At 44.2% G+C, this 285000-nt stretch overlaps 3 protein-coding genes across 13 annotated transcripts in view; all 3 read right to left on the bottom strand.

The window, feature by feature from the left end:
- Nucleotides 1-81565: 81565 nt before the first annotated feature.
- On the bottom strand, nucleotides 81566-134669 carry slc52a3 (solute carrier family 52 member 3). 9 transcript variants are annotated; one of them, XM_059980932.1, is made up of 5 exons: nucleotides 134276-134666; nucleotides 131806-133997; nucleotides 114210-115360; nucleotides 96624-96747; nucleotides 81566-86587 (listed from the first exon to the last, which is right to left on the bottom strand). In XM_059980932.1, exons 3-5 carry the CDS (start codon nucleotides 115277-115279, stop codon nucleotides 86375-86377), a joined length of 1407 nt encoding a protein of 468 aa, XP_059836915.1. In that variant the 5' UTR covers nucleotides 115280-115360; nucleotides 131806-133997; nucleotides 134276-134666; the 3' UTR covers nucleotides 81566-86374. The 9 variants fall into 9 exon arrangements, 8 of the variants coding, with proteins under 8 accessions (XP_059836915.1, XP_059836910.1, XP_059836911.1 ...); XM_059980927.1 differs by lacking the exon at nucleotides 131806-133997 and adding an exon at nucleotides 122734-122913 and having other exon boundaries at nucleotides 134276-134665; XM_059980928.1 differs by lacking the exons at nucleotides 131806-133997; nucleotides 134276-134666 and adding exons at nucleotides 122734-122929; nucleotides 130467-130605.
- Nucleotides 134670-148095: 13426 nt separating this feature from the next.
- LOC132399952 (deoxynucleoside triphosphate triphosphohydrolase SAMHD1-like) lies at nucleotides 148096-212513 on the bottom strand. 2 transcript variants are annotated; one of them, XM_059980925.1, is made up of 17 exons: nucleotides 211270-212513; nucleotides 206357-206432; nucleotides 195602-195668; nucleotides 192157-192226; nucleotides 190996-191156; nucleotides 188182-188297; nucleotides 186078-186148; nucleotides 183056-183229; nucleotides 180544-180644; nucleotides 176093-176201; nucleotides 174655-174746; nucleotides 171915-172030; nucleotides 161768-161907; nucleotides 158722-158814; nucleotides 155586-155690; nucleotides 154137-154274; nucleotides 148096-150539 (listed from the first exon to the last, which is right to left on the bottom strand). In XM_059980925.1, the coding sequence occupies exons 2-17, from the start codon at nucleotides 206403-206405 to the stop codon at nucleotides 150390-150392; spliced, it is 1752 nt and encodes a 583-aa protein (XP_059836908.1). In that variant the 5' UTR covers nucleotides 206406-206432; nucleotides 211270-212513; the 3' UTR covers nucleotides 148096-150389. The 2 variants fall into 2 exon arrangements, with proteins under 2 accessions (XP_059836908.1, XP_059836907.1); XM_059980924.1 differs by lacking the exons at nucleotides 206357-206432; nucleotides 211270-212513 and adding an exon at nucleotides 201603-202097 and having other exon boundaries at nucleotides 148097-150539.
- Nucleotides 212514-248903: 36390 nt separating this feature from the next.
- The window catches only part of LOC132399951 (deoxynucleoside triphosphate triphosphohydrolase SAMHD1-like), a 37773-nt gene continuing 1676 nt past the window's right edge, over nucleotides 248904-285000 (bottom strand). The window contains exons 4-13 of one of the 2 annotated variants that reach the window (XM_059980921.1): nucleotides 283475-283615; nucleotides 277915-278024; nucleotides 275824-275932; nucleotides 274148-274239; nucleotides 273420-273535; nucleotides 267065-267204; nucleotides 255716-255808; nucleotides 254876-254980; nucleotides 252857-252994; nucleotides 248904-251951 (exon numbers count right to left, since the gene is read on the bottom strand). In XM_059980921.1, the coding sequence (XP_059836904.1) occupies nucleotides 251913-251951; nucleotides 252857-252994; nucleotides 254876-254980; nucleotides 255716-255808; nucleotides 267065-267204; nucleotides 273420-273535; nucleotides 274148-274239; nucleotides 275824-275932; nucleotides 277915-278024; nucleotides 283475-283615 (1083 nt within the window). In that variant the 3' untranslated portion in view covers nucleotides 248904-251912. The remainder of the gene's footprint in view (nucleotides 251952-252856; nucleotides 252995-254875; nucleotides 254981-255715; nucleotides 255809-267064; nucleotides 267205-273419; nucleotides 273536-274147; nucleotides 274240-275823; nucleotides 275933-277914; nucleotides 278025-283474; nucleotides 283616-285000) is intronic. The other variant, XM_059980922.1, reaches the window with a different exon arrangement.

Here is a 285000-nt window from a genome sequence, read left to right as displayed (position 1 = left end):
TCTGTTAGTGTCTCGACCCCTCAACTTGGAGCCAATGGCCAGTCGGGTCCAAAGCAGCACAGGCTCGTGAGGGTTTCTCCAGCGTTTTGTGTGTTGCTCTGGATGTTCATCATCTGCAGAATCTCTTGTGTTTAAATATTCATGCTGCTCTTTAACTAATCTAATATTCTGTCCTGTTTTGTTTTTTGTTTGGCTCAGCTTAAAGATCATGTTTGGAAGCTGTTTTCTGCTGGGCCCCATCTGACATTCACAGTTTGCCTGTTACTCTCTCAGACCTCAGGGCAACGTTGCAAGTTCACTCTGCTAAGAGGAGCTCTGCACTCAGTTTTCCTCATGGTTAAATTAATTTTTTTTGTATTATTAATGACACTTGTATGCACCAACAGAATCCACTGTACAGCTGATCCATGTCACAGCGAACAGCGGCAACGACTGAACCCAGATGTAGAGGAATGGCAGACTCCCACGTGGAAATGGAAACAAGAGAACATCGGAGGTACAACCGAGCAACACTGTGGGACAAATCATTCTGAGCACAAAGGACCCCGTGATGAGCGCTAAATGGGGATTCCGCTGTGAATAATCGTAGAATGCGGAAAACCCATGGCCATCACAATTAGCTTGACAAGATTAAACAGGCACAAGGAATTAATGACTACACAAGGAATAAGCCAACAACGTAGGTGTAAATACAGGTGCTCGAGGAACCTAGAAGCTCAACATTCTTATGGATCATTGCAGAGGCCCTCAGGGTGCATGACAACCCATGGTTTTTATAAACACCAGTGGTAGAGTCATAGAAAGCTACAGCACATATACAGGACTTTCAGCCCATTTAGACTGTGCCAAACCATTTAAGCTGTCTAGGACCATAGCCCTCCATACGCGTACCATCTATGTACCTATCCAAACTTCTCTCAAACAGTGAAATCCACCACATTCACCGCATGTGCAGGCAGCTCATTTCACACTCTCTCCACCCTCTGAGTGAAGAAGGTTCCCTCGTGTTCCCCTTAAACATTTCACCTTTCTCCCTTAACCCATGATCTCTAGTTGTAGTCCCACCCAACTTCAGTGGAAAAGCATGCTTGCATTTACCCTATCTATACCCCTCAGAATTTTGTACACCTCTATCAAATCTCCTTTCAATCTACTACATTCTAGGGAATGAAGTTCTAATCTATTCAATCTTTCCTCTAGTCCTGGCAACATCCTTGTAAATTTTCCCTGTAGTCCTTCAATCTTATTTACATTTTTCTTGTAGGTAGGTGACCAAGACAAAAGAAACAATCTAAGTTCAGCCATCTCTCCAACGAGGGCCTGCTTTATCTTTCACTAGTTCTACGAAAACAATCTGCTGCCATATTTGAGGGGCTGCAACCCTTCCTCACTAACTAGGTTATGCTCCAGCTTCAGCCCGGAGTGGTAGAGTTTCTCAGGAACTGACCAATCTTTCTGCACGTTGGTGAGCTAAGACAGCTCCTGTAAACATGGGCAAAGCCAGCCCAGTACGTCCAGCACAGCTTGCGGCAAAGCTCCTGCAGAATGGTATTTCAAAGTTCAAAGTACATTTATTGTCAAAGTCTCTATGCAGTATCGAAGCCTGAGATTCATCTTCTGCACAGACAGCCATGAAACAAAGAAAGAAAACCACGGAACCTGTTCAAATAAAAACATCAGATACCCAGAGCACAAAAAAGAGAACAAATTGTGCAAACAGCAAAGAAAAATGAACGAGAAACACAGAAAATATAACACCAAACCACAAAACCGTCGAACCAGTCCAGGCATATTCAGTTCAACTCAGCTGAGTTAGATCTAGCTCTGCTCCAGAGCCAATCTGCCCTAATCAAAATCACCCAAAATAGCAACAAAAAAGGAGTGACCAGAAACCAGAAACACATCATAACGTGAACTACAGAGTCCAGTCCACAAACCGCAGGGATTCAACCCTGCCCAAGGCACAGGACTCAGGCACCATTGAGTGAGAGGGAAAGAGAGAGAGTGACCGTTTGAACGCAAGGACCTTCCTCCGAGAACAGCGAATGAGAGGAAGAGAGAGACCTTCGTAAGCAGACACCCCAATCTGGGAGCAGCAAGGGAGAGAGAGACCAATCAAACACAGGGACCCTTCTCTGGGAGGTTGCAGATGAAAGGAAGAGAGAGAGAGAGAGAGACTGGTCATCCATGGATAGATGGTGTTGAACACCTGCTTGCCTTCCGCTCACATCCTTGATGATTTCAAGGGCTTAATTAGGAAAGGGAAAAAAGATTCTGAGAGAAAGCTGGCAGGGAACATACAAACTGACTGTAAAAGCTTTTATGGATACGTGAAAAGAAAAAGATTGGTCAAGACAAATGTAGGTCCTTTACAGTCAGAAACAGATGAATTGATCATAGGGAACAAAGATATGGCAGACCAATTGAATAACTACTTCGGTTCTGTCTTCACTAAGGAATACATAAATAATCTTCAGGAAATAGTAAGGGACCGAGGGTCTAGTGAGATGGAGGAACTGAGGGAAATACATGTTAGTAGGGAAGTGGTGTTAAGTAAATTGAAGGGATTAAAGGCAGATAAATCCCTAGGGCCAGATGGTCTGCATCCCAGAGTGCTTAAGGAAGTAGCCCAAGAAATAGTGGATGCATTAGTGATAATTTTTCAAAACTCCTTAGATTCTGGATTAGTTCCTGAGGATTGGAGGGTGGCTAATGTAACCCCACTTTTTAAAAAAGGAAGGAGAGAGAAACCGGGGGATTATAGACCAGTTAGTCTGACATCGGTGGTGGGGAAAATGCTAGAGTCGGTTATCAAAGATGTGATAATAGCACATTTGGAAAGAGGTGAAATCATTGGACAAAGTCAGCAAGGATTTGTGAAAGGAAAATCATGTCTGACGAATCTTATAGAATTTTTTTGAAGATGTAACTAGTAGAGTGGATAGGGGAGAGCCAGTGGATGTGGTATATTTAGATTTTCAAAAGGCTTTTAACAAGGTCCCACACAGGAGATTAGTGTGAAAACTTAAAGCACACGGAATTGGGGGTATGGTATTGATGTGGATAGAGAATTGGTTGGCAGACAGGAAGCAAAGAGTGGGAGTAAATGGGACCTTTTCAGAACGGCAAACAGTGACTAGTGGGGTACCGCCAGGCTCAGTGCTGGGACCCCAGTTGTTTACAATATATATTAATGATTTAGATGAGGGAATTAAATGCAGCATCTCCAAGTTTGCGGATGACACAAAGCTGGGCGGCGGTGTTAGCTGTGAGGAGGATGCTAAGAGGATGCAGGGTAACTTGGATAGGTTAGGTGAGTGGGCAAATTCATGGCAGATGCAATTTAATGTGGATAAATGTGAGGTTATCCACTTTGGTTGCAAGAACAGGAAAACAGATTATCATCTGAATGGTGGCCGATTAGGAAAAGGGGAGTTGCAATGAGACCTGAGTGTCATCGTACACCAGTCATTGAAGGTGGGCATGCAGGTACAGCAGGCGGTGAAAAAGACCAATGGTATGTTGGCATTCATAGCAAAAGGATTCGAGTACAGGAGCAGGGAGGCTCTACTGCAGTTGTACAAGGCCTTGGTGAGACCACACCTAGAGTATTGTGTGCAGTTTTGGTCCCCTAATCTGAGGAAAGACATTCTTGCCATAGAAGGAGTACAGAGAAGGTTCACCAGATTGATTCCTGGGATGGCAGGACTTTCATATGAAGAAAGACTGGATTGACTAGGCTTATACTCACTGGAATTTAGAAGATTGAAGGGGGGATCTTATTGAAACGTATAAAATTCTAAAGGGATTGCACAGGCTAGATGCAGGAAGATTGTTTCTGATGTTGGGGAAGTCCAGAACGAGGGGTCACAGTTTAAGGATAAAGGGGAAGCCATTTAGGACCGAGATGAGGAAAAACTTCTTCACACAGAGAGTGGTGAATCTGTGGAACTCTCTGCCACAGGAAACAGTTGAGGCTGGTTCATTGGCTATATTTAAGAGGAAGTTAGATATGGCCCTTGTGGCTAAAGGGATCAGGGGGGATGGAGAGAAAGCAGGTACAGGGTTTTGAGTTGGATGATCATACTGAATGGCGGTGCAGGCTCAAAGGGCCGAATGGCCTACTCCTGCACCTATTTTCTATGTTTCTATGTTTCAATCTTCCTCAACACTTTAATCAGTGAGATAAATGAGAAATGAAGTTAATCATGGTCTTGTGCCCCATCTCCAGGCTTCTTGGCCTCCAGAAAATGGAGTTCATCATGGGCTCGTGCCCTGTCTCCAGGCCGCGTACTCTGCTCGAAACCTCACCAAACTCCCACGGAGACAGCAAAGCACCAGGTTGCTCAATCAGCCCAAAAGCACACCACCAAACTGAAGATCACAGGCTCCAACAGCCTGTGAACCACACTTGAAAGACAAAGAAGTTAAAGAAGTAGCTATGTGAACCCTCTGAAGGATGTCGCCCTTGGTCGCGTTGTTTTCTGGCACCACCTTCCCCAACCATGTCTAATTGAAGCAGAGCCAGTACTCACCACAATGAATCTTCAACTTGCTGAAAAACTCGAACAGTCACTCATTGACCTTGCAGCCAAGTCCTTCTCTTTCCAGTGGCACAGCATGAACTGACATGTTTTGATTATTTAGAGATGCAGTGCAACAAACTGCACCGCTCGGCAACCCACCTATTAACTCGAGCCAAATCACAGGACAATTTACAATGTCCAATGAACCTACCAACCGGTCCAGGTCTGTGGGAGGAAACCAGAGCATCCAGAGGAAACCCTCGCTCTTACAGGGAGAGCGTACAAATTCCTTACAGACGGCACCGGAATTGAACTCTGAACTCCAACGCCTCGAGCTGTAATAGCAGTGCATTAACCGTGACTCTGCCTGCAGTTAAAGAGGAAGCTTAAACGAACCTCCGCTGCTTCGGACGTGACGGGCCATTGGCTCCAAGTTGAGGGGCCGAGACAATGACAGATCAGGCTGAAGCTAACGTCAACGCATTGATCAGCAATGCTGCATTCTCATTATCTTGGTCATTGCTCATCGTCCTCTGCTTCACTATCCTCCGTCTCTTCTTGTCACATTTTCTAGCCCTTCTGCCTCTCGTGTTAATCTTTGCTTCCTGTTAATTTTTTTGACAATCTGTTCTATGAAATCATTTTTGGGTATTGCACAGTTTTGACACTTTATTATGCCTTTCTCTAGATGTTGTGTCACAGTCGGTGACATGATCTTCATACAGCACCTTCCCCTGTCACTTCGCTGACGCTATATTCCTGTCAGGGAAAAAAAATCTTATAAACGCTGGACTATCTGAAATAAAAGCTGAATAAAATATACTGCAGATACTCAACAAATCAGGCAGCATCTGTGGAGATGGGGAACATAGACAATCTTTGGTTATCCATTCTTTCCAACCTCAGTGCCAATGAACCAGTCAGAGAAAACTACAGGATGTATAAAAATATATACTTTTTTATATATTTTCTTATGGACCTTGAAGGAAAGAAGTGGTATGAACATCAATTTCTCCAATTTCTGGTAATTTCTAACCCCCTTCCCCTTTACCATTCCCTCTTCTGGCTCCCTCTTACCTCTTCCCTTTGCCTCAGCTTCCCATCACTTCCCTCTGGTTCCCCTCATTCTCCCATAGTCCACTCTCCTTTCCTATCAGCTTCCTCCATTTTCAGTCCTTTCCCTCTTCCACCTATCACCTGCCAGCTTGTCATTTCATCCTCCTCCCTCACCAACCTACCTTCCCCCTCACCTGGTTTCAGCTATCACTTGCCAGTATGTACTCCTTCCCCCAGCTTCTTCTCCCCTCCTTTCCCATCCTGATGAAGGGTCTCGGCCAGAAACGTCGGTTGTTCTTTCTTCTCCGTAGATGCTGCCTGACCTGCTGAATTCCTCCAGCATTTTGTGTTTGATCCTCTGTACTTCCGACAGCAGCTCTTCCACGGAAAGCTGCTCAAATGCCCTGCAGGTCACCCTGTCAACTTATCCCTTCTGACCTTAGCGGGAACATCGTCTCCTCTCCTTGCCCTGAAGATGCACCTGCAGAGATGTGAACTTGTTCAAGGTGTCTGCTTCACAACTTCTATTGAGCCAATTGTCTGAATATGTCTGGAAGAACACAGCAAGGCAGGCAGCATCTACAGAGGGGAATAAACAGTCGACATTTTGGGTCTCCATGGATGCTGCCTGACTTGGAACAGCACAGAACATGATGTTGTGCTAACATTTTAACCCACTGTAAGATCATTCTAACCCTCCCTCCTACACGGCCCTCCATTTTTCGATCACCCACGTGTCAGTCTAAGAGTTTCTTGCTGAATTCCTCCAGCATTTTGTATGCTGCTGCTCTCGATTTCCAGCATGTTTCTGTCTGAATGTATCTGCCTTGGAGGGGTTGGATTATTATTGACACTCGTACCAAGTGAAATGCTTTTGTTTCTGATGAAGGGTCTCAGCCCGAAACACCAACTCTTATTCCACTCCACGCATGCTGCCTGATTTGCTGAGTTTCTCCAGCGTTCTGTGAGTGTTACTCTGGAGTTCCAGTATCTGCAGAATCTCTTGGGTTGAACTTTTGTTTGCAAGCTATACAGGCAGATCGTTCCATACATAATTACCTTGAAGTAGTAAAAAGAGCGAGAAACAGAATGGAGAATAGACTGTTACAGTTAAAGAAAAAGTGCAGAGCAGGCAGACAAATCAATTGCAAGGATCATGATGAGGTAGATTAAGAGATCGAGCTTGTGTTTTAGCATATGAGAGGTCCATTCAAGAACAATGGAATAGTTCAAAATTCAAAGTGAAATTTATTAGCAGAGTATTACATGTCACCACATACAACCCTGAGATTCTTTTTCCTGCAGGCATACGCAGCAAATCTATAGAATAGAAATGATAAACAGGATCAGTGAAGTATCAGGTAGAGCATAGAAGACAACAAACTGTGCAAATGCAAATTTAAGTAAATAGCAATAAATAACGAGAGCATGAAATAACACGAGTTTAAAGTGAGACCATTTGTTTTAGATGAGTGTAGTTATCCTATTTTGTTCAAGAGCCTGATGGTTGAGGGGTAGTAACTGTTCTGGAACCTGGTGGTGCAAGTCCTGAGGCTCTTGTACCTTCACCCTGATAGCAGCAGTGAGAAAAGTGCATGGCCTGGTTGGCGAGGATCTTTGATGATGGATGCTGCTTTCCTATACCAGCATTTCATGTACAGGTGCTCAATTGCTCAGAGGGTTTTACCCATGATATACTTACTGGGCTGAGTCCACTACCTTTTGTAGGATTTTCCATTCAAAGACATTGGCATTCCCATACCAGGCTGGAATGCAGCCAGTCAAAACACTTTCCACCACACATCTATAAAAGTTTGCCAAGGTTTTTGATGTCATGCTGAACCTCTGCAGACTCCTCAGGAAGTAGAGATGCTGACTTGCTTACTTTGCAATTACATATACAGTATATGACGGGTCTAATAGAGTTCCTCTGAGATAGTGACACCCAAGAATTCTCCACCTCTGATCCTCCATTGGGGACTGGCTCATGGACCTCTGGGTTCCCTCTCCTGAAGTCTACAATTAGCTCCTTGGTCTTGCTGACATTGAGTGAGAGGCTGTAGCTATGAAACCACTCAGCCAAATTTTCAATCTCTCCTGGGAGATTCTTCACTACCACAATGGAAACATCGGCAGTCTTGAGCATGGTGTAGGAGCTCCCACTGATATTGTTTGTACGTGCGCTCCAGTTTTTTCATCATTTACCTGATGGGAGAGAGAGAGAGGTGATTCAAGAAGGCGTCACCCATCACTAAGAACCCTCACCATCCCGGATATGCCCTTTCTCCTTGTTACCATCAGCGAGGAAGTACAGGAGACTGAAGACCCACATTCAACGATCAGGAAGAACTTCTTATCTATTTAATTTATTTATTGAGATACAGTGCAGAATACAGCATACTCAAAGTAGATTGTAGTGGTACAGGGGGCTATGGTCCTGGTGCAGGTCGATGGGAGTAGGCAGCTTAAGTGGTTCGGCATCGACTAGATGGGCTGAAGGGCCCGTTTCTGTGCTGTACTTTTCTATGACTCTATGATTCTAATCAGTCCTTACAACCTTTGGAGTCCTGCCGCCCAGCAATACCCTGATTTAATCCTATCCTAATCACATTGACCATTAACCTACTAACTGGTACATCTTTGGACTGTGGGAGGAAACCCACACAGTCAAGGGGAGAACGTACAAACTCCTTACAGACAGCGGTGGGAATTGCTGACACTGTAAAACTGTCTGCTACGCACCATGCCTCCCCACCCTCTGCCAACAGATTTCTGAACGGGCTATAAATCCACGAGGCTCAGATTTCATTTTAACACTATTTCTTTATCTTTGTAGTTTACAGCATCTTTTATGTCCTTGCACCGTTGAGCTGCCACCAAAACAAATTTCACATTGTGTAAGTCAGTGATGATAAACCTAATTTTGTTTCGGAAGGGAGAAGAGATAATGGCCAAGTTGGGAGGGATCTTTGATTATACTGGCTGCCTTCCCGAGCAGCGGGAGGTGTAGACAGAGTCAGTGGCTGATGTGCCTGACAGACTCGGCTGCATTCACAACCCTCTGCAATTCCTTGTCGTCTTGGCAGATCAGTTGCCATTCCAAACTGTGATGCATTCAGATAGGATGCTTCCTATTGGTGCATCTATAAATGTTATTTGTCAATGAGTGCACTAGGTGGGTTTGTAAACTCTGTTGTTCTCTTTCTTTGTTGTGCCATAGAGTGTGTGTATGTATGTGCATACATGTGTGTGAGTGTGTGTGTGTGTGTGTGTGTGTGTGTGTGTGTGTTTGTATGTGTCTATCTATGCATCTGTATCTGTGTGCATGTACCTTGTGTGTGTTGTGAATGTACCTGTCTGTCTGTCTCTGTCTGTGTGTGTGTTTCTTTCTCTGTGTCTGTGTGTGCCATGTGTGTATCTGACTCTGTGTGGTGTGTGTCCGCCTGTTTGCGTCTGTCTATGATTACTCGCATGTGTCCTCTGTGTATGTGTGTTTGCATCTATGTGTGTCTGGCTGTCTATATCTGTGTGTGTGTGTGTGTGTGTGTGTGTGTGTGTGTGTGTGTGTGTGTGCTCGCGCGCACACATCTACATGTGTCTGTCTATACAGTATCTGTGTGCAAGTGTGTGTGTGTGTGTACGAGAGTGTCTATGTGCATCTACGTGTGTCTGTCTGTCTATATGTGTGTGTGTGTGTGTGTGTGTGTGTGTCTGTCTATGTTTACGTGTGTGGGTGTGTCTATATTTGTGTTTGTGGGGGTCTATATTTGTGTTTGTGTATATGTGTGTGTCTGTCTGTCTGTCTATAATTATGTGTGTGTGTGTCTATATTTGTGTTTGTGTGTATATGTGTGTCTGTGTCAGTGCTCCCTCAGATCACATCAGCCGGAGAGTGAAAGAATCTGACAACATTGAACTTCTCCCTATGGTTGACCGCTCCTGTTGCCAGCAGAACAAAGGGCTTTATCTCATTAATCTGATTTGGGTCAGTTTTTAAATACTTTAATTCAATTATTCCATTCAAGGCCAACATGGAGAGGGCACTGGAATTGGGGGGGGGGGGGGTGCGGGCGTTGTTACGGGAATGTCAGACCAATCCTATTCTCAACTGCACTGACTGCATATCACACAGAGTTACTCTTTGATAAACCAATTTTAATTATTAACCACGAATCAGGGAAAGCTGGCAAACTCCAATTAACCCGGGATATTTACTCACACGCTGGCATATAAACACAATGATATCGGGAGCACCAGATTAAACAAAGGTCCAAGCAACACTTCCACAGAAGTGGGATTTGTATTGGGTGTGGCTCATCAGTCAGCACACTTCAGAATTAGGCTTATTGTCACCAATATATGTCATGAAATTTGCTGTATTGCGGCAGCAGTACAGCGCATTACATAAAAATTACTGTAAGTTACAACAAGAAATATATAAAATATATATACACAAGTACAAAAAGAATTCAAAGTAGTCCTGATGAAGGGTCTCAGCCCGAAACGTCAACAGCTCTTCTCCCTATCGATGCTGCCTGGCCTGCTGTGTTCCGCCAGCATTTTGTGTGTGTTGTTCTTTGAATTTCCAGCATCTGCAGATTTCCTCGTGTTTGCTCTTTAAATTCACTACTGCGAAGCCTCTGCCAGTGATGCCTACACTGAAGAAGTTTAAATCTCCTCTTCGACGGGAGTTCAGTGAAACCCTCTCTCGCTGCTCTCCATCTATAATTCCTTCGGCCCTTCAACTTTTCGATCATACTTTGACCCAGACCCACTATTACAGCCATATATCCTAGTCCTGACGAAGGGTCTCGGCCCGAAACGTCGACGGTGCTTCTCCCTATAGATGCTGCCTGGCCTGCTGTGTTCCACCAGCATTTTGTGTGCGTTGTTGTTCAAAGTAGTCAGGTAGTGTCTATGGGTTCATGGACCATGGTGGAGGGGGAAGAAGTTGTTTCTATGAGTATGTGAAGTCAGAATCCTGTACCTCCTCCCTGAGTGTAGAAATAAGAAAAAGGATATTAAGGGTTCCCAGTTACGGATGTCACATTCTTGAGGCACCAGTTATGGAAGATTTCCTCAGTGGCAGGAAAGGTCGTGCCCATGCTGGAGCTGGGTGACCCTACAGCCTCCGGCAGCCGCTTGCAATCCTATGCACTGGCGTCTCCGTACCAGACAGTGATGCAGCCAGTCAGAATGCTCTCTGCAGAAATTTGATAGAGTCTTCAGTGACATATCAAATCTCCTCCAGCTCCAACCCTCAGGGTGGCTGCGGCTCGAGAGGGGAGATCCATGGAGCCGTCTGGACACAAGCTGGGGTCTGATCAGCCCCGGCCGGGTCACCTGGAGGAGGGTGGATGATGTCGAAAGACCCGAAACACCCGATGATTCCAGGAACATCACTGATGATGTGTCCAGACATCAGTAGATGTATGCACACACAAGTACACTCATAATCATAATTTCAAGTTCCGATCCGTGCTCTAAGTTCATGTGTCTAACCAGTGAGACTCCTTGTATTAAACCGAATGCAGTTGTGCCTTCCGGCTCTCCCGTGTTTCCTAACCTTCCTCGGTCTGCTTTGCCCCGCGGACTCGTTAGATTTCTTAGTTTTCTCCCCACCTGCTGCACTGCTTACTATGCCACCCGAATCCCCGCCAAACGAGTTTAACATCCCTCCCAACTAATCTTCAGCAAGGGTCCAACTTTCCCTCTTGATCAGCAGGTCAGTTGACATGATTCAGATTATTTAGTCACTCACTGGTACCCAGTGTTGATAACTCACTGCTGGAACTGTCCACTGCCATTAGTTTAACATCAGCCTGACACCAGAACAATTTACAGAGTAGGTGCAGGAGTGGGTCATACAGCCTCTCGAGACTGTTCCGCCTTATAATAAGATTATGTCTAATCCTCGACCTCAACTTGATTTTTCCGCACGACTCTAAGCCTCTTCTTGTTTGACACTGAGTAGCCTGCTGGCTGTCAGCTGTGCCTCAGTTGTTAGCTCAGGATGGTCCCAGTCAAAAGATCTAAGCGTAGAATAAACTATTGTGCATAACTGAGTGATGAGTAACTCTCAGAGGTATTATTGTTTGACAGAAATGTTAAACTGAGAAATTATCTGGTTTCTAAGGTACACTCAGCAGCCACCTTATAGGTACACTTGTACACCAGCTTGTTAATGGCAATATCTCATCAGCCAGTCATGTGGCAGCAACTCAATGCATAAAAGTATGTGGACATGGTCAAGAGGTTCATTTGTTGCTTGGACCAAACATCAAAATGGGAACAAAATGTGATCTACATTACTTTGACTGTTGAATGATTGTTGGTGCCAGATGGGGTGATTTTAGTGATTTGGTGCCAGACAAGGTGAGTTGGTGCCTGGCGGGGTGAGTTGGTGCCAGACGGGGTGAGTTGGTGCCAGACAGGGTGGTTTGAGAATCACAGAAACTGCTGATCAGGGATTTTCATGCTCAACAGACTCTAGAGCAGGGGTTCCCAAACTGTGCTCCATGGAAGCCTTGGCTAATGGACCCCACGGCATAAAAAAGGTTGGGAATCTTGCTCTAGAGTTTGCGGAGAATGGTGTGAAAAACAAATACACATCCAGTGAGCAGCAGTTCTGTGGGTAATGAGAGAGGTCAGAGGAGAGTGGCCAGAATGGTTTAAGCTGACAGGACGGCGACAGTAACTCAAATAACCACATGTTACAACAGTGGTGTGCAGAAGAGCATCTCTGAATGCACATCATATTGAACCTTGAAGTGGATGGACGACAGCAGCAGGTGACCATGGACAAACACTCAGTGGCTCAGTATAGGAGCTACCTAATAAAGTAGTCACTGAGTGTAGATGTGAAAGATTTACGCTGTTTTGAAGAACAGAAAAGTTATCCTCGGGCTCCAAAACATCACACTTCACTTAATCGGCATATTAAAAAATCCTTTGAAACCACAAGGGACTGCAGATGTTGGAATTTAGAGCCAAAAAAAAGTTGCTGGAGGAACTCAGCTGGTCAGGCAGCATTCGGTCCCACACCGCAAGGTTCAGGAACAGTTATGACCCTACAACCATCACACTCCTGAACCAGCACGGATAATTTCACTCAAAACAACACTGAACTGATTCCACAACCTATGGACTCACTTTCTAGGACTCTAAAACTCAAGCTCTCAGTTATTTATTTATTTGTTTGTTTGTTTGTTTGTTGTATTTTTACTTTTTTCTCAGTCAAGCTGGTAAAACCTGAGGTATGGGCATAACCATGCACTCTCACTTCTCAATTGCTAGTAACTTTCAAACTGTTCTAGTGGTGTCTAGTATTGTGGTTTTCTGAAGATTTACATAAATATAATTTAATGCTATTGTATAGTGACTTTGGGATGACAACTGTTGTAGATATTACCATCAGGACCATGTATACCCTGTTCATGTTCCATAGTCCTTCAATTTTCTCTTATTATTCAGCGTATTTCTGATGTTTTATAAATTATTGATTTCTGTATGTTATGTGTGTTTGGAATGGCTATATCTATTAAGTAAGCTGTTCTTGCTTGTTTATCCTGTATTATTATATCCAAACTGTTATTATGGGCTGTCCTATCTGTAATAACATTTCAGTCGTAATATGATTTGTTGGACTCTGACAAATAAGGCATTATTGTTATTATTTTTTTCTTGTATTTGCACAGTTTGTCTTCTTTTGCACGTTGGTTGTTTGTCAGTTTTTATTTCTATTTAGTTTTTCATTGATTCTGTTTTGCTTCTTGTTCTACTGTGAATGCCTGCAAGAAAACGAATCTCAGGGTAGGGTTCAGTGACATATTCGTACTTTGATAATAAATTTGCTTTGAACTTTGATTTGTGGAGGGAAATGGACAATCTATGTTTCAGGTTGAGACCCTTCATCTGGACTGAAAGATAGAGGGTAGATATAAAGAGGTGAGTGAAGGGGTGGAGTGATAGGTGGATCCAGGTGAGGAGGGGTGTTAGGCAGATGGAGGAAGGGAGAGGGGAAATAGTGACAGAGGTTAGGAGGTGATGGGTGAAGATGAGAAAGGGCTGAGGATGAGGGAATCCGATGAGAATGGAATCAGGGGCATTGGTAAGCATAGGGACTTGTGGGAGGATTGTGTGGTTGAGATGCAGATGAGTTGGCTGGAGAAGGGGAAGAGAAGAGAGTGATAGGGGCTGGGGTGAGTGTAAGAGGAGCTGGATGAATCACTAGGAGACCGAAGTTCTCTATGTAAGTCTATGTATGTTTCCTACACTGCAAAAGGGACCAGGTTTCAAATGACCTAATAGCTGCAAAGCATTTTGGGATATTTCCATCGTGACTCATAACCTCAGCAGCTTTTATCAGCGTCAGAATTTCTTACCCTGTGTTCTTCTCCTTCCCCAGCCAACCCATCTGCTCCTCAACCACACCCTCTTCCCACAAATCCCCATTCTCACCAACTGTCCTTGACTCCACTCCCATCAGATTCCCTCATCTTCAGCCATTTCATACCAGATGCATGAGCAAGCACATTGCTGGTGGAAGCAGATCACAACAAAATATAAAGGTCTTCAGGAGAATAAATAAAGATGTTTGTTTAAGTTGTGAAAGGCCCAAATCTATAGCTTTAGCACCAGAGTGCCAGAGTTATACTGCATCAAAGCAGGCCTTTCAGCCCAGTTTATCCATGCTGACCAACATTCCCCCATCTAAGTTAGTCCCATTTTCCAGCATTTGGCCTACATCCCTCTGGACCTTTCCTATCCATGGAGTTGTTCAAATGCATTTTAAACTATGTAATTATATCCACCTGTTCCACTTTCTTTGGCAATTCGTTCCACCTACACAACACCTGCAAATAATTTGCCCCACTTATCTCCTTTACATCTTTTTCCCAGGGTAGGGAGCCCCCTAGGTGTCCGATAGTGTTAAACTTCCTAACCCTGGAGATAAAGAATTTGAATCTTAGCTACACCTCTTGTGATTGTATAACCCTTTGTAAATTCACCCCTCAACAATGGGAAATTCAATGAACAGTCTTTGACCTGACATATTAACTTTTGTTTCTCTTTCTACAAATGCTGACTGACGTGATGTGTGTTCCAACATTTTCAGCTTCATTGCACACACTAAAGCCCCACAAAGTCAGATGAAATGACAGATGTAATGGCTTGTTTTGGAATGTCACTGCTTTTTTTTCATTATAAGTATACAGTTTGGACAAGGAGCTGTGATTTGGCAGCGAGACCAGCACAGATCTGGATGGACACCTATAATGATGCAAGTACTTACTGATAAGGGATGACACAGGAAGATGCACCAAGCTGTTTCACATTTTATTGCTATGTGAAAAAAACTGCAATTTTTGGAAAAGAGTGAGATGTCTATCAGGCTTTAATAGTTCACAAAGGCACAGAATAGGCTGAATCACAATTGATGTGGATGCTGGGAGAGAGAAGTGTTTTGCATGCTAGAGTACGATTGTGTTGTAATGCAGAGGGAGGAGTGTGTTGTAATGCGGAGGGAGGAGTGTGTTGTAATGCAGAGGGTGGAGTGTGTTGTAATGTAGAGGGAGCAATGTGTTGTAATGTAGAGGGAGGAGAGTATTGTAGAGGGAGGAGTGTGTTGTAATGCAGAGGGAGGAGTGTGTTGTAATGTAGAGGGAGCAATGTGTTGTAATGTAGTGGGAGGAGAGTGTTGTAGAGGGAGGAGAGTGTTGTAGTGCAGAGGGAGGAGTGTGTTGTAATGCAGAGGGAGGAGTGTGTTGTAATGTAGAGGGAGCAATGTGTTGTAATGTAGTGGGAGGAGAGTGTTGTAGAGGGAGGAGAGTGTTGTAGTGCAGAGGGAGGAGTGTGTTGTAATGTAGAGGGAGCAATGTGTTGTAATGTAGTGGGAGGAGAGTGTTGTAGAGGGAGGAGTGTGTTGTAATGCAGAGGGAGGAGGGTGCTGTAATATAGAAGAAGGGAGCCAGATAAATTGAGAGATCAAGAGTCATCTTTTAGTATATAAGGGATCTATTCAAGAGTCTGATAACAGTGAGATAGAAGCTGTCCGTGACTCTTGTGGTATGTGCTTTCAGGCTTTTGTATCTTCTTTGCAATCTTGAAAGAGCAAATGGGTGCAGCATTCTGCGAAATACTGATGTTGGGTTGAGGGCTCAGATTGAGATTCAGATACAAACTGATTTATCGCAGGTACTTCGAAACATACAGTGAGATGTGTCATTTGCGTTCACAACTGATGCTCCCAAGGCTGAGCTGGGGGGTAGCTCACAGGTTGAACCACCCCATCTGGCGCCAATATAACAAGCTCTCAATGCTCGGCAGAATGACACAGAACACATTAGTAACAAACAACAACAGCAAAACAATCCCCATTCCTCCCTCTCTCCCATCCACCTACCCAAGCACATACAAAAAATCTCTAACCACACAACAGGTCATCTTCATTGGCCTTCAGCCTCCAGCAGACTTATGGATTCACAGACACTGGGCCCTGACTTGCCCAGGCTTTGTTTGCTTTCTCAGGTGAAGGTGAAAAGTTTTGGTATGAAGAAGAATGTTGACATAATGTACACCCAGTGGCAACTTTATTAGATACACCTCTACACCTGCTCATTAATGCAAATATCTAATCAGCCAATCATGTGGCAGCAACCCAATGCATGAAAGCATGCAGACATGGTCAAGAGGTTCAGCTGTTTTTCAGACAAAACATCAGAATGGGGAAGAAATGTGATCTAAGTGACTTTGAGCTTGGAATGATTGTTGGTGCCAGACGTTGCTAGACGTTGGTTTGAGTATCTCAGAAGCTGCTGATCTCCTGGGATTTTCACACACAACGGTCTCTGGAGTTTACAGAGAATGGTGGGAAAATCCAGTGAGCAGCAGTTCTGTGGGTGAAATCACCTTTTTAATGAGAGAGGTCAGCGGAGAACGGCTAGACTGGTTCAAGCTGACAGGAAGGTGACGGTAACTCAAATAACCAACAATGGTGTGCAGAAGAGCATCTCAGACACAGGGCATGTTGAACCTTGAAGTGGATGGGCCACAGCATTAGTAAGCCACAAAGATGCACTCAGTGGCCACTTCATTAGGTACTTCCTGGGTGCTTGTGTCTTGGCTGTTACTTTGAATCATTAACTCATATTATCCGGACATTGTCATTTTACGGATTGTGGAGGCTTGCTGTGCATCAGTTAGCAGTTGTGTTCTCTACATACAACATTGTTTACCCCTCGGATGCATTTCATTAGCTTTGAAATGTTATTAATGTGATCTTATAAATCAGATTCAGCTTTAATGTCACTAGCATACGTCATGAAATTTATTGTTTTGCAGCAGCAGTACAGTCAACATCTTCGTCATTATGTGCCACGTCGTATGACGTGGGCAATCATGGTCTTCTATCTGTCTTTAATACCTCCTTCATTCACACTGTTGCTTTTGTTCTTTTCTCTATCCATGACCATGATTGTTCTTGGCAAATGTTTCTATGGAGGTGGCTTGGCACTGTCTTCTTCTAGCAGTACAGCACAATGTATAATATTAAAAAACAAACACTTTAAAAACTAGCATGTTACTTGTATGAATAAAGTACACTCTTTATTTTTGATGTCCCTGCCTTAATAAACATTTTAAAGTATTTTTTCTTTAACATGGAGATGAGTCGTGGAGAGCGGACATGAAGGAGATGGAGTCTGGGACCAGAGGGCACAACCTCAGAATGCAAGAACAGAGATGAGGAGGAATTTTTTTTAGCCAAAGGGTGATGAATCTGTGGAATTCATTGTTACAAACGGCTGTGGAGCTGGATGAACTCAGCAGGTCGGGCAGCATCCAATGAAAGAAGGCCAAGGTATTGGGCACAACCATTGAGCACATCTACATGGAGCATTGTCATAGGAAAGCAGCATCCATCATCAGAGATTCTCACCCCCCAGATCATGCTCTCTTCTGCATCAGGTAGAAGGTACAAGAGCTTCAGGACTCGCACGACCAAGCCCAAGAACAGTTACTTTTTATATTTAAAGCAGAAGTTGATAGGCTCTGAATAAGTCAAGGCATTAAAGGATATGGGGAGAAAGCAGGAGAATGTGATTGAGAGGGACAATAAATCAGCCATGATAGACTGGCAGAGCAGACTCAATGGGCTGAATGGCCTTATTCTCCTCCTATGTTTTCTGGTCTAAATGCTGCCAGTAATATCTTGGTAAGAGAGGAATAGCCTCTTCTGTGACTGGTCTGCCTTTCCGTCAATCATGTGTATTCCCACAATTGCCTCAGGTATCAAATATTTCTGATAAAAGCCCCAAATTATTATTGCTTGCTATTGTTGCATCCAGTAGCAACAAACACGGCATTATCAAATGTTATATTTGAGCATTGTTACCTCACACATCAAAACCTAGATTAGGTTCCAACCAATAAATACTTTACAACTAATCATGCCATTAGACATAAAACATTTTTGTTTTTGTGTGAAGAGCATTTTAACTGGCTGCATCACAGTCTGGTAGGGGGGTGGCTACTGCACAGACGATGAGTTGCAAGGAGTTGTAAACTTAGGGCCATCTTGGGTACTTACTATACTTGGTAGTATCCAGGATATCTTCAAACCTGAAAAAGGTGGTGTCAAGGGCCCCCGTCACCCAGGTAGCGCCTTGTTCTCATTGCTACCATCAGGAAGGAGGTACGGGAGCCTGAAGACGCACACTCAATGATTCAGGACAGCTTCTTCCCCTCTGCCATCCGATTCCCGAATGGACATTGAATCCACGAACACTATCTCACCACCTTTTTATTTCTATTTTTACACTACTCACTTCATTTAACTATTTGATATATATATATAAATATATTTACCGTTATTCACGTTTTTTTCTATTATTATGTAGTGCACTGTACTGTTGCCACAAAGACGGCGAATTTCACGACGTATGCCGGTCACAATAAACCTTATTCTGAGTAGAGAAACCAGGTTCAATTACTTCACCCCTTCGCTTATTTACAGGTTTCCCTGAAGTAATCAGAATGCGTGGGGGTCATTAGGCCTCTTTGATTCTTGTTTTAAATAGTTGATTGTATAGCTGTGACTCTGCCGCATGTTGTTATGTTTTTAATTTGAGGTGCGGGTCTGTGAATATTATTGGGGTCAGAGTATCAGATCGGCAGGAGGGGACCAGGTGCCGCCTGTTCCTCTCGGGGGCAAGCCTCTTAGGCCCGCGTGTCTCTCACAATGATACAGTCACCAGTGACACAGACGCCAATAGTCGAACCACCACCTGAGCTCGTCGCTGGGCCTCCAGTGAAGTGCGTTTACGAATAATTAATCCAGGTTGTTGCAAATGATTCGAGGCCTTTAGTGTGCAAACAGCTTGATCTCAAAACAACAACAGTAGACTAATACACCATGTGTGTCACCTCAAGGTACAACTCCCTTGTTGTTCTAATTAGTCTACACTTTGAAGAGGCGTATCACTTTCACAGCAGACTCCACCGGAGGTGTTTTTTTGTTTTAAAGCCAATGTCAACTGCACGGTTCTCTCAGCACAGATTTCAGCGAGAGGCTGCAGCAGCCAGATCTAGCCCTCTTTCTCACATCACGCAGCTCCGTGCTTTCATGGTTTACACAAGCTGCCGCCAGGGTTCATTGGCGGCGCGCCTGTCTCGCACTTGCCGGGCGCCAGTGAGAGGAAGTGCGGAAACGCGGAGGCAAAGCGCGGCTGCCGAACCCCCCAATACTGTACGAGCAACCTGCATTTATTTAGCGTCTTTCAAAGCACCCCACCCAACCTCCCCGAGGCTCCGCAGCCCGTGAAGTGCTCTCCCCGCTGTTGTAATCTGGGAACACAACAGCAAATTTACAAACAGCAAGCTCCCACAAACAGCGATGTGCTAATGAGATGACTAACTGGTGTTTTTTTTAAAAATATCTTCGTGGTGTTGCTTAACTCTGAAGAGAAGTCTCCTTGGTCGTTTTTTCTGTTTAGCAAAGAGCCGGGCAAAGCTAAATGATGCTGTAAATGATTGAATCTGAAACAAAAGCAGAGAATGGGAAAAAGGACGTTATTTTCCCAGGGTGGGAATGGTTAATACCAGGGGGCATAATTTTAAGATGATTGGAGGAAAGAATAGGGACGGGTGTTAGGTAGAGAGTGGTGGGTGCATAGAGCACCCTGCCAGGGATGGTGATAGAGGTAGATACATTAGGGACATTTAAAAAGTATTAAATAGCCACATGGTTGATTGAAAACTGGAGGGTTATGTAGGAGGTAAGTCAAGTCACTTTTTTTTATTGTCATTTTGACCATAACTGCACAGTTTTGAACTGGAGGGGTGAAGTGGAGAGTTTACGGTTTTCGTAACCCCTTCACTCTTCCCCCAGTTCCAAGGAAGGATTGCTGACTGGAACTATTGGCTGGTTTCTCCCTCGACGGATGCTGCTTGACTGGCCGAGCTTTTGCTAGCATTTCTACTTACAAGTCAGACAATTCTCCTCTGTAAGTCAGCACCTCTGAATTTCCTTAGGCTACTGAGGAAGTAGGGGCTTCCTTGTTTGTACCATCCACGTGATAAATCTGGGCAAATTTATGAGGCACGTGGTTGGTCAGGGGTCAACCACAGGTTTTGCGTCCCAGCTACCTATGTGATACCCAGGCCAGGACAGTTCAATATGAAGAGCAACCTGTTACCCATGCAGAGGACCCCCCTCCTCTCCATGCAGCTGATGAATCCAAAGGAAAGGCAGAGACCGATACAGTTGGGCCCCAGCAGCATTGCAGGGGTTGCCAGTCAGCATTGAACTCAACGTCGGACTGCCTTAGGGATTTGCAGCTCCAGGTTTTTCTTTAGGGTTTACACCCGAAGCTTTGGGAGTAAATCCCAAGGAAAAATACAGAGGATTTTTAGCCGCAAGGCAGAAGAAGTTTGAGATCAGAGTTTTCCTTCTCCTAGTTGAGCTGCCAACCACAGCTGATGAGCCCCACCTGCCCGAAGCGACTGATTTTAAGGAGCCAGTAACTCACCTTTGGTCCTTCTCCTGTCAGTAGAAACGGTTCTGCCAATCTTAGTAGCTAAACCACAAGTGAAGGCCAGGAGCTGGACTTAGTTGTCAGAGGCTATTTGAGACATATGCCATTGGGAGCATTTAGTAGCTAGTGGGAGCTTATCCCTACTACCTTCACTAGCTATACCAATCTTATACCTCTTATACCACTCTAGATACCAATTTTCTGACCCCCCTTTTTCTCACTCCTCCCAACCCCCACTTCTTTTAAGGATCCATATCTGTCACCAAAAAAGTTGTAAAAATCCTCTTGGTCTCAATTTGAGTTTGATACTTCGCCTGTGAAGCACCTTGGGACATTTTAAAAGCATTATGCAAATGTGAGTTGCTTTTGTGATAAAAAGCCTTTCAAGCCCTTTCACCACTTCTGTAGTGAGCAATTGCATCAATAATCAAGTCTGCCTCTAAATATTTGACTCCTCATTTAAAGAGCATTCAAAATAAATGAATTATGCATTCCAATACTTTCTAGTAATTGCAAGATTAGGCTCAACGCTGTTGGAAGGGTCTGCTGCGGGATGAATGTGTGGTTGAGGTCGCTGCTGCACGTCTCATTCGAAACAAAGTCAGTGAAATTGTGACATGAATCAGTACAAAAGTAGAAATTCAGTTTTTTTGATGTATTCTATTTCTGACTGGTCTTTTTTTGTTACTATTATAGGGCGATTTTGAACTGGGCAGCCTGCAGGTAATAAACACTGTACTGAAATATGCCTTTTGTGTTTTTGATCTTATTTTTGTTGCCGTTTGTGTGATGAAGGGTCTCGGCCCAATATGTCGACTGTTTATTATTCCCATCCATGGATGCTGCCTCATCTGCTGAGCTCCTCCGGCACATTGTATGTATTGATTGATTTTTGTCTGCTCGTGGGAGGAGGGGGGTTTGATTTTTGATGTTTTCCTTCGGGTTGGCTCCTTGGTTTTCTTTGTTTCGTGACTGTCTGTGAGAAGACGAATTTCAGGGTTGAATACTGCATACTTACCTTGATCGTAAATGTACTTTGAACTTTGAAAAGGGAATGATTTAGTGACCCTTACAGAAACGTGATTGTAGGGGGGAGATGACTGAAAATTAAGTAATCAGGGTATCAGATAATATGGAAGGATGGACAGGAGGGTAAGGGAGGTGGGGTATCGTTTGTAATCAAGGATGAGATCAGGTCAATAGTGAGAGACGATACAAGCTCTAATAGTAAAGGGAAAATATCACTAGTGGGAGTTGTCCATAAGCCACTGTATTATAATATTACCATGAAAATAAACTTTGTATGACATCTTGTACATCTCTATCAACTCAACTCCAAAGAGAAAAGCCCTAGATTGCTAAATCTATCATCATAAGATGTGCTTTCTAATCCGGGCAGCATCTTTGACCATCTCTCTAAAGCTTTCACATCCCTCCTATAATGAGAGGACTAGAACTCAAAATGATATTCCAAATGTGATGTAACCAGGGTTTTATGGAACTGCAACATTACCTCATTGCCGTTGAACTCACTCCTGCAAATAATGAAAGCCAACACACCATATGCCTTCTTAGCCACCTTATCAACTTTCAGGGATCCATGTATGTGAACCCCAAGATCCCTCTGTTCCTCCACACTGGTAAGAATCCTAACATTGACCCTGTACTCTGTCTTCAAACTTGATCTTCCAAAATGAATCACTTCACAGTTTTCCAGGTTGAACTCCATCTGCCACTTCTCAGGCCAGCTGTGCATCCTGTCAATGTCCTGTTGTAACCTTTGACAACCCTCCACACTATCTACAGCTCCACCGACCTTTGTAACATCTGGAAACCTACTAACCCACCCTTCCACTTCTTCATCAAATGGTTTATAAAAAAATCACAAGGAGTAAGGGTCCCAGAACAGATCCCTGCAGATTATGAAAGTAAACTAGCACAAAGTAGAAAATCAGAGAGTAAAATGCTTTCTAACTTTATAAAGTGGAAAAAGGGTGGCAAAAGTGAATGGAGGTCTCTGGAATGATGAGAGGGGGGAAGTAACATGAATCATGTGGTCTTGGCCAAAGCCCTAAACAACTGTTTTGTGTCAGTCTTCTAGTATCTAACATGCCTAAGTTATGGATGTGATTGGAGGTGAGGACCTTGAGCACCATGTAACAATCACTGTCACTAAAGACTCAGCGATGAGCAAATCTAGTGATCTTAAAGGAAAGCATCTCCCCAGGTCCTGATGGAATGTATAAGAGGGTGCTAAAAAAATGGCAGAACTTGTAGTAGATGCATTCATAATAATTTAGCAAAATTCTCTGAACTCTCGAAAGGTCCCAGAGTGGTGGCCATTACAGAGACTTGGATGGCTCAGGGACAGGAATGGTTACTTCAAGTGCAGGGCTTTAGATGTTTTAGAAAGGACAGGGAGGGAAGCAAAAGGGGTGGGGGCGTGGCACTGTTGATCAGAGGTAGTGTCACGGCTGCAGAAAAGGTGGACGTCATGGAGGGGTTGTCTACGGAGTCTCTGTGGGTGGAGGTTAGGACCATGAAGGGGTCAATAACTTTAATGGGTGTTTTTTATGGGCCGCCCAATAGTAACAGGGATATCGAGGAGCAGATAGGGAAACAGATCCTGGAAAGGTGTAATAATAACAGAGTTGTCGTGATGGGAGATTTTAATTTCCCAAATATCAATTGGCATCTCCCTGGAGCAAGGGGTTTAGATGGGGTGGAGTTTGTTAAGTGTGTTCAGGAAGGTTTCTTGACACAATATATAGATAAGCCTACAAGAGGAGAGACTGTACTTGATTTGGTATTGGGAAATGAACCTGGTCAGGTGTCAGATCTCTCAGTGTATTTTGCATTTCTCTCAGCATTTTGCAGATAGTGATCATAATTCTATCTCCTTTACAATAGCATTGGAGAGAGATAGGAACAGACAAGTTAGAAAAGCTTCTAATTGGAGTAAGGGGAATTATGAGGCTATCAAGCAGGAAACTGGAAGCTTAAATTGGGAACAGATGTTCTCAGGGAAAAATATGGAAGAAGTGTGGCAAATGTTCTGGGGATATTTGCATGGAGTTCTGCATAGGTACCTTCCAATGAGACAGGGAAGGGGTGGTAGGGTACAGGAACCGTGGTGTACAAAGGATGTAATAAATCCAGTCAAAAAAGAAAAGAAAAGCTTACAAAAGGCTCAGAGGGTTAAGTAATGTTAGGGATCTAGAAGATTATAAGGCTAACAGGAAGGAGCTTAAAAAGGAAATTAGGAGAGCCAGAAGGGGCCATGAGAAGGCCTTGGCAGGCAGGATTAAGGAAAACCCCAAGGCATTCTACAAGTATGTTAAGAGCAAGAGGATTAAGATGTGAAAGAATAGGATCTATCAAGTATGACAGTGGGAAAGTGTGCATGGAACCGGAGGAAATAGCAGGTACTTAATGAATACTTTACTTCAGTATTCACTATGGAAAAGGATCTTGGTGATTGTAGTGCTGACTTGCGGCAGACTGAAAAGCTTGAGCATGTAGATATTAAGAAAGAGGGCATGCTGGAGCTTTTGGAAAGCATCAAGTTGGATAAGTCACCGAGACCGGATGAGATGTACCCCAGGCTACTGTGCGAGGTGAGGGAGGAGATTGCTGAGCCTCTGACAATGATCTTTGAATCATCAATGGGGATGGAAGAGGTTCCGGAGGATTGGAGGGTTGCAGATGTTGTTCCTTTATTCAAGAAAGGGAGTAGAGATAGCCCAGGAAATTATACACCAGTGAGTCTTACTTCAGTGATTGGTAAGTTGATGGAAAAGATCCTGAGAGGCAGGATTTATGAACATTTGGAGAGACATAATATGATCAGGAATAGTCAGAATGGCTTTGTCAAGGGCAGGTCATGACTTATGAGCCTGATTGAATTTTTTAATGATGTGACTAAACACATTGATGAAGGTAGAGCAGTAGATGTAGTGTATATGGATTTCAGTAAGGCATTTGGTAAGGTACCCCATGCAAGGCTTATTGAGAAAATAAGGAGGCATGGGATCCAAGGGGACATTGCTTTGTGGATCCAGAACTGGCTTGCCCACAGAAGGCAAAGAATGGTTGTAGACAGGTCATATTCTGCATGGAGGTCGGTGACCAGTGGTGTGCCTCAGGGATCTGTTTTGGGACCCTCACTCTTCGTGGTTTTTATAAATGACCTGGATGAGGAAGTGGAGGGATGGGTTAGTAAGTTTGCCAATGACACAAAGGTTGGAGGTGTTGTGGATAGTGTGGAGGGCTGTCAGAGGTTACAGCGGGACATTGATAGGATGCAAAACTGGGCTGAGAAGTGGCAGATGGAGTTCAACCCAAATAAGTGTGAAGTGGTTCATTTTGGTAGGTCAAATAAGATGGCAGAATATAGTATTAGTAGTAAGACCTTTGGCAGTGTGGAGGATCAGAGGGAACATGGGGTTTGAGTCATAGGACGCTCAAAGCAGCTGTGCAGGTTGACTCTGTGGTTAAGGAGGCATACGATGCATTGGCCTTCATCAATCGTGGAATTGAATTTAGGAGCCGAGAGGTAATGTTGCAGCTATATAGGACCCTGGTCAGACCCCACTTGGAGTTCTGGGATCAGTTCTGGTCACCTCACTACAGGAAGGATGTGGAAGCCATAGAAAGGGTGCAGAGGAGATATACAAGGATATTGCCTGCATTGGGGAGCATGCCTTATGAAAACAGGTTGAGTGAACTCGGCCTTTTCTCCTTGGAGCGACGGAGGATGAGAGGTGACCTGAGAGAGGTGTATAACATGATGAGAGGCATTGATCGTGTGGATAGTCAGAGGCTTTTTCCCAAGGCTGAAAAGGTTGCCACAAGAGGACAGAGGATTAAGGTGCTGGGGAGTAGGTACAGAGGAGATGTCAGGGGTAAGTTTTTTACTCAAGAGAGGTGAGTGCATGTAATGGGCTGCCAGCAACGGTGGTGGAGGCAGATATGGGTAAGCCTAGTAATTTCTAATGTAGGGACATGTTCGGCACAACTTTGTGGGCCGAAGGGCCTGTATTGTGCTGTAGGTTTTCTATGTTTCTGTGTCCCAGAGGAGTGGAAGACAGTGGATGTCACACTACTGTAGGCAAAAGGCAGGTAATCAGAGGCCAGTTAGCTCAACAGCTGTCATTGGGAAAATAATTGAAGCTATCACTAAGGAATAGCGAGACTTTTGAATAGGCATATCAGGGATACATGAAGGACAGGTCCTGTTCGACACACTTTCTGTAATTATTTTAGGGTATAATAAGCACAGTGGGTTGAGGGGTCCAGGTGGATGTAGTATACTTGGATTTCCAGAAGGCATTCAATAAGGTGCTGCTTAAAAGAGTTATCCATAAGATAAGGATGGATGGAGTTGGGGGTAATGTACTAGCACGAGCAGAGGTTTGGTTAATCAATAGAAGGCACAGAGTACAACGCTATTACAGCTCAGGGTGTCGAAGTTCAGAGTTAAATCCTGCCATCCTCTGTCAAACCGTAAGGCCATGAGACAGGAGCAGCATGAGGCCATTCAGTCCATCAAGTCTGTTCTACCATTCATCCATCATGGCTGATTTATTATCCCTCTCAACTCCATTTTCCTGCCTTCCCTCCACAGCCTTTGATGACCTTATTAATCAAGAACCTATCAACCTCTGCTTTAAATACACCCAATGACTTGGCTTCCACAATCATCTGTGGCAAAGAATTCCACAGATTCATCAACGTCTGGCTAAAGAAATTCCTATTCATCTCTGTTCTAAATGGATGTCCCTTGATACTGAAGCTGTGCCCTCTGGTCTTAGACTCACCCACTGCAGGAAACATCCTCTCCACATCCACAGTATCTAGGCCTTTCAATATTCAATAGGTTTCAAGGAGACTCCTCCCCCACCTCATTCTTCTAAACTCTAGCAAGTTCAGACCAGGACCATCAAATGCTCCTCATATATTAACCATTTAATTCCCAGAATTATTCTCATGAACTTCCTCTGTATCCTCTCCGGCATGCTTGAAACAATGCTTTCTGTTCTGTATAAGTCCATGACTAACCCTACAAATCATGAAGTATATTAAACTATGGAACACAACTTACAAATGAAATGACCTCCTTCTCATCCTATGCTTTGCTATTACTGCATTAGGTTGCTTCAGCTCTCTAGAACTTTTCCCTCACACCCACGACCACTGCTGCTGCTCTAAAAATACTAAACCACACAGTCATTTGGGCTGGTCTACACTCACCTTTGACACTCAGAATGATCTGAGAAAGCCATCATAAGAAAAGGATACAGAGTTTCTGCACATCCTCCCTGTGCGTGGAATACATGGGTTTGTCTTGGGTCAGCCGGTTTCTTCCCAGGGTCCAAAGACGTACTGGTTAGGTGAGTTGTTCATTGTAAATTGTCCTGTGATCAGATTAGGTTTAAATCAGGGTTGTTAGGAGTTGCTGAGCAGTAAAGCTCGAAGGGGCAGAAGGCCCTAGTCTGCGCTATATTTCTAAATGATTAAATAAACAGGTGCCTCTCCGGTTGGCAGTCAGTGATGAACAGAGTGCGGCAGGGGTTGGTACTGGATCTGCAACTGTTCGTAATATACACTAACAATATGGAAGAGAGGATGAAGAGTAACATAACGACAGTAAACTGAGTGGAAAAACAAATCGTGCAGAGAGTCTGCAGAGAGATATAGATAGGTAAAGTGAGTGGGCAAAGGGTCTGGGAGATTGAGTACAATATTGCTAAATGCAGGATCATCCACCTTGGAAAGAAATTTAAAGGTCTGATTATTATTTAAATGGTGAAAGATTGCAACGTGTTGTTGTGCAGAGGGACTTGGGAGTGCTTGTGTATGAATCACAAAAGGTTGATTTGCAGGCGTAACAGGTTATCAACAAGGAATATGCATTGGTAGAGCAGGGAAATTGAGCGCAGGGTACTGGTGAGGCCACACCTGGAGTACCTGGTGTCCTTACTCGAGGAAAGATAAATTGGCTTTGGAGGCGCAGTGCAGGAGGTCCACCAAGTTGATTCCGGAGGTGAGTGGGTTGGTCTCTGAGGAGGGACTGAGTTGCCTGGGATTTAGCCTCAAGATTAAAGGGAATAGATTTAGGGTGGAAATGAGGAGGAACTGCTTTTCCAAAAGAGTAGTAAAACAAATTCTCAACCCAGGGAACCAGAAGAAGCTACCTTATTAAATGTAGTTAAGTCGCAGTTAGATAGATTTTTTGCATAGCAGGGGAATTAAGGATTATATGTAAAATGCAGGAGGTGGAGCTGAGTCCACAGCCAGGTCAGTCATGACCTTACCAAATGTCCAGGCAGGTCTGATGGGCCAGATGGCCGACTCTTGCTCCTCTTTCTTTTGACATATGTTCTGAGGTCAATGGGATTGATTTTCTATTTACTTTAACTGGTCCTCTTCAAAGTTTTCTGTGGGGCTCATTTAGTTAATGAAAATGATAAAATGTTTGCATTCAAGGGTTAAACTATTGAGCGAAAACTTTAATTTTCTTGGATATATGTTTCTTCCTGTCTCTGAACTGTGGTTGATGTGTTGACCCGAATCTCAACTCTGCTTTTAAAACTATTAATTCTGCGACTTCCCAGAGGAAGGTTTACCAGGAAGATAAAGAAAGGTATTTGATTTAATCAAGAGATTGTGGTTAGAAATCCATCTTGAACAGCATTCAGAGACCAGGACAGCATCAGGTGTCACATGAATTTATGAGAGACATAGATAGAGCTGTTAGTATGAAATCATTCCTCATATCTAAAATTAGAGGGAATAGATTTAAGGCAAGGAGTAAAAGGATTATACAGGATCTAAGGAGGAGATATTTCACACAAATGATGACTGGAATCTAGAATGCAGTGCATCATTGGGTACTGGAGTGAGATACTCTCACATGTGTACAGTAAAAAGTAAAAAAATTGGTATAAGTTGGCATCAATATCATATAAATACTGTATACACACTTAGTGACCATTGACCATTTTATTAGTTGCACCTGTACGCCTGCTTGTTAATGCAAATATCTAATCAGCCAATCATGTGGCAGCAACTTAATGCCTAAAAGCATGCAGACATGGTCAAGAGGTTCAGTTGTTGTTCAGACCCAACAGCAGAATGGGGAAGAAATGTGATCCAAGTGACTCTGACTGTGGAATGATTATTGGTGCCAAACAGAGTGGTTTGGGTGTCTCAGAAGCTGCCGATTTCCTGGGATTTTCATGCACAACAGCATCTAGAGTTTGCAGAGAATGGTGTGAAAAGCAATTCTATATATATATATATATATATACACACACATAATTGTTTTATATGTATACGATAGAGGGAAAAGAGCAAAAATATTGAGATGGTGTTCAAGGATTCATGGTATATTCAGAAACCTGATGGCAGAGGGGATGAAGCTGTTCCTGAAACGTTGAGTGTGCATGTCTTCCAGCTCCCGTACCTACTCTCTGATGGTAGCAATGAGAAGAGAGCATGTTCTAGGTGGAGAGGATCCTTAATAATGGATACCACCTTTTTGACACATTGCCTTTTGCAGATGTCCTCAATCCTGGGGAGGCTAGTGCCCATGTTGGAGCTGGCTGAGCTTTTAACCCTCTGTAGATTTTTCTGATCCTGTGCAGTGGCCTCTCCACACCAGAAGGCAATGCAACCAGTTAGAATTCTCTCCACAGTACCTCTGTAGTCTTATATGGGACTACTTCACTGAAGATCGGGGGATTCTTGCCCAATATCTATCCCCGAATCAAAAGCAAAACCAAATATTTGCTGACTTCTTTGTATTTCCTACAACAGAGTCGGTATCTCAATAGTAATTCATTGTGCTCAGGACGTCTAAGGAATGTAAGCATTTTTTCTCTGTGTGAGTGTTTATGTAAAAATCCAGTATGTTATACACAGGCAATTTCAAATCAATTTATTTCAAATAGGTTGCCAACTGTTTAACGATGCACCAGGGAACCATGGGCAGATACCGTTCAAGGAAATGATATGAAACCGTGAGACTGAAGCCCACTGAGATATTCTGCCCCACAGTTCCAGTCTGTGTTTCTATTAGACTGAAATTACCAAACTACATTATAAAATTATGCTTAGCACTGTACAGCAGAGCTCCGCTTCCAGATGAGTTCAACGCCTTCTCTGCTCGCTTTGACCACCAGAACAGGGAGGAACCATCACGCACCCCCATGTCTCCCGATGGTCCTTTGGTCTCAGTATCTGAAGATGATGTGCGGGATGCCTTCAAGAGAGTGACTCCAAGGAAAGCATCCACTCCAGATGGAGTATCTGGCCGAGTACTGAAGATCTGAGCTGACCAACCAGCTGGTGTATTCACAGATATCTTCAGCCTCTCACTCCAGAATGTGTGTGGTACCTACCAGCTTCAAACAGGTTTCATTCCTACTGGTGCCCAAAAAGAATGTGGTGACCTGTCTAAATGACGATCATCCAGTGGCACTGACATCCACAGTGATGAAGTGTTTGAGAGGGTGATGTTGAAGCATATCAGCTCCTGTCCAAGTGGCGATATAGATCTACAGCATATGCCTTCTCATTAGCTCTTCACACAACCCTGGATCAGCTGCACAGCAAAGATTCATACATCAGGATGCTCTTTATCGATTACAGCTCAGCATTTAATACCATCACCTCATCAAAACCTGATCAGTCAACTCTAAGACCGTAAGACCATAAGATAGAGGATTAGGCCATTTGGCCCATTGGGTCTACTGCACCATTTAATCATGGCTGATCCAAATTTCTTCTCAGCCCCTGTCTCCTGTCTTCTCTCTGTATCCCTTCATGCCCTGCCCAATCAAGAATATATCAACCTCTGCCTTAAATATACATAAAGACTTGGCCTCCACAGCTGCCTGTGGCAAAGAATTTCACAAATTCACCACTCCCTGGCTAAAGAAATTCCTCCGTTCTAGAAGGACATCCCTCTATTTTAAGGCTGTATCCTCTGGTAATAGACTCTCTAACCACAGGAAACAACCTCTCAACATCCACCCTAACAAGGCCTTTCACTGTTCAAAAGATTTCAATGAGGTCACCCCTTATTCTTCTAAGTTCCAGTGAATACAGGCCCAGAGCTGTCTAGACACTCTTCATATGACAAGCCATTCAATCCTGGAACTCATTTTCGTGAACCTCATTTGAACTTTCTCAAGTTTTAGCACATCCTTTCTAAGAAAAGTGACCAAAACCTGCTCACTATACTCCAAGTGAGGCCTTAAAAAGTCTCAAGATTACTTCCTTGCATTTATATTCTAGTCCTCTTGAAATGTATACTGACATCACATTTCCTTCCTCACCACAGACTCAACCTGCAAATTACCTTTAGGGAATCCTGCACAAGGACTCCTCAAATCCCTTTGCACCTCAATTTTTTTGTATTTTCTCTCCATTTAGAAAATAGTCAGCCTTTCATTTCTTCTACCAAAGTGCTGGACCATACACTTCCTGACACTATATTCCATCTGTCATTCGTTTGTCCATTCTCCTAATCTGCCTAAGTCGTTCTGTAGCCTCTCTACTTCTTTAAAACTACCTGCCCCTTCAACTATCTTCATATTGTCTGCAAGCTTTGTAACAAAACCATCAATTTCATCATCCAAATCATTGACATATAACATAAAAACAATCGGTCTCATCACAGCTTCCTGTGAAACACCACTAGTCACCGACAGACAACCAGAAAAGGCTCCCTTCATTCACTGCTTTATCCACGCTAGAATATTTCCTGTAATTCCATGGGCTCGTACCTTGTTAAGCAGCCTCATGTGTGGCACCTTGTCAAGGGTTTTCTGAAAATCCAAGTATACAACATCAACCAATTCTCCTTTGTCTATCCTGCTTGTTATTTCTTCAAAGAATTACAACAGATTTACCAGGCAAGATTTTCCCTTGAGGAAACCATGCAGACTATGTCGTATTGTATCATGTGTCTCCAAGTACCCTGAGATCTCACCCATAATAATCAATTCCAACGTCTTCCCAACCACTGAGGTCAGACTAACTGACCTAGTTTCCTTTCTTCTCTCTCTTTCCCTTCTTAAAGAGTGGAGTGACATTTGTAATTTTCCAGTCTTCCAGAACCATTCCGGAATCTAGCGATTCTTGAAAGATCATTACCAATGCCCCCACAATCTCTTCAGCCACCTCTTTCAGAGCTCTGGGCTATACATCATCTGGTCCACATGACTTACCTATCTTTCAATTTCCCAAGAACCTCTCTATGGTTATAGTAACTTCACACACTTCATGACCCCTGACACCTGGAACTTCCACCATTCTGCTGGTGTCTTCCACATTGCAGACTGATGCAAAATACTTCCTCAGTTCATCTCCTATTTTGTTGTTCACCCGTACTACCTCTCTAGCATCATTTTCCAGTGGTCCAATATTCATACTCGCCTCTCTTTTACACTTTATGTAACTGAAGAAACTTTTGATGTCTTCTTTAATATTATTGGCTAGCATACTTTCGTATTCCATCCTTACCTTCTTAACGACTTTCTTAGTTGCCTTTTGTTGGTTTTTAAAAGCTTCCCAATCCTCTAACTTCCCACTAATTTTTGCTCTATTATATGCCCTCTCTTTGGCTTTCATGTTGGCTTTGACTTCTCTTGTAGCCAGGGCTGTGTTATCTTTCCCTTAGAATACTTATTCGCCTTTAGGATGTATATATCCTGTGCCATCTGAATTGCTTATAGATATTTCAACAATTCCTGCTCTGCCTTCATCCCTACCTTCTGGCCAACTCCTCTCTCATGCCTCTATAATTCTTTTTAACCCACTGTAATACTGACACATCTGACTTTAGCTTCTCCTTCTCAAATTTCAGGGTGAATTCAATCATATTATGATCACTTGCCCCTAAGGGCTTTTTTACCCTAAGCTCGCTAATCAATTCCGGTTCATTGCACAACATCCAGACCAGAATAGCTGATCTTCTAGTGGGCTCAACCACAAGCTGCTCTAAAAAGTCATCTCATAGGCATTCTAGTAACTCCCCCTCCTGGAATCCAGCATCAACCTGATTTTCCCAATCTACCTGCATATTGAAGTCCCCCATGACTATTGTAAAATTGTCCTTTTGGGATTCATTTTCTATCTCTCATTGCAATTTGTAAGCCACATCCTTACTACTGTTTGGGGGTCTGCATACAACTCCCATCAGGGTCTTTTAACCCTTGCAGTTCCTTAGCTCTATCTACAATGATTCAGTACCTTCCGACCCTATATAACCTCTTTCTAATGATTTAATTTCATTTTTTACCAACAGCGCAATGCCGCCCCCTCTGTCTTCTTACCAATCCTTTTGATACAATGTGTATCCTTGGACATTAAGCTCTCAGCTATAAACTTTCAGCTATAATTCTGTGATGCCAACAACATCAAATCTGCCAATCTGTAACTGTGCTGCAAGTTCACCTACCTTATTCCGTATCCTGCACGCATTCAGATACAACACCTTCAGTCCTGTGTTCACCCTTTTCGATTTTGTCACAGCAAGCTCAGCCTTTTGATTCCTAACTGTGTCTGATGTATTACCAATATCTGCCTCCACTAACTGTTCTGGCACTCTGGTTCCCAATCCCCTGCAACTCAAGTTTAAACCCCACCATGCAGCAATAACAAAGCTTCCCGCTGGGATATTAGTCCCCCTGCAGTCCAGGTGCAAACCGTCTCTTCTCTACAGGTCCCACCTTCCCTGGAAGAGAGCCCAATGATCCAAAAATCTTATGTCCTCCCTCCTACATAAACTCCTTATCCACGTATTAAACTGTATAATCTTCCTAGTCCTGGCCTGATGCGCCATCAATAACTCTCGGAGATGTGAGGCAAGATATCGGCTTTTATTGGCTGGAAGAAAGCACAAGCAGCAAGTGACCACCACACAACATCCTGGAGACTGAGACCAGGGCTCAGGCCTTGATCGCCTTTATACTGGGGTCCGTGGGAGGAGCCACAGGAGCAGTCAGCAGGGGGCGTGTCCAGACAGGTATATGTAGTTCACCACACCTCCAGTTAAGCCCAGAACCAGCACAACCACCGTCTCCGGTGCAATCACCACCAACACCTGTGCAATCACAGCCGGTGCTACATAGTTCGCAGCGACAGATTCGACCACCTGATAGACTTAACCTGTAAATATACTTGTAAGAAACTTCGCCCCATGGGGACTCTCTTTTAAAACAAATGGGGGGGGTGAATGTGGTGAACTACATATACCTGTCTGGACACGCCCGTCCCCCCCCCCCCCCAGCTGACTGCTCCTGTTGCTCCTCCCACGGACCCCTGGAAGAAAGCACAAGCAGCAATTGACCACCACACTACATCCTGGAGACTGAGGCCGGGTCTGTGTCTCCAATCGCCTTTATACCGGGGTCCATGGGAGGAGCCACAGGAGCAGTCAGCGGGGGTGGGGGGGTGTTCAGACAGATATATGTAGTTCACCACATGGCCTCACCAGCATGTAGCATGGGTAGCAATCCTGAGATCACAACTCTGGAGGTCCTGCCCCTTAACTTAGCACCTAACTTCCTGAAGTCCCTGTGCAGAACCTCGTCATTCATCCAATCCATGTCATTGTACCCACATGGACCACAACTTCTGGCTGTTTGCTCTCCCACTTAGGAATACTCAGGAAGTGATCCAAGATATCCTGGACCCTGGCACCTGGGAGGCAAAGTGCCATCCGTGAATTTTGTTCTTGTTCACAGAACCTCCTGTCCATTTCCTTAACCAATGAATCCCTTATCACCACAGCATGCCTCCTCTCCTCCCTTCCCTTCTGCGCCACAGAGGCAGACTCAGTGCCAGAGACCCGACCACCATGACTTTCCTCTGTTAGGTCATTCACTCCCTCCCTGACCCCCCGACAGTATCCAAAGTGTTGTTGAGGGGGATGGTCACAGGGGAACTCTGCACTGGCTCCTTAACCCCATTCTTCTTCCTGACTGTCACCCAGTTTCCTGTGTCCTGTACCTTGGGTGTAACTACCTCTCTATATGTCCCCCATCACCCCTTCAGCCCCTGAGGACCTGGACCTCAATACACTCCTGTGCAATTCTATCCTGGATCTCCTCACTTGTAGACCCCAGTCAGTTCAGATGGCCAAAAACATCTTCTCCACAATCTCCGTCAGCACAGGAGCACCACAGAGATTTGTATTTAGCCCCCTGCTCTACTCACTTTACACCGATAACTGTGTGGCTAAGTACAGCTCGAACACCACACACAACTTTGCTGATGATACCAGTGATGTAGGCTGTATCAAAGGTGGTGATGAATCAGCATACGGGAGGGAGATTGCAAATTTGCCTGAGCGGTGTCATAAAAACAACCTCTCACTCAATGTCAGCAAGACCAAGGAACTGATTGTGGACTTCAGGAGAGGGGAACCAGAGCTCCATGTGCCAGTAGTCATCAGAGGATCAGAGGTGGAGAGGGTCAGCAACTTTAAATTCTTGGCGGTCACTATCCCAGAGGACCTGTCCTGGACCCATCATGTAAACATAATGGTGAGGAAAACAGGATATTGCCTCTACTTCCTTAGGAGTCTGTGGAGGTTTGGTATGACATCAAAAATCTTGGCAAACTTCTATAGGTGTATGTGGAAAGTGTGCTGACTGGTTGCGTTACAGGCTGGTATGGGAACACCAATGCCATTCAGTGGAAAATCCTGGAAAAAGTAGAGGATTCAGCCTGGTCCATCACGGGTAAAATCCACTCAACCATTGAGCACATCTACATGAAGCGTTGCCGTAGGGAAGCAGCATCCATCCTCAAGGAACCTCACTACCCAGGCCATACTCTTTTCTCGCTGCTGCCACCAGGTAGAAGATACAGATGCCCCAGGACATGCACTACCAGGATCACGAACAGTTACCACCCCTCAACCATCAGTCTCTTGAACAAAAGTGGATAACTACACTCATTCTACTTTTGGTGTTCCCGCAACCAATGGTCTCACTTCAGGGACTCTTTATCTTGTATTTCATGCGTGTTATTTAGAGCTATTTATTTATACTTGCATTTGCACAGTTTGTTGTCCATTGATCCTGTTTACAGTTAGTGTTCTATAGATTTGCTAAGTATGCCCACAGAAAAGGATCTCATGGTTGTATGTACTCTAATAATAGATTTCACTTTGAACTTTGAACACAAGTGTAGTTATTTCAATCGACTGTCTCTGTTAAACTTATGTGTTAAATATTACTAGCTAAACCACTTGGTTGTTTAATACGACTGAAATTAATCATAAAACATAGAAAGTCATGACCCATTAAGCCATTGCCAGCTTAGAATGAGCTTTCAAATCAATCCCATTCCCAACTCTTGATCCTCAGCCTTGCAAGACAATGGACGTCATTTTGCTGTTCTAATTGTGTTCCTTCTTGTATATGTTTTGTATCACTGATCTAAGTTTACGTTTTTCTTGTGAAATGTTGTGAATGGGGAGAAGGCAGGAGATTGGGGCTAAGAGTGAAAATGGATCGGCCATGATGAAATGGCAGAGCAGACTTGATGGGCCAAATGGCCTAATTCTGCTCCTATATCTTATGGTCTTATATTATGTATATGATGGCGTGACGATGCTGAAAGTAAGTTTTTTATTACACCTGTGCGTACAGGTACTTGTGCAGATGACAATAAAATCAACTTTGCAACTTGCAAGAACCAGATTCACAGAGCTCAGGAAGCCAGAAATGGAAGAGTGTAAATATTTATTTATTTGTTTGTTTGTTTGCTTGCTTGCTTATTTACTTACTTATTGCCATGCTGCACAGAATAGACCCTTCAAGCCACGCCACCCAGCAACACCCAGTTTAACCCCGGCCTACTCACAGACAATTTACCATGACCAATTAACCTACCAACCAGTACATCTTTGGACTATGGAACGAAACTGGAAAACCTGGAGGAAATCCTCACAAACAAATTACAGGCAATAGTGGGAATTGAACCTGTATCGCTGGTTCTATAAAGCCATTACGCTGCTGTGCTGCCCTGAGAAGTTACAGCATGTGAAGGAGTACAGACAGCCCCTGGTTTAGGAAAGAATCCTGTTCCTGAGAACTATCCATACCATATAGAAACATCTGCTTTCAATAGAAACCCATATCATATTACTACATACACTTCCCTTAATCCTTTTATTTCATTGAATAATCACCCTAACACTACCCATAACTAATCTACTGTTCTATCCCTGAATTCCTTAGCTTCCATGACCTGCTCCACAGTAAGTGCAGATGAGAAGTTTATATTTAAGACATCACCCATCTCCTGTGGCTTCACACTGATCCTTAAGGGACCTACATTTTCCTGAGTTACCTTTTGACTTGTAATATAGAAGCCCCTTTTTGTGCTCCTGATTTCCTTCTTCAGTGCACTCCCACATCCCTGTACTTCTCAAGAAACTTGCTTAACACCACCTTCCAGAACATAAGGTCTCTGCAGCTGAAGAGTTAGGTGCTCAGGAATCCCAAGCCGGAACAGCGTAAATATCTTGGGGATTTATAGGATGTGAGGAGGTAGTCAAGCAGGAAAAGAGAGGCTGCAGAGTAATCTGAAAATGAACATGCCAATTTCAAACATCAGTATTATTAATAATGAATAACTTGAGACTTAACACCTACCTTTGCAACTGGATCTTTGACTTGACCAACGCACCATAATCAGTAAAAATAGACAGCCATTCTGGCTCCTTCCCCAACCCTTTCCAGTCCTGCTGAAGGGTTTTGATCCAAAGCATCAACACTTCATCCCTCTCCATAGATGCTGCCTGACTTGCTGATTTACCCTGCATTTTGTGTGCGTTGCTCTGGATTTCCAGCATCTGCAGAATCTCTAGTGTTTAGGATAGGCAGCAACACTTTCACCCCAATTATCCTCGATACTGGTGCCCCACAAGTCTGCATCCTTGACCTCCAACTTTACTTCCTGTACACTCAAAACTGTATGGCCAAATTCTGCTCTAACCCCACCTACAAGTTTGCAGAAGACATCACCGTATTTGGCCAAATCTCAAATAACAATGAATCGGAACATAGGAAGGAGATAGCAAGCCTGGTGACAAGGTGTCATGACGACAATCTTTTCCTCAATGTCAGCAAAACAAAAGAGCTGGCCACTGACTACAAGAAGCATGGCGGAGCACAGGCTCCTGTCTACATCAAGCGTGCTGAGGTCAGGAATTTTGAGAACATTGAGATCTTCAAGTTCCTCACAGAGGGATCAGAAATGGAGAGAAGGAGCAATTTCAAGTTCCTGCATGTCAATATCTCTGAGCTCTAACCTTGACACAAATTATTGATGCAGCTATAAAGAAGGCTAAACAGCAGCCATATTTCATTAGTAGTTTGTGGAGTTATGGTTTGTCAATTAAAACACTCAAAACCTTCTACAAATGTACCATGAAGAGCATTCTGACTGGCTGCACCACTGTCTGGTATGGGGCGGGGGGGGGGGTGGGATGCTGTTACATAAGATCAAAGTAAGTTGCAGAAATTGTAAAATTAGTCAGCTCCATCATGGGTGCTAGCTGATGCACCATCAATAACTCTCGGAGACGTGAGGTGAGATATAGGCTTTTATTCGCTGGAAGAGAGCAGTCATCAGCAAGAGACCATCACACAACATCCTGGAGACTGAGGGAGGAGCAATGCCTCCAATCGCCTTTATACAGGTGTCTGTGGGAGGAGCCACAGGAGCAGTCAGCGGGGGGGGGGGGGGTGTCAGACAGGCATACATAGTTTACCACACTAGCCTCTGTAGGATCCAAGATATCCTCAAGGAGCAGTGGCCATCATTAAGGATCCCCACCATTCAGGACGTGCCCTATTCTCACTGTTACCATCAGGAAGGAGGTACAGAAGCCTGAAGGCACACACTCAGCAATTCAGGAACAGCTTCTTCTCCTCTGCCATTCAATTTCTAAATGGACATTGAACCCACGAACACTACATCACTACTTTCTGATTTCTTTTTTTTCACTACTTATTTTAACTATTTAATAGATATAAATACATAATGCAATTCAGTTTTTTCTTCTGTATTTATTTATCATGTATTTCATTATACTGCTGCTGCAAAGTTAGCAGATTTCACAACATATGCCAGCGATATTAAACCTGATTCTGCTTCTGATTCTGGGAGTGAACATCACTAATTGCCTATTCTGGTCCAAACATGTTGACATCACAGCTGAGAAAGTGCACCACGTTTGGAATATTGTGAGCAGTTTTGGGCCCCTTATCTAAGAAAAGACGTACTGACACTGGAGAGGGTTCAAGGGAGGTTCACAAGCATGATTGTGGGGTTGAAAGGCTTGTCATATGAGGAGCGTTTGATGGCTCTGGGCCTGTACCCTCTGGAATTCAGAAGAATGAGGGAGGATCTCAAGCGTTGAAAGGTTTCGGCAGGTGGACGTGGGGAAGACATTTCCTATGTTGGGGGTGTCTAAGACCAGAGGACAGAGCCTCAGAGTAGAGGGAAGGCCATTTAGAATGGAGATGAGGAGGAATTTCTTTAGCTGGGGAGTGCTGAATCCATGGAATTCATTGCCATTGGCAGCTATGGAGGCCAAGACATTGGATATATTTAAGGCAGAGGCTGATAGATTCTTAATTAGGTCGTCGCATGAAGGATTACAGGGAGAAGGCAGGAGATGGGGGCTGAGAGGAAAATGGATCAGGCATGATGGCATCAGCCACAACGAGGCAAATGATCTAATTCTTCTCCAGTATCTTATGGTGTTTTGCTCTCTTCGTCTGCAAAAAGGTAAGAAGATTTGGCAAGTCCAATTTGACTTCAGCAATTTTTACATCCCATCCGGAAGCATCACAGCGTGGTATGGCAGTTGGTCTGCCTAAGACTGCTGGGAATTGTGGATTCAGCTCAGCACATCACAGAAGCTAGTCTCCACTTCATTCACTCTGTCTTTACTTCTCCTGACTTGGTAAAAATAGCCAACGTAATCTAAAACCGCACCCATCTAGACATTATTTCTCCTCATCCCACTAGGCTGAAAGCACAAACCACTGAAAGGACTCACCACGAGGTTCAAAAGCAGTGTCTATCCCCTCTGTTCGAGGGCTACTGAATGATCCCTTAGTATGATAGGATTGACTCTTGCCTGCACAAGTTAGCATTTTGCATTCTTGCACCTTATTATCTGCCTGAACTGCACTTTGCAGCAATAACACTTTATTCTGCACACAGTTATTATTTTCCCTTGAGCTACCTTGATGCACTGATCTGATGAAATGATCTTTATGGATGGCATGTAAAACAAATTTCATCACTGTGCCTTAGTACATGAAATAATTATAAGCTAATTTACCAATGAACTTTATCAAACTTTAAGAAAAAGATTTTGGCTCTTGAAGAACACACAGAATGCCGGAGGAACACATCAAGTCAAGAAGCATCTATGGAAGGGGAATAACCAGTCAACATTTCACGTCGAGCCCTTCCTCAGGGTTCATTAGATCCTGATGAAGAGTCTCAGCTCGAAACATTGTCTGTTTACTCCCCTCCATGGATGCTGTTGAGTTCCACCAGCATTATTGTATGTTGCTGAAGATTTCTAGCATCTGCAGCATCTCTTGTGCTTATCTCTTGAAGAGCACCTCATGTACTTTGCTCTTGAAGGGGCGGTACCAGTAGCATAGCGGTTAGCACGACACCTTAAAGTACCAGTGACCCGGGTTCAGTTATCACCGCTGCCTGTAAGTACGTTCTCCCCTTGACCACGTGGGTTTTCTCCGGGTGCTCTGATTTCCTCCTGCAGTCCAAAGCTGGTGGATTAAATTGGTCACTGTAAATTGTCCTGTGACCAGGCCAGGATTAAATTGGGAGTTGCTGGGCAATGTGGCCGGGAGGACCTGTACTGCACTGTATCTCAATAAATAAAAGCATTGATTCTGGCTTTATCAGACTCAGTATCAGTAGTTTACTGACAAGATGGTTCTTTATAGTGTATTCTTGATGATTCACCATAAACCTCCAATTACTGGATAATGAAAACACCCTGGAGGTGAAATTGATATCTCAGTGGTGATTAAATTATTCAAATATTTTGCACTTTATCCAATCCGGTTTCACTTTTATTAAACGAACCATAAATAACTTGCTGCTAACTTGCTTTTGCCTAATTTGTAGCTTCACCCAAAACCGACTTTCCTCTGGAGACCCCAGCGAACAGCAGTTCACCTCCTACCTCTCAAACACAGTGCCCACTCTGTACCAGTAGTAATCTGGGATTCTCAACGTAGAGCAAGCTTAGTAACAGTTTCAGCTTGCAGTGCCAACCATCTTTCAAAACAGAATCAGCATTCTTAAACATGACCAGCACCAATATTTGTGAAAATTAGCACTTAACTTCCCTAATGAACCAGGGAGAAGGCAGATAATTGGAGAATAAATAACTTAGGTGACTGGATCATATATAAAGTGTGTGGGTTATGGGTAGACTCTCATGTCGTGCATTCTAACAATATTCAAATTTGTCTTCCAAAAGTCAACAAATTGCACATATTTTTGAAAATCCAACTTTGAAAAACATTAATTTGCTGATGGAGTCAAAGAAACTAACCAATTAGTAACATATTTTTGTGTTTTTTAATTGAAGATCTTTATTATAGCACACATAGAAAGGGCTTGCTTTTTCTGTTCAGTTTGGAGATGTGTCTTTGAATTTTATTTGTGTTCAGCACATTAAGAACTTTGACATTCATATAAACTTCAGTTAAAAAGTGCATCACCTCACAATGTCTCTCAATGCAACAAACTGGAATTTTGGGAATACTAGTAAAATTAATACATTCAAAGTCCTATTGACATTAAAACTTTGCTGTAATCTATGAGGTAACCTATCAAGTGCAAACAAATGAGCTTTGGTGTTTTGGCACAGACTGGCTCTGCTGCCTGCAGTCAACAACCGATATAGCGCCAAACTGAACTGAACATTCCTAGACTGTTTCGAAAACTCTGCGGTTTGATGTCTAATAATCTGTCCATTATTTGCTTGCTATTTCCCACTTGTGTGGTTCTTTCTTTTATCACGCGTTGGGTGTTTGATGTTTATTTGAACGGGTTCCGAGCTGTATTTTTGCGGAAGGACGAATCTCAGGGTGGTATGTACACCTTGATGATTAATATACTTTGAATGAGATTGATCTGCCTGTGGATAAGTGTTTCTTCAAGGAGAATAAATAAAAATGCTAACCCTGCATGACTGCTGTTGATTGGGCTGAGTTTCATTAATTGATTTGAGGGATGAGATTATCCCATGTGTTTCAGATTAATCCTCGTCCCTAAATTTCCTTGAGAAGATGGTGGTGAGCTGATTCTTGAAGTGTGGACATTCTCCCTTCTCTGCTTTTGTAGCGTGGGGGTATGTGGCTTATTTACCAGTCGAAACTGTGTCTGCCATTGATTAAAAACTGCTGCTGCTCTTTCCCATTGGTCGGATTGCATAACATGGCACCAATTTCTGGGTGCCCTGAGGGTACAGAAGTACGGGATGTTCACTCTCTTTTTTTCCATTTCTTTGTCCCCAGGGCATGTTTGCTAAGTCCCTGTTTGTTGAATATTGTGTAACTTAAATGTTTAGTTGAATCTTTTACTGTTTGTAAATAAAATGATTAATATGCTTATTCACAGTCAGTGTTTTCTGTCCCACGTTACACCTTTCCCATTGGGCAGAAGATATAAAGGCCTTAAAGTGGACACCTACCACCATATGCCTATCTAAGAGTCTCTGAAATGCCTCCACGTAGCCACCTCCACTACCACCCCTGGCATCACGCACCCACCACTCTCTGTGTTAAATAAACTACTGCTGCTGGGGTGGTGGTGGAGGCTGGTATTTTATGGACATTTAAGAGACTCTTAGAAAGGCACGTAGATGAAAGAAAAATGGAGGCCTATGTGGGAGGGAAAGGTTGGATTGATCTTGGAGTCAGTTAAAAGGTCGGCACAACATTGTGGACCGAAGGGCCTTTACCATGCTGTAAAGTTCTGTTTGGGTGGCGGGGTGAAGATATGTCTCTACCAAAGGAAGTCCCTCCGCTGGCCTACAGATCACCATGGGGCAAGGTGTAGCACTGGGTGTGTGTGCGTGTGTGTGTGTGTGTGTGTGTGTGTGTGTGTGTGTGTGTGTGTGTGTGTGTGTGTGTGTGTGTGTGTGTGTGTGTGTGTGTGTGTGTGTGTGTGTGTGTGTGTGTGAGACGCACAGGAACATAAACTGCACACTAAGGGTCGTCACCCCTACCTCGTTCGCATGGTAAGTATATTTCACCATCACATTTCCTTTTCCAGTTTCTGATGCAAACGGTGTTGACAATGTGGAATTTGCAATGATTTGTCTGCAGATTTTAGAACTGGCTTACTTTTAGAACTGCTATTATTAAGGAAATTATTCAGTGCGCACACATTGTTGTCACTGGGCAAGAAATTGCACAGCACGAGATTTTTGCACACACTGGTCATTGCAAGTTAGGGGGAGCACTGGTGGATAATTGTATGAGCAGCTGGTGCATATCATAAGTCCAGGTTATGTGACCACTGACACCAGGCAGACAGTCTCTGATGAGTATTGACAATGGCTGGGGTCACCCGTCTTGCAAAGACACTGCCCAGAAGAAGGCAATGGCAAACCACTTCTGTAGAAAAATTTGCCAAGAACAATCATAGCTGAGACCATGATTATCCATGTTATATGACACATCACATAATGAATGAATGCTCGATGTTGTATGTTCTGTGTGTGACCCTCAGGCTCAGCCAGCACGTGTTCGTCTAGGGGAAAACAACTCTGGCCCCGCCAAACTGAGAAATCTCGTTTGTGTGGATGCTGTCTGATGTGTTGCCCGGTTACAAATCCACACCGCAAAATATCAGACAGTACACAGTATGCAATTAAATGATTGGGCCCAATTTAAGGAAAAAGTCTATTGCATATCGTTGGAGCTCACTGTTCATTCATTTATCCCCATCAACCTCCAAGTGTAGCCAGCCCTTGGACCCTCGCTCCTCAGTCCGCTCCGTCCGGTGGTCTTCTGACTCTCTCCATTCACGTCCTCTCTCTCTCCATTGCTCCCTGATGAAAGACCACAATAATCTCTCTTCCAGGCTCACAAGGAAGAACAACATTTCTCTCATTGGATAACATACATTCCAAAGCCCCGTCATCTCCAGTCATAACCCAACATTGCTGCTACAGAGGGACCATTTCATTAGCAGTGAAACATTACATAGAAGCCATTACATTGGCCTTAGCAGTGAAACCTCACAGAGCGTAACTGATGTTTACTGCCTCCTATGGAAGGCATCCCTTCCCAGAGGGTCACACTTAAAACTGCACTGGAATGAGAACCTACATTTCTGAACTGAACTCTGTGGAGTTGGTTTGAACTTTTCAGGAAGAAATTCCACCAATTGATTCACATTCACACAGCAAAAAAAAAACACTCAACTTTCCTAATGGACGAGGAGAAGGCAGATAATTGGAGACTAAATAACTGAGTTATCCTGTATCAGAATTCCATTAGTCCATACCACGCACTGAACTCTTCCAATCTAGCGACAGTACCTTGCCTGGAGTGGTTCAGGCATGCTTGACGGTGCACTCGCACATTCTCAGTTTAATTGCGGCTCTACTCAGCAAAGAAGAAGCAGGCTAGCTTTCTAATCTAACTGCCGAGGGATTTCAATTTTTTTTTCTTTGTCCGGCCTCTGCAATGAATCTGTGCCATTGCATTTTGCCTCAGTGAGCTGCTGAAGGGACTTCAGATATCATCAGTGCACATTGTGTGACACTTTGCTGCTGAGTCAGCTGGTCTTCATGCAAATGCACGGGCGAACAGAAGGGAATTGGGAATGCCTGGCTGGTGAGCCTTGGCACGGATCAGAAAATGAACTTCTTTGCCATCACATCCAAGTTAATCAGAATCAGAGTTAGATTTATTATCACTGACTCAGATGACGTTAAGGTTGCTGCTTTGCAACAGCAGTACAGTGCAAAGAAATGAGATTGCTGTGAATCACAAAAATAACACAGTACACTAGCGTAGTGTTTAGTTCAACGCTTTACAATACAGACGGCCCGAGTTCAATTCCTGCTACTGCCTGTAAGGAGTTTGTACGTTCACCCCCTGACTGCGTGTGGTCTCTCTGGGTGCTCCAGTTTCCTTCCACAGACCAAAGACGTATTGGTTAGTAGATGAATTGGTCATTGTAAATTGCCCTGTGATTAGGCTAGCATTAAGTTGATGGGTTGCTGTGTGGTGTGGCACGAAGGACCAGAAGGGCCTATTCTGCACTGTATCTCCTTAAAAAAAATAGATAGATAAAAATAATTTGTGCAAAAGAAAGGAATAACAGGGCAGTCTTCATGGATCTGTACTTATTTAAGCCCATCATCCCAATCCCAACCAGGGCATAGGCCACCAACAGTAGCTCGCTAGAGTCCTCTGCCCTGGGCCTGTCTTTCAAATTGTCCCGAGGTATAGCCCACCTTGTGTTTTCTAGGTGAAGAACCTTGCTGTGCCAGGGATGAGGTCTTCGGTGTTTCTGTAGCTCTGGGTTTTTACAGGATTGTTTGCTAGCCCCATGCCCAGCCCTCCTCCTTTCTCAGCTGGGCTTGGGACCGTCCATGGTGGAGTTCATGTGTCCAGGGACCATCAGAAATCTGATGGAAGAAGGGAAGAAGCCATTCCTAAATCACTGAATGTGAGTCTTCTCCGGTGTTGGTAACATGAAGAGGGCACGTCCTGGATGGTGAGGGTCATTTATGATAGATGCCGCCTTCTTGAGGCACTGTCTCTTGAAGAGGACCTTGATGGCAGAGAGGGTTGAGGCTGAGATGGAGCTAGCTGGGTCTACCACTCTCTGCAGCCTCTCGCAATCCTGTGCATTGGAACCTCCATAACAAGCAGTGATGTAACCGGTTAGAATGTTCTCCAATGTACATCTGTAGAAATTTGTAAGAGTCCTTGGTGACATACGAATCCTCCCAAACTCCTAACAAAGTAGACCATAAGACATACATAGGAACAGAATTAGGCCATTTGGCCCATCATGTGTGCACCACTATTCAATCATGGCTCATTAACTATCCCTCTCAATCCCATTCTCTTGCCTTCTCCCCATAACTTTTGACACCCCTGGTAATCAAGAACTTATCAACATCCACTTTAAATATATCCAATGAATTGGCCTCCACTGCCATCTGTGGCAATGAGTTCCACAAATTCACCACCTGGCTAAAGAAATTCCTCCTCATCTCTGTCCTAAGGTGACATTCCTCTGTTCTGAAGCTGTGCCCTCCCACTATAGGAAACATCCTCTCCACATCTATTCTGTCCAGGCCTTTCAGCATCCAATAAATTTCAATGAGAAGGCTGCAATGCCTTTGTCATGATTGCATTAATGTATTAGGACCAACCAGGATAGATTCTCTGAAACTTGATGATCAGGAGCTAAAAGCTGCTCACCCTTTCCAACACTATCACCTCCCAGAGGTTAATACAACAAGCTCAGGTTGTTATAGCTGGGGGAGGTAATGAGGATAAGCTCCCACTACCTACTAAATGCTCCCAATAGTGTGTGCCTCAAATAGCCTCTGACGACCAAGTCCAGCTCCTGGCCTTCAAATGTGGCTTAGCTACTAAGCCCAACAGAACCGTTTCTACTGACAAGAGAAGGGGCAAAGGTGGGTTACTGGTGCCTTAAAACCAGTCATTTCAGGTAGATAAGAGCTCATCAGCTATGGTTGGCAGCTCATCTAGGAGAAGGAAAACTCTGATCTCAAACCTCAACAGCCTCACAGCTACCATAAACGCTGCCTGGGCAAGACGAAAAGCATTATCAAGGATGCATCTCATCCTAACCATGGACTTTTTACTCTCCTCCCATCCGGTAGGTGCTACAGGAGCCTCCGCTCCTGCACCAGCAGGCACAGGAAGAGCTTCTTCTGTGAGGCTGTGACCCTGCTGAACCTCACATCACAGCGCTAAGCAGTATTGCACCCATATTGTACTGTCTCAGTACTTTTATATTTGTAAGCTGTAGTGCTTACTTTTTATTTGCAGTTATTTTGTAAACAACACTATTCTTTGCATTTCTGGTTAGATGCTAAGTGCATTTCATTGGCTTTGTGTCTGTACTCGGCACAATGACAATGAAGTTGAATCTGATCTAATCTGATCTAGTCTAATGATGGAACCATAACCCTTCTCTTCCCCCCCTAGCTCCATCTGCCAATCAAGTCCTCCTCACATGGATCCACCTATCTCTTGGCCCGGCCCTCTCCCCTCTTTACACTGGCTAACTCCCCTCAACTCCTTCAGTCCAGAAGTAGTATCTCAACCTGAATCATCAACTGTCCAGTTCTATCCGCAGATGCTTTGGTTAAAACAATTGACCCATTGATTTCCTCCAACTTGTTCTTTTTCTCTAGGAATGATAGACTTTGGTTATGCATGTAGAGTAAAGGAGGTGGACATGTTGAATTTGGTGATGAGCTCTTTCAATGAAATACTTCATGCAATGAAATGGGGGGAGCAACATGATCTCTTCTGGGATTTTATTCTTCTTTGGCAAGATGAAAATCTGGTAACAACCCCTCCCTGCCTACAATCCCCTATCTGTGATACTGAAATCAAATCATTAGAAAATGTGGACATGGGGTCCAAAGGTGTTGAATCATTGTGGATAGAACTAAGGAATTGCAAGGGTAAAAAGACCCTGATGGGAATTGTATACAGAGCCCCAAACAGTAGTGAGCATGTGCTCTACAAATTACAATGGAAGATAGAAAATGTATGACAAAAGGACAATGTTGCAGTAGTCATAGGGACTTCAATATTCAGATAGATTGGGGAAACCAGGTTGGTGCTGAATTCTGGGGTGGGAAGAGGGGAGTTTCTAGAGTGCCCACAAAATGACTTTGAGCCCACTAGAGGATCATCTATTCTGGATTGGATGTTGTGCAATAAACCAGAAATGATTATGAGAGCAAACATGAGGAAATCTGCAGAATCTGGAAATTCAAATAACAACACACACAAAATGCTGGTAGAACGCAGCAGGCCAGGCAGCATCTATAGGAGAAGTACTGTTGACGTTTCGGGCCGAGACCCTTCGTCAGGTCTTGGCCTGAAACGTCAACAGTACTTCTCCTATAGATGCTGCCTGGCCTGCTGTGTTCCACCAGCATTTTGGATGATTATGAGAGCTCAAGGTCAAAGAACCTCCATGGGAAAGTGATCATAATATGATTGTATTCACCTTGAAATTTGAGAAGGAGAAGCTAAGGTCAGATGTATCAGAATTACAGTGGGATAAAGGAAATCACAGGGACATGAGAGAGGAGTTGACCAGAATTGATTGGAAAAGAACACTGGCAGGGATGCTGGCAGAGCAGCTATGGCTGAAATTTCTGTAAGCAATTCAGAAGGCAGAGAATATGTACATCCCAAAGAGGAAGAAATATTCTGAAAGAAAGATGACACAACTGTGGCTAACAAGAGAAGTCAAAGCCAACGTAAAAGCCAAAGAGAGGGCATATAATAGGGCAAAAATTAGTGGGGTTAGAGGATTGAGAATCTTGTAAAAACCAACAGAAGGCAACTAAAAAGTTATTAAGAAGGTAAAGATAAGATAAGAAAGTATGCTAGCCAGTAATATTAAAAAGGATATCAAAAGTTTCTTCAGGTACATAAAGTGTAAAAGAGAGGTGAAAGTGGATATTGGACCACTGGAAAACGATGCTGGAAAGGTAGTAATGGCGGACAACCAAATGGCAGATGAACTCAATAAGTATTTTGCATCTGTCTTCACTGTGGAAGACGCTATCAGTATGGTGGGAGATCCAGGTGTCAGGGAGCATGAAGTGTGTGCAGTTACCATGATTATACAGTAGGTTTTTGGAAAACTGAGAAGTCTGAAGGTAAGATAAGCCACCTGGGCCAGATGGTGTACAGCCCAGAGTTCTGACAGAGGTGGCTGAAGAGACTGTGGAGGCTTTAGTGATGATCTTCCAAGAATCATAAGATTCTAGAACAGTTCAAGAAAACTGGAAAATTGCGAAGTCACCTCACTCCTCAAAAAGGCAGAGAAGCAGAAGAAAGGAAACTACAGGCCAGTCGGTCTGACCTCAATGGTTGCCAAGTTGTTGGAGTTGATTGTTAACAGTGAGGTCTCAAGGTTCTTGGAGGCACTTGATAAAATACGACGTAGTCTGCATGGTTAAAATCTTACCTGACAAAATCTGTTGGAAATCTTTGAAGAAATAACAAGCAGGATAGACAAAGGAGAATTGGCTGATGTTGCAGACAATATGAAGATAGGTGGAGGAGCAGGTAGTTCTGAGGAAGCAGAGAGGTTAGAGAAGGGGAGACAGATTAGGAGAATGGAAAAAGAAGTGACAGATGGAATACAGTGTTGTGAAGTGTATGGCCATGCACTTTGGTATAAAAAAATAAAAGGGTTGGCTATTTTCTAATTGGAGAGAGAATCAAAAATCTGAGGCATGAAGAGACTTGGTAGTACTTGTGCAGGATTCCCTAAGGATTAATTTGCAGGTTGAGGCTGTGGTGAGGAGGACAAATGTGATGTTAGCATTCATTTCAAGAGGACTAAAATATAAAAGCAAGGATGTAATGTTGAAATTTTATAAGGCACTGGTAGAGGCCTCACTGGGATTATTGAAAGCAGTATTAGGTCCCTTATCTTAGAAAGGATGTGCTGAAACTGGAGATGGTTCAAAGGAGATTCCCAAAACTGATTCCAGGACTGAATGGCTTGTTGTATGAAGAGCGTTTGATGGCTCTGGGCCTGTAATCACTGGAATTCAGAAGAATGAGGGATGACCTCACTGAAACATATCAAATGGTGGAAGACCTTGATAGAGTGGATGTAGAGAGGATGTCTCCTATGGTGGGAGGGTCTAAGACCAGAAGACGAAACCTCAGAATAGAGGAGTATACTTTTAGAACGGAGATGTGGAGAATTTTTTTTTTTAGCCAGAGAGTGGTAAATCTGTAGAATTCTTTGTCACAGCAGCTGTGGAGGCTAGGTCTTTATCTATAGTTAAGACAGAGGTTGACAGATTCTTGATTGGTCAGGGCATGAAGGGATGCAGGGAGAAAGCAGGAGATTGGGGCTGAAAGGAAAATTGGATCAGCCATAATGGGCCAAATGGCCTAATTCTGCTCCTGTATTTTACGGTTTTATCATCTTACATTCCTGCAAGTTCCCAATACACTCTCCACTTTCAAAGTTCAACAAGTTCAAAGTTCAACAAGTTCAAAGTTCGATGTAAATTTCTTATCAAAGTACATACTGTATACGTCACCATAGACTGCCTAGAGGTTCATTTTCTTGCAGACATTCACAGTAGAACAAAGAAATATAATAGATCAAATTAAAATCTACACACAAAGACTGATAAACAACCAATGTGCAAAAGAAGAAAAAACTTTGCAAACACAAAATAAATAAATAGATGAATAATAAATAGAGAAATGATAAATTAAATAAATAGATGGATGAATTAATAGATGGATAGATAGATAGATAGATAGATAGATAAGCAGATAGAGAGATAGATAAATAAATAGGCAGGTGGATAGATCAATAGAATGATACTGAGAACATTAATTGTAGAGTCTTTGAAAGTGAGCCCATCACTTGTGGAATCAGTTCAGTGTTAAGGTTATTCACACATTCAGGAGGCTGAAAGTTGGGTAATAACTGTTCCTGAACCTGGAGGTCCTCTGCCTATACCCATGGAAGCAAATTAATTCATCTTGGACTGACGCAGTAGGTTAAAAAAGAATCCTTCACTGGATTGTGCTAGCTCTGATAGCCCAGAAGTGTGCTGCTAATGGAGGAGTTTGTGCTTGATCATAAATTCAGAGAAGTGTTCGGCTCAGGGATTGATGTGATTCAAAGCAAGTGAAAACTCAATAATTCTTCCAGAGGCTCCAAAGCCCAAATGCATATTTTTCATGTTTTTGTTATTTTTATTTCTTGTGGTTTTGCAGCTAGTTTACATTCCACTGACGGACAAGGCAGTGTGAATCCATCAGAAATGTCATAGCTAAAACTGTCAAGGATTAAGAACTCCCTTCTTGTCTGTACTAATGTACCTTCTACTGGTCCTAACAGCCAGATCCATGAGCACCAGCTGAATATTTGATAAGTGAATGATTAAAGCTAGACTGAGCCCAGCACTTTGTTTAAAACAAGAGATGCTCAAAATGTTGGTTGAGAACTGAGTAACTTTGTGCTGAAGTTAATGAATCGAGTTTACACCATGTTATATTCGTGAAGCCAGCTAACACCTTCAGTAACATAGTACTCAAAATCAATTTGATAGGAATGCATTAACGCATTTATCATTAATATTGCACTATCATATTTTTCAGCACAGGTCGATGGGAGTAGGCAGTTTAAATATTTCAGCATAGTCTAGATGGACCAAAGGGCCTGTTTCTGTACTGTACTTTATGACTCTGTGCTGAACCCATTATTGGAAAGTTGTGCCCAGAATCAGAATCAGATTTATTATCACAGATATGTTGTGAAATTTGTTGTTTTCTGGCAGCAGGACAGTGCAAGACACAAAAACAATTAATGTAAGTTGCAATATAAATCCAAATCTACCACTTCTTCTGGCAGTCTGCTCCACACTTGCAGGCAGAGACAGCGTGTGTGAAATTTGTGCTGGGCAGGCTGTAGGATGCAGCACAAGCTGATGTTTGACTCCATTTTGCCGATTAAAGCTTCCTTTTGTGCATCGATTAAAGTGATGAGGGACATCAAAGCATTGAGGCGAGTGCGGAAGGTGAGCACCTGCTGCCTGCCTTTTGATCATTGAGGATCACTCTGCTACGTTACCGGAAAGGGAACGGTCTGCCACTGTGCCCGGAGAATGATGCCCAGGTTTTCTGCATTTTGGATGTGGACTTGGACTATAGATTTTCCCCAGTCTTATAGTTTTTTTGTATTCTGTGCTTTTCACCCCACCTTTCTCATTTTGTTGTGCAGGGGGGGTGCAATTTAGGGGTCCATGTGCCTGTCCTGTTCAGTTTTTGTGCAGGGTGGGGGGATTTGGGGGTTGATGATCACAGTGCCTTTCTTTTCTTTCTTGGTTTCATGGCTACCCAGAGGAGAAGAATTTTAGGGTTGCATTCTTTGATAATAAATCAACCTTTGAATTTGCACCACCCCCTGAGTGAAAACACTTCCCCTCAGAATTACCTTAAATATTTCACTTTTCTTTGAGATAAAGTGTTGGAGTGGTCTTGTTTTGGCTCACCGGGCTTCAGCAAGAACAGGCAGAGGCTCTGAGAAAGTTTTTTCTCTTTCTTTGTCTACAGTACATAACTAGTACAATGGGAATGGATCCAGGGTTAGTGGTGTGTTCTTAATGTGGGATGTGGGAACTCTGGGATACCTCTAGTCTCCCACATAACTACATCTGCTCCAATTGTAACAAGCTGCAGCTCCTGAGAGATTATTTTAAGGAGCTGGAGTTGCAGCTCAATGATGTTCAGCTCATATGTGAAAATGAGGAGGTAATAGATAGGAGCTACAGGGAGGTAGTCAACCCTAAATTGCAGGAGGAATCTGCCTTGGCGAGTGTCAAGAGAGGGAAAGGGAATAGGCAGCCAGTGCAGAATACCCATATAACCACATAACAACTACAGCATGGAAACAGGCCATCACGGCCCTTCTAGTCCGTGCCAAACGCTTACTCTCACCTATTCCCACCGACCTGCTCTCAGCCCATAACCCTCCACTCTACCCATAACCCTCCAGTCCTTTCCTGTCCATATACCTATCCAATTTTACTTTAAATTACAATTTCAATTCCAATTTCTATTTCTACCCCTGTAGTGTTCCCATCAATAACAAGTATACCACTTCAGATCCTGTGGGAGGTGTGGGGGAGTCTTGATGGGACCGTGTAGAGGAATAATCACTCTGTGTCTGACCCCTGGCGTGTGTGATGGGACCATGTAGAGGAATAATCACTCTGTGTCTGACCACGGGAGTGTGTGATGGGACTGTGTAGAGGAATACTCTCACTGTGTCACAGGAGAAGCCACAGCAACCAGATCTCTGGCACTGAGTGTTCTGTGGCTCAGAGGGGAAGGGGGGAGAAGAGTTTAGTGAAGATAGGGGATTCCACAATTTGAAGAGCGGATGGCAGATTCTGTGGACGTGATAGGGAAACCCAGATGGTATGTTGCCTCCCAGTTGCCTGGGTCAGGGATGTCTCAGATTGGCTCCATAGTGTTCTAAAGAGAGAGGTGAAAAGCTGGAAGTTATGGTACACATTGGTACCAATGACTTAGGTAGGAATTGGAGGAGGTCCTGAAGAGAGAAAATAGGGAGTTAGATAGACAGCTGAAAAACAGGATCTCAAGGGTAATAATCTTTGGACTGCTGTCTGTATCTCGCACCATTGAAGGTAAGAATAGGATGATTTGGTAGATGAATGCGTAGTTGACAAATTGGTGCAGGGGGGCAGATTTTCACATTCTGGATCACTGGTATCTCTTCTGAGGGAGGTATGACTTGTAGTAAAAGGATGGGTTACACCTGAACCTGAGGGGGACCAATATCCTTGCAGGAAGGTTTGCTAGAGCTGCTGGGGAGGGCTTAAACTAATTTGACAGGGCAAAGGGAACTGCAGTAATAGGGCTGAGGCAGGGGCAGTTGGTACACAAGTAGATGCATTGTATAGAATAATCATGAGGACCAACATGCAGATGGTGGGCAAAAGTTGCAGTCAGTAGGATGAGTTAAAGTGTAATGGGAGGGCAAAATCAAAAAAGGTGATGAAAACAGGAACTGAGATGTATTTGAATACACACAGCTTATGGAATAAGGAAGATGATCTTGAAGCACAGTTAGAGATTGGTAGGTATGATGTTGTGGGTATCACTGAGTTGTGGCTGAAAGAAGATCATAGTTGAGAGTTTAACATCCAAGGATACACATGCAGTTAGACAGAGGGGCAGGGTGGCTCTGTCAGTAAAAAATGAAATCAAATCCTTACAAAGAAGTGACATAGGATCGGAAGATGTAGAGTTAAGAAACTGCAAGATAGAGAAGGGACGTAAAAAAGCAAAGTCACAATTGTCATGAGAAATTTCAACATGCAGGCAGATTGGGAAAATCAGCTTGGTGCTAGATTCCAAGAGAGGAAAATTGTAGAACTTCTGTAATACCATTGGCTCTTGCCTTGTTAAGATGTGTTGGCTTTGGAGAGGGTCCAGAGGTAGTTCACAAAGATGCTTCTAGTAATGAAAGGGTTAATGTATGAGCAGAGTTTGATGGCTCTGGGCCTGTGCACACTGGAATTCAGAAGAATGATAGGCCATCTCATTGAAACCCATTGAATATTGAAAGGACTAGATAGAGTGGTAGTGGAAAGGATGTTTCCTATATTTATTTATTCTGCTTTTATTTAGAGACACAGTGTGAGACAGGCCCCTCCACTCCCTGAGCCATGTTTCCCAGCAGACTCTAGAATAATCACAGAACAATTAACAATAACCAATAATCTACAAACTGGTATGTTTTTTGAATGCGGGACAAAACTGGAGCACCCAGAGGAAATGCAAGTGGTCATGGGAAGGATGTACAAATTTTCTTACAGCTTACACCAGAATTGAACAAAATTGAAGAGACGGTGCAGAGGATATTTACCAGGTTGCTGTCAGGATAAGAGAGAATGTCTTATCAGAATCAGAATCAGACTTTAATCGCCAAGTACCTGTGCACATACAAGGAATTTACTTCCGGCAGATGTTGTCTCTCTGCTCATAACAATAATAATGATAAATATAAATGAAAATATAGATTATACATACAGGTAGTGCAATCCAAGTAATAGTTAGCCGACAGTTAACTGTTCAGCAAAGTGACCGCAGTAGGGAAAAAACTTCTCCAGTGCCTATTAGTCTTAGTCTGGAGGGATCTGAAGCGCCTACCAGACGGAAGCAGTTCAAACAGTCCGTGCGCAGGATGGAAGGAGTCCTTTATGATGTTCCCCGCCCTCTTCTTCAACCTGGAAGAGTACAGGTCCACAATAGAGGGCAGGGAGGCTCCAATGATGCGCTCGGCAGTCCTCACTGTGCGCTGTAGTTTGGCTCTATCCTGCTTGGTGGCGACTCCAAACCACACAGTGATGGAAGTGCACAGGACAGACTCAATGACTGCAGATCATGAGGCTAGATTAAGCTATCTAGGTCTTTTCTGTTTGGAACTAAGAAGGATAAGTGGTGACGATAGAGGTGTATACAAGTATAATAAGCATTGATACAATGGAAAGCCAGCACATTTTTACCCAGGGTAGAAATGCCTAATATGAGAGGGGATTATATTAAGGTGATTGGAGTAAATTATAGAGGGGACATCAGAGGTAGGTTTGCCTTTTACACAAACACATTGGTGGTGGCAGAGGCAGATACATTAGGGACATTTAATAAACTCTTAGATACACACATGGTTGATGGAAAAATGGAGGCTATGTGGGATGGAAGGGTTAGATTGATGTTGAAGTATGTTAAATGGTCAGCACAATTGAAAGTCAAATTGTGAGCCAAAGGACCTGTACTGCAAATAGGCATAGCTCAAATGCCATCTATAAATTTGCTGATGATACAACCATTGTTGGTAGAATCTCAGATGGAGACGAGAGGGCGTACAGGAGTGAGATATGCCAACAAGTGGGGTGGTGTCACAGCAACAATTTTGCACTCAGCATTAGTAAGATGAAAGATTTGATTGTGGACTTCAGGAAGGGTAAGACAAAGGAACACAAACCAATCCTCATAGAGGGATCAGAAGTGGAGAGAGTGAGCAGTTTCAAGTTCCTGGTGTCAATATCTCTGAGAACCTCAACTGGTCCCAACATATCGATGCAGCTATAGAGAAGGCAGGACAGCAACTATACTTCATTAGGAGTTTGAAGAGATTTGGTATGTCAACACAAACACTCAGAAGTTTCTATAGTTGTACCGTGGAGAGCATTCTGACAGGCTACTTCACTCTCGGGTATGGGGTGAGGGGCCACTGCACAGGACCAAAAGAAGCTGCAGAGGGTTGTAAATTTAGTGGGCTCCATCTTGGTTACTATAGAATACCCATGACATCTTCAAGGAATGGTGTCTCAGAAAGGCTGCGTCCATTATTAAGGATCCCCAGCACCCAGGGCATGCCCTTTTCTCACTGTTACCATCATGGAGGAGGTACAGAAGCCTGAAGGCACACACTCAGTGATTCCCCTCTGCCATCTGATTTCTGAATGGGCATTGAACCCTTGGACACTACCTCACCTTTTAATATATATTATTTCTACTTTTGCATGATGTTAATCTATTCAATATATTTATACTGTAATTGAATTACTTACTTGTTTACAGTTTATTCTTCTATATTGTGCATTGCATTGAACTGCTGCAGCTAAATTAACAAATTTCATGACACATGCCGGTGATAATAAACCTGATTCTGATTCTGACTTTGTGCTGTAATGTTCTACATTCTGTGTGTATTTGAGGTTCTTGATATGACATTACTGCAACTATTACCCCCCCCCCCCATTATAATGAAACCATTTTTCATGTGCACATATCCCTATCTTTGCATCTTCCATTGAGATGTCGGCAGTCCCTGGGAATGAGTTTGCACAAGAACCGGCATCTCTCTGATACAATGATCAATTCTCAACGTGGAGGCCCTGGCTATCTTTGAGCTCTGCACGATTACTAAACTTGCCAGACAAGATTTCTACTGAACTCAGATGTTAATCTGTAGAAACAAGGATTAATTTCCATCATTGAGGAGGCAGCATAATGGTTAGCATAACTGTTTACAGTACCAGTGACCAGGGTTCAATTCCTGCTGCTGTCTGTAAGGATTTTGTAAGTTCTCCCTGTGACCCCAGGATAATGACACAGTCGAAAGATGTACTGATTGGTAGGTTCACTGGTCATTGCAAATTGTCCTGGTTTGGGCTAGGGTTAAACTGGGGGATTGCTGGGCAGTGTGGCTTGAAGGGCCAGAACAACCTATTCCACACTGTATCTCAATAAATAAATATGTTTAAAATATGCCAAAAAAACCCACTGAGTTGGCTCCTTCCCGGGGTAACACACGCAAAATGCAGGAGGAACTTGGCATCTACGGAGGGGATTAAACAGCTGACATTTCCACCCTCCCCCACCCAATCACCTTCCCACTCTCCTGGCCTGACCTATCACCTACCAGCTTGTACTCCTCCTGCTCCCCTCACCTTCTCATTCTGACGCCTGCCCCCTTTCCAGTCCTGATGAAGGGTATTGGCCTGAAACGCTGTCTGTTTATTCCCCTCCATAGATTCTGAGCTCCTCCAGCATTTTGTGTGCGTCACTCATTCCAATAGAGCTACAACAAACCCATCAAAACCGTCTTGTTTTCGTACTTACAGTGACAGGTAGCCTTGCTTTATCTTGCAGCATGCATTCCATTTACCCAGCCTGTGTAAAATCTCACCAGAGTATGTCTTCAATTTGACAATGCTTTCTGTTGATATCATCTGGGTGAATTTGGTAGAGGAAATGCTGGAGTTCGTACTGTACACTCTGCAGCAATATCAATTCACATGTAAAGTCTTCCAACAAACATTTCAAAGTTCTTGTCACCAAACAGTAATGTTTTCAGAATACAATGGGACACAAAACACATCCAAAAAGATAATCCTTATTTGCAAGACAGCACACTAACTGCTTACATTTTAAACCTCTAAACTCCTGCTGTAAACTGAATGTCTGCAAAACTGTGAGATTCAGGCACATGATGCCCTTCTGCTGTCTCACGGAATAATGATACAAGCACACACGAGGAGACAGGGAAATGACACCAGGATAATGACACAAGCACACACGAGGAGACAGGGAAATGACACCAGGATAATGACACAAGCACACACGAGGAGACAGGGAAATGACACCAGGATAATGACACAAGCACACACGAGGAGACAGGGGAATGACACCAGGATAATGACACAAGCACACACGAGGAGACAGGGAAATGACACCAGGATAATGACACAAGCACACACGAGGAGACAGGGGAATGACACCAGGATAATGACACAAGCACACACGAGGAAACAGAAATGACACAAGCATACACGAGGAAACATGGAAATTACACAAGCACACACAAGGAGACAGGGAAATGACACCAGGATAATGACACAAGTCCACATGAGAAGACAGGGAAACTACACCAGGATACTGACACAAGCATACACGAGGAGACAGAGAAATGACACCAGGATACTGACACGAGCATACACGAGGAGACAGAGAAATGACACCAGGGAAATGACACCAGGATACTGACACGAGCATACACGAGGAGACAGAGAAATGACACCAGGGAAATGACACCAGGATAATGACACAAGCACACATGAGGAGACGGGGAAACTACACCAGGATACTGACACAAGCACACACGAGGAGACAGGGGAATGACACCAGGATAATGACACAAGCACACACGAGGAGACAGGGAAATGACACCAGGATACTGACACGAGCATACACGAGGAGACAGAGAAATGACACCAGGGAAATGACACCAGGATAATGACACAAGCACACATGAGGAGACGGGGAAACTACACCAGGATACTGACACAAGCACACACGAGGAGACAGGGGAATGACACCAGGATAATGACACAAGCACACACGAGGAGACAGAGAAATGACACCAGGGAAATGACACCAGGATAATGCACACACGAGGAGAAAGGGAAATGACACCAGGATAATGACACAAGCACACACGAGGAGACAGGGGAATGACACCAGGATAATGACACAAGCACACACGAGGAGACAGGGGAATGACACCAGGATAATGACACAAGCACACACGAGGAGACAGAGAAATGACACCAGGGAAATGACACCAGGATAATGCACACACGAGGAGAAAGGGAAATGACACCAGGATAATGACACAAGCACACACGAGGAGACAGGGGAATGACACCAGGATAATGACACAAGCACACACGAGGAGACAGAGAAATGACACCAGGGAAATGACACCAGGATAATGCACACACGAGGAGAAAGGGAAATGACACCAGGATAATGACACAAGCACACACGAGGAGACAGGGAAATGACACCAGAATAATGACACAAGCACACACGAGGAGACAGGGGAATGACACCAGGATAATGACACAAGCACACACGAGGAGACAGGGAAATGACACCAGAATAATGACACAAGCACACACGAGGAGACAGGGGAATGACACCAGGATAATGACACAAGCACACACGAGGAGACAGAGAAATGACACCGGTATAATGACACAAGCATGCATGAGGGAAACATGGAAATTACAGCAGGATACTGACACAATGACACAAGGAGGCATTGTTTTAATTTTTATGTCTGCCCTTAATGAGAAAATATCAAAATCCCAGTTTGGTAACTAGGGAAATTTAAATTCAGAGGTAACTACAATGAAATGTAGTCACTAAGATCTAGTCACTGGATTTTATTTCAAAGCACCTTCATTGTGTTAATGTATTTCCAGGTTCTCGAGAGCTGCTGCTTGCACGTGGTTCGGTTGTTCAGAGTCTGCTGACATCCATGATTCTTGTTGGTTTTGTAATGGTTTGAGAATTATTCAGTCCGGGGTCAAAGAATCTGAATAAAATGCTGGGCTTGTCAGAGTCACCCACATCCCAAGACTGAATAAAAACAAAAATGAAACTGCGCCACTCTTCCTTCATTACTCTTTTATTGCTTTATTTTATTCTTCATTTCATTCTTGCTTTCTTCTTTTTTCCTCTTTCTTTCTTTCTTTCTTTTTTTCTTTCGTTCTTTCTTTCTTTTGTCTCTTATCTTTTTCCTTTTCTTCCTTCTTATTTCTTTTCTTTCCTTGCTCCTTTATTTCTTCCTTACTTTTTTCTTTCTTCCTTCCTTTTCTCTCCCCTTCTTACCCTCGTTCCTCCTTCCCTTTCTTTATTTTTTTCTCTCTCCTTTTGCTTTCACTCTCTTTTCTTCCTTACTGTCTCCCTATCTCCCTTTTTCTCTTTCACTTTGTCCTTTCAGGAGGAACTCGCATGCTGAACTGGGAGACACTTAAAGGGAATTGGCTCCATTTCCCTTCACTGCCTGAGATCTATTCCCTCATCCTCCCTGCCGTCTGTACCGTCACCCTGCTCCCTTATCTTGGCAGACCCACCCCCCGCACACAGCTGTTGAGGACGGCAATCCATTGTCCCCGCTGCAGTGAAGTGTAAAATTGGGGTATTGAGTGAATTCACTCCAGAGACCCGTCATCCTTTACTGAGAACAGATAGGTCTTGACAGTCACAGTGTTAACATTAACTGTTGAGATAGGACATGACTATTATGCTGCTCATCAAAAAATCGCAATGAACATCATGCCATGCGTGTCAGGAAACTACCGCTTGCCATTTATTATGAGTTGGCAGAATGGGCTTATAGACCGAGAACTGCCTCAGACACAAAGAGATAAAGCTTCACTCTGCTTTCGGTGGGATTGTCAGCTCTGTATACAGCTGTTGCCTTTCCATTTCATTACGAGAGAGAGAGAAATCAACCGAAGCTTGTATTACGAAGGGACCTACCTCTTCCATGCTGAGTAAAATGTTTCGTATTTCCGATGCGGCATTCCAGCTCACACTGAAACTCTGTATAGAAGAGAATAACACCATTCAGAATGAGGCCATTCAGCCCACTGATCCTGTACTGGCACTTTAGAACAGACGATCATCACCTAAGTCTTTCCCTCTCCATAGACTCACACCTCTAGGTACAACAAGAGCTTCTTCCCCACTGCCATCTGATCCTTGAGCTGAGCTGAAAAATTTTAACGCTGTATTTATTTCCGTTTCTTTCTCAGCTTGCCCTGCTGTCATTACGTTGAGTTTGTCATGTCAGTATCAAAGGGTCAGCTTTATTCTCCATATACATTTACATGGATTAGGAATTTGCTCTGGTGTGTTGGCGCGACATGCACAAAAAGAATTTAACAATTATTAATACATGGTTCATTCATTATGTGCCATTCTGTATGGCGTGGGTGATCATAGTCTTTCCATGACCACGATTGTTCCTCGCTCTAAGACCCGGGCCTTGACACATCGATAGGCTGTCATTGAGTCAAAGGGCAATACAGGATAGATACAAGGCCTTGGGCACAACCAGTCCATGTCAGCCATGGTGCCCACCCAACTCAACCCAATCTCACAGGCCCATCTCCCTCTAAGCTTTGCTCCTCCATGTACCTATCCAAATGCCTGTTGTACCTGCCTCAGACAGCTCGTTCCACCTACCACCCTCTGCCTGAAAAAGTTGCCCCTCAGGTCCCTTTTAAATCTGTCCTCTCTCAGCCTATCAATGCCCCCTCGTTTTGGACTCCCCTATCCTGAAACAAAGATTGTTATCAGCCACCTTATAAGACATAAGACCATAGGACATAGAAGCAAAATTGAGCCATTCGGCCCATTGAGTCTGCTCTGCCATTCCATCATGGCTGATTTATTATTCCTCTCAACCCCATTCTCCTGCCTTCTCCTGTAGCCTTTGATGCCCTGAATAATCAAGAGCCTATCAACCTCCCCGTCTTAAATATACAGTGCCGTGGAAAAGTATTCCGCCTCCACAACTATTTTCACAATTTACAGTCTAATTTTCTGAACTTAAAATATATTGAAGTAGGAGTCATGAGCTCATTGTGCATCATGCCAAATCAAAATAAAGATTACAAAACCTGTCAACAATTTACTAAAATTAAAATCAAAATTATGAGACTGAAAAAGTGTTCATCGACTTTGCAGCTACCATGCTAACTGCCCTCAGGTGCAGTAAATTACGCTACCAACCTACCCAATTTGCTGCTGTAGAAAATTGGAGGATCACCTGTTTCCAATGAATTCATAAGAATAAATACCCCTCTCTCTGCAAGGTCTAACAGTGTGGTTATCCATGTCTCTCATAATTTTAAACACTTCTATAAGGTCACCCTTCATTTTCCTATACTCCAAGAGGATAAAGATCTGGACTGGTCAACCTCTCCCTCTAACTTGGGCCAACAAGTCCTGGTAACATCTTCGAAATCTTCTCTTGGCACTCTTCCCAGTTTAACCACATCTTTCCTATACTCAGGTGACCAAAACTGTACACATGATGTACAAAGTACAAGGTGACTCCTTTAGGAGAGGAGAGAGACAGGTTCTGCCTCCATCTCATTTACAAGGACATTGACGGGACTGGAGGACCTGAGTTATAAGAAAAAAATTGAATAGGTTATGACTTTATTCTTTGGAATGAAGAAGGTTGAGGGAAAATTTGATGGAGATATACAAGATTATAAGGTGTATAGAAAGGGTAAATACAAGCAGACATTTTCCGCTGAGGTTGGGTGGGGGCTCCAACTCGAGGTCATGGGTTAAGGGTGAAAGGTGATAAGGGTTTAACTTCTTCACTCAGAGAGTTGTGTGAGTGTGGAATGAGCTGCCAGCACAAATGGTGCATGCGAGCTAGATTTCAATGTTTAAGAGAAGTTTGGATAGGTACATGGATGGTAGAGGTATGGAGGGATATGATACTGGTGCAGTTTGATGGAACTAGGCAGCTTAAATGGCTTAGTGTGAACTAGATGGGCCAAAGGGTCTGTTTCCGTGCTATAATTTTCTATAACTCTATGACATCCATGCGGAGTTGTCACAGTGCATGGAAATAAGCCCTTCTGTTCACCAAGTGTATGCTGAACACCAAGCGTTCATTTAAATTAACTTTATATTAATCTCTTTTAATTTCACCTGCATTCCTTTCAACACCACCGCACCCCCTCAGAATCTACCATTCACCTACACAGTAGGGGCAATTTCCATTGGTCAATTGGCCTACAACTAGCATGTCCATGTGATGTGGGAGAAAACTGAAGCAGCCAGAGGGAATCACAGGGGGAATATTTAAACTCCACACCGATAACACCTGAAGTTCAAAGTTCAAAGTAAACTTATTATGAAAGTACCCATATGTCACTGGTACACATGAAGCAGTCTCTTTATTTGACAGTCATACAAGACCTTGGTTAGACCCCATTTGGAGTACTGTGCTCAGTTCTGATCACCTCGCTACAGGAAGGATGTGGAAACTATAGAGAAGAGTGCAGAGGAGATTTACAAGGATGTTGCCTGGATTGGGGAGCATGCCTTATGAGAATAGGTTGAGTGAACTCGGCCTTTTCTCCCTGGAGCGACAGAGGGTGTGATGGGATCTGATAGAGGTGGATAAGATGATGAGAGGCATTGATCATGTGGTTAGCCAGAAGCTTTTTCCCAGGGCTGAAATGGCTAACATGAGGGGGCATAGTTTAAAGGTGCTTGGAAGTAGGTACAGAGGAGATATCAGAGGTAAGTTTTTCACACATAGAGTGGTGGGTACGTGGAATACAGGTGGTAGAGCTGGATACAATGGGGTCTTTTTTAAGAGACTCTTAGATGGTACATAGAGCTTAGAAAAATGGAGGGCTATGCGATAGGGAAATTCTCGGCAGCTTCTAGAGTAGGTTACATGGTCAGCACAACATTGTGGGCCGAAGGGCTTGTAATGGGCTATAGATTCTCTATGTTCTATTCTACCTTGAGATTTGTCTTATTACAGACATTCACAGTAAATGCAACGAAACACGGTGGAAGCAATGAAAAACAGCCACACAAGGTGATGGACAAACACCCAATGAGCATAAGACAATAAAATGTGCAAATACGAAATAAAACATAATAAATAAATAAACAAACAAACAAGCAAGCAAGCAATAAATATTGAGAACATGAGATGTAGAACCCTTGAAGTCCTGATGAAGGGTTTTGGTCCGAAACATCGACTGCTGGCCTGTTCCTCCAGCATTTTGTGTGCGCAGCTCTGGATTTCCAGCATCTGCAGATTTTCTCGTGTTTGTGTAGAGTCCTTGAAAGTGAGCTCATAGGTTGTTGGAACAGTTCAGAGTTGGGGTGAGTGAAGTTATCTCCTCTCGTTTAGGAGCTGATGGTTGAGGGGTACTAATTGTTCTTAACTGGAGGTGTGAGTCCTGAGGCTCCTGTACCACCTTCCCAATGTCAGCAGCAAGAGGAGAGGTTAGGATCAAACCCAGATCCCTGGAGTTGTAAGATAATGACTCTACCAGCTGTGCCACTCTGCTGATTATGTAAGAAGATGAGAAGCCAGGGAACTTGAACCTTGTTTTGAGGAAATTACTTGAATCAATAAATGAGGACAATATTGATCAAAAGTCATTGACTTGAAACAGTAACTCTGCTTCACTAAGCACAGATGCTGCCTGAACTGCTGAGTCATCTACGAGCCCAGAGTTGAAGGCCTGGAGTTTGGGGCCCTGTCACAGGCAAGTCCAACGATTGAAGCCCGAAGGTCATCTGGAAGTCCAGAAGTTGAGGCCCGATGGCCATATTCCTGGGTCTACGAGTCTGCGAGTCCACTGGGAACATTGAAGTCCTGTTGTCTGCCAACCTGTGAGTCAAATGGAAGCTGCAGGCCCAGATGGAGCCTGTCCTGGGGTTGGGCCACTGTGTGTGTGAGATGGGTGGGTGGGTGTAAGGGAAGGAAGGGGCTTGCTTTGCTGTTACTGTTGTTGCCTGTGTGGTTCTGCCGAACACTGGGGCAGGCTGTGCTGATGCCAGAATGTGTGGTGACATTCGCGGGCTGCCCCCAGCACGTCCTTCTCAGTACCGGTTCTCAGCACAAACAACACTGCACGTTTCAATGTACATGTGATAAATAAGTTAACCTGACTCTGAATATTTCCAACATATTTGGTTTATTATTTATTTATCTCTGTACGATTGTAACAAAGAGAAAACCATCTACTTGCTGTTTCTGTCCTGGTCCTACCACACTTTGTAAGGATTCTTTTAATATTGCTTTTAAATGTGTTAGGAGAATTATCAGAAAGCCAAATGTTGATAGTGAGGGACCAGCTAACTATAGGCCGATATCAAATCTTCCCATCCTTGGCAAGATTCTTGAGAAAGTCATTTTAAATTCAACAACTTTGTGAATGAGAATAATATTCTAGAAAAGTTTCAGGCAACACACACAAAATGCTGGAGGAACTCAGCAAGCCAGCCAGCAACTATGGAAAAAAAGTCTGAAACTTTTTTTCCCAGACACTGCCTGGCCTGCTGGGTTCCTCCAGCATTTTGTGCATAATGCCTGGACTTCCAGCACCGGCAGATTTTCTTTCGTTCTAGAAAAGTTTCAGTCAGATTTTAGAGCAAACCACAGCATGCCAACAGAATCTCAGTTCTAAATCTTCTAGACCTTAGTGTTGCCTTCGACATAATTGACATAACATTCTCCTAGATTGCCTTGAAATCTGGATTGGCCTCTCTGGTAATGCTTTTAATTGGTTTCATTCAGAGACCACTTAACTAAGAAATACAATGTACTTTTTGGTGTTGCTCAGGGAACCTGTCTTGGTTTACTACTTTTCTCTTTATACATGCTCCCCTTAGGATATATAATTAGAGCATAAACTTGATTTCCACAGTTCTGCAATGACTCACAACTGTACATCTCAGTTAAACCTGATAATGACAACACACTGTCTTCTCTGACTTCTGGTCTGGCTGCAATAAGCAAGTGGATGAGCAATAACATCCTAAAACTAAATGAAGATAAAACTGAAATACTTCCGATTGATCCCAAAGTCAAAAGAGATTAACTTCATTCTCAACTTGGGAACTTGGCCTCCCTTGTAAAATCAGCAGTAACTACCTGGGAGTTACTCTTGGTTCCCATCTGAATTTTAAATCCCACATGAAGAAAGTGACCAAAGCATCATTTCTACACTAAGAAATATTGCAAAGGTATGTTCATTTCTGCCATGTAATGATACTGAAAAACTAATTCACACCTTTGTATGGAATAGACTAGATTACTGAAATGCAGTTTTTACTGGCTTTCCAAACCAATCTATTGACAAACTTCAACTCATTCACAAATACATGTTTGACCTTTAACCAAAACCAGGATAACAGAAGATATCATCCCATACTAGCTACGCTGTGTTAGCTTCCTGTATCTTTTAGAATTGATTTTAAGGTTCTCTGCTTGTTTTTACAGCTCTTAATGGTCTGGGATCAGGGTATATCACAGAATTGTTTTGGTTTTGTAATCCTGCTCGAGCTCTCAATTCATCTTCCACCGGTCTCTTAAATTTAAACAATGTCCTTCAAAAGATAATCGGCAGGTTAGCTGTTTTGAACTATACTCAATACCAACTTAATACTTAATGGAACTTAATACCAAAAACTATATAGGATGCAGACTCAGTTGACACTTTTAAATGCCAGCTCAAAACCTATTTATTTAATCTTACTTTTAACTAACACTTTTTTGTCTTTTACTTTCGTGTTTGCTCTTTATCCCATTGTGAAGCACTTTGAATCATATCATCTGTGTGAAAAGTGCTCTGTAATTAAAGTTATTATTACTATTTATTTTTATTTAGAGGGACAGCACAGTAACAGGCCCTTCCGGCTCAGTGATCCTGCACCACGCAATCGTACGTACATGGCCAATTGACGTGTGTGTTTGGAACGTGGGATGAAACTGGAGCGCCCGGAAGAAAGCCACGCAGTCATGGAGAGAATGTACGAGCTCCTTTCAGATGGCAGTGGGAAGCTTTTCTTTCACTTCCATGTCATAATGACAGACAAATTTACCCACTCAGCCAATGCAGCAAGTATTTTCTGCTTGGAAGAGTTTGAAACCCATGAAAGATTTGAATTCATAACCTTGAAAGTAAATTACCCTGAAGTCTTATTTTGTTGTAAGCTTTCTACTGCAAGGCAGACTCGGAATTCAAAACAAGGTCAGGGGCTCGTATCATTCCCTTCCCTCTCATCACCAAAGGGTGACAGGAGGCTTGAATAATATGTTCCAGGTTTATTAAGATTCAAGTCAAATTTAATTCTAATGAAGATCTCCACACTTACCATCTGTAGCACAAGGGAAAGATAATTCATAAAGGATGCATTTGCCTCTGATTTTAATGGATAAACTCTTACCCTGTGACCCTGTATTGTGTGGTGGCACGGTAGCATACCGCCATTATAGTACCAGTGACCCAAGTTCAATTCCTGCCGTAGTTTGCAAGAGTTCGTACGTTCTCCCGGTGACTACATGGGCTTCCTCCAGTTCCTCTGGTTTCCTCCTACATTCCAAAGACGTACAGGCTAGTAGGATAATTGTTGTGGAAATATATGTGCAACCCGGAAGTCTTTATGAATTTGCAACACTTGTAAAATATTATGTGACAAAATGGAGCCTGTGAGATCCCAGGGTGCTTTGCTGGTTTGCTGATTTGGATGGGAGGCTTACAAGTCTGTGTGCTTTTTTATCAAGATGTGCATTTTATGACAGGAAGATGGGTGTGTTTATAGTGGTGGGGGGGATGTTTTAACAACCGAAAAAAATAGGACACAGCTTCTAAAGAAGAATTGCAGAACAAATGTCAGGAACCAGAGGTGATAGAAACATAGAAAACCTACAGCACAATACAGGCCCGTTGGCCTACAAAGTTCTGTCGAACATGTCCCTACCTTAGAAGTTACTAGGCTTACCCATAGCCCTCTATTTTTCTAAGCTCCATGTACCAATCCAAAAGTCTCTTAAAAGACCCTATCATATCTGCCTCCACCACCATTGCCGGCAGCCCATTCCACACACTCACCACTCTCTGTATAAAAAACTTACCCCTGACATCTCCTCTGTACCTCCTCCCCAGCAGCTTAAACCTGTGTCCTCTTGTGGCAACCATTTCAGCCCTGGGAGAAAGGCTCTGACTATCCACACAATCAATGCCTCTTATCATCTTATGCACCTCTATCAGGTTACCTCTCATCCTCCATTGTTCCAAGGAGAAAATCAACCTGTTTACATAAGACATGCTCCCCAATCCCGGGAACGCTCTTGTAAATCTCCTCTGCACATTTTCACCCCTGTGCAGCTGCTTTGAGCATCCTATGGACTTGGACACAAGATCCCTCTGATCCTCCACATTGCCAAGAGTCTTACCATTAACACTATATTCCGCAATCACACTTAACCTACCAAAATGAACCACCTCACACTTATCTGAGTTGAACTCCATCTGCCACTTCTCGGCCCAGTTTTGCATCCTATCAAGGTCCCGCTGTAACCTCTGACAGCCCTCCACACTATCCACAACACCTCCAACCTTTGGTCATCAGCAAATTTACTAACCCATCCCTCCACTTCCTCATCCAGGTCATTTATAAAGAACACGAAGAGTAAGGGTCCCAGAACAGATCCCTGAGGCACTCCACTGGTCACCAACCTCCATGCAGAATATGACCCATCTACAACCACTCTTTGCCTTCTGTGGGCAAGCCAGTTCTGGATCCACAAGGCAATGTCCCCTTGGATCCCATGCCTCCTTACTTTCTCAATAAGCCTTGCATGGGGTACCTTATCAAGTGCCTTGCTGAAATCCATATACACTACATCTACTGCTCTTCCTTCATCAATGTATTTAGTCACATCCTGTATTTAGTCAAATTCAATCAGGCTCATAAGGCACGAACTGCCCTTGACAAAGCCATGCTGACTATTCCTAATCATATTATACCTCTCTAAATGTTCATAAATCCTGCCTCTCAGGATCTTCTCCATCAACTTACCAACCACTGAGGTAAGACTCACTGGTCTATAATTTCCTGGGCTATCTCTACTCCCTTTCTTGAATAAAGGAACAACACTTGTAACCCTCCAATCCTCTGGAACCTTTTCCATCCCCATGGATGATTCAAAGATCATCACCAGAGGCTCAGCAATCTCCTCCCTCACCTACCACAGTAGCCTGGGGTACATCTCATCCAGTCCTGCTGACTTATCCAACTTGATGCTTTCCAAAAGCTCCAGCACATCCTCTTGCAAGCTTTTCAGTCCACTATCACCAAGATCCTTTTCCATAGTGAATACTGAAGTAAAGAATTCATTAAGTACCTCTGCTATTTCCTCCAGTTCCATACACACTTTCCTGCTGTCACACTTGATAGGTCCTATTCTTTCATGTCTTATCCTCTTGCTCTTCACATACTTGTAGAATGCCTTGGGGTTTTCCTTAATCCTGCCTGCCAAATCCTTCTCATTGCCCCTTCTGACTCTCCTAATTTCCTTTTTAAGCTCCTTCCTGTTAGTCTTATAACCTTCTAGATCTCTGAACCTTTTGTAAGCTTTTCTTTTCTTCTTGACTAGATTTATTACAGCCTTTATACACCATGGTTCCTGTACCCTACCATAACTTCCCTGTTTCATTGGAATGTACCTATACAGAACTCCACGCAAATATTCCCTGATCACTTGCCATATTTCTTCTGTACTTTTCCCTGAGAACATCTGTTCCCAACTTAAGCTTCCAATTTCCTGTCTGATACCCTCACAATTGCTTTTACTCCAATTAAACGCTTTTCTAACTTGTCTGTTCCTATCTCTCTCCAATGTTATGGTAAAGGAGATAGAATTGTGATCACTATCTCCAAAATGCTCTTCCACTGAGAGATCTGACACCTGACCAGGTTTATTTCCCAACACTAGACCAAGTCTTGTAGGCTTATCTACATATTGTGTCAAAAAACCTTCCTGAACACACCTAACAAACTCCACCCCATCTAAACCTCTTGCTCTAGGGAGATGCCGATTGATACTTGGGAAATTAAAATCTCCCATCACGACAACTCTGTTATTATTACACCTTTCCAGGATCTGTTTCCCTACCTGTTCCTCGATATCCCTTTTACTATTGGGCGGCCTATAAAATACACCCAGTAATGTTATTGACCCCTTCCTGTTCCTAACCTCCACCCGCAGAGACTCCGTAGACAATCCCTCCATGACGCCCACCTTTTCTGCAGCCGTGACACTCTCTCTGATCAACAGTACCACGCCCCCACCCCTTTTGCCTCACTCCCTGTCCTTTCTGAAACATCTAAAACCCTGCACTTGAAGTAACCGTTCCTGTCCCCGAGCCATCCAAGTCTCTGTAATGGCCACCACATCACATCTCCAAGTACTGATCCACGCTCTCAGCTCATCTGCTTTGTTCATAACACTCCTTGCGTTCAAATAGACGTATCTCTAACCGTCCGTCTGAGCGTGCCCCTTCTCTGCCACCTGTCTATCCCCCCTCACACACTGACTACTAGCTTTCCCTATTTGTGAGCCAACCGTCTCTTCCCCAGTCTCTTCAGTTTGGTTCCCAACCCCCAAAAATTCTAGTTTAAACTCTCCCCAGTAGTCTTAGCAAACCTCCCCACCAGGATATTGGTCCCCCTGGGATTCAAGTTCAACCTATCCTTTTTGTTCAGGTCACTCCTGCCCCAAAAGAGGCCCCAAAGATCCAGAAATCTGAATCCCTGTCCCCTGCTCCAATCCCTCAGCCACACATTTATCCTCCACTTCATTCTATTCCTCTACTCACTGTCACGTGGCACAGGCAGTAATCCCGAGATTTCTACCTTTGCGGTCCTGCTTCTCAACTTCCTTCCAAACTCCCTGTAGTCTTTTTTCAGGACCTCTTCCCTTTTCCTACCAATGTCATTGGTACCAATATGTACCACAACCTCTGGCTGTTCTCCCTCCCACTGCAGGACATCGTGGACATGATCTGAAACATCCCGGACCCAGGCACCTGAGAGGCAAACTACCACCCGAGTTTCTTTGCTGCCTCCACAGAATCACCTGTCTGACCCCCTGACTATAGATCCCCTATCACTGATGCCATCTTCTTCCTTTCCCTACCTTTCTGAGCCACAGGGCCAGAATCTGTGCCAGAGGCACGGCCACTGCCTCTTCCCCTAGGTAGGCTGTCCCCCGCCCAACAGTACTCAAACAGGAGTACTTATTGTCAAGGAGTACAGCCACAGGGTTACTCTCTAGAACCTGACTCTTCCCCTTCCCCCTCCTGACTGTGACCCACTTGTCTGTCTCCTGTGGCCCTGGTGTGACCACCTGCTTGTAATCCCTCTCTATCACCTCCTCGCTCTCCCTGACCAAACGAAGGTCATTGAGCTGCATTTCCAGTTCCCTAACTTGGTCCCTCAGGAGCTGCAGCTCAATACACCGGGTGCAATTATGGCCGTCTGGGAGGCTGGGAGGCTGGGAGACTCCAGGACCTCCCACATCTGACACTGAGCACCAAACAATTGCCTCACACACATACTACTTCCCTTCCGCCATTAGTACAGGTAAACCAACCTCGCCTCGTTACCGCCTCAGCCCGTTGAGCCAAAGCCCTATCACTCTGCCACCTCTCACTCCGCTGCCCGCTGGATATGGCCGTCTTCTTTTTAAACCTTTCCCACTCTACTGGCTGATGTTGTGCGCCTGCGCAGTCTTGTCTCTGTTATGATGCAGATAACAGAGGAATGTTATGGGCTGGAACAACCTAAGTACTATTCTAACCATATAACCATATAACAATTACAGCATGGAAACAGGCCATCTCAGCCCTTCTAGTCCGTGCCAAGTGCTTACTCTCTATTCTCTCCAAAAGGTATAAAAAAGCTTTGTTTGAATTGTAAGACTGAACATATTCTCCAACGATAATGTGTAGAGTAGCTTTCCTTGCAAGTGAATAAAATTTGCCTATAATTTGATGCACTCTGAATTTGTCGTAGTTTGTTGTTGTCTATTCAGAAGACATAGCTCAATGGTACATGACAATGGTCACATGGGTGTAATTGGGTGATGCAGGCTTATTGGGTCAGAAGAACCTGGTACCATGCTGTATCTCTTTAATTAAATAAACTGTTTATTTTCTTATTTTTAAAAGAACCGACTGAAACTTATTCACCTTCAAGCTGTGGGAATGAAGGAGCTGATTGGTAGTGGGTATTTGATTTATTATTGTATCACGTAGAGAGGTACAGTGAAAAACTTTTGTTTGGCATGCTGTCTGAATGGATCATTTTAGGTAGCAGACAAGAGCAAAACAACAGCTAAGCGTAGAGCAAAGGAGTGTTTCAGTAACAGAGAACGTGCAGTGCAGGCAGACAACAGGGTGCCATGGTAGCGTGATGGTATGACAGCTTGGGGAGTCAGAGTTCAGAGTTCAATCCCAGCATCCTCTGTAAGGAGTCTGTACATCCACCCTGTGGGATGTTGGGTCTCTCCCAGTGGCTCCAGTTTCCTCCCACAGTCTAAAGATAACTGGTCATTGTGAATTGTCCCGTGATTAGATTAGGGTTAACTCGGGGTTGTCGGGGGGTGCTGGGGTGGTGCTGCTCGAGGGGCTGGAAGGACCTACTCTGCGCTGTACCGCTAAATAAAATAAAATTGATTGTGAGGTCAAGATTCCATCTTATTGTACCAGGAGACCATTCAACAGCGGGATTAAAACTCACCTTGAGCCTGGCGGTAGGCAATTTCATAGAGTGCAGTTCTGGTCTCCTTACTTGAGGAAATATACTTTGGAGGCAATGCAGAGGAGGTTCTCTAAGTTGATTCTGGAGACGAAGGGGGGTTAGCCTATAAGGAGAGATTGAGTCATTTGGGACTACGCTCGTTGGAATTCAGAAGAATGAGAGGGAATTTTGTAGAAACATATAAAGTTACAGAAGGAATTGATACAATCGAGGGAGCAAAATTCTTTCCACTGGAAGGTGAAACCAGAACTAGGGGACATAGCCTCAGGTTTCAGGGGAATAGATTTTTACTGTAGGGTGGAGATGAGGAGAAACTGCTTTTCTGGAGAATAGTGAATCTGTGGAGTTCTCTGCCCAGGGAAGCAGTAGAGGCTCCCTTATTAAATATATTCCAGCCAAAGTTAGGTGGCCGGGGAATTAGGGGTTATGAGTGAAAGATAGGTACAGAGTGCACAGCCAAATCAGCAAACTGGCACTTTGCTGTCTCTGAGGGAGTTCGATGAGGTTTCAGCGAAGCATGCGGCCTGAAGACCAAGAAACGTGAAGATGGGGCATGAGCCCAGGATCGACTGAATTTCTTGCGTCAAGGAAGATTGAAATTATCAAGCCGAGAGCAGTAGGCGGGTGGCGTTCAGCACCATCTACCAGCTTCTGGCTGTCTGCAGCCAGAGGAAGGTGTCTGCGTGTGACGGTCTCTCTCTCTCTCTCTCGCTTTCAAATAGAGTCTCCCTCCCTCCCACAGTTCATGGACTGGACTCTGTAGTTCACGTTATGATGTCTTTCTGATTTCTGGTCGCTCTTTTTCTTTTGTTGCTACCCTGGGCGATTTTGAAAGGGATAATGAACAACACAGGGCTAGATTGAACTGGACCGAAGATGGCTGTACTCCTTCAATGTTGTGTTTCATAGTCTGTGTTTTTTTGTTCTTTGTGTTGGGGGCTGTTGGTTTGATGTTAGTTTGTTGAACGGGTTCTGTGGTGTTCCTTTGCTGTGTGCCTGTCTGTGAGAAAATGACTGTCAGGACCGCGTGCTGTATACGGAATTCGGTAATAAATGTACTCTGAAGTTTCGAACTTACAGAGCCAGCTCGATGGGCCGAATGGCTGACGCCTGCTCCTATTTCATTTGTTCTTATGTTCACTTTCTTGTACTTCCTGCCCGATGGGAGGGTGGGGGAGAAGGGAGAGTGTCCAGATCAGGTGGGGTCTTTGATTATACTGGTTGCTTTACTGAGGCAGCGAGTCCATAGAGAGGAGGTTGGTTCCTTCGGCTTGCCGATCTTTGACCTCTACTCTCTGCAGTTTATTTATTTAGAAATACAGTGCGGAACGGCCCCTCCCAGCCCAATGAGCCACACCACCCAGCACCCACCTATTTAACCCTAGGCTAAACACAGGACGATTCAGTAACCTCCTAACCCATGTATGTTTGGACTGTGGGTGGAAACCCACACATTCACATGGAAGGCACACAGACTCCTTACAGGGGACAGCTGGATTGAACTCTGACTCCCCGAGCTGTAATCGTGTCGCACTAGCCACTAAGCTACCCACTTGCAGTCTGGAGCAGAGCTAGGATAGAATGATGGGCTGAGCAGCCTTCTCCTGCGCTCTATCTTTGGAGCAAGGCATCTTCTTACAGGATCGCCTTGCCAGTTTCTCACAGTGTCTGGAAGAGGAGCACGATAGAGTCTGCAGCCCGATGGTGGGGAGGCAGACAGGCGAGGGTTAAAGCTTCGAGCAGATGGAGGAGCAGTCTCTCTCACACAGCATTCCTCGTGGCACTGATCGAAACTTGTGGAAGAAGAGGGGAATGCCAGGTGGCAACTGCACCACCCAACCAGCTGCGTGGCTCTGACCATCTGATGGAGCTGTGCTGCCTACCCGCCTGCAGTAATACAAAGAGACCCAGGCTGAACCGAAATCTTCCATCTCACTGTCACCCGAACACCCCACCATCAGCCGAGACAGCAACTCGTAAAGGGACTCCATGGCAGCTGAGAGATCGAGAGAGAATGGGGCGCGAGGCGGGCATCTCATGGAATCCTACTGAAAGCTAAAAGGCCTTGATTGACTGGACATAGAGGAGGCATTTGCCTTAGGAAGAGAGTCCAGAATCTAAGAACAAGACTTCAGAATAAAGGGACATTCCTCTAAAACTGCGATGAGTATCTTGCACTTTATTGTTTACCTGCATTGCACTTTTCCGTAGCTTTTGCACTTTATTCTGCACTGTTATTGTTTTACCTTGTTCTACCTCAATGTAATGAACTGATCGGCACGAACAAGCTTTTCAGTAATAAACCAATCCCACTTACTGCCCGTTACACTGCTGGTGCAGCAATGAAAGTCCTCCATCTCTGGCATTGTTCAGGGTCTTCATAGCTTCCTCGCGGTTTTCACTCCTCTCAGTCAGGCAGGTCCCGGCTGGAGACTCAGGAATACCGCCACACTCAGAGGGAGAAGGATTCTTCATTGCTGTTTCCATAACAATTTTGTTTAGTATTACCAGTCAAGGCGTTTAGCCCTGAGCTGGAGGACTCTTAGACTGGCATCTACCCTTTGACCTGTTCGACATGGGCGACCCCAACAAGAGTCAAAGCATAAAGCTCTGATTCCAGCCAGCATAGCTCTCCGGGTCACAGAGGCACGCAAGCCTCCAAACTCTACAAGTTTGTGGTCCTCTTGGAGGAATAAACCAATACCATTATCAATTTCTTCGGCCACATGGTGGTGAGTGTGTGCAATTCAATGCATCAGAGCACAGTGGAGGCCACGGCATTGGGTATATCTAAGGCAGAGGTCGATGGGTTCTCGATCGGTGAGGGGCTAAGCATTCAGGTTCAGATTTATATATCATTGAAGCATACCGTGTGACAGGGAGAAGACAGGCCAATGGGGATGAGAAACGAACTCAGCCGAGATTGAATGGTGGAACAGACTCCATGGGCTGAACACCCGAATCCTGCTCCGGTATCTCATGGTCCTATGTAGGTAGAGGAGGGAGACGTCTCACACCCACAGTCTTTTGCCTCCATTACAGAGAGAATCGGTGAACCTTCTGTGGCTTTCACACTCTATCTCATCAAGGCCTTGTACCTCAGTGATTACCTGCACACAACACCGTGTTCGGTTTGGGGAACATCTAGGGTCAGAGATCACAACTTCAGAACAGAAGAACATCCCTTTAGAACAGAGATGAGGCGGAATTTCTTTGGCCAGCAGGTGGTGAACTGTGGAATCCATTGGCACAGACGGCTGTGGGGGCCAAGTTATTAAAATATCAAAAGCGGAGAGTGATAGGTTCTTGATTAGTAAGGTCATCAAAGTTTATAAGCAGAAGGCAGGAGAATGGGGTTGACTATAAGACATAGGTGAAGGATAATAAATCAGCCATGATTGAATGGCAGACTTGATGGTCCAAATGGCCTAAATCTGCTCATGTCTTATGACATTATGGTCTTAGCTAAATCGTTTGTGATACATAGGGTGTGGAATATCTTTGGGAACCTTTTAAAATGTGCTCATTATGTGTGGTGTGCTTTGTTCCCAGACCTGTCCAGTTAAAATTATACTTGGTTTATGTACGTTGTACTCAACCCATGGATTTTAAAAGACAGTGACTACTGACTACTTGTGAAATCTGGGTCAAGGTGCTGATACTGTGATTCAGTGTCAGTTCAATAGGTGTTCATGCCTTGTTCCCGTAGGAAGTCATTTCCATTTGCTTAACCCCTGGCTTGGTTTGTGATCCTTTCAAATGGACACACAGGTGCTCTGGAACAAATCTCCAGTGACGTGAGGAGGTGATTCTGAGTGCTGTTCACCGTCTCCCTTGCTTTTCAGGAGGTGTGTGAGCTGGAGTGAGAGGGAAGTTTTCAATCTGATCCCGTTGTTCGGTTTCTCTCGGGCTAGGGATGCTCCAACAGGAATCAGTGCCCTTTGAGTGATGTGGGGTAAGGTTGTTTTGTGACCAGCTCCTCCTCCACCCTGACGTCGCCGGTCCTTGCTCCTGACCGTTACCCATTCCGATATGCAGGGATAATAGAATGAGCAGGTTTAGCTCCACGACCAGCTATGAAGTAGATTTAAAGTACAAATCGTAAACAAGAGAAAATCTGCTGATGCTGGAAATCCAAAGCAACACACATAAAATGCTGGAGGAACTCAGCAGGCCAGGCAGCATCTGTGGCAAAGAATAGAGAGTCGACTTTTCGGGCCGTGACGCTTCTTCAAGAAGGAGATTCCAGAATAAAAATGTGGGGAGAGGGGAAGGTGATAGGTGAAGCCAGCTTGGCAGGAAAGGTCAAGAGCTGGAAAGGAAGGAACCTGATAGGAGAGAAGAGTACACCCTAGGAGAAGGGGACCCAGGGGGACCAAGTGAGCAGCAGTAAAAGATCAGAGTGGGAAATGGTGGGGGGTGGGGGAGTGGGAATTTGTTTTCTGGAAGAAGAAATCAATATTCAAATGATAGGTTGCAAAGCAATGGGGACAAAGCATAGAGTGGAAATTACAGACAAAAAAAATTCAAGATGAGACCATGCAGCAAACTCTTCACCAAAGACTGTGATGATTTTTATCATTGGGCCAAGCCGAGACTACTTCCCTCATCTGTAGGGTATGGGTGCCCCCTGTTGGTATATCCCTGCCACTGCAGTGTGAAAAACAGCATAACAGCAATGGCTTACACACAACGCTGGAGGAGCTCGGCCATGCAGGCAGCATCTATGGAGGGAAATAAACAGTGGACATTTCGGATCGAGTCAGCTCAAAATGTTGACTGTTTACTTCCCTCCAAAGGTGTTGCTTGACCTGCTGAATTCCTCCAGCATCTTGCATATGTTGCTCAAGATTTCTAGCAACTGCAGAATTTCTTGTGTGTCTCAATTACAGTGGATGTAGATTTGACCAAAGCATTCCATATTGAATGTGGGTGAACGTTTTTGATGTTATACCCTTCGGGGATGTACAGCTGCAGCGTCTACTATATAAGTTGCATTAAAGCAACCCAACTAAACATCTACCATGATCTCTGCTACCCAGGACAAGTGCAGGGAGGTCATAGAGTCATAGAGCACTACAACACAAAACCAGACCCTTCAGCCCCTCTAGTCTGTGCCAAACTGTTATTCTTCCTAGCTTATCTACCCACACCTGGACCATAGCCCTTCATACCCCTTCCATCCATGTACCTATACAGGCTCCCCTTAAATGTTGCATTTGAATCCATGCCCACCCCTTCTGCTGCCAGCTTGCTCCGCACTTGCACCACTCTCTGAGTGAAGATGTTCCTCCTCCAGTTCCCTTTCAATATTTCATCTTTCACTCTAGATCCATGACCTCTAGTTCTAGTCTCAACCAACCTCAGTGGAAAAAGTCTGCCCGCACTTACCCTGTCTACACCTCTCAAAAGTTTGTATACCTCTATTAAATCTCCCCTTACTCTGCCATGTTCGAGGGACCTTTCTCAGGTCCTCAAGATCCAGCAACATCCTTGCAAATTTTATCTGCACACTTTCAATCTTATTGACAATTTTCCTATGGGTGAATGACCAGAATGTGCACAATACTCCAAATTTGACCTCACCAGCATCTTGCACAACATGGTGGAAGGGGTGCCCCATGAAGTTGGCATCCATCACTAAGGATCCTCACCACCCGGGACATGCTATCTTCAACAGGAACCTGACCACCCATGCTCAATGATTTCAAAATGGCTTCTTCCCATCCGCCATCAGATTTCTGAACAGTCCAGGAACCCGTGGACACCACCACTCCATTCCTTTTTTATGCCTGTGATATTAAACCAGTGATACTTGGGCACAAAGATAGAATAGCGGGTTAGTGTGGTGCTATTACTGCTCGGGCATTCTGGAGTCTCTGTATGTCTTCCCCGCAGAATGCATGGGTTTTCCCGGGTGTTCCGGTTTCCTCCCACAGTCTGAAGGCACACTGAGTAGGTTAACTGGTCATTCTAAATTGTCCTGTGATTAGGTTAGGGTTAATTGGGGTTGTGGGGTTGCAGGGGAAGTGGGGTTCAAAGGGCCAGGACATATTGTATCACTAAACAAATAAACACGATTTTGATTTATTATTCTAATTTATTATAGTCTTAATTCTTTGTATTGTACTGCTGCCACAAAACAACAAATTTCATGTCATCTAAGTCAGTGATAATAAACCTACTTCTAATTTAAAATCCTTGAAATTTATAGCACAGAAGGAACTCATTCAGTCCGCTCTCTGCATGCCAGCTGAATCCCTCATTCACCTCCAAGGTCTTGGAGCTTAGACAGCTGAGGTCAAGAGGAAATCCTTCATTTCCACAAAGGAATATGGGTTTGCAGTTGTAAAGTGACAACTTCTGCCGGTGAGATGTCAGTCCTGTGACCTGCGCTGGATGGATGAGCTAAGTTAAACAGTTGGACAAGTTTCCCAATGGTAGCTCTCATGTGAAGCATTCAACACACAGTCACAGACCATCTGCTGTTACCCAGGGCCAACAGAACAAGCTGGTTGTACAGGAGCCTCAGGTCCCACACCACCAGGTTCAAGAACAGTTATTACCCGTCAACCACCAGGCTCCCGAACCAGGGTGGATCACTTCACTCACCTCAGCACTGAATTGATTCACTACCTATGGACTCACTTTCAAGGTCTCTACAACTCAGTTCTCGGTATTATTTATCTAATTTCTGTGTGCTTGCACAGTTTGTCGTCTCTTGTACGTTGTCTGTCCGTTTTTGCTCAGGAGTAGTTTTTCATTGACTCTATTGTATTTCTTTGTCTCACACTCGGAGCACTGGATACAAACTCAGAGGTGAAGTGTCGCCTCACCTGGGAGGACTGATTGGGGCCCTAAATGGTAGTGAGGGAGGAGGTGTAGGGGCAGGTGCAGCTCTTGTGGCACCTGCCAGGGTAAGTACCAGGAGGGAGATTAGTGGGGAGGGAGGAGTGGACAAGGGAATTGTTGGGTGAGACTAGAACTAGAAGTCATGTGTTCAGATAGAAAGGCGGAGGGGAGAACTTCTTCACTCAGAGGGTGGTGAGAATAAGGAACGAGCTGCTAACGGAAGCAGTGCGTGTGGTTCGATTTCAGATTTAAAGAGAGGTTTGGATAGGTTCATGATTGGGAGGGGTATGGAGGGCTATGGTCCAGGTGCAGATCGAGGGACTAGGCAGAATATTTTGGCACAGACCAGATGGGCTGAAGGGCCTGTTTCTGTGTGGGGGGGAAGGGAAAGATGTGCTTGGCGGTGGGATCTCGTTGGAGATGGCGGAAGTTACGAGAATCATGTCCTGGATGTAGGGGCTGGTGGGGTGGTAGGTGAGGACAAGAGGAACCCTATCCCTGTTGAGGCACTGGGAGCATGGAGTGAAGGCATACATGCGTAAAATGACAGAAATGCGGTTGAGGGCAGCGTTGATAGTGGAGGAAGGAAAGCTGCTTTCTTTGAAGGAGGATATCCTATTTGTCCCGGAGTGAAAAGCCTCATCCTGAGAGCAGATGCAGTGGAGATGGTGGAGCTGAGAGAGGGAGAAGGCATTTTTACAAGTGACGGGGTGGGGAGAGGTATAGCCCAGGTAGCTGTGAGAATCAGTGGTTTATAAAAGATAGCAGTCAATAAACTGTCTCCAGAGAGATCGAGAAAAGGGAGAGAGGTGTTGGAAATGGACCAGGTAAATTTGAGGGCAGGGTGGAAGTTGGAGGCAAAGTTGTTGAAATCGATGAGATCAGCATGAGTGCATGAAGCAGCACCAATGCAGTCATCCATGTAGCATAGGAAGAGTTGGAAAGCGATAGGCTCGGAACATGGACTGTTCTACGTAACTGACAAAAAGGGCAGGCATAGCTGGGATCCATGGCTACAGCTTTCGGTTGAAGGAAATTGGAGGAGTCAAAGGAGAAATTATTGAGAGTGAGGACCAGTTCCACTAGACAGAGGGAGTGCTGATGGGGGGGGGGGGATCTGGTTTGGTGTGTTGTCCAGAAAGAAATGGAGAGCTTCAAGGCCCTCCTGATGGGAGATGGAGGTGTATAGGGACTGCACATCTCTGGAGAGTAATGCCAATGGCTGGGGTAATGATAATGACTGTCTGGTAAAGTCACTGCCCAGAAGAAGGCAATGGCAAACCACTTCTGTAGAAAAACTGCGCCAAGAACAATCATGGTCATGGACAGACCGTGACCGCCCACATCAGTCGAAATGATACATAACAAACCAAACTATCAAGCAAGTTTGCTCCACTGAGATTGGGTGAGACTAGAACTAGAAGTCATGTGTTCAGATAGAAAGGCGGAGGGGAGAACTTCTTCACTCAGAGGGTGGTGAGAATAAGGAATGAGCTGCTAACAGATTTCAAATTTAAAGAGAGGTTTGGATAGGTTCATGAATGGGAGGGGTATGGAGGGCTATGGTTCAGGTGCAGATTGATGGGACTAGGCAGAATAATATTTTGGCACAGACTAGATGGGCTGAAGGGCCTGATTCTGTGCTGTAGTGCTCTCTGACTCTAAAGCATTTCATCAATCCCTCCTCAAGGAGAGTTCATGATGATTAGCAATTCCCACACCCTACAGTGAATAAACCGACCAGTCTGTGCTTCTCCCGCACGCAGAAATTGTCAATGGCTGTTGGAAACTCTGCGAATCCAAGGCTCAGGCAAAATTTTCAATTAGAACCCAATGATCCAGACACAGGTTAGTCTCACAGCCATCTCTAACACAGAAGAGAAAACACACAATTTTATGGGTAATTTATTTTTAATGCGTTTTGTTATAAATGTGATTTTTAGCGGCGTACAAGGATGCAACCAAGCAGTAATCCTAATCCCGTATTAGTTGCCTCCCACCATCTCTTTTCAGCAGAACGCTCTCCAACCAATTCTTACAATTGCCATGATTTTTCATTCAATAAAAAAATCCTGTTGTTAGAGCATCTTTAAAGTTGTAAAACTTGCAAGGGTTCAAAGAAGGATTATCAAAGTCCAGTGCATTGACTCCAATAGTATTTCACAATTGCACAACGCCTTGTAATCTGCTGCTGATCCCTATCCTAAATCATATGTCTCTGTTCCTTTGTAGTGGTTACTCAACCACTGGAAACAGCCTGCTTATCTGCAGACTCCTCAGAGAGCAGTGGGGTGCCCATAAGCATCACGCTTAAGGAAGGGGCAATTTCAAAATGCAAATCCATAGTTCAGAGGCTGCAGATTAAAATCCACTTTCACTTCCCAGTGAATAAAATTAATAAATGCAAAACAAGGTACTGGAACTATAGAGTAAAAACAGAAATTGCTGGAACTCCTCAGGGCTGACAGTATTTGCGGAGAGTGATGCAGTTAACATTCAGGGCCTTTAATCAAAATTGGAAGCAGTTAAAAAAAAATTAAACCATTTTTAAAATGAGTGAAAGCAATAGGAGGAAGGGGGATCAAGAAGATGGGTTAGAAACGTATTGATGGTGAAAGGCCTCAAAAGAGTGGATGTGGAGAGGAAGTTTCCTATGGTGGGGAGTCTAAGACCAGAGGACACAGCCTCAGAATCGAGGGGTGACCTTTTAGAACAGAGATGAGGAGGAATTTCTTTAGCCAGAGTGTGATGAATCTGTGGAATTCGTTGCCACAGGCAGCTGAGGAGGCCAAGTCATTGGGTATGTTCAAGACAGAGGTTGATTCTTGATTACTCAGGGCATGAAGGGATGTGGGGAGAAGGCAGGAGATTGGGGCTAAGAGGGAAAATAGATCAGCCATGATGAAACAGTGGAGAAGATGATGAGCCAAATAGCTTAATTCTGCTCCTATATCTTATAGAACATAGATCGGTACAGCACAGGAACAAGCCCCTCAGTCCACAATGTTGCACTGAACCAAATAAATTAGTAATCAAATGATTAACTAAATTAATCCCTTCTGCCTGTAGAATATTCATACCCTTCCATTTTCCTCACATTCATGCGTTTATTTAAATGTTTCTTAAAAGTTCCTATTTTTTCTGCCTCCACCACTACCACAGGCAGTGCATTCCAAGCACCCAACAATCCCTATGTAAAAAACTTGCCCCTCATTATCTCCTTTGAATCGATCTCCTCTCACCTGCAATACACGCCCTCTGATATTAGACATTTCATCCCTGGGAAGAAGATACTGTCGGTCTACTCTACCTTTGCCTGCGGTTAGCACGAGGATATGGAGGAAATGACGGAAGGATAACTGTTTAAGATGAGCCGGTTCAGCTTGCTGCCCCATGGAGTTTACTCATTTCTCAGCTGGACTGCACCTTCTTGCGAAGCTCTGGCATAGACAGAGTAGACAGACAGTAATTCTTGTCCCAGGGTTGAAATGTCTAATGCCAGAGGTCATGTGTTGAAACCAGAGCACCCAGAGGGAACCCATGTGATCACAGTGGGAACACGGCAGGAACTGAACCCCGATCAGTGATTGCTGGTGCTGTAATAACATTATGCTAACGGCAATGCTACAGTGCCATGAGCGTTTTGGAATGCCCTGTATGGGAGTGTGCAAAGCAAGATTTTTCGATGTATCACAATACATATGTGGTGAACTACATATACCTGTCTGGACACGCCCCCTGCTGACTGCTCCTGTGGCTCCTCCCACAGACCCCGGTATAAAGGCGATTGAGGCCTGAGCCCGGCCTCTCAGTCTCCAGGATGTAGTATGGTGGTCACTCACTGCTTGTTCCTTCTTCCAGTCAATAAAAGCCGATATCTCGCCTTTACGTCTCAGAGTGAGTTATTGATGGTGCATCAACATGTAACAATAATAATTGACCAATAACATGTATGGTCAACTTCCCAGTCATCTCTCTCACCCTAAATATGCAGACTATGTTCTAAACATAGAGAAAATCCAAAAGTCTGAGATGCAAAGGGACTTGGGAGTCCTTGCGCAGAAAACCCTAAAGGTTAACTTGCAGGTTGAGTCAGTGGTGAGGAATGCAAATGCCATGACAGCATTCATTTCAAGAGGTCTAGAATACAAGAACAAGGATGTGATGCTGAGGTTTTATAAGGCACTGGTGAAGTGTCGCCTTGAGTATTGAGAACAGTTTTGGGCTCCTCATCTAAATAAATGTGCTGGCATTGGAGAGGGTCCAGAGGAGGTTCACAGGGATGATTCCAGGAACGAAAGGGTTATCATATGAAGAAAGCTTGATGGCTCTGGGACTGTACTCACTGGAATTCAGAAGGATGAGGGGGCATCTCACTGAAATCTTTTGAATTTTAAAAGGCCTAGACAAAGTGGATGTGGAAAGGATGTTTCCCATGGACAAGAGGGCACAGCCTCAGGATAGAGGGGCGTCCATTTAAAACAGAGATATGGAGAAATTTCTTTAGCCAGAGGAGGTGAATTTGAGGAATTTGTTACCACGGGCAGCTGTGGAGGCCGGGCTGTGGAGGCCAGGCTGTGAAGGCCAGGCTGTGGAGGCCGGGCTGTGGAGGCCGGGCTGTGGAGGCCGGGTCTGTGGAGGCCGGGCTGTGGAGGCCAGGCTGTGGAGGCCAGGTCGCTGGGTGTATTTAAGATGGAGATTGACAGGCTTGTGACTGGCCATGGCCTCAGAGGTTATGGGAAGAAGGCTGAAGACAGGGACTGGGGAATCAGCCATGATTGAGTGGTGGAGCAGACTCAATGGGCCAAATGGCCTAATTCTGCTCCTATGTTTTAGAGTCTTATGGTACCTCTCCTCCCACACAGAAAAAGCACAGGGTTTTCCCTGACCTTGTCTTCCACTCCACCGGTCTACAAAGGATCCTCTTGCACAATCCCCAACAAGTCCTAAGTGACATCCTCCCTTCCCCTCTCCTTTCAGAAGAACTAAGAACTCTGGGTTATTCTGACATCTCCATCAAAATCAATAGGTTTTACATTTTGGAATCGGGCAGACGGGGCCTGTCAGCCGTGGTTGGTATCCCATCTAGGAGAAGGAAAACTCTGATCTCAAACCTCCGCCGCCTTACCCACTCATGGGGAAGGCTTTGGCAGTAAAATACAGAGCTGGAATTCCTAAGGCAGGCTTGCACTGAGTCCAACACTGACTGGCGACTCTTGCAATGCCGAAAGGGGTCAAGCTGTAGCGGTTTCTGCTGTTCCTCTGGATTCATCGGCTGTGTGGAGAGAGGGAGCCTGCTGTGCGGGCAACGGCTTGCTCTCCGTCACGTACCGCCATGGCTTGTGCACCATGTAGGCACCCAGAACGCAATATCCACGGTCAACCCCGAACAACAGGGGGCCTTGGACTTTCACCTTGGAAGGCTGAATCCAGGTGAGCCTCTCACAGTAGATGACAGGGTCCCAGGGAATGTTGTAGAACAGGATGACCTTGGAGTAGAAGAACAGGTTTGCTGAAGAGATAGAGTTTCTGATAGACAGGGTGCTGGCCTTCTGCCTATATAACGTACATACCTCTCCATTCTCTGTACGCTCACGTGTCTGTCTAACAGCTTCTTAGACACCTGGTTCATATTTTCTACCAGTACCTCCCCATGCACTGCATTCCAGGCGTTCACTGTAGAACAATCTTGCCTGCACATCTCCTTTGAACTTTCCCCTTTATCTTAAATGCATTTCCTCTCTTATTAGATATTTTGACCCTGGAAAAAGAGACTCTGTCTATGTCTCTCATAGTTCTGTAAACATCTTTCAACTCTCCCCTCAGCCTCTGACACTCCAGGGAAAACAACAAGTTCGTCTAATTTCTCCTGATAGCTCATGTCTTCTAGTCCAAGCAACATCTTGGTAAGCCTCTTCTGCACCCACTCCAGAGCCTCCACACCCTTCCCGTAATATGTGGCCACGTCTATGTTGCCAGGCACAGCTCAAGCACCATCTATTAATTTGCCAACAACACATCTATAGCTGGCAGAATTTCAGATGGTGGCAAGGGGGCATACAGGAGCGAGATAGATCAGCTAGTTGAGTGGTGTTGCAGTAACAACCTTGCACACACTATCAGTAAGTCCACGGATGTGACTGCGGATTTCAGAATGACAAAGTCATGGGAACACACCCTAGTCCTCAGCGAGAGATCAGAAGTGGAAAGGGTGAGCAGTTTCAAGTCCCTGGGTGTCAACGTTTCTGAAGATCTATCCTGGCGCCCAACATATTGATGCAATTACAAAGGAAGCACAACAGCAGCTAAAAGTTGAGGAGAACTGGTACGTCACCAAAGACTCTCACAAATGTCTACAGATGTACCGTGGAGAACATTCTAACCGGTTGCTTCATGTCTGGTGTGGAGAGGCCACTCCACAGGATCAGAAAAAGCTGCAGAAAGTTGTAAATTCAGCTAGCTCCGTCATGGGCACTAGTCTCCCCAGTATCCAGGGCATCTACAAAAGGCGAAGTCTCAGGAAGACGGCATCAATCGATAAAGACCCCCATCAATCCTAACCCTAATGCCCTAATGCCCTCTTCACATTGCTACCATCAAGGAGGAGGTACAGGAGCCTGAAGACAACACACTCAACAGTTCAGCTTTGTCTCTTCCCCCAATAGATTTCTGAATGGACAACAAACCCATGAACACCTCCTCTGTATTTTTCCTCTCTTTTTTCACTACTTATTTATTTTTTGTATACATTTTTCACAACATATTCCGATGACATTAAACCTGATTCTGATTCTAATGGGATGAGCTGATATTCCTGGTGTGATTGAAGCAGAGTTTTATAAAGCTGCAGCATAACTTCTTGACTCTTCAATGCAATGCCTCGACAAAAGAAGGCAAAGCAGGTCATCTGCTTTCTGTAGTAGTACAAGACTAGCCATCACTTCCCTCTGTCAGCCAGCACCCTCTTGATGTCCAACCAAGCACAGATCTTCCACTGTGTGCTCCATTTGCTCTTACATTCCTAACCTCTTCTCGGTTCTAACAATAGGTCACCAATCTGAAATCTTAACTATGTTTCTCCCCGCACAGATACTGCCTAGCCTTCTGAGTGTTTCCAGCATTTTATTCTAAAGTGAAATTAGCCTTTAAGTAGGGAATCTGACAGGTGAAAGGACAATAGGTAGCTCTCAAGGAGGTACATGTGAGACTGAACTGTAAATTATTTAATGACTTGGAAACAGTAAGTTCATTGGCAGCAAAGCTCTTTCCCCTCTCTTTCTTCACCACTGGAGTCTCCTTCGTTGCTTTTTGGTTAGAGGGAGCAGTTTGTACTGCAGCTGTCCCCGGTTTTGAAAATCTCAAACACATTCACAAGCGGAAACATAGTCAGTGCTCCAATCATGGAACCGAGCTGCACTGCTGCTCCACACCACACCAGGGCGCTGTGGCTCTCATCACGGAAAATGATTCCGATCATCACCTTGACATAGGACAAGGTCCCAGTAAATAAAATCCACGACAGGACCTGTATGAACAGGAATCACACCTTGTTATACAAAAACACTCAAAATAATCAAGAAAAACAGACACAATATATGATAGTTTTGTACTGAAAACAAACACGAGAAAATCTGCAGTTGTTGGAAATCCAAAGCAAGACACACAAAATACTGGAGGAACTGAACAGGCCAGGCAGCATCTATGGAAAAGATGGTTCAGGCCGAGACCCAAAATGCTGACTGTTTACTCTTTTCCATAGATGCTGCCTGGCCTGCTGAGTTCCTCCAGCATTTTGTGAGTCTCGTATTGGACCCAGCCTCCCTCCCCCACCCCCCAATGGACTCTGGCTGCACTTCTCACAGCTTCAGTGAGACCCCCATCCACATAGGATGTTCTCTCCTCTTCCCTCACTCATCAGGCAGAAGATACAAAAGCCTGAAAGCACGTGCAGGGACAGCTTCTACCCTGCTGTTATAAGACCATTGAATGGTTCCCTAGTATGATAAACTAGACTCTTGACCTGACAATCTACCTAATCGAGTCCTTGCACTTTTTTTCCTGCACTCTCTCTGTAGATGTTACACTTTATTCTGCATTCTCTTATTGCTTTACCTTGCACAACCACAGTGCACTTTTGGAATGTATTGATCTGTGTGCACTATGTGAAGTATTAATCCATTTTTTAGTGTACCTCAGCCTTGCCTGGCCTCACTCATTACAGCCGAAATATTACTTAACAAAGGGCACCAAAAGCAGGCACAATAGTGGTGCCACAAAAAACGAGGAATTCAAATGTAAGTTGTTGCTGCAAGAAAAATTAGCACTTTGGGATTTTAAAAAAAGGAACAATATTATTAAGGCAATCTCCATATTATGGTAAGTGTGATTATATAATTACAGTGTTATTTTACGATGAGAGGTAATATCTCTGTAAACCACAAAAATGCTGATATACTGTATAAATGCATTAAGCGGAAACTAATTATAATGATGTTTTTATATTGTACAAACTTAGCCTCAAGGGAGCAGGCAAGTGCTCAACCACAGCCACAGCACTGATTTAAAAGTCTCTCTGGATCCAGTTTAACTGGTTATTAATCTATTGAGATACTCAGAAGGAATAGAGAAAGAGAACACATTCTCACTGTGTCCGCCTTGTGGAACGAGAAAGCAGAGAAGAGGGGCAGGTACCTTGTCCATTCTACCAACACCAGCTCTTGCTTGACTCCCCCATCCCCTCCATTTTAGACCATAAAACCATATGATACAGAAGCAGAATTAGGTCACTTGGCCCATTGAATCTGCTCCACCATTTCATCATGACTGATCCATTCCCTCTCAGCCCTCTCTTTGTATTCCTTCATGCCTTGACTAATCAAAAATCTACCAGCACCTGCCTTACATATACCCAATAACCTGGCCTCCACAGCTGCCTGTGGCAATGAATTCCACAGATTCACCACTCCTTACCTAAAGAAATTCCTTCTCATCCCCATTCTAACTCGATGTCCCTCTCCACATCCACTCGATCAGTATTCAATAGGTTTCAATGAGCTCCCCCCTTCATTCTTCTAAATTCGAGTGAGTACAGGCTCAGAGCCATCAAACGCTGCTCATATGATAACACTTTCAATCCAGGAATAATTTCACGAACCTCATTTTCCTACGCACATGGAAATACCAGTGCCCAAGAATGGAAAAGCCCATAGAAAGTGGTTGGTAAGTTGATGGAGAAGATCCTGAGAAGCAGAATTTATGAACATTTGGAGAGGCATAATATGATTAGGAATAGTCAGCATGGCTTAAGGTCGTGCCTTAATTTTTTAAGGATGTGACTAAACACCTTGATGAAGGTTAAGTAGTAGATATAATATATATAGATTTCAGCAAGCCATTTGATAAGGTACCCCATGCAAGGCTTATTGAGAAAGTAAGGAGGCATGGGATCCAAGGAGACATTGCTTTGTGGATCCAGAACTGGCTTGCCCACAGAAGGCAAAGAGTGATTGTAGACGGGTCACATTCTGCATGGAGGTCAGTCAACAGTGGTGTGCCTCAGGGATCTGTTCCAGGATCCTTACTGTTTGTGATTTTTATAAATGACCTGGATGAGGAAGTGGAGGGATGGGTTAGTAAATTTTCTGATGACACAAAGGTTGGGGGTGTTGTGGATAGTGTGGAGGGCTGTCAGAGGTTACAGTGGGACATTGATAGGATGCAAAACTGGGCTGAGATGTGGCAGATGGAGTTCAACCTAGATAAGTGTGAGGTGGTTCATTTTGGTAGGTCAAATATGATGGCAGAATATAGTACTAATGGTAAGACTCTTGGCAATGTGGAGGATCAGAAGGATCTTGGAGTCCGAGTCCATAGGACGCTCAAAGCAGCTGCACAGGTTGACTCTGTGGTTAAGAAGGCATACGGTGCATTGGCCTTCATCAACCATTGGTTGAGTGCAAGAACCGAGAGGTAATGTTGCAGCTATGTAGGACCCTGGTCAGACCCCACTTGGAGTACTGTGCTCAGTTCTGGTCACCTCAATATAGGAAGGATGTGGAAATTATAGACAGGGTGCAGAGGAGATTAACAAAGATATTGCCTGGATTGGGGAGCATGCCTTATGAGAAAAGATAGAGTGAACTCGGTCTTTTTTCCTTGGAGCGACAGTGGATGACAGGTGACCTGATATAGGTGTATAAGGCAATGAAAGGCATTGATCATGTGGATAGTCAACAGTTTTTCCCAGGGCTGAAACGGCTAACGCAAGAGGGCACAGTTTTAAGATGCTTGGAAGTAGGTACAGATGAGATGTTGGAATTACGCAGAGAGTAGAGAGCATGTGGAATGGGCTTCCAGCGACTGTGGTAGAGGCAGATATAATAGGGTCTTCTAAGAGACTCCTGGATAGGTACATGGAGCTTAGAAAAATAGAGGGCTATGGGTAACCCTAGGTAATTTCTAAGTAAATACATGTTCAGCACAGCATTGTGGGCTGAAGGGCCTGTATTGTGCTGTAGGTTTTCTATGTTTCTATGTTTTCTAAAGTGGTGGGTGTAATCCAGCTCATCACATGCCTGGGGAAATGCCCTCCCCACCACTGAGCATGTCGACAAAGCTCGCTGCCACAAGAAAGCAGCGGACATCATGAAGAACCCCCATCTTCCAGGGCTTTCTCTCTTCTCACTACTACCATCATGCAGGAGGTACAGGAGCCCCCGGACCCACACTATCAGGTTCAGGAACAGTGATTACCCCTCAACCATCAGCCTCACGAACCAGTGGAGATAACTTCACTCATCTTCACTGAACTGATCACAGAACACAACCTATGACTCACTTTTAATGTTTCCACTGTTCATGTTCTCAGTATTATTTATTTATGTATATGTGTGTGTGTGTGTATGTATGTATTTAGAAACCTAGAAACGTAGAAAGCCTACAGTTAACCACAGCCCTCTATTTTTTTCAGCTCCGCGTACCTATGCAGGAATCTCTTAAAAGACCCTATCGTATCCGCCTCCACCACCGTTGCTGGCAGCCCATTCCATGCACTCACCACACTCTGCATAAAAAACATACCCCTGACATCTCTTCTGTACATACTTCCAAGCACCTTAAAACTAGCCATTTACACAGTTTGTCTTCTTTTGCACATTGGTTGTTAGTCAGTCTTTGTGTGTATTTTCATTGATTCTATTGTATTTCTTCATTCTATTGTGAATGCCAGCAGTAGAATGAATCTCAGGGTACCACATGGTGACATATAGGTACTTTGATGGTAAATTTATTTTGAACTTTGAAATACTTACATTGTAAGAATCTACCGAATTCTCTTTTGCGAACTACCAGTGAACCTACGTCCAATGCCCTTCTACTGACAGCTCACAGCAGAACTAATATTTTTATTTTGTTTGGATTTCATTTGACAATTTCCTTGAATTTCCTTCATCACTGAAGTTGGTGGTGGGGTAGAGATACGTCTCTACCAAAGGAGGTGTAAGGCGCTCTTTCCCTCCGCTAGCCTGCAGATCACCCTTGGGTGAGGTGTAGCACCTGCTTAGCCCCCGATCAGGGTCACGTGAAGCCACAGGAGCTGGTGCTGGACGGTCGTTTGAGCAGCCAGTGCATATCACAAGTCCTGGTTATGTGACCACTGACGCCAGACAGACAATCTCTGAACAGTATTGATAATGGCTGGGGTCACCCGTCTTGTAAAGACACTGCTCGGAAGAAGGCAATGGCAAACCACTTCTGTAGAAAAATTTGCCAAGAATAATCACAATCATGGGATCATGCTTGACTATGTCATATATGGCACATAATGATAATGATGATCACTGAAAGTAGCTTCCTTTATTCAAAACATTTAAAGGTTTTATGTAATATTAAACCTCCCTTTAATTAACTCTTAGCATATGGAAAACAAAAAAATTGCAGAAAAGAAGGGAATAATTGCAGGAATGAACAGGTTAATGTATGAGGAGCTCCGGGCCTATACTTGCTGCTGTTAAGAACGAGGGGTGATTTCATTGAAACATCTTAAATATTGAAAGGCCTAGGTAAAGTGGATGAGGAGAGGATGTTTCCTATAGTGAGGAGTCTAGGACCAGGGCGCACAGCTTCAAAATAGAAGGATGTCCTTTCAGAGCAGGGGTTCCCAATCTTCTTTATGCTATGGACCAAACCTGTTAAGCAAGACGTCCGTGGATGCCAGGTTGGGAACTACTGCTTTAGAAGATGATGAGGAAGAACTTCTTCACCAGAGGGTGGTGAATCTGTGGAATTCATTGCCGCAGACGTCTGTGGAGACCACGTCGTTGAGTACGTTTAAAGCAGAGGTTCATAGGTTCTTGATTAGTAAGGGTGTCAAAGGTTACGAGGAGAAGTGGGAAGAGTTGGGGAGTGATGCCACTGTGAGCTTGGAACATGGACTGTTCCACGTAGCTGACAAAAAGGCAAGCATAGCTTACCTTACACCATTGTTTTTTTAATAATACAAAAGCTCCTTTGGTTTCCTTGCTTGTTCTTTGCACCAAGACTTTGAATTCAAGATTCAAATTTATTTGTCGTGTGTACATTGAAACTTACAGTGAAATGCATCTTTTGAATTAATAGCCAACACACTCAGGGGTGTGTTTGGGACAGCCTGCATGTTCCGGCGCCATTATCCCCTCTAATTTGTAATGACCAATGTGCCCAAAAATCGTGCGCTGTGCAATTTTTTGCTCAGTGACCACAACCGGTGCACACTGAATTTTATATAGAGAGGTATTCATTTTAGCAGCTAGCAAAACACTGACAATAAGAACTTTGATCTCCTCTGGGTTTAATCATTTTCATCTCATTGATAATGAAGGATTTTCTTGCCGGAGCTTCTGCACACCGTCCATATGTGATTTGCTTGCTAACTGATGCTTTAAAAAGTGAAGTTTCCAAATATCACTCCAGCAACTTTTGCATCATGGCAACACCAGTTTCTGTATTGTACATAAATGTTCATTGCAGCTGCACGTTCCTGACCTCATGAGCTTTCGGTGTAGTGGTTTCTACCATTTCATTAAGACATTCCGCTTTAAATGAATGGGCAGTTCTGCTGCTTTACACACCATTTGGAATTCAACATACTGAATCAATAAGTTCTTCTATAAAAACCCCACAAATAATCTAGTTCTAAAATCTGCAGACAAGTCTTAGAAACATAGAAAACCTACAGCATAATACAGGCCCTTCGGCCCACAATGCTGTGCCGAACATGTCCTTACCTTAGAACTACTTAGGCTTACCCATAGCCCTCTATTTTTTGAAGCTCCATGTACCTGTCCAGGCGTCTCTTAAAAGACCCTATCGTATCCACCTCCACCACTGTCACCAGCAGCCCATTCCACGCACTCAGCATTCTCTGCGTAAAAAAAACTTACCCCTGATATCCCCTCTGTACCTACTTCCAAGCACCTTAAAACTATGCCCTCTCATGCTACCCATTTCAGCCCTGGGAAAAAGTCTCTGACTATCCACACAATCAATGCTTCTCATTATCTTATTCACCTCTGTCAGGTTACTTCTCATCCTCCGTCGCTCCAAGGAGAAAAGGCTGAGTTCACTCAACCTATTCTCATACGGCATGCTCCCCAATCCAGGCACCATCCTTGTAAATCTCCTCTGCACCCTTTCTATCGTCTCCACGTCCTTCCTGTAGTGAGGCGACCAGAACTGAGCACAGTACTCCAAGTGGGGTCTGACCAGGGTCCTAAACAGCTGCAACATTACCTCTCGGCTCTTAAACTCAATCCCACGATTGATGAAGGCCAATGTGCCTTATGCCAAGTCATCGCAAGCTCCATGTTGTTCAACACCGTGCAGATCAGAAACTGGAAAAGGAAATGTGACTGTGGTCAATCATGAAATATACTTAACATGCCAACGACTTACAGGGTGACAGGCTGGTGTCTGTGGGATGCCTCAATTAGCATGATTCTATTACAGCTAAAGGTGTCGGAGTGTGGAGTTCAATTCTGGCATCCACTGTAATAAGTTTGTACGTCCTTCCCATGAGCACATGGGTCTCCTCCGGGTGCTCTGGTTTCCTCCCAGAGTCCAAAGATATACCAGCACAGGAAAGAGTTAAAGTTACACTTACAGTTTCTGAATTGAAGCAGGATTGTGCTAAAAGAACTAAGTAAGCTCATGATTGATTTATGGACTGTACTGAGAAATTAATCCTTGTATGAAAAACTCAGGTCAATTCTCACGACCTCTAGCCTACATGAATCAAGGAAGTGGAGGAGCTGTTCAGATCTCTGACTACAGATGTCGGGAGGGAACAGTGCTGAATGGAAGTGAGTAGGAGTGGGAACGAGGGATTCTGCATAATTGGCCATTGTATAGCAGAGATTTTAACAGCTGAATTCATCTGAATAAACTCGCAGCCTAGCGGGTAGCGCAGCAGTCAGTGTTAACATTTCACAGTGCCAGTAATCAGAGGCTCCCGCTACTATCAGTAATTTGTCCGGCTGGCACCCACACCGGACTTCGAAGCGAGTGGTCACAGGTTCAGATCCGGCCGACTCCTTGCAGACTTTCCATTCGTACTCGGTCAGCTAGCAACTCATCAGCCTTGTAAAAAACAGACAGATGCTAAAGAAATGGCAAGGTTGCAGTCTGATGCATGGAGAGGAACAACAATGATCTGTAATCTGTAAGATGTCTGTATGTTCTCCCCCTGACCATGCAGGATTCCTCCAGGTGCTGCGGTTTCCTCGCACTTTGCAAAGATTACAGGTCAGGGTTAGGGTTTGTAAGTTGTGCGGAGACGCTCTGTTGAAGCCAGAAGCATGGCAACATTTGCAGGCTGCCCCAGCACATCCTCTGACTGTGTTGGTCCTTGATGTGAAGCACTCTATGTTTCAATGTTTTCATGATAAGCTCATGTTTATCTTTAATCCAAGACAAGGATGTAATTCTGAGGCCTTATAAGACATTGGTCAGACTGCACTTGGAGTATTGTGAGCAGCTTTGGGCTCCTTATCTAAGAAAATGTGTGCTAGCGTTGGAGAGGGTCCAGAGGAGGTTCACGAGAATGACATCAAGAATGAAAGGGTTAATGTATGGGGAGTATTTGATGGTACTTGCTGGAGTTCAGAAGAATGAGGGAGGAACTCATTGAAACCTATTAAAGATTGAAAGGCCTAGATAGAGTGGGCATGGAGAGGATGTTTCCGATGGTTGGAGAGACTAAAACCAGATTATGTAGCCTTAGAATGGAGGGACACCTATTTAGAACAGATGAGAAGGAATACCTTTAGCCAGAGGGTAGTAAATCTGCGGAATTCATTGCTATATCCAGCTGTGGAGGCCAAGGCAATGGATATACTTAAAGCAGAAGTTGATAGGTTCTTGATTAGTTGGTGTGTCAAAGGTTATGGGGAGAAGGCAGGAAAATGGGATTAAGGGGGATAATAAATCAGCCATGATGGAATGGTGCCGCAGACTTGATGGACTGAATGGCCTAATTCTGATAATAGATCTTACCTTTCTGTTCAACAGATGCACTCCTGGTCAGCTTTGCAATGAATAACTAATGCTCTTGTGGGGGGGGGGGGGGGGAGCCATTCATCAGAGAATCACCACAGACCTTTACAGCATGGAAGTTGGCCCCTCGGCCTATATCATCCAGACCCAACCAATTATGGCTGACTTTTTCTCAACCCCTTTCTCCTGCTTTCTCCCCATAATCCTTAACAGCTTTACCACTCAAGAACTTATCAATCGCTGACTTAAATGCACCCCCAATGACGTGGCCTCCACAGGTATATCCGGCAACAAGTTCTACAGATTCACCACCCTTTAGCTGAAGATATTCCTCCTCTTCTCTGTTCTAGAGAAACATCCCTTTATTCTGAGTCTGTGCCCTCAGATCCTAGCCTCTCCTACCAATGGAAACATCCTCTCCACAACCATTCTATCCAGGCCTTTCAATATCTGGTAGGTGTCAATGAAAATTCCACCTTCTGAACTCAACCAAGTACAGGCCCAGTGCCATCAAACATGCCTGATATGCTTGAATAATGGGGACAAACTATTTTTTGGGGGACTCTCCTTGTTCCTCAGTATATTTGTCTGCCCACTCTACTAACGGACCGTATCAGGAATCCACAGAAATCACACATCCCAAAACAATGCAACACACACAAAATGCTGGTGGAATTCAGCAGGTCAGGCAGCATCTATAGGGAGAGGAATAAAGAGCCAATGATTCGGGCCGAGACTCCTGGTGCTCATTGACGCCAAATGGAGAGTGAGACGGAAGCGGATGTGACGAAGATTCAAATAGCACAGAGACAGGTTATTCAACCCAAGCTGCCCACCTTAGCTAGTCAAAGTCCAAAGTAAATTTATTATCAAAGTACATATACGTCACCATGTACAACCCTGAGATTCATTTTCTTGCGGGCATTCTTAATAAATCCATTACAGATGAAAGGCCACACCAACCTGGGTGTTCAACCAGTGTGCAAATGACAACAAATTGTGCAAATATGAAGAGAAAGAAGGGATAATAATAAATAAATAAGCAATAAATATCGAGATTTTGCAAAGACTAAGTTGCTTTTGGCCTGTATCCCTCTTTCCTGTCCATATCCCTATCCAAATCGCTTTCAATAATGTTACTCAAAGGTTCAAAGGTCCCATTTACTGTCAGAGTAATGTATACAATCTACATCCTGAAATGCTTTTTCTTCACAAACATCCACAAAAACAGAGGAATGCCCCAAAGAATGAACGACAGTTAAACGTGAGAACCCCAAAGATACCTCCCGCGCATAAGCAACAATCACCCCTCCCCCACCAGCAAAAAGAAAGGCGCATCGGTACCATCACCGAGCACAAGCGTGAGCTAAGCAATAGCAAAGACACAGACCAAAGTTACCCCAAAGGCTTCACAATTCATCTGACATTCGACAAACCACAGGCTCTCTCTCTCCCTGGCAAGGGAGAGAGTGGTGTCCCCCATCATTGCACCTACCTCAGCTGCTATATTTGTTTATTTAGAGATAGAGCACAGATTGGCCCTTCCAACCCCTCCAGCCATTCTGCCCAGCAACCTCCAACAATCCTGATTCCTGGCAGGCAGGATAAATCCACTGCCCTCTGCGTCAAGAGGTTTTCCCTCTGATCCATTTTAAATCATCCCCCCACCACACCCACCACCCCATGTTAATCCTCATGCCCTCTAGTTTTTGGTTCCCTTTCCCTAGGAATAAGACCCTATCTACAATATGCTCTTCATAGTTTTATACAAGTCTATACAATAAAGCCCTACCCTGCCATCATCTACCTGTAACTCAGAATCTCACATCCTGGTAACAGTCTCATAAACTTTCTTCATGTGATGTCAAGAATACTGCTTTTAACAGACTCTGGAACTGAAGGACATGACTGCCCAGTGTAGCATTATCTTCAGCAACACACACAAGTGCTGGAGGAGATCAGGCAGCATCTATGGAGGAGAATAAACATTTGACATTTCAGGCCAGACCTATCTCTTCTTGTCCCATACTCACAATCAGGGCAGGGCCAGCTGAAGAATGCAGCAGCACGGGGCAGGGGCTCAAGGCAGCCATGGCCATGTTATAGGCACCAAACATCGTCCCAAGCAGAGACAGGGATCCCAGCAGCAATAAGGACCTGCAAAAAAGAGAAGACAAGAAGCTTGGCAACTTTTTTTTGCAACACCTTCTGACAAACTGCCTCCTTGATAGTAGGTCTAGGCATTCTGATGATCTGTGCTATGGATCTAGAACATTCTTTTCTGACGATATAATCTATGGATTGTCCAAAGAAAGAGTTACATTAGTCACAACGTCAGTGAATGACCAGAAAGAAATGGAAATGAAATTGGGTGACTATCATCACATGTACTAAGGTACAATGAAAATCTTATTTTATTTATATGACATTCATATAGATCATTTCTTTACAACAGTGCATTGAGGTAGCACAAGGTAAAACAATAGCAGAATGCAGAATAGAGTGTTCCAGTTACAGAGAAAATGTACTGCAGGCGAACAATAAGAAGCAAGGTCATAACGAGATAAATTGTGAGACCAAGAACACAGAACACAGGACAGTTCAGTACAGTAGTGGTTCTTCAGCTTATGATGTTGTACCAACCTTTAAACCTACTCCACAACCAACCTAACCCTTTCCTCCTACAGAGCACATAACCCTCCAATGTGCCTATCTAAGAATCTCTTGAATGCCCCAAATGGATCTGACTCTATCACCACCCTGGTAGGGCATTTCTGGCACTCACCACTCTCTATGTAAAAACATACCTTTGGCATCCCCCCCCCCCACCCCGCAAACATTCCTCCAATCAGCTTAAAAGAGACCATATTATCATATGATGGACCACTCAAGAATCACATAACAGGAATCTTTATAAATGGAAGTGCTTTATAATCTGGATATTTCCACTCACTGGAGAGTCCAGTGGCCATGACAATCAATACCTTTGGACATGATTAGTGCATGATAATTGACCAGCCTGGAAGTACTTGAAACGAGAAATATTTGTGGCAGGGTGGTGGAGTGGAGATGTGTCTCTACCAAAGGAGGTGTGAGGTGCTCCTTCTCTCCGCTAGCCTGCAGCTCACCCTCGGGCAAGGTGTAGCACCTGTTTAACCCCCGATCAGGGTCACGTGAAGCCATGGGAACAGGTGGTGGATGGTCGTATGAGCATCTCATGGACATCATAGGGCCTGGTTATGCCACCACTGGCACCAGGCAGACAATCTCCAAAGAGCATTGATAATGGCTGGGGTCAGCCATCTTGTAAAGACACTGCCCAGAAGGCAATGGCAAACCACTTCTGTAGAAAAGTTTGCCGAGAACAATTGTGGTCATGGAAAGACTGTGATTGCCCTTGTCATAAAACACGGCACATGATGATGAGGGTAATGGAACCACTCAGGAGTCTCACAAGATAAATCTTTACGACTCTAGAAGTGTTTTGTAGTTTGGATGTAGAGCAGATATTTCCACTTGCTAGAGAGTCCAGTCCGGTGGACATGAATATCAATAATCCTCAGGTGTGATTAGTGCAATGGAATTGACCAGTCTGGAAGTATTTGAAGCAAGTAGTGTTCATGGAAGACGTACAAAAGATGCTGCCCGACCTGCTGAGTTCATCCAGCTTTTTTGTACGTCTTGATTTGACCACAGCATCTGCAGTGTACTTTGTATTTAGTGCTCATGGAACACAGATTCATTTACTTATCACGTGTACATTGAAACATACCATGAAATGCACCGCTTGCATTAACAGCCGGGTATTTGCTGAGGAGCTGCCTGCCAGTGTCGACACGCATTCCAGCACCGGCACAGCCTGCCCATGATGTCCAGCAGGACAACAACAGCAAAACAAAACATCGGCAGCAAAACGAGCTCCTTTCCTCCCCCGCACTCAGACAGTCCGCTAATCCCAACACAGGTTGCTTCTGGGTGTCCAGCTTCCAGCAGACTCCTGGACTCTCAGACATCAGGCCTCTAATTTCCCCATTAGACTCACAAACATTGGGCCTACAACATCTGGACACAGCAACCCAGTGCGTCAACCATCGCGACTCCACTTCTGACTCACTGACTTCAGTCTTCGACCTTTGATCTTTGTTATTGACTCCCGAACTAATCATCTTGGGTACTAGCCAACAAAGTACCCAGGACATCTTCAGGGAGTGGTGTCTCAGAAAGGCAGCGTCCATTACTAAGGACCTCCAGCACCCAGGGCATGTCCTTTTCTTACTGTTACCATCAGGTAGGAGATACAGAAGCCTGAAGGCACACACCAGCACTTCAGGAACAGCTTCTTCCCCTCTGCCATATGATTCCCAAGTGGATATTGAACCCTTGAACACTACCTCACTTTGTTAATATATATTTCTATTTTTTGCACGATTTTTAATCTATTCAATATACGAATATTGTTACATTTATTTATCCTTCTAGATTATGCATTGCATTGAACTGCTGCTGCTAAGTTAACGAATTTCACAACACACGCCGGTGATAATAAACCTGATTCTGATTCACAAGGCTCCAAACTCCAGACAGGCAAGGGCCTCCATCCCCAGAATGAGGGGAAGAATGTAAGAGGAGGACATGCAGAGGAGTGAGAGGAAACTGCTGTTGAGCAGCTGGGCCAGAGATAACGTGTCGGAGCTGTAAATTCAATGACTCCTGAGCCAGGCTCCCAATAGTCTTGTTGAGCTATCTGGCCTTTTCATGCCAGTTCTTTTAATGGCAACCTTGGTCAAGTTACAACCTGGCAACAGCACAGTACCAAGCTGGCATTGTAGCGTGCAGTTGGAGATCACTTTACAACACCAGAAGATCATCAGTCTGGGTTCTATTCCCACCACTGCCTGTAATTTGTTCTCCCTGTGATCCCCCCGCCCCATGAGCTTCTTCCAGGTGCTCCAGTCTCCTCCCACTTTGCAAAGACATTCAGGTAAGTTATGGGCATGCTAGGTTAGCGTCAGGAGCATGGCAACACTTACCAACTGCCCAGCACAATCCACTTTGATTCGATGCAAGACAATGCATTTTGCTGTATGTTTTGACATTCTGTTGTTCACGCGACAAATTCAAGCTAATCTTTATCATTAATGTTTTTCCTTTAACCTTGGGCAATTCACTTCTACAAACATTTGTACATACCCAGTGCCAGCTCTATCCTGTGACTAGTTCTGGTACTGGCAAACATCCTGTGCTTACAGCATTCTTCCAGTCATAATGTGTTCTCATGCAGTATCTGTGAACCCTGCACCTTCACAGAAGAGATGAGTCCCTACACTGACAGCACCAGCGAGAATGGAAAGTACGCTCCTTATTCAGCTGTTCGTATGAAGGTGGAGTGAACCATGGTTTTAACATGGAGTTAGCGGGTAACTTAAATCCCGACCAGCATCTGAAGGTTTATAATATCTTACATACAGTATATGACCCAAGTATAAATTGTACTATAAATGTACTATTGTTAGCAGAATGATCTTCAGATGGTGACGAGAAGGCGTACAGGAGCAAGATAGATCTGCTGCTTGAGTGGAGCTGCAGCAACAACCTTGCACTCAACGTCATTGATTGTGGACTTCAGAAAGGCTGAGACGAGGGACCACACACCAGTCTTCATAGAGGAATCAGATGTGGAAAGGGGGAGCAGTTTCAGGTGTCAACATCTCTGAGAATCTGTCCTGGGCCCAACACATCGATGCAGTTACAAAGAAAGCACAACAGTGGCTATGTTTCATTAGGAGTTTGAGGAGATTTGGTTTGTCACCAAAGATGCTCGCAGATTTCTACAGGAGTACTGTGGAGAGCATTCTAACTGGCGGAGTCACTGTCTGGGGTGGTGTGAAGCTACTGCACAGGATCAAACAGTTGCAGCAAGTTGTGAACTCAGCCAGCTCCATCATGGACACCAGCCTCCCCAGCATCCAGGACATCTTCAAGCAGTGATGCCTTAAAAAGGCAGCGTCCATCATTTAGGACTCCCACCACCCAGGACATACTCTGTTCTCATTGCTACCATCAGCAAGGAGGTACAGGAGCCTGAAGGCACACACTCAATGATTCCAGAACAGCTTCTTCCCTTCCTACATCGGATTTCTGAATGGACATTGAGCCTACGAACACTACCTCACTATTTCTTAATTTCTATTTTGCACTACTTATTTAATTTAACATATATATATTTACTGTAATTTACCATTTTTTATTACTATGTATTGCAATGTATTACTGCTGGACAACAACAAATTTCATGTCGCATGCCAGCAAGATTATACCTGATTCTGATTCTAAATGTAATAATTGTAAACAACAACTGGAGTATTAAACACCAAACATCGACCAAGAATAGAGAACATATGAATCAATCCTGAAGAAAATCATCCCAACCTGATAAAGATCCAAACACCAATGTTTCATCAGAATACACAGCCAGCCAGACCTGACTCTGACACATGTAGTCAGAGTCAATCAGGACAGGGTCAGGTAGGCCGGCATTAAGTGAAAGTTCAAAGTTCAAAGTTCAAATGTACTGTCAAAGTACGAAGTATGTCATCGTGTACTATCTTGAGTCTTGTTTTCTTGCAAGGATTTACAGGAAAATAAAGAAATACATTAGAATTTCTGAAAACCTAGAAGTAACAATTCGGGTAGATGGAGCTCGTCAGCCTAGGGAGGCAGTCCATCTAAGAGGGGGAAAACTGATTTCAAACCTCCGCTGCCTTGCGGCCATACCCAGTCATGGGAAAGGCTTCGGGAGTAAACCCTGAGGACAAATCCGGAGCTGGAGTCCCTAAGACAGTCCGACCTTGTATTCAACCTCGCTCTGGCAACTCCTGCGACGACACTGGTGCCAAGCTGTATCGGCCCTTGCCCTTCCCTTGGACAACATCGGTGGCGTAGAGAGGGGAGACTTGCTGCCCAGGCAACTGCCGGTCTTCCATACAACCTTGCCCAAGCCTGTACCCTGGAGAGAACTTCCCAGGAGCAGATCCATGGTCTCGCCAGACCTTCGGATGCCATCCATTAGTAACAAAAACAGACAAACAACCAATGTGCTAAAGAAGACAAATCGTGCAAATAATGGAAAATAAATAAATTATACTGAGTTGTAAATTCCTTGAAAGTGAAGTTGTGGAATCGGTTCAGAGTTGAGGTGAGCAAAGTTATCCACTTAGGTACAGGCATCTGGTGGTTGTACACACAGAGTGATGGTTGCCTGAAGAGGACCATTGAGGTGATGCTAGAAGCAGATGTGTTAAAGAAACTGTTCGATCAGGGGTTCCCAGCCTTTTTTACCAATAGCAATAAGCACCCGTGGACCCCAGGGTGGGAACCCCTGTGTTAGATAGACACATGGATTTGCAGGGAATGGGGGGATACAGATTGTGTTGTTTAGTACAGATTCATATTTGGCACAGACATTGTGAGCGTCAGGACCTGTTCTGGTGCTGCACTCTTTACTTACTCATTTAGAGACAGAGCGCGGTAATGGGCCCGTCCTGCAGAACGAGCCCACGCTGCCCATCGTGTGACCAGTTAACCGACTTTGGGCTGTGGGAGGGAACCCATGCGGGAGAACAGGCTGAGACAGGAATTGAATCTCATTCGCTGGCACTGTAAAGTGCTACGCCACCGCACCACCCTGTTTTGTGTTACCAGTGCCGCCAGTACTTTTCTGCCAGGGTCAGACTGACTAATACAAAATTGAAGGCATTTAAGGTGAGAAAGTTCAAAATTATTGTGTGGGGCAAGTAAGTTGCTTTAACAGCTTTAGGCTTGGACCCTATCAAGGGTGATAATGGAAGTAAATATGATAGAGGCATTCAGAAGATTATTACACAGGAATATGCAGAGAATGGAGGGACCTAGAGATACAATGCAGAAAAGGCACCGTCCAGTAACCCACCTAATCACAGGGCAATTTACAATGACCAATCCACCTACCGACCGGTACGTTTTTTTGACTGTGGGATGTAACTGGCGCACCTAGAGGAGAGACCGTACAAACTCCCGACGGTATTGAGCACCGAACTCCAAATCACCTCGAGCTGCGATAACGTCACGCTCACCACTGCACCACTGTGGTGCCCATACGGACCTTGTCTGGGGAGTAGGAATTGGGATTTTAATGACTAATTTAATTTATCCAGCACAGAGCAGTGGGCTGAAGGGCTGTTCCAGTGCTGTTTACTTCTATATTTTTATTAGGGGCAGGACCTTCCTGCCACTGAGCCACACCGCCCAGCAACCCACTCATTTAATGCTAACCTAATCACAGGGCAATTTACAATGACCTATTAACCTACAAACCAGTCAGTCTTTGGACGGTGGGAGGAAACCAGAGCACCCGGAGGAAGACCACACCTTCACAGGAGTAACAGAGGATGCTGGAATTGAACTCCGAGCTCCAGAACGCCCCTAACTATAAAAGCATCGTGCTAACCGCTACACCACAGTGGCACTTTTATTGGCCTTGTGTATCTGCAGAAGGGGTTAGGATTTTAATGATTGGTTTAATTTGTTTAACACAACGCTGTGGGGTGAAGAGCCTATACCTGCGCTAAGTCCTATGTCCTAAATCGGCTCTTGTTGAATGATGGAAGAACAGAATGCGGCGAGGACATTGTGACCTGCAGAGTAACAAGAAAGTGCTGACGGAAGGGAAAATCAGCAGCACGAAGGCAAAGAGCAGAGTGCAGCCAACAAAATTCTAATTAGTGCCTTCCACAGGGAAAGGAGAAAATATTATAAATGGTGATTGCTTCCCAATTTGAGACTGCTCTGCATTAACATAGACTTTAACTATTGCAACTCTTCTGAAATGTAAGGAAGATTTGATAGTGGTATATAATGCGGGGTACAGGTTTGGGTAGTGGGGAGGAGATACGTCTCTACCAAAGGAGGTGTAAGGCACTCCTTCCCTCCACTAACCTGTAGGCCAGCCTACGGCAAGGTGTAACACCAGCTGAGCCCCTCGATCAGGGTCAGGTGAAACCACTGGAGCAGGTGGTGGATGGTCGTATGAGCAGCTGGTGCATATCACAAGTCCCGGTTATGTGACCACCAGCACTAGGCAGACAATCTCTGAAGAGTATTGATGATGGCTGGGGTCACCTGCCTTGTTAAAGACACTGCCCAGAAGAAGGCAATGGTTCTACTTCTGTAGAAAAATTTGCCAAGAACGATCATTGTCATGGTTAGCAACTCACACAAAATGCTGGAGGAACTCAGCAAGACCTGTTGGAGGGTCTCAGTCTGAAACTGTTCTCTGTTCTCTTTTCCATAGATGCTGCCTGGCCTGCTGGGTTCCTCTAGCATTTTGTGTGTGTTGCTCGGATTTCCAGCATCTGCAGATTGTCTCTTGTTTGTGAATGGTCATGGTTAGACTTTGATCACCCATGCCATACAACATGATGAACGAAAAACAGGGTCAGGCTTTTTCCACTGAAACTATAACTAGAGGTTATAGGTTAAGGATGAAATGTGAAATATTTAAGGGGAACGTGAGGAGAAACTTCTTCACTCAGAGTGTGGAATGAACGGCCAGCGCGCGTGGTGAATGCAGGGTAGGTTTCAACACTTAAGAGAAATTTGGATAGGTACTTGGATGGGAGGGGTGGGGGGGGGCTATGGTCCCGGTGCAGGTCAATGGGACTAGGCAGAATAATAGATCAGTATATACTAAATGGGCCAAAGGGCCTGTTTCTGTAATGTAAAGCTCTATGACTAAAACTCTATTTATAGCATACTCAATCCATTGCAGAATCATTAGAGCACAGGAGGAGGTAACTCTGCCATGGATGGTTCCTGGCCTGACTGTGAAAGGATGAGGTTTGGGCTGAGGCTAGCAACCCCATCCCATAAAAACCCAGAGCTACAAACACAAACAAAAGCTCCAAACAACTTAATCCTGGAGGAGGAAGGATCTTCGACAACTTGTAAAACTGGCCCAAGACAGAGGACTACGCCTCAGTAGGGATGATGGGCTTACTGACTGACCGCAGGAAGCCATTTGGTCCATTGCCAATCCTAGCAATGCAATCCCTTTACTTCCAATCCTTCACTCATTCCCCGTCGCTCTGCAGTGCTGTGCCTCAGTGATCTGTTCTGAGACCCTTACTCTTCGTGATTTTTAAAAGTGACCTGGATGAGGAAGTGGAGGGATGGGTTAGTAAGTTTGCTGATGACAAAAAGGTTGGAGGTGTTGTGGATAGTGTGGAGGGCTGTCAAAGGTTACAGAGGGACATCGATAGGATGCAAAACTGGGCTGACAAGTGGTAGATGGAGTTCAACCCAGATGAGTGTGAAGTGGTAGCTACATTTTGGTAAGACTAATCAAAATAGAACATACATGGTAAATGGTAGGGCATTGAGGAATGCAGTAGAACAGAGTGATCTAAGAATAATGGTGCATAGTTCCCTGAAGGTGGAATCTCATGTGGATAGGGTGGTGAAAAAAGCTTTTGGTATGCTGGCCTTTATAAATCAGAGCATTGAGTATAGGAGTTGGGATGTAATGTTAAAATTGTACAAGGCATTGGTGAGGCCAAATTTGGAGTATTGTGTACAGTTCTGGTCACCGAATTATAGGAAAGATGCCAACAAAATAGAGAGAGTACAGAGAAGATTTACTAGAATGTTACCTGGGATTCAGCACCTAAGTTACAGGGAAAGGTTGAACAAGTTAGGTCTTTATTCTTTGGAGCGTAGAAGGTTGAGGGGGGACTTGATAAAAGTATTTAAAATTATGAGGGGGATAGATAGAGTTGACGTGGATAGACTTTTTCCACTGAGAGTAGGGGAGATTCAAACAAGAGGACATGAGAACCCTCTCTCGCTGCTCCCCATCTATAATTCCTTTGGCCCTTCAACTTTTCGATCATATTTTGACCCAGACCTGCTAATACAGCCATATATCCTTCCTTGGAACGTGTCTCCGCCGCCAACTGACTCCAGTTGGCTTCAGGATCTGTTTTCGAGCTTCTCAAATTGGACCTTCTGAGGATCCCAGGTACTCATATTTAATTGACTCTGCCTCCCGTTGTTTCTCCCGTCGAGCTCTGAGGGCGACACTCTCAGGAATGAGAAGCTACCTGGCGTCCCTATCACAATCCCTTCCACGCCTCCGGGGCACATTTTTCTCCGTTTGCAATGGACCTGTCCGTTATTTCATCCTCCGTCGGATCCATGCGTGTAATCGCCGTTTCTTTGACTTTATCACGTCCTGCAAGGATCGCAAGATCTTCCATCTGCAGACCCCAGAGCATGGACTTCGTATCGCGTCCCCGGCCCCGGTAGTCAATCTCGGCTGCCTCAGCGACCCAGGGCATATTCAAAACCCAGACTCCAGCGCCATCACCGCGTGTTCCAAAGGCCATGGATTGGCCTCGGCCGTCGATCTCGGCTGCCCCAGCGACCCAGGGCATATTGAAAACCCGGACTCCAGCACCATCACCGCGGGTTCCAATGGACATGGACAGCTTCAAAGTGATTGCACAACCACCGACTGCGACTCCAGCCCTGAACTCCAGGCCGGGTCTTCACATGCTGCGATTGTGACTCCTGTCTCCCCTTCCCCCACCACCACTCTGCAATCCCCTCTTCCTCAGATCCAATCGTCAGCTCCTGGGCCCTCAGAGGCTCCATCTTCCTCTCACTCCAACACTTCCCTCTCCACTGACACTACCAGCCTCCCTCCCCCCTCTGATCCCATTTCTCATCCGTGCCGGGTCTTCACCATTCCCTCCGACCTTCAACTCTCTGAGGCAGAGCGCTCTGTCCTCAGTAAGGGCCTCAGCTTTGTCCCCCTTCGCCCACACCTCAGCGAGTTCCGTGTACGCCATGACGCTGAACTCTTCTTCCGCCGGCTCCGTCTCTGAGCTTACTTCTTTGGCAAGGACTCTCCTACCCCCACCGATGACCCCTTCTCCCGTCTTCAACCCTCCTCCTCTTCATGGACATCCTGCTCTGGTCTTCTGCCTGCTCTGGATCTCTTTATTGCTAATTGCCGACGAGACATCAACCTTCTTGACTTCACCACACCCTGTTCCAATTCCAACCTCACTCCTTCCGAACGCTCTGCTCTCCGCTCCCTCCGCACCAATCCCAACCTCACTATAAAACCCGCTGATAAGGGGGGAGCTGTTGTTGTCTGGCATATTGAGCTCTACCTGGCCGAGGCACAGCGACAACTCTCTGATACCTTCTCTTATTTACCCCTTGATCATGACCCCACTAAGGCGCACTAGGCCACTGTCTCCTATACCATCACCAACCTTATCTGCTCTGGGGATCTCCCATCCACTGCCACCAACTTCATAGTTCCCACACCCCACACTTCCCATTTCTACCTCCTACCCAAGATCCACAAACCTGCCAGTCCAGGTAGACCTATTGTCTCAGCTTGCTCCTGCCCCACCGAACTAATTTCTACATACCTTGACACTGTCTTATCCCCCTGTGTCCAATCCCTTCCCACCTATGTTCGTGACACTTCTCATGCTTTGAATTTTTTCAATGATTTTAAGTTCCCTGGCCCCCACTGCCTTATTTTCACCATGGACGTCCAGTCCCTATATACCTCCTTTCCCCCACCTGGACAGTCTCAAAGCTGTTTGCTTCTTTTTGGATTCCAGACCTAACCAATTCCCCTCTACCACCACTCTCCTCCGTCTAGCGGAATTAGTTCTAACTCTCAATAACTTCTCCTTTGGCTTCTCCCACTTCCTCCAAACCAAGGGTGTAGCCATGGGCACCCATATGGGTCCCAGTTATGCCTGCCTTTTTGTTGGCTTTGTGGAACAGTCCATGTTCCAAGTCTATACAGGTATCCGTCCCCCTCTTTTCCTTCGCTACATCGACGACTGCATTGGCGCTGCCTCCTGCATGCATGCTGAGCTCGTTGACTTCATTAACTTTGCCTCCAACTTTCACCCTGCCCTCAAATTTACCTGGTCCATTTCTGACATCTCCCTCCCTTTCTTAATCTTTCTGTCTCCATCTCTGGAGCTGGCTTATCTACTGATATCTACTATAAGCCTACAGACTCTCACAGCTACCTGGACTATTCCTCTTCCCACCCTGTCTCATGCAAAAAGGCCATCCCCTTCTCGAAATTCCTCCATCTCCGCCGCATCTGCTCTCAGGATGAGGCTTTTCATTCCAGGACGAAGGAGATGTCTTCCTTTTTAAACAAAGGACTTCCTTTCGTCCACCATCAACTCTGCTCTCAAACACATCTCTCCCATTTCCCACACATCTGCCCTCACCCCATCCGCCTGCCACCCCACTGGGGATAGGGTTCCCCTTGTCCTCACCTACCACCCCACCAGCCTCCAGCTCCAACGTATAATTCTCTGTAACTTCTGCCACCTCCAACGGGATCCCACTACCAAACACATTTTTCCCACCCCCATCTTTCTGCTTTCCGCAGGGATCGCTCCCTACGTGACTCCCTTGTCCACTCGTCACCCCCCCCCCCCATCCCTTCCCACTGATCTCCCTCCTGGCTCTTATCCTTGTAAGCAGAACAAGTGCTACACCTGCCCTTACACTTCCTCCCTCACCACCATTCAGGGCCCCAGACAGTCCTTCCAGGTGAGGCGACACTTCACCTGTGAGTCGGCTGGTGTGGTATACTGCGTCCGGTGCTCCCGGTGTGGCCTTTTATATATTGGTGAGACCCGACGCAGACTGGGAGACCATTTCGCTGAACACCTACGCTCAGTCCGCCAGAGAAAGCAGGATCTCCCAGTGGCCACACATTTTAATTTCACGTCCCATTCCCATTCTGATATGTCTATCCATGGCCTCCTCTACTGTCAAAATGAATCCAAACTCAGGTTGGAGGAACAACACCTTATATACTGGCTGGGTAGCTTCCAACCTGATGGCATGAACATTGACTTCTCTAACTTCCGTTAATGCCCCTCCCTGACATATTTAGTTGTTTGTTTTTTTTTCTCTCTCTCTCTGCCCATCTCCATCCTGTTCTCCATCTCCCTCTGGTGCTCCCCCACTCCCCCTTTTTTTCTCCCTAGGCGTCCCATCCCATGATCCTTTCCCTTTTTCCAGCTCTGTATCACTTTCGCCAATCACCTTTTCAGCTCTTAGCTTCATCCCACCCCCTCCGGTCTTCTCCTATTATTTCGCATTTCCCCCTCCCCCCACTACTTTCAAATCCCTTACTATCTTTCCTTTCAGTTAGTCCTGACGAAGGGTCTCGGCCCAAAACGTCGACAGCGCTTCTCCTTATAGATGCTGCCTGGCCTGCTGTGTTCCACCAGCATTTTGTGTGTGTTGTGTGACATGAGTTGAGAGTTAGGGGGCAAAAGTTTAGGGGTAACACGAGGGGGATCTTCTTTACTCAGAGAGTGGTAGCTGTGTGGAACGAGCTTCCAGTAGAAGTGGTAGAGGCAGGTTCGATATTGTCATTAAAAAAAAAATTGGATAGATATATGGACAGGAAAGGAATGGAGGGTTATGGGCTGAGTGCAGGTTGGTGGGACTAGGTGAGAGTAAGTGTTCGGCACGGACTAGAAGGGCCGAGATGGCCTGTTTCCATGCTGTAATTGTTACGTGGTTATATGCCAGCAGAGATTGGGATAGGGCCTAGATGCCTAGTGGCTCTGCACTGCCCACCTTTTACCTCTGAGTAAATACGTTTGTCCTCTCATCCCTTCTTGTGTCTCTCTGCCCAGAATTACACACTCAGTGGCCACTTCATTAGGCACACCTGCTCGTTAACGCAAATATCTAATCAGCCAATCACGTGGCAGCAGCTCAGTGCATAAAAGCACGCAGATGCAGAAAAGCATGCAAACACTGCTGTCTGCAAGGAGTCTCCCCATGACCGTGGGTTTCCTCCACATTACAAAGGCATAAGTTAACTCTCCATATGGGTGTAATTGGGCAGTGTGGGCTTGTTGGGCAGAAAGGGCTCTTACCTCACTGTATCTTTAAATAAATATTTCTCAATATAAATGTAAACCATTCTAATAATGGCAGTCATCCTCTTTTTATTAAAGAGTTTATTCTATTGTGAGATGACAGCAAGGCCAGTGTTTACTGCTACCCCCTGATTAAAATATTATGAATAATATCTGTCCTTACAGTCAGGCCAGTGTGGATCAAAACACTGGAAAATACAAATGCAAGTGATATTTGCTCCAAGAACATTGACAGCCGGGGACACCGCAGTAACTCTGCTGTTGAATGTCACATGCAACTGCTTATGGTTCGCTCTTCAAGTATGAGTTCAAGTTTGTTGTCATCAACCGTCGTCATGTATACTGTCAAACGAAACAGTGTTCCGCATTGCACAACACAGCACATAACTCACACGCAACATGGTAAAGAAACATTGCCACAAATAAATTAACAAATAATGAAATATATTCCAGGAGACTGACATTTAGCATATGGTGCATTTATGTCCCAGGTCAAAGAGTGAATAGTAAGACTCCAGTGACACTTCAGACGTGATGAAACCTGGGTGGTGGTGAGGAGTTCAGTAGGCTCACGGCCTGGGGGAAGAAGCTGTATCCAATCCTAACCGTCCTTGTCCTAATGGTATGGTAACTCCTGCCTGATGGTAGAGGATTAAAGAGATTGTGGGAAGGGTGGGAGTGACCTGTGAAAATGCTAAAGGCCCTGAGTATGCAGAGTTCCTGACAAATATTTATTTATTTTTTTGAGATACAGTGTGAAATAGGCCCTTCCAGCCCTTTGAGCTGCACTGCCCACTGACCCCTGATTTAACCCTAGCCTAATCACAGGACAATCTACAACGACCAGTTAACCCACAAACCCATACAAACTGGCATGTCTATGGACTGCGGAAGGAAACTGGAGCACCCAGAGGAAACTCACGCAGTCACGGGAATGGTAGGAATTGAATCCAAGTCTCTGGTGCTGTAAAGCGTTGCGCTAGCCACCATGCTACTGTGCCACCCCGAAGGGTGGAAGAGAGACTCTGATGATCAGTCCTCACAATCCCTTGCTCCTATCCTTAATAATGAAATTGTCAGTCTTACTTGCAGGCAGATATTTACTGATCATAACACATCTTTCTAAGGGCAAAGAAATAGCAGGTCAACAGATCTCTTTTGCAATAACAGGTCTATTATTAAGCTTTCTGCAAAGCAGAACATTTTATTCTATTAAAATGCATATTTGCTTGCAGGCGAATTCCAATGCATTCCATTTCTGCCTTTCCTGACAGATTATTGTTTGAAAATTACAGGCTCAGTAGATGCATTAAGACATAGGAGCAGAATTAAGCCATTCAGCACATTGAGTCTACTCCACCGTTCAACCATGGCTGATTTATTATCCCTCTCAACCCCAATTCCCTGTCTTCTCCCCATAACTTCTGATGCCCTTACTAATCAAGAACTTAGCAACCTTCACTTTAAATATACCCAAGAACTTGGTCTCCACAGCCACCTATGGTGATGAATTCCACAGATTCATTTCCCTCTGGCTAAAGAAATTCCTTCACATCTCTGTTCTAAAGGGGAATCCTTATATTCTGAATCTACTCTGATCATAGGCTCCCCCAATATAGGAAACATCCTCTCCACTTCCACTCTACCTAGGCTTTTCAATATTCACTGGGTTTCAAAGAATCGCCTCCTTGTTCTTTTAAACACCAGTGAGTACAAGCCCAGAGCCATCAAACAGCCCTCATACATTAACCCTTTCACTCCTGGGATCATATTCATGAACCTCTTCTGGACTCTTCTCAATACCAGCACATCTTTTCTCAGAGAAGAGACCCAAATCTACTTACAGTACTCCAAGTGTGGTCTGACCAGTGCTTTAGCATTACACCCTTGCTTTTATATTCTCATGCTCTTGAAATTAATGCTAAATCTCAGCCACTATAGAGTGTACTTCAAGTAATTAAAACTTATCTGTAATGTTTAGAAACTCATAGACAGTACACCTAAAGTTGACATAAGAGCCCTTCTGTGTTCACTAATGACATTCAGGAATAATAACCTTCCCACCTTATTCCCCCTAGACCACCCACTGCAGTATTCACTCTTAACCACTCAGTGGCCACTTTATTAGAAACACCCGTACACCTGCTCATTAAGGCAAATATCTAATCAGCCAATCATGTGGCAGCAATTAAATGTATTAAACCACGCAGACATGGTAAAGAGGTTCAGTTGTTGCTCAGACCGAACATCAGAATGGGGAAGAAATGTGATCTAAGTGACTTTGACAGTGGAATGATTGTTGGTACCAGATGGGGTGGTTTGAGTATTTCAGAAACTGTTGGGATTTTCATGCACAGCTGGCTCTAGAGTTTACACAGAATGGTTCAAGAAACAAAAGAATAAATCCAGTGAGTGACTGTTCTGTTGGGCAAAAAGGCCTTGTTAATGAGAGAGGTTAGAGGAGAACGGTCAGACTGGTTCAAGCTGACAGGAAGGCCACAGTAACTCAAATAACCATGCGTTAGAACAGTGGTGTGCAGGAAAGCAACTCTGAATCATAACACTTTGTACCTTGAAATGGATGGGCTACAGCAGCAGAAGACCACGATTGGCACTTTATTAGGTCCACTTAATAAAATGGCCTCTGAGTGTATTTGTGTCTGTTTTTGGTCAATGTTTAAGTTATTGAAATGATAACCAGATTATTTGTTCTGCTGCTGACTGGAATGAATACAATTTAACACTGACAAATAGAAACAAAAATGGTCTTCAAACCAAATGCTTCCTCATATGGACAGATAGCAATTGACAAATATACTCTGTGGCCACTGAGTGTATGTTCATGGGTTTGGGCTGCTGTAGCCCATCCATTTCAAGGTTTGATGTGTTATGATTCAGAGATGCTTTTGGGCACACCACTGTTGTAATGTGTCGTTATTTAAGTTGCTGTTGCCTTCCTGTCAGCTTGAACCAGTCTGACCATTCTCCTCTGACCTCTCTCATCCACAAGGCCATTTCATCCACAGAACTGCCACTCACTGGATGTTTTTTTTTTGTTTTTAGCACCATTCTTTATAAATTCTGGAGACTGTTGTCTGTGAAAAGCCCAGAAGTTCGTCAGCTTCTGAGATACTCAAACCACCCCATCTAGCACCAACAATCATTCCACAGTCAGAGTCACTTAGATCACATTTCTTCCCCATTCTCTGGTTTGGTCCAAGCAACAACTGAACCTCTTGACCAGGTCTGCATGCTTTTACACATTGAGTTGCTGCCACATGATTGGCTGATTAGAGAGTTGCATTAACAAACAGGTGTACAGGTGTACCAAACAGAGTAGCCACTGAGTGTATGCCCTCAATCTATGGGCAGCTTGTGAACATAAAAATTTAAAGAAAAAGAATGCCCCGAGAAGCTGGTGTCAAGTGTTTTAGACATCAATATGTTATTCAGAGTATGTTTCAACTTCTCTGTGACTCTGTCCCGGACCCAAAACATTGGTGCAACACAATGGCTATATTTCATTAGGACCTTGAGGTGATTTGGCTTGTCACCAAAGACTCTTAGCAAATTTCCACAGATGTACCATGGAGAACTTTCTGACTGGTTGCTTCACCGTCTGCTATAGCAGCGTCAATTCACAGGATCATGGTAGTGTAGTAGTTTTCAGTACCACCGACACAGGTTCAATTCCTGCTGCTGCCTGTAAGGAGGTTGTATGTTTTCCCTGTGACTGAGTGGGTTTCCTCCAGCTGTTCTGATTTCCTCCCACACTCCAAAGACCGACCAATTGATAGGATAATTGATCTTGTAAATTATCCTGTGATTAGGCTAGGGTTAAATCAGGGGTTGCAGGGTGGGGTGACTCGAAGGTACTGGAAGTACCTATACCACACTTTACCCCTAGAAAAGGGTTGTAGGGTCAGCCAGCTCCATCACAGACACCCCTTTCCCCACCATCGAGGACAATCTCAAAATGTAGCACCCCAAGAAGGTGGCCTCCTTCATTAACCACCTTCAAGATCTGGGACATGCTCTCTTCTCGTTACCACCATCAACCAGGAGGAACAGGAGTCTAAAGATGGTGTTAGGAACAGATACATACTGTACTTCCCCTCTGCTGTCAGATTTCTGATTGGTATTGAACCCAAAATCACTACTTCACTATTCAACTTTTGCACTATATTTATTTATAATGTTTTTAAAAGTATTGCACTGTGGCACGTGGCCAAGTGGATAAGACATCGGTCTAGTGATCTGAAGGTCGCTAGTTCGAGCCTCAGCTGAGGCAGTGTGTTGTGTCCTTGAGCAAGGCACTTAACAACACGCTGCTCTGCGACGGTGCCAAGTTATACCAGTCCTAATGCTCTTCCCTTGCATAACATCAGTGGAGAGGGGAGACTTGCAGCTTGGGCAACTGCCGATCTTCCACACAACCCTGCCCAGGCCTCAGTCAACATCGAAAATCAATGGACAGCCGGAGGAGAAAAACACTGTAGTGCAGTACTGTTTGTATTGCACTGTACTGCTGCCACAAAACAATATCCTTCATGACATATGTCAGTGATAATAAAGCCAATTCTGATTCTATCATTTCAGTAAAACCCATGGATCACCATTGTGACTTACCTGTTGGGCAGGATTAAAGCAATCATACAAGCGCCAGGGTTAGCAAAGGAACTCAAGGCAGCAGACAGGTGGTAGGCAGTGTTTCCATAGGGCAAACACGAGTAACTCTGCACTGGTGGGAGGAAGCCATTGGTCAGTGAATTCACCCAGACCACCAGAAGGTAAAGGAAGAGGAACTGATGCTTGGAATACCCCACCAGCACTCCGCTTGTCAGATTTTGTGCATCAGCTGCCCGCGCAGAATTGGCGGCCTGTTTCTGAAGGTTGTTCATACCAGGGTTTTGGACGTCTGCTGCTCTCTTGGAGATGTATTTGCTCGATTCTGATTCAGTGGTGGAGACACAAACTACTTGATTGGGGACCCCTTCTTCGCTGGGATTCTTGTGAGGTAAGCAGGTGACTCGAGTGAGCAGAGCAAAAGCCACCAGGCAGAAGACCATCATGACTGTGAGGAAAACCAGGAAGGTCTCAGTGGAGAAGTTGGCAGGCACGTAGCGGGCTTCAGTCTGGTAGAGACCTGCCTCATCAGTGATGTTCTCCGTGGTCACATTGGCTGGCTTCGAGACATTCACACACATGATCATCCCTGCGCCTTGGCCGATGGCCACTAGACCCGGGAGAAAGCCGCTCAGCCCTTCTCCGATGAAGTAGGTGGTGATGTACGAGGTCTGGAGCCTCATCATGAACGGGAGGAATGTCACGGAAGAGGTGCAGTCCACCAACGATAAGAAAAATGTCAGGATCAGAAATGCTGTGCTGTGCAATCTGCCCGCCAGGAGTGTGGTTTCCTTCCAAAAGAACACCATCAACAAGCTAGCCATTATCCCAATGCTGATGATGATGTAGATGGCGATAATCTCCTTCATCTTCCCTGGTGCAAACTTGTGCATGAGAGTGACTGACAGAGGCCCCACATTGGCCAGCTGGATGATGACAGTGAGGTACGAGGGGAGGTCCCAGCCCTCGGGAAGTACATTCACAATGAGCGGCAGCTCCACCCAGAGTCCATTGATGGCGATCCACGAGCCCATGCCGAATATACAGGCCAGGAGGTGCACGCCGAGCGCCATGGTGCAGCCCCAGACTGGTCAGTAAAGGAGACGGTGAGCGCTTGCATTCAAAGGTGGGCCACCAAAAGTCGCACACGTTTCCTGAAAGCATGAAAGGAAAACAGTTAGCGTATTGGGCCTGTTTGGCGCTGCATGAATCGGTGGTAAGTTTGAGAGTTTTAAGATGAACAGCTATATCGAGGTGTGGCCACTGTCACAGTTAGGCAGCTACTTGGAGCCACAGGTGAGAGCTGAGTGTCCAGTGAGGACCAAAGCTGGGCAAGCTGCCCCAGAAGGGACATTAGCCCCTTTACCAGAGGGGCTACTCCTCGCTGGACACCCCATACACCCTACATTACTACACTTAACAAATAAATGATTACTGCTGTAATGTATGGATCTATTTCATTTAGCGCAATCACCCCCCACCCACTTAGCACTACATATCGATCTGTTGTCTGTGCATGCACATTGTTCTCTCTCTCTCACTGCAATGTGAATATACACCAGTTACAACCATCTCCCACGTGCATGCTTTTATTTCATTGATATGTGTTTGTGCACAGACACCACAAATGGGGGACGAGTATGAACCTAAATGTCCGAAATATCAGGAACTGCACCAAAAGTTACGGAACAAATCGAGAGTTAAGCAGCATGAGGAGGCTGTCGCAGACACAGACAAACACGTGAATAGAGTGCATAGCAACAGTGAAAGACGTGCTGGATTTGAAGTGAAAATACCGTGGCAATGGTTTCAGTTGGGAAGGGTGACAAATAATATGGTGCTAATGAAGGCTGGGAGTCATATATTGAGAAGGTTGAGCTGTATTGTAATGCAAACAACATGGAGGAACAAAAGAAAGCCTTTACACTTCTTAGCTGAATGGACCTAAGAACGTACAGTCTCTTATGCAACCTAGCAAAGCCAGCAAGCAAGACGTTCAATTAGATTGTTACAATTTCACAAAGTTACTTGAGCGCTGGTAATAGCTGAGAGATTCAGATTTTACAAAAGGAACTAGTCAAAAGATGAAAGCCTTTCCGAATACTTTGCAGAACTGCGCAAACTTTCCCAGTACTGTGACTTTAGAGATGGACTTTCCGATCCATTAAGGGACAAGTTTGTATGTGGCATGCATAGTCAAAGCAGTCAGAAGGTGCTACTGTCAGAAAGAGATCTAACCTTAGAACGGGCATTGACCATTGCAATGTCATTAGAGACTGCAGCAAAGGATGCAGCAGAACTACAGAAAAGGAGGTCAGAATGTGGAATGCACAAATGTTCCTGAATGGTGCAAAAAGCCAAAGATGTTAATGATGTGGCAAATCCTTCCATGATGCAAATGACTGTTGGTTCAAAGAAAAGGTCTGCAGAAAGAGTCACAGACAAGGTCACATAGGCTACGTCCACACTAGACCGGATAATTTTGAAAATGCCGGTTTCACGTAAAAACGATAGGCGTCCACACTATGTGTTTTTGAAAATATCTCTGTCCACACTGAAACAGAGATTTCAGTGAATCTCCTCTTCCTGCGCATGCGCAGGACACATCTACCGAAAACAAGTGACGTGTTTGGTGTCGAATCTCACTGTAAAAGTGGACATTTGTGTAGTTACATACTAGAAAAACTTAAAATGATGGGCAGCTGTTGGCCTTTGCGCAGGAAAACTTAAAACTAAAAAAAACAAATACTGGTTCACGGACAGATTGACCCAGCGGACAACAACCATTGAAAAACTGACAATCTCTGTTGCATTAATAAAGCACCTTGTTAAATGTATAAAACATGTCTGCATCAGTATTATCTTGTATTTCCATACAATGTTACATTAGGCTGTTACACATCTATTGTCAGAGAAGTACTTGCATAAATAGGTAAACCATCTTCATACGAGCAAGGACAGAAAACAGGGCAAAGTGAGTATACTTATTTATTCAGTAAGTTATGGGTCAAAGTATTTGGTGAATACATTTCTAACTCTTCTGGCTTCAGTCTCGTTGTCGTCTGTTCTGAAATTGTTAGGTTGCGTTCAAGAAAACAATGAAATGGCGCACTGCCGTCTGACAGCGTTTTCAAAAGTCTCCGGTTACCCCGTCCACACTGATCTGCCCGAGCAGAGTTTTCAGAAATATACACCCTGGAAAGTGTTTCTGAAAAGCTCCAGTTTGGGGGGATGAAAACGCCATTTTAGTGTGGACGGAGGGTAAAATCGAAGAGAAAAAGCTTCGGTTATGGATTTATCCGGCGTAGTGTGGATGTAGCCATAGAGAGAGTATGCAAGGCAGACAAAAAGCACAACTGAATGAAACATCTCAAACACAAAACTAAGCAAATACATAAAGTTACTGAATGGAAAACAGATTCAGACAATGTAGAGTTTGACAAAGGTCAACTGTCATACCTATAGTATAACTGACACAGATTACATAATAATTAGGATCACAATAGATGTGTCCAATGTAAATCTGAAAATGGAGCTGGACACTGACTCCACTTTGTCCATGATTCCAGAGGCTGACTACAACAGATTGTTTTCTAAGATACCATTAGAGAAGACCTCAGAGATGCTAAAGACCTACACAGGTGAAAAAGTGTCTCCCAAAGCCAAATTAAAGGTGAATATGATGTATGGAGGCCACACACAGCAGTTAGAGCTTTATGTATTAAAAAGTGGAACACCAACACATTTCAGACATGAATGGTTGAGAAAAATCCAACTAGACCGGCACTCAATCAAATCTCTCAGTGTGGTGTTAACAGGCAACTGCAGCCCAAGTGGTAGCACTAGCCAGAGACTGGCACAGCGGGTTAACACTAGAGAGAAGATATTTGAGAAGGGAATAGATAAACACATTGAAGGCTTGGCCAAAAGCTGTTTGGGATGCCAAAAAAGTTCAAAATGCACCCCCATGAGCAGAGTTACACCCGTGGGAGTAGCCATCATGGCAAAGGGTACATGTTGACTTTACTGGGCCATTCATGGCCTCCATGTTTCCGAATGCCATGGATGTTCATTCAAAGTGGTCGGAGGTTATATCAATGAAGTCAACCACCTCAGCAAAGACTGTCTCCGCTCTGAGGACTATCTTCACCAGAAACGGCTTTACCCAGACAAATTGTGATTGATGATGGACCACAATACATGTCTAAAGAGTTCTGACTGTTCATGAAGGAAAATGGTATCAGACATTTCAAGTCGGCTCCTCACCACCCAGCAATGAAGGATTAGCTGAAAGATTTATCCAAACCTTCAGGAAGTCCATTAAATTGATGGACAAGGAGGAGATTTCTCTACAGCGCAAGGTGGACAGCTTCCTTTTCGTGTTTCACAACTCTGTTCATGCAACGACAAATCAAACACAGCAATGCCGTTCATGAACAGGAATCTGAGATCTTGCATAATGTCCTGAAATCCCACCTGCGGAGGGAGGTGCAGAATAAACAGTCCAGCCAGCTGCCAAGAGAAGACAAGACGACACCTGGTAGGACAGCTGCAGGACCTGGATCACTGATGTACTCAGTGGACATTGGAGACGTCCCGTGGAGCCGATACTGGATGCTCAACCGAAGGACACACTTGAGTTGACTGCATCCAACAGACGGCGGACACATTACAGTCACCGGACTGATTGTGTCACTGACACGGGAAGCCAAAAATGTTGTCCTAGACAAGACACCTGCCAAACCCGATGCCACTCCGCAGGCCAGAGGTGTTATCCTGAAAGGGGAAGAGCGCCACCCAGAAGATTGAATCAGTGAAGTTACTTATTGTCTGATATTGTGAAAGCATGTTTAAAAGGGAATATGGGTTTAATAAAGGGAAATTGAATGTTTTGGACATATACAGTTTTATGTTGCATTAATCTAAAGAAGGAGGAATAATGTATGGATCTATTTCTTTTACAGCAATGCCCCCCCAGCACTAAGTATTTCTTTGTTGTCTGCACATACACTGTTGTCTACGTACGCACATTCTCTCTCTCTCTCTCTCTCTCTCTCTCTCTCTCTCTCCCTCCCTCCCTCTCCCTCTCCCTCTCCCTCTCTCTCTGTCTCTCATTACGGTGTGGATCCCCTCATTACAACAGGCTCTGAGACAGCTTCTTCCACCAGGCCAACAGACTGATTAACTCACACTGATTTGAGTGTACCCTATATTACATTGACTGTTCTATTTTTTATAAATTACTAAGATTGCACATTACACATTTAGATGGAGACGTAACATAAAGCTTTTTACTCCTCACGTATGTGAAGGATGTAAGAAATAAAGTCAATTCAATTCAATACACCAGCACCCACGTTTGTGCTTCTATTTAATTGTATGTAGTTGTGCACAGACACAACAATTGCTTTATTATTATTATTGTCATAAGTACTGGTGAAAAGCCTGTCATGCAGACAGTTCATACAGATCAAATCATTACGCAGTGCATTGAGGTAGAACACAGCAAAGATAATAAGAATCAAATCTGGTTTATTTTCACTGACATATGTCATGAAATTTGATGATTTTGTGACAGCTGTACAGTGCAACACAAAGTAAATTACTATGTTACAATTAAAATAAATAGTGCAAAAGTGTTTGTAGGTTCATTGACGGCTCAGAAATCTGATGGCAGGGGGAAGAGACTGTTCCTAAAATATAGAGTGTGAGTCCTCAGGCTCCTGTACCTTCTCCCTGATGGCAATAATGAGAAGAATCAGAATCGGGTTTGCAAGGAGTAATAGAAGAGCAAATTATTCTTTAAATGGTGAAAGATTGCAGCATGCTGTTGTGCAGAGGGACTTGGGAGTGCTTGTGCATGAATCGCAAAAAGTTGGCTTACAGGTACAACAGGTTAAGAAGGCAAATGGAATGTTGGCCTTCATTGCCAGAGGGAGTGAATTCAAGAGCAGAGAGGTCATGCTGCAACTATACAGGGTACTGATGAGACCGCACCTGGAGTACTGTGCTGTTCTGGTCTCCTGAATATACTGGCTTTGGAGGCAGTGCAGAGGAGGTTCACTAGATTGATTCCAGAGATGAAGGGGTTAACCTATGAGGAGAAATTGAGTCACCTGGGACTATACTCTCTGGAATTCGGAAGAATGTGAGGGGATCTTATAGAAACAGACAAAATTTTGAAAGGGATAGATAAGATAGAAGTAGGAAAGTTGTTTCCGTTGGTAGGTGAGACTAGAACTAGGGGACATTGCCTCAAGATTCAGGGGAGAAGATTTAGGATGGAGATGAGGAGAAACTGTTTCTCCCAGAGAGTACTGAATCTGTGGAATTCTCTGCCCAGGGAAGCAGTTGAGGCTTCTTCACTAAATATATTTAAGAAACAGTTAGATAGGTTTTTACATAGTAGGGGAATTAAGGGTTATGGAGAAAAGGCGGGTAGATGGAGCTGAGTTTACGGACAGATCAGCAACGATCTTATTGAATGGCAGGGCAGGCTCGATGGGCCGGATGGCCTACTCCTGCTCCTATTTCTTATGTTCTTATTATCACCGGCATGTGACATGAAATTTGTTAACTTAGCAGCAGCAGTTCAATGCAATAGATAATCTAGCAGAGAAATAATATTAATAGCAAATAAAATAATAATAATAATAAATAAACAAGTAAATCAATTACATATATTGAATAGATTTTAAAAATTGCAAAAACAGAAATACTGTATATTAAAAAAAAGTGAGGTGGTGTCCAAAGATTCAACGTCCATTTAGGAATCGGATGGCAGAGGGGAAGAAGCTGTTCCTGAATCACTGAGTGTGTGCCTTCAGGTTTCTGTACCTCCTACCTAATGGTAACAGTGAGAAAAGGGCATGCCCTGGGTGCTGGAAGTCCTTAATAATGGACGCTGCCTTTCTCAGACACTGCTCGCTAAAGATGTCCTGGGTACTTTGTAAACTAGAGCCTAAGATGGAGCTGACTAGATTTACGACCTTCTGCAGCTTCTTTCGGTCCTGTGCAGTAGCCCCTCCCCACCCATACCAGACAGTGATGCAGCCGGTCAGAATGCTCTCCACAGTACAACTATAGAAGTTTTTGAGTGTATTTGTTGACATGCCAAATCTCTTCAAACTCCTGATAAAGAATAGCTGCTGTCTTGCCTTCTTTATAACTACATCGATATGTTGGGAACAGGTTAGAATCTCAGAGATCTTGACACCCAGGAACTTGAAGCTGCTCACTCTCTTCACTTCTGATCCCTCTATGAGGATTGGTATGTGTTCCTTCGTCTTACCCTTCCTGAAGTCCACAATCAGCTCTTTAGTCTTACTGATGTTGAGTGCCAGGTTGTTGCTGCAACAGCACTCTACTAGTTGGCATATCTCACTCCTGTATGCCCTCTTGTCACCACCTGAGATTCTACCAACAATGGTTGTATTGTCAGCAAATTTATAGATGGTATTTGAGCTATGCCTAGCCACACAGTCATGTGTATACAGAGAGTGGAGCAGTGGACTAAGCACACACCCCTGAGGTGCACTAGTGTTGATCGTCAGCGAGGAGGAGATGTTATCACCAATCCGCACAGATTGTGGTTTTCCAGTTAGGAAGTCGAGGACCAATTGCAGAGGGAGATACAGAGGCCCAAGTTCTGCAACTTCTCAACCAGGATTGTGGGACTGATTATATTAAATGCTGAACTATAGCTGATGGACCAGCATCCTGGTGTAGGTGTTTGTGTTGTCCAACTGATCTAAAGCCGTGTGAAGAGCCACTGAGATTGCATCTGCCGTTGACCTGTTGTGGCGATGGGCAAACTGCAATGGGTCCAGGTCCTTGCTGAGGCAGGAGCTCAGTCTTGTCATAACCAACCTCTCAAAGCATTTCATCACTGTAAATGTGAGTGCTACCGGGTGATAATCGTTAAGGCAGCTCACATTATTCTTCTTCGGCACTGGTATGATTGTTGCCTTTAGTTGTTGCCAACTCCCGCTAGTTGGTTGGCACAGGTTTTCAGAGCCTTACCAGGTGCTCCATCAGGACCTTCCACCTTGCGAGGGTTCACTCTCTTTAAAGACAGTTTAACATCTCTCTGAGACAGAGATCACAGGGTCATCAGGCTCAGCAGGGATCTTCACAGCTGTAGTTATATTCAACCTTTCAAAGCGTCCATTGAAGGCGTTGAGTTCATCTGGTAGTGAATCATCGCTGCCATTCATACTATTGGGTTTTGCTTTGTAGGAAGTAATGTCTTGCAGACCCTGCCAGAGTTGCCGTACATCCGATGTTGCCTCCAACCTCATTTGAAATTATCTCTTTGCCCTTGAAATAACCCTCCACAAGTCATATCTGGTTTTCTGGTACAGGCCTGGGTTGCCAGACTTGAATGCCACAGATCTAGCCTTCAGCAGATGGTGTACTTCCTGGTTAATCCACGGCTTTTGGGTTGGGAATGTACAGCAAGTCTTTGCAGGCACACTCTCACCCACACAGGCTTTAATGAAGTTGGTAACAACTACAGCATACTTACCCAGGTTCGAAGAATACAGTCCAGTCCACCGATTCAAAGCAGTCCCATAGGTGTTCCTGTGCTTCCCTTGTCCGTACCTTCTGGGTCCTCACTGCTGGTGCTGCAGTCTTCAGTCTCTGCCTATACTCAGGGAGTAGAAGTACAGCCAGGCGATCAGACTTCCTGAAGTGAGGACATGTTCTGGGTGATAAAGGTCCTTAATTATGATCAAATAATAACACTGCGGAATAAAATGTAACTGAACAAAGAACACTACCACAAAGTAGCAGCCCTTTGGCACAAGATAATGTAACCTACCCTAAAATCAATCTAACCCTTCCCTCCTACTTAGCCCTCCATTTTTCTTTCATCCTTGTGCCTAAGAGTCTCTTAAATGTTCTTAATGTATCTGCCACTACCATCACCCCTAACAGGGTGTTCCACAACCCACAACTTTCTCAGACGTGCTCCAATCTCCTGTATTAGCCATTTCTGCCCTGGGAATAAATCTCTGGCTGTTCAATCTATCGTTGCCTTTTATTATCTTGTAATCAGAATCAGAATCAGGTTTAATATCACTGGCGTGTGTTGTGAATTTTTTTTAGTTTACATTGCAATACGTAATACAATAAGAGGTATGTCCTCATCAGGGAATTAGAGGTGGAGGAGCTCAGCAACTTTAAACTTCTCTGTGTTATCACTTCAGACGGTTCCTCTACTTTCTTAGAACTTTGCAAAGATTCGGCAAGTCATCTAAAACTTTGACAGACTTCCATAGGTGTGCAGTGCAGAGTATGCTGACTGATTGCTTCCTGGCCTGGTATGGAAACACCAATGCCTTATGGAAAAGCCGACAGAAAGTAGTGTATATGGGCCAGTCCATCACGGGTTACGCCCTCCCCACCACTGAGCACCTCTACATGGAGTATTACCACAGGAAACCAGCATCCATCATCAGGGACCCCCATCAACCAGGCCACGCTCTCTTCTCACTGCTGCCATCAGGAAGAAGGTACAAGAGCCTCAGGACTCAGACCACCAGGATCTGGAATAGCTATCACCCCTCAACCATCAGGCTCTTGAACTAGAGGGGATAACTTCATTCAACTTCACTTGCCCCATCGCTGAACTGTTCCCACAACCAATGTGACTCATCATCAAGGACTCTTCATCACATGTTCTCAAAATTTATTGCTTATTTATTTATTACTATTTCTTTTGCTTTTGTTTGTCTCCTGACAAACTGTGTTAGGGAACTGGAGCTGGAGCTGGATGAACTTCGGATCATTCGGGAGGCAGAGGCAGAAATAGACAGGAGTTACAGGAGGGATAGTCACCCCTACGAGTCAGGAGGCAGGTAGCTAGGTAACTGTCAGGAGAGGGAAGGAGAGTAGACAGGAAGAGCAGAGCACCCCCGTGGCCGTTCCCATCAACAATAAGTATACCGTTTTGGATACTGTTGGTGGGGACGACCTACCAGGGACAAGTTGCAGTGGTCACGTCTCTGGCACCGAGACTGGACCCTCAGCTCAGAAGGGAAGGAGGGAAAAGAGGAGAGCAGTAGTGATAGGGGATTTAATAGTTAGGGGGGCAGATAGGATGTTCTATGGAAGAAATCGAGAATCCCAGATGTTCTGTTGCCTCCCTGGTGCCAGGGTCAGCGATATCTCGGATCGAGTTCTCAGTATTCTCAAGAGGGAGGGTGAGTGGCCGGATGTCGTGGTCCATGTAGGGACCAATGACGTGAGTAGGAAGAGTGAGGAGATCCTGAAAGGTGAGTTTAGGGAGCCAGGTGCCAAGTTAAAGGACAGGACCTCCAGGATAGCAATCTCAGGATTTCTACCAGTGCCACATGCAGGTGGGTTTAGAAATAGTAAAATGATGCAGATCAACACATGGCTGAAGACATGGAGCAGGAGGGAGGGCTTCAGATTTATAGATAATTGGGCAGTTTTCCAGGCAAGGTGGGACCTGTTCCAGTGGGACGGTTTACATCTGAACTGGAGGGGGACAAATATTCTTGCAGGTAGGTTTGCTAGAGAGGCTCCAGTGGATTTAAACTAGATATGAGGGGGGAGGGGTTCCAGAGTGTAGGAACAGATTTATGGGAGAAGGAAGAAAAAGAAGACAGTAAAGTTCTTTGTACTGTTAGAGATAAACAGAGAGGAGGAGGTGGAGAATTTCTTAAATGCATTTATTTTAATGCTAGGAGCATTGTAAGAAAGATGGATGAGCTTAGAGCATGGATTGATACCTGGAAATATGATGATGTAGCTATTAGTGAAACATGGTTGCAGGAGAGGTGTGATTGGCAACTAAATATTCCTGGATTTTGTTGCTTCAGGTGTGATAGAATTGGAGGGACAAGAGGGGGAGGTGTTGCGTTGCTTGTCAGAGAAAATATTACAGCGGTACTCTGGCAGGATAGATTAGAGGGCTTGTCTAGGGAGACCATTTGGGTGGAATTGAGGAATGGGAAAGGTGTAGTAACACTTTTAGGGGTGTATTATAGACCACCTAATGGGGAGCGAGAATTGGAGGAGCAAATTTGCAAGGAGATAGCAGATATTTGTAGTAAGCACAGGGTTTTGATTGTGGGAGATTTTAATTTTCCATATATAGACTGGGAAGCCCGTACTGTAAAAGGGGTGAATGGTTTGGAGTTTGTAAAATGTGTGCAGGATAGTTTTTTGCAGCAATACATAGAGGTACTGACTAGAGAAGGGGCAGTGTTGGATCTTCTGTTAGGGAATGAAATAGGTCAGGTGACGGAGGTATGTGTTGGGGAGCACTTTGGGTCCAGTGATCACAATGCCATTAGTTTCAATATAATTATGGAGAAGGATAGGACTGGACCCAGGGTTCAGATTGTTGATTGGAGAAAGGCTAACTTGGAGGAGATGCGAAAAGATTTAGAAGGAGTGGATTGGGACAAATTGTTTTATGGGAAGGATGTAATAGAGAAATGGAGGTAATTTAAAGGTGAAATTATGAGGGTACAGAATCTTTATGTTCCTGTTAGGTTGAAAGGAAAGGTTAAAAGTTTGAGAGAACCCCGGTTTTCAAGGGATATTGGAAACTTGGTTAGGAAAAAGAGAGAGATCTACAATAAATATAGGCAGCATGAAGTAAATGAGGTGCTCAAGGAATATAAAGAATGTAAGAAGAATCTTAAGAAAGAAATTAGAAAAGCTAAAAGAAGATATGAGGTTGCTTTGGCAAGTAAGGTGAAAATAAATCCAAAGGGTTTCTACAGTTATATTAATAGCAAAAGGATAGTGAGGGATAAAATTGGTCCCTTAGAGAATCAGAGTGGACAGCTATGTGTGGAGCCGAAAGAGATGGGGGAGATTTTGAACAATTTCTTTTCTTCGGTATTCACGAAGGAGAAGGATATTGAATTGTGTAAGGCAAGGGAAACAAGCAGGGAAGTTATGGAAACTATGACAATTAAAGAGGAGAAAGTACTGGTGCTTTTATGGAATATAAAAGTAGATAAATCTCTGAGTCCTGACAGGATATTCCCTAGGACCTTGAGGGAAGTTAGTGTAGAAATAGCAGGGGCTCTGACAGAAATATTTCAAATGTCATTAGAGACGGGGATTGTGCCAGAGGATTGGTGTATTGCTCATGTGGTTCCATTGTTTAAAAAGGGTTCTAAGAGTAAACCTAGCAGTTATAGGTCTGTCAGTTTGACATCAGTGGTGGGTAAATTAATGGAAAGTATTCTTAGAGATGGTATATATAATTATCTGGATAGACAGGGTCTGATTAGGAACAGTCAACATGGATTTGTGTGTGGAAGGTCATGTTTGACAAATCTTATTGAATTTTTTGAACAGGTTACGAGGAAAGTTGACGAGGGTAAAGCAGTGGATGTTGTCTATATGGACTTCAGTAAGGCCTTTGACAAGGTTCCACACAGAAGGTTATTTAGGAAGGTTCAATCGTTATGTATTAATATTGAAGTAGTAAAATGGATTCAACAGTGGCTGGATGGGAGATGCAAGAGAGTAGTGGTGGATAACTGTTTGTCAGGTTGGAGGCTGGAGACTGGTGGTGTGCCTCAGGGATCTGTACTGGGTCCAATGTTGTTTGTCATATACATTAATGATCTGGATAATGGGGTGGTAAATTGGATTAGTAAGTATGCAGATGATACTAAGGTAGGTGGCATTGTGGATAATGAAGTAGGTTTTCAAAGCTTGCAGAGAGATTTAGGCCAGTTAGAAGAGTGGGCTGAACGACGGCAGATGGAGTTTAATGCTGATAAGTGTGAGGCGCTACATTTTGGTAGGAATAATCAAAATAGGATATACATGGTAAATGGTAGGGCATTGAAGAATGCAGTAGAACAGAGTCATCTAGGAATAATGGTGCATAGTTCCCTGAAGGTGGAATCTCATGTGGATAGGGTGGTGAAGAAAGCTTTTGGTATGTTGGCCTTTATAAATCAGAGCATTGAGTATAGGAGTTGGGATGTAATGTTAAAATTGTACAAGGCATTGGTAAGGCTGAATTTGGAGTATTGTGTACATTTCTGGTCACCCAATTATAGGAAAGATGTCAACAAAATAGAGAAAATTTCGTAGAATGGTACCTGGGTTTCAGCACCTAAGTTACAGGGAAAGGTTGAACAAGTTAGGTCTTTATTCTTTGGAGCGTAGAAGGTTGAGGGGGGACTTGATAGGGGTATTTAAAATTATGAGGGGAATAGACAGAGTAGACATGGATAGGCTTTTTCCACTGAGAGTAGGGGAGATTCAAACAAGAGGACATGAGTTGAGAGTTAGGGGGCAAAAGTTTAAGGGTAATTAGAGGGGGAATTTCTTTACTCAGACAGTGGCAGCTGTGTGGAACGAACTTCCAGTAGAAGTGGTAGAGGCAGGTTTGATAATGTCATTTAAAGTAAAATTGGAAAGGTATATGGACAGGAAGGGAATGGAGGGTTATGGGCTGAGTGCAGGTCAGTGGGACTAAGCGAGAGTAAGCATTCGGCAAGGACTAGAAGGGCTGAGATGGCCTGTTTCCATGCTGTAATTGTTATATGGTTATATGGTTTCCTGCTTTTTCTATTTGTAGTTTGTTGTCTTTTTCACACTTGTTGGTGGGGCCTTTCATTGAATCGATTTTGTTTTTTGAGTATGCCCGAAAGAAAATGAATCTCAAGGTGGATGAATCTCAAGAAAATGGGCTACACCTGGAGGCAATATGAAAAGGCTGGAGGAACTCAGCAGACCAGGCTGCATTTATAGAAAGGAACAAAGAGTCAACATTTCAGCCCTGATGAAGGTTCTTTACCCGAAACATCGACTCTTTAATCCTCTCCATAGATGCTGCCTGACCTGCTGAGCTCCTTCAGCATTTTATGTGTGTTACGTCAGTATTATAAAAAGTGGTTTAGAGTGTCTACGGTGCACTGCAGTGACAGGGAAGAAACTTTTGAGGTGGGGTGAAGCTTTTGTTTTAATAGCCCTACAACACTTTCCAAAAGGGAGATTTAGGAAAAGGCAGTTTGCTGAGTGGGTAGTGTCTACATTGGGTTTTCATGTCCATTTCTTTATCCTGGACACATACATGTCCTGTAGCGATGGTAGACTGCAAATCTTTTCTGTTGATCTGACAGTTTGCTGTAATTTTCAGATATTGTGTGAGGATCCTGCACCAAACCAGGCAGTAATGGCTGATGTGAGGAAGCTCTCTGTGATAACTGTGTAGAACTGCACCAGTATGTTCTGGGAAGATAGAATTTTGCATTCAATTCCACACTTTTTAAAAACGTAAACTTTTTATGTAAGTAAAAAGTTACCTCAGCAAGTGTGCTACACACAAAATGCTGGAAGAACTCAGCAGGACAGGCAGCATCAATGGAGAGCAATGAAACATCAGTCCACCATACACCACAAAAGGAGGAAGGTTGGTCATGGGGCTAGCAACCCCATCCCATAAGCCCAGAGCGACAGAAACTCCACCAGAGGCTCCAAACATCTCAACCCTGGGAGAGAGGAAGGATACAGCAAGAAAATGGGCAACATGAAAGACAGGCCCAGGACAGAGGACCCTGGCAAACTGCTAATGGTGGCCTGTGCTCCAGAAGGGTTGAAGGCCTTAAGAAGTAATAGATTTAGGCTGAGACCATTCATCGGGACACCAGGTCCTGATGAAGGCTCTCAGCCTGAAAAGTTGACTGGTTTTTCTCTCCATGGACGCTGTCTGACCTGCTGTGTTCCTCCAGCATTCTGTATGTGTTACTCTGGATTTGCAGCATCTGCCAAACCTCTTGTGTTTACAAATATACTGGGGGGTGAGCAAACAGAGCTGATGCTGCATTGTACTTTCTGTTAATTAGGAAGCAATGCAGTCACACAAGACCCGGATCCCTTCATTTTACTGCAGAGATTTTAATTGCAAGATAAACTCTCCAGCATCCGCCACATATCCCCCAGCATCTCTTTATTTCATTCCTCCTTCAATTAATTTATCCTTTCATTCATTCATTATGTGCTGTGCTGTGTGATGTGGGTGATCATGGTCTTTCCGTGACTATGATTGTTCTTGGCAAATTTTTCTACAGAAGTGGTTTGCCATTGCTTTCTTCTGGGCAGTGTCTTTACAAGATGGGTGACCCTGGCCATTATCAATACACTTCAGAGATTGTCTGCCTGGTGTCAGTAGTCGCATAACCAGGACTTGTGATATACATCAGCTGCTCATACGACCATCCACCACCTGCTCCATAGAACCATAGAACACTACAGCACAGTACAGGCTCTTCAGCCCTCCATGTTGAGCCGACCCATATAATCCTTAAAAAAATACTGCAGACTCGAGGGGCCGAATGGTCTACTTCTGCACCTATGGTCTATTGAATTGTCTAAACCCACACTACCCCATAACACTCCATTTTTCTTTCATCCATGTGCCTGTCCAAGAGGATCTTAAATACCCCTAATGTTTTAGCCTCCACCACCATCCCTGGCAAGTCATTCCAGGCACTCACAACCCTCTGATGTCTCCCCTAAACTTCCCTCCCTTAATTTTGGACATATGCCCTCTGGTGCCCTGGGAAACAGGTAATGACTATCCACCCTATCTATGCCTCTCATAATCTTGTAGACCTCTATCAGTCCCCTCTCATTCTTCTACACTCCAAAGAGAAAAGTCCCAGCTCTGCTAACCTTGCTTCATATGACTTGTTCTCCAAACCAGGCAACATCCTGGTAAATCTCCTCTGCACCCTCTCCATAGCTTCCACATCCTTCCTATAATGAGGTGACCAGAATTGAACACAATACTCTAAGTGCATAAGTATTTCATGTGACACTGATCAGGGGAGTTGCTAGGCAGGTGCTTCACCTTACCCAAAGATGATCTGGGTGCCTGCGAAGGGAAGGGGTCCCTTACACATTCTCCGGTAAAGACCTCGCCACCCACCTCCTTCAATATTCCCTTTAAAGCCCACTACCTGTCCTGACATCTCCCAAGGCGTCCCAGTTTCATATTATGCCTGGGGACATTTTACTGTCTTTCATTCACTATGTAAGTGCAAGATTTTTTGCATTACTGAAAAGTCTCTGACACACACAGTTTCCAGGTTCCAAGGACAACGTGCGTGAAAAATGGCAAACCTAATGAAATTTAAAATTATTTCCCCTCTTCATCCACGGTTACGAACCGGCATAAACCAGTACTCTGAACAATGGCCACTAACAGGCGCAGATTTCCATTGTAGATAAGTTATCAGAGTTTCCTACCTGCAAAAAGAAGTCAGCATTAAAATTCCTGCGCCCGTAGCTCAGAGTAAGTTGTGATCGAGCTCCCAACCTATTCTGTTCCCGTACTCAAGGGCATATCTCCAAAGCTCAGCTCCGAACTCTGCCTTGTACAACACTCTCCCACCCCCCACCCCCAGTATGTTGCACTTTGGTCTTCCTCCTACAGCCAGTCCCGCTCTGATCTGAATAAGGTGTGTTTTATGAACAGAAATGCCTTTGTCTTCATCTCCTATTTGCACACACTATAAATCAAACTGTTTTATTTGAAACAATTGTGAATTAATTGCTTGTGAAGTGTGAATGAATCCCAAGGTTGCACATGGTGACATAAATGTACTTTAACAGTAAATTTACTTTGAACTTTGAACTTCGGTAGAACAGCAAAAACTCCCGAGGGTTTAACGTGCAAACCCCGACAATGAAGTTCCGACTTCATGGTTCAAGCACCAGACTTCTGCCTAAAAAGCTGGAGTCCAGCTAACCATTTGATATTTTAAATGACATAGGTAGTTTAGGATTTAGTGCTTTAAACGTTTTTGAATTATCGGATAACTGAGATTCAATAACTTTTAACACTTGTCAGTATCCTGTAGAATTCGCCCAGTTCACTGTTGATCAGTAGCTCCCTCTACTGCTCAAAGAGAGGACGTGCAATTATTTAGGCCGCAAGTAGAACGCATTATTACAATAAATATAAAATTATTTAATTTCACTAAATATTTACAAAACAATTAATTTTATTCAACTTAAAGAATTACTAAAATAAAAATTATGTTTATGTATACTAAACATAAAAACATAAATACAGCAACAATTGCGGGCTGCCCCTGCACATCTTCTGACTATGTTGGCCATTGACTCAAAATAACACATTTCGTTGTACACGTGACAAATAATCTTTACATTATTATTGTCACGTTCTCCTTCGGGTGTAACGAAACGCCGAATTTAACGTCCGGATAAACCACAGTTAATAAGAACCAGATCGCAGTAAGATTAACCATTTACTGTTCACTCTTCACATTAACATATGGTGAAAACTGTTGATAAAACAATACAAGATTGATACAGTATTTGTTCCTTCCTTAATATCACATTTCAAGTGTAAATACTTGCAAAGGTGACTATAACTACATTACACTAAGGTGCAGTATACAGGGAGAGTTTACCTGCTCCATTGACTACTTTAAATACACTTCCATGCAAACTATCCGCGACTCTTTAACTAACGAAAGCATAAACATTATCTACCGTCGTTACCTCTAACAGGATCAGCATTAACATCTTAGTTCAATATATCGATTATCTATTAACTTACAGCGTTGCTCTCACTGTGATTTCTCATGCCTGCAAAACTGCTTCTGCTCAGGTGAGCCTCGTGGAAAGCCCCCACCCTCGCGCTAATTTCAAACCGGTGTTTTCCCACAAGACGCGGCGAAACCGGATGTGACGTCATCGCATGCCGATATATTTTACATGCAATGAATATACTTTAAACACTTCTAATTCTAACTAGAAAATACTATTGAATGAATTACTAAGCGAAAATATTATAAACTAAATAACTGTCGTAAAGACAGCACACTCCCCGCTTGACCTTCGTAAGGTCACAATGAGCAGAGTACAAAACTTAGTCTCTTAATCAGTCATTGGGTAGAAGTAGAATAACTTCTGTAACCGGCCCTTGGTAAATTTTCACATCGCCTTGGTCGGTAGTCTTCAATTCGATCTTCCTGACATGTCCATCCCCGCTAGGGAATGTAACAGTGATTCTGGCCGTTGGCCAGCTGTTGCGAGCGACTTGCTTGTCCCTGAGCAGGACTAAGTCTTCAACTTGAAGATTCCTTCGGGGTTCTGTCCACTTTTGTCTCTGTTGCAACAAAGGTAGATATTTTTGTCTCCAGCGAGGCCAGAACTGATTTGCCAGAGCCTGGACTTGTCTCCATTGCTTTGTGTACAAATCCTTGTCTGAGAAGTCTCCTGGTGGAGGAGGTGCTCCTGCCTTCTGCGTAAGGAGCGTTGATGGCGAAAGTATAAAGGGGTTTTCTGGGTCAGAAGACACAGGTAGGAATGATTGTGCGTTTATAATGGCTGTGACCTCTGCCATTAGGGTGCACAGTACCTCGTGGGCCAATCGGGTGCGTTGCTGCATCTCAGGTTTCCTTTTCCGGGTTTTCCGTAAGGACGTGAACCGTTTGACTGCCTGCTCTTTGTTATCTGGTGAGCGCTGGCATGGTTCTCTGATAGGCAATGGGGCAACCCCATTATTTGCTTCATCTCTGAAGACCTTGGTGTCTTTGGGTTTTAAAGAAATGGTATCTTGAGCTGATTGTGCAAGTTTGTTTCCGTCCTCGGTTTGAACGAAAACTGACTGACCTAGCGTCTCGTCGGTTACTTTACGCTTGGTAATGTCTTGTTGTGCTTCTTTAGGGTACACCTCAGTGAGGCAGATCTCGGAACAAGAACGGCTTGACTGAGTTTGACCGCAAACTTCTGTACAGTTCGAGCTGACAATTGTTGTCCTGGAGTGAACCTCTCCCTCCCCGCCGTCCTGTTGTGGGGGTGAAGGAGCGTTGTCGGTTCTTTCATTCTTGACTTCATCACGGAGCCGTGAGGGTAAATTTCCTTCCTCGTATGGATGTGATGCAATCGTGACTCTCTGAGGTTCCTCGTAGCTGGGGAAGTTATCGAATACGTATGGAGAGGGGAGACGAGCCTGCCTGTCTATTTGAGATTGTACATAGTCGCTTGTGCGTTCCAGTCTGGTCCTTTCTAAAGTAGATCTTGCTGCGGTCAGATCACGCGACCCTTCAGCTTCTTCTATGTACTTTGCTTCCGCCATGGCAGCAGCTTCTTCTCTTTCTAGCTGCAGCACTTGCAACTCTGTCGATATTTTTGCCATTTCCAACTGGATTTCGGCTTCTCGGGCGGCCCTTTCTTTCTGGATTTCGGCTTCTCTGGCGGCCCTTTCTTTCTGGATTTCGGCTTCTCTGGCAGCCTCTTCTCTTTGTCTGGCGGCCCTTTCTTTCTGGATTTCGGCTTCTCTGGCAGCCTCTTCTTTCTGGATTTCGGCTTCTCTGGTGGCCAGTTTCATTTTCAAAACTGCTTCTTGTCTGGCGTAATGCAGTCGCACCTTGGCGGCTTCTGCCTTGGCTCTTGCCTGTGCGGACTTACTTGATGTCGTTCTACTGCCCTTGTCGCTGGGCGCCATCGACTTGATCCCGGATCGAGCTGACATTGCAGCACTTGGAACACCTGATAACGCCCGGGTGGGCTTACTTGATGTCGGTTTACTGCCCTTGTCGCTGGGCGGCGTCGACTTGATGCTGGATTGAGCTGACATTGCAGCACTTGAAACACCTGATAATGCCGCTTTTTCACTGTCACGTTCTCCTTCGGGTGTAACGAAACGCCGAATTTAACGTCCGGATAAACCACAGTTAATAAGAACCAGATCGCAGTAAGATTAACCATTTACTGTTCACTCTTCACATTAACATATGGTGAAAACTGTTGATAAAACAATACAAGATTGATACAGTATTTGTTCCTTCCTTAATATCACATTTCAAGTGTAAATACTTGCAAAGGTGACTATAACTACATTACACTAAGGTGCAGTATACAGGGAGAGTTTACCTGCTCCATTGACTACTTTAAATACACTTCCATGCAAACTATCCGCGACTCTTTAACTAACGAAAGCATAAACATTATCTACCGACGTTACCTCTAACAGGATCAGCATTAACATCTTAGTTCAATATATCGATTATCTATTAACTTACAGCGTTGCTCTCACTGTGATTTCTCATGCCTGCAAAACTGCTTGTGCTCAGGTGAGCCTCGTGGAAAGCCCCCACCCTCGCGCTAATTTCAAACCGGTGTTTTCCCACAAGACGCGGCGAAACCGGATGTGACGTCATCGCATTCCGATATATTTTACATGCAATGAATATACTTTAAACACTTCTAATTCTAACTAGAAAATACTATTGAATGAATTACTAAGCGAAAATATTATAAACAATAACTGTCGTAAAGACAGCACAATTATAATAAAACACTAATAATTCGGATGATTTAGGATATTGATGGTTCTGGGATTGGCAGATTATCTGGGCTACTTGAAGGGTTGGATAGGGCTGTGGTCCAGGTGCAAGTGATGCTAGGCAGAATAATATTTCAGCATGGACTGGATGGGCCGAAGGGACTGCTTATGTGCTTTAGTACTCTGTTATGTTCATTAATACCTCAATGTTCGCCATCAGATGACAGGAGTTTGATTGCTCTTACTGTACAACTGCACATTTTTTCCTCTTGAAAGTGAGTCCATGGGTTGTGGAATCAGTTCAGAGTTGAAGTGAATAATAACATATTCATTAAGGACTTGTCACAGTATTTATAGAATAGAGAAATCAACAGCACATTTGAGGCCCACCATGTTGTGCCGACCATGTAGGCTAATGCTTACTCCATAAAGTTTATTATGGGTAGTGTTAGGGTGATGAAAGCATTAAGGCAAGTGTACGTAGAGTGAATCAACGTGAGCAGATAGAAATGACAGATGTTTCTATCTTATAGAGAAGCTATAGAAGTTACCTCTCCTATCAGATTCTTTCTTCTCCAGCCCTTGCCCTTTCCCACCTATCCTTTTCCAGCTATCCTCCTTCCCCTCCCACCATCTTTTATCCTGGGCATCTTCCCCTTTCCTTCTCAGTCTTGAAAAAGGGCCTCGGCACTAAATGTCGATTATCTATCTGGATTATTATTATTATTATTATTATTATTATCTATTTGGCGCTGCCTGACCTGCTGAGTTGCTCCAGCATTGTGTGTGTTGCTTACAGAGAAATCAGTGTACGGGCAGTACACGGGAATGCAACTATTACGTAACACATACTCCCCCTGACAGCTGACATCTTCCATTAACCCCAAGGCCAGGGAGCGGCCCAGACACGCAGCTAGGATAAATCAAGAAAAATGTGGCATTTGGTTATTTTACAAGACTAGGGCTTCTGAGAGTGAGCACTCCTGCCCTAGAAATCTGAAACTTACCAGTGCCTACATTCCTGCACTCCCTTCAAATTTACCAGTTTCACTGAATAATCTATTATTATCTATAGTATAATATCCAAAAGAAATTAATGAAAGTGAGTGTAGGAGCCATGCATCTGTTCTCTATCCGCTTTGCATTCCGTGTTGATTGGTGGGACTCTCTTTGCAGACTTCAGTTCACAACGGTTTTACTGTTTGCAAGATGTGCTTTTTTTCTCAGCACATTGGGTGTTTGATGGTTTTATTTTTAATCTGGCTTCTTTTGGGTTGGAGGAACAACACTTTATAATCCAAACTCAGGTTGGAGGAACAACACCTTATATACCGGCTGGGTAACCTCCAACCTGATGGCATGGACATTGACTTCTCTAACTTCCGTTAATGCCCCTCCTTACCCCATCCCTGACATATTTGGTTGTTTTTTTTTCTCTCTCTCTCTGCCCATCACTCTGCCTGTTCTCCATCTCCCTCTGGTGCTCCCCTCCCCCTTTGTTTCTCACTAGGCCTCCCGTCCCATGATCCTTTCCCTTCTCCAGCTCTGTATCACTTTCGCCAATCACCTTTCCAGCTCTTAGCTTCATCCCACCCCCTCCAGTCTTCTCCTATCATTTCGCATTTCCCCCTCCCCCCACTACTTTAAAATCTCTTACTATCTTTCCTTTCAGTTAGTCCCGACGAAGGGTCTCAGCCCAAAACGTCGACATCACTTCTCCCTATAGATGCTGCCTGGCCTGCTGCGTTCCACCAGCATTTTGTGTGTATTGTTTGAATTTCCAGCATCTGCAGATTTCCTCGTGTTTGTTCTTTTGGGTTACTTTGTTTTGTGGCTGCCTGTTAGGATACTTATCTCGGGGTTGTATAATGTAGACATGCTTCGATAATAAATGTACTTTGAACTTAGTGCCGTATTGATTATGGGGGTTGCCAGCAGTGGCAATTTGTTTTGGTTCAAATTGCCCACTACAGTGAGCTAAGGCTTTTCCCCTTGGAGCGAAGGAGGAAGAGAAGTGACATGATTGAGGTATACACGATGATGAGGCATAGTGAGAGTGGATAGCCAGAGACTTCTTGCCAGGGTGGAAATGGCTAACACTAGGGGGCATAATTGTAGTATGATTGGAGGAAAGCATAGATGGGATGATGTCAGAGTGAAGTTTAGTTTACACTGAGAAGGTGGGTGCGTGGAATGCCCTGCCAGGGGTGGTGGTAGAAGCAGATACAGTCGGGGCATGTAACAGACTATTAGATAGGCACGTGAATGGTAGAAAAATGGAGTATTATATAGGAGGGAAAGGTTAGATTGATCTTGGAGTAGGTTAAAAGGCTGGTACAACATCACGATCAGAATCAGGTTTATTATCACCAGCATGTGACATGAAATTTGTTAACTTAGCAGCAACAGTTCAATGCAATACTGTGCTGTAATGCACTGTGTTCTAAACTTGTGATATTAATAACAATTATTAACACTTTTTGTTTAGAGATACAGAACGGTAACAGGCCCTTCCAAACCAACAAGCCCGCACTGCCCAATTAACCTGCTAACTTGTATGTCATTGGAAAGTGGGAAGAAAGCGGAGCACCTGAAGGAAACCCCAAATATGAACAGCATTAAATAGTCTGTAAAATCTTAGTCTGACATGACCAGTATGCTGGATTATTGGAGTTTTACCAAATCAACTGATGGAAGATAATCTTTAAACAAACACACATTTCGAGGCAGGAAGTGCTCCCAGGCTGTAAAAGAATGTCTTTATTAAACAAACTTCAAACACACAAAACTTCAAAGTTCAAAAGAAATTTATTATATAAGTACACATATATCACCATACACAACTCTGAGATTCGTTTCTTGCAGACACTCACAGTAAATCCAAGAAACACAATAGGATTAATGAAAGACCACACCCAACAGGACAGACAAGCAACCAACGTGCAGAAAACAACAAATTAAGCAAAAACAAAAAGAAAAGAACAAACAAAATAATGCTGATAAATATCGAGAACATAAGATAAAGAGTCTTTGAAAGTGAGTCCATAGGTTGTGGGAACAGTTCAGTGACGAGGTGAGTGAAGTTATCCCCTCTGGGTCAAGAGCCTGATGGTTGAGGGTAGTAACTGTTTCTGAATCTGGTGGTGCATGTGGGTTCTGAGGCTACGCCCACACTAGACCGGATAATTTTGAAAACGCCGGTTTCGCGTAAAAACGATAGGCGTCCACACTATGCATTTTTGAAAATATCTCTGTCCACATTGAAAAGGAGATTTCGGCGAATCTCCTCCTCCTGCGCATGCGCAGGACACATCTACCGAAAACAAGTGACATGTTTGGTGTCGAATCTCGCTGTAAAAGTGCGCGTTTGTGTAGTTACAGACTAGAAAAACTTAAAACGACGGACAGCTGTTGACTCCCACGCAGGAGGACTTAAAACTAAAAAAAAACAAATACTGGAGCATATGGAGGCAACCGACAGGGACAGATTGACCCGGCTGACGACGATCGTTGAAAAACTGACTCTGTTGCATTAATAAAGCACCTTGTTAAATGTATAAAACATTCTGCATCAGTGTTATCTTGTATTTCCATATAATGTGACATTAGGTATCTATTGTCAGAGAAGTACTTGCATAAATAGGTAAACCACCTTCATACGAGCAAGGACAGAAAACAGGGCAAAGTGAGTGCAGTATACTTATTTATTCAGTAAGTTATGGGTCAAAGTATTTGGTGAGTACATTTCTAACTCTTCTGGCGTCAGTTTCATTGCCGTCTGTTCTGAAATTGTTAGGTTGCGTTCAAGAAAACAATGAAATGGCGCACTGCCGTCTGACAGCGTTTTCAAAAGTCTCCGGTTACCCCGTCCACACTGATCTGCCCGAGCAACGTTTTCAAAAATATACACCCTGGAAAGTGTTTCTGAAAATCTCCAGTTTCTGGGGACAAAAACGCCGTTTTAGTGTGGACGGAGGGTAAAAACGAAGAGAAAAAGCTTAGGTTACAGATGTATCCTGCGTAGTGTGGATGTAGCCTGAGATAGGCCTGTTCTGCATTCCTGATGGCAGCGGTGAGAAGAGAGGCTGGATGTTGGTTGGGGGGAGGTCCTGATGGAAGCTGCTATCCTGCGACAGTGCTCCATGTAATTGTGGTGGGGAGGGTTTTACCTGAGATGGACTGAGCTGTAGCCATTTCCCTTTGGAGGCTCTTCCGTTCAAGGGCATTGGTATTTCCATACCCAGGCCGTGATGTAGCCAATCAACATAATCACCACCACACACTTATAGAAGTTTGTCAGAGTTTCAGATGACATGTTATATCTTTGCAAACCAAGAAAGTAGAGGAGCTGCTATGCTTTCTTAGTAATAGCACTAATGAGCTAGACCCAGGGCAGATCCTCTTAAATATTAACACCAAGGAATTTAACGTAGCTGCTCCTCGCCACCTCTGATCACCTGATGAGGACTGGCTCATGGACCTCCAGGTTCCTCCTCCTGTAGTCAATAATCATCTCCTTGGTCTTGCTGACATTAAGTAGTTGTTATTGTGGCATCATTCAGCCAGATCTCCCTCCGATACGCTGACTTATCACCAACTTTGATTTGGCCAGTGACAGTGGTGTTGTCAGCAAACGCGTGACTGCCTGGCACACATTCATAAGTATAAAGTGAGTAGAGCAGGGGGCTAAGCACACAGCCTTGTGGTTCACCTGTGGAGATGTTGTTGCCAATCCAAACTGACTGGTGTCTGCAACTTTACTCTCTACCCCGCCCCCCCCGGTTCACCTATCACCCACAACCTTATACTTCCTCCTCCCCTCCTCCCTCCACCTTCTTACTCCGACTTCTCCCCTCCCTCCAGCATTTTGTGTGTGTTGCTTTGGATTTCCAGCATCTGCTGATGTTCTCATGTTTTCAATACTTTATACAACCAAGATTTGTCTCCTTACAGGCAGCCACAAAACAAAGGAACTCAATAGAACCCATTTAAAAAAGGACCATTAAACACCCAACAACACACACAAAATGCTAGTGGAACGCAGCAGGCCAGGCAGCATCTATAGGGAGAAGCGCTGTCAACGTTTTGGGCCGAGACCCTTCGTCAGGACAGAAACACCCAATGTGCAGAGGGAAAAAACACAAAACAAATCGTGCGAACAGTAGAAGTAAGCGAATAGCATTGAGAACTAAAGTTTATGAAAGCGAGTCTGTTCACGGATATGAAGACAGAACTGGCCACAGCCTCAGTTCTGCGCAGGGCCCAGTGAACATCGCGGAACAATGAGCTAAACTGGCCCATCCCTCACCTCCGGCCCTGACACGCTGACCTTTTCAATTTGGCCTGATCCCACCCTGTTTTCTTCTATCTTTATCTCTGACAATCAGTGGAAAATCTCAAACCCAAAGATAAAGTATATTACAAAATTGAAGGGGTCTACTCACAATTAGCAGCCTTTCTTTGAGTTATAGCAGACTACTGGCTCAAATATTCAAGACTTGGAATTATCTAACATGTCCAAAAAAATAAGGCAACAAGACGTAGGAGCAGACCAGGCCATTCAGCCCATCAAGTCTGCTCTGCAATTCCATCTTGGCTGATTCATTATTTCTCTCAAACCCATTCCCCTGCCTTCTCCCTGTAACCTTTGACTAATCAAGAGCCTATCAACCTCCACTTTAAATACACTCAATGACTTGGCATCCTTGGCTGGCTGTGGCAATGAATTCCGCCGATTCACCACTGGCTAAAGAAATCTTTGTTCTAAAGGGACGTCCTTTAGTCTGAGGCTGTGCCCATTCACCCTCGACTCCCACGCCATAGGAAATATCCTCTCCAATTCCACTCTAGGTAGGCCTTTCAATATTCATTAGGTTTTAATAAGATCCCCCCCCACTTTCTTCCAAACTCCAGTGAGTACAGGCCTAGAGCCACCAAAATCTCCTGATACATTAACCCTGTCATTTGTGAGGTGTGAAGTGTGAGGTGGTACACTTTGGAAGGACAAATTCCAAGGCAGAGTACAAAGTAAATGGCAGGATACTTGGTAGTGAAGAGGGGCAGAGGGATCTGGGGGTACATGTCCCCAGATCCCTGAAAGTTGCCTCACAGGTAGATAGGGTAGTTAAGAAAGCTTATGGGGTGTTAGCTTTCATAAATCGAGGGATAGAGTTTAAGAGACACAATGTAATGATGCAGCTCTATAAAACTCTAGTTAGGCCACACTTGGAGTACTGTGTCCAGTTCTAGTCGCCTCAGTATAGGAAGGATGTGGAAGCATTAGAAAGGGTACAGAGGAGATTTACCAGGATGCTGTCTGGTTTAGAGAGTATGGATTATGATCAGAGATTAAGGGAGCTAGGGTTTGCTCTTTGGAGAGGAGGATGAGAGGAGACATGATAGAGGTGTACAAGATATTAAGAGGAATAGATGGAGTGGATAGCCAGTACCTCTTCCCCAGGGCACCACTGCTCAGTACAAGAGGACATGGCTTTAAGGTGAGGGGAGGGAAGTTCAAGGGGGATATTAGAGGAAGGTTTTTCACTCAGAGAGTGGTTGGTGCGTGGAATGCACTGCCTGAGTCAGTGGTGGAGGCAGATACACTAGTGAAGTTTAAGAGACTACTAGACAGGTATATGGAGGAATTTAAGGTGGGGGGTTATATGGGAGGCAGGGTTTGAGGGTTGGCACAGCATTGTGGGCCAAAAGGCCTGTAATGTACTGTACTATTCTATGTTATATTTCCAGAATCATTCTTGTGAACTCCTCTGGACCCTCTACAATGCCAGCACATCTTCTTTCAGTTTCCCTTAAGAAACTACTGACCAACGAGTTTTTGGCATGTGTAAGGAAACTGGAGCAATACACAAGAATAGGTCCTGGCGAAGGGTCTCGGCCTGAAACATCAACCATTTATTCCGCTCCGTAGATGCTGCCTGACCTTCTGGCAGCTCCTCCAGCATTTTGTACATGTTACTCAAGAATGTATTTGCTGAGAGAATGCTTAAGGTACTGAGATGCTAACTACACTACTTGCTGTGCCGACAGTTGGAATGAACATAAGTTAGTGCTGCCAGATATAAAATTCTCCAGACTAAATACTCATATTGAGCAGTGAGCAATTGACAGATACTTGCTCACGTTTTGGTGCAGACCTGATCAGATTGCTGAACAGCAGATGACCTTGCCCCAGTATCACAGCTACAGTCAATCGTTACATAACTATGGTCCAAATCATGATTGCAAAATCTTTGTGAACTTTGAAAACTGGTGAATATATGCTCTTTATCACAGTATTGCATAAGGCATGAAAGATGAAAGTTGTTTGCTGTTGTGATAGTGGGAGGATGCTGAGGCAGAGAGAAGAAACACGTTAATAAGTTGTTTGCTGCAAAACTTTCACTGACGTTTGTTCAGACCAAATTTTGGGTGCATGCAGAAGTTCTAGTTGTGATAGAAAATGAACAGGGAAGACGCAACATAGATTCGGGGGGTGATGTCAGAGCAGACAGGCTACAATTATTAATTAAGAGTAGAATTCCTTTTCTAAAAAACAACTGTTTAATAGAATATCCACAGAACAGGCTGCTCAGCCCAACTTGTCTATACTAGCCACCGATACACACAAACCTTTCATGCATAACGTATCCTTCTATTGCTTATTCTCTCGCCTACACAACTAGGTTTTTCCTTAAATGGCATCTCCATTTCAGTGGCACTTGTAGCAAAACCAATCAACGCTAATTTATTTATTTTATTTAGAGATGCAGCCCTTCCAGCCCAACGAGCTCTGCTGCCCAGCAACCCACCTACTTGACCCTAGCCTAATCACAAGGCAGTTTACAATGACCAATTAATCTACTAACCGGTAGGTCTTTGGACTGAGAGGAAATGGGAACACCCAGAGGAAACCTATAGATTCACCGGGAGGACGTACAAACTTTTTAAAGGGAATGCTGGAATTGAACTCCAAACTCAGAGACACCCTGAACTGTAGTAACGTTGTACTAACCGCTATGTTACCGTGGCAACCAGCCAGTAAAAAGCATCTAATATGCTGAAGGGCCATAATTCAGTAGATGTGGATGTTTTGATTGTGGGAAAAGGAAACCAAAACAAGATCAGAATGAAGAATTAATCCAGCTGGAGGAATTTATTTAACATAGGAATATTGGGTTTGCTACAAGTGCCACTGAAATGAAGACACCATTTGAGAAGAAGCTAGTTATGCAGATGACAGACTAAGAGACAGAAGTATAAGTTCTGTGTGAAAGGAAGTTTGTGTGTATCAGAGACTAGTATAGATACTGGGCAGAGTGGCCTGTTTCTGCAGCTCTACATACTGAATTCCAGCTCTGAGTTGGCTATACTGAAGCCATCCACTAGTCTCCTTTTCCAGATGTTCCCACATTGTCAGCACAAAACCGCTGGACAATGTCCAATCTATGGACATTTACAAGGATGCTTCATATTTCCAATATTTATTATTTTTCTTTTATATTTACACAGTTTGTTGTCATTTACACATTGGTTGGTTGTCCATCCTGTTGGGTGAGGTCTTTCATTGATTCTATGATGGTTTTATGTGATTTACTGAGTACGCCTGCAAGAAATGTCAGTGTGGACATGGTGGAGGATTACAAATACCTGGGGATACGAATTGACAATAAACTGGACTGGTCAAAGAACAGAGGCTGTCTACAAGAAGGGTCAGAGCCGTCTCTATTTCCTGAGGAGACTAAGGTCCTTTAACATCTGCTGGACGATGCTGAGGATGTTCTACGAGTCTGTGGTGGCCAGTGCTATCATATTTGCTGCTGTGTGCTGGGGCAGCAGGCTGAGGGTAGCAGACACCAACAGAATCAACAAACTCATTTGTAAGGCCAGTGATGTTGTGGGGGTGGCACTGGACTCTGACGGTGGTGTCTGAAAAGAGGATCCTGTCCAAGTCGCATGCCATCTTGGACAATATCTCCCATCCACTCTGTAATGTTCTGGTTAGGCACAGGAGTACATTCAGCCAGAGACTCATTCCACCGAGATGTAACACTGAGTGTCATAGGAAGTCATTCCTGCCTGTGGCCATCAAACTTTACAACTCATCCCTCAGAGGGTCAGACACCCTGAGCCAATAGGCTGGTCCTGGACTAATTTCCACTTAGCATGATTAACTTATTTTTATTTAATTATTTATGGTTTTATATTGCTATATTTCTACACTATTCTTGGTTGGTGCGGCTGTAATGAAACCCAATTTCCCTCTGACCCCTTGGATGGAAACAGGGGTCACCGATGCCTTAGCCCTCCTCAGGTCCACCAACAGCTCCTTAGTCTTTTTCACATTAAGCTGCAGATGATTCTGCTCGCACCATGTGACAAAGTTTCTCACCGTAGCCCTGTACTCAGCCTCATCTCCCTTGCTGATGCATCCAACTATGGCAGAGTCATCAGAAAGCTTCTGAAGATGGCAAGACTCTTAAACAGGTTAAGTCTGAATTATTGACAATGCTTAACTCTGCTGTAGTGGAATTTTATCTTTCCCAGATCGATAAAAATCTTGGTAATTTCAACACTCGTCTTTTTAAAGTATTCTATGCTGAGTGGTACTTGATGGCTCATATTTAACTAAAACTACATTACACCTGGTTGTGGCAACAAGAACATTAACTGTGCAGTGTCCTGTCGCTGCGGAAATGCGCTTGCCACTCTCGGCAAGGTTTCAGGCGATTCAGCGATAAATCCTGCATCATCACTGCTGCGACCACTTGCAATAAGCAGCCATTGTTGAAATCAACTGTCCTTCAACTACATCTGATTAAACACCTTATCCCAAATCCTAAAGGCAAACATTCACTAAGGTAATCCTGTAAACCTGCTCTCACTTTTCCTCCCGCAACACCAGAGACTTTTCCAAACACTGGAAATCCAGTTGCTGGAGGAACTCAGCATTGCTCCAACATTTTCTGTGTGCTACCATAGATGATTTTATATTTATTTATTGAGCTACAGCAGGGAATCGGTCCTTCAAACTGCGCTGTCCAGCAATCCCCGATTTAATCCTCGCCTAAACACAGGACAATTTACAATGACCACAGAGGAAACCCACGCAGTCACGGGGAGAACGTACAAAAACCCCTCACAGGGGGTAGCAGGAACTGAACCCGGTTCGCTAATACTGTAAAGTATTGTGCTCACAGTGTAGTCACCTGAAAATGACAGAAGTTTGCAAAAGGCACCGAAAGTACAATGATGTCATTTTAACATGCAGCATTGCATTTCATTTCAGATGGCAGTCTGTCATCCATGTATTTATTTTTAATTTTTATTTAGAGATGCAGCATGTTAACAGGACCATCTGGCCCAATGAACCAGTGCTGCCTAATTCTATCCACCCTCACGTTGGAATGTAGGTGGAAACCAGAGCACCTGCAGTAAACCCACACAGTCACAGGGAGATTATACAAGGCCATTACAGACACTGGAGGGAATTGAGCCCAGGTAACTGTAACAGCATTACACTAACTGCTTTGCTACTGTGCCACCCATTGAGAATTACAATTAAATGTCCACAACAATAGCATAGGAGTACCACATTTTCTTATTCTTCCTGACTGCTCAAAAGAGCAACTGCGGCACGGAAGTGTAGTGGTTAGCACAACCCTTTACAGTATCAGCGACCAGGGTTCAATTCCTGCTGCCCCCTGTGAGGGGCTTGTACATACTCCCCCGTGACCATGTGGGTTTACTCCGGGTCCTTGGTCATTGTAAATTGTCCCGTGATTAGGAGTTTGTACATTCTCTCCATGACCACTATGTTTCCTCCAGATGCTCCGGTTTCCCCCCACAGTCTAAAGATAGGACATTGTAAATTGTCCTGTGATTAGGCTAGGCCAGGGGTCGGCAACCCGCAGCTTCGGAGCCACATGCGACTCTTTCATCTCTGTGCTGCGGCTCCCCGTGGTTTGTTAGTTTTTGAAATGTAATTCGAAATTTGAAGATTATGGTGATCTTGTACAATCTAAAAACGTTGTGGAGACCCCATTTCCTGGCACATCCGAACCGGCTCACAATTAGCCACCGTTCCGGCTAAGGGAGATAGCCTACGGGGGTTTGTGAGTACGTGTCTTTTGGAGCATCCGCGCCCACGGGGACGGGTTGAGGGAGGCTTTAAAGCAAGGCTGTTTAGTTCGAATAAAGTTACCTTTGACTGCAGTGTCTTTATTTTAGCGTTGCGTGTAGCACACCGCTACAACATGTTTTTTATCGCTATTAATATACATCACCACTGCCAATGCCTGACACCCGCCAGTGCGCGCTTTCTTTTAATTCTTCGATCCAAGGTAGGCTAACTATGGAGTAACCTTCAACCCAACGTCTTTTTTTCGGAGTTCAAAATGTTTTTGTTGCATGCAGAAATGTAATTTCGTTTACTCTGCAGGAGTTCATCAATTTCATAAATGCAACACATTATAGTTTGTTTATACATAGCATAAAGGCAAAAAAAAACATTGTATGCAGTGTTATTTCATTTTAAATGTCAAACGGGTTTTGTGGCTCCCAGTGTTTTCTTTTCTGTGGGAAATGGGTCCATATTGGCTCTTTCAGTGGTAAACGTTGCCGACCCCTGGGCTAGGCAGTGCCTCTCAAAGGTCTGGAAGGGTCTAGTCCCTGCTGTTTCTCAATAAATAAATGAATAACCAAAATGTTTGCAAGGATTAAAGTGCTATTCCTTAACAGGCAAAAGTGACCAAAATACCAAACCCCTTATAGGGGATGACCTGATTGGTTTTGAGTAGTTGCCAGTTCCAGAGGAAAACTATTAAACATTCACAGCAGCACAATAGTTTTGAGATGGTGATATATAAAAAATATCCAAACCACTTAATCCAGGTTACTAAGAACACACACAAAATCAAATGGCCATGTGCTTATTTGTTGAAATGCACCTTGCATTTCAGGATGCTCACATGCATCAACAGCATAGCAGGTCCATAATGCTTTGTAATCTCCTTTTGTCACAAGAAGAAGCCATTCTGCTATCAAATCTATACTGGCTTCCCAGGCAGTCCCATCACTATTTCTCACTTACTTCCCCATAATCTGCCCACTTACACATACCTAGTAACATTCCCTAATTCTAAAACCCAACACCAATGAAACTACCCACCACACACCTGGAAGGGGCCACACACACGTGCCAAGGAACATCCCCTAATTCTGCAACTCAATACCAGGGACAACTGACCTTAAGGATCTACCAGCCAATAAGTGTTTGACCTGTGAAAGGAAACAAAAACATGCCTAGTAACATCACCCAATTCTACAATCCAATACCAAGGACAATCACCATAAGGCCATATGACATAGGAGCAGAATTAAGTCATTCAGCCCATTGAGACTGCTCTGCCATTGCATTATGGCTGATTTATTATCCCTCTCAAACCCTTTCTCCTGGCTTCTCCCTGTAACCTTTGACTAATCACAAAAATATCAGCCTCCACTTTAAATACTCTCAATAACTTGGTATCCATAGCCCCTGTGGCAATGAATTCCAGATTCACAACCCTCTAGCTAAAGAAGTTCCTCCTCATCTCTGTTGCAAAAGACCATTCCTCTATTCAGATCCTTAGGTTCACCCACTGTAGGAAACATCCACTCTATCCAGGCCTTTAAATAGATTTCAAAGAGATCTCCCCTCATTCTTTTAAACTCTAGTGAGTACAGGTCCAGAGCCATCAAACACTCCTCGTACATTAACCCTTTCAATCCCCAGAATCATTCTTGTGAACTCCTCTGAACCCTCTCCACTGTCAGCACCATAGAAAAGTACAACACAGAAACAGATCCTTCAGCCCATCTAGTCTGTACCGAACCATTTAAACTGTCTATTCCCATCCACCTGTATCAGGACCATAGCCCTCCATAACCCACCGTCCATGTACCTATCCAAACGTCGCTTAAATATTTAAATTGAGCTTGCATGCACCACTTGAACTGGTAGCTCCTTCCACACTATCACAATCCTCTGAGTGAAGAAGTCTCCCCTCAGACTCCCCTTAAACTTTTTACCTTTTACCCTTAAACTATGACCTTTGGTTGTAGTCTCACCCAACGTCGATGGAAAATGCCTGCTTGCATTTACCCTATCTATACCCCTCATAATTTTGAATAACAATATCAAATCTCCTCTCAATCTTCTACATTCTAAGTTATAAAGTCCTAACTTATTCAATCTTTTCTTATAACCCAGGTCGCCCAGACCCCACAACATCCTTATAAATTCTCTCTGTACTCTTTCAACCTTGTCTTCATCTTTCCTGTGGGTAGGTGATCAAAACAGCACACAATGCTCCATATTAGACCTAACATCCTATACAACTTCAACATAACATCCCATCTCCTGAACTCAATAATTTGACTCATGAAGGCCAATGTGCCAAAAGCTTTCTTTATGGCCCTACCTGTGACACCACTTCCAATGAATTATGGACCTGTATTCCCAGATCTCTTTGTTCTACCGCACTCCTCAGTGCCCTACTGCTCACTGTGTAAGACCTAACCTGACTGGTCATACTGAAGTTCACACTTGTCTGCATTAAATTCCATCTGCCATTTTTCCAGCTGATCCAGATCCCTCTGCAAGCCATGATAGCCTTCCTCACTGTCCAACAATCTTTTAAACTCCATCAAGTACAGGCCCAGAGCCATCAAACGCTCCTTATGGTTAACCTTTTCATTCCAAGAATCATTCTCGTGAACTCCTCTGCAATGCCAGCACATCCTTTCTTAGTTTCCCTTATGAAACTTCCGACCAACAAGTCTTTGGCATGAGAAAGGAAACAGGAGCACCCGGGGAACTCTACAGTCAAAGGGAGATCAGGGGAACTGTGAGGCTGCTGACACCATCTGCACTGAAAGAATGCAAGTTTGTTCAAGAGCATTGCTAGGACATTACGTGGTCTACCTGAAACAGCAGTGCAGAAAGGTCTAATTATGTTTGAAAATGATGTATTTTGAAAGCTGAAGAAACAGCAAAATGGATAGTACTTTAAGAATTGTAGCCAAGACTGTGAGCTGCATGCAGGTGAGTATTACAATTAGTTTTATGTCAAATGCCTTTCAGATCAGGGTGTTACAGTGGCATAGTTATTAGCACGTCACTTACAGTGACCCAGGTTCAATTCTCTTTGCTGTCTGTAAGGATATTTCACGTTTGCATCATGACAGTATGCTTCTTCCAGATGCTGCAGTTTCCTCCAAAGATGTATGGGTTAGGTAGTTGATAGTTCGTGTGTGTGGGCTCACTGGACCGAAAGTGCTTATCTCCAAAAATAACAAATAAAAGCCACTGTATCCTCCCCCACTCATCACGTTGCAAAGCGTTTCTCTTTGGTACGTGCAATTATACATTGTACAGAAATGCAGAATGGCTTTTTTTAATCTTTAGTTTTTACAATCTCTGGTCAAAACATGTTGGCCACAGTAAAGATTCTGCCGGAAGTTCACAGTGCAAGAAGCTGTGTGGCCAACAGATATCCTTCAGCATTTAAACACCTTCTCTGAGGTCATGGAAGAGACAAATTCTCCAATAAAACTCACTGAATAAAATACTTTTACTGTTGATGAGAAAAGATGTTCCCCAATGAAGTAAGGAAATACTGACCCCGTTTCAACAGTCACTCGGAATGGCTGAACTAAACAACAAAAGAAATGAGATGGTTGATGCAATTGGACAGGATTTCAGGCAGTTTTTAATCTTACAAAAACTATGATTTATAAAATCGTAATCTTTATCCCTATGTTTAAGGGTAAATAATCTGCACTGGTTAGCCTTGTGCACTGGAATTAATACTGCAAAAGTAGTTCTTAGAAATTTTAAGGGTATCCAGAGTTTATAATTACCAGTAAAAGCATGATAGTTAAATGGACAGACAGCACTCTAACTAGGAGCAGTTAGCAACAGATGCCACAGAATGGAGGTGTCTTGCAGGCTGGGTTCACCTTCAATGTTATGACCAGATCCACTATCACCAGCCTATAGAACTGCCGCTGAACCCCCAGAGTAACGCTGTATTGGGGTGGCAACATTTCCAGTTGATCCTGAAGCACAAGATGAAGACCCATCCTTCTGTCCCCAACATTTCAGCTGAGTTAAATAGAATGCTACATTTGCACTGATACATTTTAAACCCAAAAGAGATACAACATAATGAGCAAATGAAAAATTCAGAGCAACCTTCTCCCCCACCAAGCAACAACTAGATAGATCCAGGACATTTTTGTAATTAGCTCTGATTAGCACAATGACAAAAAACCTTGTATAACAGAATAGGGACTTGATTTTTGGCAATTTTTGAAGATTTTTTTTTCCTTGCAAGCAGGAATCAGTGATCCATACGACCCTTTGTAGGAGCAGTCAATATGCATTATCCCAATGGCAGACTTTCACAGTTCCAGTGGTGACTTGCTGAGGAAGAATCCAAAGAGACTGCAATCAAGAGCTTCACCTTCTGAGATAATCACAATCCACTCCCTTCAACACAAGTGTAGAAGCTGCTTGAAATGTAACAGCAATGTGCTTCACAGTTTAAGTTTAGATGTCATCTAGAACTGGAACAGTCATTTATGAAACAACTGATTTTGTAAAACCATCCGATTCTGACTTTGAAGCCTTTAGGTCCGTACTTCTTTACATGACGATCACGTTTTTCTATCTAAAGAAGAATGGTCTATAATTTGGATAATATTTGGGGTAAAGCAGCATGTGGAGACCATTGCACTCACACAGGATTAAAGATATTAGGACTAGAGGGAAAATGATCCTGGCATTCACAAAATAAATCCTTTCCTTCCTAATCGAAAAGCTTTGCCTTGGATCTGTGGCTGTTTGCATGGTTATAAGACGGCAGCACATTCCTGGAGTTGGAGTCTTCACTGTCGCTGTCACTGTTGTTCCAATCGGGCTTCAGTGGCGTTAGCTCAGGGGCAACAACATCGCCATCCTGCAGGCAGGTACAAAATGTGCTACAATTTACTACTGGTTTGAGGGGTAAGTGGTACATTTAAACTTCGCACATTTACGTTACACTTCTTTGCACTTCCAAGCATCCTCTCGGCCATAAAATCCACATTGAAAGTCATCTTTCAACCAACACTCTCTCCAACTGTGTGTGACATACCATCCCAACCTCAGCATTTTTTTCAAGGAACATGGAACAGTACAGCACAGGAACAGGCCATTCAGCCCACAATGTTGTGCCACACCCACTAAAAAGCAAAAACACAAGACCCAAATAGTAATCCCTCCTACCTACACCATGTCCATCTCTCTCCATCTTCCTCAAATCCATGTGCCTGCCCCAACTTCTCTTAAAAGCCTCTGATGTACTTGCCTCTTCCACCAAACCAGACAACACATTCCAGGCATCCACCACTCTTTGAACAAATAAAACTTACACTCACATGCCCTTTGAACCTACCCCCTATTACGTCCAATGCATGCTCTCTGGTATTAGATATTTCAACCCTGGGAAACAGATACTCTCTGTCCACTCTAGTTATGCCTTTCATCATCTTATAAACCCCTATCAGATCTCCCCTCAGCTTCTGCCACTCTAGAGAAAACTACCCATACTCTTCAGACATGACTAAAGAAAGTCCTGATCATTGTCATAAAACCGGTCCTTTGGCCCAACTGGTTCATGCTGTTCAAGATGCCCCATCTAAGTCAGTCCCATTGGCCAACACTTGGCTCATAACCTTCTCTGTCCAAGCACCTGTTAAAAGTTGTCATTGTAACTGTCTCGACCACTTCATCTGGCAGTTTATTCCACAAAGGTACCATCCTTTGAGTAAAAAAAAATGCCACTTAACTTCATATTAAATCTCACCTGAAACCAATGCCCTCTAGTTCTTGATTCCCAAATTTGGGGATAAGACAAGTGTGCATTCACTCTACCTATGCCCCGTACGACATTATACCCCTCCGTAAGGTCACCTCTCAGTCTCCTGTGCTCCAAGTCCAGTCTCTCCCTAGAACTTAGTCCTGGCAACATCTTTGTCAACAAGTTGTTGTTTCTGGAAACTCACTATTGCAAATGATTTCTCCTTGGTTTTGAGGACCAGAGTTATAAGGTTGAACAGGCTAGAACTTTATTCCCTAGAACGTAATAGATTGAGAGGAGATTTGGTAGAGGTATACGGGTCACCCTTGGGCAAGGTGTAGCATCTGCTTAGCAACCACCCCCCAAGATCAGGGTCATATGGAGTAATGGGAGCAGGTAGTGAATGGTTGTATGAGCAGCTAATGCATATCACAATTCCTGGTTATGTGACCCGTGACACCAGGCAATCTCTGAAGAGTATTGATAACAGCTGGGGTCACCCGTCTTGTAAAGAAACTGCCCAGAAGAAGCCAATGGCAAGCCACTTCTGTAGAAAAATTTGCCAAAAACAACCACGGTCATGGAAAGATCATGATCGGCCATGTCATATGACACAGCACATAACGAACAAGCAATACAAAATGACAAGGATTATAAACAGGGTAAATGCAAGCAGACTTTTTCCACTGAGGTTGGGTGAGACTACAACTAGAGGTCATAGGTTAAGGGTGAAAGGTGAAATGTTTAAGGGGAACATGAGGGGAAACGTCACACAGAGTGTTGAACCAGCTGCCAGTGGAAGTTGTGGATACAGGTTTGAATTCAACATTTAAGAGAAATTTGTACATCAATATGAATGGGAAAGGTATGGAGGACAATGGACCACGTGCAGGTTGACGAGTCTAGGCAGACTAATGGTTCAGTATGGGCTAGATGGACAGAAGGGCCTGTTTCTGTGCTGTAGTGCTCTATGAACTTACATTGCAGCAGTGGCTAAACTTCGGAGTCACTTCATACCGTGAGGACACCATGAACATGCAATACAAAGACAAGTCTGCGTTTTTAAACATTATCAAGGCACTTGGAATCTATGACTTGCTCATATCCTGCTAGGATCTTGATCTGTCACAGTCCACAGAAAAAAAATTGGCCAGGTTTAGAGAGATGGGCCAAATACAGCTCAGGTAGGCAACATGGTTGGCATGAATGAATTGGGCTGAAGTTTGTAAAATTCTGAGACTCACGGACAGGGTAGATGACCGGAAACCTTTCCCAGGGTAGAAATGTCAAGCAACAACAAATTTCACGACATATGCCAGTGATATTAAACCTGATTCAGAAATACTGAATGACGTGCATTTAAGGTGAGAGCAGGAAAGCTTGGAAGATATGTGCGAGAATAATTTTTTTAAAAAACAGAATGATAGGAGCCTGGAATTGGTTGCCAGGGATGGTTATGGAAGCAGATGTGACAGTAGCATTTAAGAAGCTTTCTGACATACACGCAAATAAGCAGAGAATGGAGGGATATGAATCACACACAGCTTGGTAGTGTAGGGGCTAGCACAATGCTGCACAGTACCAGCGACCCGGGTTTAATTCCCGCTGCTGCCTGCAAGAAGTTTGTTTTTTATGCTCTCCTTGTGACTGTGACTATGTGGGTTTCCTCCCACAGGCCACAGAGGTATCGGTTGGTTGGTTGGTCATTGTAAATTGTCCCTTGATTAGGCTAGGATCAAGATTGCTGGGTGGCGTGGCTCGAAGGGCCAGAAAAGCCTATTCTGGGCTGTATCTCAATATCTAAATAACAGAACATGCAAGCAGAAGAGATTTAGTTTAATTTGGCATTATGTCCAGTACTGACCTCGTGGGCCAATGGACCTGTTGCTGTGCTGTACTATGTTCCAAATGTATGGCAAGGGAATCTCACACACCTACAACAGGTGGAAGACACTACCAGGTTCTTATCAGACTCCTGATCTCCAAGAGGACCACAACCTTGTCGTAGGATTTGGAGGCTTGTGTGCCTCAATGACCGGAGAGCGATGTTGGCTGGAGCCAGGGCTTTATGCTCTGGCTCTTGGTAGAGTCACCCATGCCAAGCAGGTCAAAGGGTACAGGTCAGACCGAGAGTGGCCCACTAGTCCTCCAGCTCTGGGGGTTCAGCTCAGGGATAACAATCCTGACTGGTAAAACAAAATTGTTACAGAAACAGCAATGAAGAATCCTTCTACATCTGAGTGCAACGGTATTCCTGAGTCTCCACTTACGATTTGCATGACTGAAAACCGAGAGGAAGCTACTGACACGATGGAAGAAGCCCTGAACACCACCAGAGATGGAGGACCTTCATTGCTGCACTAACACCAGAGAAGTAATGGGCAGTAAGACTCCTGAACAGATGATAAGCCAGATTCTTGACCTCACAATAATCTACATTATTATTTTGCACTTTATTGTTGACCTACACTGTGTCTGTATGGTTGCATTTACACTGTATCCTGTATTGTTGCTTTACCCTATTGTCTGGAATGATCTGATCTGCATGAACAGTATGCAAGACAAACTTTTCACTGTATCTTGGTACATGTGAGAACAATAAATGGATATCGATACCACTAATATCAAAGTACAACACAGCCAAACGAAGAACGCCCATGACAATGAACTGCAGAAGCTTATTACAGTAACACCGGGGCGTCTCCCTCTCCTTACCCTGGGCTTGGTAAAGTTTCTGTTGATGCACCACTGGACAAAGTGCCTCCGTGCAGCCTGCACACTTCTCTCGTCAGTCTTCTTACAGTACACTTGGATCAGCTGCTCTGTAAACCTCTCCGGCAACAGCTGGGATACCTGGGTGGGCACCAGAGAGAGAGAAATGGTCACTATCCACAACCACTCAGAGACCAAAATAAGGCTTCATGAGTAATGCAGCTAAAGGCTCCGTCACCTCCAGGGAACAGGAGAATCCCAGCTCAGACCTAGAGAGACCCTCACCATTCAGGCCACGCTTTCTTCTCATTACTACCATTGGGAAGGAGGTAGAGAAGCTTTAGGTCCCACACCACCAGGTTCAGTAAGTTATTCCCTACAACCACCAGGCCCCTGAACCAGAGTGCATATGTTCACTTACCACGACTCTGAACCGATTCCACAGTGATACTTTATTTTTGCACTACTTACTTAACTTTTTAAAATACATGTACTTCTTACAGTAATTTACAGACTTTTTAATTACATATCACAGTGTACTGCTGCCGCAAAACAGATTTCATGACATATGCCAGGGAAATTAAACCTGATCCTGAAGCAACAGAACCACTTTCAAGGACCCTTTACCACTCAGTAATTTTTAAATTTGCATAATTGGTTATTTTTTTGTAAATTCTATTGCATTTCTTTAGTTCTTGTGAATGCCTGCAAGAAAATGAATCTCAAGGTGGGATATGATAACATATATGTACTTTGATAATAAATTTTGGTGAGTATTAATCTGTATTTTTTACCACTTCATTAATCATTTCTCTTGCTTTTTGTACTTTATTCAGCACGATAGCTTGGCAATTAGCGTAACCGCTGTATCAGCACAGCAACCCAGGTTCAATACCCATCGCTGCCTGTAAGGTGCTTGTATGTTCTCCCTGTGACCGTGTGGGTTTCCTCCGGGTGTTTCGGTTTCTTCCCACAGTCCAAAGACATACAGTTAATTGGTCGTTGTAAGTTGCCCCGTGATTAGGCTAGGCTCAAATCAGGGGATTGCTGAGCAGCACAGCTTAAAGTGCTGGAAGGACCTATTCTGGTGCTGTACCTCAATAAATTTTGATAGATGACAGACGATAGATGATAGATAGATAAGTAAATAAAAGTCTCCCAGTTGCTCCGGTTCCCTCCCACATTCCAAAGGTGTACAAGTTAGTAGGTTAATTGGCAACTTAATTGGTTAATTGTACTTGGGCAGTGTGGACTCAGAAGGCTGGAAGGGCCTGTTACCATGATGTATCTCCAAATAAAATACTCTGTGCATGTGTTATTAGTAAATAAAATGAAGTATTTTCTTGTAACCTTTAACACATGTACTGCCTCCATTGTTTGCAGATTCCTCTTTCTATTGAATCAGAAAAGAACAAGGAAGGAATTTTTAAAATGCTCATTACAGGAAGTTACCTGATCCTTACGGATTTTGATTGTCCAGTTGGGGTTATTCTTGCAGTAAAATCGGACCTTGTTGATAGGGTCTTTCTCTGCCATTCCATAGTCCATTCGAACAACCTAAGGAATATTAAGTAGTTATTCATTTTAGAAAACTCAAATGCACTCTCCTCTACAAATAAAATAATTTGTAATTCTGAGGAATTTAGCACAAAATCACAGGATGCCTCAAAGCCAAGGCATTCAATGATATCCATTTGAAGATCATTCGCTGTTGTAACACAGGAAGCAAAGCATAAAACATAGAACACAGAACACGACAACACAGTACAGACCCTTCGGCCCACAATGTTATGCTGACCTTTAACCTACACTAAAATTACCCTTCCTCCCACATAGCCCTCCATTTTTCTATCATCCATTTGCCCACCTTAAGAGTTCTGAAATGTCCCCAATGTATCTGCCTTTTAAAATTAAGGTAGACATACCTTAAAATTATGCCTCGTCTTATTAGTCACTTCCACCCAGGGGAAAGTTTCTGGCTATCCAGTTACGCCTCTATCAAGTCACCCTTCATCCTTCTTCACTCCTAAAAGAAAAACCCTAGCTGGCTCAACCTATCCACAAGACATATGAGATTTAGGCCTGTTGAATATGCTCCAGCATTCCATCATGGCTGATTTATTATCCCTCTCAACCCCATTCTCCTGCCTTCTTTCCACGACCTTTGACTCCCTTAATAATCAAAACCTTCTGCTTTAAGTACACTCAATGACTTGGCCTCCACAAATGTTAAGTGGCAATGAATTCCACAGATTCACCACCCTGTGGCTAATGAAATTTCTCCTCATCTTTGCCCTAAAGGGATACTATTCTATTATGAGGCTGTGCCCTCTGGTCCTAGACTCTCCCAACTTAGGAAACATCCTCTCCACATCCACTCTATCCGGGCCTTTCAATATTGCATAGGTTTCAAAACCCTCATGATATGCTCTCTAATCCAGGAAGCATACTGGTAAATCTGCTCTGCATCCTATCCACATTATTCCTCTAATGGTATGTGCAGCACTGAACACAATACTCCAACTGTGGTCCAACCAGAGTTTTATAGAGCTGCAAAGTTACAGCAGTGGAGATGTGCATCACAGATGCCGGATGAGATGTTTTGAAGTCCTTTGCAGACATGGTGTACGCATCAGTAAACGGTTACAATACCCATTTAGAAGCTCATATCTCTTCTGATAATTCCATAAACAAACATATCAAAATAGATGCCACCCACAAACCCTTTGAACCAGTATAATTCTAAGGTCAACTGAAGCGGTAGCCAATCAGAACCAAGGCAAGCAAACAGGGGCTATATAAACTCGAACACTCCCAGAGACACGGAGGGCGTCACCTCAACTGGTGATGAAACGTCTGCAAGCTAATTGCTAAGCTCGGTGAACACCATAACATCAACAACTATACTATCTTGAAATGATGTTATTTTCAACTGTCTTTTTAAAAGATTAGGATCCATTTTATTACAGGTTTCCAAAAAATGCTTCATTTATTTCAGTCTGTCACTGTTAACCTGGTATAAATAGTACAAATAGTTAAAAACAATGAATACACATAAACAAGCAACAGGATTAATCTTTTTTCCTCTTAAGAAAACCTATAATTATTGTTATTAATTTGTTTATCAATGATAATCTCTGCTCAAAATTACCATATGCCACACAAGAAGATTACTTCGTAGATTATTGCCAACTTGGATACATGGTCTCAAAAAGGTTTGTTGTGTACATTAAAGAGAAAGCTGAAGATAAGTGACAAATTAGGTCAACGAGCAAAGATGTGGCAGGTGGAAACTAGTGTCAGGAAATGTATGGTCATGCACTTTAGCAGACGGAATAAAACATAAGACTATTTTCTAAACAGGGAGAAAATTCAAAAATCCACACTGCAAAGGGACTTGGGAGTCCTTGTGTAGGATTCCCTGAAGGTTAACTTGCAGGTTGAGTCTGTGGCGAGGAGGGTAAATGCAATGTTAGCATTCATTTCAAAAGCACTAGAATATGAAATCAAGGATATAATACTGAGGCTTCATAATCATCAGCGATCACTGTCGTCGAGTGTGGTTAGTCTGGTCACTTGTGGGTCTTGAGATGACTGAAGAGGTTGATCCGTGACCCACAAGTCCCAAACCTGCTTACAAAGCTCAAGTGAGGCTTTATAAGGGACTGGTGCAGCCTCACGAGTTTTGAAAGCAGCTTTGGGCTCCTTATCTCCGAAAGGATGCGCTGACACTGGAGAAGGTTCAAAGGAGATTCACGAAAATGACTCTGGGATTGAAAGGCTTGTCACATGAGCAGCATTTGATGGCTTCAGGGCCTGTACTCGCTGGAGTGAGAGGGATTCTCATTGAAACCTATCGAATGTTGAAAGGCCTCGATAGAGTTGATGTGGAGAGGATGTTTCCCATGGTGGGGGATTCTAAGACCAGAGGACACAACCTCAGAATAAAGGGACGTCCATTTAGAATGGCAATGAGGAAGAATTTCTTTTTCCAGAGGGTGGTGAATCTGTGGAATTTGTTGCCACAGTTGGCTGTGGAGGCCAAGTCACTGAGTCTATTTAAGGCAGAGGTTGATAGCTTCTTGATTAGTCAGGATGTGAAAGGTTATGAGGAGAAGACAGGAGAAAGAGGTTGAAGGGAAATGAGTCAGCCATGATCAAAAAGGGTGGAGCAGATTTGATGGGCCAATGGCCTCAGTCTGCTCCATTGTCTTATGCTGCCGTACAATAAAGATTAGTTTTATCTGTCACGTGCACACTGTAACATAGAGTGAAATCTGCTGGCAGTATCAATAACCAGCACAGTCCAAAGATACGCTGGGGGCAGTCGGCAAGTGTCACCTACTTTTGACGCCAACGTAGCACTCCCACAACTTACCAACTCTTAACAGCTTTGGAATGTGGGAAGAAACTGGAGCACCTGGAGGAAACCCATGTGAACAAGAGGACATACAAACTCCTTACATGCAACAGTGGAAGTTCAGTAACACTGTGCTAACTGCTATGTTGCCGTGCCACCATTGTGGAAGGAGTGGTGCCCAAGCATACGGAGAATTCTCCAAAGCAGCATTAAATAGCCGTGACTCACATTTACAATGAAATCTTCTGCCCGGAGCTGAACGTCCACAGGTGTAGACGGGACCGCTGCAACCACTTGGTCAGCCAGGCTGTCAAACTCTTCCTGCAGGAGAGAGAACACTGCAATTGGTTGGATTAAGGTCAGCTTATGTTATGCACAAAACTAAATCTTCTGTACACCCACCATAGTGTGTGGCAGTGAAAATCCCTATAGCGATGTTCCCAAGGTCCATCTAAACCAGGGTTTCCCAACTTTTGTTTATGCCATAGACACCTTTGCTAGTCCAGTAAAACCTACGGGACCCTTCTCAAAGTAATGTATTTAAATATGTCAAATAAAATGATAATTACAAAAGAAACCAATTATACTGAAGTGCAGTTATCAAAATACAAAGAAAAACTATTTTGTAAAATCGTAATATTGTGCTTCTTTATTAACACCTGAAGTAACAAGACTACACACTAGGTGGCAGGATGGAGCTACGTCTCTATCAAAGGAACTGTTATAGTGCTCCTTCCCTCTGCTAGTTTGCTGGTCACCCTTGGGGAGGGTGTAGCACTTGCTCAGCCCCCCCCCCCCACCCCTCCCAACTATCAGGGTCACATGAAACCATGTGAGCAAGTGGTGGATGGTCGTATGAGCAGCTGGTGCATATCACAAGTCCTGGTTATGCGACCTCTGATGTCAGGCAGACAATTTCTGAAGAGTATTGATAACGGTTGGGGTCACCACCTTGTAAAAACACTGCCCAGAAAGCAACGGGAAACTACTTCTGTAAAAAAATATGCCAAGAACAATCATGGTCATGGAAAGATCACAATCGGTCACGTCATATGACATGGCACATAACAAACAAACATTTAAAATATAGGCAAGTGGAAATTTTATTTTCTAAAGACATATCAGTGTGAAGGATACTGTTGCTTAGCTTGAAAAAGAGTGTTATGACTGAAATCCTCACCCTGGCCATCCGTGAGGAGCTGACTTCCCCCTCACCCTGGCCATCTCTGATGTGCTGTCTGAACCCTTCACCCTGGTACTGCTAAGACTACTTTGGTTTGTTGCCTACATTCATCATTGAAGGAAATGCTAAATTTCAGTGAAAATAAAGATGTAAATTTTTTCCCATCCAAGTTTCCAGAGACTCTGGAATCTATCTAGAGACCCGGGACCCCAGGTTAAGAGCTACAGCTTACTTAACAGTTCCACAACCCTACCCACTGAATCCTCACCCTTACAATTACTGCAATTTATATTTGCAAAGTCGTTTATTCTCATAGTCACAAGAACAGGTCTGCACAGGTGCTTGCAACAGCATCACAGGCAAAAAGCATCTGAGACATCACATTCACAAACATCCATAATTTATAAAAGAATACAAAAACCCCCCCAAAAAAGTAACAAAAAAGAAAGGAAATCTGCAGATGCTCAAAATTCAAAGCAATGCACAGAAAATGCTGGAGGAACTCAGCAGGTCAAACAGCATCTATAGTAAAGAATGAACAGTCAATGTTTCCGGCCAAGATCCTTCATCAGGACTGGAGGGAAAAATGAGAAGTCAGAGAGGGGTGGGGAAAGGGGAGGCAGAAATACAAAGTAGTAGGTGACGGTGAAACTGGGAGAGGGGGAGGGGTGAAGCAAAAAGCTGGAAAGTTGATTGGTGAAAGAGATACAGGGCTGGAGAAAGGGGAATCTGATAGGAGAGGTCAGAAGGCCATGGAAGAAAGAAAAGGGGGAAGAGCACCAGAGGGAGGTGATGGGCAGGGAAGAGGATAAGGTGAGATAGCAAAATGGAAATGGGGAATGGTGAAGGGGGATGGGGTTCATTACTGGAGGTTCAAGAAATTGATGTTCATGCCGTCAGGTTGGAGACTTTCCAGATGGAATACAAGGTGTTGCTCCTCCAATCCGAGTACTAATATCACGGCAGTAGAGGAGGCCATGGGCTGACACTTTGGAATGGGAATAGGAAGTAGAATTAAAATGGGTGGCCATCGGAGACCCTGCTTTCTCTGGCAGGTGGAGTGTAGGTCCTCAGCAAAGTTGTCTCCCAATCTACGTTGGGTCTCACCGATATACAGAAGCCACACCGGGAACGTGAGATACAGCAGGTGACCCCAACAGACTCATGGGTGATGTGTCGCCTCACCTGGAAGGACTGTTTTGTGGCCCTGAATGGTAGTGAGGGTGGAGGTGTAGCACTTGTTCCAAATGCCAGGAGGGAGATCAGTGGAGAGGAATGAACAGAGAAGGGAGTTGCACAGGGAGCGATCCCTGTGGGAAGCATAAAGTTGGGGTTGGTGGGGGTGAGGGAAAGATGTGCTTGGTGGTGGGTTCTCGTTGGAGAAGGTGGAAGTTGTGGAGAATTATGTGCTGCATGCAGAGGCTGGTGGGGTGATAGGTGAGGACAAGAGGAACCCTATCCCTGGTGGGGTGGTAGAAGGATTATGTGCTGCATGCTGGTGGGGTGACAGGTGAGGACAAGAGGAATGAAAGTGAGTGCACAGACACGAAGCCTGGAGTAGCCGGAGCAGGCCACAGCCACAGCTCAGTGCAGAGTCAGAGAAACATAGAAAACCTGCAGCACAATACAGGCCCTTCGGCCCACAAAGCTGTGCCGAGCATGTCCTTACCTTAGAAATTACCCAGGGTTACTCATAGCCCTCAATTTTTCTGAGTAAACGTTACAGGGCAGCAAGGAGAACTGGCCCAGACCCCACTTCTGCTCACAATACCTTGCTTTCTCAATCTGGCCCGACGTTTAAGTCACCCAAACACTGGGTCATTCCTTGCTCTATGATGTGGGCCCTGTGGCTTCAATACGACTCTTCCTCACCTTCACCTGCCACTCCATTGTTTGCCATAAATTTCACCATAAAAGGTGTTACTAATAAAGCATTTAGTTCTATTCATTGTTTTGTTTAGCACCAATAAGCTGTTGCTGGGCTTCACCAGCACCATCTTAAACTGGGTTTGGTACGATTTACCGGCATGATCTAGTTAGGTAAGTGACCTACGTGTCTCCATTCTCTTGACCAACCCGTGTAACGTTTACCTGCTGAATTATCGTCTCTGCTGCAGGCTGCGTCTGCCCAATCCATTTGTAAAGACGGCGACAAATGACATTGTTCAGAATGTGCCTCGCTTCCTGCAGCTCGGGCTCAGAGGAGTGCAGGATCTGTTCAAAGATACTGTCTGGGCAAAACAAAATCAGAATCGGGCTTATTATCACTAACATATGTGGTGAAATTTGTTGAGTAACGCATACAGAATGCTGAAGGAATTCAGCAGGTCAGGCAACACCTACAGACATAAACCAACAGTTAACGTTCCAGGCAGAGACCTTTCACCATGACTGGATTTGCTGAGTTTCTCCAGCATTTTGTGTGTGTTACACTGGATTTCCAGCACCTGCAGAACAGCCTGTACTTGTGAGTGCTGTTTTGCAGCAGCGTTTCAGTGCAGTACATAACAAAACAAATACTAAAAGTTACAATAAGAGATATAAATAAATAGATGTGAAAAGAGAGCCAAATGGTGAGGCAGTGTTCATGAACTGCTCAGAAATCTGATGGCAGAGGAGAAGAAGCTGTTACTAAAATGTTCAGTGTGTGTCATCAGGCTTCTGTACCTCCTCCCTGACGGTAGTAATGAGAAGTCATGAAAAAAAAAGGTTAGACTGTAAACAGGAACATCTACACTGATCTTCCAAGTAATGCAACTTTGGGGAGGCACCAACACACTGCCTCCCTCTACAGTATGGGTTCCCCGTCTCTTTTTATATAATGGACTCCTGCCATTAACCAGGGGCTCCAGGCAACCCTTGTCCTAGAGCAGGGGTCAGCAACCTTTACCACTGAAGGAGCCATTTGGACCCGTTTCCCACAGAAAAGAAAACACTGGGAGCCACAAAACCCGTTTGACATTTAAAATGAAATAACACTGCATACAACGTGTTTTCTTTTGCCTTTATGCTGTTTATAAACAAACTATAATGTGTTGCATTTATGAAATTGATGAACTCCTGCAGATAAAACGAAATTACATTTCTGCATGCAACAAAAACATTTTGAACTCCGAAAAAAAGACATTGGGTTGAAGGTAACTTTTAAGTAAAATACTCAATGTCTATTTGAGTCCTTCTTGTATTTATGAAAAACGCTGAACTTAAATTGTCCGCCAGCAGCAAACCAAAAATAACGTCAGCCAGCTGTCAAAGTGAAAAATAAAAGGACTATTTCACTGAACAATGAAAAAATATGAATATACGTAAAATAATAGGCAATTGAAATATTTATCACACTTGGTTAATGGGATTTCTGCTCCTGGACCTCAGCGCACAGCGTCTGCACATCAGGGCTGTATGACGTCACCTTCATCTTTACACAGGATCGTAAGCTGTCATCTGTGAGGCGTGCGCGATGTTTGTCTTTAATAAAGTTCATGTTGGAGAACACCTGCTCACATACATTGTGGATCCAAAGATCGACAGGACTCCAAGCGCATACTTCTTAATGTTTACATAAATGTCGGGGATAGCATTCCATGTTTCGAACACAAGTTTGTCCGGTTTAGGGAGGTTTTCAATATCACTTCATTTGTGATTCTGAGCAAGAATGGCCTTCTGACGGGCAACATCTTCAAGGTCTGCTGTCAAGCGTCTAAACTTGGACACCCATATGTCTTTGCCGGCTATGTGGGCCAGTTCCATCTCAAGATCAGCTTGACTCACACCTGCCAATGCAGTCGGATTCAGTAGGGATGGATCAATGCTTAGGGGAGTGACCGGGAAGGATAATGTGTTTTTTACCTCTCTGAACTCACAGAAGCGTTTCCCAAACGATGTTTGCATTGCGATGATTGCAGAATGTAAATACTCCGAATTTATCATGTCGTGGGCTTGTTTGAACTCTCTCAAATTGGGGAAGTGAGACAATGTGCCTTTCTGTAAATCTCTGGCAAGTACTGTCAACTTGCGCTCGAATGCCAAAACATCCCCCCAACATGTGCAGGGCTGTGCGTCATTTCCCCTGAAGAGTTGTGTTCAGCGTGTTCAGGTGCGCTGTCATGTCTACCATGAAGTGTAGCTTTTCCAGCCACTCTGGCTGTTCCAGCTCAGGAAAGGTGAGACCTTTGCTGCCCAGGAAAGCGACAAAGCGTTTCAGCACCTCCCCTCTGGACAGCCACTGGACTTTGTTGTGCAGCAGGAGATCAGAATATGCGCTTTCCAGCTTGTCCAGTAACAAACGGAATTGACGGTGATTTAAACTTTTTGCCATTATGTTATTGACAATCTGAATGACAACATCCATTACTTCTGTGCATTCCGGAGGAAATGTTTGAGCGCACAGTGCCTCTGGCTGCAAGATGCAGTGAAAAGTCAGCAGCTTTCTGTCCAGCGACTTCTGCAGTAAAGCCACAAATCCCTTGTGCGCTCCTGTCATACTTGGTGCCCCATCGGTAGCTACTGACACCAGGTGGGTGGTCTTTATTACTTTGGCTCTTAAACAATTCAAGACAGCCTCACAGATGTCCTCCCCCCATGTTTGGCCTTTTAGAGGTATCAACTCAATCATTTCTTCCTGTGGCCCGGCAGAGTTTACATACCGGCAGAACAGCGCTATTTGTTCAATATCACCTTTGTCTTTAGGCTCGTCACAGGCAATCGAGTAGGCCACAGCTGAATTGATGTCTTTAATTTACTGTCTTGTGATGTCTTCTGCCATTTTTAGGTTTCTGTCTTTGACAGTCTTTGCAGAGAGGGGCATATCTCTGATTTTCTACACAATTTCATTCTTGTTTTTAAAGTCCGTGAATAGATGTTCTGAAATCTTAATGAAAGATTCTTTTATATATTCACCATCTGTAAACTGCTTCCTGTGCCTGACTATTTCCTGCGCGGCAACAAAACGAGCATATGTAGTTGATTTTCCAGACATCATCCACTTCTTGAACTGATTTTTGCTCAGATCAACCTTCCGCATCAGTTCCGAAACAGCAGTTCCGGATATTTTTGAACAAAGGCTGCGTGTTTATTCTGGAAATGTCTTGCGACTTTTGACTTTTTGTTGTTTGCTAGTTTCTCATTGCATATTAAGCATACCGGTAAACCAGTCTCGTCAGCAGTGAAAGCAAATGAATCTGCCCACGTATCATTAAACGTTCTGTTTTCTTCAGTCACTTTTCTTTTTTTAGAATTCTCCATAGTTAGCCGACCTTGGATCAAAAAATTAAAGAAATCGCACACTGGCGGGTGTCAGGCATTGGCAGTGGTGACGTATATTAATAGCGACAAAAAACATTTTATTTAGATTGTACAAGATCACCATAATCTTCAAATTTAGAATTACATTTCAAAAACTAACAAACTAACATAAAATACATTTTAATTAAATACTCATCATTTATTTTCCAAAGCCACAGGGAGCCGCAGCACAGAGATGAAAGAGTCGATGCGGCTCTGGAGCCGCGGGTTGCCGACCCCTGGTCCAGATCAGGTTCCTCTTAAATATTTTACCTAGTCACCCTCAACCTATAAACCTCTAGTGCTAGTATCATCCAACCTCTGGGGAAGAAGCCATTATGTATTCATTCCATCTACACCTCCCATAATTTTGTATAGCTCTGTACTATCTCCCAACTCTTTGATGCCCTACCATCAGGCAGGAGGTACTATAGCATTAGGACAAGAACTGTTAGGATGGAAATCAGCTTCTTCCCCCAGACTGAGAGACTACTGAACTCCCTGCCACATCCACGTCTCACCATGTAGGCAGCACTGGTAACATTAGACAGTGTACTTTTTTAACTGTGTCATAAATGCACCTTGTTAATTTATTTGTGGTGACATTACTTTATCTGTATGCGTGTGAGTTATATTTACTGTGTCGCGTAACTTGGTCCTGAAGAACGTTGCTTCATTTGGCCGTATGCATGTCTACAGCTGAATGACAATAAACTGAACTTGAACTTGATCATTCTCCTATGCACCAGGGAATAAAGTTCCTCTTTAACCTTAGCCTCCTTTCACCCTGGGATTTCAGTCTCTGAGGCCGATGTGGAGAGCATTCTTCAGGAGGGTGAACCCACAGGAAGACTCCAGGCCAGTTGATCACTTGTGCTGATAAACTAGCTGGAGTGTTCACCATTATTTTTAACTTCTCGCTTTGGCAGCCTAAGGTACACACCTGCTTCAAACAGGCTTCAATTATACTCGTGCTTAAGAATGTGGTATCTTGCCTCAAGGACTAACGCACAATAGCGCTGACATCCACTGTAATGAAGTGGCTGGTGATGAAGCATTTCAACTTCTGCCTTGGATCCACTCAGTTTGCCTACTGACACAACATGTCAATGGCAGATGCCATTTCACTGGCTCTTAACTAAATCCAGCACCTGGACAGCAAAGATGCCTACATCAGGATGCTCTTCATTGACTACAGCTCGGGATTCAATACTATCATCCCCTCAAAACTAATCAATAAGCTCAAGTCCTAGGCCTCAATACCTCTTTGTGCACCAATCCTCCATTTCTTCACTTGCAGACCCCAGTGAGTTCAGATTGGCAACACCTCCACAATCTCCATCAGCACAGGTGCGCCACACAGCTGTGTGCTTAGCCTCCTGTTCTACTCGCTTTACACTTATAACTGTGTGGGGTAAGCACAGCTCCGATGCCATATTTAATTTGCTGACGACACCACCATCATTGCCAGAATCAAGGGTGGGGACAAATCAGCATATAGGAGGAAGACTGAAAATCTGGCTGAATGCTACCTCAACAACAATCTCTCACTCAATGTCAGCAAGACCAAGGAGATGATTGTTGACTTCAGGAGGAGAAAACAGGAGGTCCACGAGCCAGTCCTCCTCAAGGGAATCAGAGGTAAAGACCATCAGCAACTTTAAATTCCCCGGTGTTACCTTTTCAAAGGATTTATCCTGCACCTAGCACATAACTGCCATTATGAAGAAAGCACGACAGTATCTTTACTTCCTTAGGAGTTTCTGTAGAATCTGCATGTCATCTAAAACTATGACAAGGTTCCATAGATGTGTGGTAGAGAGTATAGTGACTGGTGGTACATGGAACACCATTGTCCTTGAATGAAAAAAGGAGTGGACACAGCCCAGTCCATCACAGACAAAGCCCTCTCCTCCACTGAGCACATCCACACAGAGTGTGTCACAGGAAAGCAGCATCCATCAGGAAAAGGGTACAGAAACCTCAGACCTCGCACCGTCAGGCTCAGGAACAGTCACCATCCCTCAGCAATCAGGCTCTTGAACTGGACTCACTTTCAAGGACTCCATCTCAGGTTCTCGATATTTATTGCTTATTTATTTATTAACATCGTTATTATTGTTTTTATTTTTTCTCAGGTCAAGCTGATAAAACCTAAGATAAGGGCATGGCCAACCATACTTGGTTCTCAATTGCTAGGAATTTTCAAACTATTCTAGTGGTGTTTAGTATTGTGGCTTTCTGGAGATTTATATAAACATTGTTGAGATCTAATTACTTAATGCCATTGTGTAGTGACTTTGGGATGATACCAGCTGTAGATATTACCCTGGTCATGGTCCATAGTCTTTCAATTTCCTCTTTTAATTCAGCATATTTCTGGTGTTGTTCACGTATCAATTTCTGTATGTTATGTGTGTGTGGAATGATTATATCTATTAAGTTGTTCTTGCTTGTTAATCCTGTAATATTATATCCAGATGGTCATTATAGATTGTCCAATCTCTATTAATGGATTGGTCATAATATAATTCGTAGGACTCTCACTTTTTAAACTGGATCAGGCTTGCATTTATAGTAAGGTATGGTGTCTTTTATGAGTTTGTACTTTAAAGAAAGACTTTGGTGAATGATGTTGCCACTTGACTGTACCTGTGTCAGTAATCAGATTGCTGCAGGGTCCTGGAATGTGTTGGATTGTTTCTGGTTTCTCCTGGCATTTACTGGATTTATTGTCTTGAATTTGTTGGTGTTTTATTATGTAATTTTGATTTTTTTTTTGTGTTAACCACCTGGTCCTGTACTGTCTCTGTTTCCGGGAAAAGTCTCCAACTCTAAGCCAGGCATTCAACACGTCCTTGTTGTCATCCAGTCTGCTCGGATCATGGGGACGTCTTCCATGGAGCTTCATGCTCCTCCATTGGTTAACCTTTTCTTCAATAGTGATAATTCCTTTATTCTTCTGGGTTGTGCTTTCTTTCAAGTTTAGTGATGCATACTTTATCAGAATTGCCTATGCTCATATGGAGTGCTGAATCCTGTTTTTGTTAACAAAAACGTAACCTCAAAAGTTTTATCTGACCATTGTGTAAATTTTTCATGTCTGTTATTATTCTTCCTTTTTCTGTTCTAGACAGTGTTAATAAAAGTATATTTGAGTATTGGTCCAGCCAATCGGTCTCCATGCTGTAGGACTGCTTCGTGATGTCAGCTGGAATGTCTTCCGTGATAAGGATGTCTCCGAGTTCACGGATGGAGTCACGTGCTTCACCCGGAAGTGCATTGACGACGTGGCCCCCAGAAGTCGGTCAGGCTCTTCCCAAATCAGAAACCCTAGTTCCACACAAGCAGCACTTAACATGCGACACAGAACTCATGCTGACCACAATCAGCAGGAGCTCAGGAAAAGCAGCTACAATCTGTGCAAAGCCATCAAGGCTGCAAAACAATAATACAGGGACAAGATTGAGCCAAGATGCACTACAAATAGCACCAGTGACTTGTGGCGAGGATTGCGTACCATCGCGGACTTCGAAGCCAAACGTTGTGGTGCCGCCAACATCACGGCCTCTCTCCCAGATGAGCTCAATCGCTTTTATGCTCGGTTTGATGTCACTAATTGAGCCTCCGAGGAAAGCCAGCGCTACAACCTGCAACCTGGTTACCTCTGAGGCTGAGGTACGCAGACGTTTCCAACGAAGGCTGCGGGACTGGACAGCAACCCAGGGCGAGTACTCGGATGTTCACAGACATTTTTAATCTCTCCCTCTCCCAGTGTAGAGAGCCCTCCTGCTTCAAATTATCCACCTTTGTCCCTGTACCAAGACAGACTAAGGTAACATGCCTGAACAACTGGCGTCCTGTTGCACTCACCTCAATAATAAGCAAATGCCTTGACAGCCTGGTCGGGAACTACATCTGCAGCTTGTTAACACACACACTGGACCCCCTCCAATTCGCCTATCGACACAACTGATCGACAGATGACACAATAGGCACTGCTCTACATATCGTGCTTACACATCTGGAGAAGAAGGATGCTTATGGTAGAGCATAGCCCCATCCAGGCATGATAAGAAGCTCAGAGACCTCGGCCTTGACCCTGCCTTGTGTAGCTGGTCTTGGACTGCCATCAGATCGCCAACAGGTGGTAAGAGTGGGCTCCCTCACCTCCAACCTTCTGACTCTCAATAGAGGAGCCCCTCAGAGCTGTGTACTGAGTCCCCTCCTTTACTCCCTGTGTCGCCAGCCACAGCTCCAATCTGCTAACTAAATTTGCCAACAACACAAGGTTAACTCCTGGGATGTCCGGACTGTCTTACGCAGAGAGGTTAGAGAGACTGGGCTTGTACACGCTGGAATTAAGGAGATTGAGAGGGGATCTGATTGCAACATATAAGATTATTAAGGGATTGGACAAGATAGAGGCAGGAAATATGTTCCAGATGCTGGGAGAGTCCAGTACAGAGGGCATGGTTTGAGAATAAGGGGTAGGTCATATAGGACAGAGTTAAGGAAAAACTTCTTCTCCCAGAGAGTTGTGGGAGTGTGGAATGCACTGCCTCGGAAGGCAGTGGAGGCCAATTCTCTGGATGCTTTCAAGAAGCAGCTAGATAGGTATCTTATGGATAGGGGAATCAAGGGATATGGGAACAAGGCAGGAATCGGGTATTGATAGTAGATGATCAGCCATGATCTCAAAATGGCAGTGCAGGCTCGAAGGACCGAATGGTCTACTTCTGCACCTATTGTCTATTAATTGGCCTCATCTCAAACAATAAACAGGTGGCCTACATGGAAGAAGTCATCTCTTTGACACAGTGGTGTCAAGAAAACAACCTCTCCCTCAATGTCGCAAAAGCAAAGGAGCTGGTTGTGGATTACAGGAGAAATGGAGACGGGTTAACCTCTATGGACATCAATGGATCAGGGGTTGAGAGGGTAAACAGCTTCAAGTTCCTCGGCATCCACATCACCAAGGACCTCACGTGGTCTGTACACACCAGCTGTGTGGTGAAAAAGGCACAACAGTGTCTCTTTCACCTCAGATCTTTCTTGTATGCTATTCGTACAGTGCATTAAGGTAGAACAAGGCAAAACAATATCTGCAGAATAAAGTAACACCTACAGAGAAAATTCACGCTAGTGAACAATTCACGCTGCACTGGGGAACTTTTTGATTGTTTTTTAACAGCTGGTTAGAAACTATCCTTGATGTTGGTGGCAACATACTTTCAGGCTTTTGGATCTTCTGTCGGATAGCAGAGGGGAAAAGAGAGAATGCCCAGGAAAAAAAAATTCACTAGAAGGGATTTGGATTAGTAAATGAAGGTGAAGGACGACAGGGAAAGACCAGGACACTGGGATTTATTGGTGGGCTCTTGACAGAGAGATAGCACAGTTACAAGACAATAAGATGAAAAGATAAAGGAACAGAATCAGGCCATTTGGCCCATCGAGTCTGCTCCACCATTTCTTCACAGTTGACCCAATTTTCCTCTCAGCCCCAATCTCCAGCCTTCTCCCCGTATTCCTTCATGCCCTGACCAATCAAGAATCTATCAACCTCTGCCTTAAATATACATAAGGACTTGGCCTCTACAGCTGCCTGTGGTAAAGAATTCGACAGATTGACTGCTCTCTGGCTAAAGAAATTTCTCCTCACCTCTGTTCTAAAAGGACACCCCTCTATTCTGAGGCTGTGCCCTCTGGTCTTAGACTTCCCCACCATTGGAAATATCCTCTCCACATCCACTCTATCAAGGCCTTCATATGACAAGCCATTCAATCCTGGAATCATTTTCATGAATCTCCTTTGACCCCTCCAGTTTCAGTACATCCTTTCCAAGATTAGGGGCCCAAAACTGCTCACAATAAGCGAGGCCTCACCAGTGCCTTATAAAGTCTCAATTGCTTTCATTTTCCAGTCCTCTGCAAATGATTGCTAACATTGCATTTGCCTTCCCCACCTCAGACTCTATTTGCACATTAACCCTTAGGGAATCCTGCACAAGGACTCCCAAATCACCTTGCGATTCACACTTTGCATTTTCTCTCCATTTAGAAAGAGTCAGCTCTTTTATTCCTTCTACAAAAGTGCATGACCATACAGTTCCCAATACTATAATGATTTGATTTCATTTTTTTAGATTTTACCATTTGATTTCATTTTTCATTTATGTCAGAGCAACACCGCCCCCTCTGCCTTCCTGCCTGTCCTTTCGAAACAATGTGTATCCTTGGACATTCAGCTCTCTTTCTCTCTTATTCCATATAGTGTGCACATTCAAATATAAAGCCTTCAGTCCTGTATCCACCCTTTTCCATTTTTCCGCCTTTTATGTTGCAACTCATCTTGTTGACTGTAATTTTTCCCTATCAACAGCCATTCCACATTGCCTCTGTTTGTAAACCAGCCACCTCATCTTCCGCACTTTTATCTGCCTTTCCTATGATTCTCAATGTTACATTGAAATATACACAGCTCAGGACACTACATGCACCATGCTCAACCTTTTGATTCCTAACTTGGTCTGTGAGGTCTTACCAACATCTGGCTCCACAACCTCTCCACTGTTCAGGCATTCTGGTTCCCATCTCCCTGCAACTCTATAACTGTGCAGCATTAACAGACCTTCCTGCTGGGGTATTAGTTCCCCTCCAGCTCAGGTACAAGCCGTCCATCCTGTACAGTTCCCACCATCCCTGGAACAGAGCCCAATGAAAGTTGTATGCCCTCCCTCCTCCATCAACTCCTTAGCCCCGTATTAAACTGTATTACCTTCCTAGATGCGGCCAGGAGAATGTGACATGGATAGCAATCCTGAGCCAGGTGCTAGCGAGGCCAGGAACTAGGAAGATTATACAGTTTAGTGGGCTGAATGGCCTCATCCTATGCAGTGGACATCCAGCATTTGAAGAGTAAATTTAGGCCAAACTTAAGGACAGGAGTACTCACCTGTGAGTTTGGTGTAAGCCTCCATGTCATCAATGGCTGTTGACATTCTATACTGCCTCCCATCCGAGCCGCTGATCAGGATGTGTGGATCGGCCAACACCATTGCCTCCGTGATCCTGGTGGATTAGACAGAGACTGGGTTGGATTCATAAAGGCCCTTCAACCCACCCAAGTTCCTGCTAACCACCACGTACCTGTCCGATTGCAGAATTTACCACAGCCTTGCACACCACAGCGATTCAAGTTTTTGTCCAGATATTTCGTAAATGTCGTGACAGTACCGGCCTCCACAACCCCCTTTACGTGTTCCAGACTCCCATCACTCTCTAGACAAATTAAAATTGCTTCTCAGATCTCAACTAAATCGCTTATCACTGACCCTAAAACTTTGCCCTCCATTTTGCTATGATGGAAGATCCAAGCCCTCATAATTTTTTATGCCTCTGAATGGACACTGCCTTCTGCCTCCTCAAGGTAAACAAATCCAGGCTTATCCATTTTCTCCTCATAAATGGAGCACTCCATACTGGGCGATAGCCTGGTGAATTCCCTGCACACCCTCCCCAATACCATCATGTCTTTTCAAACACCTAGAGAGCTGGTGCAGTGACAACAACTTGATGCTTAACGTCACCAAAACCAAGGAGATGATCGTCGATTTTAGACAGTCTCAGCCTGAGCACACACCCCTCAGCATCAGCAGCTCCACAGTGGAGAGAGTGGAAAACATCAAGTTCCTTGGGGTGCAGATCTTGGACATTCTCACCTGGTCCAGGAACACCACTGGGATTGTGAAACGAGCCCAGCAGAGACTGCACTTTCTGAGGAAGCTTAAACAGCATCACTCCCCACTAATATCTTAACTACATTCTACAGAGGCGTGGTTGAGACTGTGCTGACCTTTTGCATAACAACCTAGTACTCCAGCTGCAGTGCTGCCGACAAAAAGGCCGTGCAGAGGGTGGTTAAGGGAGCAGAGAAGGTTATTGGGGTCTCCCTACCTTCTGTCCAAGACCTCTTTCAGAGTCGATGCCTCCAGAAGACACGGTACATCATTAAAGACCCTTCATATCCTCTCCATGAAATGTTTATTCTTCTGCCATCAGGTAAACATTACAGGAGCATCAAAACTAAAACCACAAGGCTACTAAACAGCTTCCTCCCATGGGCAGTCAGACTGCTAAACAACTGCTCTACCTGACTCTGCTTTGGACACTTATAACTTGCACTGGACACTTACAACTTGTTTTTAACTGACATGTGGCTGTTGTGTTTTACTATTTATTGTTATGTTTATTATTTAGTGTTGCGTTTATTATGTTATGATTGCACTGCTCCTGGGAAACGCTGTCTCATTCTGCCCTGCAGAGCTGATGTACGGTTAGAATGACAATAAAGTTTTTGAATCTTGGATCTTGATTAACTGAACTCAGAAAACTCACCCTCGTTCCTCAATCACACTTTCTTTACTTGTCTGGACTTTACCGTAACCCTTGCCTTGCTGCAACTTCCACATTGCAATAAGAAATAGTGCAAAAAAATACTACAATTGTGCTGTAACATTCATGGACCGTTCAGAAATCCGATGACGGAGGGGAAGAAGCTGCTCCTAAAACATTGAGAGTGAGACTTTAGGGTCATGGATTAAGGTAGTGAGAAGAGGGTATGTCCTGTGAGGGTCTTTAATGATTGATGCTGCTCTATCAGGTTTATTATTAGTGTCTTACATAATGTGCAGTCTGTTGTTTTGTGGCAGCAGTACAGTGAAAAGATGTAAAATTGCTATAAATTACAAAATAAATGAACAGTGCAAAGAGAAAGGAGAAACATGTCCTTTCAATGGTGTGGGCCACTCTCCATCCCAGGCAATCTTCTGGTGTCCTTATAAGGTTTGTAAAAAAGGGAGAGACTGGAATTTTTGTTCAAGAAGCAATTGCCAATTCTTTGCCAAATGTTGACCCCAATGATTCATTGTGCCTTAGGACATAATTCACACAAGCCAATACCAGTGACCCAGATTCAACCTCCGCTTTTGCCTGTACGGAATTTGTACATTCTTTCGGTGTACGTGAAAGTTTCCTCCAGGTGCTCCGGTTTCTTCCCACGGTCCAAAGACATACTGATTGGCAGGTTAATTGGTCATTGTGAATTGTCCCGTGATTAGGCTAGGACTAAATTGGGGGCGGCATAGCATGAAGGGCCGATTCCATGCTGTATCTCACCAAGCAAACAAATAAATTAATAAATGTGTTCGGGAAAGGTTGAATAACTTGGGACCTTTATTCCCCGGAGCTCAGGAGAATGAGGGGAAATCTGAAAGAGGACTTTGAGGGTGAAAAAAGGGTGAAAGCATACAGGCTTTTTCTTTTCGGGTTGGATAGGAACTGAACTAGAGGTCAAAGGTTTAGGATGAAGGTGAAATATTTCAGGGGAACCAGAGGGGAAATTTCTTCACTCAGAGGGTGGTGGATTCAGTATTATCTGGAAGCAGGTAGATGGGACTAGGAAGAGGATCAGGGTGGCATGGAGAAGTTTGGCCAAAGGGCCTGTTTCTGTACACAATGACACTTATAATGGGGGTTCTCAACCTAGGGTCCATGGATCCCTTGGTTAATGGTCAGGGTGCATGGCATAGAAAAGATGGGAACCCCTGCTCTATAATAACCTTTGAGGCTTAGGCTGGACAGTGAGGGAATAGAAAGGGGAAGTACACCCCACCTGCCAACGCAAGAATACTCACATACAACCAACGATGTTGCCCACTCTGTGCTGATAGGCCCTGCGATGCAAGGAGTTGCGTGTGTGAAACATGTTGTACAGATCGCCAACCTCCTGCAGGGAAAGATGGAAAAGGAGAGGGAGAGGTCATTTCACCCTTATCATTGTGTGTATGTCAGGAAAGGATCCCAGCAGTGACCAATTCTGTCACTATGACACTGTGGACACTGAAGAGTATCAAGTTACGAATAATTTGCTGATGTCAAGACAGTGACATCGTGGATGCAAGTTAGTTCATCAGAATGATGCTAATACCAATGTTCGATCAATTTACTCGTGTCAGTGTGCTCACCTCCATTTGCTGGTAAACAAATCATGACACCAAGACTGGGGGGTGTAGTGGACAGTGAGGAAGACCATCAGAGCTTGCAGTGGGATCTGGAGCAGCAAGAAAAATGGCAGGTGGAATTTAACGCAAATAAGTGCAAGGTGTTGTACTTTGGTAGGACCAACCAGGGTAGGCCTTACACAGTGGACGGTAGGGCACTGAGGAGTGTGGTAGAACAAAGGGAACTGGGAATACAGGTCCATAATTTGTTGAAAGAGGCAGTAAAGGTAGATAAGGTCATAAAGTAAGCTTTTAAAACACTGGCCTTCATAAATCAAAGTACTGAATACAGGAGATGGGATGCTATGTTGAAGTTCTACAAGTCACTGGTGAGGTCTGATTTGGAGTATTGTGTGCAGTTGTGGTCACCTACCTACAGGAAAGATGTGAATAAGGTTGAATGAGTACAGAAAAAATTTACAGAAGATTTGAAAGAGATATACAAAATTACAACGGGTATAGATTGGGTAAATCCAAGCAGGTTTATCCTACTGAGGTTGGGTAGGACTACAACTGGAGGTCATGGATTAAGGGAAAAAGCTGAAAAATTGAAGGGCAACATGAGGGAAAATTTCTTCACTCAAGAGGCTGGTGAGAATGTGGAACAAGATGCCAGCACAAGTGGTATATGCGAGCTCAATTTCAAAGTTTAAGCGAAGTTTGGATAGGTACATGGATAGTAGAGTTATGGAGGTCTATGGTCCCAGTACAGGTCAATGGGAGTAGGCAACTTGAATGGTTTCAACATGGACTAGACGGGCTGAAAGGCCTATTTCTGTGCCGCTCTTTTCTATGACTCTATAAAGCAAGGGCACATGGAGGGGAGAGCTCCTTTACCGAGTTACTTGATATCAGCAGAACGCAGTGTTGTACAGAACCCTCAGCTCATCTCCCACAGGCTGACAAAGGTGCCTCAATTATCTGATCCCACTGACCATTTGCCTGTACTCAGCCCATATCTCTCTGAACCTTTCCTATCCGAGAACCTAGCTGAGTCTCTTCTAAACTATTAGAGCAGGCTGCTGGAACCAAGGCTCCAGAAAACACACAAGAAACTCATCGCATCCATCACCTTATCTCGGGTGCATATGAGGTTCTTTTTGCCAACTTCACAAACTCGAGCAAACTTGAGGAAGCGTTCAAAGTCAAAGTTGTTTCGGATTCCCAGGTGGTGACAGTCCCTTCAGAAACAAGACAAGATACATCAATGGCACCATCCATTACATCAGGGCTAAAGCAGCCACACGTACTGACGAACATTCACACTGGCTGCTGAGATCACTATATCAGCAGTGAAGAAAAAAGCTGCGTCTTAAATTTCACTTCCAACCAACAATGGGTTAATTTTATTATAGCCTCCTGTCAGTTCAGGGATGATCCTTTTAAAGGGTAGCATGGTGGAGATGCATCTCTATCAAAGGAGGTGTAAGATGCTCCTTCCCTCCGCTAGCCTGCGGATCACCCTTGGCCAAGTTGTAGCACCTGCTTCGCCCCACTGATCAGGATCACACGAAGCCATGGGAGCAGGTGGGGGGAATGGTCATACGAGCAGCTGGTGTATATCACAAGTCCTGGTTATGCAACCACTGACACTAGGCAGACAATCTCTGAAGAGTATTGATAATAGCTGGGGTCACCCGTCTGGTAAAGACGTTGCCCAGAAGGCGGCAATGGCAAACCACTTCTGGAGAAAAATTTGCCAAGAACAATCATGATCATGGAAAGTCCATGATCACCTACATCATATGACATGGCACACACATTGACTGTTTGCTCCTCTCCATAGATGCTGCCTGAGCTGCTGAGTTCCTCCAGCACTTTGTGTGTGTTGCTCTGGATTTCCAGCATCTGTGGAACCTTTTGTGCTGAGGAATTGCATAAATTGACAACTTTAAGTTGGAAAAAGCTGTCGATTTATGCAATTCCTAAACACAAAAGGGGAGGGGGGGGGAGGCAAATGGCTTCAACTCCATGAAGTGCAAACAGGGGCTATGCTCTTCTAAGGCCCCTCTTGCCTGGCTAACTGTATCACTTGCAACCACAATCAATTCTGCTATGTTTCATATTCTGGTAATAAAGTGATTCTGATTCCCAACGTTCACGGGTCGGCCGAGGTCGAGGACGGACAATGGAGCCCATCCTGAGAGAAGAAAAAAGAACAAGTTCAGGAGAGACACAGGAGCCCACCCAGAGCCAAAGGAGCTGCACCTCAATGAGCAGTCATGCCTTCAGGAGCAACACACATCACAAGAACCTGGGTTTGCTGCTCAAATATGAGTGCATCCAGTCAGAAACAGTCGAGCTTGCAAGGATTAGCTTACTGTGACCATTCCAATTTCCAGGTAAGTGTACACTGAGGAAAGACAATAGACAATAGGTGCAGAAGTAGACCATTCGGCCCCTCGAGTCTGCACCGCCATTCTGAGATCATGGCTGATCATTCACTATCAATACCCAGTCCCTGCCTTGTCCCCATATCCCTTGATTCCCCTATCCATCAGATATCTATCCAGCTCCTTCTTGAAAGCATCCAGAGAATTGGCCTCCACCGTCTTCCGAGGCAGTGCATTCCACACCTCCACAACTCTCTGGGAGAAGAAGCTCTTCCTCAACTCTGTTTTAAATAACTGACCTCTTATTCTCAATCCATGCCCTCTGGTACTGGACTCTCCCAACATCTGGAACATATTTCCTGCCTCAATCCTATCAAATCCTTTAATTATCTTAAACGTTTCAATCAGATCCCCTCTCAATTTCCTCAATTCCAGCGTGTACAAGCCCAATCTGCGTAAGACAGCCCTGCCATCCCAGGAATCAACCTAGTGAATCTACGCTGCACTTCCTCAATTGCCAGAATGTCCTTCCTTAAACCTGGAGACCAAAACTGTACACGATATTCCAGGTGTGGTCTCACCAGGGCCCTGTACAAATGCAAAAGGACATCCTTGCTCTTGTACTCAATTCCCCTTGTAATAAAGGCCAACATTCCATTTGCCCTCTTCACTGCCTGTTGCACTTGCTCATTCACCTTCATTGACTGATGAACTAGGACTCCTAGGTCTCTTTGCATTTCTCCCTTACCTAACTCTACACCGTTCAGACAATACTCTGCCCTCTTGTTCCTGCTTCCAAAGTGGATAACTTCACATTTATTCACATTGAATGACATCTGCCAAGTATCTGCCCACTCACCCAGTCTATCCAAGTCACCCTGTATTCTCCTAACGTCCTCTTCGCATGTCACACTGCCACCCAGTTTAGTATCGTCAGCAAACTTGCTGATATAGTTTTCAATGCCCTCATCTAAATCGTTGACATAAATCGTAAAGAGCTGTGGTCCCAATACAGAGTCCTGTGGTACCCCACTAGTCACCTCCAGCCAGTCCGAGAAACACCCATTCACTGCTACCCTTTGCTTTCTATCTGCCAACCAGTTTTCTATCCATGTTGAAACCCTGCCCCCAATGCCATGAGCTCTGATTTTACTCACCAATCTCCTATGTGGCACCTTATCGAATGCCTTCTGAAAATCTAGGTATACAACATCCACTGGCTTACCCTCGTCTAACATCCTTGTTACACCCTCAAAAAACTCCAACAGATTAGTCAAGCATGATTTGCCCTTGGTAAATCCATGCTGGCTCAGCCTAATCCTATTACTGCCATCAAGATGTGCCACTATTTCGTCCTTAATAATGGACTCAAGCATCTTCCCCACGACTGACATTAGGCTAACAGGGCGATAGTTCTCCGTTTTCTCCTTCCCTCCCTTCTTGAAAAGTGGGACAACATTAGCCACTCTCCAATCTTCAGGAACTGATCCTGAATCTAAGGAACATTGGAAAATGATTACCAATGCATCCGCAATTTCCTGAGCCACCTCTTTTAGAACCCTCGGATGCAGACCATCTGGACCCGGGGATTTATTAGCCTTCAGTCCTACCAGTCTACTCATCACAGTTTCTTTCCTAATGTCAATCTGTCTCAATTCCTCTGATATCTTATGACCCTGGCCCATCCATACATCTGGGAGATTGCTTGTGTCCTCCCTGGTGAAGACAGATCTAAAGTACGCATTAAATTCTGTTGCCATTTCCCTGTTTCCCATAACAATTTCTCCCAATTCATTCTTCAAGGGGCCAACGTTGTTCTTAACTATCTTCTTTCTCTTCACATAGCTAAAAAAGCTTTTGCTATCCCCTTTTATATTCCTGGCTAGACTGAGCTCATACCTGATTTTTTTCTCTCCGTATTGCTTTTTTAGTTAAGATCTGCTGTTCCTGAAAACTTTCCCAATCATCTATATTCCCACTCATCTTAGCCCTGTCATACTTCTTTTTCTTTAATGCTATACAATCTCTGACTTCCTTTGTCAACCACTGTGGCCCCTTCCCCCTCTTTGAATCCTTCCTTCTCATTGGAATGAACTGCTTTTGCATCTTTTGTATTATGCCCAAGAATATCTGCCACTGCTGATCCACTGTCTTTCCTGCCAGGGCATCCGCCCATTTAACTTTGGCCAGCTCTTCCCTCATGGCTCCGTAGTCTCCTTTATTTAATTGCAACACTGACACCTCTGATCTGCCCTTATCCCTCTCAAATTGTAGATAAAAACTTATTATTTTATGATCACTACTTCCTAATGGCTCCTTTACTTCAAGATCACTTATCAATTCCTGTTCATTACACATCACCAAGTCCAAAATAGCCTTGTTCCTGGTTGGCTCAAGCACAAGCTGTTCCAAAAATACATCCCTTAGACACTCCACAAACTCCCTATCCTGGGGTCCAGCACCTACCTGATTCTCCTAGTTCACCTGCATGTTGAAATCTCCCATAATGACTGCATTACCTTTAGCACATGCCAATGTTAACTCCCTAATCAACTTGTACCCAATATCCACGCTACTGTTTGGGGGCCTGTACACAACACCCATTAGGGTCTTTTTCCCCTTACTGTTCCTCAGCTCAATCCACACAGACTCTACTTCCCCTGTTCCCAAGTCACCTCTTGCTAAGGACTGAATCTCATTCCTCACCAACAGGGACACCCGACCCCCTCTTCCCATATTTCTGTCTCTACGATAGCACGTATACCCTGGTACACTCAATTCCCAGGCCTGATCCCCTTGCAGCCATGTCTCTGTTATCCCAACAATATCGTAGTTCCCCATTTTCTTCTAAGCTTCAAGCTCATCTGTCTTATTTCTGACACTACGCGCATTCAAGTATAGAATTCTTAGCCCAAACCTCCTCTCTTTGCTTAAAACACTGTCTATTGTACCTAACCCAGCTCCTTGAACTTCCATCGGGCTAATTGCACCTTGAATTTTGATGACCTTCTCAAGATCACCCAAACCTTCTACACATTTAACCCCATGCTCCTTCTGACCAACCCTCTGGATCTGGATCCCTGCCCCCTGCACATCTAGTTTAAACCCCCCCCGAGCAGCACTGGAAGGAAGACACAGCTGAAGGAACACTCATAGCCAGCTGATGAAGACCAGAGGGAGGCTGACTTACCTGGCCAGGTAATCCCACTTATCGACATCAATCCCGGTTCGTTTGTTGGCAACGATTTCATACAGAAAGCCTTTCTCTTGAGGACGGCCTTTGTACGGCCACTGGGGAGACGAGATGGTAGAGTTAGTGACAGGAGCAGTGCACAGGAGAGTGAAGATGGAATCACCACTCAGGCTCTCCCTCTCTCTCCACAACGCAGATGGAGAGTAACACCAGTGAGCAAACCATACCATGCTGGCCTAGGATGAGATGTAGCACCTTGCCCAACAGAACCCATCACCTTCCACCAGTTCTTCTCCTTCCCTTTAACCATGGTCCTCTCCTCTCCTATAAGATTCCCCTTCTCCTGCCCTTTACATTTTTCCACATACCACCTCCTAGCTTCTCACTTCATCCCCCTCTCCTACCCACCCAACTTACCCCTCACCTAGTCTCTCCTACCAGCTTCTACTCCTTCCCTTATCCCCCCCCCCCCACCCTCTCCTTCTGGCTTCTGCCCCTTTCCTTTCAATCCTGATGAACAGTCTCAGCCCAAAACATCAACTACTTTCTCCCCTGCCTGACCTACTGAGTTCCTCCAGCATTTTGTGCGTGCTGCTCAGCTCCTCTTACCTCCTCAGTACAAAACTCTTCCCCATGGTGCTTGTATCATGGCCAGAGGACTTAGGTTTTAGGTGAGGATGAAGAAGTTTGGATATGACTTGAGGAAGAATTTCTTCACCCAGAGGACTGCTGGAACTTGGAACACACAACCATAACGGGCGGTGGAGGTAGGTACTCTCATCACATTTAAGAAACAGCTATAGACAAGCATCTGAATCAACGAAAACACAGAAGGCCACGGACGTTCTGGTAAAAGGAATTGAGGATGATGGTTATGTGATGGCCTGTAAGGCACGATGTGCCAAAGAGCCTGGTACTGTATCACAGGTTGACACGATGGCCAGGATGGTGAACCTGTGGCATGCTTCCAAGATGGCACGCACAAAAGTTTTATTGGCTCTTAGCATGCAGTGATGTCCCTTGATTCTTTAAACCACACCCATAATGTAAAGATACAAAATGATTATTGTTACTGAAGGACTCGTCACAACCTGAGAGCAGTGGGATGTTTTCACAGTAAATGTCTCACCCCTGCTTGGCGCCAACTAGATGGTTGCGAGAACAACTGACATGGGACGAAACGTTTTGAGATCCTCGCAGATCTGGTGTACATATCACTATTTGGATAGTAAATAGTTACAATAACAATACTATATAGGAATGTAATTGTTCCAATTGTCTTGCAAAAAATATAATTATTAATAATTTTTGAACAAATTTTCTAATTCATTTATTTCAATCTAGCTGTTACATTTTTATTAATAGCAAAACAATGAATATAAATAAGCAACAGGGCTCATCTGTTTTCCTTAAAAATGTCCATAGTTACACTGGAAAATAAAGATTTTGCTTCCTGAATACTTTTTGGTGTACTTTATAGATTTCAGGCCACTGATCATGAAAATGGCCATGAAATTTCCTATCACACACCATTTTTGTGAAATTGCCTACATTTGTTATTTCAATTCATAATTCCAGTCAGAATAACTAATGCCAAGACTAAGGAAAGCATTTTTTGTTGGTCCACAGATCAAACAGGTTACCAATGACAGGCAATTCAAAGTAGTTTTAGTGACACAGGAGAAAAATCACATGGCAGGCATTCAAGGACATTGTTGAAAATTGTCTTGGCAAACCAAACCACGTGCAGCTGGTTGACAACTTGCTTCAGGCATGCAAAACCATATCACTAAAGACTCATTTTCTGCATTCCCAGTTAGACTGCTTCCGTGCAAATCCTGACGCTGTCAGTGACAAGCACGGTGAAAGATTTCACCAGAATATTGCGGTCATGGAGAAACAGTATCAGGGCAACCGGATTCCATCAATTCCGGCTGATTGTTGTTGGAAACTTAAGTTTGAAGCCTCAGACTTGGAAGTCAAACGAAAATCATCAAAACGGGGATACGAGTAGTCTGAAATTATATTTGTGTTCAGTTTCAAGCAGTCTATTAGAAACAAAAATAATCTAAGAAATCAACAGTTCTGAAAAAATCTGCTGTTTAGTACTACTGATACTAGTGTCTTGGATATCTCTGCTCAAAATTACCACGGCACAGGAGAGAATTATTCTTTTTTTTAAGAAGTTAATCACCAAATATGAGCACACGCAATCAAAAATGTCCACTGCCCCTCCTTTCACTGACCTGTAGCCATTCTGCCCCATGTGGTTATTTGATATGTCTGACTTCTTTGGGCTGTGCTGTTTGTGACCTTTCTGTCATACAGACCAGCATAGAAAGATCTGTAGGTCCACAATATGGCCCTCTGTGAGAATATTACTGAGCAGTCCTCTTCATTAAGGCTGTCGGTTACAGGGCTCCCCTGAGTGTGAGCACATCTCATCCTGTTCCACGGTACAGACCCTGGTTTCTTTCTCCCTGCTCCTTGGTTCAACATTGGCACTTACCACCGACCCTTTCAGAGGATTACCCTCTCCATGAATCAATGTCGCTGGGCCTCGGATCTGTTCCTTTATAAACTCCACATCTTCTGGCAGCACCAGGCCATAGCTCTGTAGTACCCCTTCCAACTTATTGGAGGAGATCAAGTGCTGGAACATAGCTATCGAAGCATCCTCGTGCTGCACAAATAACAAATCAGAGGAGAGAGTGAGTCATCATTCTACACAAATGAATAACAAATAAAATTAACATTTCATTGTCCGGGAACAAATGCTTAGGCTACATCCACACTAGACCAGATAAATCCATAACCAAAGCTCTTTCTCTTCGTTTTGACCCCTCATCCACACTGAAACGGCATTTTCCTCCCCCAAAAACAGAGATTTTCATAAACACTCTCCAGAGTGAATAAATCTGAAAAAGCTTAATATCCGGCATAGTGTGTATGGGGTAACCGGCTATTTTTAAAATCGCTGTCTTGACATGCCGGAACAAATATTGGCAGCAGTGGGGCATTTCATTGTTTTCTTGAATGCAACCTCCAACACCACAATAATATCTGACAAAAGATGTGTAACAGCCTAATGTCACATTGTATGGAAATACAAGATAACACTGATGAAGACATGTTTTATACATTTAACAAGGTGCTTTATTAATGTATTGCTTGTGCAGACATTCAATAGATGCAATTGTCACTTTTGCCCAGTAACTTGTTTTATTGCACGTTAAATACAGCAGAATAATACAGAAAGACATGGCAAAAGTAACGGCAAACAAATGAGGTAACAGCAAATTTCACTTTTGCCCAGTAACAAGCCTTATTGCATTTAGTTGTAGCTGTCGTCCCTTTCATTGGTGAAAAGACTATGGCTGCAGGAAATGTTTCTGGACAAATGCACACCAACTCTTTCGTTTGGCTATAATTTCCTTTTAAGTTTTTCTAGTCTGTAACTGGACAATCACGCACCAAGTATGCCATTTCTTCTTCACTTGTTTTCTAAGTGTTCTGCGCATGCCCAGTAGGAGGAGATTCGCCCAAGTAATATCTGTTTTAATGTGGACAGAGGTATTTTTAAAAACACCTAGTGTGGACGCCTGTCGTTTTTACGTGAAACCAGCATTTACAAAATTATCCGGTCTAGTGTGGATGTAGCCTTAGTTTACCCCCTGTAGTGAATCTCAGATTGAAAAATTCTCAGATAACCAGCTTTATCTGAAATCCGTAGTTCACGCTCAAAGTCTGGCCTTTTCACTAGCTTGGTCTGAGGTATTTGAAGGACTAAGTCAAGGCTTTCCTCGTGGAATGGAATTTAACCAGAGGGGAAATGGAAACAGCTGAGAAAGAAATATGGTTTTACACAGCAACGGAAGCAGGAAAACTACGGTCAAAGAGGGGAATTTAAGGAGACATTATCCAACCATAAAGGTACATGGAGGGGCAAATTGTGTTGAGGAAGCAGGGAGTCTTCAGAAAGGCTCAGACATTATAGGAGAATGGGTAAAGAAGTAGCAGATGGAATACAGTGTAGGAAAGTGCATGGAAGAAGGAATAAAGTTGTAGACTGTTTTCTAAATCCTTCAAGAGGACCTCAACTTTGTCTTAAGAGTTTGAAGCTTGTGTGCCTCACTGACCCAGACAGCTACATTGGCTGGAGTCAGGGCCTTATGCTTTGGCTCTTGGTAGGATCACCAATACCAAACAAAGGGTCGAGGTCAGACCACAAAGGGTATAAAGGGTAGTAGTCCACCGATTCTCCAGGTTCTGCGTTTCAGTTCAGTGCTAACAACACTGACTGGTTAAAATAAAAACTGCTACAAACACAGCAATGCTCCTATATCTATGTGTGGATAGACAGAGGACCTTCATTGCTATGCCAAACACCAGTGGCGTAACAGGCAGTAAGCATGTACTCACTAAATGGGGAGCAAATTCAGAAATGAGATGTACAAAGGAATTTACAGGATTCCCTAAAGGTTAACTTGAGTCAGTGGTAAGGAAAGCAAATACAATGTTAGCATTCATTTCGTGAGGACTAGAGTACAAACCAAGGATGTAATGCTGAAGCTATACAAGACACTGTCAGAGAACATCTGGAGCTCTGTAAGCAGCTTTGGCTGCTGTGTTTAAGAAAAGATGTGCTGGCATTAGAGAGCACCCAAAGGAGGTTTACAAGAATGATAGAGTTAATGCACAGGTGTTTGATGGCTCTGGGCTTGTACTTGCTGGAGATAAGGAAGAATGTGGGGTTAAGGATCACTGAAACCTAACAAATAGTGTAAGACCTGTATGGCATGGATATGGGGAAGATATCCCCTTTGTGGGTGAGCTAGGATCAGAGGAGACAGCCTCAAAATAGAAGTTTGCCCCTCTAGCTCAGAGATAAGGAGGAATTTTTTTAAGCCACAGGATGGCGAATCTGTGAAATTCATTGCCACAGCCAGCTGAGGAGGCCAAGCCACTGGATACATTTAAAGCAGAAGTTGGAAGGTTCTTGACTAGTAAGGATGTTAAAGGTTACAGGAAGAAAGCAGAATGGGGTTGAGAAGGAAAATAAATTGGCCATGATGGAATTGCAAAGTACACTTAGGAGCAGAATTAGGCATTTCAGCTCACCATGTACATCTAATGATCATTGAAACTGAAGCTCACAGATGGAGCCATGGAGATCCCAAGATCATTTCCAGTTCTACATATGGATTCCAAGATGTGGTAGAGGCGCAAGATTTTATTTAAGCCTTCATGATTAACTGAACTTCATAAATGCTTAATTCTATTTTTTCTAAACTAAGTGTCTTCATCAAATACATTCTATTCACACGAGACAGATAGGAAGAAAATTAATTCTTCAACAATTCCAGAAATGGCAAAGAATCATAGTGGCATTCTCTTTACTGGAAATCTACAGCTTCACACCAAAATGAATTTCCTCAAAAACATGTCCCCACTGATGGACCCTGGCACTCAGTCTACTACCCTGGCTCTGCGAACACAAGCCCTTACTCAGAGTCTTCGGAGAACATTACCTTCCATTTCAAGCCTTTCCGCGTCTGGGGGATAAATTTTCCGTCAAACATGTGTGAAAATGGCCCGTGACCTGTGAAACAAAACATGAGTCACAATGGAAAGACACTGGCCTCAGTCTAAAGTTGTATCAACAAGAGGTCTTCTCCAAAAGCAGTATACAGGAATGCCAGTCCAGCTCACTGCCTCAAGAAACGTGACCTGTCCCTGTAAAACTGCTCAAAGGGACTGGGTACGTAAGTGTTTGAATAGACAGGGACTGATTAGGGATAGTCAGCATGGCTGTGTGTGTGGTTGGTCATGTCTAACCAATCTTTTTGAGTAGGTTACCAGGAAAGCTGATGAAGGCAAGACAGTGGATGTTGCTGACATGGACTTTAGCAAGGCCTTTGACAAGATCCTGCATGGGAGGTTGGTCAGAAGGTTCAATCGCTTGATATTCAGGATGAAGTAGTAAAACGGATTCAATATTGGCATTGCGGGAGAAGCCAGAGAGTGATAGTAGATGGTTACCTCCCTGACTGGAGGCCTGTGACCAGTGGTGTGCTGCAGAGATCTGTCTTGAGTCCACTGATGTTCGCCATGTATGTCAACCATCTGGATGATAATGTGGTAAACTGGATCAGCAAATTTTGCAGATGACACCAAGATTGTGGGGGTGTGGTGGACGGCAAGGAAGGCTAACAAAGCTTGCAGTGGGATCTGGATCAGCTGGAAAACTGGACTGGAAAACATCAGATGGAACTTAATGTCAAAAGTATGAGGTGTTACACTTGGGAGGTCAAACAAGGGTAGGACTTACACAGCAAGTGGTAAGGCACCAAGAATTGCAATGGAACAGACAGATCTGAATACAGGATATGGAATCCTTGAAAGTAGCATCACAAGTAGGTAAGATCATAAACAGAGCTTTTGGCACATTAGCTTTCACAAATCAAAATACTAAATATTTATTAAGATGTTATGATGAAGTTGGCGAAGCCTAATTTGGAGCATTGTGCAGTTCTGGTCACCTACTTACAGGAAATATATCAATAAGATTGAAAATGTTCAGAGAAAATTTACAAGGATGTTGCCATGACTTGAATACCTGGGTTAGAGGGAAAGGTTGAATAGTTTAGGACTGTATTCCCAGGAGCACAGGAGAGTGAGGGGAGACTTGATAAGACACCTACAAAATTATGAGAGGCATAGATAGACTGTGTAAAGACAAGCAGGCTTTTTCCACTGAGATTGGGTGAGACTAGAATGAGAGGTCATGGGTCAAGGGTAAAAGGTGAAATGTTTAAGGAGAACCTGAGGAAGAAATTCTTCACTCAGAGTGTGTTGTGAGTGAGGAACGAGTTGCCAGCGGAAATGGTGCACGTGGGTTCAACAGCAAAATTTAAGAGTAGCTTGGATAAGTACATGGATGGGAGGGGTAAGAGGGTCCATGGGCCAGGTGTGTGTCAGGGGGACTGGACAGATTAACAGTTCAGCATGGAAGGGGCTGTTTCTGTGCTGTCATGCTTTAGTCCCATGCTTAATAGGAGCACATAGCAGTCCAATTCAACTGCCCTGCTCCTCCTTCCCAAAGGCAATAGTTCCTCCTGCTTCACTGTGGATGCCACCATATTTACCACACCTCACCAAGTGCATAACCTTCATATACAACTGCCTCCAGCCACTGTCATGAGATTTTTGACAGCGAACCCATGCACTCACTTTCAAGACTCTTCAACTCAGATTTTCAATATCTATTACATGAGTTACTACTTTGTTTTTTGTTCATTTTTGTACTTGCACAATCAGCTGTCTTTTATACATTGCCTGTTTGTCCATCTTTGAACTTTGAAGAGCATCATGCCAATTCTACCTTCTCTGCTATACATGCCAATGACTAGGAAACAAAATCAGAGGTTCTCAAAATGCATTCCTTAGGCCATGCCATCAAAGACTAAGCCCTTTGGATAGAAAACTGCCATGCCCCTTTGCTTCGAGGCCATGTGTGAATAACCTACACTTTACAAAAATACAATGAGGCCTCACCAAACCAAACCCTCCATCGCCTGTGTGGTGCCTTGACCCGTGAGGCAGTTCTACCGTGATAGAGCTGCACACGCTCACCTAGATCGTGGCAGAGTCCAGCGATCTGAACACACAGGATGTCCCGATGGTTAATCCGAAGTTCCGGTTGGCGGCCAGACAGGGCTTTCACCAGTTCTCCTGCCAGATGTGCCACACTGCAGGGCAAAGAGACAGTAATAAGTAAAAACAATCTTTATTTCATCATCTGCCTTCAAATACTGATTATCCCAAGAAGACCTTAAGACTGGGTTTCCAACCTTTTTTTTTATGCAATGGCCCCCTACCATTAACCAAGAGGTTTGTGGACCCCAGGTTGAGAATCCCTGTTTTAAGACATAGGATCAGAATAAAGTATTCGGCCCATCGAGTCTGCTCCGCCATTTGATCATGGATGATTTACTTTCCCGCTCAACCCCAATCTCAGCCTTCTCCCCATAACCGTTGACACCCTTCCTAATCAAGAAACTATCAACCTCCGCTTTAGATATACTGAATGACCTGGACTTCACAACCACTGGTGGCAATGAATTCCACAGAGTCACCACTCTCTGGCAAAAGAAATTCCCCTTCAGCTCAGTTCTAAAACCCACAATTAATCTAAATGAACACAGCTGCCCAGTCACAGACCGCGGAAGTTCATCAACACAAAGTTCTTCACAATGATGATATCTTAAATACAAGTACCTAGTAACAGGCAAGATGGCGGCGTGACGCAGCATGCAGCGGCCGCTTTGGAATGAATATCTGTAATCTGTCATGTAGGATGCCGTGTACAATCCTGATTTGATGGAGGCGGACATGAGAAGCACGGAGCAACATCTGGTGAAACTTTTGAAATGCCTGTTTCGCTGCTGCTGCTACTGTGCGATTGGAAAAATCTCCGGGAGGAAGGCCCTGAATCCTCGGCTTTGCCTGGCGGCCAGTGCTGCGGTCGAAGCGCTCGGCAGAGATGGTGCTCGGTGCTCGGTGCTCGATGTCGGAGGCTCGAAGTTTTCGGACGGACTCAGAGTTGGCTGTGGTTGGAGCTCCCAAAGTGCTGTATCGGCAAGCTGCAGCACCGGAGGTTCATGGCAGGAAGAGTTTTTCTTCCTTCTACCGTCTGCGTGAGATGATGGGCTGTCGGGACTTTGAGACTTTCTTTAAAACCGTGCCATGGACTGCTCTTTATCAGATTGCGGTATTGCTTTACACCGTTGAAACTATGTGTTATAATTATGTGGTCTTTGTCAGTTAGTCTTTTATCAATTATGGTATTGTCTGCACTGTTGAAACTATAACTATATGTAACTATGTGGTTTTGTGTAGGTCTTGTAGCTTTAGGTTTTTCTGTTGGGTTTGTAGCTCCTTTCCGGGGAACGTGCTAAGACGGTAGCGCGATATCGATACGCAGCAGCCTCTCCGGACTCTGGATTGGGGATTACCAAACGTTATGTGGTTTTTCTTGTGTGGTCTGTTTTGTGCTTTTTCGTGATATCATTCCGGAGAATGTTGTCTCATTTTTTAACTGCATTGTATTTGTGGTTTATAAATGACAATAAACTGAATCTGAAATCCACCAACAGCAGCCCACTTGCCCAGGTCAGTCTGACAGCAACTAACCCAGGGGTTCTCAACCTGGGGTCCACAGACCCCTCAGTTAATGGTAGTTTAGGAACCCCTGCTCTGACCATCACTTCTACCATGGCCACTGATACCTACAAACAGTGGTATCTCTAAATCACACCCCTTCCCAACTGGGGAAACCTGTCACCAGCCATTCATCATCACAAGCTCTGAATTCTGGAACTTCCTTCCTGGTAGCAGTGTGTCTCTGTGACTCTCGTCAATGGAAGTAACACAGCAATTTAAGAGCATGGTCAGAGCTACTACTTCGGGTGATTTAGGGTCAGACATAAATGTTGTGCTTGCCTGCGAAAGGAGGAGGGTTGGAAATGAGCGAGCAACCCCATCCTATAAAAACAGAGGGCTACAGAAACGACAGCAAAGCTCTAAAGGCCTCATCCAATCCAGAGGACTCTGGTGAGCTTCAGCAGGCAGCCAATGTCCCTGTAGGGGTGGTGGGGCTTCACAAAACAGTTGCTACAGAACCATCACCCAGTAGAGAGGGTGTGTGCCTCGTTAACTGGTTTGACGTGAATGCCAAACTTAACCAATTAATAAAATTAAGGCAAGCAGAAAAGATATGGAACAGTTCAGATTGCAAGAAGCTGACCCAATGTTCCCCAGCTTAGAGGTCCATTGAAAAGGGAAGTTCATAAACAAAGAGTCGACATACAGCTGGGTTCAGTGTTGCCTTCTCTGTTTTGATCTCAGTTCTGTGCCCACTCCCCACTTTGTTCCACACAGTCTCATGGGTCTCAGCCACACTCAGTAATACGTGTCACTGTCTGCCTGTTGGACTATGCACTCTCAGTTAATATTAGGAAGCTCTTTACAAACCACAGTAAGCACAGACTAAGAGCTCCATGGAACACAGACAAAGAATTCACATCGTATTTCTCCAGAGTTCAGTTGGAGTGTTTCGCAGATGGTAGAGTGGTTGGTAAGGGGTAGTGGGTGGAGGGAGCAGTGAAATTGCCTTGGTGTTCCCTGGCTCTCAGCAACAACAGGACACTGATCTGTGACTTGGTTACAATGCTCACACAGTCCAGAGACCCATCGTATTCCTAACAAGCGTGGGGTCTGTCTATTGTCGGGAGATGGAGCTTACCTTGCAAGAAGACCCACAGCTGACAACTCATCAACTGATCAAGCTAACTTACTGGATTGCTCTCCCAGTCCTTACCCAATGAAGAGCTTAAATCTCCCCAAGTCCTTACCCAATAGGGTGTTGGAATCTCCCTGAGTACTTACCCGATGGAGTGCTCAAATCTGTTGTGGGAGGCTCCGGGATACACAAAGTACGTCGCCCCGAGCTGCTTAATGAAGCGGAGACGCTGGAACTGCAGCGTGTCTATGATGCGGACCAGCAGTGGGTGCATCTCAATGTGGCCGTGGATCGGGTCGTTGAACACCTGTGGGGGAATTGAAAGGTCTCTGCTCACATCACAAGGCACCACCACAAGTACGGTTGCAAACTGCGTAAATCAAATATGGTAGACGCTGCAAGTCTGAGATGGGATGGGAAACAATGAAATCTCCAAGCAGCCCAGCTACTGCAAGATTATTGGAATTCATTTTCCCTCACAAGAACCTGGCAGATCAGTCATCGTTGACAAAAAGGACTGCAGATGTTGGAATCTGGAGCAAAAAACAAACTGCTGGTGAACTCAGCAGGTCAGGCAGCATCTGCTGAGGCAAAACTGATTGGCTGATGACTCAGGCCAAGACCGTGCTTCAGGACAGACTGAACAAAGACAGACATTCAACGTTTTAGGAACAATTTCTTCCCCTCTGTGCAGATTCTTGAATGGTTTGTGAACCCAAGAATATTACCTCAGTATTTTTGCTCTGATTATTTTTTGTCAAATTTCTTATCATACCTTACAGTAAATTTTTTTTAACATATTGCACTGTACTGTTGCCACAAAAACCCTGACCTCTATCAGATTTCAACCCACGGCAAACACTTAACACTCCTGTGACTGAACGTGAGTGATAGTCTACAGAAACCTGGTGAGCGAGCTCTTATCCCCCACCACCAATGTTCCCTCTAATTTGTAATGCCCAGGGTGCACAAAAAACTTGTGCTGTGCAATTTTTTTTTTGCCCAGTGACAATAATATGTGCGCAGTGAATAATTCCTTCAATAAAAAAGTGTAAATAAGTCATTTCTAAAAATCTGCAAATAAATCATTGCAAACTCCATGTTGTCAACACTGTCCACATCAGATAACAGAAAAGGAAATGTGATTGTGTATGATTGTGAAATATACTTGACATGCCAATGAGGTAGAGGGTGACAGTCTGTCACGTGCAGTTTAAATTCCTTTGTGCACTAGTAGCAAAAGATGCGTGAGCGTGCACACGTGTACACCTTAGAGGGAACATTGCCCACCAGAGCTGTTACCTTACCTTCGCGTCAATAGGGCTCTTCCAGAGGGCATCGATAGAATTGATAAGTTTTATTCGATCTCCCAGGGTGCTAGATGGAAATTAGAAGAGCAACCTCATCAGTCATCTCCCTAGCAACGAGGGGACAGTGATACACAACAAAGTACATCCACGCAACGTCCAACACAACTTGAACACCCACACAGAGGGCACTTTATCAGGTACGACCTGTGCCTAATAAAAGTGGCCAGAGTGTATGTTCACGGCTTTCTGCTGCTGCAAGGTTTGACGTGTTATACATTCAGAATGCTCTTCTGCACGCCACTGTTGTAGCATGTAGTTATTTGAGTTACTGTCACCTTCCTGTCCAGTTTGAACCAATCTGACCATTCTCCACTGACCTCCCCAGGACTGCATGTTTTTTTTGTTTTTCACACCATTCTCTGTAAGCTCCAGAGACAGTTGTGTGTGAAAATCCCAGGAGATCAGTAGATTCTGAGATACTCAAGCCACCCTGCCTGGCATCAACAATCATTCCATGGTCAAAGTCATCTCTTCCTCATTCTGAGGTTTGCCCTGAACAACATGTAAACCATTTGACCATGTCTGCCTGGTTTTACACATTGAGTTGATGCCACTTTATTACATAAGAACATAAGAATTAGCAGCAAGAGTAGGCCAACTGGCCCATCAAGCCTGCTCCGCCATTCAATAAGATCATGACTGATCTGGCCATGGACTCATCTCCACCTACCTGACTTCTTCCTATTACCCCTAATTCCTCTACTATGCAAAAATCTATCCAACCTCGTCTTAAATATATTTATTGAGGTAGTCAAAACTGCTTCATTAGGCAGAGATATCCACAGATTCACCACTCTCTGGGAAAAGCAGTTTCTACTCCCCAGAATCTTGAGGCTATGTGCCCTAGTTCTAGTCTCACCTACGAGTGGAAACAACTTTCCTGCATCTGTCTTATCTATCCCTTTCATAATTTTATATGTTTCTATAAGATCTCCTCTCATCTAGGCCACAGTCTCTCCTCATAGTCTAACCCCCTCTTCTCTGGAATCAACCTGGTGAACCTCCTCTGCAATGTCTCCAAAGCCAGTATATCCTTCCTCCAGTAAGGAGACCAGAACTACAAGCAGTACACTAGATGCCAGTTCCCTGTACAGTTGCAGCATAACCTCCTTGCTCTTAAATTCAGTCCCTCTAGCAATGAAGGCCAACATTCCATTTAACCTCTTGATAGCCTGCTGCACCTGCAAACCAATCTTTTGTGATTCATGCACAAGCACTTCCAAGTCCTTCTGCACAGCAGCATGCTGCAATCTTTTACCATTTAAATCATAATCGGATCTTTCATTTTCCCTTCCAAATTGGATGACCACGCATTTACCAACATTGTACTCCATCTGCCAGACCCTTGCCTGCTCTCTATACCTCTGTGCAGACTCTGTTTCCTCTGTACAATTTGCTTTTCCATTCAATTAGGTGTCATCAGCAAACTTAAATACACTACACTCAGACCCCACTTCCTGATCATTAATGTGTATCATGCTCATTACATTAATGCTGAGCTTTTTCCATTAACAAGGTGTACAGGTGTACCTAATAAAATGGTCACCGAGTGTATGTACTGCCCTTGCAACTAACATAATTCAGGGATCAAAGTACATTGACTACATTAAATCAACAACGTAACAGCTGGAGCAGGTGTACGGTTCTTGTTACTATACCGTCATCTAATTCTTTCCCAAAAGGCTTTACCTTTCTTACCCACCTGCCTTCACCTATCACCTTCTGACTAACTTCCTTCCCTGCCCCAACGCTATTATTCTAACGTCTTCCCCCTTTCTTTCCAATACAGGCTGAAATTCTACTGTTTATTGCCCTCATAGATGCTGCCTGACTTGCTGAGTTTGTGTAATTTAATCTAGTTCTATCTGCCTGTACTCCTCTAAGTCTTTCCTATCTTCTCCCTCTTTCATTACTGCCATCGAGGAGGAGGTACTGTGTAAGATAAATCAAGAGGAAAATTACACTTCGAATTAAATTTTGCGTCAAGCTTGACTAGCAAATTATTGCTCAAGGCTTGGGTCTTCAGGATGACAGGAAGAGATTCAGGCAATGCACTGCTTGTGCTAGTTAACAATAGCTATCAATAGATCATGCCAGTGATAAGATATCGTTGACCTTTATCCAAGATCATAGAGGAACTGACTATAGACATGCAATTCTAATTTTGTGTATCGTGCAGGAACGAGTGCTTCTTAAAATCGCTGACCAAGTATGTCTGGCTGTTGGCTATTATCCAAAATTTACTGCATAAAGTTAAGATGTAACCTGACATTGACGGGGTCATAAGCAACCCTCAAAGCACTACAATACAGGAACAAGCCTTTTGGCCCTAGTTCATGCCAAACTGTTGTTCTTCCTAGTCCCATCGATTCTCATGTTAACTCCTGAACAATCAGTAATTTACAGAGGACATTAAACCTACCAACCAGCTGGTCTTTGGGGCTATAGGAGGAAACTAGGGGCACTCAGAGGGGGAAATGCAGTCCCAGGGTGATCATGCAACTCCACATGGACACCACCCAAGACAGAATCGAACCTGGGGAAGCCATGAGACCTGGGTCCGTGCATCAGCTGGAGGACCACTGCATCAACCAAACAGGCTGCAGCCAGGGATCACAGGGATGAGAATTCCAATGTCCTTCACCCTTTTGGGAAAGTTCTTTTGCTGCATCCATCATTTCTCTCATCCTTGGGAATACAGAGCCGTAAGTTCTTTAAAGGGGAGTGAAGAGAGTACTTGGCACATCGGGCTTCATAAATCAAAGTATTGAGGACAGGAATTGGGATGTGACTTTGAAGTTGTACAAGATGCTGGTGAGACCAAATTTAAAGCATTTGTAGTATTGCAATTCTGGTCACCTACCTACAGGAAAGATATCAATAAGCTTGAGAGAGTGCAGAAAAAAAATACAAGGATGATGCCAGGACCTGAGTAACGGGAAAAGACTGAATAGGGTAGAGAATGAGAAGTATACAAAATTGAGGGATATGGATAGGGTCAATGTGTGCATGCTTTTACCCCTCAGGTTGGGTGAGACAAGACCAAGAGGTCATAGGGCTAGGTTGAAAGTTGAAAGATTTAAGGGGATTCTGAGGGGAGGAAATCCTTCACTCCGAGGGTGGTGCAAGAATGGAAGGAACTGCCAGTGGAAGTGATAGATGCAGGCTCAATTGCAACATTTAAGAGAAGTTTGGCTAAGTACATGATGGGAGGGGTATGAAGGGTTCAGGTGCAGTTGGATGCGACTAGGCAGAGGGCCAGGTTGGAATGAACTAAATGGGCTGAAGGGCCTGTTTCTGTTCTGTATACAATTCTATAATTTCACTTCCTTGGGACTCCGGCTCAGGTACACAACATACATGACACAATTGTTTTGCTTACCTCACACCCAGCTGTGCCAAATCATGTTCCGCCAAATAGGGCAGTGCAGCGCCGGATAACTTTTCATCTGGGGAGAGACGGTGGATGGGGGACAACAAAATTCAAAGTGTGGTCAATAAGAAACCTCAGAACTCACATCATTTCATAGACACCTATACGGATACACACAGTGAGAGTTAAAGAGACTCTTGCGATGAAAGGGTGCAACAGTGGTGTAACAGTTTGGGGTGGAGTTTGGAGTTCAATTCCCACACAGTCTGTATATCCTCCCCATGGAATGTGTGTGTTTTCCCAGGTGCTCTGGTTTCTCCCACGGTCCAAAGACATACCGGGTAGGTTAATAGGTCAATGTAAATTGCCCCATGATTAGGTTAGGGTTAAATTGGGGTTGTCGGGGATGCTAGGACAGTGTGGCTTGAAGGCCCTACTCAGCACTGTCCTGTTAAAAAAAATTTAAAACTAGAAAAATGGAGGCCCACGAGGGACGTGTTGGAAACCACTTTTTTTAAATAATACTTTTTATGAGATTTGTACTTTTTAAACAAACTCATATTTTTCACATTCACTGGCAGAAAACGGTATAGCAGGCAGTTTATCACTTTTCTCATCTTTTTTTGGCTAAGTATAAACACATTACCCATGTGACGTAACTGGTTTAATTATGTCACCTATTAACTAATTTATCCCCAAGGAATTTCCCTCATTTAAAAAAATCACGTAAGTGCCATCTCCATTCCTTTGTCTTAAACCTCTCGGCATTGTTTCTTAGATCTTTAGTTTGCTTAGTATTCATATATCCATTTGTACTCTGAATAAACTGGGATCTCATCATTCCTGATTCCCAGAAGAGCCCCAAGGATCAGGAAATAAACAGTAATGCAGAGGTTAGATTGATCATAGAGTAAGTTAATATCATGGAGGTAAGGGCCTCTACTGTACTGTAATGTTCTATGTCCTGTTCTCTCAAATGTCTTGTTTGCCTTCTAACACAAACCCCAAACTCCCAAATCTCTCTTTGTAACTGTAGTCCCTCACCACACTATTAAAGATCATTGTTGGACCCTCTCTTAATGCCCCCATTTTCTCCATCTACTGTGGCCAGATATGAAGTGAGGACACTCTATAAAGTTCCATCATGAATTCCTGTTTTTATATGCTATCAACCTTTGTTTAATGATGGAATTATGTTCAACTTATTCAGCACATTCTCAACCAGCCTTGTTAGTTTCAATTTTTCCATTTCAGACTCTTGCAAACTTCTCTAGATCAGGGGTTCACAATCTTTTTAATCCCACAGACCCCCACCATTAACCGAGGGGTCCATGGATCCAGGTTGAGAACCCCTGCTCTAGATATTCTTTGGGCTATTCTAACTGGCTGTTTCATCACCTGATGCGGAGGCTCCAATACACAGGATTGTAAAAGGCTGCAGAAGGTTGTAGACTCAGCCAGCCCCCATCACGGGCACAACCCTCCCCATCATCTAGGCCGTCTTTAAAAGATGGCATCTCAAGAAGGGGTGGCATCTATCTCTAAGGACCATAAACATCTGGGACATGCCCTCTTCTTGTTACTACTATTGGGAAAGAGGAACTAGAGCTTGCAGACCCACACTCAGTGATTTAGGAACAGCTCCTTCCCCTTTGCCAGCAGATTCCTGAGTGATCATGAACATTACTTGCACTACTTATTTTGTAATGTATGATTATTTTTATAACCATTTAACAATTACAGCACAGAAACAGGCCATCTAGTCCGTGATGAACACTTACTCTCACCTAGTCCCACCTACCTGCACTCAGCCCATAACCCTCCATTCCTCTCCTGTCCATATACCTATCCGATTTTTTTTTTAATGACAATATTGATGTGAATGTTGACGTGAATAGGCTGTTTCCATTGAGAGTAGGGGAGATTCAAACGAGAGGACATGATTTGAGAGTTAGGGGGCAGAAGTTTAAGGGAAACATGAGGGGGTATTTCTTTACTCAGAGAGTGATAGCTGTGTGGAATGAGCTTCCTGTAGAAGTAGTAGAGGCCAGTTCAGTTGTGTCATTTAAGGTAAAATTGAATAGGTATATGGACAGGAAAGGAGTGGAGGGTTATGGGCTGAGTGCGGGTAGGTAGGACTAGGTGAGATTAAGAGTTCGGCACGGACTAGGAGGGCCGAGATGGCCTGTTTCCATGCTGTGATTGTTATATGGTTATATGGTTATAATATCGAACCTGCCTCTACCACTTTTACTGGAAGTTCGTTCCACACAGCTACCACTCCCCCTCGTGTTGCCCCCAACTCTCAACTCATGTCCTCTTATTTGAATCATGTCAACTCTATCTATCCCCCTCATAATTTTATATACCTCTATCAAGTCCCTCCTCAACCTTCTACACTCCAAAGAATAAAGACCTAACTTGTTCAACCTTTCTCTGTAACTTAGGTGCTGAAACCCAGGTAACATTCTAGTAAATCTCCTCTGTACCCTATTTTGCTGACATCTTTCCTATAATTCGGTGACCAGAACTGTACGCAATACTCCAAATTTGGCCTCACCAATGCCTTGTACAATTTTAACATTGCATCTCAACTCCTATACTCAAAGCTCTGATTTATAAAGGCCAGCATACCAAAAACTTTCTTCACCACCCTATCCACATGAGATTCCACCATCAGGGAACTATGCACCATTATTCCTAGATCACTCTGTTCTACTGCATTCCTCAATGCCCTACCATTTACCATGTATGTCCTATTTTGATTAGTCTTACCAAAATGTAGCACCTCACACTTATCTTGCTCTGTACTATTGCTAAGAAACAAAAATTTTCACAATATACAGATCAGTGAGAACAGAACAGATTCTGTCTGATTCATTAATCAGATTTATTATCAGACACGGATCGCAAAATTTGTTCTTCTGTGGCAGCAAAAAAAAAGACAAAAGTTTACTATACTTTATAATAAAAAATGTCTCTCAAAGTGGAACCCTACGTCCTGGTTGCAAGAGGTGGTATTGAGAAATATACCTGACATTATCACTATATATACCTGAAATATAACCACTATGTACTAGCTATTTACTACACTATGTAATCACTCCTATGTACTGAATATTACTATGTATTATTTTACTAGACACATTTTGCTATGTATTGTTTTAACTAGATACTTTGTACTCTCTTAGCTGCATATACTGTGGCAATTACAGAACACCTGTTTAGCTAGCAGCACTGATTAGCTGAAATGTACTCCATGTATTACACCCAGCCTTTGTTTAGTAAGAGATAACGGTGGCAGACAGGATGGTACGAGCAGGAATGTAATGTGTGGGAGGTTGTCTGAAAAAATAACCTTGGCCAGGAATGGGGCCCCAATGCGAACTGGAGAGAAATACTGGTGGTGCACCGAGAGCTAGGCAAGAGCGATTGATTAGTTAATGTATAGATGATGTGCAACTAAAACTTGATTGGGTATGCTGATGAAACCGAAATGTAACTGAGATAAGAAATTGCTATAAAGAATGCTGTACACCGGAGCTCGGTGGACTTGCGGTGACAAGTTCATTGATTGCCCCAGCCTTTGTTTGCAAATAAAGGTTTAAACTTCTCGAAGAATTGTCTGCGTCTCCTGGTCATTTCAAGTAACCACGACAGTGGAAACAGGTAAGGCTGGCAAACAGGGATCTGGGGAAGCTATCCAGGCCAATCCCCTGTACAGTGGATACAGTGGATTGAAGAAACGTTGATAAACTCCAACCAGACCATCGACTTTGGATGATGGGGATAGACGGTCATCAACAGCCTATGCTCCACTGGGAGCTCAGAGCCCAAGTAAATATCATTAAACAATATACAAAATAATAAACAGAGCAAAAAATAGGGAGGTGGCGCTCATAGTCCATTCAGAAATCTGATGGCGGAGGGGAAGATGCTGTTTCTAAAACATTAAGTTTGCATCTTTAGGCTCCCGTAGCTCCATCCTGATGGTAGTAATGAGAAGAGGGTCCTCAATGATGGATGCTGTCTTCTTGAGGCATTGCCTTTTGAAGCTGTCATCAATTTAATATTTTTAAATGAAATTGTAATTGTCTATTTAAAACAAAATACAAGAGTTAATACGCTAACTTGTTTTAAGGTTTCCTACACCTTTGCACTTTTATTCTCCCACACTTGCCTGCTCCAGCAAAAAAAAAGCTACAAGAGGCCTTAGGGAAATTTATCAAGGCTTCCTGCTGAATTTGAGGAGGTTTGATATGTCATCAAAGACACTCACAAATATCTACAGATGTACCGCAGAGAGCACCCTGACTCTCTGCATCACCATCTGGTACGGGGGTGGGGGAGGGAGCTACTGCACAGGATCGAAATAAACTGCGTAGCATTGTAAACTCATCAGCCCCATCGTGGTTACTAGCCTCTGTCGCCTCCAGGTTAGCTTCAAGGAGCTGCGTCCATCATTAAGGATCTTCACCACCCACCACCCAGGTCATGCCCTCTTCTCATTGCTGGAAGACACACACTCAACAAATCAGGATCAGCTTCTTCCCCTCTGCAATCCGATTGCTGAATGGACACTGAACCAGTGAACACTACCTCACTTTTTTTAAAAATTTCCTTTTTTTTGCACTACTTATCTAATTAGTAACCATTACAGAAAAAAAGCACCTGGTCCACCAACAAAAAACAACAGAAATTTTAAACACAATTAATTCTGCAAATGCTGGAAATTCAGAGCAAGACACACACAAAAATGTGGAGGAACTCAGCAGGTCAGGTAGCATCTCTGGAGGGGAATAAGCAGTCAAGGTTTCAGACTGACTCTTCAGCAGGAATGCAGTCCTTAAATACTCTGACTCACGTGGTTGCTGACAAATCCCACTGGCGGATTCTTACAATATTCAATATTGTTTAATGTCATTTCCAATATACAAGTGTAAAGGAGAACGTGTAAAGTGTGGTCGTACTCCGGATCTGATGCAGCACAAAGAACAGTATCAGAATCAGGTTTATTATCACCGGCATGTGACGTGAAATGTGTTAACTTAGCAGCAGCAGTTCAATGCAATACATAATGAGGGAGGGAGGGAGAAAATAATAATAAATGAAATAAAACATAATAAACAAGTAAATCAATTAAGTGTATTGAATAGTTAAAAGAATGTGCAAAAACAGAAATACTGTACATTTAAAGTGAGATAGTAAGATAAAAAAGTCACATAAAGAACACAATAATTTAAATACACAAATATAGATGCATAAAATAGCTTATACATAAATTAACTGTATGTCCATAAGGTGACGCGAGGCACAAGAATGTCTGTACACCAGGGAACTGACAGGAAATGATGGTAGTGGTGGTTGGGGTGTGGAAGTGTTAGCAGACTTACTGCTCGGGGGAGAGGGGGAGTAAATGTTTTTGAATCTGGTGATCCCGATAGACGCTACGTAGCCTCTTCCCTGATGGGAGTAGGACAAACAGGGTGGGTAGGATCCTTCAAATTACTGGCCTTTTTCCGTGTATATATCCTTGATGGCGGGTAGGCTGGTGCCGGAGATGTGTAATGGCCATTTAGTTCAAAGAGAATTCGAAATGCTGGTCTTAGCAGCGACATTCACATTCCCCATGGTGAATAAAAAGCAGCACCGGCGATGTCAAGTTATGCAACCACACCGTAGGGCGTTCATTCAATGTTACTGATATTACCCCGAATAGAAATGTCGCAGCAAAACACATGAAGGGATGACAACGGCTCAGAAATGATCAGAGCGGCGAGAGAGAAGGCTTCCGCAAGATTCGCAGGGACTTTGGGTGCGTTTGGTCCACTAAGTACAGGAAAAGGATGAAGCACTGGGAGGAAGTGCCGGCCTCTTTGGCACGTGGTGAAACTATTGCAAGGAGTGAGTCTCTAGCGGAACAGTGGGGGGACTACTGTACTGCTTTTCCCAAAGAGCCGGCGCAAGCACGGGCTTGCTTGTTCGCACGTTTCTCTGATTCCATACTTGCCTCTGAACAATTGCTCAAACGTTTCCAAGCCTTGCATCCGCAGGAAGCTGCAGACATCCTCCACGTCCCATTCCAGGTAATTCGACTTTTTCAGCAGCAGATCTTCCCTCTCGTGGGTCGAGGACCTCCGTCTCTTGCGCATTTCGCCCCCGTTCATCTCGTTCCTCCGAGTCTCCACGGCATGCAACGGGCTGATGCCGTCTACGCCTGCGCACCGCCCGGGACGGCCGGGTGTGAAGCCCCTCCCCGACCCCTCTGCTGTCAATCAAACTCGCTCAACGTCCCGCCCAGTTCCGCGCTTATTATGGTAACAAGAAACGAGAGAAAATCGGCAGGTGCTGGAAATCCAAGCGGCGAACACAAGATTCTGGAGCAACTCAGCATCCTGGGGAGGAGAACCAGTGGGAGCTGATGAGGAGGGAAAGGGGAATGCTGAAGAAGCGTGGGTGGGGGCAATTACTGGAGTTTCCAGAAATCAAAGTTCATGCCATCAGGTGCTGTTCCTCCAACCTGTGTGTGTCCTCGTTGCGGCAGCAGAGGAAGCTTTGGACCGACACGGGGAATGGGAATGGGGAGTAGAATTGAAATGGCTGGCCACTGAGAGATCCCGCTTTCTGTGGCGGACGGAGCAAAAGTCCTCCGCAAACCGTCTCCCAGTCTACGTTGGGTCTCACAGGAGGCTGCACCGGCAGCACCGGATACAGTAGATCACCCCAACAGACTCACGGGTGAAGTGTCGCCACACTTGGAAGGATTTTTTGCAGTCCTGAATGGTAGTGAGGGAGATGGTGTAGGGGCAAGTGTAGCACTTCTGCTTGTAAGTAGCAGGAGGGAGTCAGTGGGGAGGCAAGAGTGGACAAGGGAATCGCGCAGGGAGCGATCCCTGCGGAAAGCAGAAAGTGGGGGGAGTGAAAGATGTACTTGGCGGTGGAATCCCGTTGGAGATAGGAAAAAGTTATGGAGAACTATGTGCTGGATGCGGAGTGTGCTTGGTGAGGACAAGAGGAACCCTAACTCTGGTGTGGCAGCAGGTGGATGGGTTGAGGGCAGACGTGTGTGAAATAGGAGAGATGCAGGTGATGGCAGCATTGATGGTAGAAGAAGGGAAGCCTCTTTCTTTGAAGGAGAACATCTCTGGTCCTCCTTCCATAGGAGCAGAATTGGGCCATTCGGCTCACTGAGTCTGCTCCAACATATCAGAACAGCTGATGATTTCCCTCTCAACCCCATTCTTCTGCCTTCTCCCCATAACCTCTCACAGATCAGGAACCTCCTCCTTGAATATGCTCAATAACTTGGTTTCCACAGCCACCTGTGGCAATGAATTCCACAGATTCACCACCTTCTGGCCGAAGAAATTCCTCCTCTTCTCTGTTCTAAGTGGTCGACCCTCTATCTTGAGGCCGCGTCCTCTGGTCCTAGACTCACCCACCAGAGGAAATGTCATCTTCATATCCATTCTATCTAGGCCTTTCAGCATTTGATAGGTTTCAATGAGATCTCCCCTCATCAGTACAGGCCGTGAGCCTTCAATCACAGCTCATATGATAACACTTTCATTCCAGGAATCATCCTCGTGAACTTCCTCTGGGCCCACTCCAATGTCAGCACATCCTTTCTTAGACAAGGGGTCCAAAACTGCTCACAATACTCCGTGAGGCCTCGCCAATGGCATATAAAGCCTCAACATTACATCCTTGCTTTAATATTCTAATCCTCTTTAAATAAATCCTAACATCACTTTCGTCTTCCTCATCTCTGATGAGGAATAAGCAGTTGGCATCTCAGCCCAATATGTCGACTGTTTATTTATTTCCATAGACACTGCCTGGCCTGCTGAGTTCCTCCAGCATTTTGTGTATGTTGCTTTGGATCAGCATCTGCAGATTTTCTTGAGTTTGGGAATCCAGAAAGGATCCCTTTATTCCCACTCTTTGCCTCGTGTCAATTAGCCAGTGCTTTATCCATACTAGTATCTTTCCTGTAATACCTTGGGCTCTCATCTTGCTTAGCAGCCTCATGTTCAAAATGTCGTCAAAGGCCTTCTGAAAATCCAAGGACACAACATCCACCAATTCTCCTTTGTCTATCTTCCTTGTTATTTCTTCAAAGAAATTCCAACAGCTTCATTAGGCAGAATTTTCCCTTGAGGAAACCATGCTGACTTAAGCCTATTTTGTCAAGTACCCCGAAAACACATCCTTAATAATCAACACCAACATAATCCCAACCACTAAGGTCAAGTTAGTTAGCTTCTAGTTTCCTTTACTGGCCTCCCTTCATGAAGAGTGGATTTACATTTGCAAATTTCCAGTCCTCTGGAACCACACCAGAATCCATAGATTCTTGAAAAATCATTACTAATGCCTCCACAGTCTCTTCAGACACCTCTTTTAGAACCCCGCGGTCCAAGTCACTTACTTACCACCAGATCTTTCAGCTTCCCAAGTACCATCTCCCTAGTAATAGCAATGGCACTCACTTCTGCACCCTGACACTCTTGATCTTCTGGCATACTAATAGTGGATTCGACAGTGATGACTGATGCAAAATACTTATTCAATTTGTCCACCATTTTCTTGTCCTCGTTACTAGCTCTAACGGTCATTTTCTAATGGTCCAATATCTTTTCTCATCTCTCTTGCTATTTATATATCCGAAAAACTTTTTGTATCATTTTTTGATATTATTGACTAGCTTACCTACCTTTCCTCTCTTCCCTCAAGGCATTTTTTAGTTGCCATCTGTTGTGTTTTAACACATCCCCAACACTTCCCATTAATTTTTGCTCTTTTATATGCTCTTTCCTTTGATTTTTACCTGGATTCTCTGTGTCAGGAGGTAGTCACATCCATTAGATTAGCTTCCTCAAATTCAGTCTGTGGTCGGGGACAAGAGGGTGTGACTGCAAGTGAGGTGGGTAATGGGATCCAAGAGACAGTGCTGGAGGAGCCTTGAGCTTGTCCAACAGGTCTGAGATTTTTGCTTCCTGTGTGGATGAGAGTCAGGGGCTGTAGGAAGGATTAACAACATAACTGTGGCACTGTGGTTCAGGGAGCCATTCAAGGGGGGGGGGGGTAAAGAAGAGAAATGTAGTGGTAATTGGGGATAGTATAGTCAGGGGAATAGACAGAGTTCTCTGTCATGAGGATAGAACATCCTGAAAGCTGTGTTGCCTGCCTGGTGGCCGGGTTTGAGACATCTTATCAGACCTGCAGAGGAATTTGCAGTGAGAGGGGAAAGATCACATTGTCTGGTCCATGTGGGTACAAACAACATAGGTAAAACGAGGAAAGAGGTTCTGCTAATGAAATTTGAGCAGTGACGGAATAAATTAAAAAGCAGAACCAAAAAGGCAATAATCTCTGGATTACTACCTAAACCACATGCAAATTGGCATGGGGTCAAGAAGATTAGGAAGTTAAATGTGTGGCTCAAGGATTGGTGTGGGAGAAGTGGGTTTGAATTCATGGGAAATTGGCACCAGTATTGTGGAGGGAGGGAGCTGTACCAATGGGATGGGCTCCCCCTGAACCATGATGAGACCTGGATCCTAGCAAATCACAAAACTAGGGCTGTGGATAGGGCTTTAATAGTGTGTGTGGGGGAGGGGGGGTTTCAACAGACTGGAGATGTATGGATAAAGTAAAAGTGAAAATTGTGGATAAAGGTAAAGAAAAAACAAAAGATAAAAAAGGAAAGTAAGATTGGAGTGAAGGAAAGTCAAGTGCAAAAGAGTAAGAGACTACAAGATTTTGAAAGCACAATTTTGAAGGGGCACTTTATAAGAACGCCCATGGTATTCGAAACAAGGTCAGTGAACTTGTGGCTCAAATCAGCACAAAGAGTTATGATTTAGTGGCTATTACAGAGACGGGGGGGGGGGGGGGGAGGCATTACTGGAATTTTGCAAAATTGATGTTCAAGCCATCGGGTTGGGGGCTACTCAGATGGAATATAAGATGCTGTTCCTCCACCCTGAGTGTGACCTCATCACTACCATCGGGAATGAAAAGTAAAATTTAAATGGGTGGCCACTGGAATATCCCACTTTTTCTGGCAGACAGAGAGTAGGTGCTCGGCAAAGTGGTCTCCCAATCAACGTTGGGTCTCACCGATATACAGGAGGCCACACCGAGAACAGCAGATATAGTAAATAATCGCAACAGGCACACAGGTGAAGTGTCGCCTCTCCTGGAAAGACTGTTTAGGGCCCTGACTGGTAGTGAGGTAGGAGGTGTAGGGGCAGGTGTGACACTTGTTCTGCTTGCAAGGATATTTGCCAGGAGGGAGATCAGTGGAGAGGGACAAATGGACAAGGAAGTCACATAGGGAGCGATCCCTGCAGAAAACAGAAAGTTGGGGTGGTGGGAGAAGTTGTGCTTGGTGGTGGGATCCATGGGAGATGGCAGAAATTATGGAGAATTAGGTGCTGTGCTTGGAGGCTGGTGGAGTGGTAGGTGAGGACAAGAGGAACCCTTTCCCTGGTGAGGTGGCAGGAGCATGGAGTGAGGGGATGTGTGCAAGATGGAAGAATTGCGGGTAAGGTCTGCATTGATGGTGAAAGAAGGGAAGCCCCTTTCTTTGAAGAAAGATTACTTCTTCTTAATGGGAACACGTGGAGAATGAAAAGGGTTAGAGTAGGATTAGATAAATAGTACACAATGGTTGGCCAAAGGGCTTGTTTTCATATGACACAATCTGCCAGATGTATGGAAAACTCTCCTCTCCATCATTTACGAGCCAGTACTCACATTTACAATGAGAACCTCTGCCTTGAGTTGGTGGAGCAGCTGCAACCATTTCATCAGCCTGACCATCAATCTTGTTCTAAAAGAGAGAGTAAACATTGCAACTGGGTTGGATTAAATTTGGTTAAGTGCAAGAAAAATCCAATGTGCAATAAGGCACACACCACAGTCTGTGATAGTAAACCCCTGCTGTGATAGTAAGATACCAATGTCCGTTCAGGGAAAGAGTGATGAACCTTTATAGTCGTAGTCATAGAAAAGCACCACAGAGATACAGGCCATTCGACCTACCTGCCGAAACATTTAAACAGCTTATTCCCATCGACCTGCAATGGGACCATAGCCCTCCATACCCCTACCATCCATGAACCTATCCAGACATCTCTTACAGGTTGAAATCAAGCTCGCATGCATCATATGTGCTGGCAGCTCATTCTGCACTCTCACGACCCTCTGTGTGGAGAAGTTTACCCTCATGTTCCCCTTAAACCTTTCACCTTTCACTCCTAACCCATAACCTCAAGATGTAGACCCACATTACCTCAGTGGAAAAGCCTGCTTGCATTTACTCTATCTATACCCCTCATAATTTTGTATACCTCTATCCAATCTCCCCTGAATCTTCTATGTTCCAAGGAATGAAATCCTATCCTATTCAATCTCTCCTTATAACTCAGGTCTTTCAGACCCAGCAAAATCCTTGTACATTTTTTCCATACTCTTTCAATCTTATTAAAATCTTTCCTATAAGTAAGTGGCCAAACCTGCACTCGCTTCTCCAAATTAGGCTTCTCTAATGTTTTACACAACTTCAACATAATATCTCATCTCTTGTACTCAGTATTTTGATTTATGAAGGCCAATGTGCCCAAAGCTTTCTTTACAACCATATTTATCTGTGCTGCCACTTTCAATGATGGACCTGTATTCCTTTTCTCCTACTGCACTGCTCTCCCTACCGTTTACTGTTTAAGACCTACCTTGGTTGGTCTTAACAAAATGCAGCTCCTAGCCCTGTCTGCATTAAATTCCATCTGCCATTTTGGAATGGGAATGGGAAAGAGACTTGAAATGAGAGCCACTGGGAGATCCTGCTTCTTCTGGCAGACAGAGAGTAGGTGCTTAGTGAAGCGGTCTCCCGATCTGCAACGGGCCTCTCCGATAAATAAGAGGCCACACCGGGAACACCAGATATATAGTAGGCGACCCCAGCAGACTCACAGGTGAAGTACTGCCTCATCTGGAAGGACTGTTTGGGACCATGAACGGTAGTGAAGGAGGAGGTGGGGTAGGGGCAGGTGTACCGCTTGCAAGGATAAGTGCTAGGAGGGAAAGGTGTGCTTGGTGGTTTGCACATCTTTCCCTCCCCCTCCCACTTCCTGCAGGGAACGCTCCCGACATGACTCCCTTGTCCATTCATCCCTCCCCACTGATCTCCCTCATTCAGGGCATTTATCCTCACAAGTGGATCAAGTGCTACTACACCTCCTCCTTCACCACTATTCAGGGCCCCAAACAGTCCCTCCAGTTGAGGCGACAATTCACCTGTGAGTCTGCAGGGGTCATCTACTATATCCGGTGTGGCCTCCTGTATATCGGCGAGACCTGACATAGATTGGGAGACCACTTCACCAAGCACCTACTCTCTGTCTGCTGAAAAAGAAGGATCTCTCACTAGCTGCCCTTTTCAATTCTACCTCCCATTCCCCTTCCAACATGTTAGTCCATTGTCTCCCCAACTGCTGTGATGAGGCCACACTAAGTTTGGAGGAGTAACACCTCATCTGGGTAGCCTCACACCTGATAGCATAAACATTGATTTCTCGAACTTCTAGTATTTGCCCCCTTCCCCATTCCCACCTGTTTCCCTTTCTCACCTTATTTCCATACCTGCCCATCACCTCCCTCTGGTATTCCTCCCACTTCCCTTTATACCATTGTCTTTTACCCTCTCTTATCAGATTTCCCCTTCTCCAGCCCTTTATCTCTTTTACCTATCAGCTTCCCCTCCCCCTCTCCTGGTTTCACCTATCTCCTATCCCCATGCACTTCTTCCTCCATTCCCTCCACCCTCCTACTCTAACTTCTCATCTTTTTTTCCTGGCCTGACTAAGCACTGGCATGACATTTTGCCTGTCAACTGTTATTCTTTTCCATAGATACTGCCTGACCTTCCGAGTTCCTTCAGCATTTTGTGTTTTGCCCAATCAGTCCCTGTCTATCCAAATACTCATAAATCCAGAACCTTAGAATACCTTCCAATAACTTTCCCATTATTGATGCCAGTCTCACTGGCCTACAATATTCTGGTTTATTTTTAGAGCCTTTATTAAACAGCGATACAATATTAACTATCCTCCAATCCTCCCATACCTTACTTGTCACTCAGGATGATTTAAATATCTCTGCTTGGGCTCCTGCAACATCTGCACTTGCCTCTCACAGGGAACACTTTGTAAGTTCTTGGGGATTTATCCATCCTAATTTGCCTCACGATAACAAACACCTCCACCTTTGTTATCTCTCTAGGGTCCATTGCCTAGCTGCCGCTTTTCCTTACTTTTATAGACCATGTGTCCATCTCCCAAAGGTAATTTCTGAGGTAAGGACATGTTCAGCACAGCTTTGAGGGTCAAAGGGCCTGTATCGTGCTGTAGGTTTTCTATGTTCTCTGATTTATTCAGTCTGGCCTACTGTGACATTTTCCCTGACCAGTAACACCACACCTCCTCCCCCTTTAATCCCTCCCACTCTGTCTCACCTAAAACAGCGGAACACCGGAATATTGAGTTGCTAGTCCTGCCTCTCCTGCAAGCAAGTCTCACTGATAGCTACAATATCATAACAGCATGTGTGGATCCATGCCCTAAGCTTATTTGCCTTTCCTACGATACTTCTTACTTTGAAATATACACAGATCAGAACATTATTCGCACCAACTCAACCTTTTGATTCTTGACCTTGTCTGAGGTCTTAACCACATCTGTCTCCACTAACTGTTCTGGCACTCTGGTTCCCATCTCCCTGCAACTCTAGTTTAAATCCTGTCCCCCACCATGCAGCATTATCAAACATTCCCACTAGGATATTAGTCCCCCTCCAGTTGAGGTGCAAACCATATCTGAGAAGAGTACTGGGAATATAGGTCCATAATTTCAAGATTGGGTTGTATTCCCTGGAGTTCAGGAGAATCAAGGGGGATCTCATAGGAAATTCCGAATGTTAAAAGGCCTGAACAGTTTAGATATGGCATAGCTATTTCCCATGGTAGGGGATTCTAGGACAAGAGGGCACAACTTCAGGATTGAAGAATGTCCTTTTAGAACTGAGATGTGGAGAAATTACTTTAGTCAGAGGGTGGTAAATCTGTGGAATTTTTTGCCATGAGCGGCTGCGGAGGCCGTCATTGGGTGTATTTAAGGCAGAGATAGATAGGTTCTTGATTAGTCAGGGCATCAAAGGGTATGGGGAGAAGGCAGGGGAGTGGGGATGACTGGAAGAATTGGATCAGCCCGAGACTGAATGGCAGAGCAGACTTGATAGACCGAATGGCCTACTTCTGCTCCTGTATCTTATAGTCTTATAATTCATAGACAGTGGCTGCACAAACAGACAGAGTCGCTAAGAAAGCTTTTGGCACATTGGCCTTCATAAGTCAGTGCATTGACTACAGAAGTTCGGATGCTATGTTGAAATTGTATAAGATGTTGGTGAGGCCTAATTTGTAGTATTGTGTGCTGGTCTGGTCACCTATGTAAAGGAAAGATATAGATAAAGTTGACAGAATACAGAGAAAATTTACAAGGACGTTGCTGGGACTTGAGGGCCTGAGTTATAAGGAGAGATTGGATGGGGTTAGGATTTTATTTCTTGGAACATAGAAGACTGACAGGAGATTTGAGAGAGGTTTACTAAATTATGAGGGGTATAGATAGGGCAAATGCAAGCATTCTCCACTGAGACTGAATGCGACTACAACTAGAGATCGTGGGTTAAGTGTGAAAGGTGAAAAGTTTAAAAGGAACATGAGGGGAAACTTCTTTACTCAGAGGATCGAGGGAGTGTGGAATGAGCTCCCAGTGCAAGTTGTGCATGCAAACTCAATTTCAAAGTTGAAGAGAAGTTTGGATAGATACATGGATGGCAGGAGTATGGAGGCCTATAGCAGGTTGATGGGAGCAGGCAATTTAAATGGTTCAGCACAGAGTAGATGGGACGAAAGTGCCTGTTTCTGTATTTTTCTCTGACCTGTGACTCAAGAGGATGCCGCTATGACTGAGGATCCAGAGAGAAGCACGGCACATCCTCAGGTAGGAAGGGGAGGAAGGTGGGGTGATGTGGTCCCATTGGATCAGGGTGGGAGAGAAAAGAATAAAGGGGAAAAGGGACAGAGGGGGAGCAGTTACTGGGAGTTTGAGAATTCAATGTTCACGTGCCAGGTTGAAGATTACCCAGATAGATTATGAGGTACATTTTTTGGCAAAATGCAACAGGCTACAGTGATGACCTGGTTTGCCCAGAAAAACCTGCAAAACAGAATTTAAGCAACACACACAAAATACTGGACAACTCGGCAGGCCAGGCAGCAACTATAGAAAAGAGTACAGTCGATGTTTCGGGCCGAGACCCTTCAGCAGGACTGTACTCTCTTCCATAGATAGCGCATAGCCTGCTGAGTTCCTCCAGCATTTTGTGTGTGGTGCTCAGACTTCCAGCATCTGCAGATTTTCTCTTGTTTGAAAATGGAATTTGGTTTTTAAATGAACAACAAAAGAATGAAGGGCAACAGGGGAAAGACCAGGGCAGTGGGATTTATTCACAAATAGATGGCAAAGGCTGGATGGCCTTGTACTGTGAAGTGAACATCCAGGATTAAAGAGTAAATTCTGGTGAAACTTAAGGACAGGAGTACTCACCTGTGAGTTTGGTGTAAGCCTCCATGTCACCAATGGCTGTTGACATTCTATACTGCTTCCCACCCGAGCCGCTGATCAGGATGTGTGGATCTGCCAACACCATTGCTTCTGTGATCCTAATGGATGAACATGTTGAGAATTGTGTCAGTACTGTCGTCCACACAGCCTCCTTCTGATGTTGACAGCAAACACAAGAAATGGATGTGGGAATGGCCTCAGCTTACTTGGGCTATGGGAGAGGAAGGGTAAGGAAACACGTGTTCAGATTCACCACTCATCAGCAACACCCGAGTGAACACTGCAACAAACACTCCACGTTCTGGTTAGTAAAGGGTGTGACCAAATTATCTGCCAGCTAGTAGCCAAAGGCTGACCCATGTGGTCACAGTGTCTTTCACACAAGCCAGTGCCCTTCACCAGCACAAGGGCTGGGAGAAGATGAGTGGGTGGACACAAGGGTGTAAAATGAGTGAAAGCACCGTACCAGCCACATTGCAGGAATACTCACATGCTCTCAATGATGTTGACCACTCTGTGCTGATAGGCCCTGCGATGCAAGGCACTGCGTGTGTAAACTATGTTGTACTAGCTACCCTGGCATTCTGGTTCCCATTCCCCTGCCACCCTAGTATAAACTCCCCGGAGCAGCACTAGCAAAGCTTCCAAGAAAGATTATTGGTTCCCTTCCAGTACAGGTGCAAAGTCTCCTCTCTGTACAACTCTCGCCTTCTCCGCAAGGGAGCCAATGATCCAAAAATCGGAAGCCCTCCCTCCTGCACCATCTCCTTAGCCATGTGTTAAACTACATTATCTTCCTATTTCTGTCCTCACTAGCTCGTGGCACTGGCAGCGATCCTGAAATCACCATCATGGAGAACCTCTCCTTTAATATAGCACATAAACCTTTGAACCCACCCTACAGGACCTTGTCACCCCTCCTGAGTATGTTATTTATACTGACATGGGACATGACCTCTGGATGTTCCCCATAAGAATGCTTTTGACTCATTTCAAATGTCCCTGAGAGGGTATATACAATCCCAGAACCGCATTCTCATCACCAGAACCCCCTCTCTGTCCCCCTAACCAATGACTCCACACTTATGTCTGAGACTGACTCATCACTGCTTCTTCAATTTAAGGTCTACTAATACTGAATAAGTCCAATGACGGCAGTGACAACCACATCATGCAAATAAATAGTAGTGATCGGGGGAGAAAAAGATTAATTCAATCATTTAGCTCTGCAGCTTATACTCCAATTCCATAGTTCAACAGCATCACTTACCTTTGAGCCCTTAGAATGATTTATTTATTAACAAAATATACTTTAATCACAATAAAATAATTTATAATAAACCATTCAATAACTCTAAATACTTTACAGACATTGACATTACATTCTATGCAGTTTAAAAACTTCAGCCACTCATGTGGCACTCTGCTGATTCATATTGTACAATACAATCATAGCTGAGAGGTATACTCCCGCCACCCAACCCCTCCCGCTCCCAGGGGAGAAGAACCCTAAACCGTGGTCTTTCCCCACCGGGCCCTGATGGTGGCTGCACCAAGTTTCAGTGCGTCCCTCAGCATGTACTCCTGCAGCCGAGAATGTGCCACAGACATCGCCATACGCTGGTAGACCAACAAGTTTCGGGCCGACCAAAGGATTGATGATCTGCCAGCAGCACCAGATGTTTGTCTCTGTGTGCGACCCTGGGAACAGCCCGTAGAGCAGAGAATCCTCTGTTATGCAGCTGCTGGGGATGAAGCGTGACACCAGCCATTTCATCCTCCTCCACACCTTCTCTGCAAACCCACACTGTGAGAAGAGGTGGGTCATTGACTCCTCTGCACTGCAGTCCTCCCTTGGGCAGCGGGATGTGGAGATGATGTTCCGGGTGTACAGGGGGGATCGGACTGGGAGGGCCCCTCTTGCCGCCAGTCAGGTTAAGTTTTGGTGCCTATTGGTGAGGTCTGGCTGTTACATACTCACAGTTTGAATGGGACAGTGGGATGATGTAATGGTCTTGTGAGTGGGGTGATGTTATGTCATGTGATGGCATGTTCCAAACCGTATTTAAACCAAGCCCACGATCTGTGACGCAGTTCTCAGTTTTATTTTTGTGCAATGTTGTTGTTGCCAGTCAGAGGTGTGGAGACTCCACCGGTTTTGTTTGTTACATGTTTATTTTTCCCTTACAGTCCAGTATTGGAGAGTGAAGGCATTACCAGAGTTATCCGAGTTCAAAGATTGGATAAAGTTAATGTTGTTCAGCCTTTTGGGGAATGATAGACCTTTGACTTTGTTCAGGAATTGTGGCATGCATTTGAGTTAAACCACTGCCAGTCAAGGTTTGTGCAATGACCACCCTCCAGTCAAAAGGTCAGTTCCTTTTATTTCCTCGTGATTTCTGTGAACAAGGCATCTCTTGGCTGTGGGATCAGCAGATCGTCGATACTTTGAAGGAATCGTTTGTTTTTGGGAAGTCTCTCCTTACTGACTGCATAAATCACAAGGACTTCTGAATTTATCACTTTAAGTCTGTGCTTGGATAAGAACTCGTTAAGAACAGTTTCTAAGTTTGAATGTTTGTACCGCCTAACTTCCGGTTAAGTTAGTCATTTGTTTACTTTTCTAAGTTTGAGCAGAGGTTAAGGTTGAGCAGAGCCTGATGCAGCCAAACATGAAGCTGGTCATCAGGATGAGGGTGACATTGGAAACATTTTCTCCCTCATTGTCAAGGGACTTGTGCATGGTGACTCATCTGACCCACTCCATCTTTGATTGCCATATGACCCTGAAGACAGCTCGGGTGATTTTCGAGCTACAGGAGCAAGGGACGGGCCATACTTGCACCAAGTACAGCAGCCCTGAGAGCACCTCACTCCTGATGACCAAGTTCTTGCCCGTTATCGAACGGGAGCGCCCTTCCCACAATACCAGTTTCTGCTTTATCTTGGCAGTCCACTCCAGCCAGTTCTTATTGCTCGCCTCGCACCCCTCCCCCCGAACCAGATCCCCAACACCCTCAGGTAATCAGCCCTGATGGTGAAGGGGACACTGGATCGGTCGGACCAGTTGCTGAAGAGCATGGCTTCGCTCTTCATGTGGTTGACCCTGGCCCCCGACACCAGCTCAAACTGGTCGCAGATGTTAATCAGCCTGTAAACTGACCTTGGATCAGAGCACAAGATGGTGATGTCGTCGATGTACAGAGAGGTTTTCATTTGGGACCCTCCTGCCTGGCAGTGTCACCCCTGTTATGCCCTCATCCTTCCATCCTGATAGCTTCAGCAAAGGGTTCTATACAGCATACAAACAAGACTGGGGAGAGAGGGCAGCCCTGCCTGACTCCAGACTCCAGAAGCTGTCTTTTTCCCCACCCATCGACCCGGTCTGCACTATAGATGTCTGTGTAGAGCATTTTGATCCTATTCCGTACTCCCTCCCCAAATCCCATTTTGGAGAGTACATCCGCCATGTACTTGTGTGATGTCCTGTCAAAGACTTTCTCCTGGTCCAAGCTGACCAGGCAGGCGTCCACCCCCCTGTCCTGCACGTAGGTGATGGTGTTCCGCAGCAGCGCAAGGCTATCCGAGATCTTTCTGACTGCTACAGCGCAGGTTTGGTCCGGGTGGATCACCTGTTCCAGTGCAGACTTGACCCTGTTGGCGATAGCCTTGGACAGGATCTTGTAATTCACATTCAGAAGTGATATTGTCCTCCAATTTTAATGTCATCCCTTTCCCCGTCTGGTTGTAGGTGAGGGTAATGATGCCCTTCCGACATGCAGCCGGCTAGAAGCATTGTCGGTCCGATCTGGAACTGCGTTCCGGGTTTTGATCCGGTCCGGGGTCTCCGGACTCCGGGTCCTGCAGTTGTCCCTCCCAATACCCGTGATCTAGTTAGGACCCTCCTGGTTCAAGGAGACACACCTGTGACTCATTGAGCTGCAGGTGTTTATAAGGGGCCTTGGGACTGGGACCGGACGGGTGGTCGTTTTCTTCTGTTTGTGCCGGCTCTGAACTCGTCTCTGCATTCTGTTATCCCACCCGGGCTCAGACCTATTCTTCATCGTGCTTCTCTGCCTGTACCAGTACTGCCAGGTTGGTCCACTCTCCCACCTTTCTTCCCATGCGCTGGTCCAGCTTCTCCGCTCGGTTTTTGTGTTTCGCGCGGTCGCGCTGTCTGCCAGCCGTTTCTGAATTTCCCGTTGTCATGGCTGTTGTGTTGGTCGACCTGGACCTATGTCCGTTCCTATCCCTTGCCTCCGTTGGGCAGTTTCTGCCTTTTCCTATCCCTTGCCTCCGTTGGGCGTTTCCGACCGATGGGCCGTGGCCCGGCGGTGGTTCTGCCCCCTCCTTCTCTTCCACCCAAACTCTGGGATAGTGCCCGCACCCGCCTAAGGGTCCGCATCGTGCCCAGGCCTCTGGTGTTTCCGCCTGGGAGGCGCCCCTACCCTGGATACATGCGGCCCGCCCAGGGAGGGCTCTCCGCTAGCCTATCACCACCTAGACCTGTCTGTCTATCTGTCTGCCTGCCTGAACCTCGGGGACCTGCCTGCCTGAACCCTGAACCCCGGGGACCTGTCTGTCTGCCTGAACCCCGGGGACCTGTCTGCCTGAACCCCGGGGACCTGTCTGCCTGAACCCCGGGGACCTGTCTACCTGCCTGAACCCTGAACCCCGGGGACTTGTCTGTCTGCCTGAACCCCGGGGACCTGTCTACCTGCCTGCCTGAACCCTGAACCCCGGGGACTTGTCTACCTGCCTCCCTGAACCCTGAAACCCGGGGACCTGTCTGTCTGTCTGAACCCTGAACCCCGGGGACTTGTCTACCTGCCTGTCTGAACCCTGAACCCCGGGGACCTGTCTGCCTGAACCCAGGGACTTGTCTGCCTGAACCCCGGGGACTTGTCTGCCTGTCTGCCTGCCTGAACCCTGAACCCCGGGGACTTGTCTGTCTGCCTGAACCCCGGGGACTTGTCTACCTGCCTGCCTGAACCCTGAACCCCGGGGACCTGTCTGCCTGAACCCAGGGACTTGTCTGCCTGAACCCAGGGACTTGTCTGCCTGAACCCCGGGGACTTGTCTGCCTGTCTGCCTGCCTGAACCCTGAACCCCGGGGACTTGTCTGTCTGCCTGAACCCCGGGGACTTGTCTACCTGCCTGCCTGAACCCTGAACCCCGGGGACCTGTCTGCCTGAACCCCGGGGACCTGTCTGCCTGAACCCCGGGGACCTGTCTGCCTGAACCCCAGGGACCTGTCTGCCTGAACCCAGGGACTTGTCTGCCTGAACCCCGGGGACCTGTCTGCCTGCCTGAACCCTGAACCCCGGGGACTTGTCTGTCTGCCTGAACCCCGGGGACTTGTCTACCTGCCTGCCTGTCTGCCTGAACCCCGGGGACCTGTCTGTCTGCCTGAACCCCGGGGACCTGTCTACCTGCCTGTCTGAACCCTGAACCCCGGGGACTTGTCTGCCTGCCTGCCTGAACCCTGAACCCCGGGGACTTGTCTACCTGCCTGCCTGAACCCTGAACCCCGGGGACTTGTCTGCCTGCCTGCCTGAACCCGGGGACCTGTCTGCCTGCCTGCCTGAACCCCAGGGACTTGTCTGCCTGAACCCCGGGGACTTGTCTGCCTGTCTGCCTGCCTGAACCCTGAACCCCGGGGACTTGTCTGCCTGTCTGCCTGAACCCCGGGGACCTGTCTGCCTGAACCTGGGGACCTGTCTGCCTGCCTGCCTGAACCCCAGGGACTTGTCTGCCTGAACCCCAGGGACTTGTCTGCCTGAACCCTGGGGACTTGTCTGCCTGTCTGCCTGCCTGAACCCTGAACCCCGGGGACTTGTCTGTCTGCCTGCCTGAACCCTGAACCCCGGGGACTTGTCTGTCTGCCTGGCTGAACCCTGAATCCCGGGGACTTGTCTGTCTGCCTGTCTGAACCCCGGGAGCCTGTCTACCTGAACCTGAACTTCGGGAGCCGCTCCACTCCACCTGCCTGAACTCTATCTGCTTGAACCCCAGCTACCCTTAAGTGCCATGGCATCCCCATCCTGTTCTACCCCTGGTACTTCAGTGCCTGCGTCCTGCGTTTGGGTCCATCCGGCCCCTCTTGACAAGCATAGCATTGTACACTTCCAGCAGGTCAGGGCCCATCCGGTTCCACAGACCGAATACAACTCGACCGGTAAAGCCATCACCTCCGGGAGTCTTACCCGACTCAAAGGAATGGACGGAGCCAGTCAGCTCGTCCAGGGTCAGCGGCTGCTCCAGACTCTCCCGCTTGCCGTCGTCTGAGACCTGCGTGACAGACAACAGGAAGTTGCGGGAGGCTGTGGAGTCTGTGGCCTTTTCTCCGTACAGACTGGCATAGAAGGACCTGCAGATCCTCAGTGTGTCTGTCTACGAGGACGCGACTGAGCCGTCCTCTTCCTTAAGGTTGTGGATCACAGAGCTCCCCCTGTGCACCTTTTGGAAGAAGAATCGTGAGCACGTCTCGTCCTGCTCCACGGTTTGGACCCTCGATCGGAAGATGATCTTGGAGGACTCGGCAGCAAAGTGCTGGGCCTGCCGGCCCTTCACCTCCCGCAGTTCCTCCCTGACATCCACCCTTCCGACTGCAGAAGGAGGAGTTGCTGCAACTCTGTCTGGAGTTTACGCAGTTCCCTCTGCCCCTGCCTTGCTCTCTGGATACCCTTGCAGATGAAGAACCTCTTGATGTTCTCCTCGGTGGCTTCCCACCAGTGAACCAGGGAATCAAAGAAGGCTTTCAAGGTTCTCTAACCTGTGTACTCCTTCTCTAGTTCCTCGATGTTCTCTGGGGTCAGCAGCTTGACATTCAGCTTCCACGTCCCCCTGCCTGTTCTCTGGTCCTCCCGTAGGTGACAGGTGGCTCGCAGGAGGCAGTGGTCAGAGAAGAACACCGGCGTGACGTCAGTGGATCTGACCGTGACGGACTCTGACAGGAAGAGGGAGTCGATCCAGGATCGGGCTGAGCCGTCCAATCGTGTCCAGGTGGCTTGCGGCTGAGCTACACCTGCAGTTTGGCTGTCTTAACCATTTCCATCAGGAGTCTGGAGATAGTATCCAGCCTGCCATCGGCACTGCCGAAACATCCAGACAATCAATGGTGCAGTTGAAGTCTCTGGCCAGAATGACTGGCTGGGACATGACCAGCAGCAGTGGGAGCTCGCTCCGCACGGGGGAGGTGTACACATTGATTAGCCGGAACAGAGTGTTTCGGGATCATTGCCTAATTCTGGACCTCCAATCAGCTCCATTATAAAATCCACATCTTCTGGCCAACTCCAAACCACAGCCAAGCACCACCCCTTTCAAATCGTTAGGAGATCAAGTATTCGAACTTCTCTACCAAAGCATTCTCGTGCTACACCAACAACAAATCAGAGGAAAGAGTGAGTCGTCATTCTATGCAAATGGCTGATATTAAAATTAACAATTTTAACTGGAGCAGTGGTCTAGTTTACTGCATTAATGCCCATGGACAGCAAGTTGATGTCACACCAGACAATGCCAGCAGCTCATGTTCATATCGATATAAATTTTTGTCATGTCACTGTCACACAACATGAAAACAGGCCCTTCGGCCCAACTGCTCCATGCTGACCAAGATGGCCATAAAAGCTATTCCCATTTGTCAGCATTTGGCCCATAATCTTCTAAACCTGTCCCATCTATCTACATGTACAACTGTCTTTTAGAATTTATTAAATTGTATCTTCCTCAACCACTTTCTCTATCAGCTCATTGTATATACATACCTCTGTGTAAAAAGCAGTTGCCCAAGTTTCTATGAAATCTCCTTCCTGTCACCTTAAACACATGCCGTCTAGTTCTTCAATTCACCATAACTATGCCACTCATGATCTTATACACCTCTGTATGATCAGCCCTCTTTCACCTGTCCTTTAATCAATAAAGTCCCAATCTGCTCAGCCTCTCTCAATCTCTCAAGTCACAGTGACATCCTTGTAATCTTAGAGGCATTTATTCTGAGACCAGGTTGACGAAAACTGAACACAACATTCCCAATATGGCCTCACCAACATGTTGCACAACTGCAACATTATGTCCAACGGCTATACTCAAATCCCTGAATGATGAAGGTGGGTGTGTGAAATGCCTCCTTCAGCACACAGAACAACTGTCACCCCACGTTCAAGGAAACCATCTTATTGCCCTGATCTTATTCCAGCAACAGATGGTAAACACCACCTCTAACCACAGCTGTCTGCTTCAGGGACGGCCAAGACTAAGACTGACTGCTCCAGAGGGCAATAGACAACAACATGGCTGCAACTCCAGAGTCACAAATGGACCAGGCTCTGAGCACCATGACCATGGCTTTCTGTCCCAGATCTGATCCACTTCAAATTAGCCTACCACTGTGAACCTTTGGATTTCTTGCCGTGTAACCAACCTTCATGTTACCATTTCTTCTACATGGCACAAGCAGTTCTATATCACTGAGCCATACCCGTTGGAAGCTGGGTTGAGACATCTCACTCAGAATGCATGGGACACAGATATACACTCAGTGACCACTTTATTAGATACTTAATTATGTGGCCATTCAGTGTATGTTTGTGGTCTTTTGCTGTTTTAACCCATCTACTTTAAGGTTTGACATCCTGTGCATTCAGAGATGCTCTTCTGTAGTGTGGCTATTTGAGATGCCGCTGCCTTCCTGTCAGCAAGAACCAATCTGGCCATTCTCCTCTGACCTCTCTCATTAACAACGCATTTTTCTCCCACAGAACTGCTGATTACTGGATTTTTTTTTGTTTATTTTTTTGAACCAACCTCTGTAAATCAGAGACCATTGTGTGCGAAAATGCCAGGAGATTAGCAGTTTCTAAGTATCACAAAGCACGCAATCTGGCAGCAACAATTATTACAAGGTCAAGGTCACTTAGTTCACATTTCTTTCCCTTTCTGATGTGCACTGGTGTATCTAATAAAGTGGCCACTGAATATATCAACAGCAAGGCGAAATGAAATAGATACCAACCCCAGAAGTGGTAGAAGAGTCATTGTGACATTCCCTTCATTGGAAATCTGCTGCTTCACTCTGAGTGAATCTCCTTAAAAACAAGGTCCACATTGATGGGATTCTGGCACCTAACCCACTGCCTCATCTCTGCTAACACACACCGTTACTCAGAGCACATGGAGAGAGTTGCCTTCCATTTCAAACCTTTCCATGTTCTGGAGAAAAATTTTCTTTCAAACAAGTACAAAAGTAGTCCATGAACTGGGAAATGAAACATCAGTGTTACAGTGGAAAGACACTCAATTGACCAGAAGGGACAGAGAAGAACTCAGGATTAAAATCTCATCAGCATAAGGTCACCCCGAACGAGCTATATACCTCCAGCAAATCACTGCCTCGATTACTGTGACCTGCACCGTCACTCCCTGGAGACCACGAGCTGCGTTTGAAGTCTTTCTCCGAGACATCCCGCTTTGCACTGAGCCCGGTCTCTGAATATACAGTAGACAATAGACAATAGGTGCAGAAGTAGACCATTCGGCCCTTCGAGCCTGCACCGCCATTTTGACATCATGGCTGATCAACTACTATCAATACTCAGTTCCTGCCTTGTCCCCATATCCCTTGATACCCCTATCCATAAGATACCTATCTAGCTCCTTCTTGAAAGCATCCAGAGAATTGGCCTCTGCATTCCACACCCCCACAACTCTCTGGGAGAAGAAGTTTTTCCTTAACTCTGTCCTAAATGACCTATCCCTTATTCTCAAACCATGCCCTCTGGTACTGGACTCTCCCAGCACCTGGAACATATTTCCTGCCTCTATCTTGTCCAATCCCATAATAATCTTATATGTTTCAATCAGATCCCCTCTCAATCTTCTGTTTTTTTTGCACGGGTTTTAATCTATTCAATGTACATATACTGTAATTGATTGATTGATTAATTTATTATTATTATTATTTTAAACTTTTTCCCCCTTCTATATTATGTATTGCATGGAACTGCTGCTGCTAAGTTAACAAATTTCACGTCACATGCCGGTGATATTAAACTCGATACTGATTCTGATTCTGAGATACTATTACAAGAAAGAACCTTTTCTGGTTGGCTGCCAGTGACTAGTGCTCTTCCACAGGGGTTTGTGTTGGGCCCACCTCTTTTTGCATTATATGTCAATGATTTGGATGACAGAATTGATGAATTTGTGGATGATATGAAAATGGGCGGAAGGGCAGGTAGTTTTTGAGGAAGTAGAGTGGCTACTGAAGGACTTCGACAAATTAGGAGAATGGGCAAAGAAGTTGCTGATGGAATACAGTGTTGGAGGGTTTATGGTTATGTGCTTTGGTAGAAAAAATAAAAGCATAGATTATTTTTGAAATGGAGAGAAAATTCAAAAATCTGAGGTGCAAAGGGACTTGGGAGTCCTCGTGCAGGATTCCTTAAAGGTTAATTTGCAGGTAGAGTCAGTGGTGAAGAATGAAATGTTAGCATTCATTTCCATGTGCCTAGAGAATAAAAGTAAGGATGTAATGCTGGGGCTTTATAAGGCATTGGTGAGACCTCACTGACAGTATTGTGAGTGGTTTTGGGTCCCTTATCAAAGAAAATATGAGCTGGCATTGGAGAAAATTCAGAAGAAGCTCACAAGAATGATTCTGGGGGAAAAAAACAAATCCAATTAAAGTCTTAGGAGCATTTAATGGCTCTAGGTCTGTACTCACTGGAGATTAGATGAATGAGAAGGAATCACATTGAAACGTATCAAACACTGAAAAGCCCAGATAAAGTAGATGTGGAGAGGATATTTCCTATAGTGGAGGAGTCTAGGACCAGATGGCACAGGCTCAGAATAGAGGGACATCTATTTGGAACAAAAACTTCATTGACCAGATGATGATAAGATATAGGGGCAGAAATAGGCCATTCAGCCCATTGGGTCTGCTCTTCCATTTCATCATGCTGATCCAATTTTCCTCTCAGCCCCAATCTCCTACCTTCTCCCCATACCCTTTCATGCTGTAACCAATCAAGAATCTGTCAACGTCTGTCTTAAATATACATTGGTACCAATGACATAAATAGAAAAAAGGGATGAAGTCCTGAAGAGAGGATTCAGGGAGATGGATAGGAAGCTGAAAAGCAGGACCTCCTGGGTAGTAATCTCAGGATTGCTGCCTGTGCCACATGCTCACGAGCGCAAGAATAGCATGATCAGGCATATTAATGTGTGGCTGAGAGACTGGTGTAGGGGGCAGGGCTTCAGGATCCTGGAACAGTGGGGACTCTTCTAGGGGAGGTACAACCTGTACAAAATGGACAGGTTACAACTGAACACAAAGGTATCCAATATCCTAGCAAATAGGTTTAATAGAGCTGTTAGGGAGGGTTAAAACCAATTTGGCAGGGGGATGGGAACCGGAGTGATAGGGCTGAGGAAGAGGAAAACAGAAATAAATCAAAGATAGCGTGCAACAGAGATGACAGAAAGGACAGGCAGCAGATAAGGAATACTCACAGCCAGTGTAATGATTTACAGGGCAATAGAGGTGTGGTGCAGTTAAAACAGAGAGCATCAAACACTGGACTGAAAGTGTTATATTTGCATGCAGCAGAAGAATTAAAATGGATGATTTTGAAATTCGCTACAGATTGGCAAGTGTGACATTGTGGCCATCTCTGAAACTTGGCTAAAGGATGGTTGCCATTGGGAGTTGAATATCCAAGGATATACAGTGTACAAAAAGATAGGTTAGTAGGCAGAGGGGGTGGTGTGACCCTGTGTATAAGAAATAATGTTAAATCATTAGAAATGGATGACATAGGATCAGAAGGTGTAGAGTCTCTATGGGTTGAGTTAAAAAATGGCGAGGGTAAAAGGACCCTAATGGCGGTTGTATACAGGCCTTCAGACAGCAGCTGGGATGCAGATTACAAATTACAGCAGAAGATAGAAAAGGCAATGTCATGATAATCATTCGGAATTTTTACGTAAAAGTGGATTGTGAAAACCAGACCAGTACTGGACCTCAAGAGAAATAATTTGTGGAGCAGATGGCTTTTATAGAACAGCTTGTTGTTGAGCCCACTAAGGGATCGGCTGTGCTGGATTGGGTGTTGTGCAATGATCCGGAGGTGATAAGAGAGTTTAAGGTTAAGGAATCATTAGGGAGCAGTGATCACAATATGATCCAGTTCACTTTGAATTTTGAGAAACATAAAAACATAAAAATATAGAAACCTACAGTACAATACAGGCCCTTCGGCCCACAAAGCTGTGCTGAACATGTCCTTACCTTAGAAATGCCTGGGCTTACCCACAGCCCTCTATTTTTCTAAGCTCCATGTACCTATCCAGGAGTATCTTCAAAGACCCTAGTGTTTCCATCTCCACCTCCACTACCGAGTCTCTGAAAAGACCTTATCATATCCATCTACACCACCATCACCAGCAGCCCATTCCATGCACTCACCATTCACTGCGTAAAAAAACTTACCCCTGACATCTCCTCTGTACCTACTTCCAAGCACCTTAAAATGTGCCCTCTTGTGCTAGCCATTTCAGCCCTGGGAAAAAGCCTCTGACTATCTACACGATCAATGTCTCTCAACATCTTATACACCTTTATCAGGTCACCTCTCATCCTCCGCCGCTCCAAGGAGAAAAGGCCGAGTTCACTCAACCTATTATCAAAAGGCATGCTCCCCAATCCAGGCAACATCCTTGTGAATCTGCTCTGCACCCTTTCTACGGTTTCCACATCCTTCCTGTAGTGAGGTGACCAGAATTGAGCACAGTACTCAAAGTGGGATCTGACCAGGGTCCTATATAGCTACATTACCCCTCAGCTCTTAACTCAATCCCACGGTTGATGAAGGCCAATGCACCGTATGCCTTCTTAACCATGGAGTCAACCTACGTAGCAGCTTTGAGTGTCCTATGGACTCGGACCCCAAGATCCTTCTGATCCTTCACACTGCCAAGAGTCTTACCATTAATGCTATATTCTGCCATCATATTAGACCTACCAAAATGAACCACCACACTTATCTGGGTTGAACTCCATTTGCCACTTCTCAGCTCAGTTTTGCAACCTATCAATGTCCCGCTGTAACCTCTGACAGTCCTCCACACTATCCACAACACCCCCAACCTTTGTGTCATCAGCAAATTTACTAACCCATCCCTCCACTTCTTCATCCAGGTCATTTGTAAAAATCACGAACAGAAGGGGTCCCAGAACAGATCCCTGAGGCACTCCACTGGTGACCGACTTCCATGCAGAATATGACCCGTCTATAGCCACTCTTTGCCTTCTGTGGGCAAGCCAGTTCTGGATCCACAAAGCAATGTCCCCTTGGATCCCATTTCTCCTTACTTTCTCAATAAGCCTTGCATGGGGTACCTTATCAAGTGCCTTGCTGAAATCCATATACACTACATCGACGGCTCTACCTTCATCAATGTGTTTAGACACATCCTCAAAAACTTCAATCAGGCTCATAAGGCATGACCTGCCTTTGACAAAGCCATTCTGACTATTCCTGATCATATTATGCCTCTCCAAATGTTCATAAATCCTGCCTCTCTGGATCTTCTCCATCAACTTACCAATCACGGAAGTAACAATCACTGGTCTATAATTTCCTGGGCTATCTCTACTCCCTTTCTTGAATAAGGGAACAACACCTGCAACTCTCCAATCCTCTGGAACCTCCCCTATCCTCATTGATGATGCAAAGATCATCGCCAGAAGCTCAGCAATCTCCTCTCTCATTTCCTACAGTAGCCTGGGGTACATCCGATCTGGTCATGGTGACTTATCCAACTTGATGCTTTCCAAAAGCTCCAGCATATCCTCTTCCTTAATATCTACATGTTCAAGCTTTTAAACCATATCACCATATAACAATTACAGCACAGAAACAGGCCATCTCGGCCCTTCTAGTCCGTTCCAAACGCTTACTCTCACCTAGTCCCATTGGCCCGCACTCAGCCCATAATCCTCCATTCCTTTCCTGTCCATATACCTATCCAATTTTACTTTAAATGATGAACCTGCCTCTACCACTTCTACTGGAAGCTCGTTCCATACAGCTACCACTCTCTGAGTAAAGAATTTCCCCCTCATATTACCCTTAAACTTTTGCCCCCGAACTCTCAACTCATGTCCTCTTCTTTGAATCTCCCCTACTCTCAATGGAAAAAGCCTGTCCACGTCAACTCTATCTATCTCCCCCCATAATTTTAAATACCTCTATTAAGTCCCCCCTCAACCTTCTACGCTCCAAAGAATAAAGACCTAACTTGTTCAACCTTTCCCTGTAACTTAGGTGCTGAGACCCAGGTAACATTCTAGTAAATCTTCTCTGTACTTTCTCTATTTTGTTGACATCTTTCCTATAATTCAGTGATTTGGTAGTCCACTGCAAGTCATCTCTACAATCGCCAAGATCCTTTTCCGTAGTGAATACTGAAACAAGGTATTCATTAAGTACCTCTGCTGTCTCCTCCAGTTCCATACACACTTTTCCACTGTCACACTTGATTGGACCTATTCTCTCATGCCTTATCCTCTTGCTCTTCGCATACTTGTAGAATGCCTTGGGGTTTTCCTTAATCCTGCCCACCAAGGCCTTCTCGTGGTCCCTTCTGGCTCTCCTAATTTTGTTCTTAACCTCCTTCCTGCTAGCCTTTTAATCTTCTAGATCTTTATCATTACCTAGATTTTTGAACCTTTCGTAAGCTCTTCTTAACTTCTTGACTAGATTTACAACTGACTTTGTACACCCCGGTTTCTGTACCCTACCATCCTTCCCCGTCTCATTGGAACGTATCTACGCAGAACCCCACGCAAATATCCCCTGAACATTTGCCACATTGCTTTCGAACATTTCCCTGAGAACATCTGTTTCCCATTTATGCTTTCAAGTTCCTGCCTGATAGCCTCATATTTCCCCTTAGTCTAATTAAATGTTTCCCTAACTTGTCTGTTCCTCCAATGCTATGGTAAAGGAGAGAGAATTGTGATCACTGTCTCCAAAATGCTCTCCTACTGAGAGACCTGAAATCTGACCAGGTTCATTTCCCAATACCAGATCAAGTACAGCCTCTCCTCTTCTAAGCTTATCTACATACTGTATCAAGAAACCTTCCTGAACACACCTAACAAACTCCACCCCATCTAAACCCCTCACTCTAAGAAGGTGCCAATCGATATTTGGGAAATTAAAATCTCCCACCACAACAAACCTGTTATTATTACACCCTTGCAGAATCTGACTACCTATCTGCTCCTCGATGTCACTGTTACTATTGGGTGATCTATAAAAAACACCCAGTAGAGTTATTGACCCTTTCCTGTTCCTAACTTCCATCCACAGAAACTCCGTAGACAATCCCCCCATGACTTCCTCCTTTTCTGTAGCTGTGACACTATTGCTGAGCAACAGTGCCACACCCCCACCTCTTTTAACTCCCTCTCTGTCCTACCTGAAACATCTAAAACCCAGCATTTGAAGTAGCCATTCCTACCCCTAAGCCATCCAAGTCTCTGTAATGGCCATAACATCATAGCTCCAAGTACTGATCCAAATTGGGGGATCACTGGGCAGGCAGCTCAAAGGGCTGGAAGGGCCTATTCCTCTCTGTATCTCAATAAATAAATAAAAAACTTCTATCAGGCCTCTCCTGATCCACGCTCTAAGCTCATCCGCTTTGTTCACAACACTCCTCGCATTAAAATAGACACATCTCAAACCATTGGTCTGAGTGTGTACCTTCTCTATCATCTGCCTATCCTCCCTTTCGCACTCTCTCCAAGCTTTCTGTATTTGTGAGCTAACCCCCCTGACTTCGGTCTCTTGAGTTTGGTTCCCACCCCCCCCCCCCAACAATTCTAGTTTAAACTCTCCCCACTAGCCTTAGCAAACCTCCCCACCAAGATATTGGTCCCCCTGGGATTTAAGTGTAACCCATCCTTTTTGTACAGGTCACACCTGCCCCAGAAGAGGTCCCAGTGATCAAGAAATCTGAATCCCTGCCTCCTGCTCCAATCCCTCAGCCACACATTTATCCTCCACCTCATTCTATTCCTCTTCTCACTGTCACGTGGAACAGGCAGTAATCCCGAGATTACTACCCTTGAGGTTCTGCTTCTCAACTTCCTTCCTAACTCCCTGTAGTCTGCTTTCAGGACCTCCTACCTTTTCCTGGCTATGTCATTGGTACCGATATGTACCACGACCTCTGGCTATTCTCCTTCCCACTTCAGGATTTCGTGAATGCAATCAGAAACATCCTGGACCCTGACACCTGGGTGGCATCTGCCATCCGTGATTCTTTCCTGCACCCACAGAATTGCCTGTCTGACCCCCAAAGTAGAGTCCCCTATCACTGCTGCCATCCTCTTCCTTTCCCTACACTTCTGAGCCACAGGGCCAAACTCTGTGCCAGAGGCATGGCCACTGTTGCTTCCTCCAAGTAGGCCATCTCCCCCAACAATACTCAAACAGGAATATGTATTGTTAAGGGAGACAGCCACTGGGGTACTCTCTACCATCTGCCTCTTGCCCTTCCCTCTCCTGACTGTTACCCACTTCTCTGTCTCCCAAGGCCCCAGTATGCTAACCTGCCTATAGCTCCACTCTGTCACCTCCTCGCTCTCCCTGACCAGACGAAGGTCATTGAGCTGCATCTCCAGTTCCCTAATGCAGTCCCTAAGGAGCTGCAGCTCAATGCACTTGGTGCAGATATGGCCATCCGGGAGGCTGGGAGTCTCCAGGACCTCCCACATCTGACACTGACCACAGAAAACCGACCTCACACACAGATTTCCCGTCCGTATTCTGCACAGATTGCCTACCTCGCCTCAACCCGTTATCACCGAAGCCCCCTTGAGCCAAAGCCTTTCTATTCTGTCTCCCTCTACTTCGTCGCCCGTTGTATAAATCTGTCTTCTTTTTAGACTTTTCTCACTGTTCTCACTGGCTGACCTCCATGCACTTGCGCAGTCGTGCCCTGTTCAAACCGCTGAAGAGATCTGAGAAGGAGAAACTAAATTCCAATGTGTCAGCATTTCAGTGGAATAAAGATAGTTACAATGGCATGAGAGTGGAACTGGCCAAAGTTGACTGGAAAGTGACACTAACAGGAAGGACAGCAGAGCAGCAAAGGCTGGAGTTTCTGCAAAAAGTGAGGGAAGTGCCAAGCAGATATATTCCAAATAAAATGACATTTTTGAATGGAAGAAGGGCATTACTGTGGCTGACAAGTGAAGTCAGAGCCAAAGTAAAAGCAAAAGGAGAGTGCTTACAAGGAAGCCAGAGCTAGTGGGAAGACAGTGGATTGGAAAACTTTTAAAAACTTGCAAAAGGAAGGTCATTAGAAAGGAAAAGATGAATTATGAAAGGAAGCTGCTGACTAATATCAAAGAAGATACTAAAAGCTTTTTTAAGTATATAAAGGGTAAAGGAGAGTTGAGGGTAGAAATAGGACCAATAGAAAATAACACTGGAGATAATGTAATGAGAGATGCAGCGATGGCAGAGGAACTGAATGTGTATTTTGTATCAGTCTTCACAGTGGAAGACATCTGCAGTATACCGGATATTCAAGAGTGTCTGAGAAGTGAGGTTTGTGCAGTGAAAATTACGACTGAGAAGCTCAGGAAGCTTAATAGTCTGAGGGTGGATAAATCTCTTGGACCTGATGGAATGCACCCTCGGGTTCTGAAGGAAGTAGCTGGAGAGATTGTGGAGGTGTTAACGATGATCTTTTAAGAATCAATAAATTCTGGCATTGTACCGCATGAATATAAAATTGCAGATATTACTTTACTACTTAAGAAGGGTGGGAGGTGGAAGAAAGGAAACTATAGACCTGTTAGCCTGATATCAGTGGTTGGGAAGTTGTTGGAATCAATTGTTTTGGATGAGATTATGGAGTACCTGGAGGCACATGACAAAACAGGCCAAAGCCGGCATGGTTTCCTGAAAGGAAAATCCTGCCTGACTAACCTACTGCAATTCTTTGAGAGAATTACGAGTAGACAAAGAAGATGCAGTAGATGTGGTGTACTTGGATTTATGGAAGACCTTTGACAAGGTGCCGCACTTGAGGCTGTTTAGCAAGATATGAGCCCATGGAATTACAGGGAAGTTACTAGCATGGGTGGAACATTGGCTGATCAGCAGAAAACAGAGAGTGGGAATAAAGGGATCCTATTCTGGCTGGCTGCTGGTTACCAGTGGAGTTCCTCAGGGGTCAGTGTTGGGACCGCTGCTTTTTATAATGTATGTCAATGATTTGGACTATGGGGTTAATGGATTTGTGGCTAAATTTACCAATGATGCAAAGATTGGTGGAGGAGTGGGTAGTGTTGAGGAAACAGAGCCTGCAGAGAGACTTAGATAGTTTAGCGGAATAGGCAAAGAAGTGGCAAATGAAATACGATGTTGGAAAATGTGTGGTCATGCACTTTGGTGGAAGAAATAAATGGGCAGACTATTAATTAGAGGGGGAGAGAATTCAAAATGCAGAAATGCAAAGAGACTTGGGAGTCCTTGTGCAGGATACCCTAAAGGTTAACCTCCAGGTTGAGTCGGTGGTGAAGAAGGTGAATGCAATGTTGGCATTCATTTCTAGAGGTATAGAATATAAGAGCAGGGATGTGATGTTGAGGCTCTAAAAGGCACTCATGAGACCACACTTGGAGTATTGTGGGCAGTTTTGGGCTCCTTATTTTAGAAAAGATATACTGACATTGGAGAGGGTTCAGAGATGATTCACAAGAATGATTCCAGGAATGAAAGGGTTACTGTATGAGGAACGTCTGGCAGCTCTTGGGCTGTATTCCCTGGAGTTGAAGAGATTGAGGGAGGATCTTGCAGAAACATTCTGAATGTTAAAAGGCTGAAACAGATTAGAAATTGTAAAGTTATTTCCCATGGTAGGAGAGTCTAAGACAAGAGGGCATGAATTCAGGATTGAAGGACGTCCATTTAGAACAGAGATGTGGAGAAATTACTTTGGTCAGACTGTGGTAATTCTGTGGAATTTGTTGCCATGAGCAGCTGTGGAGGTCAAGTCATTGGTTGCATTTAAGGAAGAGATATGAGTTCTTGATTAGCTAGGGTATCAAAGGGTACGGGGAGAAGGCAGGAGAATGGCGGAGCAGACTTGATGGGTCAAATTTTGGCTCCTATATCTTATAGTCTTATTGGTCTCCACAGTTGCCTGTTAAAACTAATTCCACAGATTTACCACATTCTGGCTGAAGAAATTCCCCATTCTCCATTCTAAAAGGATGCCCCTCTATTCTGAGGTTGTGTCTTCTCGTTTTAGACTCCCCCACCATAGGAGACATCCTTTCCACATCCACTCTATCAAGACCTTTCACCATTGGATAGGTTTCAATGAGATCACGACTTTGGGTGTTACTGGGTATATTTAAAGCGGAGGTTAACAGGGAGAAATGAATCAGCCATGGCGGACTTGATGGGCCGAACGGCCTGCTTCTGCCCTTTTCGCCCATGACCAGCCGGGAAGGATCAGCTCACTCGCTGTTAGCCTTCGTGCACCAACCTTCAGTTTCTCCGCCAGCCAGCAACCCGCTGATGGGGTAAACCTGCAGTACTTCATGTTCTTTAAGTGTCCTGCAGGGCCTTGAGGTGGTGAAAATATGTTTTAAAAAGGACGACGACACCTTTGTTTGGCTTTCGCGCCGGAAGTCAAGAACGTGAACAGCAGAGCCAGGACTGGCACCCCGCCTTTTAATCCACAAGCGACAGAGAGGGCAATGGGGTAGGAGTGGGCAGATAACCTCACGGATTAGTGAATATGCGACCCGTGAACATTCAAGTGGAGACAAACAGAGATGAGGACTCCATCTTTCTACCCGGTGCCCCACACCCAAGAGAAATAGTCATGGCTGCCTCTGTTCCGATGCCTCACTCCTCTAGTCATTTCAGTCCCGCCTACTTCCACTCCCCTCACTGACTCGGGTTAAGCTTACCTCACGCCCATGCTTTCCAATTTATTCATCGTTAGATGTGCCAGGGTAGCGCCGGATATTTCTGCATCTGTTGAGTGTATACCGAGAAGCAAAAGCAGAATTCAGTGAGAATCATTCCTTCTCTCGGACCACAAAGCCTACACGGTGACTACCAGCACCCCGTCCATCAGGAGCAGCACGGAGCAGAATTGAAGCTTTCTGTCAACAAAATTCGCAACCCTAACATCTCCGTACCCACACCCGGCAGCAAAGCACGCACCGTCTCCCTCCCAGTGATGCCGGACACGCAGTTCACAGCAAACTGAGTACATTCAGTATGTTACTAATAGAACACAAGTTCAGTTTTTTCAGACAACTTGGGAAGAAATTACACGTGTACCCGGAACGGCTGCTTGCCGAGCAAACCTGCCTATTCCACTCACCTGACTTCACCTATCACCTTCTGAACTGTCCCTCTTTGCCCTCTTGCTGGCGGCTTCCTCCTCCCTTTGCAGCCCTGAAGAGGGGCCTCGGTCCGAAACATCAATTGTTTATCCATTTCCACAGATGGTACCTGACCTGCCGAGTTTCTCCAGCAGTTTGTGTCTTTCTGAATTTCCAGCATCTGCACCATCTCTCGTGTTTATGATTTTCCGTCTGTGTCCCTGGGGAACAATAGCCCCACTTGTTTAACACCAAGAAACGGAGCTGATTGATGCACCATCAATAACTCACACTGAGACGTAGGCGAGATATCGGCTTTTATTGACTGGAAGAAGGAACCAGGAGTGAGTGTCTATCATACAAGGTCCTGGAGACTGAGGCCGAGCGTCAGGCCGCAGGTCTCCTTTATACAGGGGCCTGTGGGAGGAGCCACAGGAGCAGTCAGCAGGGGCGTGTCCCGACAGGCACATAGTTCACCACATTCACCCCCCCTTCGTTTGAAAAAGTCCTCATGTAGCGAAGGTTCTTACAAGTCAAGCCGATCAGGCGGTCGAATCTGTCGCTGCGATCTACGTAGCACCGGCTGTGACCGCATAGGTGCCGGCAACATTGGCGATTGCACAGGGGACGGGGGTTGCGCGTGTTCTTGCCCACTAGGCGCCGGTGATCCCTCATGCATGTGCGAGGCGCCTGGTATAAATGCGTACGAAACGCCCGGTATACAAGTGTCGTGAGGAGTCTGTGTAGGGCCTGGTGAGTACGGTGTCACCTCTGGTGCAGGGTTCACAGTTACCGGAGAGCCTTCAGGGTAGTGGTCTGCTGCACCTGCGGGTGCCAGGTCGCGGATGGAGACCGTGTCCTCCCGCCCATCAGGTAAGACCACGTAAGCATACTGGGGGTTCGCATGGAGAAGGTGAACCCTCTCCACCAGCGGGGAGTATTTATTGCTCCTCACATGTTTCCGGAGCAGCACTGGCCCCGGGGACGTCAGCCAAACTGGTAGGGTGGTCCCAGTGACAGACTTCCTGGGAAAAGAGAATAGGCGTTCGTGAGGGGTGGCATTGGTGGACGTACATAACAGAGAGCGGATAGAGTGCAGTGCCTCAGGGAGGACCTCCTGCCATCGAGAGACCGGCAACCCTTTGGACTTAAGGGCTAAAAGTGTGGCCTTCCACACTGTGGCATTCTCCCGCTCCACCTGGCCATTACCCCGGGGATTATAGCTCGTGGTCCAACTGGTAGCAATGCCCCTAGCTAGCAAGTACTGGCGCAGCTCCTCACTCATAAAGGAGGACCCTCTATCACTGTGGATATAGCAGGGATACCCGAACAGAGTGAAGAGCTGGCGCAGGGCTTTTATGACGGACGTGGCAGTGGTGTCGGGGCAGGGGATGGCAAAGGGGAACCGTGAGAACTCGTCAATAACACTGAGAAAATAGACATTGCGGTCAGTGGAGGGAAGGGGGCCCTTAAAGTCAACACTCAGGCGTTCAAAAGGGCGGGTGGCTTTGACAAGTTGTGCCGTGTCAGGACAGTAGAAGTGCGGTTTGCACTCGGCACAAATTTGGCAGTCCCTGGTCATCGTCCTGATGTCCTCCAGGGAGTACGGCAGGTTCCGAGCTTTCACAAAATGGTAAAATCGGGTGACCCCCGGATGGCAAAGTTGTGCATGAAGGGCGTACAGCTGGTCGAGCTGTGTGCTAGCACATGTTCCCCGGGATAGGGCATCAGGGGGCTCATTGAGTCTGCCAGGCCGGTACAGGATATCATAGGTGTAGGTGGAGAGTTCTATCCTCCACCGCAAAATCTTATCATTTTTGATCTTGCCCCGCTGTTGGTTGCTGAACAGGAACGCAACCGAGCGCTGGTCGGTCAGCACAGTGAATCTTTTGCCAGCAAGATAGTGCCTCCAGTGCCTAACAGCCTCCACTATGGCCTGGGCTTCTTTCTCCACCGCGGAGTGCCGAATTTCAGAGCCTTGGAGGGTGCGAGAAAAGAATGCTACTGGTCTGCCTTCCTGATTAAGGGTAGCAGCCAGAGCGAAATCGGAGGCATCACACTCCACTTGGAAGGGAGCGGTCTCGTCCACTGCATGCATCGTAGCTTTGGCAATGTCCGCTTTAATGCAGTTGAAGGCCGCGCAGGCCTCAGCAGAGAGGGGAAACGAGGTAGACTTGACCAGGGGGCGAGCCTTGTCTGCGTAATGGGGGACCCATTGGGCGTAATAGGAAAAAAACCCCAGGCACCGTCTGAGGGCCTTGAGAGTGGTGGGAAGAGGGAGCTCTAACAGGGGGCGCATACGTTCGGGATCAGGCCCAATAACCCCGTTTTCCACGACATACCCAAGTATAGCAAGGCGGGTGGTACCAAAAACACACTTGTCCCTGTTATAAGTAAGGTTCAGAGCTGCGGCCACTTGGAGAAACCGTTGGAGGTTGGCGTCGTGATCTGGCCTGTCATGACCACAGATGGTGATGTTATCCAGATAGGGAAATGTGGCCTGCAGTTGGTACTGGTCCACCATCCGGTCCATTTCCCTCTGGAAGACAGAGACACCATTCGTGACACCGAAAGGGACGCGCAGGAAGTGATAGAGCCGGCCGCCCGCCTCGAAGGCGGTGTAGGGGCGGTCCTCTGGGCAGATGGGGAGCTGGTGATAAGCGGATTTCAGATCTATTGTCGAGTACACCTTATACTGAGCAATCTGGTTGACCATATCCGCGATGCGGGGTAGGGGGTATGCGTCAAGCTGCGTAAACCTATTGATGGTTTGACTATAGTCCACCACCATCCTATTTTTCTGCCCAGTCCGAACAACAACCACCTGGGCCCTCCAAGGGCTTGTGCTAGGCTCAATGATCCCCTCCCTGAGCAGCCGCTGCACCTCCGACTGAATGAAGGCCCGGTCCCCCGCGCTGTACCTCCTGCTTTTGGTTGCCACAGGTTTACAGTCGGGGGTCAGGTTGGCGAACAGCGGTGGGGGAGGGATCTTGAGAGTGGAGAGGCTGCAAGTGTCGGTAGCGCAGCTGTTGGCCTGGTTCTGGATGGGATGTGTGTGTCCGTGTGTGTGTGTGGTCAGTAGCGGGGTATGTGAAGAAGTCCCACAAAACTGAGGATTCTTGACAGTGAGTGGTGGGAGGGGCCCGTCGTATACCATAGTCACACTTTCGAGATGGCTCTGGAAGTCCAGCCCCAATAGCACAGGTGCACACAGATTAGGCATGACCAGCAGTTCAAAGTCCCGATATTCTGTGCCTTGCACCACCAAAGTCGCTACACAACCCGCCCGGATGTCTGCGGACTGCGACCCAGAGGCCAAATGGAACCTCCGACTGACCGGCCGCGTTGCAAGTCCGCAGCGTTGCACTGTGTCCGGGTGAATAAAACTCCCAGTGCTGCCCGTGTCAAACAGGCATCCAGTCCAATGCCCCTCCACCTGGATGTCCATCATGGATCTTGCAAGCTGGTGTGGGGCGCTTTGGTCGAGAGTTACAGTGGCCAGAGACCCGGTCAGCATCGGAGGGCCGGGGGCGGGGCGTACTGACGTCGACAAAGATGGCCGCTCACATCCGGGGTACCCGGTCAGCATCCGAGGATCGGGGGCGGGGCGTGCTGACGTCGACAAAGATGGCCGCCCACATCCCGGCATGCAAGATGGCGGCCCCCACGTTTCATCCGCAGCGCTGCACTCCGCTCGAGGTTGAGACTTACAGAACTTGGCGAAATGGCCCCGCTTTCCGCAGCTGGAGCAGGTCGCTTCTCGCGCTGGACAGTGTCGTCGAGGATGTTTCTTTTGGCCACAGAAATAACAAAGCACGAGTTTCTTACGGGCCACAGCCGTGGTCTGGGTCGGGGAGCTCGTGGAATGGCGACTGGCGGCGGCGTTGGCGAATTCGCTCCCGGGAGCCGGCGGTGGCGGGGTCTGAGGCGTCCACGAAACCGGCGGGGAATCGCGCGACTGGACAGCGTCGGCGTTATGCCGCGCAGCTTCTAGAGCGTTGGCCTTCTCTATCGCCGAGCTTAAGGTAAGATCCGAGTTCTCCAGCAGCCGCTGGCGCATGTACACTGACCTCAGTCCCGTCACAAAGGCGTCTCGCACCAGCAGCTCCGCATGCTGTTCTGCCGTGAGCGTCTTGCAGTCACAAGCTCGGACGAGTGTCTGTAGTGCTCGGAGAAACTCAGCGCACGATTCGCCAGGCCGCTGTTGCCGGGTAGCTAAGCGATGTCTTGCGTAGACGGTGTTCACCGGCCGCAGGTACTGTCGTTTGAGGGCATCCAGTGCCCCTTCGTAGGTCGGCAGGTCCCGGATAAAGGAGTAAACTTTGGAGGAGACCCTCGAGAGTAGGATTCTGTGCATAACGGCTGGTTCAGTCGCACGAAGCTCCGCCAAGTATGATTGGAAGCATGCAAGCCAGTGTTCAAAAGCGAGAGCTGCGTCAGGGTCTTGAGGGTCCAAATCCAACCGGTCTGGACGCAAAACGGGTTCCATGTTTTAAAACTTCCAGTCAATAAAATTGATGCACCATCAATAACTCACACTGAGACGTAGGCGAGATATCGGCTTTTATTGACTGGAAGAAGGAACCAGGAGTGAGTGTCTATCATACAAGGTCCTGGAGACTGAGGCCGATCTTCAGGCCGCAGGTCTCCTTTATACAGGGGCCTTTGGGAGGAGCCACAGGAGCAGTCAGCAGGGGCGTGTCCCGACAGGCACATAGTTCACCACACTGATCTTGGAGATGCCGCCAGTCTTCCTGTGCTTGGCGGGTAGCTGAACAGTTCTGAGGAAATCCGTAGGGAAAGACTGAGGTGAACAGTAAACACCACATGTTCCTTCATCAACTCAATTTCTCGGTGTCAAAGTTGTGAGGCAGGTGTTCCCCAGCGAGCCAGGCAGAAGCTTGTTCATCCCGCAGTCGTTGTGGCTAATTCGGCATCATTAACGGAGGAATGGTGCATGCTTTTCTGCCGAGTTCGGGAATGCTGATACTAGGGTTGAGAATTTACTTATGGAAAGCTTAAATTTCTCTGTCAAATTATATTCAAAGGTCTTGTCTCCCTGATGCCCCTAATTGACAGGGGATCTCTATTCTTCTAAAATACTTTCTAGGTTGGCATGAACATCGATTTCTCTAACTTCGGATAATTTCCCATTCTCACCCTTTACCCCTTCTCCATTCTCCATTCTAGTTCAACTTTCATCTCTTCTCTCCTGCTCACCTGCCCATCAACTCCCCCCCGTTCGCCTCCTCTTTCCCTTGTTCCCATGGTCCACTGTCCTCTCCAATCACATTCCTCTTTTTTCACTCTTTACCTTGTCCCCCATCACCGCCTCCCAGCCTCTTACTTCATGTCCCACTCCTCCACCCGCCCACCTTCCCCCTCACCTGCCATCTTGTACTCCTTCCCCCTCCCGACCTTCTCCTCTGCCCCATCGAAACGTCGACTGTTTATTCCAATTTACAGATGCTGCTGACCTAAGGAGTCACCGCAGAATTTGGTATCTGATGCTCTGGATTTCCAGTATCTGCAGAATCTCGGGTGTCACTGATCAAATGAGCGCAGGAGGAAAGGTTTTGGACGTTTCTCTGATTCCATACTTGCCTCTGAACAACTCCTCGAACTCTCCCAAGCCTTGTTCCCGCAGGAATCTGCAGACATCGTCCACGTCCCATTCTAGATAACTGGACGGAAAGGCTATGCGCTTTGAGCTCCCACAGCCCGCGTCCTCTCTGCCAGAGCTGCGGGACCGCCGCTTTCCGCCGCCGCTGCCGCTGCTCATCTCGCTCCTCTGAGCGAACAAAACATCGCACAGACTGCACCTGCACCTGCCCGTGATTGACGCCCTCTTCCCCATCACTTCGTCATCGAAAAGTACAGGCAGAAAGAGGCCTTTCGGTCCATCTAGTCCGTGCCGAAACACTTAAACACCCTGCTCCCATTCACCTCACCAAGACCATGGCCCTCCATACCCCTACCATCCATGGACCTAACAGACTTCGCTTAAACGTTGAAATCGAGCTCGTGTGCATTACTTACGCTGGCAGCTTGTTCCACAGTCTCACACTTCTCTGAGTGTAGAAGTTTCCCCGATGTTTCCCTTAAACTTTTCACCTTTCACCCTTAACCCATGACTTCTAGTTGTAGTCTCACCCAACTTCAATGGAAAAAGCCTGCTTGTATTTGCCCTCATAATTTGGACCGTTTTGATGGTATGAGATGCTGACACTTTGACACCCAGGAACTTGAAGCTGTTTACTGCTGACACTCGATGACGGCTGGAGTATATTCCCTTGGCTTCCCCTTCCTGGGGTCAACATTCAATGCAATGGTGGCCCTGTTGGTTCACGCCAAAGGTCCCATTTTAGAAGGAAGGGCATAAGTACAATTAATGAGATATGGAGAGACAATAGACAATGGACAGTAGTTGCAGGAGTAGGCCATTCGGCCCTACTAGCTAGCACCGCCATTCACTGTGATCATGGCTGATCATACAGTGATATCAATATTACACATTGTTATCTAAATCCAGTCCCAGTCCATGCGGTTTCAATACCAGACTTTGCTCTGATCCTCAAGTTCAGCGCTGGCGATTAACGCAAAGCCTTCTGGGAAGGTTGATACCATCCTTCAAAGCATTTGCATTGGCAAAAGGCATTTCTGTGCACAGTGTGGTCTCCTACTCCTTTCACAGCTCTGGTCTGGGTATCAAAGTAGAAAACAGAATCAAACTCTGTACATTTCTGGGATATATTCAATGGCAACCCAAAGACTGTAAGACCATAAGACTTAGGAGCAGAATTAGGCCATCTGACCTATCGAGTCTGCTCCACCATTCAACCGTGGCTGATCCTGTTGTTTTTAATCTCCTCTTCAACCCCAGTTCCCGGTCTTTCCCCATAACCTTTGATGCCATGTCCAATCAAAAACCTACTAATCTTTGCCCTAAATACACCCGACGACCCGGCCTCCACAGCTGCATGTGCAACAAATTCCACAAATACACCACCCCTTTGGCTAAAGAAATTTCTCCAGATCTCTGTTTTGAAAGGGCTCCCCTCTATCCTGAGGCTATGCCCTCATGTCCTGGACTCTCCCACCATTGGAAACATCCTTTCCATATCTCCTCTGTCTAGGCTTTTCAGTATTTGAAAGGTTTCAATGAGATCCCCACTCATCGTTCTGAATTCCAGCGAGTACAGTCCTAGAGCCATCAAACGTCCCTCCTATGATAAGCCTTTCATTCGCCTGCTGTAGGTGTGTGAGGTTCTCTAGATTCATCAGGCAGGATTTTTCCTGAAGGAAACCATGCTGACCATCTTGCCCTGCGTCACCAACTATTCCATCACCTCATTCTTAACAATTGACTCCAACATCTTCCCAACCACTGAGGTCAGGCTAACTGGTCTACAATCTTCTTTTTGCTGCCTCCCTCCTTTCTTAAAGAGTGGAGTGACATTCACAATATTCCAGCACCATGCCAGAGTCCAATGATTTTTGAAAGATCATTTCCTTTTTTTTGTAGTTTATTTTTTTATTGTTCATCATCAAACAAACATTTCCATAAGATGTATTTCAGACATTGTACATATATATCATATAATCATATATATCACAAATGTCCACAAAGTATTTATCTGAGGTATACACTTATAGAAAAGGGCGGAAAGAAAAAACAAGAAAAAGGAAAAAACTATGTACAAGTAGAGAGTGATCTTTTTTTTACAACATATTCATTGATTTGTGAGAATAAAATCAGGCCTATGAGGCATTATGTAGTTAAATAATTTTCCCAGTATGAATCAAATTGTTCCAGCTTATGATTAACAGATGCTGTTATCTTCTCCATTTTGTAAATGTCCATTGTAATTTCCATCCATGCATTTAAAGTTGGGCTCTCCTGTGATAACCATTTCCTGGTAAGAGTCTTTTTACCAGCCACCAACAGTATATTCATTAAATATTTATCTCTTTTCAACCATTCTTGAGGTATATATCCAAAATATATGGTCTTACTCTCTAAGGCCTTACACCCTCTCAGTAATCCCATTATGATAGTAACCTCCCTGTTTGCTGGAGAAATTGTGGAAATCAAAATGCAAATCATTATCATATTTTTTGGGACTGCCTTGTTATCAAAAACTATTGGAGGGGGATACACAATGCCCTACAAGACATCTTTAAATGTGAAAGATCATTTCTATTCCCACGACAATCTTTAACACTTTTGGAACCCTAGGGAGCAGTTCATCTGCTCCGGGTGACTTATGTACCTTCAAGTCTTTCAGCTTTTTGAGCACCTTCTCTCTTGTAACAGTAACTGCATCCACTTCTCTTCCTTCACACACTACAACGTCAGACATACTGATAGTGTATTCCAGAGTGAAGACTGATGCAAAATACTCGTTTAGTTTATCAGCCATCTCCTTGTCCCCCATTATTATTTCTCCTGCCTCATAATCTAACGGTCCTATATCCACTCTCAATTCTCTTTTATTTTTAACAGACTTAAAAAACTTTTACTGTACACTTTAATAATAATATTGGCTAGTTTGCTTTTATACTTCATCTATAAATCATTCATCTAATGATTTTTAGTTGCTGTCTGTGGGTTTTTAAAAATTTCCCAGTCCTCTATCTTCCTGCTAATTTTTGCTTTGTTGTATGCCCTTTCTTTTGCTTTTACAATAGCTTTGACTTCCCTTGCCAGCCATGGTTTTTCTACTTTACCACGTGATTATTTCTTCATTTTTGGAATACATATGTCTTGTACCTTCCTCATTTTTCCCAGAAACACACACCATTGCTGCTCTGCTGACATCCCTGTCAGCAGCTGATTCTAATTTACTGTGGCCAACTCCTCTCTCATACCACTGTAATTTCCCTCACTGCACTGAAATAATGCTGCATCAGACTTCACTTTCTCTCTATCAGATTTCAAGAGGAACTCAATCATATTGTGATCACTGGTTCCTAAAGATTCTTCTCCCTTAAGCTCCCTAATTGCCTCCGGTTCATTATATAACACCCAATCCAGTATAGCTGATCCCCTCGTAGGCTCATTGACAAACTGCTCTGAAAAGCCAACTCTTATGCATTTGAGAAACTCACTCTCTTGAGATCCATTACCAACCTAATTTTCCCAATCGACCTGCATGTTAAAATCTCCCATGACTGCCACAACATTGCCCTTTTGACTGGCCTTTTCTATTACCTGTTGTAACCTGTGGTCCACCTCCCAGCCACTGTTGGGAGGCCTGTATATAACCACCATCAACGTCTTTTTACCCTTGCAGTTCCTTAACTCAACCCACAAGGATTCAACATCTTCCGATCAGATATCACATCTTTCTACCGATTTGATGTCATTGTTGACCAGTAGAGCCACACCACCCCCTCTGCCTACCTTCCTATCCCTCTGATATAACGTGTAACCTTGGACATTCAGCTCCCAACCACAACCATCTATCAACCATGATTCAGTGACGGCCACAACATCATACCTGGCAATCTGTAATAGTGCAACAAGATCATCCACCTTATTTCTTATACTGCGTGATTTAGATACAATACCTTGAGTACCATAATTGCTATCCTTTCTGATTCTGCTATCTCTTCTGATTCGATATTCAGCCTGTTGGCTGCAACTAAGTCCCACCTCCTGCCTGCCCTTCCTGACAATCTGACTGCACGCTATCTTTACTTTTTTACTATCCGTTCTATCCTGAATCCCTTCACTCCAGTTCCCACCCCTCACCAAGTTCATTTAAACCCTCCCCAACAGCTCTAACAAAGCTACTCGTGAGAATATTGGTCTTCCTCGGGTTCAGGTGCAATGCGTCACTTTTGAACAGATCATTTCTCCCCCAGAAGAGATCCCGATTATCCATGAATCTGAAGCCCGGCTCCCTGCACCAGCTTCTCAGTCACACATTTATCTGCCAAATTGTCCTGTTTCCACCCTCACTGCAGCATGGCACAGGCAGCAGTCCTGAAATTACTACCCTGCTACCCACCTTCTCAGTGTATGGAGCCCTTGAAAGCACACCCACAACGTCCACTGGTTAGATGGTGACACATAAATTTGTGAAAACTAAACTGAGAAGTGTGTTAGTGTCATGATACAGTGGCACGGAATACACTAAACTCACACTTTTTTTTACACTGCTAGAAGTGCATCCAGCTCCAGCTCCTAACAAACCATGTTAGGGAACCGGAGCAGGAGCTGGATGACGTTCGGAACATTCGGGAGAATGGGGAGTTTATAGATAGTAGTTTCAGGGAGGTAGTTACGCCAAAGGAGCAGGGCGCAGGTAATTGGGTTACCGTTTGGCGAGGGAAGGGGTAAGGGTAGGCGGAGCAGGTGGCCATTCCCCTCAACAACAAGTATACTGATTTGGATACTGTTGGGGGGGGGGAATGAATTACCAGGGACAAGCTGTGGCAGCCAGATCTCTGGCACTGAGTCTGGTTCTGCAGTGCAGAAGGGAGGGGGGAAGAAGAGGAGAGCGGTAGTGATAGGTGACTCGATAGTTAGAGGTAATCTGTGGTCATGACAGAGACTCCCGGATGGTTTGTTGCCTCCTGGGTGCCAGGGTCAGGGATGTCTCTGATCACGTGCACAGCATTCTGAAGTGGGAGGGTGAGCAGCCAGATGTCATGGTACACATTGGTACCAATGACGTAGGAAGAAAGAGTAAGGAGGTCTTGAAGAGTGCGTATAGGGAGCTTGGTAGGAAGTTAAAAAGCAGGACCTCGAGGGTGGTAATCTCAGGATTGCTACCTGTGCCACGTGCCAGTGAGGGTAAGAACAGGATGCTCTGGAGGATGAATACGTGGCTGAGGAACTGGTGTAGGGGGCAGGATTTCAGATTTCAGGATCTTTGGGACCTCTTCCGGGGCAGGTGGGACCTGTACAAGAGAGACGCGTTACACCTGAACTACAAGGGGACCAATATCCTTGCAGGGAGGTTTGCTAGTGCTATTGGGGAGGGTTTATACTAGATTTGCAGGGGGATGGGAACCAGAATGCCAGAGCAGATAGTGGAGTGGGGGTGAAAATAAATGATGTTAAAGGTTCATGCAAAGTCACAAATAGAAGAGTTGTGTGTGGTGGTAATAATCTTCTCAGGTGTGTCTATTTCAATGCGAGGAGTATTGTGGAGAAGGCTGACGAGCTGAGGGCATGGATTGACACATGGAATTATGGCATTATAGCCATCAGTGAAACTTGGCTACAGGAGGGGCAGGACTGGCAGCTTAATATTCCAGGGTTCCAATGTTTCAGACGTGATAGAGACAAAGGGATGAAGGGTGGGGGGGGGGGGGGTGGGTGGTGGCATTGCTAGTCAGGGAAAATGTTACAGCAGTGCTCAGGCTGGATAGATTAGAGGGCTTCTCTACCGAGGCCATATGTGTGGAGCTGAGAAACAGGAAAGGTATGACCACATTAATGGGGTTGTATTATAGACCACCCAATAGTCAGGGAGAATTGGAGGAGCAAATCTGCAGAGAGATAGCAGACAACTGCAGGAAACATAAAGTTGTGATAGTAGGGGATTTTAATTTCCCACATATTGATTGGGACTCCCATACTGTTAAAGGTCTAGATGGGTTAGAGTTTGTAAAATGTGTTCAGGAAAGTTTTCTAAATCAATATATGGAGGCACCACCTAGAGAAGATGCAATATCAGTCCTCCTATTAGGAAATGAGTTAGAGCAGGTGATGAAAGTGTGTGTAGGGGAACACTTTGGGTCCAGTGATCCTAGCACCATTAGTTTCAACTTGATCATGGATAAAGATAGATCTGGTCCTCGGGTTGAGGTTCTAAACTGGAAAAAGGCCAAATTTGAAGATATGAGAAAGGATCTAAAAAGCGTGGATTGGGACAGGTTGTTCTCTGGTAAGGATGTGATTGGTAAGTGGGAGGGCTACAAAGGAGAAATTGAGATGCAGAGATTGTATGTTCCTATCAGGATTAAAGGCAAAGTGAATAAGAATAAGGAACCTTGGTTCTCAAGGGATATCGGAACTCTAATAAAGAAGAAGAGAGAGATGTATGACATGTATAGGAGACAGGGAGCAAATAAGGTGCTTGAGGAGTATAAAAAGTGCAAAAAATACTTAAGAAAGAAAGCAGAAGGGCTTAAACAAGACATGAGGTTGCTTTGGCAGTCAAGGTGAAGGATAATCCAAAGAGCTTCTACAGGTAGATTAAGAGCAAAAGAATAGTAAGGGATAAAATTAGTCCTCTTGAAGATCAGCATGGTCTGCTATGTATGGAACCAAAAGAAATGGGGGAGAACTTAAATGGGTTTTTTGTGCCTGTATTTACAAAGAAAACTGACATAGAGTCAATGGAAATACAACAAACAAGTAGTGGGGTCATGGTACTGACACAGATTGAAGAGAAGGAGGTGCTTGCTATCTTGAGGCAAATCAGAGTAGATGAATCCCCAGGACCAGACAGTGTATTCCCTCGGATCTTGAAGGAGACTTCAAGCAATGTACCGAGTCAGCTGTACTTCAAATGGGCCTTCCCACCGAGACTCAAGGCAATGCTTTCGTCAGTTCAATCTCACCAGTACCCATCTCCAGGCTAATAGGTGTGACACTCTGAAGCCGGTACAATCTTCTGGCCTTCAGTATCTGTTAATGAAAACAGACATCCCACCCTGCAAGAACTCATTTCAGGGAGGTGACACACTCCCTCCCCTCCCCACCGGTCGACCTCCAAGGGTGTATTTAATACTTTGTTTAGTGATTTTGTCTAAACTGTAAACCAAGTTTTGGGATATGCAGAAAATATGACATTAAAATATGTACTTATGATATATTATCATGGAGTCATTTTTTATTCCATTACAACTTTAAGCAAGTCTGCAGGGAGTTTGGCCTCATCACGTAGGGCATCAATAGAGTAGCTCCTTAGCAGCGAGCCAGCTAGTTTAAATAACGTTAGCTATGCTAATGAATGAACAACACCTGTTAAACTCACCTCAACATGTCTTTTACAGTCATTTAACCCACCATGGGCAATAGAAAAGTCACTGTTGCAAACAGTGCAGCGAGCAACACTCTCATTATTTTTGACCCCTATCAGGCAGGGGTATACTTTAGTGTAGTCTGGGGTGAAGTACGTTTTATATTTTCTTTTTCTGGAACACTCCACTATGGCGCTGCAGGACACTAAACTGAACTGATGGACAATGAAAGAGAGAGAGAGGTTGACTGTAAAGCCCACCCACAGAGAAAACTGATAGGTCTACTTAGCACAAAGAGAGACCAATCAGGATGCTCCCTCTCACTCTCGCTTTTCCTCTTCCTGTCACTTTCAAAAAAAATTTGATTTCCGGGATGTTATATATAACTTGCGGGCATCAGAGAGTCGCTATCAATATGCGGGAGCCTCCAGGAACTGGTAGGGTGGGATGTCTGTGAAAAGCTTTGAGTGTGTATCAGTGCCACACAATACAGCAGTATGCTTTCACTCATGGTATGGATGTCATCTGTTTAACCCAGAGGGGAGGAGCCACTGGTAATAGCACGAGGCATGCCAATACTATCCCATTCACAGACAGGCCTGTCACATGACTGGGAGCACAGCACGTCGTCATGAGAACCATGTTACACAGTACTGCTGTCACAAAGCAACAACATTCATGATGTTTGCAAGAGAATACGCTTGAGTGTTTCCTTGAATGATGACAGTTCCTTGTTGGATTGTGATCAGTAGTAATTAGAACAGGAGAAGGCCATTTGGACCCTCAAACCTCATGATTGATCCAATTTTGGCCTCAGTCCCTTCACTCTTCACCCTGAGGCCAAATCCATCTGAGCCTTGAACCTACCGAATGGCCAATCCCTCAGGTCTCCAGGGAAAACATTCCAGACACCCCGGAACCTCAGAGGGTGAAACAGTCCTGTTCACCGTCTTTAGTAGTAATTCACTTCATCTGACTGGTTGTGTTAACCAACACTGTCGTCACTGCTACAACACAAGAACTGTACCAACAAAGTTACACACAATAAGATATTGATCAGATTTAACCCAAATATATTGCTATTCCACAGTTGTTAATGAAATTTTCTAAGATTCAAGAAAAAGGCAAAACATTAAATATTTGAAAAAGAAAACCCAAATAAAGGGTAGGCAAAGAAGAGAAAGTCTGCTGATACTGAAAATACGAGCAAACTACACAAAATGCTGGAGGAACCCAGCGGGCCAGGCAACATCTATGGAAAAAGTACAGTCGACATTTCAGCATGAAACCCTACTGAAGGTACATTTTTCCAGCGATCATATAAACTCCAGGAGACACATCTTAATCAGGGCTGATAAAGCTGTATGATCCAAAGTCAGATGTCGCAAAAATATTCCCCACAATCCAAAGTGAATTTATTTTCAAAGTACCTATATGCCATTCTTACGAGAGTCATTATCATGCAAAGACCCCGTAAAGTGAGTCCACAGGTTGTGGGTTCAGCTCAGTGTCGGATAACTTCCCTCACCCGAACACTGAACTGATTCCAAGACCTATATATCACTTTTCAAAGACTGTTACTCATGTTCTCGATATTTACTATTACTGTTTTATTTTTTTTTGTAGTTACAGTACTTGTCTGTTTCACACCGGTTGTTTGACAGGCTTCGTTCTCTGCAGGTGTTCATTGAATCTATTGTGTTTCTTTATCTTTACTGTGAATGCCTGCAAGAAAGTGAATCTTGAAATGAAGAAAAAAACTATAAGGAGTGAAATGACATTCAGTTGTCCAATCACAGAACACTTGTACATTCATACTACCCTGAAATACCCCAAATAGGCAATTTATTACACAGTGTTGCAGCCTGTGCCCCACCAGAGATAATACTCTCCCACTTCCCACAATAACTTGTGCAGAGTGGCAGAATCCATTCTTGCAAAAATATTTCTTTCTCTCTCTCTTTCACTCCCTCTCTCCCCCACCCCCAACCACCCCTTGGGCATGGGCCGGCTTCACCTGGGGAACACCTGAGCTCCAGTAAACAACTCACATTTATACAGTAGAGTTAAATTCACCTGAGACCATTTGAAGTGGGGGAAGGGGAGACAAAATAACTTCAGCTCTCCATTAAATGTCAGCAGGGCCATGGTAAGCATAAACAGAGACATTACCAGCTCCTCAGTAATCGATTGTACACCACAGTGTATTTGCATTGTCTACAAACTTGACCTGTTATCATTCAGACCACCCACAGCATTCTTGTGTTGGCCAATCAGCACATTCTCCTTTCTCCCACATGCTTGGCCAAAGCAACTAAATGGTCTTCCATGCTAATCTGGGAAAGGATGGAGTGGGGAGCAGTTGTCCATCATTCACACCCATCAGGAATTATCAGTGGGGACACTGGACTTCCTAGTTGCAAGTCCATCACAGAATTAATTCTGTCCTTCCATTTCCCCAACTCCATGACATTCACGAAAGCGCAAAACATTTTTCTTCTCGACTGTGGATTTAGTCAATCCTTTAGTCAAATGTACTACAGGTACTTATATATTTCTCAACATCACATTTACACAATGTTACAGCTCGAGGGTCAGACCCTTGTTCAGTCACAGAGATGGCCAGGCATCGTGCACAGCTTGCAGGCAATCTGGTAGGTCTGAGCAGTGACTGAGTATGGATTTCAGCAAGGCATTTGGTGAGGTACCCCATGCAAGGCTTATTGAGAAAGTAAGGAGCTATGGGACCTAAGGGGACATTCTTTTGTGGATCCAGAACTGGCTTGCCCACAGAAGGCAAAGAGTGGTTGTAAACGGGTCATATTCTGCATGGAGTTCAGTGACCAGTGGTTTGCCTCAGGATTTGTTCTGGCACCCTTACTCTTCGTGATTTTTATAAATGACCTGGATGAGGAAGTGGAGGGATGGGTTAGTAAGTTTGTTGATGACACAAAAGTTGGAGGTGTTGATGATAGGGTGGAGGGCTGTCAGAGGTTACAGCGGGCCATTGATAGGATGCAAAACTGGGCTGAGAAGTGGCAGATGGAGTTCAACTCAACAAATACAGTCAGTGGCCACAGTATCAGGTGTGAAGTGGTTCATTTTGGTAGGTCAAATATGATGGCAGAATATAGTATTAATGGTAAGACTTTTGGAAGTGTGGAAGATCAGAGGGATCATGAGGATCATCAGCATCCATCATCGAGAACCCTCATTATCCAGGACATGCTCTCTGCCCATTACCACCATCAGGGTGCAGGTGCTGGAGCCCGAAGATGCGCAATCAAACTTTAAGGAGTAGTTTCTTCCGCTCCACCATCAGATTACTGATTGGTCCATGAATTCTTGAACACTAACTCACTATTTCAATTTAGCATTTTTTTACAACTGATCATAATTTTTAATTATGTATTGCATGGTACTGCTGCCACAAAACAACAGATTTCTTGATGTACGCATGTGATAATAACCTGCTCTTGTTTTTTTGAATTATGACAGTGCCTTGCTGGACAGAGTTGGGTATTTGGCTCCTCAAACCTGATGATTGATCTGATTTTATCCTCAGCCCCTAACTCTCCACCCTGAAGCCAAAATCCATCTGAGCCTTGAATATATACTCAGCGGCCACTTCACGAGGTACACCTCGACAAGAGAATGTAAATGCAAGTATCAGATCAGCCAATCATCTGGCAGCAACTCAATGCATTGAAGCATGCAGGCATGGTCAAGAGGTTCACTTGTTATTCAGAATGGGGACAAAATGTGATCAGGGTGACTTTGATGTTGGAATGATTACTGATGCCATACGCGTTGGTTTGAGCATTTCAGAAACCGTTGATCACCTGGGATTTTCATGCACAACCTTCTCCAGAGTTTACAGAGAATAGTGTGAAAAACAACAAAACACCCAGTGTGCCGCAGTTTCGTGGACAAAAATAGTTGGTTAATGAGAGAGATTAGATGAGAATAGTTCAAGCTGACAGGAAAGCGATAGTAACTCAGATAACCATGTGTCATGACCGTGGTGTGCAGAGGAGCATCTCGACACACTACACATCGAGCCTTAAAGTGGATGAGCTACTGCAACAGACAAACGTGAACACACACTCAGTGACCAGCAGGGGCCTCCTCTGCCTGATACAGTGGCCACTGACTGTATTTGATGGCCACGTCCACAGTTCTCTGGCAAAAGAGATCCAGAGATCCAGGAGATCTCAGGTTGTGAAAAAGTCCCATTTGTAGGTAATGACTGGATCTGATTGATTGTTAAATTGACTTTAACTGTCGTCACTGCTACAATACAAGAACTTACCAACAAAATGATACACAATAAGATATTGATCAGACAAGCCCAACTTTATTGATATTCCATTGTCATTAACTGTATCACCATATAATTCAAGAAACAGACAAAACATTAAATATTCCACTATGACAAAGAAAACACAATTAATGTCTAAATGATTATGCAAACTCACTCCAGGAGAGACCTTTTAAACAGGGCTGATGGAGTTATGTGATCTAATATCAAATGTCACAAAAATATTTCCCAGTATCCGAAGTAAACTGAATGTCAAAATAACTTTATTATCAAAGTACATATTTACCACCAAATACAACTGGATTTTCATTATCCAATTAAATGAAGAAAAATAAAAGAAAAAGGAGTGAAATGACATTCAGTTGTCCAATCACAGAAAACTTCTACATCTATTTTACCTCTGAAATACCTCAATAAGGCAATTTATTGCACAGTGTTGCAGCCTGTACCTCACCAGAGATAATACCCTCCCACCTCTCGCAATAAATTGTGCAAGCAGATTGGCAGAATCCATTCTTGCATCTCTCTCTCTCTCTCTCTCTCTCTCTCTCTCTCTCTCTCTCTCTCTCTCTCTCTTTCTCTACCCCTCTTGGGTATAGGCCGACTTCACCTGGGGAACACCTGAGCTCCAGTAAACAACTCACATTTATAAGGTAGAGTTAAATTCGCCTGAGATTATTTGGAGTCGGGGAGACAAAGAACCTCAGCTCCCCACTAAATGTCAACAGGACCATGGACAGCATAATCAGAGACATTACCAGCTCCTCAGTAATCGATTGAACACCACAGTGTATTTGCATTGTCTACAAACCTGACCTCTTATCATTCAGACCACCCACAACATTCTTGTGTTGGCCAATCAGCACATTCTCCTTTCTCCCACATGCTTTGCTAAAGCAACTAAATGAACTTCCATGCTAATCTGGGAAAGGATGGAGTGGGGAGCAGTTGTCCATCGTTCACACCCATCAGGAATTATCAGTGGGGACACCAGACTTTCTAGTTGCAAGTCAATCACAGAAGTAGTTCTGTCCTTCCATTTCCCCAACTCCATGAATTTCACAAAAGCTCAAACTGTCTTCCTTCTTTTGAATGTGATTTACTAAATCCTTTTGTCAAATGTACTACTTGTATATTTCTCATTATCACTTTCATACAATGCTATATTTACACTAAAATAAGCTTGTGAGAAGATGGTGGGCGCAGATGGCTAAAGTTACTTGCAATAAGGAACCAGTGTCTGTATGCACCAGTTTACACTACATGAAAACACGATTCAGGACAAAGGACTGACCTTACCTATAATCTTCACACTTATCCCCTTGGACACTAAGCACCTCAGATTGAGTAATAACTGTGCAGTCTTTGAGAATTTGGCTTCCAATGTTGACTAGTTTCCATTTCCGCAAGGATGAGATGTTTGTGATATCTGAACAAAATTCCCCACGTCATGAGGAGTGAAGAATCGGATGAGCTTGTATTTCAGAGCTGGGAATGAAGCAGGTTATGTAGGGTTTGACAATGAAGGGTAGTACATGGGACGATCTGAATACTTATCTACAGTGTTCCTATTTGAGTCTACAAATGATATCTCATCATTATGTGATTATATTAATTGAGAACTCTCAAACAATAAGCCTAATTTAAACATGAAAACTCTCCATTATTGGTCAGAAATCCATACTGTTCTACAATGAAACCTGGAAACACTGGTCCATTCTCACCCTGTAATGATTGAACAGTAAGTGGCCAACGAAGTGGCAGCAGAAACTAAGCTTGGCTTGAATTTTAACAGGTTTAAAGTATATAAAAGCCACAAATCATAACTTTTAACCCCACATATATGGGCAAGGTATTTGCATAAAATGTGTTTAGTGCTCTGATTTCTATAGTGCAAATCCAGCTGCCTTTTGACAAGTTAAAAACATCCTGAGTATGTTAAATGACAAGTGATTCCAGTGACCATTATTAAAAAGTGCAATAGCAAAATGTCGCCTCAATTCCCAGTAGGAATATAAGGTGTATCTCCTCCACCCTGACGGTGACCTCAGCTTAGCACAACAAAGTGGGAGGCATTTTAGGTGTTGGAACAAGACTGGGAATCAGAATTAGGAAGTTTTGGCACCAGGAAGTCCTGCCTGTGGTGGACGATGCGGAAGTGTTTGAGGGAGCAGCCCCCCAATTTATGATGGGTCTTAAAAGTAGAGGAGGCCTCATCGGGAGCACCGGATACAATAGACAACCCATCTGATTCACAAGTGAGGTGTTGCCTCACCTGGAAGGACCGTTTAAGGCCCTGAATTGAGGAGGAGGTGTTTGGGCAGGTCCAGCCTTTCGGACGCTTGCAGGGTTAGGTGCCTGGAGGGAAATTAGTGGGAAGGGAGAATGGACAAGGGAATCACAGAGGGTGGGAGCTATCCCTGCAGAAATTTGGTGGGGGGGGGGTGAACTAAAGATATGTTTATTGTGAATAATGTATTCCACATTCTGCAATGTTCTGCATGGTGACACAAACTACAAGGTTTACAGATTGAGGTTAGGTACCAAATGGAACAGGGAGCAATCAATTAAGAAGATATTGTGTTGAAAAAGAAATCAATTCTTCTCAACTAACTTGCTCCTAAGTCATTTAGATTTCAATTTCTTTGCATGAAGTTTTCTTTTCACCATTGAAGCAAACACTCTGTAAACTGGGAATCAGAAAAGAACCAAGGAAACTAGGAGATTAAACCAACAAGGACGAGAAATAAAACAATTGCATGATGCACAGGAAATTCCCCACCCTTCCTACTTGAAAAGCTACAACATTCTCTTTCTACTTAAACAGCTTTATCGCTCCACGCCTGACGATGTGATTGAACGTCACTCCTGGGCTTATCCTGACACCGCTGCAGAGTCAGTATCATCACTATCCTGCAGATAGATACAAACATGCAATGATTAACCACCATTCTGAAGGGAAAAGAATATCATATCACGTTATTTAAACTTCAAAAGGGCTTAAGAAAAACAATTTCCTTGCACGTCCACACCATGCTGCCACAGTTCCTCCATTTCAATGAAAGCCCCTTCCACCCCCTCAGGTTTCAAACCCCTCCCACCCACCTCCTCCTTGCCATTATTTTTGAGGAAGGAAAGGGGACATTTCCACAGTCTCCTTGCATGACAAACATCAATCTCTGACTAGAGAAGCTCAAACACCTACAGGAGGTAAAAACCGACACTAATATTTCCAGAGTATAACAGCCAAGGAGAGAAAGGATTGAGAACATCTGCAAGAAGCAATGTCTCAGGATGATGAGATCAGTCAGCACCTCATCCCTCTTCCTGTTGTTGCCATTTGGCAGGAGGCACAGGGCAGCAAAAAGCTAATTTGTGGCATCTGTGTGCAGGGTATGTATGCCCATGATAGTCACATGACTTTACAGCACTGAAACAGGCCCTTTGGCCCATCCAGTCCATGCCAAACTATTAATCTGTCTCGTCTGACTGAGCTGTGCCCAGACTGTCACCCTATTTACCCCTCTCATGCATATATCTATCCAAATTTCTCTTAAATGTTGAAACTAAACCCAGATCACCTCTGCTGGCCACTTATTCCACACTCTCATCTCCCTCTGTGTGAAGAAGCTCCCCATCATGAAACCTGAAGCATTTTGCCTTTCTCCCTTAACCCATGGCCTCTTGTTCTAATCTCACACAATCTAGAAAGCCTGCTTGCATCTCCCCTATTGATACCCATCATAATACAAATGTTGTATTATCTAAAGATTTGCAGAAACTATTATAGTAACACTGAGATAACTCCCTCTTCTTACCCATGGCATGGGTAATTCCTTGGTCTTACACCACTCGGCAAAGCATTTCTCTGCAGCGTCCACACACTTCTTGCCGGTCTTCTTGCAGAACACTTGGATCAGCTGCTCTGAAAACCTCTCTGGTAGATTCTGAGATACCTGGGTGGGCACCAGAGTGAGAGCGATTAATACCCACAACCACGAGGAGATATACAAACTTACGAGGTAGCTGGCCACACAGCCGCTCGAGTCTATTGCACTTCCCAGTAAGATCATGACTAATCTGTTGTAACTTCCAATCCACCATCTTGACTACTCACAGTAACCACCCACCAGTTTATCATGCCTTTGTCTTGAAAATACTCAAGTTCTTTGCTTCCAAGAAAAAAGTTCCAAGGATGCATCATCTCTGAGAGAAAAGGCTTTGCCTCACCTCTTAAAAGAGCAACCATCTATGTTTAAAAACTGAACGCCTAGTTCTACAGTTTCAAAAAGAAAACATCCTTTCCACTTCAATCCTGGCAAGCCCCGTTAGAAACATAGACACATAAAAAACCTACAGCACCATACAAGCCCTTCGGCCCACAGAATTGTGCTGAACATGTCCCAAAAGAGGTCCCAATGATCCAGAAATCTGAATCCCTGCCCTCTGTTCCAATCCCTCAACCTCATTCTATTCCTTTCCTCAGTGTCGCGTGGCACAGGCAGTAATCCCAAGATTACTACCTTTGCAGTCCTGCTTCTCAACTTCCTTCCTAACTCCCTGTAGTCTGTTTTCAAGACCTCTTCCCTTTTCCTACCAATGTCATTGGTACCAATATGTACCACAACCTCTGGCTGTTCTCCCTCCCACTGCAGGACATCTTTGACGTGATCTGAAACATCCCGGACCCTGGCACCTGGGAGGCAACCAACCATCAGAGTTTCTTTCCTGCATCCACAGAATCACCTGTCTGACCCCCTAACTACAGTGTCACCTATCACTACTGCCTTCCTCTTCCTTTCCCTACCCTTCTGAGCCACAGGGCCGGACTCTATGCCAGAGGCATGGCCACTGTGATTCCCCCCAAGCAGGCTGTCCCCCCAACAGTACTCAAACAGGAGTACTTATTGTCAAGGGGGACAGCCACAGGGGTACTGTCTAGTACCTAACTCCTCCCCTTCCCCCTCCTGACTGTGACCCACTTGTCTGTCTCCCATGGCCCTGGTGTGACCACCTGCCTATAACTCTTTTCTATCACCTCCTTGCTCTCCCTGACCAGACGAAGGTCATCGAGCTGCATCTCCAGTTCCCTAAAGTGGTCCCTTAGGAGCTGCAGCTCAATACACCGGGTGCAGGTATGGCCATCCGGGAGGCTGGGAGACTCCAGGACTTCCCATATCTGACACCGAGCGCGGAAAACCGGCCTCACACACGTACTACTTCCTTTCTGCAATTAACACAGGTGGACCTATCTCGCATCATCCCGTTATCACCTAAGCCCGTTGAGCTAAAGCCCTATCACTCTGCCACCTCTCACTCTGCTACCCGCTGGATATGGCGGTCTTCTTTTTAGACTTTTCCCGCTCTACTGGCTGACGTCACGCGCCTGTGCAGTCTTGCCTCTCTTTTACTCCAAGTAGTAAAACTACTTTCGCTCTGGAAATCCTTAGCCATTCACCCGCAGCCTTCTTGCTCCGAATAACCCTGTTGTACTGTATGTTTCAAACGACTCTCCTCTCACATTTATAAAGTCCGGGAAATGCATGTTCAGCCTGTCCAGACTATCCTGTTATGACAACCAGACCACAATGAGCTTCCTAGAGCAACGGAGCAAGGTTCAGATTGCAGACACACCAAGTTCAGACTGAATCCCAGTGAGATGGCCAATATCTCCAGAGACGATGATGGCTGGGAAGCAAACTGAAAACAGTGGAAAGCCCACAGCGAGAGCCCCAGTCACAACCCCAACAGTGGCCGGTGCAAGGCTGGAAGGAAACGAGTTCACACGCTGCTTCAGCAGCCAGACGTGTTTATATCTCCGATGCTCGGGAGGTTACCTGCTCTCTGCTGATTTTGAAGGCCTTGTCAGGGTTATTCTTGCGGTAGAATCGAACATTATTAATGGGGTTTTTCTCTTGCATCCCGTAGTTCATTGAAATAACCTAGTGTGAGAAATTTTAGTTATATTTATTCATGGTAAAATACAAATTACTCTCTCATAAATAGCCACAAAATAAAGCAAACTGTATTTTTTATCACATTGGTCACAAGCCCATCAATTATGACAGTTACTCTATTGATAGAAGTGCAGCCTCTTAGTTCCATAGTGCAGGCTCAATCCCAAACTCCTGCACAGAGATTATACAATTTCCCTGTGAACATGCAAATTTCCCTGAGGTGCACCAGTTTCTCCCACATCCCAATGACAAGCGGGTTAAATGTCTGTGGTAAATTACACCTACAGAGCGGGTAAGTGATAGGATCTGGGGGGGATTTGATGGAAATGAGGGATGATTCAAATGAGATGTGTGCATGGGTGTTTGGTGATTGCCACAGAGTCAGTGACCTGGCTTTAATCCTGATCTCAGGTACTGTCTATGTGGAGTTTGCATGCTCTCCCATAACCAAGGGGAATTCCTTGGGGTTTCAGATTTTCTCCCAAATCCCAAATTGTGCACATTTGTAAATTAATTGACCACTGTAATTAACCCTTGGTGTGCAGGTGAGTGCTGGAATCTGTACTGAGTTAATAGGAACATGTGGAGAATAAAATAGATGAGGGTAGGATTAGGTAAATGGGTACCTGATGACTGATCAAACGGCTTGGTTCCATAATGGCACAATCTGCCAGATGTATAGAGAACTCTCCTCTCCATCATTAATGAGCCAGTACTCACATTTACAATGAAATCTTTTGCCTCGACTTCAACACCCACTTGTTCTGAGAGAACAGCTTCAACCAATTTAGTCTTCAGCTCAGCAATCTCCTCCTGATGGAGAGAGAACATTTCAAGTGAGTCTGGTTAAATTTGTAAATGTACAAATAAAATCCAAACTACAATAAAACATCGACTGCAGTCTGTGACAGTCAACACCTACAGGGATTGTAATGTTACAAATGACCGTTCAGGAAGAGGAAACTTTTGAGAGCATATGCCCAAATTTTCTCGAATGCCATTATAATTTTGAGCAGAGATTATCAATGATTGATGAATTAGTAACAGTAATTATGGACCTTGTTCCGTAAGGAAATATAATGCTTATTTATGTGCATTCATTGTGTAACACCCTGGTTAAGATTTTTACGATGCTCTAGATATTTCATTTTAGCAGTTCTCTTCTTCTTGTTCTTCTTCTTCGGCTGTCCATCGATTTCGATGCTGACTGAGGCCTGAGCAAGGTTGTATGGAAGACCGGCAGTTGCCCATGCACAAGTCTCTCCTCTCCACACCACTGATGTTGTCGAAGGGAAGGACATTAAGGCGATACAGCTTGGCACCGGTGTCATCGCAGAGCAACGTGTGGTTAAGTGCCTTGATCAAGGACACAACACGTTGTCTGAGCTGAGGCTTGAGCCAGTGACCTTCAGATCACTAAACCAACACCTTAGCCACTTGGCCATGCGCCAACACAACAGTTCTCTAAAACCAGTCTGTTCTGCTTTTGGCATCCTTGGGCTTGAGCTAAAGTTAAGAGGCTATATTATTCAAGTTAGGAATGTTGTGTCAACCAATCAGGATGGTGGAATTGGGAGAAGGTTCTAGAGAACACTGCCTGATAGGTTTTTGTGATGGACACTGTGGTGCAGGTTGAGGTACTTTCTGAGGGGAGCTGGGAGAGGACAAGAGGGAAGATGGCTGAGGACGTTGTCCCTGTTGCACAAGGTGCTTTGTTACGATGAAAGCTTCAAGGAGGAAGGACCAATACCCCCCGGGGGAGCCCGTTTGTATGAGATAGATTTGGAGTGACATTTGGAAGACGGTGTGTGCTTTCATGCAGACTGTGGTCCAGCACGTGAGTTAAAGACAACTTCAAGATGAACTCCAATGGATGTGCACTTTTGGACTGGGTTAACTGTAGTCGGCCCTTTTTATCTTTTTTTCTTTTCTTTTCTCTACTAACTGTTTGATAAAGCTGACGTTTGTAAATATTGTAATTGTATGGAGTGCATGATCTGTTATTTCTTGTCGACAGATAATTGCATGGGGGCAGTATCTGCACAGTATTCACACAGATCGAGGTTCCGGTGGTTCAGACATCCCAACTTCCCAGTTTTGGTGGGGCCCAAGGAATACCAAACTAGATATACGAAGTTTGAGACAGGTGGTTTTCTCATTGGTGAGTCCACTGGCTGTCAGTGAGGGGCTAATGATACTTGTTAAAAAGGGGTTTCAATTGTTTTACTATTAATAAACACGTAACAGAGAGAGATTGGAAAAAATGAAGCATTTCAGAAAATCTGTTCAAAAATTATTGTAGAAGCAATGTATCAGTTCTCTCTCTGCTTTGCACTTCTGTGCTCTGGGGTTTATTATGTTTATGATGGTAACGGCTACATGAGTGGGGTGTGGTAAATCGACAGGAATAAATTACGCATTCTTGTTTATTTCATTGCAATTTAGAGCTTGGGACTGGTGGAGCTCATATTGTTTGCTGACTGCTGAGGTAACACTCAATAATGCTTAGTTGCTTGTTTGCCAATTGCTAATAAAGGATCAAATGAAAGGTTCGACTTTTAGACCATAAGACAAAGGAGCAGAAGTCGGCCGTTCGGCCCATCGAGTCTGCTCCATCATTTCATCATGAGCTGATCCAATCTTCCCTTTAGTCCCATTCCCCCGCTTTCTCACCATAACTTTTAATGCCCTGACTACTCAGACTTGACTTACCCTGACTTTTGGAGCAATCATTGGAGCTGTGGACACGTCACCCAAGTATAACAGTCCATATGGTCGCAGGTAAAAGGCAAATGTTCTGTTTTGATTTTGGATTAGCCTTGCTACGACTTTCCTGTCAGTAAAATTTTTCTGTAGTTACACCAAATGAACATCAGCTTTTGGATATGCTGGGAAATTAGAAGCACCACAACTTGGAGCAGCTTATTGATTCATGTTGTGTATTTTGGACATCTCACTATAAAAAAACACCTTAAACCTGTGTCCTCTTGTGGCAACCATTTCAGCCCTGGGGAAAAGCCTCTGACTATCCACATGAGCAATGCCTCTCATCATCTTTTTCTCTTTTATATCTTTTTAGTAATTTTAAGAAAAACATAGATGAAATATGAATACAAAGCGATTGAGAATACATAATTAATAGTTTAAATAGACAATCAGATATATAATAATCAATATATAAGGCCTCCCAAACTCATAGTATTAATGTAAAAGAGACAAAAAAAGGGAAAAAAAAACAAAAAAAAGAAAAAAAAACTAACCAACATGGGCCAATATATAAGGTTAAATAAATATATTAGTGCCAATAACTCCGAACCTCCATCCAAATAATTAAGGATAATAAAAGTAAGGTTTAGGAAAAGACAGTTTAACTCATATGAAAATGTTGAATAAATGGTCTCCAAGTTTCTTCAAATTTAACTGAAGAATCAAAAACCACGCTTCTAATTTTTTCTAAACTCAAACAAGAGATAGTTTGAGAAAACCACTGAAATACAGTTGGAGGATTAATTTCTTTCCAATTCAATAAAATAGATCTTCTAGCCATTAATGTAACAAATGCAATCATTCATTGAGATGAAGCGGATAAACGGTTATTATCCATCATTGGTAAACCAAAAATTGCAGTAAAAGGATGCGGTTGAAAATTGATATTTAAAACTCTTGAAATAATACTGAAAATATCTTTCCAATAATTTTGTAAATAAGGACAAGACCAGAACATATGAGTCAATGAAGCAACATCAGAATGACATCTGTCGCAGGTTGAATTAACATGAGAATAAAATCGAGCCAGTTTATCCTTAGACATATGAGCTCTATGTCCAACCTTAAATTGTATTAGGGCATGTTTAGCACAAATAGAGGATGAATTTACCAATAATAAAATTTTTTCCCATTGCTCAGTCTATATAGGACAATGCAACTCTTCTTGCCATTCCTTCTTAATTTTTTCTGATACATCTGGCTGTAAATTCATGATCATCTTATAAATGATGGCTACTAAACCCTTTTGATAAGGATTAAGGGCTAAAATTCTTTCTGTAATGTCCAATGGACATTCTTTCGAAAAAGACTGTAACTCATTATACAAAAAATTTCTAACTAGCAAATATCTAAAAAAATGGGTTTTAGGTAAATTATATTTATTAGATAGCTGTTCAAAGGACATAATGTTATCATCCAGAAACAGATCACGAAAACATGTTATACCTTTTGTTTTCTATAAAAGAAAAGCTTGATCCATAGATGAAGGCCAAAAAAATAGTTAGATATTATAGGACATGATAAAATAAATTTATTCAAACCAAAAAATTTACGAAATTGAAACCAAATTCGTAATGTATATCTGACTATGGGATTAGTTATCTGTTTATTCAATTTGAATAAAGAAAAAGGAGGTGAAGATCCTAAGATTGAAATCAGTGAAGAATCTTGCACAGATTTACATTCCAAATTTACCCATTGTGGGCAAGCAGCTATAGTCAATTCTTGTGTCCAGAATATTAAATACCATATATTAACTGCCCAATAGTAAAATCTTAAGTTTGGTAAAGCCAAGCCGCCCTCCTTCTTAGGCCTCTGTAAATATTTTTTGCACAATCTAGGATTTTTGTTTTGCCACAAGTACAAAGATATTTTGGAATCAATAGTATCAAAGAAAGATTTTAGAATAAAAATTGGTAATGCTTGAAATAAATATAAAAATTTAGGTAGTATCATCATCTTAATAGCATTAACTCTGCCAACCAATGACAAAGATAGTGGAGACTACCTAATAGCAAGTTGCTTAATTTGATCAATTAAAGGTAAAAAATTAACCTTAAATAAATCTTTATGTTTTTTAGTAATTTTAATACCTAAGTAAATAAAATAATCTGTAACAATTTTATATGGTAAATGTTTATAAATTGGAACTTGCATTTTAATGGAAATAGTTCACTCTTGTTAAAATTCAATTTATAACCAGAAAAGTTACTAAATTGAGCAAGCAAAGACGAAATAGCAGGAATAGATCTTTCAGGGTCAGATATATATAATAACAAATCATCAGCATATAATGATACTTCATACGTCCTCTCCCCACGGGTAATACCCAGAATATTGGGTGATTCATGAATAGCTGTAGCCAAAGGTTCTAAAGCAATGTCAAATAGTAAAGGACTTAAAGGGCAACCTTGCCTTGTACCACGAAATAACTGAAAAAAAGGGATTCTTTGATTATTGGTAAAAACTGAAGCTAAGGGTTTATGGTATATTAATTTAATCCATGATATAAATTTTGAACTAAAATTAAATTGTTGCATTGTATTAAATAAATATGACCATTCAACTCTATCAAATACTTTTTCAGCATCTAAAGAAATGACACATTCTGGTATTTTAGATGAAGAAGTATAAATAATATTAATTAATTTTCTAATGTTGAAAGATGAATAGCGATTTTTAATAAATCCAGTCTGATCTTCAGAAATAATTCGAGGTAATATATTTTCTAATCTAATAGTCAAAATTTTACTAAAAATCTTAAAATCCGTATTCAACAAGGATATAGGCTGATAGGATGCACATTCAGTAGGGTCTTTATCTTTTTTAAGAATTAAAGAAATAGAAGCTTCATAAAAAGATTGTGGTAATTTGCCTATACTTAATGCATCTTTAAAAATTTTACAAAGCCAAGGAGAAAGTATAGAAGAAAAAGATTTTAAAAATTCTGCGGAAAAACCATCTGGACCAGAAGCTTTACCAGAATTCATTGAAAAAATAGCCTTTTCTATTTCAGACTCCATAATAGGTGTATCTAAAAATACGTTATCCTCAACAGTTACTTTTGGAATATTCAATTTCCTTAAAAATTCATTTATTATAGAAAAGTCCTTAGTGAATTCTGATTGATATAAGGAATTATAAAAATCTTGAAAGGCTTTATTTATCTCTTAGTGGTCGGTCGTCAGAGTATCATCTTGTTTACGAATCCTAGTAATCTGTCGTTTATCTGAAACAATTTTCAATTGGTTAGCCAATAATTTACCAGACTTATCTCCATATATATATATAGAATTGGGTTTTTGATTTAATTAACTGACTTTCAATCGAAGAGGATAATAATAAACTATGCTCCATTTGAAGTTCCACTCTTTCTTTATAAAGTTCTTTACTAGGGGTCATTGAATAAATCTTATCAATTGCTTTGATTTTATCAACTAATGTTAATATTTTAGAATTAGTTTGTTTCCTAACTCCAGCAGAGTATGAAATAATCTGTCCACGAATATATGCTTTAAAAGTATCCCATAAAATTCCACTAGAGATCTCTGCTGTAGAATTTGTTGAGCAAAACAAATCAATTTGTTGTTTAATAAAGTTAACAAAGTCTAAATCCTGCAATAAAATAGGATTAAACCTCCAAAATTTAGCATTGATATATGAATCTGTTATTTTAATAGTTAACTTCAGAGGTGCATGATCAGATATGGTAATAGAGTCATATTTACAATCAGTAACATCTATAAGTAAATGGTGATCAATGAAAAAGTAATCAATTCTTGAGTAATTATGATAAACATGGGAAAAGTATGAGAACTCTTTGTCATTAGGGTGTAGAAAACGCCAAATTTCACAAACAGCTGAATCAATCATAAAAGAGTTAATAAGAGAAGCTGATTTATTCGGAAGAATTTGGGTGGGCTTGGATCCATCCATCAAAGGGTTTAAACAACAGTTAAAATCCCCACCCATTATCAATCTATATTGATTCAGATTAGGAAAGGATGTAAATAAGCATTTAAAAAATTCAGGACAATCAGTATTTGGAGCATAAACATTAACTAAAACAACTTTTTGATTAAAAAGTAGACCAGTAATAAGCAAAAATCTACCTTGTGAATCTGAAATTGTTTCATGATGTATAAAAGAAGTTGATGAGTCTATAAAAATGGAAACACCTCTTTGGCTTGCGAATTTGAGTGATACTGTTGGTCCTTCCAAAACCTAAAAAAGTGTTGACTATCCACCTTCCTTACATGAGTCTCTTGCACAAAAATAACATTGGCATTCATTCTATGGAATACTTTGAATATTTTTTTCTGTTTGATCAGATGATTTAAACCATTAGTATTCCAAGAAACAAAATTAATAATCCTATCCATATTGACAATATGTATTACAGTTAACACATAAGTTTAAAAAAAAAGTGAACTCATGAACCCGGAAGAAGGAAGTGAGTTCAAGGAGAAACCGGAAGTCACGGCACTGCAACCATTTTTGTAGTTTCATATAAGCCCATGAAATAAAACTAAGCAAAAAGAGAAAAAAGAAAAAGAAAAATTCCCCTCCCTCCACCCTCGAAACCCCAGGAAAAAAGCCAAAAAGAGGCAAGCAGGCAATCTAATACTAAAATTACCCCTGTGTCTCAAGACGGCAACTCAGACAAAAACAAAATTGAAAAAAAAATACAAACAACCCATATTATAAGAAAGGGTTAGTATAACAAAAGCTAAAATATAAAATTAGTATTATATGTATATATATATATATATATATATATATATATATAAAACAAAAGGGTTAAAAAAATTGAATTGATAAAACCCATAAATGAATAATACTAAATTGGTATTTTAAATGAGAGTTTAAAACTTTCAAACACATCAAAACGGATATGACGTTCCAAGCACTAAAGTCTGTCGGGAAGAAGAAACGCCATTTTATTTTATTTTTTTAAATCTTAATATTTAAATGTTAAAAATATAAAAAAGCGTATACAAACTTAAAAAAAACCCTAATAAGTTATTTTTAAAGCTAATAGATTAATAATATCAAAAAATAATAAAGTCAGAATAAGCCAAAAAAAAAGAACTTTTACCGTATATAAAAAATACATGTAAGCCATACCCAAAAAAAAACATCATTCTGTAAAAGATCCAAATCGATAGACTAATTATTACATTACATTACATTACATTAGTCAACCCGATAAAGTGTCATTGTTCCAAAAAGCTTTGAGCATCCGCTGGAGATTTAAACAGCCGAAAAGTTCCGTCTTCAAAAGTAACTCTCAAGTGTGCTGGAAATAACAGCGCTTGCTTGTAGCCTTTCTGGTGAATTTTCGACATAACTGTTCTAAAAGCCATTCTTGCCATTAAAACTTCAGGGCTATAATCTTCCAAAATACGAAACTTAAATTCTTGAAAGCTAATCATACCCTTTTTCCGGGCTGCCCGAATCAGACGCTCTTTGGTATGAGTGTAATGGATCTGGAGAATTACATGTCGTGGTTTCAAATTTGAATCAGAACGAAAGCGAGAGACACGGTGTGCACGGTCGATTATTGGAAGAGAGTCCAGTACTTCTGAACCAAAGACATCCATTAGAAATTTAGAAAAGAAAACGGTAAGATCACCGCTCTCAAATTTTTCCGGAATCCCAATTAACCGAAGATTTTGTCTTCGAGAGCGATTTTCAAGATCAGTAATTTTAGATTTATAACGATCCATCTGTTGAGAAGTCCAAGTTTGCTCTTGTTGCAAAGTTTCAATTATACGATCTTTCTTGCGAGCGGCTTCTTCAAGAGCCAAAATACTTGCTTGTTGTTTTTGTAATTCCAGTGTAAGTGTTTGAAGTTTTTCTTCGAATGATTTTAAACGCTCATCAAACGCAGTGAGCTTTACGGTTATTTTTCTCTCCGGTCCTTCAAATTTATCTTCTATAAGCTTCGCAATTGTTTCTAAAGTTATCGGTTCTTTCGTCTGTTTTGATTCTTTTGCTTTAGACATTTCAGCGAGTTGAAAATAGTTCAAATAGTTAAAAAGAAAAATTCTGTATGTTTAGACCCCTTCGAATAAATATAAAAAGATCATTTAAGGGGTGTTTGTAGGTTAAAAAGACGTAAAAGGTTTGGAGCAAAGCCAAACAGCAGTTTACTCCATAAGCGCCATCTTGAGACCTACCTCTCATCATCTTATACACCTCTATCAGGTCACCCCTCATCCTCTGTCACTCCAAGGAGAAAAGGCCGAGTTCACTCAACCTGTGGCATATGGCATGCTCCCCAATCCAGGCAACATCCTTGTAAATCTCCCCTGCACCCTTTCTATCCTTCCTGTAGTGAGGCGACCAGAACTGAGCACAGTACTCCAAGTGGGGTCTGACCAGGGTCCTATACAGCTGCAACATTACCTCTTGGCTCCTAAATTCAATTCCATGATTAATGGAAGCCAATACACCATAGTCAACCTGCGCATCTGCTTTGAGTGTCCTATGGACTCGGACCTCATGATCCTTCTGATCTTTCACACTTCCAAGGGTCTTAATACTATATTCTGCCATCATATTTGACCTGCCAAAGTGAACCACCTCACACTTATCTGGGTTGACCTCCATCTGCCACTTCTCAGCCCAGTTTTGCATCTTCTCAATGTCTCGCTGTAACCTCTGACAGGCCTCCACACTATCCACAACACCTCCAATGTTTATGTTATCAGCAAACTTACTAACCCATCCCTCCAGTTCCTTATCCAGGTCACTTATAAAAATCACAAAGAGTAAGGGTCCCAGAACAGATCCCTGAGGCACCCCACTGGTCACCGACCACCATGTAGAATATGATCCATTTACAACCATTCTTTGCCTTCTGTGGGCAAGCCAGTTCTGGATCCACAAAGCAATGTTCCCTTGGATCCCATGCCTCCTGACTTTCTCAATAAGCCTTGCATGGGGTACCTTATCAAATGCCTTGCTGAAATCCATATACACTACATCTACTGCTCTTCCTTCATCAATGTGTTTAGTCACATCCTCAAAAAATTCAATCAGGCTCGTAAGGCACTACCTGCCATTGACAAAGCCATGCTGACTATTCCTACTCATATTATACCTCTCTAAATGTTCATAAATCCTGCCTCTCAGGACCTTCTCCATCAACATACCAACCACTGAAGTAAGATTTACTGGTCTATAATTTCCTGGGCTATCTCTACTCCCTTTCTTGAATAAAGGAACAACATCCGCAACCCTCCAATCCTCTGGAACCTCTCCTGTCCCCATTGATGATTCAAAGATCATCGTCAGAGGCTCAGCAATCTGCTCCCTCGTCTCCAACAACAGCCTGGGGTACATCTGATCTGGTCCCGGTGACTTATCCAACTTGATGCTTTCCAAAAGCTCCAGCACATCCTCTTTCTTAATATCTACATGCTCAAGCTTTTCAGTCTGCCGCAAGTCATCCCTACAATCACCAAGATCCTTTTCCATAGTGAATACTGAAATAAAGTATTCTTTAAGTACCTTTGCTATCTCCTCCGATTCCATACACACTTTCCCACTGTCACACGTGATAGGTACTATTCTTTCATGTCTTATCCTCTTGCTCTTCACATACTTGTAGAATACCTTGAGGTTTTCCTTAATACTGCTCGCCAAGGCCTTCTCATGGCCCCTTCTGGCTCTCTTAATTTCCTTTTTAAGCTCCTTCCTGTTAGCCTTATAATTTTCTAGATCTCTAACATTACCTAGATCTCTGAAACTTTTATAAGCTTTTCTTTTCTTCTTGACTCGATTTATTACAGCCTTTGTACACCACAGTTCCTGTACCCTACCATAGCTTCACTGTCTCATTGGAACATACCTATGCAGAACTCCACACAAATATCCTCTGAACATTTGCCACATTTCTTCTGTACTTTTCCCTGAGAACATCTGTTTCCAATTTAAGCTTCCAATTTCCTGCCTGATAGCCTCATAATTCCCCTTGCTCCAATTAAACATTTTTCTAACTTGTCTATTCCTATCTCTCTCTAATACTATTGTAAAGGAGATAGAATTATGATCATTATCTCCAAAATGCTCTCCCAAATTCTGAGAGATCTGACACGTGACGAGGTTCATTTCCCAATACCAAATCAAGTAGTCTCTCCTCTTGTAGGCTTATCTGCATATTATGTCAAGAAACCTTCCTGAACACACCTAACAAACTCCACCTCATCTAAACCCCTTGCTCTAGGGAGATGTCAATCAATATTTCAGAAATTAAAATCTCCCATCATGACAACTCTGTTATTATATGTCCAAGATCTGTACAGTTAATAAAGATGTTGCAATGCAATTCAATAATCTATCACTGCTTAAAACCAATGGAAACAAAGCTGATTGCAGCTGTACTTCTCACTGGATTCGTGTTGGAAACGTGGCTGCAGGTCAGGAATACAAATGCGTTTAAGAAAATGGAGCTTTAGACTCACAATATCAACTATCCTGCTGGCAAACATATAGTCTCCAGTAAATAAAAGCAAAGATCTCAGAGCTAGGGTGAGGAGAGGATTATAATATAAAAGCAAGAATGCAATGTTAAGGCTGTTACTGTTAATGTTAAAGTGCTGGTGAGGCCTCATTTGGAGTTCTGCGAGCGTTCTTGAGCCCCTTATCGCAGAAAGGATCTGCTGTCGTTGGAGACATTTCAATGGAGGTTCACAAAAATGATTCCAGGATCGAAAGGCTCATCATATGAGGAGCATTTCATGACTCTGGGCCAAAAATCACTGGAATTCAGAAGAATGATGGGAGATCTCAGAGAAACCTAAAAAATATTAAAAAGGTCTGCACAGAATAGGCTTGGAGAGGATGTTTCATCAGTTGTGGGAGTCTAAGACGAGAATAGAGGTACGTCCATTGAGAACAGAGATAAGGAGGTATTTCTTTAGCCAGAGTGTGGTAAATATGTGGAACTTATTGCCACATGCAGCTGTGAAGGCCAAGTCATTGGGGTATACTTGGGGCAGATGAGTCAGTGCCTGAAGGGATATGGGAGAAGGCAGGAAATTGAGAGAAATGCATCAGCCACGACAACATGGCAGAGCAGGCTTGAATCAAGAGTGTTGGAGTGGTACAGGAACATGATGCTGAGGTAGAACAGCCATAATGCTGAATAGCAGAGAACTTCAAAGGGCTAAAAGGATTACTATTACACTGGACTCTTCCAATCTCAGCTCATTTCAAGGGAAGGTTCACTGCCTTCTGGTTGTTGGAGTAATATAGAGAGTTGAGGCAGAGAATACCAGCCCGAGTAATAATTACCTGTTCAATAGTTTTCTCTTGTTCAGCCTGTGTCTGCCCAATACATCTGTACAGGTTGCGGTTTATGATGTTGTTCAGGATTGTCCGTGCCTCTTCCAGCTCAGTTTGAGAGGAATTCAGAATCTGTTCAAAGATACTGTCTGTAAAAACAAAATACAATATCAAAGAAAAACATTATAACAACATGTAATTGCATTGATCTAACAAACTTTTGTTTCTGGTTGACTTAAAGTGAATTAGGAAGATAAATGTGTGATTCGTACCTATTAGCAATAGAGTTCGACAGTTATAGAGCAATGCAGCACAGACCCAGGCCTACCTTGTACATGCCAAACTGTTATTCTGTCGAGTCACTTTGGCCTGTACCTGTACCATAGTCTTGTAAGGAAAATGTTCAAGGTGATTCCTACTTGGTATACACTAAAATAAAAAGGAAGTCTAAAAGACAAAATGGTGCTAATTTGCAGCGGGATTATTTAGGAGAGTACAAGAGACCCAGTCCACAGCAAAGTTTGAGAAAATTAAGGGAGTACACGTGTACAGCCATAACAGTGGAAGATGGTGAAAACATGACTTTCACTAGAAACTGAATTCATGGTGCATGTATCAAGCACATGGAACAGTGCCAGTGTAAGGGGCTTTTACGGGTATAAAAGGGGCACCTGCTTGGTGCAAGAGCTGAGTGTTTTGTCTAAGGCTAGACCACGGCTGGTGGTTAGCATTGTGACAGGGAACAGTACATTGAGAGAATCAGAGTATGTCGAGTCAGAATTAGACAGATTAGAGAGAGGAGAGGCTGCGTGAAAGTCTGTTGGCATTCCACAGATCAGCTCATTTAGAGGATGATATCTATTATTATTATTTATTTTAAATTCTTAAAATTATTTAAAAATTCATTATGTGTTTTTTCCTGGTTCAGGTCAGGGTTTCACATATATAACCATCTAACAATTACAGCAGAGAAATAGGCCATCTCGGCCCTTCTGGTCCGTGCCGAACGCTTACTCTCACCTAGTCCCACCGACCTGCATTCAGCCCATAACCCTCCATATATATTCCTAAACCAATGAGATGACACACATGTGCAAGGCCACAAGTAAACACGATTGGAACTAGCACAAACACATTGAGTTCAGGAGCTGAGAGGTAATGTTGCCGCTATATAGGACCCTGGTCAGACCCCACTTGGAGTACTGTGTTCAGTTCTGGTCAGCTCACTACAGAGAGGATGTGGAAGCCATAGAAAGGGTGCAGGAGAGATTTACAAGGACGTTGCCTGGATTGGGGAGCATGGCTTATGAAAACAGGTTGAGTGAACTTGGCCTTTTCTCCTTGGAGTGACGGAAGATGAGAGGTGACCTGATAGAGGTGTATAAGATGATGAGAGGCATTGATTGTGTGGATAGTCAGAGGCTTTTTCCCAGGGCTGAAATGGTTGCCGCAAGAGGACACAGGTTTAAGGTGCTGGGGAGTAGGTACAGAGGAGATATCAGGGGTAAGTTTTTCACTCAGAGAGTGGCAAGTGTGTGGAACGGGCTGCTGGCAACGGTGGTGTAGGCGGATACGATAGGGTCTTTTGGATAGGTACATGGAGCTTAGAAAAGTAGAGGACTGTGGATAAGCCTAGTAATTTCTCAGGTCAGGACATGTTCGACACAACTTTGTAGATCAAAGGGACTCTGTTGTGCTGTCGGCTTTCTGTGCTTCTATGTTTCTAAGAATAGCAGTACAGAAATCAAAATATTACTTATCATCCTCTAAATGAGCTGAACTGCAGAATGCTGACAGACAACAACGGACTCAGCACCGATCCCTGCGCCACACTAGTCACAGGCCTCCAGTTAGCGAGGCAACAATTTACAAACTACTCTCAGGGTTCACCTATGAAGCCGATGTAAAATCCAATTTACTAACTCATCCTGAATGCCAGGAGACCGGACGTCCTGTTGTTAACAGTCTCCTCCGAGTTCTGCGTCCAAGGAGTTTGTACTTTTCCAAACAAAAAGGAATAATTTTACATTCATTTAGAAAAGTGGTTAGTGATGTACACTTTTCTGCTTAAAATCTCTCAATGTTATAGTTTTAGACTGCAGACCCTGAGACCAACCATAACATGATAAATGAAGTCAAGCAACTCTTGGAATTCAATTCCATGGCACAGCATGATTGTCAATGGAATACCCATCCGCTGAGTACATTGCAAACAGATGTGGACTTTTGTAAGGGAATCAAGGAATACAGTGATGGTGCAGAGATAGAATTTCTGCCATGGTCTTCAATAGTAGAGAATGTTCGATGGGCCAAATGGCCTTCTGTTACTCTGGATTCTTACTTTCTTCACTTGTTTGAAGGGAAGGTCTCATTCCCTTCCGCCTGGAGGAGTAATCAGAAGGTGCAGTGATGTGTACGTAGTGAAGTTCCGGAACAGCCACGGTTCCTCAACCATTTGGTTCTTGAAGCAGCTGACACAAGCCTAGTCACCCCATTTACCAATACTATGACCAGATTGATTGTGTATAATTTGTTTTATTTTGCAGTTACTGCCTATTACCCAGCTGGTGTTTAGGGCAGCAAAGAAGGTCCATTGTCTCTGTCTGTCCATGGCCATCTTCTCTATTGTGCCCCAGATGTAACTCAGGGTCCTCATTTCTGCCTCAGTGATGTGGCATCAAGTTGACTTTGGTCTCTTGTGTTTCCTCCACCCTTCAGGGGTCCAGTGAAGTTCTGTCTTGATGATGGAGTTGGCCTCTCTTATCATCATGTGCCAAATCCATCTCCAATGTCTCCTCATGATGATTGTGGCCGTTCTCTTGATGACACTGAAAGAGAAGGGCATGGTTGGAGATCCTTCTTGGCCAGAAAATACAGAGTTCGTTCCGGAGGGTCACTGTATGAAATGACGACCATTTGGCATTGAGCTCAGCCGGAAGTGAAGTTCTGCTGTTCCCAATGTCACGAGATTTAACTTTGTCAGACATTATAGCATTCAAACCCTGCCACAGCTGTTGAACATCCCTCTTTGATTCCAGTCTAGTCTGAAATCTCCACTTTGCCTGAGAGACAGCTTTGCAGAGATCATACCTGCACCTTGATCTCCAAACTTGAATGCCTTTAATCCGGCTCTCAGAGCATTCCAGATTTCATTGTTCATCCAGGGCTTCTGATTGGCAAAAACCCTGAAGAATTTTGTGGGGACACACTCATCCATTGCTGTTTTAATAAAGTTTGTAATGACTCTGGCATAGTCACTCAGCACCTCAGATGAGTTCTAACACAGCCCAGTTCACTGACTCAAGGCAATCCTGCAGCCGTTCCTCTGCCTCCCGAAACCACCTCTTACTTGTCTTGATCTCTGGAGTCTTGCTCTTTAGACACTGCCTGTATTCAGGTAGTGGAGGTGCAGCCAAATGATCCGACTTGCCAAAACATGGTCTCCGGAATGAACGGTAGGCATTCTGTATCGTAGTGTAGCGGTAATCTAGTGCGTTGGGACCTCTGGTGCAACAGGTGACATGCTAGTGATAATTGGGCAGAATTTCCTTCAAACTGACCTGGTTAAAGTCACTGACTATAACTTACAATGCATCAGGATGTTCTGTTTCTTGTTCACAGACAGCTTCCTGCAGTTTCACAAATGTTTGCTTATAATCAGCTGCTGGTGGTGTGTAAACTGCAGTCAGGATCACAGATGAGATCTCCATGTGCAATGGTCTACATTTAATCATTAATTGTCTTCATTCAGGGGACAAGAAGTTGAAATAACCCCAACGTTGATCTACTTAAGAGAATTGACTAAAATGCTTATGCTGCCACCTTTTCCCTTCTCAGAGCTGAAGGTTTGATATATTCTGAAAATTGTAAAACCTTCCCAGTCATACCACTGCATCAGGTGTGTCTATATTTAACCAGGTTTCAGTGCAACAACAACTGAGATCTGCCTTATCTGTCTCTTAGACAGCAGCCTTGTCCTAAGATCATCAACCTTATTTTCCAGTGACTGCACATTCGCCAACAAGATACTGGGTAGAGGAGGCCTCATCCCCCTGCACTTCAGCCTGGTTCGAATTCAATCTCTCCTGCCGTGTTTTCAGCCATGTCGTTGACCCTTAAAGGCACCACTACCCTTAACTGGTCCATGTTCAACTGTTGAACGTGAGATCTGAAGATCATTGATGTCACTTCATTGTCTGTTGTTAAGAGGAAATTTATATTCTGCAGATGCCATAAGAGTGGTTCAAAAGGAGTATACTTAAGAGGAAAACTAGTACAATTTCCTGCGGCCCATTGAGAGTCGCCAATGTACACCAGTGCCATCTTAGAGTGGGCTGTTGATCAGCCTGTTCTTGTCATGTCCGCTGGGTGAGCATCACGTCCGTTTATGGATTTCATGTTGTGGAAAGAATGTCCATCCTTTGACCAGATAGTTCATGGCACAGAATTTTAACAGTCTTTCACCATTGTTATTCATTGTTTCAGATCCATGGTGCCCATGACCCTAGTGAAGTGCAAGTTGATAGAACATAGAAATCTACAGCACATTACAGGCCCTAGTTATTCCCCACTTTGGGGTTTAGATCTCCCATGATGATGGGAGGTCCATGGCATGGTGTTAACTCTACCTCCCATTGCAGTTGCTCATAGAAACTTACCTTTCTTCAATATCACTATCATTAGTCGGAGCATAGCACTGGATCACAGTCGTGTTCACTTGCTTCCCTCTCAGCCTGACTCTCATCAGTCTACTGTTCATTGGTTTCCACTCCAGCAAGCACTTCTCAATGGCTTTCTTCAAAATGACAGCTACACCATCATGATGCTGTTACGAATTCCCGTAAATGGATCACTTACCAGCAAAGATAGAGAGGTCCGTTGAAGTTTGATGGTACTATTTTTAGAAATATTTATTGATAAAGGGCACAAAAATAAGATTAATGCAAACATACAGATAATATATGTCGTCAATACTAAATCTAAGCACGGGTATAATAATAACTAATAAGAAATAGCTCTATCGTTGTCTAGGGGTTAATGTATTGTCCGATGGAAAGATAACAGTCACTATCAGTTCGTTCAAGCTGCAGCGTTGTTGGGTTTAAAAGTGATGCGGTTTAAACTTGCCCCAGGTCTTTTAAGATGCCAATCCGTTGAGTCAGGGTAGCGGGCTTCCCCGTTGTTAGCTAAAAGCTGTTTTCCCGTGGTTCCAGCCACGGAATCGAATGCACGTGGCTTCCTTCAGATGACTTCCTGCTGTTACGTGGTTGCTTAACGTTTCTTCTGGTGCGTCTGAAGGCGTTGTTCCCCAGACCCTCTTTTATACTTCCTCATGTGGTCTCCGATGTCAATCAGGTTGGGATGATGCAATCCCTCAACCAGCCCACTCTGGTCATCCCCTGAGGGGCTTCAATGAATAGTACAGTACTCAATACACAACTTGGTCTTCCAGAGACAATGGCCATGTCCCGTAGCTTTACATCACCGGGGAAATGAGGCATTTTGCACGTCCCATTCTCATTTCCTGGGCCCCTTGACCCAACCCACCGGTGATCTTGTGATTCTCACAGAGGGGGCTACGGATGTAACAATGCTAACCATCTTCCCTTACCGAGTATAAAACTGTTTTACCAGTTGCTGCCTTTAGCCTGAATAAAGGAAAGAATAAAGGGGAGAAAGGACAGACAGAGAGCAGTTACTGGAAGTTTGAGAATGCAATGTTCATTTTGCCAGTTTGGAGATAACCCAGATGGAATAGTTTGTGTTATTTTTTGGTAATGGCATCTATAGCCCAAGGAACTTGGCCTTGGAGATGATCAATCCAGCTTAAGAAGTGGGTTCTGAGATGGAGAAAGAAATTTAGAGTGAAATTTTACACCAAGAATACCAGAATTGAACAGTCAAGAGGTTGTAACTATTACTGAATATCCAAAGAGAAGAACTGCAATATCCTCAAGTAGGGAAGGGGAAAGAGGCAGGGTGATGGAGGCCAGTTGGACCAGGACCAGAGAGAAAAGAATAAAGCGGACAAAGGACAGAGGGGGAGCAGTTACTGGGAATTTGAGAATTCCACGTTCATGCGCTAGGTTGAAGATTACCCAGATAGAATACGGGGCGCTATTTTATAACAAAATGCAGCAGGCTTTAGTGGTGACAAGTTTGCCCAGAAAAAACTGCAAAAAAGGAATTGATCTTCAAATAAACAGCAAAAGAATGGCGGGCAACAGGGGAAAGACTAGGGCAGTGGGATTTATTGGTGGACACTCACAAATAGGTAGCAATAGCTGGATGGTCTTGTCCTGTGAAGTGAATATCCAGGATTAAAGAGTAAATTCTAACCAAACTTAAGGACAAAAGTACTCACCTGTGAGTTTGGTGTAAGCCTCCATGTCACCAATGGCTGTTGACATTCTATACTGCTCCCCACCCGAGCCGCTGATCAGGATGTGTGGATCTGCCAACACCATTGCTTCCGTGATCCTAATGGATGAACATGTTGAGAATCGTGTCAGTACTGTTGTCCACACAGCCTCCTTCTGATGTTGACAGCAAACACAAGAAATGAATGTGGGAATGGCTTCAGCTTACTTGGGCTATGGGAGAGGAAGGGTAAGGAAACATGTGTTCAGATTCACCACTCATCAGCAAGACCCGAGTGAACAATGCAACAAACACTCCACATTCTGGTTAGTAAAGGGTGTGTGGTGAACTATGTGACTGTCGGGACACGCCCCCTGCTGACTGCTCCTGTGGCTCCTCCCACAGGCCCCTGTTTAAAGGAGATCTGAGGCCTGACGCTCGGCCTCAGTCTCCAGGACATTGTATGATAGACACTCACTCCTGGTTCCTTCTTCCAGTCAATAAAAGCCGATATCTCGCCTTACGTCTCAGTGTGAGTTATTGATGGTGCATCAGGGTGTGACCAAATTATCTGCCAGTTAGTAGCCAAAGGCTGACCCGTGTGGTCACAGTGCCTTTCACACAAGCCAGTGCCCTTCACCAGCACAAGGGCTGGGAGAAGATGAGTGGGTGGACACAAGGGTGTAAAATGAATAAAAAGCACCATACCAGCCACACTTCAGGAATACTCACATGCTCTCAATGATGTTGGCCACTTTGTGCTGACAGGCCGTGCGATGTAAATTATAACGTGTGTTATACATGTTATATAAGTTGCCAACTACCTGTAGAGCAAGATAGAAAATGAGAGATCATATCACCATGTTTGTTTCAGGAACAGATCCCAGCAGTGACTGGTCCTGTCACTATGACACTGCAGGCATTGAAGAGTGTCTACGTGCAAGTTAGTCACCGATCTCATGATGATACTTTTATCCCAGTTAGCAGATCAGACAGATACCAATATCTCTGCTCCATCACATAACCCCATTCATTCAGGGATGTTAATCTCAAATTATTATCCAACAGCCATTCCTGTAAACTGACCGATGTCCAAACACCACCCTTAAACCTTTGTACTTCTGTTATTTGTGGCCCTCCTCCCCATTTTGCTTAATTTTCCATGTTTAACTTTAAATTGTTTTTATATCTGCAGATGAATTTCTAAATGATCAGCAAGTTCTGAATGAGTGAGAGCATGGACCATTACACCACAGTGCCGACTATTGAAACTACTCCACACTCAATCCAACACTTTCCTCCTACATAACCCTCTGTTTTCCTTCCATCTGTGCCTATCTAAGAGTACCATAAATATCCATAATGTATCTGCCTCTAACACAACCCCTGACAGAGCAGTCCACACACCCACCACTCTCCCAGTAAGCCAAACCTACCTCTGACACCCAACTATATTTCACTACAATCACCTTAAAATTATGCCCCCTTGTATTATCCATTTCTGCTGTGGTAAAAGGTCTTTGGCTGTTCACTCTATCTATGCCTCTTATCAGCTTATATACCTCTATCAAGTCATCTCTCATCCTTCAATCCAGGAGAAAACCATATCCTTGTGGCTCTTGAACTCAATCCCACAACTACTGAAGACCAACAAACCAAATTCCTTCTTAATAATCGTATCAACTAGTGCAGTAACTTTGAGGGCTATGAATGTGGATCCCAAGATCTCTGTATTCCTCCTCACTGTTAAGAATAGTACCATTATCCCTTGGTCTAAGTTATGGCTACCCTAAAGTCTAAATCTTCTTTTCTACTGTAGCTTAGTGAAACCTTTCTCAATGATCCACCTCTGAGATCTCTGCTGTACTCTGACTCTTTAACCCCGTGCACATTCATTCATCATCTCTCTCTGGTGCTCCTCCTCAGTCCTTTTCTCCATGTTCCACTCTCCTCTCCTCTCAGATGTCTTCTTCTTCAGCCTATTACCTTTTCCACCTATTGACACTCAGTTCCTCACTTTACCTCCCCTTCCCCACTCACCTACCTTCCCCCCAGCTGACTACACCTATCCAGCTTCTACTCTTTCCCCCTAACTTCTTAGTCTGGCTTCTTCTCATTTCCTTTCTACTCCTAATGTAGGGTCTCAGCCCAAAACATTGACTCTTTATTTCCCTCCATTGATGGTGCCTGCCCTCCTTACTTCCTTCAGCACTTTGTTGATGTTACTCTGGACTTCCAGTATCTGCAGAATCTTTTGTGTGTACTTCTCAATACTGCTAGTATAAGTACCTTTGAGATAATATTTCTGACTGACAATGTACAATCGTTACAATTAGCTCAGTCTGGATAAGCCAAGGATTTTCAAACCAAACTCAAGAGACTACGCGGCTTCTCAAAACATTCATCACCTTATCTCGAACGCATATGATCTTCATATTGTTGACTTCACAGACTCGAACATACTTCAGGATGCGTTGATAATCAAAGTTGTTCTGGATTCCAAGATGGTAATTGTCCCTTCAGAGATAAGAAAACACATTAATAGCATCCTCTGTCGTGTCATTGGTAACTGGTTTATTGTGACATGTACTGAGATGCAGTTAAAAGCTTCAGTGTCACTTTCCATCCAATCACATTGTTCTAAAAGACGACTATGTCAAAGTGGGAGAAAGGGAAAAACAATCTTAGCATGCAGATAGTTGCAGAGAAAGTGCATGCAGACAAGTGTAGTGGGAGGGTTGCAACAAGATAGATTAAGAGATCAAGAGTTCATCTTTATCATTCAGTAGGACTGTTCATAATTCTGATAACAGGAGAATGAAGCTGTCTGAACATGGTGGTACGATATCAGGCTTTTCCATCTTCTGCCCAATGGAAGGAGAAGGCGAGAGAATGTCCAGGGTGGGAGGGGTCTTTGATTTCCCAAAGTCCATGACAAGGAAGCCCGGGTTTCATGCTGGCCAGAGATGTGGCTGCATCTCTCTGCAATTCCACAGAGCATTTCCATATCAAACTGTGATCCAGTCAGGATGCTATGGTGCATCAACAAAAATCCGTGAGGATCAATGGGAAATATGTTGAATTTCTTCAGCTTTCTGAACTGAATTGAATTAAATTAAATCAAATTTCATTACTTACATCCTTCATATACATGAAGAATAATAATCTTTACGTCTAAATGTGCAATGTGCAATTTACAGAAATTTATAAGAAATAGCATGTACAACAGGACAGTCAATATAATATAGAAATGCAGTTGTGTCAGCATGAATTAATCAGTCTGATGGCCTGGTGGAAGAAGCTGTCCCAGAGCCTGTTGGTCTTGGCTTTTATGCTGTGGTACCATTTCCTGGAGGGTAGCACCTGGAACAGTTTTTGGTTAGGGTGACTCGGGTCCCCAGTGATCCTTTTTACACACCCATCTTTGTAAATGTCCTGAATAGTGGGAAGTTCACATCTACAGATGCACTGGGCTGTCCACACCACTCTCTGCAGAGTCAAACAATTGAGGGAAGTGCAGTTCCCATACCAGGCAGTGACGCAGCCAGTCAGGATGCTCTCAATCGTGCCCTTATAGAAAGTTCTTGGGATTTGGGGGTCCATACCAAATTCTTCAACTGTCTGAGGTGAAAGAGGCACTGTAATGCCTTTTTCACCACTTAGCAGGTATGTATAGGACCACGTGAGATCCTCTGTCATGTTTATGCGGAGGATCTTAAAGCTGTTCACCCTCTCAATCCCAGATTCGTTGATGTCAATAGGGGCTAACCTGTCTCCATTACAACCAGCTCCCTTATTTTTGCGACATTGAGGGAGATGTTGTTTTCTTGACACCACTGTGTCAGAGTGATGACTTCTTCTCTGTAAGCTGCCTCATTATTATTTGAGATTAGGCCAATCAATGTAGTGTCGTCAGCAAATTTAATAAGCAGATTGAAGCTGTGGGTGGCGACACAGTCATGGGTATACAGAGAGTAAAGGAGGGGGCTTAGTACACAGTCCTGAGGGGCACCTGTGTTGCAGGTCAAAGGGGCAGAGGTGAGGGAGCCCACTCTTACCACCTTCCGGAGATCTGACAGGAAGTCCAGGATCCAGCTACACAAGGCAGGGTGGGTGAAGGCTAAGATCTGTGAGCTTCTTGCAATGGTGGGTGTAAGAGGTAATGGAAAACACACACACACTCATACACATGTGCACACACACAACTTCAAACAAGAGAAAATCTGTAGCAACACACAAAATGCTGGAGAAATGCAGCAGACCAGGAAACATCTGTGGAAAAGAGTACAGACGATATTTCGGGCCGAAACCCATCGGCAGGACTGAACTTGACCATGACTTGGCCATTTCTAATTTTCAAACTGAAAGCTCCCAGCAGAAACAATTAAACCTGGTCCAAATTAACTTTCCCATGTTCCAGGTGTGGTCCTACTGAGAAAAGTCAGAGATGATGAAACGCTCATAAGCAGTTGATGAAGACTACAAAGAGGCCTACATACCTGGCCAAATAATCCCACTTATCGACATCAATCCCAGTTCGCTTATTGGCAACGATTTCATACAGAAAGCTTTTCTCCTTAGGACGACCTTCGTACAGCCACTGGGGAGACTAGATAGCAGAGTTAGTGGTGAGCAGTGCACAGGGAGTGAAGATGGATCCACCACTCAGGCTCTCCCTCATTCCCTCCACATCACACAGACCGAATGCAACCCCAGTGGGAAAACCAAACTGTACTGGCCCAGGATGAGATGTAGCATATCCAAATACTATACTCATAATATTTCCTACTTCTTTCTATGCTGCCTCGATGACTGCGTTGGTGCTGCTTCCTGCACCCATGCTGAACTCTGCAATTTCATCAGCTTTGCCTTCTACATCCACATCATTCTCTGGTCTTTACTTGGTCCATCTCTGACACTTCTCTCCCATTTATCGATCTCTCTCCTTCCCTGGAGTTAGACCATCTATCATAAAGCTACTGACTCTTACAGCTACCTTGACTCAAAAGCTTCCCACCCTGTTACTTGTAAACATGCTATTCTCTTTTCTCAGATCCTCTGTCTCTGTATCTGCTCTCAGGATGAGGCTTTCAGGTCTGGAACAGCTGACATGTCCTCCTCCTTCAGAGAACAGCGTTTCCATCATCTACCATCAATGCGTCTTCTTCAATTCTTGCACATCTACCCTCACCCCATTTTCCCTCCAGAATAGTGAGGATAGAGTTCCGCTGGACCTTACCTACCACCCCATGAGCCTCTTCATCCATGCCAGCATTCTCCATAACTTCTGCAAAGCCCATTTTCCCTGTCCCAGATTCAACAGGGATTACTCTCTATGTGAATCCCTTGTCCACTTGTCTCTCCCTACTTACCTCCCTCCTGGCACTTACTCTTACTCCTCCCTCACCATCATTCAGGGCCCCAGACAGTCCTTTCATGTGAGGCAACACTTTACCTGTAGGTCTGACAGATCATCTATAGTATCCAGTACTCTGGTTCAACCCCTGAGACATCTGTGAGAGTTGATGTTAATTGGGGGAACCAATTCATCAAGCACATTTGGGATTTTGCCATGGCCATCCATTTCGATTTGAATTCTCATTTTGACATGTCAGTTCATAGCTTCTTCTACCGCTGCAATGAGGCCACACTCAACATAGAGGAGCAACAACTCATGTTTTGTCTGGTAATGTCCAATCTGTTGGCATGACCATCAATTTCAATAATGTCCAGTAATTTCTCCCTCTCCCCCTTCTCTCTTTTTCCACTCCCCATTCTGGGTCCCCTATTACTTCTCTTCTCCTCACCTGCCCATCATCTCCCTCTAGTGCCCCTCCTCATTTACTTTTGGCCATGGTTCACCGTTCTCTCCAATCAGATTCCGTCTTCTTCAGAGCCGTACCTCTTCCACCTATCACCTCTAAGATTGCTACTTCATTCCCTCTCTCCTCATTTCACCTATCATCTGCCATATTGTACTCTTTCCCTCCCCTCACCTTCTTATTCTGGCTGCTACCTGCTTCCTCTCCAATCCTGATGAAGAGACTCAACCTGAAATGTTGACTTATTTCTTTCCATGGATGTTGCCTGATCTGTAGTGTTCCTCCAGGTTTTCCAGTACTTGCAGAAGTTCTTGCGTTTATTCACACTTCCAGATACTTTCTGATGCCATCTAAGTTAGCCTTTCTCCAATTTTGAATTGCAACTCAGGAACCAGTCCTAAGTTTCTCCATAATAACCTTGAAATTTTTAAAATTATAATCACTGTATCTAAAATATTCCCCTGCACACATTTCTGTCACCTGCCTAATTTCTCCTACCAAAGTGCATGACCATACACTTCCTGACACTATATGCCATCTGCTATTTCTTTGCCCATTCTCCTAATATTACTAAGTCCTTCTGTAGCCTCTAGCTCCTCAAAACTATCTGCCCCTCCACCTATTTCATATCATCTGCAAACATCGCAACAAAGCCATCAATTCCAACATCCAAATTATTGATATATAATGTAAAAAGAATTGGTCCCAGCACAGACCCTGCGGAACATTACAGTCATGGGTAGACGACCAGAAGAGGCTCTCTTTATTCCCACTCTTTACCACCTGCCAATCAGCCACTGCTTTATCCATGCTAGAATATTTCTTGTAATACCATGCGTTTGTAGCTTGTTAAGAAGCCTAATGTGTGGCACCTTGTCAAAGGCCTTCTGAAAATCCAAATACACAACATCAACCAATACTCCTTTCTCTACCCTGCTTATTATTTCTTCAAAGACTTCCAACAGCTTTGTAGGCAAGTTTTTCCTTTGAGGAAACCATGCTGACTATGGCCTATTTTATCATGTGCCTCCAAGTACCCTGAGACCTTATCCTTAATAATCGACTCCAACATCCAACACTGATGTTAGAGTAACTGGCCTCTAGTTTTCTTTCTTCTACTTATCTCTCTTCTTGAAGAGTGGAATGACTTTTCAATTTTCCAGTCTTCTGGAACCATTCCAGAATCCTAGCGATTCTTTAAAAATCATTACTAATGCCTCCACCACCTCTTCAGCCACTTCCTTCAAAACCCTGAGTGTCCACCATCTGGTCCAGATGACTTATCTATATTCATACCTTTCAGTTTCCCAAGAACCATCTCTCTAGTTATAGTAACTTCACACACTTCATAACCCCTGACACCTGGAATTTCCACCATTCTGCTAGTGTCTTCCACAGTGAAGACTGATACAAAATACTTATTCAGTTCATCAGATGTTTCCTCATCCCTCATTAATACATCTCCAGAATTATTTTCCAGTGGTCCGATATCCACTCTCACCTCCATTTAACACCCTATGTATCTGAAGAAACTTGATATCCTCTTTAATATTATTGTCTAGCTTACTTTCACATTGCAGCTTTACCTTCTTAATGACTTCTTTATTTGCCTTCCGTTGGTTCTTAAAAGTCTGCCAATCCTCTAACTTCCCACTAATCTTTGCTCTGTTATATGCCCTCCCTTTGGCCTTTTGACTTCTCTTGTTAGCCACAGTGTGTCATCTTGCCTTTAGAATACTTCTTCCTCTTTGGAATGTATATATCCTGTGCCTTCCAAATTACTTCCAGAAATTCCAGCCATTGCTGCTTTGCCATTATCCTTGCTGGTATTCTTTTCAAATCAATTCTGGCCAATTCTACTCTCATGACACTGTAATTCCTCTCACTGCACTGTATTACTGATATATTTGACTTTAGCTTCTCCTTCTCAAATTTCAGAGTAAATTCATTCATGTTATGATCACTTACCCCCAGGGGCTCTTTTACCTTAAGCTCTCCCATCAGCTCTTGTTTATTGCACAACACCTAATGCAGAACAGCAGCTCCCCTAGTGGGCTCAACCACGAGCTGCTCTAAAAAGCCATCCCATAGGCACTCTAGAAACTCCCTCCCCTGGAATCCGGCACCAACCTATTTTTCCCAATCTACCTGCATGTTGAAATCTTTCATGACAATTGTAACATTGTCCTTTAGGCATGCGTTTTCTATCTCCCATTTTAATTTGTAGGTCACATTCTTACTACTGTTTGGGGGTCTGTATGCAACTCCCATCAGGGTCTTTCTACCTTTGCAGTTCCTTAGCTCTATCTACAATGATTCAACGCCTCCTACCCCATGTCACCTCTTTCTAATGATTTGATTTCATTTTTACCAAGAGAGCAAAACTGTCCGCTCTGCCTTGGCATTAAGCTCCCAGCTGTAATCTTCTTTCAGCCATGACTCCGTGATGCCTACAACATCATACCTGCCAATCTGTAATTGTGTTGCATGTTCATCTATCACATTCCGTATACTGCGCGAATGCAAATATAACACCTTCCGTCCTGTAAACACCCTTTACGATTTTGTCTGCTTTTATGTTGCAACTCATCATGTTGACTGCAAGTTTGTCCTAGGCAGAGCCTTTCCTCACAATACAATGCCTCTGTTGGTAAACTAACTCCCTCATCTTCAGCACTATTATCCGCCTTTCCTACAATACTTCTTGCATTGAAATAAATGCTGCTCAGACCCTTATATATATTGATTAAGGAAATCTTCCTGAGCACACTTGACAAACTCTATCTCATCCAGTCTTTTCATAGTTTGGGAGACCCAGTCAATATGTGAAAGGTTAAAATCTCCTACTATCACTGCCTTATTTTTCTGCATGTCTGTTATCTCTCTACAAATCTGTTCCTTTAAATCTGTGCTGACTATTGGGTGGTCTGTAATATAATCATGTTAATGCAGTCATTCTTTACTTACCCTCAGTTCCACCCATAGAGTTTCAATAGGAGAGCCTTGTCTCAGTATAGCTGTGACATTTTCACTGACTAATAATGCCACCCCTCCTCCTCTACCTGCCCCTCTATCATGTCTAAAACACCAGAAGGCTGGAACACTGAGCTGCCAGTCTTGGCCCTACCGCAGCCAAGTCTCACTGCCTACATTACACATTGCATTGAAATAGATGCAGCTCGGAACATTAGTCTCACCAGGATCAATGTTCTGTTTCCCGGGTTTGTATGTAGGCTTAACATCTTCATTCCCCACAGCCCATCCAGTAGCTACCCTAGTACTCTGGTTCCCATTCCCCTGCAACTCTAGTATAAACTCCCCAGAGCAGCACTAGCAAATCTTCAAGAAAGATTATTGGTCCCCCTCCAGTACAGGTGCAAACTCGCCTCTCTATACAACTCTCACCTTCCCCTCAAGAGAGCCCAATGATCCAGAAATGTGAAGCCCTCCCTCCTGCACCATCTCCTTAGCCATGTGTTAAACTACATTATCTTCCTATTTCTGGCCTTACTAGCTCGTGGCACTGGCAGCAATCCTGAAATCACCATCATGGAGAACCTCTCCTTTAATATAGCACATAAACCTTTGAACCCACCCTACAGGACCTTGTCACCCCTCCTGCCTATGTAATTTATACCAGCATTAGACATGACCTCTGGATTTTCACCCTCCCCCATAAGAATGCTTTTGACTCATACAATGAAGGAACCACATTCTCATCGCCAGAACCTCCTCTCTGGTCCTCTAGCCAATGGCTCCACACTTTATGTCTGAGACTGACTCATCGCTGCTTCCTCAAATCCAGGTCTACTAACGCTGGACAAGTCCAACGACGGCAGTGACAGCCACATCATGCAAATGAATAGTAGTGATCAGGAGGCAAAAACATTAATTCAATTATTTAATGAGCAAACACAAGGAAATCTGCAGATGCTGGAAATTCAAACAACAACACACACAAAATGCTGGTGGAACACAGCAGGCCAGGCAGCATCTATAGGGAGAAACACTGTCGACGATTTGGGCTGAGACCCTTCATCAGGAGTCCTGACGAAGGTTCTTGGCCTGAAACGTCAACAGTGCTTCTCCTTATAGATGCTGCCTGGCCTGCTGTGTTCCACCAGCATTTTGTGTGTGTTCTTTGAATTCAATTGTTTATCTCTCTTTTGTTTGGGTGCGCATAAAAGTAAAATTTCCAGCTTATATTCCAATTGCTTAGCTAAACAGTGTCACTTACCTTTTTCTTTTCTTCTGCACCTTTGATCAGTTCCTTTATAAATGTCACATCTTGTGACCCCAGGTCATATATTTCCAGCCAATCTTTTAAAGTATCGGAGGAAATCAAGTATTCGAACATCGTTATCGAAGCATCCTCATGCTACACCAACAACAAATCAGAGGAAAGAGTGAGTCGTCATTCTATGGAAATGGTTAATATTAGAATTAACAATTTATTGTGCTGGAACAACAGTTCAGTTTACTGCATTAGCCCCCATGGACAGGAAGCTGATGTAGCACCACACAATGCCAGCAACTCATGTTTAAATCAATATAAATGTTTGTCACTTCACACAACATGACAACAGGCCCTTCAGCTCAACTGTTCCATCCTGACCAAGGGCTATAAAAGCTATTCCCATTTGTCAGCATTTGGTGCATAATCTTCTAAACCTGTCCCATTCATCTACATGTACAACTATCTTTTAGAATTTGTTAAATTGTACCTTCCTCAACCATTTTCTCTATCAGCTCATAGTACGTACATACAGTATCTCTCTCTGTAGTCTCTCTCACTCTCTCAAGTCAAAATGGCATCCTTGTAAACTTTGAGGCATTTATTCTGAGACCAGGTTGACTAAAACTGAACACAACATTCCCAATGTCATACAACTGCAACGTAATGTCCAACTTCTATACTCAAATCCTGAATGATGAAGGCCCAGTGTGTGAATCGCCTTCCTCTCCGCATAGTTCAGCTGTCACCACACTTTCAAGAAACCCATCTGATTGCCCAGATAACACATACAAAATGCTGGTGGAACACAGCAGGCCAGGCAGCATCTATAGGGAGAAGCACTGTCGATGTTTCGGGCTGAGACCCTTCGTCAGGACTAACTGAAAGAAAAGATAGTAAGAGATTTGAAAGTAGGAGGGGGAAGGGGAAATGCAAAATGATAGGAGAAGACCTGAGGGGGTGGGATGAAGCTAAGAGCTGGAAAGGTGATAGGCAAAAGGAATCATTAACGGAAGTCAATGTCCATGCCATCAGGTTGGAGGCTACTCAGACAGTATATAAGGTGTTGTTCCTCCAACCTGAGTGTGGCTTCACCTTGATTGCCCAGATCTTGTCCTAGAAACAGATAGTAAACCGTCACCTCTAACCACAGCTGTCTGTTTCAGGGATGGCCAAGACTAAGACTGACTGCTCCAGAGGACAATAGACAACAACATGGCTGCAACTCCAGAGTCACAAATGGACCAGGCTCTGAGCACCATGACCATGGCTTTCTGTCCCAGATCTGATCCACTTCAAATTAGCCTACCACTGTGAACCTTTGGATTTCTTGCCCTGTTGCCATCTTATCCACATGGCACAGACAGATCTATGACACTGAGCCATGCCCATTGGAAGCTGGGTGGATACGTCTCCTCAGAGTGCATACAACATATATGACATTGTGATGTACCAATGGTGAAGGGAAATGAAACAGATACCAAACTCAGAAGTGGTAGAAGAGTCATTATGACATTCCCTTTGCTGGA

The sequence above is a fragment of the Hypanus sabinus genome, chromosome 9 (genome assembly GCF_030144855.1).
Source record: "Hypanus sabinus isolate sHypSab1 chromosome 9, sHypSab1.hap1, whole genome shotgun sequence".
In the NCBI taxonomy this organism is placed as follows: domain Eukaryota; kingdom Metazoa; phylum Chordata; class Chondrichthyes; order Myliobatiformes; family Dasyatidae; genus Hypanus; species Hypanus sabinus.
This window is presented reverse-complemented; position numbering and strand designations above follow the sequence as displayed.

Excerpts from the sequence above, each read along its gene's own strand:
- slc52a3 (XM_059980934.1), bottom strand. The coding sequence starts at position 115,279 with ATGGCGCTCGGCGTGCACCTCCTGGCCTGTATATTCGGCATGGGCTCG. Across the intron at positions 96,748-114,209 it reads GCTTTAATCCTGCCCAACAG|GTCCTTATTGCTGCTGGGAT; the intron begins GTAAGTCACAAT and ends TCTTTTTTGCAG. Across the intron at positions 86,588-96,623 it reads CAGCTGGCCCTGCCCTGATT|GTCCTGTCGTGGATTTTATT; the intron begins GTGAGTATGGGA and ends CTGTTCATACAG.
- LOC132399952 (XM_059980924.1), bottom strand. The coding sequence starts at position 201,759 with ATGAACGGGGGCGAAATGCGCAAGAGACGGAGGTCCTCGACCCACGAG. Across the intron at positions 191,157-192,156 it reads AGAGCCCTATTGACGCGAAG|GTGTTCAACGACCCGATCCA; the intron begins GTAAGGTAACAG and ends ATTCCCCCACAG. Across the intron at positions 150,540-154,136 it reads GAAACTTTACCAAGCCCAGG|GATGGCGATGTTGTTGCCCC; the intron begins GTAAGGAGAGGG and ends ACCTGCCTGCAG.